Source organism: Triturus cristatus, chromosome 8 (assembly GCF_964204655.1).
Source record: "Triturus cristatus chromosome 8, aTriCri1.1, whole genome shotgun sequence".
NCBI classification, from domain to species: Eukaryota; Metazoa; Chordata; class Amphibia; order Caudata; family Salamandridae; genus Triturus; species Triturus cristatus.
In genome coordinates, this window is record NC_140591.1 from 317398693 (window position 1) to 317687050 (window position 288358).

At 45.4% G+C, this 288358-nt stretch overlaps 1 protein-coding gene and 1 pseudogene across 6 annotated transcripts; one reads left to right on the forward strand and one right to left on the reverse strand.

Moving 5' to 3' along the window:
* Positions 1-10075: 10075 nt before the first annotated feature.
* LOC146802043 (uncharacterized) lies at positions 10076-19868 on the forward strand (annotated as a pseudogene).
* Positions 19869-31814: 11946 nt separating this feature from the next.
* SPATA13 (spermatogenesis associated 13) lies at positions 31815-190017 on the reverse strand. 6 transcript variants are annotated; one of them, XM_085621600.1, is made up of 13 exons: positions 189732-190017; positions 183054-184808; positions 117819-118175; positions 107019-107163; positions 83764-83897; positions 76767-76946; positions 72214-72399; positions 68748-68927; positions 67188-67420; positions 58706-58835; positions 57414-57786; positions 36614-36688; positions 31815-35919 (listed from the first exon to the last, which is right to left on the reverse strand). In XM_085621600.1, exons 1-13 carry the CDS (start codon positions 189762-189764, stop codon positions 35744-35746), a joined length of 3957 nt encoding a protein of 1318 aa, XP_085477726.1. In that variant the 5' UTR covers positions 189765-190017; the 3' UTR covers positions 31815-35743. The 6 variants fall into 6 exon arrangements, with proteins under 6 accessions (XP_085477726.1, XP_085477725.1, XP_085477727.1 ...); XM_085621599.1 differs by having other exon boundaries at positions 189674-190017; XM_085621601.1 differs by lacking the exon at positions 117819-118175 and having other exon boundaries at positions 189674-190017.
* Positions 190018-288358: the final 98341 nt, after the last annotated feature.

Consider the following 288358-nt stretch of genomic DNA (forward strand, 5'->3'; position numbering starts at 1 on the left):
GAATCACAACGCGGTCGTTACAACGACCACGTTGTGATTCCGCATACCATTACTCCGCTAGTCAGAACAACAACTTGCGGAGGGGGGGCGCTGGATGTTGGAATAGTATAATTTACTATTCCAACTCCTGTCTGTGCGGACACTGGGGAAGGTGTTGGATTTTAAATCCAATCCCCCCCCCCCTCCGCAAGTCGTTGTTCCGACTTGCGGAGTAATGGTATGCGGAATCAAGACGCAGTCGTTGTAACAACTGCGTTGTGATTCCCTGTGTTGAAAAAGTTTTGGGGTAAACGTTGTTTACCACTTTAAACTGCTCAGAATGTAATTCTGTATTTGTACTAACTTCTGAGTAAAGCCTATCAGTAGATTATTGGTAGTCATCTGTGACTGGACAACTTTACTCAAGTGATGAGGCCACTGGCGTAACGAAACTCGAGGGGGGCCTCCCTGCAAGGAACGTGGAGGGGCCCCCGCCGGGCTCAAGCAGGAGCTCTGCGGCCAGAGTGCTGTGCTGAGGGCCCCCCCTGGAATTTAGGGGCCCACGCTCAGCGGGGGCCTGTGTTACGCCCCTGGATGAGGCTTCACTGATCACCCCAGTAGTGAGAAGGGTCCTGGCAAGAAACTTCACCGCTCCTAGGCCGGGTATTCTACTCAAAAGCAAAACTACAAAATAAGCGGAAGGGTCTCTAGGCGTGGATCTGCTGGTTGACAGATCAAAGTCTGTGGTGCGCATTGTTGTCAGAGTTTTTTGGCTTCTCTTTGGTTTCCATTATTAAAGAAAATGCACAAAAAATAAGGCGTCCTCGTGGGACTGCACTGTAACCGCCCTTGTCACAGCCATCATGTGAATGTTTACAGGACCTGGCTTGTTTGTTTCTGTGCCACACATAGATGTGTCTTCTCTGTAATGCCTCATTTCCAATAGCCTAAGAATAAACAGTGGAAACCCCCTCTAATGCCAGATATACAATTGCAGTGCTCAATTCTTTTTCTGCATATGCTCAGATAGGTTTGTTTTATTTATTACTTTGTGATTTTTTTAACTGGCATGAGAAAAATAATTAAGTGACGAAATAAGCAAAATTAAAAAACAAGGTTCTTGAATGTATTAAAGTGAATGTTATAATGAATATAAGTTTATGAATCATTTTATATGTTTTATATTTGATTGTTAGGGAGGGCATACCGATATTTTTTTGTTGTGAGTATTAAATTGCTTAATAAACAACAATGTTAAATTTAGAATTAGTAGTGCGGAACTTATGTTATCATTACACCTGTCAAATGCCTGCATTGTTACTTCAATGTGTTTAAGAGTTTTGTGAAAACCGTTTTCTGTACAGGAATATTTATGTTTATTTCTGTTTAGATACTTTTACAGACTGTCTTCCTCTGTTCGAAATGAAATCCTTTTGTCATCTGTATCTCCGTGTTCTGGCAAGCGTGGGTGGGTTCTCCACACAGTAATATAAGGCCACAATTGTGTGGCAGCGGTGACAGGGCAGCCAGCAGATCAGATGTGACTGAATGCTGCCAACACAGCAGGCGAGGACACATTTTTGCCACTATTACTATACTTTGCTTTCCAGGCCTACATTGTTAGGTATTGGCCGTGGGTTATATTAAATGAGGGCATCCCTTATTAACATTATGTTAAAAGGACAGTTATTATTATATGCGGTCTCCTCCTAGCTTCAGTTTTGGATTCACCTCACAGAAGCTGCTCACTTCCACCTAGCCTTTTAGCCTCTGCTTAGATTTATTTGTATAGTGTATACAAGCGCACAGCCTACCAACACACAGTGGAAGCTTGTATTACAATCACAGCTTCCTTTCAAAATCTGGGAAATTTTATAATAATGCGACTCCAGGTCGACTTCAACACATTTTTAAGTCTCGCATGGAGCAGCACATGCGCTGCCTCTACGAGGCATCAAGTAATCAGTATTACTACTGAAACTCCACCCATTGCATTTCTCTTTGTTTTGTGGCTTGCCATTGGTGGAATCTGGCATTGTTGTTCTTATCTTGCTCATTCTTGGCTGGTGGTCCGATACATCACTTCCTTTTTCTTCCGTTTCTGGAAGAAGCAGCATCGACCAACTACAGTTAACTTATGCTGCTGGCACTGTTCCCAATAATGCGTGCGCCCGCAAGCGTGCGCACTTCTCTACTCCCGAGCGCGCAGTGCCATGTGTGCAGCACGCACAGACGGCACTTCCCGTGAGAGAATTCGCGCCGCTGCCACTTTTAAAAGGCACGCGGCACGAAAAACTGGCATTTCCAGATTGAGGAGGACGGTGGCGGCGGCGGAAGTGACCACTTTGCAGTGGAACACTCGGAGCGGAGGTAAGCGTAATGTGGCAAATTGCTGTCCTTTTGTTTGTGCTTCTGTATTGCCCTGAAGTGCACGCACTGATTGCTGTATTCTTTGATTAGTAGAGCGAGGCTGCGGGGGAGATTGTGTGCCCTTATTTAAGTATTTATGTTAATTGCAGTCCCTTCACGAGCTGCGATTAACATGAATACTTAAATAAAATCAACGCAATCTCCCCCGCAGCCTCGCTTTACTATCAGAACAATACAGCAAGTTTAAAACCACGGCGTGTGCTTTTTAGGGTAATCGGCCTTGTTTTCAAACTTCCTGTATTGTTCTGATAGTAAAGCGAGGCTGCGGGCAGATTGAGTGGTTTTATTTAAGTATCCATGTTAATCGCAGCCCCTTCATGAGCTGCGATTAACATGGATACTTAAACAAAAGCACTCAATCTGCCCGCAGCCTCGCTTTACTATCAGAACAATACAGCAAGTCTGCAAACCAGGCCGATTACCCTAAAAAGCACACTCCGTGGTTTTAAACTTGCTGTATTGTTTTGAGCATAGGGTGACCAACCGTACGTAATTTCGGCCGTCTGCCCGTTGTCCGTGAAGGATTCTTTAACGGACGCCATTTGTCCGTAATTTAAACCGGGCACCCCTCGCACCACTCTAAACCTGGCACAGCTTCCACCCACCTCCCTGCTAGACTCTGATGCTGTTGAGGTCGGGTGTAACAGACTCCGATGCAGTACCAAAGCTCAGATAACCAGCAGCATTGGAGAGACACAGCGGGATGGCAACCCTCACACTAAGTTTGTGGTGGTTTAGTCTTGTATAGTTTTTATTGTTTATCAAAGACCAAATTACTGTTAAATTGGTCTTTATTCCAGTACTGTTTTCCTTAAGGTTTGGGAAATCCTACCTACACTCCAGTACACTCCAGTGCCCTGGCAATCCCTGATCTTGGAATATTGCTGTCATACTGGATCTTTCTGTTATGTTTTACTTTCTTATTGGACACTTTTTTTGGAACTTCCCTACCCCTCCCCTGTCAAGGGTTTGTTTTTGATTCTTGGAGCTGGACTCTGCAATGCTCATAGCTATTTTAACCGTAGAAAATTAAAACCTTCCTGTGTAATTTAAAGATTCGAGGTGACTGGAAATCCTTGGTAGGGTGTATCGCTCGAAGACTCGAGCTGTGATATGAGAACCTGAGAATCCTCTTCATGTTTAGGCACCATCACGTTTGCATTTCTTTGCGTGTGTTTGTGGTGGATGTCTGCGATAATGGCCATGCTAACATTTGTACTTGCTCACTCGTCATTGCTTGCTACCATCCTTCGGTACAACCCATCTAGCACTCTCCAATGGCAATATCCTGTTCTAAGAGATGGGCGAGGGAAGCAACATGAATGTTGTCACTTATTAATTTTGAGTGGCAGTGGCAGTTAAACCTAGTGGAACTGGTTTCTCATGATGCACTTAGCTCAGAGTTTTCCCTTTACTACGCTGTTGCAGAGTTGTCTCATTCCTGTCCCTTTTCTATAATTCACTACACCCTTCCTGCCCGGTTATTTTTCACTTCCCATGCACCTGGATGCCAATTTGATGTTTGGGGTACTGCTTCAAACTGGATTTTACATTGGCTCGCTCCCTCCCACCCTCGCTTTCTGGCGAGGGCCTGATTGAGAGAGAAAGAAGAGCGCACTTGTTAAATCAAGACTGAGATTGTAAAGGGGGCAGTGGTACACACACAATAAAATTCTCTTAATCAGCATTTCGAGTGGGGATGGGGCGAAAACAAAAATAGCAGATCCTTGTTGATTGTGCCTGTCAAACAAAATTGTACAATTATCTTGGAAATGTGTTTAACTGAAAACCTTGTTCTGCCACCGCAGTGCTGTTAATGAATCGGCCCAGTATTGGCATAATTGTAGTCTCTGTTTTCATTCCTAATTAGGCAATTATAAGGTCTACTGATACTTATTAATTCCTTTTTTCATAGCCTTTAATTGAATTGCAATGTTATGCAAATTATTTTAAAGGTGCAGTCCAGAAAGTTAGAAATGAAGCAGATAATTGATAAGTTGTATGGTTAGATTTTCTTTCATTGATAATACCAACCTGTTTGGGTTTACTGCAGAAATGGAAATTTGAGGAGACTGGTAATTTGCAAATTGTATTTGGTCTGAATCTGATGTCCATGTGAACTAATGTTAAAGATGGCTTGAGTGCTTTACCTTTGTTGAGAAAATCAATGACCAGAGAGGAAAGACTGCCTCCGAGTTTCAGTTGCCACTGAGGGCTTCTCATCCTGGCTCTTCCACATTTGCGTTTGCAGGCAATAAATCTGCAAGATTTAATTGGATTGATAGATCAAAGTTAACCGAAGCCTTTCCTGCTTTAGCTTCTTAAAGTGTACTCTGCATTTCAGGTGCGTGTCCTGGATGGTGACACTAGGAAAAATAACCATAAAGCAAGCACAAGTCAACAGAAAACACATACCCTAACTTCACTTACTGTGGTAGGAGAAACTTGACTTCATTCTGAACCGCAATGGGTCTCTGATCCTGTTCCCCCTCCTGTAATGGCTCCTGCCTCCCCCCCCCCCCCCCGGGATGGCTCCTGCCCCCCCCCCCCCCGGGGTGGATCCCGTCTCCACCCTGGGTGGCTTCTGTCCCAGTCCTGGAATGGCTCCTGCAGCGAGGGTGAAGTTCTTGATGGGCCTCTTCTCAAAAAGGCTCCGCTCAAAATTAATATAAAAAGTTGGGCGAGTGAGTAAGTGAAGGGATGGCTGGATGAATTAGTGAAAGGGTGAATTGATGAATGAAAGATTGAATAGATGGATAATGAGAGAGGATGGATGGATTGATGAGTGAGTGGAAGGATGGATAAGAGAAAAGGTAAATAGCTGAAAGTATGGGTGGAAGGGTAGCTGGGTGGGTAAAAGGGTGGATGGATGAGTGAAAGGATGGCTGAGTGAAAAGGTGGATGGTGGGTGGATGGATGAGTGAAATGATGGATGGATTGATGAATTAATAAGTGCAAGGGTGAATGGATGGACGGATGAATGAAAGGGTGGATGTAAGGATGGATGAGTGAGTGAAAGGGAGGGTAGATGGACAAAAGGATGAATAGATGAGTGAACAAGTGAAAGGATAGATGGATGAGAGAAAGGATGGATGAGTGATAGGGTCAATGGATGGATTCATGAGTGGGTGAGTAGATGAATGGGTGGGTGGATGGATGGACGGAAGGATGGCTAAGTGAAAGGGTCGATGGAGAGAGAAAGGGAGGATGGATGGATGACTGAAAGGGTGGATGGGTGGAAGGATGAGTGACTGGGTGGATGGATGAGTAAGTGAAAGGTTGGCTGGATGGGTGAAAGGGTAAATGGCTGGATGAGTGAATGGATGGGTAGAAGAGTGGATGGATGAGTGTACAGATGGATAGGGTGAAAGGGTGGATGGATGGATAATGGATCGATGAGTAAAAGAATGGATGAAGGGATGGATGAGTGAAATGATAGATGGAAGGATACATGATAGGTTTGCAAATGGTTGAATATGTTTGGATATGGCTGGGCTTATGTATATACTATTGCACGACCTCCCCTGATGTGTCTGTAAAACTTACCTATTGTCCTGAAGTTTTGTCCTGAATTTTGACCTCCTGTCCTGAATTTGTGTCCTGAATTTTGCCCCCTTGTCCTGAATTTTTACACTCACCTTCCTGAATTTGCACCAATGCCAGTTGGTCACCCTATTTGAGCAGGCAGCCTCGAACACTGACTGCTCCCGGGTGAAGGACGCATCCCAGCTCAGTGTTCCTTGTGCTTCGTGTCCTGTTCTCCCCAAGCGATGAGGAGTGGCTGAGAGCCTGTGACTACCAGGGCTGATTTGGGCTGCCAGTCTGGCCCTGCATAAGAGCCCCTCTGTGCCCACGTCTGATTGCCTGTAGGGTGACCAACCTTCCCTTAAGTTATTTTAGTATGATGTCTGTAAGGCGTCCGTAATTTGGGGTCCCCAATTACGGACGCCTTACAGACGTCCTACTAAAATCAAATTAGGCTTATTCCACTATTATTTGGTAGTGGCTGTAGTCGTGTTGACTAAATGTCGCATTTGCCAATTCAGTGGCGCTGATTAGTTCAGATGCGCCCCAATGCACAGAGCTAGTGAAACAGCACTTTCGGATGAGCGATCTTGATCCTACATCGCCAGCCCAGAGTCCTCAAATGACACGTTCATTTTTAAGGTAGCCTGGTGACATGAAACAGAATTGTTGATGCCGAAAGTGCTGTTGTTCTGACAACCAGAGGCGTACAACAAAGAAACAACCATTCTATGATTCATATTTTTTTTTTGGGACATTGTTTTTATTATGTCGGAAAAAGCAAACAAAACACCAAAAATAAACATAAAAGAGCCATACATCATCATAAGTAATGCCAATATTACTTGATAACATCCATCGCCAGCTATTCCGTCACACTTAGATTATACATATTTATACACAAAATTTCAGTTCTCCCCGACTTCATCCGCCCCACTCTACCCATCTTCCCCTGTACATTACGACTCTTCCCAGTAATACCAGGATAGCCTTTAGTCACTAAGCTCGGATTCAGAATCTTCTGGTGGTGGGGCGCATATGTCGCCCCGAAAGGTGTTCCAGTTACCCCACACCCGTTTCCATTTGCGTGGGCATCCCCTATTGATGCAGACTGCCTTTTCCGCCACCATGGTGCTGGCAAGGTCTAGGCACCATTGCCGATGGGTGGGGGCCGTGCGCGCCCCCCAGCGCTGTGCGATGTTTCGTTTGGTTAACGCGAATGTTAATGTCGCCCATTCTTTCGCCGCGTGACCCAGATCTGTCGGCTCCCGCACATTCAGTATGCATCTACGCGGTTCAGGTGGGACCTCAATTCCGCAGACCTGAGTCACCGTGGCCGCCACCTCCCTCCAGTATTGTTGTATGTTCGGGCAGTCCCAGATAGTATGATAGAATGTGCCTACAGATCCGCAGCCTCTCAGACAGAGTGGCGTATCCGTCCTTCCTATTTTGTGAAGTTCCGATCTAGTGAAGTACACTCTGTGCAGAATTTTCAGCTGTATAAATTTTAGTCTGGAGGAGGTCGCTACCTCTCGCGGGGACGCCACTATGATTCATATTTATAAATCCACCTGATGCTTTTGAGAACTCCCTTGGGCCTTATTACGCATAGAATGCAAATTTCTTGTTTGCACCAAGGTGCACCTTTAAATAGGTGCGCCATGAGCACACAGAGAAAGTGCACTCTATTACAGTAAATGCACTGCTCTCAGGGCAGTCATGGACTAGGGCTGTTTCAAAGTTACTGTTTCACTGTGGCGGCGACGCTCACCAGCACTTTAAAGAAGGATTAGAGATACCTTTGCAGGAGGGTGCAGTGACTGACTGTACCCCCCTGCAAGCGGATGTCTGGGGAGTCCATGGGACCTTCTTTCCCCCCTCCAGACAGCTGCCATCAGGGGGGATACTGATAGTTCACCACTTTTTTGTGTTACACTTTAGTCTGCCTCCTGACAACTTCTTTAGCTTTGCGCCTGCGTCCATAATACAGCGCGGCACAGAGGCTAAGAGATTCCCTCATTTCCACTGGCCTTGCCTTCATGAAAATGAGGGAATGCCCTCTTGAGATAGAGCTGGCACTACATGCGCGCAAGCGCTATCCGTATTACAGAAGGGTTTGCACAAACGTTTGCGACCCCTTCTGTAATACCAAAGTGCCCTGGGGGTGCTTAAAGTGGGTGCACATGCCTGGTGCGCCGCTGGTGCAATTTCCGTAATATGTCCCATGATGAGGTAAAGTATGGCGGATATGTAAATACAAGCTGTTCCCACAGACTAAAAGATGCTCTTCGTTTATTCCAAAAAGCACCTTAGAGCCAAAGAGGAATCTTGCCCATGTAAACCGAAGGTCCATTTCAGACCAAAGACAGATTGACAAGGCAGTGGATTTATATAGAATTCATGACGTTTTAGATAGTGCCCAGGGTTGATTTGTGGCTACCTCCAGTTGCTAAACAATTTTTGCATTGTTCAGCATTTCGGGCATCACTTGTGCCTTTTGCTTTCCTAAGTGAGAAGGGTATGCCCAGATGTGGGTCCTGTGCTCACTGCGCCTTTGGATTTAAGCTAGCCTGGCTATTAGGGGTGATGCACTCAAACTGGTCCCAGAATGCTTGTTTCCAGTCCAGGGAGGACCTGGCTTGGCAGTTCGGGATGGACTGTTCCCATGAGGAGCAGAGTCAAAATCGATTTGCATATGGTTGTGTCCAAACTGGTCTTTACATCTTCGTCTTATCTTGTCACATTTGCAGTGCATTCCAATGTCAAGCTCTCGTTTCAGAGGGGGTTTGGTGTTTACTTTTCTTTCTCTAACTTCAAAGTGAGAGAATGTATGTCGCAATCCAGCTGAGCATCCATGTAAGAGAAGAGGGTGTAGGATTTGTTTTGCACTTTGTGATCTGCATGGTTCACCTGCTTTGCATCAAGCATTTTGACCTCCTCAAAACTTCCACTAGACAAAAAACAGATCTCTCTGCAGCTGGTCCATCAATCTCCACAGCTATCCGGCCAAAGTGAAGTGGAGAAGCCAGTAATGATCCCAAGTTTTCTGGTACCACATTGTTCAGCCACTAAATGTACATACTACTCCAAGTCCACCGTAACCCCTCCCAAGTCCCTGACCACTACCCTGCATGCTTCAGTGCGGCCCTCTGTGGCTGGATTGTGTGGGGAGGTGCAGATAAGTTCAGCCTAATGGATGCTAATAATGAAGCACAGGGGCATGTGCCTATTTGCCTAAACTGGAATCCCAGGTAACTATTTGGTCGTTTTTCCTATTGGAGATTCTGGGCCAGTCCCATTCATTGTTTGGAATTCTTAGAGCCTTTGCTAACCATCTTATCTTCAATTGCAGGTTTGCAGTCTGTGATGTATTTGGGTTTGAATGGTCAGGCGTGAGTACCCACAAAGACAAGGTAATTCTGTTTATGTTCCACATTAGATTTGGGGGGTGCTGGGTAAATAGATTCACAATCTGCACCCCTTTTCTTTTGCAGGTTTGTCAGACCGTGCTACAAATACAGTTGTAGAGGCAGACGTAAGTACAGGCAGAACAAACAAGTAATTGTTTGGTAGAGTTAAACTGTGGTGCATCTTGTGTATTGTAGTATAACAACATCCCTTACCCATGTTTTCTTCTGTTGTAGGTTTCGCAGACAGTACCCCACACATTTGAACGGGAATACGTGAGTACAAGCAGAGCAGGTAATTGTTTGGTAGAGTTAAACTGTGGTGCATCTTGTGTATTGTGGTATAACAACATCCCTTACCCATGTTTTCTTCGATTGTAGGTTTCGCAGACAGTACCCCACACATATGAACGGGCACACGTGAATGCAAGCAGAGCAGGTAATTGTTTGGTAGAGATCCCTTATGGTGCACATGGTATATTGCTGTATCACAAATTCACAATGTGCTGTAACAATCTTTACTTCTATTGCAGGCTCTACGGACCGTGCTACATTTAAGTTTGAAAGGGCAGGGCAGTGAACAGAAAAATCCAGGTAATTACAATCTACGTTTTGCCGGCGATGCCTCAGTACTATGTGACAGATTGCAATCATGAGCATAGGCATCAACTTTAGCCATGTTCCTTTATCTGCAGGCTTTGTGGCATAGCAGGCTAAACCCAGTTATCACAAATATGTTCAAGCACAAGGCGGTACCTTCTGCAGAGTGTGATGCTTCACCACAAAGGAAGAAATGTTGCCTTGTATTCAAGGAAGAGTGGATGAAAGAAATTGTGGAGGCTGAGACACAGACATCACGAAGCAAGGTTCACGTGCAACTTGGGGAACTACTTCAATACAGTCCAGACGTGGGCTTGATTTGCAAAGCATGTGCCGAAGCCAAGATTGTTGGGGACTTTTCTACAGGGAAGAAATGGGGTGATGGCTGGAAACAGGATTACCTGAAACGCCATCTAATTAGCAAAGTTCACGAGTCTGCCATGGTGATATTGAGAAACAGAAGTGCTGCTGCCAGGTTTGGTTTTGGAGTGCGGGCAATGCTGACGGAAACTGCCACTGACAAAGCAACAAGAATGGAAGTAGTTGAACGACAAAGATCCCTGCCTGAGGAGATAAAGATTCTCATCAACAATGTGTTGCTGGCAGTCAAGATGACTACTTCAATGTTATCTGTACAAGACATCCATGACCACCTAGCTTTGTATGTGAAGATACCAGACAGCTGGAGGAGCAAGAACTATGCCTTTGAGTTCCGTGAGGCCATCAATCGCGTGATACACTGTGAAGGTATGGCAGAATTTCATAACGCTTTGTATCACACATTGATAATTGATGAGAGCACAGATATTTCTGTTACTAAAATGCTCATCCTGTACTGCAAGTTCTGACCTGTAACCTCAACAGAGCACAAAACACTGTTTGGGGGCATCGTGAAGCTGACTAGTTGTAATGCTGAGGCGATCACTACTGCTGTGAAAGAATTCTACACTGCCAATGAACTGGACCTCATGAAAATGGTCATGTTCACATCCGATGGTGCGTCTGTGATGCTGGGTAAAAATAATGGTGTTGCTACTCGCCTTAAACAATCCATTCCCCATCTAGTTGAGCAGCATTGTGTCGCTCATCGAGAAGATTTGGGAGTTGATGATACCTGGAAGAGGGTTTCAATGATTAAAGAGATGGAGACATTATTGAGGACTGTCTACGCTGTGTTCTCCAGATCTCCTGCAAGGAAGTCCAAGCTGGATGAAATGGCATCGGTCACTGATTGTGAAGTGGTCTCTTTTCGACCATTGAATGAAGTCCGGTGGCTTTCAAGGCATTTTGCAGTTGGTGCACTAATTTGGAATTATGAGGCTGTTCTTAAGTACTTTGAGCATGAGAAACTTGAAGAGAATGATCCAGTTGCTAAATATTGTTACAAAAAGCTATCTGACTCAAACTGCCGTATTTCCCTTGCAGTACTTAATGACATTGTGAGTGAATTTGCATCTTTGTGGAAAAAAAAGTTCTTTGACTACTGTTGAAGCTGTACAGTATGCAAGAGCAAAGATTGGCCAAATTAAGGAACAGTATTTGGGGGACACTGTCTTTTGGAGCAGCAATGTAGGAGATATGATAGTGTTGTACAAGGAAAGGCAAGAGTTCTACAGTGGGCCTATTTTATCTTTTGTTTCCCTTCTTTGTGAGCACATGCAAAAAAGGTTCCCTGAAGATGAACTGAAAGAATCGGCAAGTTTTGAAATCCAGGCAATAGCAACACAATCACATTTTGATTTTGGGACTGATAATATACAAAGACTTGTTAAAAACTATAAAAATGTCTTGGTCCTGGGTGATTGTGAAACACCAGAAGATGTTGTTCGACAATACAGAGATTATAAATATGTGGTGGCAGAACATGTAAAGGGTGGGTTATTTACCACCTTTCAAGACATGGTGAATTTCACTGTACGCAATGCTGCTCAGTATAGTGTGGTGTCTCAGCTTGTTGATGTCTGCGCAACATTTCAAGCATCTAGTGCAGATTGTGAACGAGGATTCAGCCTCATGAATACTATCGAGAGTAAATTGAGGAATAGACTGGAGCAGAAGCATTTGGATATGCTGATGAGGACAAAGGCCTACCTCCTGAATGGGAAAGTTGACCTTGATAGAGTTTATCAGCACTGGATAAATGGCAAGGATCGCCGTGAGAAGCAACCCTGTCACCCATCTAGTGATGCCACTTGATATGTCTGAACAGCCCTCTCCCACAGTCCATGTTTGCCTGGATGTCAAAGTTTTACAAACTATCTCTGGCGGGATAGCCCAACATAGCTTTCACATCAAATTGTAAATATGTTATGTTATTTTGTAACTCATTGTGTATATGTGATATTGTATAGGCTCGCAACATTTACCCACCCAATGAACAGTGCTCCAGTTAAGAATATTTAGTAAAATCTAATGATGGTACCACCGTTGGAGTCTTGTGCTTTTCTAAACCTGAAGTGTACTTGCCTGTGTAACCAATTATGTCATGGCGTGTTTATCCAATTTGCAAACCGGCCTTAAGACCGTTAACGTGGTGCTGTATGTGTGTAAATGCACCATCTTTTCACTTTTAAGTAAACGCTTGGATTGACATTTGGCACTGCACATGCGCGCGGTCTGGTTCCTGGCGCACATAGCCATGGTTGCAGCGCACAGAGACCCTCCACTGCTGCACACAGAGGAAAAAAATTAGAGGGAACATTGGCTCCTGGCTGTTATCTTTGTATTTAGGGACTACTTTTTAGGTCTCGCTGAGCCAGTGCATGTGCTGCTCTGCGAGACATTTTGTGTGGGGGCTTTTAAAAGTCCTACCACAGGCTTTTGGCTGGCGCAGAGCGTGCGGTTACGCGCACAATGACGAGCAGAGGCGCCATATGGCTTTCCTCTCTCGTCATGGTTTGCGCACACCAATTGCCAGCCTGCGTGGTTTTTTTAATTTCCTTTTTGCGTGCGCGCGCGTGCGCTTACAACTCCCGCTTCTCCCCCTCCCCCACCACATATCGCGCGGCCAATGCTTGTTGTCTATAGCTTTGATGCGACGGCATTAGACTCGAACTAAATTATATATATTTTTTTGTGACCATGCACTAGTTCTCTTCTTTGGTTTATATTGCATTAGCAAATACCCGATTAGTTGCAACAAATGTATAAGAAACTGATTTACAAAGACATAGCAGTTGCCCTTAACAGCTGAAAGAAAGTATGTTTTGGTAGGGGGAGGTTGGGTGATTTGCTGAGTGCCAGTGTGTGCTTCCACAGAATATACTTTTGGTCTGGAGCATGTGACTACATGGGCACATGACAAGAAAAATGCATCTTCTTTCATAATTTCCGCAGTTCTTTTTTCTTGCGTGAATTAATTTGTCCACGGTAGAAAATGTCACGTTTCCTCTGCCAAAGTCACGCTTCTACCTTTCAGAGAGTTGATAGACTAGGGATAAATGTACTTGAACGCCAATGCTCCCCTTTGTCAAAATTACGGTATTGTTTCTTTTTAAGTCTGGCCCGACAGCGTAGTTCGCTGGAATAGCTGTTGTTTACTATTGTTTTACACATGCAGAGTGGGCTTTGGGTCCACGCCAAAGGAGTCGTATTTTCACCACATGGTATTGGCTCTGTGGCGTATCGTTCCACCTCCGAAGGGGTGCTTTTATTGCAATACACGAAGAATCTTACATCTAAAAATGTATTTGCGATTATCACATATTTAATTCAATCTCATACTTGTGTTTTATTTATAGAAGCAATGCTTTTCATTGCAGTGTCCTGTGTTAATGTTTTTAGTCTGGCTCGTTAGTCTGCCTATTTAATTGTCTCTGAAATTACTGTTCAGAAACTGCTGGGCAAGATTCTTGTAAACTAATAGTTAAACAATTCTAGCCAATGTTGTACTTTCGTTTGTGTGTTTCCCTCGGTCTTTTGAATGTGTAGACATATTTCTAGCTTAAACTGCTGTACCTTATCGAAACATGAATATTTCCTTGTCTCAGAAGACAAGGAAAGTCTGTGCTCTGGGACTCGCAATGTTCTCATCACAGGGTGTACCACCATTACCCTGTTATGCTGGTGTAGAAACGAGTAGCTCAAAACATTTACTTGAAAGAAATTTGCTAATTCTTGAAAGCAACGCACAGCCAAACAGACCACACGTCAAAGTGTCATTATGTTCTTTTATTCATTCTGGTTTCATTTGATAAGGGTAAAAATACTGTGTCTGCTTTCAGTCCATTATAAATAATTTATGATTCAAATTATGAAGGCTTAACACAGCTTTTTTAAATTGATCAAATGACAGAACAAATGGATGATTTTTGGAATGGAACTTGTTGACTGTGTGGGAGAGGTACTTTTAAGAATTAGCTTGTTTCTGTGAAGTACATGTTTTCTTGCATGATTTTATGCTCCCATTATTTCCCAGTATTGGTATTTTTCTATTGTGACATACACTGCCAGCCTCCAACTTCAAAGTGCTATGAGCAGAAATGCACCCCTTTATGTTTTTGTCCTATAAACATTTTATCTATAGAGTACAGTCCCATTATCTCATTGAGTGTTGCCAAAAAGCATAGTGTTATATGCTAAATTGTTTGTAGCACGCGATACTTAAAGCGTGCATTGACTTGTGGTGTTTTCTTTTGTATTCCTGCATCCTTCGTGCACAGCTCTGCGGTCTGCAAGTCAATGTTGCTGAACCAGCAGTTTGTAACGCCATTCAGCAACAGAGCTGTGGGTATGGAGTTCGCTGAAGGATGGGCTTCATAGAACTACTTGACTCATAATAAATAAACTTCTCTACAAAGACTTACGTGCCTCCTTGGATCATTCCTCCGTTTCATCATATAGTAACTCTTATATGGAGGACTTATGTGAGTGTGTTCTTCTGTGATGTCCTGAATAGTCTAATTGTGTAAGTTCTAGGGAGTTGCTGACTGTTAATTATGTATATGCTTGTGTACGCATTTGTATATGTGCAATTTGAAATGTCTGTACATGCGTAGGATGGTTTCTAGAGTGTGTGCTTGCATGTGTGACTACATGTACATGTGGTTTGGAAATAGCACACACAAATCTAGTCAGGCTCAAATTCTATGTCAAAGCGTTTGTACATTAAAGCCAGATTGTTTGCCTTCAACAATGCACATTATGAGAGTTGCTTGGACTTGTGATAGTTTCAGTGGTTCATGAACAGCTGTGTTAAGATCTATATTGTTTGCATTAAGAGGTATATTATGTACAACTGCTGATTACAAATTTTGCAGCCCTCCTTATGCACTGTGTCTGTGCATACACTAATTTATTACAGTCCATTCCATTCTTCTAGTTTATTTCGCATTATGTCAATGCATAAAAAATGTAAATACAAATTAAAACCTTACATCCAATAAAAAGATCTAAGACCATACATCATATAAAATCATTTCCATAACTTCATAATTTCTTAATTCCCAAATAATTTCAGTCCATTAAAATATCTGTGAAGATAAACGTCAACGCCCTGCCACCGCCCATAGGTAAGAGGCGAGAGTATAACACATAAGGGTCTGGGAGCTATTGGATAAAGTGCAGTGCAGGCAAACGCTGGACAAGATTATATTTCCGTAACATCAGAACAAAAAAAGGTTTCCTTTGGGGGTCCAGAAAAGGTGCAGAAAAATAGAATGTGTAACATTGTTTGAGCTGCTCTCCCATTACAAGGGAACAATGGTAAGTCATTCACCGAGTGTGTGTTAGCCAGGAAACCAAACATTACAGGAATATAATTCTGCCTAAATCTAATCAAGATATATCTATGCTGTAAGTTCCGTACAAAAGAAAGGTATGAATGTAATATATATTTTAGGGGGGTGGAGACTATATGCAATTATTGTAGTTTTTACTTTATTCTTTTCCCACGTATCATTTGCCGCTTTTTTTAGGTAAATCTTTGTAAATTTTTCCTTTGAGTACGAAGCACACCGCAATGGCGAGTAAAATAAGTCTTGGAGTCGAGATGTTCTCTGCATATTCTAACCAGGGGATCCTATGGACGTTGCCCAGTTTTAGGCAATTGCTCAGGATCGCCTGGTTTAGTTGTACACATTGTCTTTTCCACATGGAAAGCCATGATAACAGTTTGCTTCCTAAGAGCGCTCAGCTAACTTTCATTATCAAATGAGTCCTCAACCTCCTAAGACTACAACTGTTTTCTGACAGTAACTATGTCACTCCCTTCCTAATCTGTTGCACCCTTCAAATTTATCACCCCCATTTCACCCTGTTACCGCCCCTTTCAACTCTTTTGCCCCATTTAACTTTTGCCCTTCTGTATTCCATCTCATGCTCCATTCGGTTCGTTCCTCTCGTACGGTCAGCTCCATGATCTTTCTCTTTTGCCTCCACAATGCTTTTATGTTGCCCATCCATATTCAACACCACCACTTACCATATCATGCTCTTTCACCCCCACTCTAGTCTGCTGGCTCCCATCCAACTCTATTGCACCCCATCCAACTCCGCCACTCCCCTCCACTCTCTGCTCCTCCGCCTTTCGGGTACCTTCCCTTCCTCTCTTGAATCTTCCTCTGGCCCAGTACGATCTGTGGTTCCCTGTTTACAGCTACTCCATTTTGCATTGGACTCTTTAGCACCAGAGTATCTTTCAGAATGTAAATTCAAGACTACAGAACCAGCAAGACCAAAGGGAAATCAATATAACGACCGAATGCAAATCCAGAGAATAGACAGGAGGCTAGTGAAATCAAGGTAAGATTGGCCAAGTGTCAGTCACCTATCCAGGTCTAATTGACTTGCTGCTGATTTTAAATCCATCCAAATTCTACCTGCTGTTAGGTCCACCTCTTTCAGTAAATTTTTTTTTTTAAAACTGCCTGCATTTCCTTTTTGCCAGACACACAATTATTTTCACAGTGGCGACTCCTCTGCTAAGGCGGAGTTGCGTCGCCCCACTACTTTCTGCAGTGGAAATAAAGGAAAAATTAAATGATAATTGGTTATTTTCATTTTATGTTTTCCTGCTGCGGCATCTTGGTGGGGCTGTTCTGCTCTCAGAGTAGTGGGAGAGGAGTGGTGGGCCCTCTGTAAATGCGCAATGACTGATTGGCCTGCCCTTTCTGGCCAGCCAAAACGTTGTGCGTACTTTGCATGTTCATCAACCAGGCTGCCAGATGGAGAACGTGCCCCAGCACCCATTACCTGTCTGAGTACCAAACCACGGCACTCAGACCAATCACAACGCTGCATTGCAGTCTTGTGATTGGCTTAGGGGAGCCTGGACACCTGGGTGCTTCCTGTTCCAGAGCAGAGGGACGTCGACGAGGAGTTAAGTTATTTCTATTTTCCTTTACCTCCTCTCCTACCCCAGCCGCCCCAATCCGTACCAGCCGCCACTGTATTTTCAGCCATGTTCTTAAGCTGTTAAGAGTAGGATGATTTATTATTCTGCATGATGACACACTAACTCCTCTTTCGGATTAGTATTCCCCAGCATACGCCTACTGCAGTTTCCTTTTGTCATGGTTTGAGAATGTCTCACATGAACTGTAGAGGCGTGATACAGTGTTTCATAGGATTATGTTCATGTCGCAGTGGGTAGTTTTGGAGGAAGTGCTCTGCTCCACCAGCTCTTAAACTTGTGCATTTGGTTAGTCAGAGGTAGTTAGTGAAGTATTCTTTCTTACTGATGCAGTTAAAGTCAGTTTACATCTTTTACATTAGTTTTAGTTTCTATTTTAGCATAATTCTTAATGCTGGTTTTCACTTAACCTTATTATTATTAAAATGTACTAATAAAGGAGAAGATGAGAGGAATGCAGTGAGTAAGAGGCAAGGGCAATTGACACAAATTACCTGCTTTTTAGGTCTCGCCTACGCAGCATGCATGCGCTGCCCGCGCTGCTTAGGAAGAGACGTCTTGGAATTGATTTGTTTTTTCGGGCAAAAACGTGAATGCGTTGCATTGCTTTCAATGGCAACGTGTGCACGTTTGGCGATTCCCTTGCGGAAGCGAGCTTTGGCGACATATGTTTGTAATATTCTGGTGCCCCTGCTTGCTCCCGCAAGGGAAACGCTGTGTGTGTGTGTGTGTGTGTGTGTGCAAGCGCACCACTACGTCCCTGCGCCCATCCTTATCTTGTTTTTGTAGCCTTGCATTCTGCCGAGTCCCCCCGACCAAGTCACCCAAAGATGCTTACCAAATGAGCTCACACCATGCGTGCACGACTTTTGGCAAAGACTAACTGGTTTAGCAGTTTAAACGTCTTCAGAAGGGCATGAAGGCGTGAGAAGAAGGCATTTTCAAAGAGCCATATCCAAAGTTTTTGTTTCCATTCGAAAAAAAGTTTCTTGACAGGCAAATGCATGCTATCTCACTGTTTTCCATGCCGTTTGTGCTTCCTTCTCTCTCACACTCTCATCTCCGTATCTTCCACTTTGACACTCCTTTATCCCTAGACTCTCTCGCCGCTCTCCTGTCTCTGTTGTTCCCTGCTTCTCAGTCGGTTTCGTTCTCTAGGCTTCCTCTCCCTTTGCTGTCTCTATTGCTGTCCTGTCGCTCCCCTCTCACCAGCTCGCCGTCTTGGGTTACTCTGGGTTGCCTCCCCCGTCTGGCTCAGACTTCCAGCATTGCCTCCCCTCCCTCCAGACTCTGGCTCGTCTGCCCTCGTTTTCTTCCTCAGCCCCAATACTTGCTTCTTGCTACCCCACTATCTCCGCTTTGTATTCTGTTTTGCTATCCTGCTTTCCCCGATGTTCTCACAACTTTTTCTTCCACGGGCTACTGCTCTTGCTTCTTTATCCTTCCTTTCTCTCTCTCTCTCTCTCTCTCTCTCTCTCTCGTTTCTGGCTGTCGCTCTAAGTCAGAAAAGTAAAATGCCTCCTACTTTGAACCAAAGCAAGTGAGCCGATCCTCCCTAGAAACGCTCCCCTGTCTCTTCCATCCAAGCATCTATCCTTTCACCCTCCCATTCAACCTTTATCTTTCATTTCACCTTTACATTCTATCACCCATGAATTCTTTCATCCATCATTCAGTCTTTCATCATTCCTTCCATCCACTGGCTATTCCATCCGTTCACACATCTATCATCTACGCATTCATCCATCCAGCCACCCATCATTTGACGAACCCATTCATCAATAAAGCCTTTCATCCATCAATTGACATTTTGTTCATCATTACAGCCTCTCCGATTTCTATTCACTTTACCATCCATCCTCTATGATTTCCATTTACTTTGCCATCCATCTCAGATTAGCATTTACTCTGCCATCCACCCATACATTCACTAGACCCCCCCAACAGCACCCCGCCGTAGCATGACACCTGTAGCAGAAGCCAGCGCTCCATACCCCGCCCTAACAGAAAACCCCGCAACAGGTACCAGCACCACACCCAACAAGCATTGGCATAGCCAATAGTTCTCGCCTTTGGGACCTTATAAGTATTTACTTATGCAGCACAATATCCTTGGTGCAACAACATTAACTGTTGCTTGGCTAAACACTTATAAGGTCCTAAAGGCGAGACCTGTTGGCTATGCCAATGCTTGTTTTCTTTGCTGCTCGCACACAGGGAGGCTCGAACCCTGTTCTCCTGCTCCAAAGTCGGCAGAGTTGTATGTTGACCCACCTCCTGGCACCGTTTGTTTCACTTGCTACATTTCGTCTCAACCCAACCTCAGCCTGGCCGAATGGGGGCGCAAGGCCGTTGAGATCGCGGAGAACGAGATGCCGGGGCTGATAAAGATGAGCGAGATGTACTCGCAGTCCAAGCCTTTTAAGGGGGCCCGGATCGCAGGATGCCTCCACATGACCCTGCAGACTGCGGTTCTCATAGAGACCTTCGTGGCACTTGGTGCCGGGGTCCAGCTGCAACATTTTCTCCACTCAGGATCATGCTGCTGCAGCCATTGCAGCGTCGGTAAACTGTAATGCACAAATGATGAAATGACAACGGGCAGCTACTCCGTCTCCTTCCTCCAAGGTCACCAACTCCTCACTGAAGATGGTTCGTCACTTGCTGCCTTTTCACTCTGGACTGAATTACTCTAAACCCATCCTGCGCATGCGCTTGTCACCAGCTGCTGCTTCCTCTGTGCATATCTGCAGGCAGTGTTGTCTGGACACGAGACAACTCCGTGGTACAGACAGGGCTTTTTGTTACAGTGCCAATGTGTATTAAAAAAGAAAATGTAAAAATGTTTTTTCGTGCCTGGGGCAGTTTTGCAAGCATGCTAAGGGCTGCACTCTGATTTGCTGCTCAAAATGCAAGGATTTCTGAATTTGTCTACTGTGCTTTTCAACTTCACCCTGTGCCCTTACGCATGCCACTTGTACGTTTAATGTTCTAGTGGCAGGGTTTTTAGAAATGAACTGTTTCAAATAATACTGTGCTAGCTAATTGGTAAATTCTTAAGCTATACTGTACTCTACCGTGGATATAATATGGGGCTCATCTCGAGCACTGGAGTGTCAAGTACCAGCACTTAAAGCCATTCGGTTTCATCAAACCACTGCCGCTTGTTCCCCTCCCGCCCATAAAAGCACTTAATCTCTTGCGGCAAGTTCAGTAGTATTGAAAGTTACGAAAACTCATACTGGTGGAGAGATTTTTTACCATTCCACACAAAACAAAAGCGCTTCATGGTTCTTGCCAATAAAGTGGGCTCAGTATTGCTTATTGGTCCTTGCTACTGGCTTTAAATTGACACTTAATAAAACATTTTGACTTCTGTGCCTATTCCTTCCATGACCATAACCTTGAGCCTCCTTGAATTACTGTAAAATTGAGTTTTTATATATGCGATTGGGGAGGGAGACGTGATGCATGCACTAAAAGCTGAGAAATGTTTTACAAAATGAAGGTGTTACTTTGCGGGGAAAAAACTGACTTGTACGAAAGTAACTCAGTAAATGCCCCGATTACTTACCGGTAATCTTCATTACTTCCTCGCCACATGACTAACAAAGTGAGCTTCAGCTCCACACCAGAACCCTCCAAAGCAAAATAAGTCAGCCTCCCATGCCTCCCATCCCTCCCCAATATGGCCGACCCAGTACACCCATGACCTCTATAAGAGGCGGGCCGGCCCAACCCATCAGCCTGAAACTACCAAGCATAACCATGAAGCCGATAGCCAGACAGGGAGGGAGGGATGGGAACTCATGTGGCGAGGAAGACTATACTCGGAGTAATCGGGGCATTACCTCCTCGTTAGTCTTCCTCGCCACATGACTAACAAAGTGAGCACATACCAAAGCCAAGCGGCTTCATGGAAACTCACAAGAAACCAACAGACCAGAAAGGGACCCCTACGGAAGAGGGTAAACCCAACAGGCCAGACGAGCGGAAGAACCACCCAAGAGAGAGGCAACCACGAGCAGGAAGAACCAGCCTGGGACAGAAAGACAACGGGAGGCCCGAAAACCTGGACCCCCGAAACACAAAGCGCCGCCAAAAAAACGTGCCCCCACCAAGATCGAAGGAGGACAGACAAAGAACGGCACCAGACCGCACGGAGCCAAAAGCAACCGCAAACAGGACCCGAACAGAAAGCAGCAATCCGGTCCAAACACCCGCCCAAAGCGAGAGGGGAGCAAAACCCACACAGAGCACGAGCCACTGGAGCTCCAAGGAACAGAAGAAACAGAGGCGAACCACCCCCAAACCCAGGACCGGATGGGAAAAGACAACAAACCCACCAGGACCGGAGGCAATCAAGGGCAGCAGCCAAGGAACCAGAAGGAACCAACCCAGACCGGCAAGAGTTGCAAGAACGGACGGAGATGCAGAAAGGAAAACCGCACCCCACCCGAACAAAAAGGAAGGTCACCCAAACCCCACCAGCAAGGAGAGGCAGGTGAGACACGGACCACCTCCGCCCAAAGGATCCCCGGAAGGAAGAGCCTCCGCAGGAAATCGCAACAAAGGACCCCCCCCAACAAAAACACTGAAGCCCCAAACAGGAAGGCGAACACCCACCAGGGGACCTCCTGCACAAGAAAGCAGAACAAACCCAGAAGGAAGGGAAATGCAGAATGAACGAGCGAGACAGCCCAGTGCAGGGGATGAGCAAAACCACCCCCGCAACGTGCCACAAGCAACAAAGAGCCGCCGAGGCGAGAACCCAGGAGGCCAAACACACAAACACAGGGGCAAGGCCACAGGCAGCAACCCACCAAAAGGCGAGAAAGACAGAGGAGCAGGGCGGAATGAGCCCGAGAAAAGCCAACACCCACAGGGAACAAGCCCGAGCCGGCAGGACCCAGTGCTCCAAAACCAGGGCGCACAGGGAGCGCCAAACCGCGGCAGGACACGAAACCCCAGACCCGAGCGAGCAGGTGGCCACAGATGACCACGGACCACTGAGCAAAAAAAAACACCCAGATCCACCATCCGCAGGAGCAGAATCGGGAAGCACCAAGGCGAGCCCCACCAACAGGACAAAGAGCCCGCCCAGGTGCAAAGCCTCCATCCCGGATAAGAAGGCAGAAAACACCAGCACCGGGGATGCAAACTGGAAGAAAGCGACCGAGGCAAGCCTGCAAACCCCTCCGGAGAACAAGGCAGCGCACAAACCACCCAGGAGAGCAACAAGAAGCCCCCGCGGGGCAGGGGTGAAAACAAGCCAAGAAATGGCCAACAGAAAGACATATCACCCAATCCAGCGCAGACAGGGAACCCAGCACGCCCCACAGGCCGAAAAGGTCGCCAACACCCGGAAGGGGGAGACCAGAACACAAAGACCACCGGCCGCACCTGCAGACCGGGCGGGGAAGGGAGCCACCTGGGCAAGAGAAAGGACACCCACAGGAACAAGCGTAGCCGAGAAAAAGCCCCAGAACAACCAGACGGGGAGGACCCCCAATAGACAGACCGGGCAAACACCGGCCAACACCCAGGGTCAAGAAGCTCAAAACCCACCCAACGGAAGGACCACACCAGGGCAGACAAAGCAGTCACGACCAGCCGGGGGCCACCAGACGAAGGGGGATCGCCACCCAAGAGAGGAGACAACCACAGCCCGCGGGACAGGATCCACACAGTCAGGATTGCATGCAACCAGTGGCACGGGACACACGACTGGGCAAACCCGACACACTCGGGGCGACAACCAGGACAGAAACCGAACACTGTCACGCAAACACCCTAGGACAGAGAACTGGGCACAAACCCAATAGAAACTGAAGCATACTACCCAGCAAAAAAATACCACCAGGTAATACCAGACACAACGAGCGCTCGGGAGCGTGCGGGGGAATACACAGCGACCACAACTGGCAAGCAGACACCCACCAGAGACCTCGGAAAGAGGCTGGAGAAGCGAACACGCACCCCATGCACCAGCCGAGAACCGTGACAACACGACGAGGAGGGTGCAAGGGACGCTGGCCGAGCCACAGAGCAGGAGGAGGGGACACCACCGCCGTAGCCCAGGACAAGAAAAGCCAGACTCCAGGAGCAGAAGCCAAAGCTCACCCGGAGACTACAGAAGCAGCCCGAGAAGGAAGAACAGGAGCAAACAGAGGACCGCCGCAGGCGCCCACAGCCCCCGGAGTCCCCGAAGGCCACACCAACCAGGACAGACCCAGCACAACAGCGGAGAGCAGGCAGAGGACAGGGAGGACCGCCGGACCAAAACCGGAAGTGAAGGCCGGGCAGGGGAAAACACACACTCCACCAGGCCAAAAGCCCCAGAATGCGCGAACCACCAGCACCTATATGGAAAAACACAGTCCAACAAGAGGAACTGAGAACCACCCTACCGAGAAGAAAAGAGAGACCGAGCAAATACCCGGCAGGGCCCAAACAGCGCCAAGCAACGCACGCCACATGAGACCAGGTGCGCGCAGGGCGGAAGGCCGACGGCCCTACAGCGACAAGACCCACAATCAACACCCACAGACGAAGGAAAAGTATGAGACCGACGAACACAGGCCACCACAGCGGAAAGCAGAGAGAGAATGACCCACCACACGGGAAGATCAAGCGAAGCACACAGAGACACGGAACCGCGAGCGCCGGTACCCAGACTGGAACCCAGCCCACCAGCGACACGGGTGGCCAAAGCAGACTCCTAACAACAAAGGAGCGACGCCTCGAATCCCAAAAAGCGTGCAAACAACCACTCCCCACCAAGCAGAGCGCGAACCCGACCCGAAGGCACCGGAGCGTGCCACACGAGCACCAGGGAGAGTCAGTGACGTGCCCAGGAGCACAAGACCTCGAGCGTCCCCGCCGAGACCCAAACACGGCACCCCAGTACCGAGGACGACCCTACCAGCTGCAGGAACGAAAAGCCGGGAGGGAACAGCTCACCAGCGTAGCCCAAAAGTCTGGAGACGCCGGGGAATGAACCCGGGACCACAGACATGCAAAGCATTGGCCACCACCGAGCCACCTCCCCACGTCACCCAAAAAGCAAACAAGGAAAACCCTGACAAGCAAAACAAATCAAGGACAGCACCGGAACTCACGGCCGTAGGAGATAGAAAATGCAACTCCCCATGGCCTTCACATGTAGCACAAACAGACAGCGAACTCGACCCGAAGGCGATGGAGCGCCGCACATGAGCACTGTAAACACAGTACACAGACAGGCACAGGGAGATCAAGTGATGCGCACAAAATCATAGGACTTGGACGCGTGTAAACAATGGGAAGTGAACCATGAGAGGAAGAGTCTCAGACCTGAACCATCAGGCCACAGTGACTCAGAGGCACGAACCCCGGGATCCCGCACAGTGTAAGTCACTCCCCACACACCCGAACCGTTGGCGAATCACCAACAAAGAACAAAGCACACTCACCGGAGGAAGCTTCCCCGCCACCCAGCACAGCCACAACCCCGAAATGTAAACGCGGAGCAACAGCATACTACCACGGCAGCTGGAAACAAGGCGGTCCGGCCAGCCGGAACCGCAGAACCGGAACGGGAAGACGGGGGAAGACAGGCTCCTCCCCTCGGAACCAGCGAGGAACACACGCCGTCAATGTCCAACGGGGGAAGACAACAGGACGAAACAGCACGGCCACAACCCACGGAGGCCTCGGGAAGAGAAACGGGAGACCGGGACAAGAGGGCGCAAGTAACAAAACTCAATTACGAAGGGATCAGCCGATAACCCAGCTGCCAGTGAGCAAAAATTAGGCACCAAAGAGAATTTTAGGCATTGAACCTGTACCCTTTAGAGTACGAGTCTCAGACCTTAACCATTAGGCCACAGTGACTCTCCAAGCAACGCACTTCCTAAGAAAGAGGCGCTCGAGTCCCGGATTCAAACATGCTCACGCAGCGCACGATCAGACTCGATCCCCCAGCAGCCCGAAGAGGACAGAAGCCACAGGGAACGAGGAGTGAAACCCACGGGGCCTCAGACAGAGGAAACCCCGTACCTGAAAAGCAGTGGCAAGATCAGGGCGACCTGACGCGCATCACCCCCAGGCACAGGGAGAGTACGTGAAAGTATGCACACGACCACAGTAAATGAGGTAGAGCCAGACATAAAAATAATTCCCAACCATAGCAGAAGGAAATACTATCGCCCACACTGTAGCCCGGTTTGTAGGAAATTCTACCCCGAGACCGAGCACCCAGTGACACTGAAAGACCAGGGTCGAACACCTAATCCTCAGAGCAAGAGTCAAAAACCCTAACCACTAGGCCAGAATGACTCATTTCCCAACCAGAGAAGCAGAGAGAGCAGCCACCCGGGAAACGAAAGCACACCCCGCCAGCTGCCCCAAAGGAGACAGCAGGGCCCAAATCACAGAGCCCGCTAAAGCAGGGCATAAAGCCAAAAAAATGGAGGGGTGCAGGTAGCCCAAGAAGACTGCCCAGAGCCCGCTAGAGCAGAGCTGTGAAACCGGACAGAGCATGGGCTAGAAGGTGGGGGAACCCGAGTGTGAGCCCGCTGGAGCAGGACCTCCCCCCCAGGGCACCGGGACCCGCTGGAGCAGGACCTCAGCCCAACTTACCTGATCAGACGCTCTGGAGAATCTGCAGCGCAGAACAAAAAAAACAGGCTGATGGGTTGGGCCGGCCCGCCTCTTATAGAGGTCATGGGTGTACTGGGTCGGCCATATTGGGGAGGGATGGGAGGCATGGGAGGCTGACTTATTTTGCTTTGGAGGGTTCTGGTGTGGAGCTGAAGCTCACTTTGTTAGTCATGTGGCGAGGAAGACTAACGAGGAAGTAATGGATATTTGCCGGCAAAAAAAAAAAGGAATCTGACTGTTCTGAGCTGCCAGTCTATTTGATCCCCAATCGGATGACGATAGTAGTAGTATCCGTGTGTGCAACTTCACAAGTGCCGTGTAACTCCATTGGCCAAATATAAAGCACATACCATTAAATGTGTTTTGGCAACAAATGACTAAGCTGTGCACATTTTAATAAAGTGGTACCTTGGACCATAAGCGGTCGAATGGTTACACAGATCAGTGGCGGAGGTGACTGATGTGAAAGAGACCGTACAGTAATCCCGCAGCAGGTTGCTTATAGATAGGGCCACTATAATTATGCGGCAGGGGCTGACTACATTTTGTGGTATGATTGATTTATGTGGCAAGAAAAGGCAAATTATGCAGCATAATACAGCACACTGAGCACCGAGCTAGGGGTGCCTTTTCCCTTTTTTCTTCAGTTTTTTGCAATCCACGGTCCAGACGGAATTTTCCCCTTTTCATTGGGGGGACGCAAAAGTGAGACAGCTGCCGCTTCAAAATGGGTGCAGTAATGGGGACGTTTTCCTCCTTGCAAACGAAACAAAAAAGACCCTCAAAAGGTAAGTCTCTCTTTCTTCCAGAGCGTGTATGCTTAGAAAACAGTGTCCTTGAAAACCGAGTGGCGATGATAGCAGCCAGCTTTTTGATTATTCCAAGGAGGCGTAATTCTCTTTTTTACACATAGGGATAATTGATTTCTCTGACGTGTTTAGTAGAAAGGAGTAAAATTTGTGGGGTTGATAATAATGAGCATGGCATCAGATATCGTGACAGGTGTGTGTAGATGTTGCGTTGCCAAGTGTAAAAATGTGTACGCAGCACCCCATAACTCCAGGGGAGCAGCGCTGCCAGAGAAGACCGGTGTTGACACCAAGCTCAAGCAGTGCATGCAAAGTCGCTGCACAGCACAAGTGCCCCAGACCAGTGCATGGAGACACAACAGCCAGTCAGTTGTGGTGCTGTCGTGGTTTTCCCGGGCTTGTTTGTTTTAGTTTTCTGTGCTTCCACATTGTGCTGCTTGCTCGTCTTGCGTGGCTAGGCGGCAGAGGCTTTCTTGTGTCAGCATACAAAATGGGTTACCAAGTTGTTAGCAAAAGAATGTTACGGGACTGAGATTTGGAGATATTCTCATGGTAAGGAAATTTTGATAATAGAAAACGCATTTCTAGCATTGGCAATGTCCATACGTCAAAAAGGTGACACCTATTGGGTCTGCTATTGTTTATTTTATTTTAGCGGCAAATTGGTCACGTGTGAACGTAACCTCTACACACCACAAATGAAACTTGAAAATGCTCATAAATATTTAGTACGAGAATAATCTGAATGCTATGCGCTTTGCTCAGTCTGTAAATAATCCGCAAATCCGTTTTACTAGGTTTACTAAAATGTTCATAACATATTGCACAAAAGCACTGCTTTAAATTCTTATCCTTCAAATACGTGTGCCTTTGTGATTACAATTCGTTTTTTTTCTGTAGAAATATTTTTCGGTTTCCCACTGGTATTTATTAGGGAAAATAATACAGTAAATTCTAAAGAGACAGAACATGAATTCTTGATATTTCAAATTCCAGTCGCTTGCAGCTGATATAGAATTGCAGAAAATGATCGATATAAAAATATATTTTAATTCTGGATGTTTTATTAAATTGCTTAGTTAAGTTACTGTTCTTCATGCTTCTGCTCCAGTATGTTAAGCAATGCTCGGTCTGCAGTGCACCTCCCGATCTGAGGGTGTGTACGAAATCTTTGGATTACATGCTGCATTGCTAAACACTGCTAAGACTTCAAAGGCAAACATATAGATAAGACATTATCATTTACAACACCAATAGCTCTAATTCTTTCAAATGCGAGACCTATTGCATTGCAAATGCTTGTTTCAGTAGTGGGTTCCCCGTCCTGCGTCAACTCCGAGGAGTCGAGGTCTGTGCTGTTGTGCTCAGCGCCGTAGGAGGTCTGAGCTGAGACGCTGCTGGTGTTGTGCTTCTCTCGGTTTCTGGGTAGTGGGCCTCCAGGCGCTGAGACACCAACAGTCAGGTTCAGCGCAATGGTGTCTGTAGGAGACAGTGCTCAGGAGCGCGACCGGAGCCACCGGGCAAGTGTCCCCCTCGCGCTAATAGCTCAATGCCTTTTTGTACCACCTTTTTACTGTATTTGTCACACACATTTCCACCTGAAACATGGCAGTGCTCTAACAAACATGGCACGTGTGCCCTACGTCATTGGCAGCACAGTGATTCAAGTGAGAGGAGTTGAGTGCCAATGATTGGCGGACAATACAGTGACAGTTACGCACATTTATAATATTTCTATCTGCTCAGACAGTTAAAAAAAATATATTAACATAACTATTACCGCCCGGTGCGAAAGATATGTACGCTGACGGCTCTTTACAGAGTCAGAGCCCAAGCAATTTTATATGGAAAGTGATGCTTGTCGATGCTAGACAATAGACATGATGTATCAGGAAATTATACAGAAAAATGTACTAATAAAAGATATTCAAACAAAAAAAAAAAAAAACTATTACCGCCCGGAGCAGTTGGCAAAGGGACAAGCCACTGTACTGCCACCAGCGTCATGAGGCTGGACTGGCACCAGGACTCGTTCCCTGTAGTTGCAGTCCTTCCAGACTCGTGCAGGAATCATGAGAGGTAGCATGGGCACCAAACTCTCCGGTGCCCCCGCTCTTTTCTGGGCCCAGTTAAGCGGCATAATCTGAGGAGAGGCTGCAGCCAGTGGAACTGTATAGAAGGCGGTACGAGCAGCCAAACTTCACAACTATCCGCCCGCTCTCGTTTTTAGCACCTGCCCGCCTAGTCCTAGCTCAGTATTCTGATTTGGCAAATCACGTGACACCGTTTGCCATCATCAGATCACGTGAATATGCGTCTGTGGCGAATGGAGGCATTGAAAGCAGCTGAGCCAGCTAGGGCTGAACCTGTCAGTCACTTTACTCTACGCTTGCCAGAACAGCATGTACCAGGCGCTGCTTTGCTCAATGCTATTAGCAGCGCTCCGGCTTGACAGCTTCGGGAGGCCCTATATATGCGTGACTTTCCATTTCAGTGCGGTGATGCGGATCACCACGCTGAAATGTGTTAGTCTAACGCTTGATGAGTGACACTTGGCAGAGCTGTACAAACTATACCCAGAGCCTGGAAGGTAAGTGCTACCTGTGCGACTGGTCAAAATAACCCTTTTTAACAGGTAAAAAACGCACTTCTAAAAAAGATTGTAAGTCATCCCTTTGTAAACCTTGTGATGTGCATGATATTTAAAAGTGGAAATGTAGAAAATCAATACTACTATGTCTCTACAGTGACAAGGCCAATAAAGCTATTTTCACTTTAGCAGGCCTAGCTGTTATATGTAGAAAACCAGAGTGCAGATTAAAATATTAACACTGCTAACTCAGAAAAGGGGCCAGCTAGAAACATAGTTAAATAACTATGTTAATAGTTGTTACAAATCCAATTCAATTGTGAAATCGGACTTTCATAAATATTAAGCAAGAGTAACTTTTCGAAAGTTACCTTTTCCACGTCTGTAGCTCCTGGAGGCTAATTTTCATTAGATCTCCAGCAGTATGTCAGCCAGTGATTACCCTTAAATAAGTGTGAAAGAGGTGTGGAATGTCTCCCAAGAGCATACAATAGGCTGAACCGAATGGGAAGAGATGACTCCTTTGTGCTTAACAGAATATGCAGATTGGGAGTCGTGAGCACCGTTTTGGCAGCACAGTTTCAAATCCTACTGGACAGGTTTATTGAGCCATATGTAGCACTGAGGGTGCACTTGATAGGTGGAGAGAAGGAGGCCAAGACAATTCTTGTGGATTTCCTGTCTAGTTGCTAAAGGACTCTGTTTTTATCCTATCAGACTTCGGTCTCTGGGTTTTTTGTGGGTACAGTGTCTGCTTCAAACTGGATTTTTGTGTAAGATGTCGGAGGACACACAAATTACCATACTACACTCCCCACTTACACCACCAGTTTTAGAGCCCATGTTTAGTGTGGACAATTGCTATATTGGATTTGCCCTGGCACATTGCATTTTGAGACTGTTTACAGTAAGGCAAATAGGAACTATTGCGAAAGTAGCTAGGCCAAGGCCTGGGTATTTTTACCCCATTGGAGCATCCCCACCACTAGCTAGTGTCACACATAAATGTGGCATCTCCAGGCACCTTCTTGAGAACACTTTCTGAACCTGTGGGAGATCAAAAGAGCACTAGACCTGCTGTCAGTAACAATCCCTGAAGGACTGGACCTGCACCCTCTTGTAACCCGGAAAAAGAAGTGGACTCCAAGGGTCATAAGGCTGACCTCCTGTGTGGCTACAGGGAGACAATAAGCTGCAAGAGGCCTATTCCTGGAAGTATCCATCTGACCAGTGGCAATTGGACCTGGATTGGACCTGGATTGGACCTTTCTGTTACCCTCTGCCTGACACACTGTGAGTCCCAAAGTGCCAACCCTGGGGTGCTATGGGCCTTAGAAGTGCATTCCTGTGGTTGTTTGGGACTTTAAAGATTAAAAAGGTAACATCTTTGACCAAGCTGAATCTAGTTGGTGTGTCCAACTTGCGCTCCATCCCGGTCAGCCTCAAGTTGTGCCTAGGTCCCGGTCTACATCGACCATTGACAACCATTGGCATTTAGGGCTTTTTGGCTCTCTTTCTACTTAATGCTTTAAACATTCATTTCTTCGGTTTCCCTAATTGGATGTTTTCATTCGTTTACTAAATTTTACTCCATTTTTCTAATTCAGTTTGGGATTTTTATTGTTTTGCCTTTTGGCTTTATTGCTGTTTTGGTACTGCATACACACCTGTCTGCTGTGTGCCATAGCTACCAGGGGGTTGAGCTCAGGTTAATTTAGTGACTTTAAGAATTCACCCTCACAAGGGTTATAATTATTCCTTGAGGCGGGTACTCATCCACTCTCAAATATTTATCCAAAATCTTACATATACCGAATTTGAAACACATCTATTTGAGAGGAATATGTGTGTATTTTTAGAACTCGTAAGCTGATTGGAGAAAAATGGTTGAATTTCCAAAATATATTTAAAGCGGACATTTGATTGATAACTCTTGTAGTGTTCGGGAGACTTATTACTAATATTATTACCTTTATGCCAGGGGCAGTACAGCTGTGGCTGGTATGTTTTACCCATGTAAATACATTCCAAAATGACAAAACCTTTTTACTTTATTGCTGGAAATCCTGCCAGATGCACGGAGGTGATCATTGCTGGTGATTGTACATAAAGTAGGCCCTAGTGTAATCATGTCTGATGTAGTCAGTATTGCAACACCGATGATATTATTAGCTCAGGATGATTTTCATTGAACATAAGTAGCTCTTATTAGAGAAAGGTTTGGAGACCCTGGCCTAAAGTATGGACATATGCAATGAAAAGTGTGCTACCTTTACACTCTAGCTGAGCACCTGCCTATCTGGTATCAACAACTCAACATGATTCAATGCTCTATTATCCTATCGTAACCATGTTGTAATTCTGTGAAAAACAGCATAGCGCCATCACATTTACACATTTTGCTTAAACATACAATAATAATGGTGTAAGAACTTACATCCACTATGGTAACACTAATGAATTCAACAAAGGATAGAGTGGTAGGTGTAAGGTGCATTGCACTTTGTTTAATGGAAATTTATACAAAGGATTCGGACTTGACATCTTTTTCAGTAAAAATAACAATTTTCACAATCTGACAAAAATATAGACAGGAAATCTGTCTTGTGCCACATAGATTATTTCAACACATTTACATCAAGTTTTAGTGGTCCCATACTATACATCATTCTCCAGCTGTCAACAGCCAATTATTGTGTCTCGTAGCCGTGTAATGGCATGTTTGTCATGTTGCCGCAAATACAAAAATACATAACAGGTTATCAAATGGCTTGACAAAATAATATAGATACAAATATATATATATATATATGTATATATATTCTTGAATATATACACACACACAAACACCATTTTATACATGTAATACATAACAAATAACTAATATGTACAAAACATAGTTCTTTAAATTACAAAATCCTTCATAAGGCATCTCACGAATATAAATGCCAGATCCACAAGTAGAAGAGGGGAAGGCAATGAAAACGGGTCAAAATGGCTAAGGTCCTTTGGCTCCAAATTTTTGGCCGGTGAATTATTTTTAAAGGTCACTTAGAAGAAGTTCTGTGCTTTTTTGGCAAGAGTCTTCTAATGTCTCGATCTTTACCATGCAGTTACATGGGTAAAAAATCCAGTGTGTGCGAAACACATTTTGTTAGAAATTACTAAAAATATCTCCCAAGTTCCCACACAATATGAATTGTATGAGCAATAGTTTTGTGCAACAAGACTCAATATGTTGCCGCATACCTGAGAGTCACTGCCGTCAGCAAAAATTCCTACTCATTGCCGAAGGGGTGCTTCCAATGCAAGGGGCTCGTAGGTATTCATAATACACACTATTATGCAATATCCTAAGCAGAATAACCCAGAAGGTGGTGTTGAGTGTAAGAAAATAGCTGTCATTATTTAAAATCTGAAGTTCAATACTAGTCATCAAAAACCAAACATTACATTTTCAACTAATAATCTATTGCTTTAAAAGCTGCCCAATTTGAGCATCTGTAAATAGTTACTTTAAAACAATTTAACTTCTTTCCAACTTTGAATCCTAGCATCTGCATTAAAGGATTGTTATATGTGTTTGAACACAGAACCTTGATTGAAACCTGTGTGACTTTTAATCTTACAGCTACAATCTCCCTGGCTTTCACATACCATGATCCTGAGATCAAAGACTTTCTTGTCAGTCCTGCCTATGCAATTATGCATAGCAACTAATTAAGCCCATCAATGTGTCTAATTAGATTATGTGATATAATGAGAGGCTGCTTTCAAACTTTTTTCTACTTGTGTGGCTTTACCATTAATCTTTTTACACAGTCAGTAAAGGTCGTACCAGATATTGTACTAACACAGTTCAGAACAGGTCACGCGTCTGTTGAACTGGGCTGTAGTTAACATATACATATCAGGAGACCAGAGCGAATGTAATATTGGTATTCAAGTCTCAGCCTTTAAAATGTTCCAAAATAGTTCAGATACTTATGATGGTGATGAATGAACTAAACGTAACCTGAAGATAGAGTTTATGTGTTTCTGAAAACACATATTAAAATGTTATTATATATGGCTTCCCATGTTAAATTTGATTGAAACAGTGTCATTGATAAAACATGAATGAACTCAGCACCCAAATTCTACAGTTATGAAGTAGCCTTAAAATAACAGTGGATATCATATGTAGGAAAAGCAGTGATATCTCTGCAACACATGACAGCACAAACTGCCTGTGTGTATTAAGCCCAGTAAAGATGGCATTGCAGCTACTTTATACTTAGCACTTCAGTGTAGCATCATTCAAGAGGCCTTTGCACTTACTCCAAAGCCATACAGACAACATTTGTAACACTTTTGTTGTCACAATTTAACACGTACAACACAAAAAAAGATTTTTGTAAAGAATCACTGAGTGACTGGTAGTCACTGAGGTCGAAACCTTTCACCTTCATGCACACACTGGGATAATATGAAACCTCATTATTTTGACCAGTTCCTTAAACAGAACTTAAAGAATTGTTTTTTTTTCTGAAACCTTGAATATTATGTTGAGCCATTAAACAATACTAACATGCAGTATCTACAGTAAAGCATAAATAAACATAATATTACTATAGGCAAGAAAACAGCATTACAGAACTGGTAAAAAAAACATCTACAAAAGCACCCTTAAAATAGATTTGTTCTTCATATATTACAAACTTATTACACACACAGAACTGCACATTTCAAGCTCCCTAAAGAGCAGCTATCTTGAAGACCATGCTAGAGGTCCATGGTCCACAATTTGCCAGATAGCTTGAACAGAATTCTGGGAAAGTATAAAGACTCTGTACCCGGTCCTTTCTGAAACATTTTGTATTATAACACGATTACTAGGGCGGTACAAGAAATAAGTATAGCTAATGCCCATACATAAACAGTGTTTCTGTGCTAAGAAAAACTGGGAATGCTTCTTTTTCTTGCAAGCAAAAAAAGACATTAAAGTGGTATATAAATCTGATGTTCTCTACTGTCAGTTTTATTTGCTACATGAGTATGTTATTTATTCGAAATTATTGGGAAAATTTGTTTGAAGGACTACAGTTCCCATATCCTTGTAATTTTATTGAGATAAGGGAGTAAAATCACATCTAGCCTCAACAGTCAGGCAAATCTAGTCCGACTTAGGCTTCATACCAGTGACAGGGTACAGAGTTTACATTTGACGTAAACCGCTGCGGGCCCTGCTGTGGTCAGACCAAGGAATGAAATGAACGGAAACGATAATCCTCAGAATTCGACCACAGGGTGTGAGAATGAAGCTTGCAGCTTATGATGGTGGGAAATGAATTACCATGGGACTTTCAGAAGCAGTCTGGGGCTCCTCATCCTACTAGTCCAGGTGCAGCAAAAAGTGTAGAAAGTAAGATTGCAGTACACTGTGCTGTAAATGGACGGCACCCGACGTACATCAACGAGAGCATTGTACCAGACATGGTGCTTTGAAGGTTACCAGGAAGCTGAACGTCTGCTTCCTGCCAGTCACAGTAGCCATCTTGAACCTTTTAAAGTTTATACAACAGGTTTTTGTGTGTCCCATCTGCATTGCACGAGTATCATCCAGTTTCACATTAATTACGGTACCGCCTGCGTGCTGTCACATTGATCCCACTCTTATACAAAATTTGTTTTCTTTCATTATGAAAAACTGACAAACTTTAGTATTGTGAAGTTGTGCTTAAATAAGAGAAAACAATAAATCATATTATCTTAGTTCTGCAAATAAGGTTTGCAACGTGTACCATGTGGAAAGTGCTTGACAGATGCCTTAAACCTCTTTGATACTTTTCAGATGATTGCCACAGTTCAGTCAAAGATGTCTGCCCTCAAAGACAAAACAAATACTCTGGATCCGTTCCCTCTGATACTGGCGCCGGGCAAAATAGATGCGTAGGGTCAAATGCCTTCTAAAACATTTTAGCTACTGGAACATTTAGCGTAAAAATCAGGATTTGCCGCATTGATTAAAGCGGAGTGTATGATATCCACAAAATTATTTTGGCTGAACAGAACTTGGGCAAGCAGATATCTGCAAAACAGCTTACTAGACCTAAATGTTTTGAAATGACAACAGGTACAGGTGTATATTTTACTGAAGAACACCAGTCTGGCTCATGCACTGAAGTTTACATTCTACACCGGCGACGACACCTGATGATTCTGTCCTTCAACAGTGCCATTGTTCACAAGCTTCAACAGAAATCTACCAAATCATCAAGTTCCTGCTTGAGACTGGTGACTGCTTTCTTGCAGAAGCACTGCATTTCATTTTCTTCTCTAGGAGTTTTTGTTCCACCTCGCAATCCATAGGAGAAACACTCCTGCTGAGGTCAGCGTATAATCCAAACAAGTCAAAAGCTTCCAATCATCACTTCTTGAATGGTGCAAGTTTGGTGAAGGTGTGCCAGAAGGGTGCTGGTTTGCACTTGGGTTCAGCCAGTGCAAAGACCTGCTGCTGCGGAATGCTGGTAGGTACTGTAATATGCCGCTGGTGAATGGGGTGCAAGTTCTGGTGTGGAGGAGGTACAGCGCAGCCGTTGACACCTGCAGCAGAAGTTGAACGTTGTGTTAGATCAACATGCTCATTTCAAGGCACAAACTGTAAAAAATAATAGCGTCAAAGGCTCGCAACTTCCAATAATCACCCATTTATACTCCCCCCCCCCCCCACCCCCATCAGTTTGTACTGACCGCTTTCTTGTGACTAGCAGATCCTGCGGCTACTCTTATGAAACATGTGCCCTTGACCAATGACAAATCCTGCCTGCCTTGTGATAATAATGCACAAATACCGCAGATTCTAGTATGGTTGCACTGTATTACTCCATGTGTGCTTCCCACAGTACCAATGAATGACATGACTGCCTACTCCAGGGAAGCATGCAGACACTCATTTGTGATGTTATTGTCGACTCCGTTGTTGTACAGTGACCACACTTGTGATATCAGTGCCCAATCATTCAATGCCTAGTGAAATATTTTTATGATATTAATGCACTCCATCAGTGCTTACTCAAGCCCAATGTGTAACATAAGTGCCCAATACATTACTACTGTCTGTCGCTTGGCCTTCGTGTACCTCTTTCTAAGCACATAGACACAAATTAGCAATTCTCATGGGCAAGCCAGGAATGTTGATAAAAAATGTGAATATGTCACTACAAGAGGCCGTTCTCAATAAAGCAATAAGGCAATCAAGTCAAGTGTTTGACAAAATTAGAATTTCACTCGCTCTTACCTTTCATCTTTCCATTCCGGGACTTTTTTGCATTTAGCATGGCCTGATTCTTCTGGTTTTCTGAAATTTCCATCCCTAAATATAAAAGACAGCACATTAAGTACAGTTGAATGTGTTATCCTAATAGTACTTATTACTCTAATGGTAATCAAATGTTATATGTACATTGGACGCTTACATACAGGCACAAAAAACATGTGGTGAATGAGAAATATTCTAATAGTTTGTGTCCAACAGAAAGAAGATCCAAGGACATCTCTTCGGCCTCTAGCACAAACACAAGACAGTATCTCAATAAAGGAAGTGTACGGGGAGATACTAGTCAGCCCAATACACCACCCATATGAGGAAGCAATGGACAGACTAGACCGCTCCACTCTATTTGATAAGATATTGTGTCTTTGGCTGATGAGTTAGGTCATCTGCGTTCAAAGAATGTGTAAGAGAACTGGCATAAACAGTATATGACTGTGTGTGTGCCAGCTTAATTAACCATGAATGGGTCATACACCAGTACATCAGCGACGGATGGTGCTGGATTTTCCAGGATGATAATAAGTAGTAATATTTACTGTACTTAAATATAATCACTGAGCAATTAATTTACAAGTGTGACTAGTGGGAATGGACAGTTGAATGGCTAAATCCATAGCACAGATATAAGCCAGCAGGTCTGTAGCGAAATGAAAGTACAGTTGTAGAAATCATACTACACCACTCTTATTGATTGGGGAGGTTCAATATGGGTAGTCTGGGTTCATATCACTTGTGCAAGCATTATCCTGTTTTATTAGTTTAGCATGGAAATAAGGTTGACACATGGTTCACACCAATCATCAGCCATAGAGCTTTATAATGTACAGCAGAGTTTTTCACTGTAGTCAGTAACATTATTGTTTCGGTCACCCAATATTCAGGTATTATCTGTCCCTTATTTCATGGATTAATCTCTAATAACTGATTAAGAAAATGTGCATAACACATTGTATATTAATTGTAGCTCATAGAGCAGAATTAGCAGGAAGGTCAGAACAACAAGTTGAGTGCTCTAGGCTTTATGACTTGCACTGAAAATGATCCTATTTATGCGCCTTCGGACACATGCTTGGATCTTGCAGAAAACGGTCTGTACTGACTAGTTGATTACGAGGTTCTTATAAGTCTATAAAGATCCCCTCTATTCCTCCTTTACCTAGATTTTGTTGGCACCTAAAGCTGTAAAACACAAATTTGAATGATTTGTTGGTGGCAAATGGAAGCCAACAGCCTATCGTAGTCAATTATGAAGTAGTTCTGCCTCTTAAGGCCCCATTTAAAAGGATTCTAGTTTTTAAGGCAATGGTCCAGCATAGAAGGTGGTAAAGTAAACCAGCTGTGGATTAGCATCTACTTCAACTATAATTTTGTTTCTGCTCTTGAAGGGGAGGCATTGAAAGATTGAGGTCCTGAAAAATTACAAGCTAGAGCGGAATCTCAAGCTTCCCCGATCACTGACTTTTTTGCTTAGAAAATATCTGCTCACACTACAATCGATAACTGAAAGGCTGATGCAAGTTGTTTCCATTTTCCACCAGAGTCAAACTCGTTCATGTTACTATGTAGCTGAATACAACTCGGTTTCATCCGCTGTTAAATTTTCAGTAGAACCTGGCTCAGTGGGGAAAATAAACTTTGGTTATACGACCCTCTCAGAGGTGGTAGGATATCAGAGTGGATTCAATAAGAAGCCCATTCACACCATGACATTATATAAATATCAAAGGACACCCTTGCAGGACCCGTTGGTGATCTCTTTACGAAGAACACAAAAAGTCCTTCTTTTAATCGTTTGTATCTGTTGCCTATAATGTCATTAAACCCAAGCAGAGCGTTGTCATTGGCCATGACAACCTATTTGGATAGATCGGGTGGTCTCCATTAACAATGCCACCAAAGATCCAGGGTGACTGAAATAACATTTATCCACGGTCTTCAGGGCCTTTTTGTTCCAGATGCCCGTCAGCGTGGTTTCTGTACCATGTACAGTATCATTTAACAAACCAGTCCAGTCAAAAATCGCCCATCAACATGTCTATGAGACTTCCAGAAACTCTGGAAAGTACTTAGCAGCCTACAAATGTCGCCATAAATGAATAAATGAGTGGACCTTAACACTTAGTTATATGGAATATTACAGTATTTTCAATCGGTGGAGGAAACTTTCAAATCAAATTGGTCACAGGAGCAAACACAAATGTTTCCTTTAGAATGCCACAACAAATTAGCATAATAAGGTCAATTTGTTAGTTGTCAGCCTGTAGGGCACATGAACCCTCAGAGTGGCAAACCACTTATTCCAAAATTGATAACTTCCCTATTCATTGTTTGAGATCGATGCATTTCCAAACCCATAGGTATTCAAGTACTTGTTCTTTTGAGTGGTGTAGAGTTGTGTATTCAAGGATGGGCTTTTTAATGGGCAGGTGCGCGGTTATCCTTATTTTTTATTATTCTTTGAGCATGGGCTGAGGTTAGAAAATGTAACCCCCTCAACTCCGAGCGTGGATACACATTAGATTTGCCATATCTCTCCCTTGCCAGAGGACAACACTCTTCCAGTCTGGAGCTTTTAGCTTAGAACTCATGGTTTTCAGGCGTGGTAATCTAATGGTTTGAGTTTAACTACACTAAGATTATTAGTCATTCGATGTAATGACATGTCAAACGACCGACTGGGACTCAAAAACAGAAGTCAAAGAGTGTACTTAATTTACATATTGTAGGAACGGTACTGGTGTTGTTCGCTGTGGATTGTAATTGTCTTTATGAGTCTGGGGGGCCGGAATTCGTTTTTTGTATGCTGCGGTGAAGGACTTTGTATTATTTTGACCACTGTTAGAGGCATGAATAAGACCTAAGCTGCCATACATTCATATACTGTTCTATACGCAAATTAGGAAGTGCTAACAGATCTCTCTGCAATAAACTTCACATTCACACTGCACATAAATAAATGTATCAAGAAACAGAACGTTTTCCGGATACATCTACAGACTGGTGTGTATTTGAACAAAAAATATCTTACAGTGCAGTAATAAGTTTCCTCTTTTTCCTAATCTGTATTTTTAGAAATGCGTGGGCATTCCCCATCTCAAAAAAGCTGAAGGGACGGCAGACTTAGTAGAGAAGATTTACAAGAAGTAAAATGCACTTAAATTGTGTAATCAAGAGTCCACATATTCACATCTTCACTCTCATTTTAGAGCCAATGGGCTTGATTCACAGAGACTTGCTCTGAGCAAAGAAGGGGATGCAGTTGAGCAAACCTTTGTGAATGAAAAGGTTTCTCAAAGCATCGAACTTTGTGGAGAGGCTATAAAGTGGCTGAGCAAATATCTGGGATGCTCCCTGGCACCTCCAGATTTGCTGCAGAACAAATCATCATGAAGCAGGCGGTGTGCGAGTACGTGTGTAACTCTTCTTTTCATTTTGTCAGGGATTAACATTATACTCAAGGATAAAAACAGATTCTGTTAAAAAAAAAAAGAATATAAAAAAAATTATTCATTTACAAATAAGATTGCATTTTGTATAGGGTGTTCAGATGCAGTATGCTTTCTTAGTATTGATGTCACTATATGGCTGTGCTATATACCATTGGAAAATATCAGATTCTAAAACAAGCACACATACATCATTAAGGTGTAGTTCCATATGCCACTGTAAAACATAGACACATATATCATCATAAACCTGTGCCATATCCCATGCCACATGATAGATAGATAGATAGATAGATAGATCATTGTAGTGCTGTGCCATGTCCTACTAAAAGACATACATGTTTACATCACTAGAGGGACATGAGTTAACCCTGGGTTTAGGAATAAACTATTGGAACTAATGGCACTGGAAAATTAATATAGCGAGCTTTGAACTTTCAACATTATTAAATGACTTTTATAGAAGTTTGCCTTGAATCAGCGTCTCACAGATTTCTCGGCACAAAATACACAATATACTAACTTAATTTAACTAAGGTCATAACTAAAGAGAATTGATTGAAGGGGGTGAAAAAAAATCAAAACTCAAGACAGAATGGATCCAAAAACCCGAAGTGCAGTAATTAAACACTGATAAACAGAAACAATGAGATAGAAATGGGGACAATGACAGCAACAAACTCCACCGGGTGCATAGCTAAAGATACCCCAAAAGTGCCCCACTGAGGTCTCATGTTCGTGCAGTATTGTTCACGCCAACCAGGGTGGAACTGGCCTATATAGCAATCAGGCAGCGCCCGAAGGGCTGGGCTCACATGTCAGTGATTGGGCCGGGTTTTGGCTGTTTGTGGGCCTGTTTAATGGTCTGCTGGGCTGGTTTTTACTGTTAAGTTACCTGATATTAAAGCAAACATTGCTTGTAGCAAGAACAAACCCATGCATTCTTCCATACCTTGCAAAACACTTGTACAGCGTCTCTACAAGTTCAAAACTGCTCCAATGTGCAAACATTGCTCCCTTTTTTAGCTCTATTATTCACTAAGGAGGGCTACTATTGTTTTTGTGCCCAGGTTTATTTTCTGTTCCAGCCCGAACCTGCCGATAACAAGTAGATCCTCCTATACAGCATCCCAAAGGTACACCATGTTTTCCAACAGCAATGGTGCAAACAACATTTCAGAACACTTCACTACAGCAAGAAAACGAATTTTACAATAGCAGCACCTCTGAACAAAAGAGATTTTACCTTGTTGGCCGAGCATGAAGCACAGGTCTCAACCCTGCAGGAAGAGTTCGCCTCAGCCGCACTGTATAAAACTGGCCCCAGGTGCGGACTGCCTGGCCGGCAGTTCTCCGTTTCTGTTTTTATACTCACTGACGTGACTCACAACACAGCAGGCATCTCACTCAACTAATCATTCTGACTGGAAATAGACCGACCTTTTGTCGTCAGTAAATTCAACATCCGAGAAATTCCCAGATTTCAAAAGATTCCCTGTAAAAGAGCTGCTGCTTTAGGAAAGCAGCTCACCTTAATCCGGACTGTTTTTGAGTGACGAGTCCACTACGAGATTCTGGCTGTAAAAATACTACCACACACACCACTGATGTGGACAACGGGGAAACTTTAGACGTAGGTTATGAAAGTGCAAAACGGTGAGGAAATACTGAGCAGACATACCAGTAAGAAAAAACACACCGATGTCCCACTTCGGATAGAAACAACTTGTGTGCTGTTTGGGAATATTGAAGGACACAGATTTAACTAAATTTGAAAATGACTGATCAATCAGAGACCAGCAATCACAAAGCAAAACATAGTAAAGAAATGGAGAAGTCCAGAACCCCCAAAAACATCGGACTAGGAGAGACATATGTACTGGTGTACGGAAGCAGAAGAGGTAATTTATGAGGGAGGAGGCTGCTTAAAGAAGTATAAAAATATAGGGAAAATAGGAAGTAAATATTAACAGAAACTGGAGAACTTTATTTCCCCGCAAACACCGAAAAATCAATCATACAGCGAAGTGAACGAGCCGCCACTAAAGATCTGAACATCAGAGTAACAACGATGGTGGAAGAATCCACTGGAGGGTGGAGAGTGGAGAGTGGGAAGTAGAGCGGCTACTCACAGATGAATAATCATGGTTATACGGGGAAAGTGGTATATAAAGTGTTATGTTACTGTAAAAAACTAAGAAAAATATTTCCCAAAAATATTTAAAAAAACAAACATATACCTCTTTCCAGAAAAGAGGGTTTAACATATCAAAGCACTTTTTTACAGTGCACGTTCCAAAGGTGGAATACACTGAATTCGTGCAGGTTTGGAATTCGTTTGCAATAGGCCTTTCTACGATAAAGAGTTAGTCTCGGTTTCAAATTGGCCTTCTTCATATACTATTCAGTATGGGCCCAATTCTTATAATAAATAATTTAAAAAAAATAGTCAGAAATGTACTCTAACCATAAGCTGACGTTTGGAGTCCATTTCACAGAGAATTTCGAGGGAACACCTGGGTAAGATGCAAGTATTGCACTATTCTAGACAGTTCTGGAATTATTTGAGAAATTCTAGTTACTCCAGTGTCAAATTACTTTCGCATGAGCACATACAGTCCGTGTATTGCGAACGTTTCATTTTTGTTTCTCCATGATGAAAATATTTCTCCCCATCGAAAAAAAATACCCACCAATTTTGAGGGTGTTCAATTGCCATTCTCACCGAAGATAAGGATTCTCCTCTGCACTTGCAAGGAGTAAATCTCAGAGCTTATCACAGGTTGCATCCAATCTCACATGTTTGTGGTTGTAAAGATACTTAGGGCCGGATTACGTGTTCAGCGGTCTGATGGACCGACAAACCCTTGGTGGAGATGTGATGGCAGTCAGAGACCGCCGCACCAGTGGTCCGACAGCCGCTGCGGCACCGCCAAGCATATCCTGCGTTTCCCCACCGCCAGCCTTTTCACGGCTGTGGGAAAACAAAGGTGGCCTTGTGTACGTTGGGATGCATGTAGGGGGGGCACATGGTGTGCCCCCGCTGTGTGCATGTACGGCCAGTTCCTAAACAGTTCATGTCGTGCAGAAACTTGCTTTGGCGTTCCCTTTGCGGTGCCTCACCGTGGTAACGCCAAACGAACATCTGCCAGACCAAGAGAAAACTCCTAATCTGGAGGGCGGCCGGCGGTCGACTTTGTCGGTGCAGCAGCAGGGCGGTGGCGTGCCGCCCCGCACCGCTTAAGTCATAATCAGCTCCTTAGTCAAGCATTTCCACCTTGGAATTCCCACAGCCTACATCTGCCAGCAATTTTCTCGCATGCACCACCTCACTATATTTATTGCTGTAGCATTGCCTGTGAGCAAATAAATTCATAATGGTAAATTGACTTTTTTCGAAAACTTAAAGTGAGTTTTCACTGGTATATAAAAATACTAGAACACCTATACTAAACATAAGTGCTCCTATACCTTAGTGAAACGGGACTTTGAGTTTAGGGCATTAACAATAAGCCTTAAAAAGTCAACAAGAGCCACAGGTTCTCCTGGTAATTCATAAAGAGAGAAATTCAATATGTGGGGTGAACTGTTGTGACTTTTTGTATCTCAAAGACCTGGTGGGGTATTATCAATGTTGCGTCCGCTGCATAAACTGCACACATGCTGCTTAGCAAAGCACATACACAGCTAACAGGCCTCTGGGCGAGGCGCTGTATGCACTGGTATTTAAACTCGTTCAGGAGCTAACTTTGATTCTCTGAAGCAACCGGGGTATACAAACATACACATTCAATGTTACCCTAAATTGCCCACATGAGAATTTCCAAAAATGTGCATAAAATGTGTATGTACACGTCCTATATTGGCCATAAAAAAATAGGATTTATGCAATCGAAGAAGCTAATTTACATTTACAGTAAATTACAGTCCCTAGAGAGGAAATTGGCCCAAAACAAAGCCGCTAACTATTCGCTCACTTCTCCAAGCTAAGCGAGGTATCATTTCCCCATTCAACTGAAAAGGAGGGCTAAATACAAACTCTGCCTCTGAAGGCAGCTCCTGGCACAGCGTCATGTCCGGTGCCGACGCTCCGTCCTGAGGGAGTGGGTCATCTCACTAGAAATATGCCCGGAAGTTAAGCAAGGTCTCAGACTGTAATATTACCATATGGTTTTCGTTTTCATTCCCGGTAAGTGCTTGGAGGAATGCATGTCAGAGCCTCTCATTTCTCATTTTTCTTTTAGACAGCTTTTTCTGCACATACCAGCCGTGTTTTTGTTCCAGGGCCGGCAGACAGCCACTTCCCAGGGAGCTCACAAAGGGATGGTCTCGTCCGGCCTGGCTCGAAGGAGGATGTCTCTGCCACCATCAGCCATGCCGCTCTGTTGTCCACCATGACAGACCATTTCGGTAACGGGGGCGTGGGGTTAAGGGTGTCCAACCAACATCCTTACTATGCGCTTGGTCGAATTTGTCCGCAAGCAACTGATTTTTTTTGTTAGATAGTGCTTCATGTCATACTTTGATAGTTCTCATGCGCTGTAAACGACGGGTGCTACTATTACTCACTACAATTTACCGACCCTGGAAGGATGGAGGCCTGTATCACCCTTGCCAGGATCTGAACTTGGGAAATTCAGAACACTGCAAGTTTCAGCAGGGCTCTCTCACGCCTTTTCTTTTCACCTAGAACTTTATGACGCGGTCTCAGCTGCAGTGATTTCTTGGCTGGATAATGCTAATGCACTTTTTGTAGCTCTTTTTGTTTCTACCCTCGTGCCTCTGAGACCGTTTTTCACCCTGATGCTCTCCAGAGATTTAATCTCGTCCCTCTTCTTTATTGTTCACCATTGGCTTTGCACTTCCCTTCCCATTTTAAATGTACATGTATAACATACAGGTGCTTACCCAGAAAAAACACTTGCTTGTTTATCCCCAAAACTCTACCGGCCCGGAGGATCCGTCTAGGTTGGCTGGCAGTCAGACGCTGCCTAAATTAGAAATCCCCAGACCGAGGCTTCTAGTAGTGTTTTTCGCCTACTCTGTCCGTCTCCTGCACAAACGCCTCAGATGTTGTTAACCGGTAAACCCTGTTTGTCAGACGTTACTTTCGAAGTGATATTTTTAGGGCTTTTTGGATTCTATTCTGCTTCTAATCTTTTGATTATATTTTTATTCCACTTTAATTTGTGGTCAAATGTAAAGCTTTTGTGTGCAATTGCTGGAGTTTTAGTGCACAGAACCCCTGCTACCTCTCGAGGTGACAGTGTGCTTTTTGACAGTCATGAATAAAATACATGAATAAATACGGTGATAGTGAGTATGTAACCGTCATACGTGTTTAGCCCTGACCTGCTGCCCTAATGGTACAGAGAACTCACCCCTAGGGGGCAGGCTACTTCTGGAAAAGGGCAGGTCAGTGAAATGTGTTGCAGGGGAAACTACCTTTACCACTACTCTTTAGCAACGAGGGGCCTGAACCACGATCCCTCAACCACTACTGCATTTACAACTACCTAGTCTAAACAATGACCTGTCTAAACAAAGACCTGCGTGAAGAGATTAGTGGTTTATTTTGTTATAGTACGTTAAGTCTGTCTGATTCGTTTTTTTCATAGTTTAACATTTTGTAAAAATAATTAACTGTTTTACATTCTTTAAGTTTATTCATGCAATCTTACTAATTAATGTATGTTATTTAAATTTACCTTCGGAGACCAGTAGACGGTACTCTAGGATTGTTCATGACTGATATATATATATATATATTTAGTAGCAAGGAGCACCGGACGAGTTGGTTGCGGATTACAGTGACGGACAACGGCGCCGGAGAGGCACGCGCCCACAACAGCGAACAGTGGGTGAAGTCCGGGTAAGACGCCGGCTGGCGTTTCTTACTTATTTCCCAACTTGAACAAGGCGAGGGGGAGCGGAACACGGAAGAAGCTGTGTATTGACACGAATATTAGAACAGAAGATGTTTTGTGAATCGGAGCGCCACGAGGCTGCCTCGACGATGTTTAAAAAAAAGGAGGAGAGAGGGGACAAGAGACGAAAGGAAGGGGACACAGGTAAACCGAATATTATGACTCAATGCATCGCGCTCGAACGGCTGTACGAGCGAGAGATCAGAAAGTGGTGGGAAGGGACCTCACTACAGAACTATATCGAAGTCAATAGAGTGCCCAGGGGCCTAAGGATATACACCGTACCGGCCTATGAGTCCCCGGATCCCCTATTACTAGATGAGTGGGCAGAGCACACTGCGGAATCGTGCAAAGGGATGCTGCAGATTTTGGTTAAATTTGCATGGAGCGACCGCAATAAGGCAATGCAGGACATTGAAAATTTGGAAGAGATATTAAAGAAGGAGGACGACCAAACCAAGATCGATGAATATAGGGAACAAATGAAGAAGCGCCTGAAAAGCTACGAAGAGAAAATCAAATTACGGAAACAGAGTAAATTTGATCGCGACGAGAATGATTACGCGCAAGGAAGAGTCTTGACCTTTGCCAGGAAGTTCGACAATCCAAGGAAAGAACTTCTCAGTGACACCAAGAGATCAACACAGGTGGAGGTGGAAGTACCTCTGACCTCAGAATCGGAGGTAACAGAAAATGAATCCTCTGAGGATGAGAATAGACAAACTTCAAGATCTGGATTAACGCGTACTCCTTTTCGGGAGGGATTCAAACTAATCCGCCAATCGTGGCAGAGGGGAGGCAGAGGCAAGCCCCCGGATCAAATGGGAAGAGGAAGACCAGGAGAGGACAAGGGGGTCGGAAGAGGCAATCCATCCCCGCCAGCAACGCGAAGCAAGACGGCATACATCAGAAGAGCGACCAACAGGAGACGGTGAAGATGGAAATGAATCTCACTATTATTAATCTAACTGACAAAAAACTGACTAAAACTGAGGAGTCAGTACTTGAACTGGGCCTTACATTTTGTCCTCAAAAGCATATGGAATTTACGCAGACACGCATTGATCTTTTTAAATTCACGCGTAAATTAAAATTGCATAAGTACTTCAAAATCAAACCACAAGCTGTGAAACCCAAACGCCAAGCTAGTGTCACACCAGTAATAGATGAACTCGTAGGTGGGGATCTTAACGCCATCATGGTTCTGGAGGAATTAAGAACAGAAGCGGAAGATGGGGCTTTAACGTCCTTGAGGCAATCCCAACAATTGGCAGTCACAGGTATAAAACAATGGGGTGGACTAACCACATACAAACCGGTCTAACAATTCCTACCCCAAATGGCGCCAGACGCAATTGAAGTATTCTCGGAAGCTGTAACCAAGGATCTGACACAGCTCCGACGGAAACAGAAATTCAAAAAGGACAATTCAGATAAAAGCAATTTTTCTTTCAAACAATTTAAGGCCCTAAAAGATTTGAGCAAGGACAGAGGAATAGTGTGCAAACCATCGGATAAGGGGGGCAATATTGTCCTGCAGACCAAAGAAAATTACGACAAGGAAGCGCTACGTCAACTCTCCAATGAGCGGACCTACACTGCCATCACTGCAAATGAATATCATACAAGTATGGAGGATTATCATTCTCTTATTACTAAATGGCACAAAAAGGACTATTGATTATGGATGAATTTTTATTCCTGAGAAGATTGCACCCTACTATTCCGACCTTTTATCACCTACCCAAGGTGCATAAAAATAAGCTGACACCTCCGGGGAGACCAATTGTGGCGTCCCAGGGAAGTCTCACAGAAAACATGTCCATCTATGTTGATTTTTTTCTTTTACCCCATGTTAAGACCTTAAAATCTTATATAAGAGACACGAAGGATTTGTTGGGGCACATTGCTTCTTTACAATGGAAGGAAGAATACAAATTGATGGTACTGGACATCTCCAGTCTGTACACTTCGATAGCGCATCATGATGGACTGGTGGCAATGGAATATTTCCTTAAGAAACGCCCTCTAAAATACATGGAACATAATGAATTGATAATGGACTTTGCCAGATTCTGTCTCACAAATAATATCTTTCTGTTCCACACACAGATGTATAGACAGACCTCAGGGACGGCCATGGGTACCTGCTTCGCCCCCAGCTATGCCAACTTATTCGTAGGCTGGTGGGAGGAGCAGGTAGCCTGGGGTATCTCCAACATACACTGGACAAATCAGGTAGTCAGGTGGTACCGTTTCATTGATGACTTGTTCATCGTGTGGAACGGTTCACTTGACACAGCCAGAGAGTACATAAAGGTCCTTAATAATAACAAGGTGAATCTTGAATTTACTGGCGAAGTGGATGCAGTGTCTGTGAATTACCTAGATGTTAACATCTATGTAGATGGGGGGCAGCTCAAAACCAAACTTTTTCGAAAGGAGACAGCAGGGAATTCCGTCCTACATGCCTCAAGTAGTCACCCCACCAATTTGGTAAGGAGTATCCCCTATGGGGAATTGCTCCGGATCAAGAGGAACAGTTCTGATGAGAATGAGTTTCAACAGGCAGCAATCAATAGCATCAGATGTTTTGAAGCACGGGGCTACAGTAGGGGAGTTCTAGATGAGGCCTTTGGGAGAGTGAATGCCACCAAAAGATCAGATTTGCTAATGAATAAAGATATACAGGATAAGGATGATGAAACTAGTGGAGGTAAATTCAGGCTTATTACGACTTTTTCTAGGAAGGCGAGGGACCTAAAAAGAATCATGCGAAAGAACTGGCACATTCTACAGACTGACAGCATAATAGGGCGGAGATCTTCCATCTAACCCCCTGATCACATTCAGGAAAGCTAGATCTATCAAAAATGACTTAGTGTGTAGTTATTTGAGTGACGCCCCGAGATCACCTTTTGGAGCTCTACAAGGGTTCTTTCCGTGTGGTAAATGTAAAGCCTGCAAAGGGAGTAAGAGAGCGCTTAGTTATGATATCCCAAGCATGAGAATTAGTAGGAATATCAGGAAGTTTTTGACGTGCACTACACCCTATACAGTATATTGTCTTATGTGTCCATGCGGCCTACGTTATGTGGGCAGCACGATTCATCCCACGAAGATCAGAATTCTTGAACATATGCGAGCGATAAGCAAAGGTGATGAGACATATCCTGTAGCACGACATTTTGATAAAGTACATAATCGTAACAGGGATGAGCTGAGCTACTTTTGTCTGGACCATGTACCGATGAATCCTAGAGGGGGTGATAGGATACTGAGACTCCGGAGATTGGAGTCACGGTACATTATTGATCTTCAGACGAAGACACCATGGGGTCTCAATAGTAGCGAAGAGTTGGCTGTCCACTTAGGAGAGTAGAGCATTTATCACCTTATTCTTCTGAAGCCTGATGAATTCCCTATGATAGTTACACTAGGTATACAGATTTGCATATATGTATATATGTATAGATGGAATTATGAAGAATTTGATCTTCTGTATTGGTTCTCTGAACTTCTCTTGATTGATCTCCTAATTTTACTGAATAATGAATTTCCTACATAAGGTATTGAGGAAGCGAGTGCTTACCCACTCTGATATTTGTTTGGGAATTAATGATCATAAATGCAAGATATATAGTGATTGTACAACTTGGTAGCCGTAGCCATGATTCTTAATTTAAAATGCTCTTTTCCTCCAAGCTTCTGCCCATGCAGGGCTTTATAGCGTGTAAATATGTATAGAACTTTAATTTATGAATGAGCATATCTGTGTTTAAACATGTTACCATCTTGTTATGCTGGGATTTAGGACATTCCAAGATGGCGCTGATATTAGGAGGAAATGTTGGGGACAACGTGATCTACGTTTGTCCCTTGTCGCTGTTTATGGATTGCATGAACGTTTAAAAATCATGGCGAGTTGGCGCCTCGGTAAACATGGATGAAGGTTGTTACCGAAAAGCGTCTGTTTTGTGATCGTGTAAGTTTCCAGTGAATAAACTTTGGGAACTGCCCCCCGTGAGTGCTGTCTTTCTCCGGTAAAGTTGGATGTGAGAAGGGGAGTTGCAGCGGTAATAGAATGCGGGTACACCCCCGCACTAAGAAGCACCCGCCTGAGAGTGCACCTGACCGGTGTGTTGGAGCAGTAATATATATATAGATATATATATATATCCACATAAACTCCCTCAATCATGAAGGAAGGCGCACTCACGAAACGATAATTCATCTGAATTTATTTACATTCGGACATGCAGCCTGACGTGATTCGTTCTTTGCGAACTTTATCAAAGGCAAAGTCTAGCGTTAATCTCCACAAAAACCATTCCTCCATTTGCTGGCTTTATAGTCTTGGCCATCATTGGACCTCCTCCATAGATGCAGATGAGAGCATTATGGGACTTGTGGTTTGCGCTGACATTTTTACAATCAAACCCTCCAGTGGGTAATACCTGGTCTATTGCTGTCCATTTGAATGTTGCACGTCTGTGCCAATTCGTTCCATTGCAGCCCATTTTTCAAAGCGGACTAGGATCCCAGCCTCAGGCAAGTCTGCGGCGGCAGCCATTACCCCTTGACGTCTCTCGACAGCAAAACAACAAGGTCCATTTCGGGGCATTGTGGCGCTATTTGCGGGTGGTGCGTCCAGCGGCGGGACCAAGCCGTATTTATATACACAAACTCCCTCAATCATGAAGGAAGGTGCACTCACGAAACGATAGTTCATTTGAATTTATTTACATTCGGACATGCAGCCTGACGCGTTTCGTTCTTTGCAAACTTTATCAAAGGCATAGTCCACGACCACTTCCCGGTTGCACCCGCTGCGAATTCGGCTGGCCCCAGGTGGAATACTGTGTTTTGGATTCAATTTGGGCTGCTGAACCGCCGCTTACGGACTCTGTTGACCTATTCAGGTTGTGGCTTATACAAAGCTAGAGTGCTTCACCATATGTGGGACACTCACAGAGTTTTCGACCTAACAGCGGCAGGCGAGGGGATGTTTTTATTGACGGCTTTTCCGCACTGATGACGGCAAGAGCCAGAAACGCGTCTGCGGATGTTTTATAGCCGACACATACCCCGTGAGTGCACCGGACCTTGGGAGTACCATGAACTCCTTGTTTTTGCTGTGTAATAAGTGGTTTCCACCACCACTTCACGGTTGCACCCGATGCGAGTTCGGCTGGCCCCAGGTGGAATACTGTGTTTTGGATATATATATATATATATATATATATATATATATATAGTTAATACTTATCAATATTAATTTTACAATGCATATGTCTTTAGCATGCATGCCTCTACCTTGAAATTTAAGATTTTGACATACATACAAACCCATTATATATATATACACACACACACATATATATATACACACACACACACACACACATATGGGTTTGTATTTACCCGCAAGATAGATACAATAATGGGGTAAAGGCAATCATGGTAAAGGCATGGGAGTTGTAAAAAATAGTTGTTAAAACTTTAGTGGTTGAGGAGTCGTTGTTTAGACTGTAGTTGTTCATTTGGTAGTTAGTCCATCATACACCGTGTTGCAGTCTTCATATAATGGTAAACTGGGGCTCACAATGCTGAAGGGATCTGTAGAGTATGGATCGCTGTTGGACATCTTTTTCAATCTGGCCCTTTTTAGGTCTGGCTTGAGAAAGCAGTTGTCTAGAAAACCAATTGTTATCCATTCTTTCAAATATACATATTTCCGTCTCATCAAATGCTATTCACTGTTTAGTGTATCATTCCACTTCCTAAGGAGTGCAATGCATTGAGGGCTTATATATCTCACGTACATAACACATACAATTCTTTAGCTCATAGTTGCATTGCATACATAATCTTTGTTATGTTTTTTTTATGTTGTAGTCAGGGCACAAAGTGCATGCCAGATCTATTGGCTTTCACAACAATTGATCAGATTTTATGCTAGGCAAACATTTGTAATCTGAGAAGCCAAGCGATTGGCAAGAATTGTTTCTTTAAAAAAAAAAAAAAATTAAACAGTAAATATTTTATTTGTCTATGAGCCGTGATGACGCGCGTTGCCATGACTAGAGTTTCTCCGACTTTTAACCGATGTGTGCAAAACATTTCAAAATGAAATTTACCATTGCCCTGACACAGGTATCTCAATTGACCACTTGTAGGATCTATATTATCTGCCTGGGGGCAGCAACCGATAAAAACACACACAACTGAAAAAATAACTCTACTGTAATATTTGCTACATTCAAACATGTAACAAACCGGCAGGTCCCTCTACTCCATCTAGCCAAGATTCCCTCTGGTTGAGAAAGTCTCACTTGTTGGTTATCAATCTCCCTGATCATGTCAATGTCCTGAGATATCTCAGAAATGGAAAAAAGACCTCTAAATATACATAAATTCATTTTACACATTATTGCCTGAAGGGTATACTTGAAAGCATCTCACTGGACACAGCATTCTTTACTAGACTTCTTTTAGCTACGGATGCCTGATAGCATGGTCAACCTGCCATAATATTTGGAACAGCATTGTTTGCTTTAGTACTGTATTTCTGATGGTCAGTAGATGTAATGACCCGCTTGAGAATCAGAGATCCAGGGTTCACTATTCCTGATGGTGACTGGTAAGTTAAAATACTCACAGTAGTATTTCTAATGTGAATGAACCAGAGCAGCACAGTGTGCATGTGACTACTGTATCTTTTACTCCAGAATTTATGAAGAGTACGGTTTTCTGGCACAATATATTTGTGTTGGGCAATTTTTGTCGGTGGTCAAAAACTAATTTTGCCATCGAGTGTTTCAAATAGGCTTAGTATACCTTTGTTTGCTGCAAGGCTCTCTTTGTCCAACTCAGTAAAATCTCTTGGTTTTACCGTTGACAAAAAGCTAACCCTCAACGACCACATAAAAAACTCTGTTAAAGGAGCTCTCTTCACTCTCCGTCACCTGAAGAAAATCAAACCCTTCATCCCACCGAAGACTTCAAATGGGTCGTCCAAACCCTTGTACTCTCAAAAATCGACTATGGGAACGCTAGCCTCACCGAAACCCCCAAAGTCCACTTAGCACCACACAGATCTGTGCTCCACCTAACAGCCAGGCTCATCACTGGCTACAAATGCTTTGATCACATCTTCCCTGCCCTGAAGGTTCTCAACTGGCTGCCGGTTGATGGTAGATCCTCCTACAAGACAGCATGCATCACACATCAATCCCTACACCAGAATGCCCCGCTGTACCTCACAAACAAACTTTAAAAAGCGGGCAGCTCCAAAACGATGAGGAGCACAAACACTTTCCTCCTCATCCCCCCCTTATTCAAAAAGAAAATCACTCAATCTCGCTCCTTCTCTGGAAATGCGCCGATCGTCTGGAATGCCCTCCCTAAGGAATTGCGCGACAACCCCTCCTACGTTGCCTTCAAAAAAGACCTTAAACTGCACCTCCTCGGCAAATACTGAGTTCCTTAATTTATACCTCTGACGACCCTATCCCCCTCTACTTCAATCCCTCCCCTCCCCTCACCTCTCCCCTCCCCCTTCTATCTCCCCCATCCAACGTAAAAATGTATGTAAATGTATCTGCTCTTGCTATGTCTCTGTTTATTAGACCTCGATGCAACATTTGTTTTTATTTATTGTTTCATACTGTGCTTTTTGAGCACCTCCTGTAATCTTGTTTTGCGCACATGTAAGGCGCTCTGATACCCCCGGGTCTAGCCAGCGCTATATAAAACCTTTCAAATAAAATAACAAATAAATAAAATAAAATAAGCAAGTGTATCTTTATTGTTTTGATGAATAGTGCTACTAGCATACCATAAGACTCACCTCAAACTCGCTACACTTACTGCTTGTTAGACATACACTTTCTGATGGCCTCTCAGTGAGTTAGCAACAGTCACCTCTGCCCATTACCAACTACAACAGATACACAGAACATGCACCATCTCATGACCAAAGCCCTATTTACACCCCGGTACTTAGCAAACTTGTTCTTCATTATCCACTCATTCCAGCCACTGTCCAACATCCTCAACAGTGGCAACATGCCCTTCATCCCTCCACAGCACCCTTCCCATGCTGCCATCATGCTGGCTGGCTCACAGACCCATCCTCAGGGTCCTAAAACTGGTATTCAATTTCTTCAATGACCTGTTGTCCCAACGTCCTTCAAAAGGTACTTTTTAAATCACACCGACGTTCAGACCTCAGATCCTTTACCACCTCTTTTCATCAAAGCCTTGGAGAACAGCGGTCGGGCTGCACAACTCTAATATCATCCTCCTGGGAATCAGATATATCACATCCTTGAACATGCCAAGATGTCCAAACAGCACCTCCAACGACTCGAGGGATAACCCATCGAGAACACAATCCTCTACCGTTGCATCAGATCTTTTCCCTTCCCTGTCTCTATGCTGAACAACTCTGTGATTTTGACTTGTGCACTGTCGCCTTCCATAAAGCACTCTCACTCACAGGATCTCTCCACAGGCACCCACACTCCTATACACACAGCGGTGTTCCCATTATTATGTACAACTTTACAGATTGGGATGCTTAATACATAAAATAAATACCAATCGAAAGTACACAACACAACCACTACTCAAAGGAGTAAGGAGATGCATTAATGGCCAAATTGCAGTGAGGATTATGTTCTCACAAAACAGTGCTTCCATGTAAGTTTATCAGAGAAACAATTATTCAGTTCTCTCATTTAACTATATTTGATGCAGCACAACTACGCTTTCTCCTCCCTATCTACAATGTGTCACGAAACTGAAATTTTTGCAGAAGTCCTTTGGCGCCTGGGACCTTGGAGAGAATTGGCTCTTTGTGCTGCCTGGCTGAATATGAGAATGTAATCTGCTTAGTATGAGCATTCCATTCATACACCTACAATGCTGCCCCACTGTGGCACGAACGCTGGAGTTCACAGAATATCTGGCACAGGAACAAGGGAGAAGGCGTTTTTGTTTACACGCAGAGGCCAGAACATAGTATTTTGTACGGAGACCATTTACATTTCAAATCAACCATTTTAGAGTTTCACAATGCATGGCACAATGGTGTACTTACTGTACAGACTAGACAGTAATGATCTTTGTTAATAGAGTTTCTTTTACTAGTCCCTAGTTGAAAACATGCATTTAGGGAGTCTAACACTGGACTATTGATTACAGGCTACATAGTAGGAGTAAACATCCACATGGATGTAAAACTGTTCCATAAAATAATAAATTAACATATGCTTGATATAGTACAGCACTAGCTGCCATGGTAGTGTTTTTTCTCTGTTGATTGTTTATCTTTTTGGGCTCAGAAGTAGGTATAGTGCTCAGCATTTTCAATGGATGACTAATGCGAGGCAATGTGCTGACAAAAATTGGCATACATTCTCAGGGGGACACAAACACTATTGACATGGTGCCATGTTAACCCGTTCTCTGCTCATGACGGAACCACTCCGTCATGAGCCACGGGCGCCGTGTGCTCATGACGGAGTGGTTCCGTCATGCTGAGGCCGTTGGGGGCCGCTCCGCCCACGCGGCACTGATTCCCCGCCTGTGCGGGCGATCAATGCAAGTGGGCGGAGTCGTGACGGAACCACTCCGTCATGAGCACAGCGCGCCCGTGGCTCATGACGGAGTGGTTCCGTCACGAGCATGGCGGCGCCGCGCTGACCCCGAACCCCCCCAGCGCCGCGGCGGAATTCGTGCCGCGGCGAAGGGGTTAAAGAGTGCACATTGTATAATATGGGCTTTAGAAGAAAAATAATATTTTGTCCATTATGAGATGAATTCGCTAAGAATGTATGCCCGTATTTTACACCACCTCTATATCCAACCAGCCCTGAACAAGTTTATCAGAGAATCTCACTTCTGTCCCTGACACTGTAAAGCGAGATGTCTCCTTAACCTAGTTCTGTAGACATCATAGTATACGCAAAGTTATTGTAATTTATCCGATTCACCTTTCCTTCCTGACTAGTACCAGCAAGTGTGCCAAAATGCTGCTTTACTTGCCCACCATAGCCCTCCTGCTCGCAAACATGAATCCTATTGGGGTATCCTCACTTGCAGATTCAAAACTAAAATTTGAAGAGAAGGGGAGGCAGTCAAATATGTTTATACAGTAACAAGCAAAACTGAGAGTTCACAATATAATATAATCTAACATTGCTTGGAAACAGCCTAAACAGAGAATTGAAGGTAGCTTTTCACTAATGGTGTTATTGCAACAACATGTCTAACATTTGGCATCTGAAAGTGATGTTATATATATCAGGCCGTGAAAAATCATTAAAATGTTACTAGACCTGCATTGTGTGATCCTGGGCAAATATTTTATTTTTCAGAGCCACCTTATTCTTCATTATCACATCAGAGAGCACCTTCTAATATGTGAGTTCAGCATTTCTGCTGTACAAAAAAACTATTTTGTTTGATTAACTAGATTAAAAGTTTGCTCAATGTATGATAAGAATCTACCCACATTTAGGGTACACATGATCTCTGACTAGCCTCTTGGCTCACTCACAGCATTGCCACCAGGGAAGTGGCAGTAGTGTTTTCTCAGTTCATGTTTAAAAACTCACTTGAAAAATATATATTACTAAAGCATGATGTGGTAGTGCTCTGTCATTTACAGACAGTAAATTTCCCATGTAAATGGCAAAAAACCTTCCCATTAACATGCAGTTTTACTAATAAAACTATATAGTGTGTAAAAATAATCTGTGAACATTGGGTTTCAGCAAACATATTTCTCATTTGCACACCACCAAGTTAAGTGTTTTGATTTGGCTTCATCCTCTTAAAATATGTTTTCATTAAACAGAATTACAAAGAATGGGCGTTCATAACCACTGAACTGTATTTTGAAATATTTGTACAGTTTATTTATTATCTATTTAATTGTGGTGTGTTAGAAAAAAAACTAGCACCCAATAACCTTTCACTTCACATTCTTTTACAGCACCTCAGACAGTTTACTTTACAAAATCCTGGAACTTTGCAGTCGGAGACAGAAAGGTAATTGCAACCAGATGTAAACTGACTTCTGAGCTCTGTCTCAATACACAGAGCAAATGTGATAAGATAAAAACAAGATTTAAAAGCATCTTTATTGCTCCTTCACTTTCTGAGTGACGATAACACCTGTTCTGTGTCAGCTCGCCAGAAGGGGCGAGTAGGCCCTAAATATAGCTCGCCCTGATAAAATGTGACTCGCCGTAGCGCGTGGACAAGTAGATTTTCAAGGCCTGTATATGGCACACATACAAGTATACCAACAACATTATTCTAGTTCTCTATATAGTGATCTGCAGTTGCTGATCCATCTCTTCTCACATTATGACTCACCCATTTCTTTGTCCTCCTGGACCCTTTTCCTTTCAGCCGAGCAGGCCTGCAGCCATCGCTTCTTGTCTTCTTGTTTTTTTGCACAAAACAAATGAACCTCCTCAGTATCTTTGTTCAAGATCTTAAAAGCGTTCTTGACATTGAAGTTGAAGTCTTTGTCTTTTCCATCCTTGGTGTCCAAGAGCTCCACCTCATCCATGTCCACCCGGCCCTTGTAGTACAGGATATCCCTCCGGAGCAGGTCCTTCTTGCAGAACACCAACTGATGGTCAAACAGGAAAAACGTCCGCTGCTGGCTTTTGCCTTGTTTTGAGATACTGGTGAGTTCTCCTGAATGGATGAGTTCAGAGCTTCTGGCTAAAATATCTAGTCCCTGCAGCATAAAAGGGTTCACAATTAGACATCATGCCGATCACAAAGGAAAGTGTTTTAGTGATGGGATCTATAACTAAACTTGGGTAGAGGCTAACTATACACACATGTGGAATGTCTGCATGAAGCTAGTATAATACAGGAGGCTAGGGTTATGAAGTTTGCTCTTTATGAGTTCCAATCAATGTGCTTCCTTGTTTGTAGCTATCTGATGCAATAAATATGTTAAAGAATGTAAGTTAGCAGTCAGAACAAACTATAAATTAAAAAATTTGGGTTGCCTCATTAATGTGTGACCATAACTCACAAGAGGCGTAGCTAACCAGATTCAGATCAGTTGTTTCAAATAGTGTGGGCCATATACTTTCCCTTTTAAAGTGTTTGTAACATGAAATCCGTGGAGCAATAGAGCAGGGATTTGCTAACATGATCAAGCTAATGGGGAGTTGCGGTTGTACAATATAATTGTAATGACTTGAAAGTTCATATTTGTTCTGTACTATTAAATGTGTTAATCTGTTTTTTTAGTGCACTGGTTCGCAATAATGCGATTTATTGAGCCGCAATTTTTTTTTATTGACAGGTGATATATGTATAAGGTTTAACCATAAGGCCCACGATTCAGAAGAGAAAGCGCGGAAAACGGTTTAGCAACTCTGATCGCTACGTTAGCTGGATTAGAAAAAAAAATGTGTATGGTAAATATCTGAATTTATAGCCAATCCTAGGAAACTGACCCAAAAATAAACCAATACACTATCAATCACGAATGCTAAAAGGGTTAAATAGGAGTCTAATACTATTTGGATAAAGAACAGGTTTTTACACACACACTGGGGAACTATACAGAAAACAATGAGCAATAGGAAACTCCATTTCAAACAACATACATCATAGAATCAAAAAAGGACAGCACTCACCTCCCAGCCCACAATCGACACTTGCCACTGTGCAATCTTGTTTATACTCTCTAGCCTTCGTTTGCGCTCATTGATCAGACATGCGACATTCTTCATGGCCTCGTAGGCTGCCTTCACATTTTCATAATCACTGCAAAAATACAAATGATTACTGACAATGCCATTCACAATGCAAACGCTAGCAAAAAAGGATAGGTCAACTCTTTACTGTGTCTTTTAAATTTGTAGAGCATGGTTTACTTACTAGAGCAGTGGCTACAGGTCTGATTAGAGTTTGGAAGATGTAGGACATCGGTCAAAAAGTGTCAAATGTCTGGTGTGCCCTATTTGAAGTGTAAACCCTGCCTGTCCTGCATCCTTCTTTAAATTCTAACTCAGGCCTCATATCTCCTTTTAGAGCTGAATTAGCGGTTCACAAATTAGTTGTTTAAGATGCTGCATCACAATCGTACAGTGAAGAATGCTTATTCTTCCTTAAGTAGCATAGAAATGAGTCTTTTAACCCCCAACTGGTTTTTTTTCATTTGTTCATTGATAATGTTTATTATACTTGTATGTCACACTAGTCAGACTATTTCAACTCTAGCTGCTTATAACTGCGCTTCCGATTACCCAACTTGGTGGTACTGATTTTTATCTACTCAGCGTTAGGAGAGGCTAAGTGTACACAGCTGGACTTGAATTTGTAGCCATCAGGTTACACGCACATCTACACGATGGGTTCCTAAGTCGACAGAACTATTTTATACTCACCTTTATAGTCTTCAAAAACGAATATTAAAACTTTATTTGAGAGAGTTAGATGTACTGGCTCTTTCCATGTAGGCTACAAACTTACAAGGCAGAGCTTATTTTAAGAAAAAAATGCACTGATCTGCGAGAGTCTGTGAGATCTGCAAAGACATTTGTGTAATCTCTTTCTGAGGTCTTGCAGAGAAGTGCTACACTAGACCTGTGAACAACAGGATGTGGTGTTCTACAAGGCCATCCCACAGCAGTCAGCACCAGCAGGCTTCACAGGGAGGTCTGCAAGTCTATACGCAGGGCTGGTGTCAGCTCTTTGTGTCCGAGTGGTCTTCTGTATGTCAACAAGATGTAAAGTCATTAAATGGAGAAACTAGATAGTTTCACATTATAAAATTGCAGCACATGTCAAGAAAATATGTATGATGATATGTGTAAAGCAACAAAGGTTAGCCAGTTATGTTATTTTGGTTCCTGTTCAACATGTAAGAAAAGGGCATCTATGTCACGTTTGTATGTAATGTACTTATGCAGATTGATTTCTTCAATTATGCTAAAAATAACCATGAGCACAAGACACAATAAAAAGGTGAATTTATTGAAAGATGGAGTTCAAATCTACCAATCAAACAATCAATAAAACATTTATAAAGCACAGCAAATCACCCATGAGGGTCTCCAGGCGGTGGAGAAGTATGCTGCTATTTGGTGGTATGATCATTCAAACATCCAGGTCTTGAGTTGCTTCCTGAATTGCTGGAGTGACAGTGCGGTCCTGAGGTGCAGGGGGAAGTCATTTCAAGCCTTGGCTGCCAGGTGCGAGAATAAGAGTCCTCGGCTGTTGGTTAGGTGAATCTGATGGGTGTCTGTGATGAAGAGGGAGGCGGATCGAAGGTGTCTAGTTGGTTGGTGGAAGGTCAGGCGTTTCTTGATCTATGCAGGACGTTTGTTGTGCAAGGCCTTGTAGGCGTGGGTCAGCATCTTGAACTGGCATATCTTCTGAATTGGGAGCGAGTGTAGTTACTTGAGATGTGGTGTGATGTGGGTCCTTCTGGGGAGGTCGAGGATGAGTCTTGCCGCTGAGTTTTGTATAGTCTGAAGTCTTGTCATGAGGCGTGCAGTGATTCCTACGTAGAGTGTGTTTCCATAGTCCATGGCGAGGTGTTGTTCCCAAAGATGAGGACTTCCTTCTTGTCCGTGTTGAATTTGAGACCGTTGTCCTTTATCCAGTCCTCGATGTTCATCATGCATTTGTGGAAGTTTGCTTTGGTGGAAGAGGGATCTTCGGACAATGAGAGGATGAGCTGGGTGTAATCAGTGTAGGAGATGATGTTGATTCTGTGTGACCTGACGGTGTCAGCCAGGGGGGTCATGTAGGTGTTAGAGAGGGTGTGGCTGAGGGACGACCTTTGGGGAACTCTGCAATGTTCTTCTTTGGCTCGAGGTGAACGGTGGATCCTCCGAGTTCTGCAGGTGAGGTATGAGGCGATCTATCTGAGGGCATCTCCCTGGATCCCTAAGCGGTGAAGTCTATTGATCAGGATGTGATGTGAGAAGGTGTTGAACGGGGCGGACAGGTGCAGGAGGATGAGGGCTGCCGTTTTTCTGTGGTCCAGGAGGGCGCGGATGCCATTGATAGCTGCGATCAGGGCTGTGTCGATGCTGTGGTTGGCTCGAAATCCGGATTGGGAGGGGTCTAGGAGGTTGTGGTCTTGTAGGTGTCGGAGTTGTTGGTTAATCACTTTCCCGAGGACTGTTGCTGGATAGGGGAGCAGAGTTATGGCCCGACAGTTCTTTGGTTCGGCTGGGTCGGCTGACTGGTTCTACAAAAGGGGTTTCACTTCAGCAAGGTACCTTCTTTCAGGGAGGAGGCCACAGTGATGGAGGTATTCAGGACCTTCCTGAACTCATTGCTGATTGTCCTGCATTCGAGGTTGAAGACATGGTGGTGGCATGGGTCCGTGGGTGCACCCAAGTGCACAGAGTCCATGATGGAAGTAATGCCTTGTGTGGTGAGGGAGTCTCAGCGGGTGAGTAGGTGACTGGGGTCTCTATTCGAGGTTGATAGCTGGTTGAAGCTGTCTGTGGCAGAGGGTTGGTGTTCAAAATTTTCGTAAATAGCTGGGATCTTGTCGTGGAAGAAGTCGGCAAGATTGTTGCACAGTTCTTGGGAGGGTGTGATGTCATTCTCAGTGGCTGTGGGATTGGAGAACTCCCTCATGATGGCGAAGAGTTCCTTACTGTGGTTTGTACTGGCTTCAATGTGGTCTGTCAGGGCGTTCTTTTTGGTTTCTTTCAGGAGGCCGAGGTATTGGTTGGGAGCAGTCCTAAAGGCTGTGCGGTCTTCTGTATTCTTGCTGATGCGCCACTTCCTTTCTAGCTGCCTGCAGTTTCATTTGGTGGCGTGCAGTTCCTCGTTGAACCAGCTTTCTCTTTTGACTGGCCCTATGACGTTGGTTGTCTTGGCGGGAAATGTTGTGAGCACATTTTGTGATCCATTGGGAAAGATTTTTTGCTGCTTGTCCTGGGTCGTGGGTAGTGTCTTGGAGGTGGGAGCAGACAGCATTCTTCCACTGGTCTTCTGATACCTTTTTACAGTCTCTGCACTTGTATCTGGGTGGTACGGTGCCAGAGTGGGTGAGTCTTGCGACGGTGAAGTCGAGGCTGTAGTGGTCAGACCAGGTGAGTTGAGAGGCGTGGTTGTATAGGACTCCGTCGCTGGAGGTGAGAGGGGGGCCGAGCATGTATCCTGTGACGTAGGCAGGGTCGGGGACAAGCTGCTTGTGGCGGATGCGGCTCATGCTCACCAGGAGGTCGTGGTGTGGGCGACGTTGGGGTCGTCAAGGTGGAAATTGAAGTCCCCAAGGAAGATCTGGTGCTCAGAGTCAATTGTGAGCAGGGCGATGATGTCCAGGATCAAGCTGCAGAAGCTGGGTCAGGGACCTGGTGATCTGTAGGCAAGGGTGCCTTTGATGGTGCTGTGATGGTGTAGCTATGTGGGGTGAAAGTTCCAGTGGTCCAGGCTCTGGCTGAGGTCCAGGCGCGGACGGTCACAGGCAGACTTGCCTTTGGCATGCCAGTGGTGCAGTGGCCTTCATAAGTAGTCCTGGGAGGTGGGAGGGAATGGCAGGGAGGGCGGGAAGCGGCAGAAAACACAGGAGAATTGGTGACCGCAATGGCAATGCACGACCAAACAAATTAACAATTACAGTAGCTTACACTGAAATTAAATGTTAAAAGTGGGGGGGGAAATAATTTAGGGCAAGGCAAATAAACTAAAGGCAACCAAATAACAAGGCAAAACAAACCAAAGAATGAAATCCCCACAGTGGGACCGAACCAGGGGCTCGGGGGCTGCGGCGCAGTACCATAAACAGGTAGCCAAGGAAGATATGATCGGCAGCAGGGGAGCAGCGAAACTAGACCATGATGGTTAAGTGCTACTCACAGGGGCCACACAGTGGGAGATGGGAGGGGCCAGCAGGGAAACTGGACGGTGGAAAGCAGCAGACAAGGCAGGAGAATCGGTGTCTGCATTGGCAACATGCGACCAGACAAATTAACAATTACAGTAGTTTCCAATTAAATGAAATGTTAAAAGTGGGACAACTAATTTAGGGCAAGGCAAATCGGGCAAATGAACTGAAGGCAACCAAATAACAAGGCAAAACAAACCAAAAACTGAGAATCCCACAGTGGTATAGAACTGGGGCTTGGGGGTCTGAAATGCAGTACCTTAATCATGTAGCCAAGGCAGATATCATTGGCATCGGGGAAGAGGCAAAACTAGACCACGAAGGTCAAGGACTGCTCACAGGGACCGTGCAGCGGCCTCCATACATTGTACTTGGAGGTGTAGCCGGGGGGGTGGCAGGGAGGAGGGAGGGAGGGCAGGAGCGGGAAGTGACAGAAAAAAAGGGAGAATTGGCGTCCGTAACGGCAAAGCACGACCAAACAAATTAACAATTACAGTAGCTTACAATGAAATTAAATGTTAAAAGTGGGGGAAAAAGTTTAGGGCAAGGCAAATTGGGAAAAGAAACTGAAAGGAACCAACTAGCAAGATAAAAACAAACCAAATAATTAAATCTCCACAGCGGGATCGAACCGTGGGCTTGGGGTACTGCGGCACAGTACCATAATCAGATAGCCAAGGCAGATATGATCGGCAGGCATTTAAACATATGCCTTGCAGGTTACAGACATATATTTGCAGCGTAGGCATAGCATGTGGAGCTTGTTTATATCCCTGGATTCTTGCTAGCATATGAGCTGTGATCTGCAGGTTCCACACAGTGCTGCCGTGGCAACCCTGTAACAATTTTATTCTAATTCAACCCTGTGACGAACAGATTACAAACTGCTCTTTGTAATAAGTGCATGAGTCATCCTGGGCTACCTTATTTTACCAGTGTCCACCTTGAAAGAGGCATTTTCATCACTTAAAATGGCAGTGGGACCCCACCTCTCGATAATTATGAGTAAGCACACCCATGCTACAAGACACCGCCCATGGCGCTGCTGCTCAAAATGTAGAGAGCCCCACTGGCCCGATCTAATGTAGATGTAGGTGTGCTTTGTATTCAAGATGCAATACTGGGTGGCTAGGCTTAGAATGTGAAAGACAAATTGGGTGGTTACTGATATCAACAGTAACTGTGCAACCGTGTCCTCATTTTAAAGGTGGATTCCATTTAGTTTAATATGCCAGTCTTTTCAGAATATCAAGTTCCCTGCAGTGAGATCAAGGAGCAATGCAGAAGAATCCTTTTAGCAATTTTCTTCAATTTCTGTAACTTGTCCCTGTTCAAAAACGTTCAAAAGAACCTGATTTCTTAATTAGCAAGAGCTCTTTCTCTGCAGTTTGTAAAGGCGGTGCTTGGACACTGGGGGCAAAAGAGCCAGTCCCCAAAGAAAAGGACTTGTTTTCTGACCCTTGATGCAGACAATGTGTCACTCTGAGAAGAAGAAAAAAAAGTGAAGAAAAAAAAAAAATGATCACCCTGCAGGACTGAGAGAATGGCTGAATAGTGGTTCTGTTGTGCGTTTACCACACACAAGTGAGCAGATTAGGGGAACTCCCAGACCCCACATTCCACACGAGAAGACTGTGGCGAGGAGGCGCATTTTCAGAATAGAGTTTAGGGCAGGGCACGGCCAGCGACCAATCACTGCGAAACAAACAGGAGCCTAGAAGAAATACCACAGCAACTGAAAGCCTTGCAGTGTGTGGCACAGCACTGCCATTGTGTGGGCGCTGCTCACAGCAGGTTATCGGTCATGCTCTGTGTGTTATGCTGCTTGCCAATTCTAAATTACTGGTCTTTGGAAACAGAAAAAACCCTTCTTGTTCCAGTGCATTGTCCCGAAAAAGGGCGAGAAGAAGCGGACTAGCACGTTGAACAGTCGACAACTCACATTGTCAATTGAAATACAACAGAATGTGGTGACTTTTGCTGTTAAAGTGGAACATATGATACATTACACATGGAGCTCTGAGACGGAGATGCATCGGTGAACTGCGATGGGCAATCGGTATGGATAAAAATATAACTAAGCAGGTAAGTGAGGGTAGGAATAGCTTACTGCTGATTCAGTAAACATGCAACTGATTAACCCCATATATCGCAACCATTGAAAGTAGTATTATAAAACACAGTGGGCATCTTGTGAACTATGGCATGTGCAGCGAACGCGTAAAAGAGGATTCCCCTGTCTGTATGTGAACGAGCCTGTTGGCATATGCACATGTCTCATTACGGGGCATGGCTGCGCTGCCGATGATGGCTGCATTTCTCCTTTCTTGAACAGCGCTTCACAGTATGGGTAGTCCTGGTGAAGCGGTGGGAGCATGCCTACAGCCTCTACAGGGGCCCCTCTAGGGGCCTTGTGGCTTCCTGAGACAAATGCAGCTCAGGGTTGCTTGCTATGTCACATATTCACAGAGCAGACGTTTTGGTCACTGATGTGGGTGGGCTCTCATCCAGTCCTTTGCAAGGGACATCAGTCACACCCCTGGCACAGGTAAGCGGAGGCACCTGTGAACATTCACCCATAAGCACTTGCGGTTGTGCTGGAATTGTTCCCATATGCTTTACCACTTCAAGAGAATGCGCACTACATATTACAGTGGCTTCGTATAATGCGATGCACCCCGGTGTACTAACATGCACAAATGAACATACTACTTATTACACAGTGTAGAAAACACTCACCCTAGTGTCGAAGTTCACATATGTATGACCAGAAAAACCAGGGTGTAGGCTCACTATCACAGCTTTTGCTGAAAGAGCCATAATCAATTGTGTAACAGTAATACCTCTTTTGTTGTGTGCTGTAAGTCTAGAAATAGTGCCATATGCAGGCAAGAATAGTAAATTCTATTTCCGATCATGTGTATTAGGTACACATTTCAGTGCCTCGTTGACCTGCAATACTCTCCTAGGGTATCAACGATGGTCCCCAAACGTCAGCACCATGTCTGATCAAATACCTGTTGTGCATCTCATGGAGATGGACAGTCGAAGTCTTCAATGGTGGCCTGGAGTCCGTAAAAGGATAGTCAGCGACTGTCCAAGACTGTAGGAAAGAAAGTCTTGTCCGAGGCAAACCTGGAATACTATATTCTACCTCTGGCATGTGACCATTTTCCGGTGGCGCACAGAACATAGAACGATATTTTGTGTATCCTATCTGACATTGCGCTGTACTGTCTGCTGAATCTCAGCTCTACTGCCACTAAATACAAAGGCGCATTTTCTCTTGTTTTAGGATCTTTCTGATCAAATTGACGAATAAACAAAACCAGCACGAAAAATAAATAAAATAAATGCCAAACAGCTTTGCCAAAGCTAATGTTTTAGAGCAGGATAGTCTCTGCAGGTCTCATTCACAAACATTTTGCAGTGGTAATTTACATTTACAACCACAAAAAGTTCTCTTTTGTTTCGAGTTCTCAAACCCTGAATCACAAACAAAATATATGCAGAATTTCCAAAACCGTAATGCACTAGTAGTGCAGTTTTTTATTGCAGTCAAAAAATGCGAGGTAGAAGGATGGGTGAAACCAGGGTAATAGGGTGGCAATCGAGAATATGGTGAGCACACACACCCCCACAGCAAACTTTTTGGGTATTCACCATTTTTTGTACATTGTGTGCGTAGCCCATGTAGGAAAGGTGTGAGCTTCAAACTGGTGCAGTTAGTCCTTTTATGTGAATGCAGCGTTGTGTTCTGAGCATTACTTGAATTGCACAAGTCACCACGACTTGTGTGAGGTGCACTTGACCTCTGACCTCTCTACTGTGATGGCATCTGCTCGTGAATATGGAAACATTCAGTACATAAACGCTCTCTACGTGTACACGGTCTCTGTTTGGACTCGTGTTGCTGTAAGGGTCTCTTCTGCAGGGATCTAGAGAAGGAAGCAAATGCTGGACGGCTTTCTCATTTGTGTATTTTAGACAGACACGAGCACCAATCTGTCTAACATTGTTAAGAGATTAAATACTTTTAGTCCAAGTGCCTCAATCACAAAAATAAACCTTCTGCATTAAATGCAATACAATGTACTTAAATACAGTGTGCATTTTGCTCTTTCCTCTCACACACTTTCTCCTATCAGAGCTGCCACGTGCAGGGCTTCACTGAAGACAACTCCCATTGGCAGCCCCAGGGACAAAGACCCCAGGACGGTAACACAAAGCACCCAGAGAGGGACCGGGCAGGCAGCGCTCACCTGTGCTCTGGGGTCGTGTACTTCAGCAGCTCCCCCAGCTGCAGGGGGTATTTACAGATCTTCTGCACCGGAGTGAGCAGGAAGCCATCGATCGCGATATCGATCATCTGCTGGAGCAGCCGGCAGGCCTCGAAGAAGTGGCGGTATTTGCCCTGCTTCATCAGCTTGGACAGCTCGACGCAGGCGCCGGGGTGGTTGTTGCAGTACTCGGAGTAGATGTCAAACCCTTCTTGCTGCAAGGAAATAAAAGACAGACTGAACTTCAAGCATGGCACCAACAGAAGTGACATCTGAGAGACACTGATTACAATGATTACAACCCAGGAACTTGACGTGCTGTTACAGCTTGCTTGAATAGAGTCAACAGAACAGTCTCTGCCCAGAGGATGAAAGGATCCTGGCTGCAACATTCCATTCCACATAATTAACACAAGCTCACAACTGTCAGCATCAATGTAGTCACTGTTTAGCATCAGAAAACAGGTGCATACACTCAACAGTGATACATTATTAATTTAAAACTGAATTTGTTGTGATAGAAAGCCCCATAATTATTAGATTCGAACATTTCGGTTTTATTCGTTTCATACACATTTTTGGAAGGCACTCTTGTTCAAACAAAGGATTTGACTACACATAGTAACGTACATAAATAAATACATCAATAAATAAAAAAACAGATTGATTTTTACCTAAGAGACTTTTTTAAGGTAGGAAGAAGAGAGCACCAGCACGTGCACTGATATTAGGAGTGTGCAAACTGAAGGTGCACGAGGGGGTGTTAAAGGGGTGCGGCAGCCTCCTACTCATGCGCACAAAGCCAAAAGAAGCCTGCGGGCGGGACAGAGCACAGCTCGCTGAAAACAGAGCAGTATGAGTGCGAGCTGCAGGCCACCCTAACTACTGGGGAAATATGAAGGCCCATGCGAGGGAGGGCGACGGACCAGACCCTACACACTATGGAAGTGGCCCACAGACACTCCAGCACAGGCAATGGAGTAAGGTCCACTCTTAAAAATAGTTTAGGCCAAGCTCAGGGCCGTCTTTAGGGAAGTATGACCGGTGAGGCCGCACTGGGCGCTGACCTGTGGACGGGGCGCCTACCTCAGGGAGGGCAGTGTGTTTAGCAATATCTATAGATTGGAGAGTGGAGGGGCACTTTTTCCTGGTAGCAGTGAGAGAGTGAGATTCTGAGGAGGCGGTCATTGGGAACGGGGGGCACCAAAAGTGATTGTCGCACCAGGCGCCAGCAGCGCTAAAGCCTGCCCTGGCCAAGCTCTCAGTTGCACTGCATCCCCAGCCATACTTTAAAATGCAGCACCCTCGGTAGAGCCTTGGAGCGGGGGCATCCTTATATTGATTCAGTGGTCAGAAAGTGCCCCTCTTTCTCCTTAAAGCTAGCGACATGGGCACCACATAAAGAGTGGGAGATATTCAGTGCATGGACACGGTCAGAAAGACCGCCCTCATAAGCCTTGGAGCAGGCGCTCATTTAATCAGGGAACAACCCCTGCTGTACTGTGAGGAAGCAGCGAATAAACACCGAAGCAATACACTTACGTGTTGGAGGAAGCAGGTTCCGATTTCACTCAAGTGAGGCTCTTCTTTGTTGTATTGCTTCTCGAGGTCCTTCAAAAACTTCCGCTGGAACTTATAAATGTCTTCAATGTTTCCAAAAATGGTGTTTAATTGGGCCTCAGTGAACATGACAGTATGTTTTTTGCACTGACGGATATAGCCCTACAGGGGAAAAAAAATAGAGAAACCAATTAACAAGCTTGGATAGAAAAAGAATTATTTCAAATAACATGATGCATATCACGGATTTTCAAAAAGAGCACAGTGCGGTCTGTATAACACCACTAGATACAATTAATAAATGTATTATAATGACAATACTACAGCCTATTCTAGATGGCGCATACATTCTTCCACCGCAGAAGTTAATGTTACCTAGATGCACATGGCTTGGACAGCAAACATTTGTAAACTGAACTAATGTCTGCGACTTGAAGATTCCACTCGCCTCCTGACATGTCAGCCTAACTATGAATAAATGTGGCTAGGTAAGTTATGCAAACCGCAGTATTATTTTTATTTGGTGTTTTTTTTCTCATACTCCATTGGTGATCCGAACTGCCTCCAGCAAAAGTGCCTTTCCCGAATTCATAAAACTCCTAAAATCGATGGGAGATGTATGTCTGTGAGATAAGGCACATGAGAAAACACAAATATTCATTAAAAAACGTCAATTTCCTTATTCTATCATCTATTTGGAAGCTACTTCGCTATGTTTTCAAAAAGAAATACACATTTGCCAATGGCAAATGCAATGATAACAATTTTCACATGAGCAAAAGATTACCTGTGTGTGTTTGTTCACTGCAGATTTTATGCTGCACAGTTGTAAGTTGATAAAACACACGTGTTGTTATGGCTAAAAATCAGGGCTGTCTACCAGGAAAGCTGTGGACACAGAGGTAAGTTTAGGCTTTCTTCAAAGTAGAAGAAAATGCCAAACAGAACAGACTCAGATACTGCCCTAAACAGAAAGGCCAAGAGACGTCCATCCCCATTCCCAGGGCACATTTAGTTACAAGTGGCTGAGGCTCCACTCCGTAAGATGCATTGTGAAACTGGGGCAGACTGGCCTACTGGGGACACTGGAAGAACTCCAGACAGGTTAATTCCTCCTCTGAAGATCTGGCAGGGTTAGTCTAAGCCTGATCCAAGTGTGGCTGACTAATTACCAGCACCATCTGCTGGGATTTCTCCCCAATTTTTAGGTCTTGCCTACCAGACAGCGCAAGCCATCTGTTAGAGAAAGGACCTACTGTCAGTTTACAGTGGGCTTAGAGACTGCCCATTGCATACCATTGTTTGGCTGTAATGTCACTCTCAGTCACTTGCTTTTCATTTGTTAGCTTGTGTGGGTTTTCACTGCTCTTCTTCGGTTTGTCCTGCCCCTGGAGCAAGGCCTCAATACTTGTGCACTTCCACAATTTACATTTCAAGCACTACCTTTTTATTTTTGGTGAAACAGTCTGTGAGAGTGCATGTGTTTTCCAGCTGTTTCCCTTGTGTACTTCTCTTCACCCCTCCACCATGCTCCATGCTGCTCTCTCTCGCCCATGTGCTTCTACACCCCCACCTGTGATGTGCTAGCCCTCCTGTGCTTCTCGCCTTGCATTGCTCTCCTGCTCGTATGCTTCTCCCACAGCTGCAGGTAGATCTTTGTCAGCTGTATATTTCTTTTCTCCTCCTCTTGCACCACATTGTTCTCATCAGGCTGTAAACTTCTCCATGCCCTCCGTGTTGCTTCTTCTCACCCACACCCTCCATGTTGATTCTTTCCCCCATGGCCCTCGTCATAGCTTTGCAACCTACATTGTTTCTACTCCCCCGCCCACTGTACTGCATTCTCCACCTGCTTTAAAAACAAAAAAACGCTTTAGTTCTACTTTTCTTTTAGTAAATTAGATTGGTAAATAAAAATAAAACAAAATCCACAGCATCATTCCCTAGGTGTGCACATGCATGGTGTACACACCTACAAAATGACGCTGCCAGCATCAAGGATGGTGTACAGCATTGCTAACAGCCTTTGGCAAAGCCAACAGGTCTCAAAGGTGCGACCTATTGGCTTAGTCAACACTTGTTCTAATAGGCAATGCTGGTTCTGTTAAGAAACACTTAGATGACCATGAACACCAGCTTTAAGGATAGAGTAAATGAAAATAATGCTTGGTGACAGACTATAATAGTAGTGAAATGCAATTTTGTGATTTCTTTTGAAATACAAATAATTTGCATAGTTCCTCTTTCACTTCAACGCAAGATCTGGATTTTCAGATGCATTTCTAATTTCAGTGTCTGTGAATAGGCAAAGTGTTGCAATATCCTTTGCCGTCTTTTATGTTGTGCAATCATTTCGGAGAAGCGTCAGACATATCTAGTCATACTGTCATTTTCATAAGTGCACAAGAAAACACGTATTGGCAGCAGTGTTTACAGTATTCCCGTGTACCACAGCCATGCAGCAAGGCACTGTAGTGATAGACAGCATCAATCAAAATCCAATAGCTGCAGGTTAGGGGGCATAGTCACTATGAATCATAGTGGGTTCACAATGCACTGATATTGGTGTCAATCAGTCAGGGTGGAACTGGCCTATAGGACAATCAGGCAGTGCCCGAAGGGATGTTCTGGTAGGTCAGTGTGTGCGCCTCTTCTTTTGGGCTGTTTTTGGGCCTGTTTTATGGTCTTGTGGACTAGCTTTCACTGTGGATTTCCTTGATATTACCACAAACATTGCCTGCAGCAAGCACAAATACATGCAGACCGCCATGCCTTCCAAAACACCTCTATAGCATATCTTTACAAGTTCAAAACGACCCCAATTTCAAGTGTGGGTCACATTTTTAGATATCTAATTTGCTAGTGGAGGACACTATTATATTGGTGCATAGGCCTGTGTTCTGCCCCAGTCTGACCCTGCAATCTATACATTTCCAAATGGAGATTGAGCAATTCCTTTATTGCTAAAATGACAACATGAAGCTAGTAAGAGTACCATATCTAAAACGTATGGTTGATAAACCATAAATCAAGGCCATTCAACATGTTGACTGAATCTGAGAAAGCAAATGACATGGCCCTCTCATCACGGGTAGGTATGTCCAGGTGAATCAATGAATATGGGCAGGACTCAGATTATTCCACGATGGTGTATGTCAAGGGTGTCCAACCAAAGTTGGAACCAAACTGGAGCTATGCTAGATTTTCAGGATACTAGTATAAGAAAACTTTAGATGCATTAATACAATTGGAACTCATTTACATAGTCCGTTATTATCCTGTACACCCGCACAGAGCTGGTTCTTCTGGGCACGCACGTTCTAAATTTTTGACCCTCAGTTATTCACAATACCCTTGTGAGATGGTCTCATATAGTAGACAAAGGCTAAAGAGATGAATTTTTTTTTTTTCCAAATTCATATTATTCTACGGATGACTGGATGCTTACATCACAGATGTCCTTAAGGTGCTTGATGTAGACTCGCTCTGTGTTCATTATTTCCTGTATGACGTTTGTCCGCATCTGATCTTTGTTCTCTGCGTTCTTAATGCGGTGCTTGCTCACTTCGGTGTCATGGTCCCCATCCTGACTGCTGCTTGAACTTTCCAGACCGTCATCCTGATTGACACGTAACTGCAAGTAAACAGAAAATAGAGATGAGTGACAGCACACACAGACGCAAAGACACACAATCACTGAATTCAATTGAGGCTTTTTTAAATATTCACAATTTAGTTGGCCCTAACGTTTATATTACTGAGTACATCGGTTAATTTATGGAGTAAAAACAAGGCATTTCAGGATTTGCCCCCACCACCCCCTTCCCTTTGAGCCTTAGCTAGTTTGTTCATTTATTCTATTTTTGGTATAGTGCCTAAATGCCACAAATAGCACGGCAGTGGTATTAAACAGCTACAGTGCACTTTTTCCACAATTGGAGGTGGTGCATCATCGAAAACATCATTGAAGGACGTTGGTGTATTGCAAAGGCAGGCTACTGGATTTCACTAGTCATTGTGTCGTTTTGATGTTTCTTCAGTATCAACGCATGCTCAGACCATGGCTTGTTGATGGACATGTTTCAGCTTTAGAAATAAACAATGTTGTGGGGTTTGCCTAACTCTGCGTTTCAACCTATTGGGTTGCTGGTTCTTAGTCGTATCTGGATTCTTCCTCTGCATTGTGTTAGTTAACCACCGTTTTTCGAAATAATGAATTTGTGTGTCTCAAGCTTGTACCTAATAATCATAGGTTGCGCTAGACATTATCTATATGCCCGCAAGTAAAGAATGCGTGTACAAAGTTTAAAAAAATGTATAATTACTGGGTGTGAGTTATTGGGGTTGCCAGCTTACTTTAGTTTCACCTGTTATTGTGCCTCCACTGCATTGTTGATCATTGGTGGTCAGTAGCTCAAATGACCATTATTTCTGTCTTCAGTGACATGTCGGACGCTACTACTTACTGATGATTACGTGCTTTAGCAACCTTCAGGTAGGTTTAGTATGGTTGCTGGGGGTGGATGGGTTGGCTTTGCCTACAATAATGTGTGGTATTGTTGTCTCCTGTAGACATTGTGGTTTGGCCTCTAGGAGGTCAAGTCCGTGCGTTTTCAAGAGTCCTCATTTGCTTCCTCCTGTAGTTTGTATTATATTGTCAGTAGACTGGGTGGATATGTTCATCTGCAAGGGCACTGATGGTAGCCATTTTTAGCCAAAGTATGTTTGGCAGCTGTGAGTTTCTGTAGTTCTCATAGCGCTGGTTGTACTGTCCCATTTAAATGTATTCCCTTAGCATGATGGTCGCTGCACTAGGACTTTTTTTTGATCTGACCAGCCTTTTGGGACAGGCAAGATTGTAAAAGCATTCTCTTGAAAGTTGGTGGGCCTAGTGACCCCAAAAGGGACTACCTTGTGACAGCTCATTGGGGGTGAGGGGGGACTTGTGCATGTATGCACTTACATTTCTATGCTAACCAGTTCATAATTCTCGTTAAGGTAGCGTTGACATTACAAAGTACCTTCGGTAAACCACCAACAGGTAATAGTTTCACTAGGAGTGCAATGGGTGATTGACCCTGTTTACGCTGCTCTGTGGCATTTTGGTAAAACTGAAGAGAGCTGCAGAAGTTTGTGTGTTCCTTTTTATAATACTGCATGCGTGTGAAGTTAGCGCCTGCACATTCGCCTGTTTGCTTTGCAGCACTTTGAATAACAGATGCCTCTGCATGTCTGCCATATTTTAATTGTGGATTTCGAGACAATAGAGAGCTTAGGAATACACGAACAGTGAGCTATCCAGGAAGTGGTGCACCGTTTAAGCGCTAAAGGCAGTGTGTGCAATGTGCACTATACATGTGCCAATAACATTTATTCCATCTCTCCCCTTTAGGGCGCACATACATGTGCCAGTAACATTTATTTCACCCACACCTGTATTGGAAAGAATACAATTGCTCTCTAATGCTTTCCACAATCCTATTTACAAGATACAAAGCATTTTCCTGAAGCTTTACAAATTATGCCTGTATTTGGTGTGCAGCAAAACTAAGCATGTAATCCTCTGAAATCCTAATCTGCGAATGAGATTCCGATTCTGGGTCAAAGAAAATGTACTGCTCATGAAAATCGCCATCTGTGCCAGGCGCCTGGGGCACCAACACTCAGAAATACTGCTAATGATGAGTACAAGTGCATCCACCCGTTGGCAGCGGGTGACTGTCGGAAATTAAAGATGCTGGATTCTGACAGTGAAAAAAAGAATTAAAAAAACCCAATAAGGTTGGAGGGAATGCTTGAATTAATGTCAATCACTGGCAATCACTCGGGTCGCATCCCAATCCATTGTTTTTTACCCGCTAAGGCACCTCAGTTTGGACCCAGCCATATGCAAATCAGTCTTTACTCTGCTCCTCATAGGCACAGTCCAGCCCGAACTGCCGGGCCAGGTCCTCCCTGAAACAGAATACAAGCAACACCGGGCCAGTTTCGCCCTTCTTATGGGCTCTTAAGCCAGGTATAGGTTGGTTCCAGTGGCACAGTGAATAACGATGGTTTGGGATGCGGCCAGAGTAATTTCCAGAGACTGAGATCAATTCAAGCATTCCATCCATCACTTTATTGTATGCTTTAGTGAATAAATGAAAGCATGTGAAGCTGTGCTTCCTCATGAAGTATGAAGACATATAGTGAACACGTCTCTCTCAACAGTGGTAGCAAGTCGTTTGAAAACAGCAAGTAAATATCAGATTTTAAGTCAAAAGTAAGCCAAGCCTGGGGCTCAGTGGACCAATAATCTGGGTTTGACCTCATGGTCATCGCTTGTTTGATTGACGTGTGTAGCGCAGAGTAATTATAATCTTCTGGTTCAATGAGTGTCAATTGGGTCAAGTGATGCCTTGGGGGCGAAGGGACGATCTACAGACCTTCTGTTATATTATAATGGGCTCTAGTCAAGCTCTGTGTGGGCAGACAATGCCTACTAGGGAAACTGTGGCCATTTTAATATCATTTGACGTCTGAAGCGTCTCAGAAGCATTTATGGAATGCATCCTTGGTTTTGGGTGGCGAGAGCTGGTGGCCGCTGGAGCTGCAGTAAATCACCACCACCCAACAGACTCCTTTGACATACCTGTGAAAGGTAAGGGCAAAATGAACATAGAGCACCATAGAAACCTGACTAGGTGAGCACCAGCCTGATTACTTTAAACTGATCATTTTAAGAGCACTGAGTAAATGAAGTAGGAGTGAAGGAAAGGGGAGATGCGACCTAATAGGCGGAGCTGCCGACTTTGGAACTAGGGAATGTTTGAGTCCTCCTGGCCTCGGGTCAACATCCAGCGATTCAAGGCAAATCACTTAATTTACCCTTGCCTATAAATGCGTAACATAATCTAGCTCTAGGGTAAAATGCTCCAATCCCCTGGGCCAAGTTTGCCCAATATAAAACCGCAAACAACATAGGATACATATGTAGCTTCTTTGCGCCATTGCACAGCAGCTGCTTGACGCTCACAATTTACAGTAGAGTCAAGGAGGAGGAGTTACAGTGATTAGCTCAAGAACCTACAGTGTATTGAATGTCAGAGTCAGAAATTCATATTCCTTTCATGCCTGAAGATATATCAAATGAATGACCTCGTGAAGCATAATTCCGCACTCCAGGCCTGATCCCAGAATTAAACTCCTTTCCCTTTAGCACATCACTTAACAGTCACAACCTAAGGCATTTTGGTGACTCTTGAAACTGAATGCGAGCACTCACCAGCGAGGAGAAGTGCCCTGACATCTTACATATTTCTATTCCAGACAACTTTCAGATACAACTGTGCAGCCTTTGATGCATTAGATGATAACAATGAGCAAACATGCAACACCTGCAGTGTTCTGCAAATAGTATTTACTGGCCTTCATATGTGAAATCTCCTTCTCCTGACCCACTGAACCAGAGAAAATCACCTCCCCTACAACTTAATACATTGTTTTAAATGTTAAAGCCCCCCATTCAAGACGCGCCAGAATCCATCTTTCTCCCTTACTGCAAGATGCGGAAAAGCCCCCAGGCTGATTACAGATGGCAGACCACTCCTGTAGAGTTTCATCCTCATCCTGTGTCACCCTATCCTTTCTCCCATCCTCAACTCTGCCACAGCCCTCGCTGAACTGACCCATGTACGCCTCGCATCAGCACCCTTCCACTGACCACTGCCAACACTTACCCATGAGGCTGTAGCCCCACCTCCTCATCTCTCCACTTTCTTCTGCACTGCCTACTGTAAACCCCCACTGCGAAGAGCCTCTTCACTTTGCAGTTATGCGTGTCCCATGTGGGTTAAATTTATAAAAACATAGCACCAGGTAAAGTTCGGACGAGTTAGCCTTGAAAACTGCCGTATGCATGCCGTATGCGTTGACACCACACATGCACCAACATCCTGCCAGATTATTCTACCGAGCACAGCTCTGTTTTGAAGAGGTTCACATAGACCTCAGTTTACATACCCTGACAAAGCTGGCAGGAAACCAGGCTTCGTGGTCATCAATCCGCCCCCACCACCAGTCGTCGTGCTGTTTGTCAAGAACTTGAATGACATCGCCAGCTTTAAAGGCCAACTCTTGATCATCCATAGTCACGTGGTCCCATAGTGCCTCTGCGTAGATCACACTGCCATCACCATTGAACTGGAAAGGAAGAAGCAGAGTTAACATAATGACACCATCTGATCCAAAGCAACATGTTCTGCAAATTACAGCCAGATCGGAGTTCCAATACCCTGAGAATTAGTGGCACTTGCATTGCAACTCTTATGTAATTCAAGCAAAAATGTGTTTTCCTACATGCATACAAAAACCAATATATTTTGTAGTAGTGTGGGTTGAGACATTTGTGTACCACATATCATCATGAGAAGAATGAAAGGACCACAGAGACCAGATAAATCCTGCACCCATTCAATGGGAAAGCATTTGGTCAGAACACAGAATACCAAAAACAAGCCTTTGCAAAAATATTAGGATTCCTATTCAGGAGACCTGTTGGTTTTCCCAATGATATTTGCTGACACAGTTCATCATAGACAAATAGAAGGGGAAAAATCCTTTTAGCTGGTGCTTTGCAGCAACAACTAAATAAATAAATAACTACAATGACGTGTGAGCGCCGAATTGTTATCACGTGAGGATGCTTCTATGTCATAATGATAATGCAGCATAGCATAATGACACATACATATGCGACTGTCACCACACATGCGCAATTTTTTTTCTTTTTTTTTTAGTTAGCGTTCCAAGATTGAGGGTCAAGCAAAAAAAATGAAATGTATGCCAAAGCACATACTTTAAAGGGAGTAGCCCAGCAGCAAACTGCAGCTGTTGGGCTCTGCAATTTCTTTTCTTTTTTTAAAGCCATTTTAACAAAAGCACAAGGAGGTGCAGTGGTGCAACAGAGAAGCGGGAGAGGCAGCAGAGGAGAGGAGGCTGGGAAGGCACGTGAGCTATGGTGGTGCAGGAAGGGAAATGACAACACAGAGCATGCGGTGCAAGGAAAGTGGGTATTTGAGGGGGAAGTAGCACACTAGAGAGAGTGCAAGAAAAGGCATGAACTCTCAAGGAGTGTTGAAAAAGAAAGATAAAAGTTGTTCCTTTAATGTGAGCAGTGAAAAGCTACAAGTCCTTCAATCAAAATAACTGTAAGGAAGATATGCTTCATGGGAGGGAAAAGAAGAGGAACCATCTAATACAAAGCAAGCAAATGAGAGTGTCAAAAAAGCCAATCAATGCTAAGCAATGGACTGGCCCAAGTCCACTTCAAGTGTTGGCACTGCCCAAAATAGGTATTTTTTGTAACAACAGACAGCTAAATGGTATCTGAGGGGCTTAACCAGAGAGCTATGCGTGGCCAACACTCCTTCCTATCTAAACTGAAAAGACTGTAGCAAATATTGACAAGGCGCAGCAAGGAGCAACAAACTGGAGTTCTTGAAACTGAAATTTTGATAGTATTCTTAAAAAGCCATAAACCTTTGGAGAAACTGAAGCGGTATCAAACTCAGTACCACAGCATTGTGCTTCGAACGTAGCTTTCGGCTACAATGTGCTTGTTGAACACACTTCTACCTAATGGATGCAGCTTGAATTGGACTTTAAAATCTGAATTAATAACAAACACTGGCAAAGCCTCTGCTCTAGAAGGCTGAGCTTTTAACTTGGCCAATCGCATGCTAATGTAAGTCTCAAGACAAATGAGCGTGCATCTCTGACAACAGGCATACCAAACCACAGCTAAAGCCATCTGTGACCTAAAACGTCCAGTGGGAAGGCATACGTGGTGCCCACACTTTCTTGGAATATACACATGTCTAATGAATAAGAAGGGTGCAATCTGCAAAAGGTTGTGGTGTTCCCTAGCACTGGATATCATGTGACATTTATCAGACAGAACGCATTTAGGTGCAGGGGCGGCTGGTGGAGTCCAAAAGTGGTGAGGCAATGAATATGCAAGCAACCAAGTCAGACCTGAAGGAAGGTCTTGGAGAATGTTTCTTGTTGTGTGAAAATGTAGGGGAAAAAACGATTCATTCTAAAGTTTAAGTATTAAGAAATCTTACTGCAAATATTGAAACAAGCATTTACAATGCAATGGTCTCGGCAATATTATAGGTAGAGCTATTGGTATTGCTCATTATTTTTTTATCATTTTTGTATCCCTAAATAAATGGCATTGTCATTTCTATTGGCATTAGCTTTTTTTTGCATATGTGATAACTATTGCATTAGCAGAGAGAGAGTGAGGTAGTGAGAGAGAGAGAGAGAGTGAGGTATTGAAATAGAGAGTGAGGTAGTGAGAGAGAGTGAGGTAGATAGAGAGTGAGGTAGTGAGATAGAGAGAGTGAGGTAGTGAGGGAGAGGGATGTTGTGGAGGTAGTGATATACAAGCATAGAGTGATGTTGTGATGTAGTGAGATAGAGAGAGAGGTAGTGAAAGATAGAGTGAAAGTGAGTTAGTGAGATAGAAAGAGTGAGGTAGTGAGATAGAGAGTGATTGAGGTAGTGAGTGAGAGAGAGTGAAGTTGTGAGGTTGTGAGCTAGAGAGTGAGGCAAGCCATTGAAAAAAGAGCAAGCAAATGAGTGACAAAGCTAACCAATGGGTGGGGTTTAAGTCCATTGTCAATTCGTGGTTAGCTTACAACTGGTCATTTGCAATGAGACAGCTTGTGCCGTCTTTCCTTGGCCTGAAAATAATAGTGATTATTATTTCTCTACACAAGGAGGACAGCAAAAGCAATATAAATACAAACCCAAACAGTCAGTTAACAAATTAAATAAGACGCCAATTCAAATTCAAGGAACCTAACAAACGTCATAAGCAGCATATGCCCTTCCGACACTAGGTCGGCTACGCAAAACTAAACCATCAATGGAGCCATGGTTCGGAGCAGCAGTTATATGGACATTATTTTGTTCCATCTGAATGGACTTCTGAGCCCGACAGGCCGGGCAGTGCCACCTGGCCTGATCTTTCTTCGTGTCATAATTCGGCAAAGTAGACGGAGGTGCAGACACCAGTGCAATGAAATCAGTGGATTAGGGTAGTCGGCAAAGGGTGTATTGAGGGGAGCATATTCATGTTAAGTGCGTGGACCAGACAGCGAGATTAGTTGAGAGGAGATTGCTACTACTTGCTAAATCAAGAAAAAAAGAGAGGACCACCTTGTTACGACTCTAAACACGTCAGTTTTCTTAATATCCACATTGCACAATTAAGTTATATTTCATCGTATGGCCATGCTTATAACCCGAAAACGTATCACGGAGTCGGCCGCAGAGACCTCCAAGCCCATTCAGATCTGTCATACATGGAACTGCACACGCTCGGCGGGTTTGCCGGCCGGCATTTTTCGCGCCATTTCTCATCAGCTTCCCACACTCAAAACGGAACTCTGCTCTTCAGAAGCACTCAATGGGTTCTACAGTGAGCATGCATTCGGAGCAGTATAAACATGCTGAAGTGCAACGACGTCATAAAGGGTAAGAAGTGCTCCAGACACGGTGTGCTATGACGTCACAGTGCAGGCCGCTGTGTTCTTTCCCACCCCGAGGTTGCGTGGCGCTTACTTTCTTTACTCGCCATCTTCTCGGGGTCCTCTTCTTCGCCCGCGTACCCCGGGCACCGAAAGCGTTCACTGGTTTTCCGTCCCTGGTTCTAGGAGACAGCCACCACCACAAATCTGTCAGGCGGGGCTGGCGTTCCCACTAATTCTAGGGGTGGGGGCGGACTGAGCGACGCGGTCAGCGGCCGCGCTGCTCTCTGACGGGTTTCAGAAGTGTCTTGCGCTAAGCCACCTCTGCTCGCGCCCAGGCCGCGCAAAAGTTAGATTCTCACTTTCAACCCGCGCCGCCGATCATTACACAGCTATCAGCGCGCAGGCGTGACCTCCAGTGAGAAGGCGCGTGACAGCTGCTGTCCATCCCTTCTTTCGAGTGTTGGCCAATCACAGAAGAGGAGGCAGTGAGTTAAACACTAGAGCGAGTTTTCCTTAAAGCAATGGCACAGGCGTGGCCTTCGGAGGCTGCCGCCATAATTGGGATTTGTTTTCACGCTCCTTCTTAAAAGATTGAGCGGAACTTGGCCGAGAGATTTTCTTTCGTCCCGTGATACTGGGATGAAAGTTTGGCTTCACCACTTTTCAAGAAGGATGTAATGTTTGCCTATGTATAATGGCTGGTCGCGTTTTCTATAACAAATCGTCAGCTAAAAAAGTAGGGCTATGATGACAGCACAGAAAGGGGATTCCACGAATGGGGCGAGGATTCAACAATCCTCCACCTTTCATTCACAGTAACCAATTCAGTTTACAGCAAAACAATAATGAAAACAAGCAGTAGACACCGCAGCATCAATTTCACAGCACGCTAATAAACTAGGTGTGGGTGCAAGAGCCGTAGATAGGAAGTTGGAAAGAAAACACACACCGCCGCCTTTCTCCGAGGCGAAGCAGAAATGCCTCGGAGAAACGCAGTGGCGGTTTCAGATTCGGGGGCGTGTTTCTTTTTCTCTCCTCTTGCCATTGGCAGGAGGAGAGAAAAACACGCCTAAAAAAGGGCGTTGCTAAAAAGTGGAAAGAACAGCAAAAAACACGCCCCCGAATCTGAAAAAGACGGAGCCTATTTGGAGGGACGGCTCTCTCCTCCAATGGCTGGCCTCCGTTTAGGAAGCCAGCCAATGGAGGAGAGGCAAAAAGAGAGGCGGGCTAAGGAGCCACTCTCAGAAACATTAAATCTCCGACTTCCGGTTCTGCCTTCGGCAGACCGGACAGTCCTCGACCTAAAAAGGGCTCAATTTGTGCATTTATAGCGGTCTCCTATACTTCAATACTTAACATTTCATGCCACTAGTCTCTCCATGGCCCCTCTTCAACTATGCTCTTCTTAAACTCACATTAACACCGGTGGCTGGCACTGTCCATTGCCCTTTACAAGCTGGTACTCTGTTACTTTTGCCCTAGGCCACAGTGGTCAGCAAACATATGCAACACTGCAAAACTGGCAATACCCATCCCGCCCTTGCATTACAATGACGTGTGCCCACGGACAAATAAGAAATCCTGCACTGGCTGCAGCCTGGAAAGGATGAAGTGCATTTGACAGAGGTTAAATGCTGGCATTTGCTTGCATTCACACCGACAGATGGTATGACGTCCAGCAGTATTATCACAGCAGGCTAACCACCCACCTCTGCCAGGGCATAGAGCGCCTGCCCTCGAATCAAATGGAAAACAGAAAAACATTAACAAACGGAATTAACAACAGTTGGCTCATAATTTATAGTTGTCCTACAACAAACACTGCCTTTGTTATATTCTGTGTTTCTTTTTAGGAAATGATTTAGTAAATCCAATGGTGTGACCCCAAGGAATCTTATCATAGGCTATTTTTCCCCAAAAGAGTAAAGAAGACTTGTAAAAAGTAAACATAGATGTTATCAAAATGAGCATTGGCAAGTAAAGTTCCACTCACCAAGCATCTGTGGAACTATAAAAAGCTTTTTAAATTAAGTGGTGAAGGGAGGCCAGGGTCGGTGCCCACGCTGACAGTGACCCCACCCCAACGCCCTGGAACTGACTGGGGTACTCAGAGGGAGGGGAGTCTGATCTCGGCTGCGAAACGTCTGCTGTTCCACCAGTTCTGCATTTCACCCCAACAATCCGCCATGGGAAAACACATTTTTGAATCGACAGGCAGAAAGAGAAGTTATCACTTTCTTAGCAATAAGAGTGAGAAAAGCAGCTTCTCTTAAACATACCGCTGCACGTGTTCTCCACTCCTTGAGACCAATCTTCAAGAACAAGAACGAACTGCCTGACTCCTCCCACAACCTGGTACCCTCAGCCCCACCCACTCCCAGACTGACACAAAAGGAGCCCTGCCCCGTTACATGTATGTGTAGGGTGATTGGTTACCTACACCCTGGCCACATCAATAGCACCCCAGGGCATACTGATGCTGCACTACTGAAACAGGCCATGCCCACCAATCGTGACGTCACTGCTCTGACTGGACCCTGAGGCCAAGGAAATCATCTACTGGCACACGAGCAGTATTACCCACTCCATCCTTCCTCCCTCTCTCCCTCAAAGTAAAAACAGCCTCTGCTGCTTCACTGTGAGCAGCCTGCTGGCTGCCCCTAGCATTGAACTGCTCGGTATGCCTTCTACGCCTGCTCCCTCCTCCTCCATGAATGGTAGGGCAAAGCCCCCAACGCTCATTATTACCAGCCGCCCCTTGCACGAGTACTGTTTGGTGGTTAACAGCACGTTACAATAAACAAATAAAATAAAAAGTATTTGCAAGACTTGGATTAGCCAATAAACCAATTTCAGGAGCAAAGATCTACAGTATATTAATTCAAATGCTTCTCAAATTTATGGAAATGTATGCTTCATATGCATAAGAGAATGAGAGCAACACATTATTTACAGTGATGGCATTATATGCCTGCAGTGACTACTGTTTACAGTATTTCACACCGAATCAAAAGGGGCCTGTGCAGCATCTAGGACAGCCTGGCCTAGTGTAACTCTCCATCAGCAAATGATTCAGAATGGCTGAACACAACCACCACCAAACACAAGCAGACTGCCAGGATAAAGAGATAATAAATGCCACATACTTTGGAAATTCCAGGGAGAATTGGGAAGCAAAAACTACCCTTGGTGGCAAAGCGCAAAATGACACCTGATGTTAGCAACATACCACCCGATACATGCAACATAGCCATCTTTATTCCATTTCCATGGGCAGAACATAAAATGGACTGAACTAGGCACAAAAGAGCGTGTTGATCTGAATGTTATCATGCCACATCAATTTCTAGCATACTTAACGTTACTGGCAACTTGCTTGAAAACTGGATTGCAAAAATGATAAAATAAAGAAAAAAGATCAAAATAAAAATAAGTCTTTTAATTAACACGTGTTGCTCATAACTGAACGTGCCTACCTGATCAATAGCCAAATGTTCTACGGGATGGAGGAATCGAGGGTTGGCCTGGCAGACCTCCTCGAAGCTGTAATCCTCTTCACTGCCATTATCATCCACCAGGGCAGAGGACTCGACCACACCATCTGAAGAAACTTTTTTTAAACAGTGAGACATAAGTCAATTAGGAAACATTTAGTATAATAAATTACTAACACCACTTACGCAGTCCAACATAAAGGAAACAGGTCAAAGGAAAAATCTTTATGGGGCAATAAAGACTGTATATGGTACAATGTTATCTTCCTAACAGACACTAACAATGGCCTACAAACATAAATCAGTAAGGACTGAAATTGTTTTTCACAACTTAAGTTTCTGCTCACTTCCAAGTGATATGATTTAAAACAGTTTTATATTTTTTCTATTAAATACATTAATTTTCTAAATAGGTGTTGTTTTCACTCAGTTCAATGGCACACATTTTAGTATCTCAAGATGATAAAACAATAGGTTGTGCTGTTAATAACAGACATTACTATTGATCAAATTAATGATAATCAATGTACCAACCTCAGAAGAATGAAAGGCTGAGCCAACCACGTAGTGATACGTGGAAATGAAAAAATATTTATGAATTGCAGCGCTCACAGTGAAAGGCACCTTGGTGCTCATTGAAACACTTTCCGGATTAAGAGAATTAAAAGACATATAGAAACTGATGGATGTCATACCAGTTGGGGTCCTAAGGACAAAGTGTGCTCCCAACCGTGATTTCTCTCACTAGGGGTATTCCGACAAAATAAATGTGATTTTGAATGAAGGCAGCTAACTGGATCACAGTGCTGAAATTGTGATGCCAACAGGGATTTCTCAATGCCATAAAAAGTTAGAGTTTTAGAAAGGGCCCCTTGCTTTACAGGAAGCTAGCGTAACCTCTTTCGAGAACTAGGACATATGATACGTTTTCTTAATTTGACACACTTCCTGTGGCCCTTACATTTAGAATTTTCTACAGATTTTTCGGAGGATCACAGGAAGTCCTAAATATAGTATGTCACAATAATCAATAAAGAAATGATCCATACAGATACGACCTGCGTGTGGAATTGTTTCAGGTAAAGAAGGGAAAATCTAATTTATGGCTCTTAACTGTAAGAAACAAGGTGGTGAGACAGCCCTAATCCTTACCAACACAGAACTTTGGGTTTCAAAATGGACTCCCAAGGATTTAACCTTTGAAGAGGATAAAGGTCCGAGTCCAAAAAACTCTACACATCCCATGGCCAATTGCCACATGGGTCTATTGAGAACTTTATTTCTAGAGTCTTCTAATGAGGATACATGTGCTGTGCATAGATCATTCGATGCTCCACTCTTAATTTTCACACATAGCCTGAACTCCAATCAGCCTGGGCCTACCAGTGGCTTCCTAATTTTTACTTTAACTCTTTCATTTTACTCATCATGGGGGCATTCTCCAGCCCAGCTTAGCTTTTGATTGTCCGTCCTGATGCTTTATTGAACAACCAACACATTGACATTCACCTACATCAGAAATACATGGTGCTCTCGCTTGCGCAAATTAACGTGTGGCCCCATTTCTGTTGAATTTAAAAATAAGCTACACCTACAATCAAATTCCAGCATGTTTATACATGTTTCGGACACTGGATGGAAAAACGTAATTAGACTTCAGCTGGTCACTTTTCTGGGAGATGGAAATTACAAAAAAGCACCATTTTTCCACTCAAGACAGGCCACAAAAAAATGGAAGAGTTGTGCTGATCATGTCGACCATGTCCTTTCCGCTCAATAGGTGTTCTGGGTGTTAATGTTGCTGACTTGGGGAAGGGAGGAGCAGTGAAGGGCGCCCCCCATTCACCACCCCTCCACATTCAGGAATAATTATGTGTGGCATGTGTCTTTCTAATGCTAGCACCATAATAATAAATATTCAGAGAAGGTGGTAGGAGAGCAAGGGGTTATATTTGCATGTGGCACGCCACAATGACAATGCCAAGATGTGTTATCCCACCAGAGGACAGCTTTACAGAGCCCTCCAAAGCCAGTCAGTCAGTCAAAGTCAAAGTTGGCTTTATTTCGATATAAAACATATCTTTAAAAGCAATACAATACATCTATTTTTAAAAAGAAAATAAAAGGCCAATTCATACGAAAACAATTATGCAGGTTCAAGATACGAATGGCATAGATAAATTACATAACAATTCCAATTTTTAAAACCATAATTAAACAACATACAAAAGCCTTTTTGATCTGATCGACCATGCCCAATTTAAGAACTTCGCCATACCACAGGCGAATAAAGGGCGTGTGTCGGATTTTAAAATACGGAGAGCCTCACTACATTGTCTTGTGCCTAGCTCTTTACATAGGGGTTTCAGCCACCTGAGGCGAGGAGCTTTATATGCAGGACATTCAAATAAAAGGTGGGAAACCGACTCAATCCTGGTCTCACAGAAAGGGCAGAAAGGAGTAGTCTGTGCTGGTACCTTCCATCCTGCGGTCAACTCACACACAGGCAGCACACCTATCCTAAATTTAAAATATAAAGCCCTATCTCTAGATTTTGAAATTATATCGAGATAAGGCTCAAGTAGTGCCACCTCCTTTACTAATAGCAATTCAGCAGAACATCTACATAGATTGGGATTAGAGTTTCTGGAATCCATTACCCATTTCCAATACAGTTTTTTCAGGACAGACTTGGATGGTGCGGTCCTGGACTGCCAGGCCCCTCCAAGACCCAACTCGCCCAGCAACCGCTTAACATCCCTCAACCATCCTATTTTATGCCAACCAGGCATTGATAAAACCTCATTTAGCCCCTCCGCATAACTAACAAGCTCCGGAACTCTCCATATGCGGGCCCAGAGGAGTAGAGGGCGCAACCTTGCCTGGTCTTTAATAGGACAGCAGCCCATGTCAAGGAGTAAGGGAAGGGTGGGGGTACTATAAGGGAGGCCCATTAAATCCTTCAAAAACTTATTTTCTGAACGGGTCAACTGATCCACATTCTGCGCCCCCCAAAGCTCTGCTCCGTAAAGCGCCGCACTCACCCCTCTTGCCTTGTAAATGTCAAGTACTGGGGCAATCGGTTTTATGGTGGAGGACCGTTGTTCTTTGAGCAGTGCCCCCACCACCCTTTTATGACTTAGCAGCATTTTGTGGAGATGACAATTCCACCTCATGGTGTCAGAGAGGCGGATTCCTAAATAGTCAAACTCCTTGACTCTTTCTAGGGACACTGAGTTCAGTGCAGGTGGCCTACCCCTCCAAAGCATTATGTGATGAACATAGAAGAGACCATAGCCACACTTTCCAACGCAGGTTGAGATAACTTGTGAACAATGTTAAACTGATTGAGACAAATTTTGCGACATTTAGTGTGAAAAGCCCACTAGCAAATCGTAGTATATTGAACACTCCTACTTGTGACCAGGCTAAAATACACTTTTTCATTATTTATGGTAACATGGCACACATAATGTCAACTGCTTAATGAATAAACAGAGGAACTACAGTGCTTTACTACTTTAAGAAAATCTACATTCCTAATTAATGAAGCACCATGCCTTTCTCTATTTTTATGAAACAACAGAATGATACCACATAAAACTCTATTGTAAGCATCCTCCAACAAAGTCATATACACTTTTACGAATGTGAATGTAGCACCATACTGTGTACACTATACGCCAAGTGTCAATAAAATCTATCTACAACCCAAAACCCAAGTACAATAAGTGGCTCTTGAGCCTTGCAAGAAGATACAAATGGTCTGGTGGCAGATCTAGGTATTCACAGTGCCCCATCCTTTGAAACACCTTCCTTCTGGAGGATCTTGTCGGATTCCAATTCTTTTTTTCTCCAAGTATCACACAAAGGACTGATTTAAAGGGCTATCAGTCCTTCTTTCTTTCAAGTATCACACTGACTGGGAGCTATCTTGAGCCTCTTACCTAGGAGCCAATTCAAACGAACGAAGAAAAGGCGCATAGCTTATCACTTCACAAGTACTTTAGAGAAACTAGGACTTAGAGGTAGGTTTTCTACTTCGTTCAACCGCCCCTATGTAAGAGATGTGCATGCACAGTAAGAATGCAAGATTTAGCAGTGTGCAAGAGTAATTACACAAATAATGATTTAAGTGGCACCTTCTCATTTTGTATTTAACTCTTTTACAGCACTACTCTTATCAGTGTAGGGTGCCAGAGCACTTCTTACAGTTGACATACTGCTCTTTGGTGCTGGTAAATAGATCACTGTGCTATATTAGAAGGATTGCAACTAATGAACTGTAAGTAACAAAATGATCTCACAGTCAAAAGCACTAACTGACTTACTTCTATACAAATTATACAAATCTGTGATCTGTAGGTTACGTGATGTGCTTTGCAGCAGGTACATTAACCCCCTCTGCTACTTTATGAGTCAAAACTGTGCCTGCACACAACACAGAAATCTTCCAGAACTGCATTAACCAGTAGAGTTATCTTATAACTATTATAATACCCTCAAACTTGATTAGCTCAAAAAGAGCTCTGTAGCAGGTGTTTAACCCTGTAAGATATTAAATGCTGCCTCTTTGTGGCCCGTTGAAAGCAAGCTAGAACAGATTTACTGTCACATATATCCTTGTGGCCAAATTATTTACAGCCGATTTTTTAAAATAAATTGACAGTCACTCTGATTTTCGATCCCCGCCCCTCGTGCCTCCACCCACTTTCCTCTGGCACACTTTGATTTATGGGTCCTTGGAGCAAATGTTTTCCAAATCCAGCATTGTTCTCCGTCTCCCAGAGACAGTCTGTAGGAAATACAGAAAAGAGCTAAAGACCTTTCTATTTATGCAGATGTTCGGACTAATGACTGCCTTGCCATCCACTTGTTTTTTTCAAGAGTTACTGTCTCGCTTACAGCGCTCAGAAGCAGCCTTGGGGCAGAATAAATGCTGTGCAGATGAAAGGAAATGAAACTAGCCTGTGAAAGCATGCTGGATCAATTCTCAAACACACTCACATAATGAACATGGAACATTGTGCTGCAAAGTGTTATCACTGAGCAGAAGATACATCCAGTGCACACAGTGCACAAAGAGCGGCCTTCAAGTCTGCATTAGTTCAACACAGGGACAGGGTCAAAATAAACTGTGAGCAGCTTTCATTCTCAGGGGGAAATGATGGCATCAGCACGAACCGAGAAGGGGGGGGGGGGAGCAAGGAGACAACACAGACGTTTGGTGAGAATGTCTGCTGTGGCTACTTGGAAACTTGAACAGCAATGGGTTTCTGAATAACTATTCTTAGTTCATGTAACTACTGAAAACAGCTTCCACCCTCTCATCACTGCCTTTCTACTCGGAGACAAGGGGAGCCTGTACTCCTATGAACTCAGATGCTGGTGATAGAAAGTGCTGCAACAGAAAGTGCTGCAACAGAAAGTGCTGCAACAGAAAGTGCCCCAAGCCAGTCGCGGGTCCAAAGGCCTTGGAGGCGGACACATCTATGTGGAGTCTAGCCCAGAGTGCCCGACCCATGACGAACCGGCAGGTTGTCGGCATACATTTCCAATGAATAGAAAGAAGAATCATGCTATGGTCAGTGGCCACCCTGAAACTCTAAGGTGAAACTGGCACTGATGAGCGCCCGCGATCCGTATGGAACGAAAAACAAGGGGACTTTATAAAGAGCTACAAACCACATGTGCATGTTAACAGTTCTGCAACCCATGGTTAAAAGTGTTGCCTTGTGGGGAGCTTTCAAAAGAAACATGTTTTACCCTTGTGTCGAGGTTAAGTTTATACAGGATGCTGGGCGCTGCCATGCGGTTTAGCACACTAAAAGCAAACTGAAAGCTCCTCGAAAAAATATATAACAGCCGTCACAGCTCTCTACAAAACACCCAGTGTGCGCGCTCCACAAGTCAAAGTAGCTGGGTCGACTCCAAGCAGCCAACAATAATCGCACTGTGCGCCTGGAAGGCAGATCTCCTTGGCGCTGAACACTTCCACGGGACGAGGTAGCAGCTTGGATGTTCGAGTGCTTGCGAACGATAGTGTGGAAGTGTTCGCCTCACCTCAGCATTAGAGCGCGAAATGCGAATTAAGTAAACCGAAACATCCGGGCATAATAAAAACGTACGCTATTCAAATGTTGGCATGTCAAGAATTCAACATAGTCCCAAAGAGCGATGCTCCTGTCTGCTGTCATCAAGTGCACCACCCGTTTGACTACATAGTACAGTAATTGTACCTATATTAAACCTTTCCACTGTTTCCACGTCAACGATGTAATGTTCTTCAGTCGTGGGTTTTTCTTTTACAAATGACTGTTTTCACATGTGGCCCTTCAGTTCTTTCAATGGGGGAGAACCAGGACTACAACTCCCAGAAGGCATTGCTTCTTACACGAAAACCCGAGACCGAAGCTCTGCATCCTTGGCGCCATGGTGTGATCGGTGACCTTTCTTGTAAATGTTTTCGGACAACAGTCAAGTTGGAAAGCTGTGATCACACTGCCTGGTGCAGGGCGCAAACCAGCTCTCACCCGAGGGTCTCCCCGGTACTTTAAGAATGCCAACACAAGCCAGACTCAGAGGACGTGGATTCATTTTTTCAGAACTGCAATAACCCTTCATGGGTGGTCATCCAGTTCCATCTCACCGGCTGCAGCAAACACTGACAGCGAGTTTAGCAACGTCTAAAACCGGACAACCTGCAACCAAAAACATGTGGATCTCCTACAGAACATCTACCTGGATCCGAACCAACCCCACGCGGCTCACTGCCTTTTCCACTCCTCCTCGCACATACCCGTCTGCAGGCTCTCCAAACTCCAACACCGTGCCATCTCCCCCCGGGCCACCATCGTGCCGTCTCGGATGCCCACGGAGCAGGGTTCCGGCTCGGACAGCAGCAGCTTAGCTGGGAGCGTCTCCGCGCGGCACCAGGCGAGGCTTTGTGACTAGCCGCGCCGCGCGCAGAGCTCGCGCCTGGCTCTCATCCGCGCCGCCTCTGCGCTTCACACAGGCTGCTCGGGAAGTGACAGCTCGACGCCCAGCACAGCCTGCGAGGTTTGGTGACATCTGTGACGACAGCGTGGGGCGCCCCGGGGGAGGAAGCGCGAGCACAATCCGCGTCTATGTGCAGCTACCATTTCACCATCAGTGAAAAGGCTGCAAGGACAAGAGATCTACCCCAGCTTGAACGACCATCTGCACGATGCACCCCCCCCCCCCCCCCCCGCCCGAAGATAACATTCGAAAAACTTTAGAGACTGAAAACAAGTCTGGAAGATTCCGTTTTAGTTCACTGGTCAAGTGACTGAAATATCTTTTTTGAAACAAAAGATAAAAAAGGAATTTTATTTTGATGATCTATATGCATGCTTAACCAGCACTGGCAAAGACAATAGGTCTGGCGTTGGCTAGCAATCTTTTGGCTTTGTAAATGCTTGTTTTGCTATGTTTTCTGCAAAACGTTATTGTTGGTCAAGCTGCCATCGTCAATCTTAAAATCCAAAACAAAAAAAAGTTGTCTGAAAGCACACGTTTTTTATCTTCTAAATCACACGTGACCCTGCACCTCAAGGGACCTGCTTTGCGCGTGGATATGCCCCTTGTGGAAGGGTAGAAAGATGTCACTCACAATGAAGATAGCCACACTGGCCCACTGCCCCCCATGCTGTAGTGGGCGGAGTAACAATGTGGATGACGCAAAAACAAACCAAGGAATGAAGCGGGTTGGCTGAATCACTCTATTCAGTGGCCAATCACTCGGGTCTTAGGAGTGCATGTTTTGTATCAGCTCACTAAAATGGCATAAATGACCTGTGGCGCTTTATAAAGCTTCTTCACAGTAGGCCTAGATACATATATTTTTAACAGCAGAGCTCTAAAGACTATTTATTTGCAATGTCCACAAAGGGAAAAGATGGCTAGAATTAGGCGCCTGGAGTAGATGCAAATGGAAGGTGTTAATTTGACCCCCAATAGCTATCTTCCAGTGAGGAAAAAAACACGAGGGCAATAAAACAACTATTTTCGAAGTCGCATATATGCAAAGTCCCTCGTACGCAACGCCACTGTATGTGACCCTCCCGAGTCAGGTGTTTCAGTAGGATGAAATCAGAAAGGGCGTAGCGACGTTGCTCACAAATCCCCCAGAGCACCTCACACTCAGGGCACAGCCCCTGCACCCGATTCTGCTGCAATCATCTTGAAAGCAAGCTGCACCTTCTCAGGCACAGCATGAGATTCAATCAATCAAACAATCCAGATTTATAAAACCAGGCTATTCACCCGTGGCGGTATGCAGGCGCCGAGTACTGCTGCAGGGGCTCAGCCAGGCCTTGAGTCCTTTTCTGGATTCCAGCACAGAGGATGAGGTCCGTAGGTGAAGTGGGAAGATGTTCCAAGCCTTTGTGGCATGGGCGAGGCCGAGGGAGGTGGAGCGCAGGGGTTTGGAGTGAAGGTGGAAGTTCAGTCGGTGGTTGATGTACGCTGGTCCTTCAGTGTGGAGGGCTTTGAAGGAGTGGATCAGCATCTTAAACTGGCATCGCTTCTGGATGGGGAGCCAGCCGGGTTTCTTTAGGTAGGGACTGATGTGGACAGCCACGGCTGCTACAGGTAAGAGCGGTGAGACCGGGTGGGGGCATTTGTCAAGACTACCTCGAGGGAAAATGATTTATTTATTTAATTTTCCCTCGTGGTCATCTCTCGAAATACCCCCCACCCCCACCCGGCCGCACCGCTTTTACCTGCAGCGGCCGCGGCTGGATGTGGACCCACTTAGGGAGGTCTAGGATGAGTCTGGCCGCTGCGTTCTATATCGTCTGCAGTCTCTTGAGGAGGTGCACAGTGATTTCTGCATAGAGTACGCTGCTTTTGTCGTTGCACATTATTTATGGCTGCACGTTCTACATCATATGTATCATTTAATCTGGACAGTGAATCATAAAAGAGGACTGTACTTCATACTTAAAAAAGCAGTAACACAACACTGTGTCCAGAAACTGAAACCATTTTTTGAGTTGAATAGTCTCGTTTTCATATTGTGAGCCAGTGGGTGCAACTGCTTGTGTGGAGTCACTGAATGGTGCAGTCAGAATGCAAAGCCTTGATCTGTGAGCCATTTGTCACAAATGTTGACAAAAGGTCCACTCATTTTGCGTGGGATTATCATATTTTGTTTTAAAGTTGTTTTAAAACTGCTATGGTTAAAATATATGTATGTGTTTTAATGTTTTAGCATGATGTAATGGTCCTTTTAACGATTGTGCTTTTATCGCTATCGGTTGATAGTCGAATAAAGATAATGAAAGAAAAAGAAAGACAAAAGACCCACACAACTCATTTGGGGTAAATGAGGTAACTAGGCAATCCAAATTTAACATTTTATCTCCTAGGCCAATGTTCTTGGACCAACACAGCTTGGCTTCTGGTTCCCGCCTATCACGGAAAGGTCCACATCAAAAGTGGTCACAGGCAGAGTGCACTCCTTGGAGATCTGGAAATGTTACTACTCATGTTGCAGATGTGACCCCACAAACCACAATGTGCTGCTCAAAGCCCTACTTAAACAGATGCAAGTCCCAGGCGCAGGAGGAACTGACTCATATATTTCCTGGGAGGTGGCACTCAAGGAGAATGACCAAGAAATGTATCTCACAAACCAACAATAACCTTTCTGATTTTATCTGCAGGGTCTATACAAATTCTATACCTTTTAGTGAAAATATGAAATCTTTGGGAGATACTGTTGACGAACAAGGCTTCTCAGTATGGCAGAAGGCAAGCAACTGCACCTGAGAGTAAACTGAGGCAAAACAGTCTGAGCTCAAGGCTTACCAACAAAACATTAGACAATGGGTGACTATTCGCTTCCTGTGCAAAACAAGTGAAGAAGAAAAGAAAACTTCCAACATCAGCTTCTATCCATTCAACAATAAAAATGAATTCAACTAGCCCTACCTCCTTACCTTGCCAACGACATGAAAAACTCAAAACTTTGTCTGTTGTTTACTGGTGACAATAGCACCTCCCTCCACATGTGAGCCAGTTAAACACATAAGTTCACCATACCCTACTCCCACCTGACCTAAGACTTTTAGTGGTTGATTTAAGTATTACATGAACAGTGATAATCCAAGCAAAAACACATAAATACTGTGGATTGCTGTAGTTATAGGTAAACAGGAGATACAACTAGTTTTCAGACTGTGTTAGATCACCAGTTAGCAAGTATACAAGCAGTATAATGTCTTAACAAAATGACAGCCATTGCTGTACACAAGTGGCACACCAGTGATGCAATATCACAAACGCAAATTCGAACCTGAGAAATGAACCAATATTGTCTGAAATGTGAAAACAGAGAGAATATATGCAACAAACCACAGCCGAGAAGGCCCAGAAACCAATGACTTCCTCTTAATATTTTACACGGACATCACCCTTTTAGGAACAGGAATGTAGAGCCGAAAGTTGTAACCACTGGAAACTATGTACACTGCTTTAAATGGACAGTTTCAGGGCATCTTATATTTGTAGTGAGTGACTTTCCAACCAAAGGAACCTACAAAAGGCTTTTTTAAAATATATACTTTTGGAGAAAAGGTAAGAGAAGAAAACCTTTTAAGAAGTGGTGAGGTGCTCCCGATTGCAGCTATGCTAGTACTACATGAAAATGAAGCTGCACCAGTTGGTAATGGCCTCTGTACATATGTTTTGAGAGAAGGTCAGTGCCATGTCAGGTCTGTGGACCTGACCCTGGCCTCCGCTTCTTTCACATAATGCACAACCTCTTTCAGGAACATCTTTGCCATCTACAATCACCACGTTGCTGAGGATGCACGCATGTTCTCCTCACACCAAACCGTCTCAGACTCTACACCATCCTTCGTGGAGACTTCAACTTCAGGTGGAAACAATCCTCTAACCATACTACCTCTGATCTGGCTTCCTCTCACTAATGATATTTTTCAACTCTAAGAAACCTGCTCAATGCAGATGCTACAGTCTCATCAACCTTAATATTTTCAAACAAGATTTTCTCCAAACCCTAGACCCGATAACCTTAGACTGGAATTACCATTTTCTTGTCCCTTTTTACTTATCTCCCACCAGCACCACTGCTTCTCATAGTCAAGCAAAAGTATAAATACACACGGGGTCATGACTACTGATTAAAAACTGCCAGAGCATCTGTACCTCTTTGGTCTTCATGTCCTTTCTCCCACCTCCCGGGACTCTAACTTCCTCATTGAAAAACATAACTCTTTCATTATCCCTCTATACAGGAGACCCCTGAACATATCCAGGACCCCCAAATGGCCCTTTCCAGCCTCACTCTAAAGAGATGCTTGGTCTGTAGAGCTAAGAGACTGCAAGAGTAACAAAAACCCCTTTGAAAACTATGCAGCGCAAACTGAACAGGAAAGCTATAAATACTTCTCAGAGAAAACTGCATGCCCCAACTCCCAAAGTAACCTTTCCAAGAAGATGCCCAAGAAATTGTTGAAATTAATCATTAGCAAACCAATGCTCCCTCTTTTCCTGATGCAACAAATGCTTTTAGTTCTTCAGTAAGAACATTTATCAAGTCACACAGAAACTTACTATTTCTAATAACATTTCCTCAATCACGGATTAACTTTCCAACTTCCCTCTGACTCCACCATCCTGGCATTAACCTATCTCATCTTAGGATTCATTCTCCATCGTCTCAGAAGAAAGCCGATTCTCTTCTGATAAAAAGCTCCTCTTGCTTTGGTAGTCCATTCCCTCCTGCCATATCCAAAAAACCTGGCAGGTTTGTCTTCCTCACTGGTTTAACCTTACAATAGATCTCCCAAAAATGGTTTTGTGCCCAACTGCCTTAAAGCTGCTCCTGTAAAGAAAACTACTATTGACCCTTCTGTCGAAAACCACTCGTCTCCAATCTACCCTCTTTGGACAAGGTTGTTGAGAAATGTGTATCCTCTCAAACAACAAAACATGTGCAGGCGAATGGCCTATTGGGTAAGTTCCAATCTAGTTTCAGAGCAGGTTCCAGTAATAAATCTGCAAAACTCATGGTGTTTTATGATATCCTCTGCTCTTCACAAAAAAGGTCCAGCGGCCTCCCCATCCTACTGGATTTACCTGCAGCCTTCGATAGAGTTAACCATCAAATTCTTCCTGACAATTTGAAAAACAGGATGGGCGGACTGGGGAAACTGTTACAGGGGTATTATTTTTATTTTTTCAGAGTATTCTCAAATCTTTAACATTGGCAATAACTTATCTGATCCCTCCCTCAACTTGCAGTCTACCACATGGCCCCATCTTTGCACACCGTCTCTTTATCTTTGTTGAACCCTCAGTGACCTCGAGAAATAGCGTCTCCTTCCATCAGTGTGCAGATGACACTAAACTATCTAAAACTAGACTACTGAATTTATTTCCAGTTAAAGTCCTCAGTTCTGAGAATGTGCAAATGGATGAAGACAAAGCACCTCAAGCTCAAAGACCGAATTTCTCCTCCTCACACCAAAACCCTCTGACCCAGTGACCAACTTTATTTGATATGAATCATTAAAGTTGGCTGATATCGCCCCCAAACAAGCCACCTCTGCTCAATCCCTGGGTTCCCCACCGGCTTTAATCTTAACCTTAAAAATCACATCAAAGCCATGGCTAAGTCATCAAAAAACTCAAGCAGCTTAAGCACATTCTCTCCTTACAAGATCTGAAGCTGGCTGTGAATGCTATGGTAATCTCCTGCCTTGACTATGGCCTTTCCCTGCTTGCTGGCTTATCAAAAAGTAAACCAGCCCCATGCAGAGTACTCCTACGTGCTGTGACCATGCTTCTCACAAATGCAAAAAACTGGGAACACATTACCCTTGCAGTCGGCTAACTTGAAACAGCTGCAATCAAAGAATCGTGCCCTATGAGAACTGCTTGACTCATAAAGCCCCTAACATGCGAATCCCTAAATATCTCAAACAGTACCTCAAAATGGCCTCCAACGTGATACGTGTCGTGCGTCACGTGATGCGAGTCGTGTGTGTGACGTAAGCACCAACGCGGATAATCAAATAGTACTTTTTGGCAGTACTCACCCCGGCTCTTCCTTATGAGTTTGCAGTGTCCGGGTGATCAAAAAGTTCGTTGAGAAATGTGTCAGCGGCACAGCGGACTGCCGAGGATACCGCCAGCTGACAAGCGAGTCCTGTAATGCACAAGGTGGGTTCTGGCTGCTTGCGATCACAGAATCAGGCTAGCAGATAGTCGCCAAAGTCTTTTGGGGGGAAAGACCACATCGGAGAGGTAGGATTGTTGAAGACGCATTTATTGAAAGACAGTGTGTCCCTGTGATGCCGATGCAGCCGTCCCTCTGCCAACTCTCCTCCAAATGCCACCCCCAGAATCCTTCCCCGAGAACTTAGAACCAGACGGCAGTCAAGGTTCCACGGCTTCTCACATCCAGGTACAACACTTTCCTTCTTTGGAGGTTTTCGCTCCTCCACAAAGTGTAAAACCCATCACTCTCTCTTTCTCTCTCTCTCCCCCTCACCCCTTCAAAACAAGGTTCACTTACTTCCAATTATTCAAAAGGGCACTAGTTAAAGTCACTCTCGTCTAGAAGGCAGGACATGGATGATTTATTTTCTCCTCTCTCGTAGAACTTCAGAGAGCGTTGGGTAGAGACTGAGGCCAAACATGGCGCATTGAAGCCTGCGCAAGAGTTTAGCTCCGTGAGTGTTCATAAAATGCTGCATGAAGGCCCCAGTGGTAGGATTCTATGAGGTTAGTCAAATACATCATGATAACAATGGAACACTCAGTCACTGTTTCAGTCACGACAAGAGAGTAACCTACACTGGAGAGCAGGAGTACCAGGCAGGGCAGGTAGTTGTATTCATTTATTTCACCACGGCACAGGCTATCGTTGAACTGCCGGCCGAGTCGGTTTTTCTTTCTACTGTGAAAGATCGATGGCACATTAAAATGTTTAAATGCTATGTGTTGTGGCTAGGTGTGGTTGACCTGTTTTATGTGTCCGTCAGAAAGCCACTCTGCAGAAAGAAGGGGAGGAAAAGGATAAAACCTGTAAAAGAATCTGCTTGAGGATGTTCCCTCTTTAGTAGGAATTTAATATGAGGACTGCTTACAAAGCATGTTTTTATCTTGTTCCTCACTTTGAGATGTGCTGACACCCATAAAACACGCAATTAAAAAAGCACACATAGCAATTAAACTCACAGTTTCAAGATGTGAATGATGTCAAAAATAAAGACTAGGATAATCGAAGTGGCATTTTCCCCAAAAACTTGCCCCGCTGCAGCTTAAATCAGAACTGCTGGCTGCAGACACTGTGATGGTTAAAGGAGTGTGCACAGCCTCTTTTATGTTAGGGCCACCTGATAAAGTACATCCTTATTTGGAGTCCTTTTTTTTGTTTTGACAGTGTGCAGTTTTATCATAATTACCTTACAAATGTGAAGCTGTGCAATGTGCTGCATTTCAAGAGTTGGGTAAAATGTACTCATGTCCATTTATTAAAATTAGCAATTGTAATCTGAACCATTATTAACCTTTGCTGCTTTTCTGGTCAAAAAAGTAGCACATGTTCCTGCAGCACAGCCTCTCGGTCTATAAAGACTTCAACCTCTAACTGTATCTTTGGCCTTTCACCCACGTACAGGTTGTTTTCACTGGGTTCTGTGGTGGCTGATGACTTAAATATTTTAAAAAATGATATTTTACGCAACAAACAATCTCTTTTCACATAATTATGTTACAAGCAATGTTTGGTGTACAGTGTTCAACTGGATACAGTGCAAACATGAGGAGAAATCCTATCAATGAAACTATGCTTTTAACTTAAGTAGACCGTGCAGGTATAACTCCTCTCCCTCTTTGGGACGATTGTGGTTGGTCACTGCGTTCATTCCCTTGGCGAAAGCATGGGTTCCTCTGATGCCGCACCACTTTGAAACTTCACCAGCCAGCGCTGTTGTTTCTGAATATCACTAGATTTTCAAACACACTGGACTCTAAAACGTGCTCTGTGCCTTTTGCATAATTCTAATCCACAACTGACGTGTCAAGCTAAGCATATGGATCCACAGACACCCCCCCTGCAAACTTCCGCACGGTGTATCTTAATTCTGATGACTGATGGTGCCGCAATTGATTTTTGCAGTACAGTCATCTTAGAAAGAGGGTGTAGGTTAGTGACTTTCCCTTTCAGGAGTTTTGCATTCATTTCAATATATTATTAGAGCTACTCGTTGCTTAAAGGGTTGCACTTTCTTTGATTTATTTCAATGCACTCCGTTTCTTGGTTTTACTCGCAAGAAAGTGCCACTCTTAAGTGTCACATATTTGGCAGTTGAATGTCACTCAACTGCAATGAAACACTGGAAATGTCACAACAAAGTAATCTTAAAACTTGGTGAAATATGCATTTTTAAACACAGCAGCAGCCTGTCGTTGTCCCACTGTGGTTTCACCACAGACATTTAATAAATGACTAGTGTGTCAACATTCTATATTAAATTAAACATTGAGGCAATTCTAGTTGACCTGTTGCGGGAATAATAGCTGTTGAATAAAAAAATTTAGTATGGCGCACCTGAAGTAAACGGGCATTGAGTTACTGCAGATATGGAAAAAGCTGCTTAAAAATACGCAATTTTTAGAAATGTATGGCATCATATATTTTGAAAGTGATACAAATTGTTAATTAGAGATGGCCCTATCTAAGTCCACAATTGACATTACACATCTGTATCCTCAGATTATCTTGGATATCCTTAGCTTGAAACCTTCTTAATGTTAATCCAGAAACGTTAAGGTAGATTGAGAAGCATTGTTAATCTTTCATTTCAATGTATGGGTGTAGGTTTTTTCAGAGGTACAGAAATCAATTTGCAGACATATCTCATATCTAAAATGAACAGCTGTGCAGTGAGAATCTCCGAATGTTGCTTGGAAATTTCATTTTTCTTTTTGCTTTTCCCCCCACCGCCTTTTATCCCTAGTTTCATCTCTCTTTACTGGCTTCAAAGTCATTTTTTGTGTGAGTTAAGTATAAGGAAACTATAAACCACGTTTAAAAATATATCATCATTGTCTTTAAACGTGGCTTCCTGTGGTCTTTTTAAACAACGACAGTCAAAGATGTTTTTAAAAACAAGTTATACTGTAAATAAGACAGAACAATCAGGTAGCTATTTTAAGAACAGTGAACATTGCCAAGGACTACACAATTTACACAGGCTAGCAACATTTTAAATATATAAAACAAAGACATGGAATGGAGTTTTTTTGGAACTCATTTATTTTAATAACTTGTGAACCATTTTTATGTATGTTTAATGATTCTTTACAGGGAAGAGAATGCTTCTAAAGCAGTCTTCTTCAGCACTTCAGGGACATTCTAAGAGTTAGGGAAACACTAGTGTTTTATCCACAGGCAGCTGTTGTGGTAAGAAGGCATAGAGAGACATAGCTTGATACTGCAATGAGAGTTGTGTCAAGTACTAGCTATGAATCTCTTGTGTAGCTATCGACTAGCTAGATGCCCATCAAAATGCAGCATTTTGGTAGTGTACAGCTGTCTGATATACAATGCACAATATCAGATCCTAACAAGGGTGTAACACAGGGCCCTGAATCCCCATCCACCCAAGGGGTCCTGGTGGAGGAGGGCCATCATCTACCTCTAATCTTTGCCTTGAAAGTCTGCATGGGTGTGAGGGGGAATCCCAATTTCTTTGCACAGGAAGCTTAATGTATGGCTCTTGATTAACAAGTCTGTAAAATGTGAAAAGTGGGCACACAAATCTCTGAAAGTATCAACATGCCCTCATTTTCATAACTGCTGCATGTCACCTCATGCAAAGAAAAACAAGACAAAAACAGACATGAAGTTTTGCAGTGACATACTCAAGATAGTCACAAGCAGGGCAAGCGGCAAAGCTGGGGTTTCAGTTCAAACGCCTGCCTACCAATTTTCTGACCACTTAATAATGCCTTCTCGATTTTTCGTGGCGTGATTTGCAAGCGCCGTACAACATGCAGGAAAGCATTTTTCAAAGCTATCATTATGGCATTACACAAAGTAGATAGTGGTTAGTGATCGCGAAATATGAAATGCTTTGCAGTGGTTCAAGCACTGCGCTTTGAGCTTGGATGCGCTCCAATGACACCACGTGATCTTGACAAATCTTACTAGCTCACTGAGCTGTTCAGTTGTAAATTAGAAGAGATGCCAACATGAAGTATGACAAACAAAATCACAGCCCTTTCGTGTGTTATTTTTCATGTCAAGTGCAGTCTTTTCACTACACCTGACCCAGGAATCAATATAGAAAAGTGCCCACAACTAGGGATAGTTTAGTGCAAAAACTGGCTCCATTATTATTTGATGTAGTTCATGGTGCACCAACTAACAGTCTTGAATCCGAGACCTTTCTGGTAAAAGTCATGAGTGAGTAAAGTTATTTCTTCCAAGGCCAAACCTTCTTGAACGTCTAATGCTGATCAAAGCAAGTTGTGGGTGATATCTCTGCAGCAGTACGGGTTAGCAGGATGGGACCATATGCAAAGAAATCAGAAAGGCAAGTCTGAAACATGCGACTAGCTATGAAGTAGTAGGGGGCAGCTTGATTTTCCCCTAAAAAGTAACTACAGGTTCCCAAGAATAGAATTCTCATATGAGCATGGCAGGCAAATGCTCTACTTTCCTAAGGCGGATGTGAGCTGCAGTGTCTAGCAGACTCAGTAAACACCGTTTGCAGCTCCGGACCAATAGAGTGGCTGAATGAAAACTGACACCTCTTTGGATACATTTTGCTACATCAAAGGCCACTGCCTGGGAGGAACTTCATAAAAGGCAGGAGGATACCTCCTCCTGTAAGGGAGAAAGAGCAAGGATCTCCAGTGTCTAAGATACCGTAGTGGGTGCACATGGGCGGGCGAGGACAAACAGGTTTATTGGTTTGTTCTTGTGCTGTCAGGGTAGCAACCTACAGCTAGGGCTGGACCAACTGGTGCTCATCTACCTTTTGAAACATGAGAGGAGCTTGGGGTGAACCCCCTTCTACAAAATGTGGCCTCCTTTGGCCTAGCATGAGTAGGTGGAATTTGGGTCTTCTGAATATTGTGTAGTTTCTGCTCAGGTTGCCCACCTTGATTACCCCAAGAGGTCTTTCCTTGCTCATGAATTTTAATTGAACAGCAGCAGGTAGTATCCCTGCCTTTATAATGGTGCGTTGCTATAGCTCAGGTCACCAATCCCACTCTTGAGCGTCAGGAATCATTTTACTGATGTTAGAGGATCTATGCCTGGTGCATGAATTAATGAGCCTTCTCTGATTACCCCTCTTTTTTGGTGTACACACACACACAACAGCCTGCTGCCCCTCTGGCTATTTTAGTATTCTGTAGCTGCATATATGTTTGGAGTGCCAATCTACCCTGCCCCCAACTGGACTACGTAGAACACAGAACATCCAGGTATATACCTGCCTCTTTTCCCCAGCCGACTAGAATAATAGAAACTCTGAAACATTAGGTGTTTCATGCAGAGTATTTGGAACTATGGTTTGCATGGCTATCTCTCGAACTTTATCATCAAATCACATTGCCAATGGCTGAGCCACAGGATAAGAGAACCTATCTGGCTGCTCCAGCACAACACCAAATCAATTCCCACGTAGAATCACAACAAATATAACACTTCCCCCAAGATCCAACGTGCCACCCATTCGAAAATGTAATTTGGCAACGCAGAGCGGAGTTAAAAACGCTATATAAATCCTGAAATACAATAGAATAAAAATCACAATGCATCCGTGATGCAAAAGTTGAGATCCACACACTGTTGACAACATCCACAATCAATTTGCACCAATTCAATACTGACCCTTGAATGCTTTGCACCACCACCTTTGACCTGCACTCATTATCACCACAAACACTGCCCTTTAGAATGAACTTACATCTAATGCAAAGGGGTCAAAATAAATATTAGAAATGCTTCAAGTAATTGTAATTCGTGAGTATGGCTCTTTAAGGGCAGGGTGATCAATATCTAAAAAAAAAAGTGTACTGCGACTTGCCGATATTTCTGCTACAGTATCAGAAATTGTCATTAAGGTTGTATGGAAGAGTGATGCCCTCCGTGACAGTGATAAACACACAGAGAAAGTTACAAATTCTGTAGTCAATGTTGTGGCAAACCATCTTCTTTAAGGCCTGTCTTGCGATTTTGAGCACTGCACTTTGCGATGGAAACCGGTAGTCTCCTGCACACCAAGGTCCACTCCAGCATCACCTGGTGCAGGGTTGCCAATGAATACTCATCGGCAGGGCAGATGTCCATCTCCTCAAAATTCTTCAAGGTAGCAATCAAACCACTGAAAAGTAAGGACTTTCAGATTTTCAGACCTTGCGCAAGAAGAGGGGCAAATGATTGCACAGTTCTATAAATCTTGTCAATTTTTTGGAAACACTATAAATAGTTAAATTAGAAACCCCAAAGTATAGAAAAACAGGAGTTTGGTAGCATTTTCCTCCTTTCTTCAGAATATGTTTTATTAATCGGATTAAAGCAGCTTTTCAGCTCAATGGGATACATTGCTGTTCCTTGTGAGAATGTCAAGATGCATGCATTATAGTGAAGGAAATTGTTATATGCATTTTTATTCTATGAAAATAATTACAATACCTCTATTGAAGGCCTGTTCATTTTAAACAACGAAATCATTGCACCGGGGAGAAGCAACAGGAAACCATGGCTCTCAGGGTATGTCAGCCATTTATCAATTATCATTTTTTTAAACAAATACACGCAGGAATGTATAATTATATCCTAGAGAACAGAACAATAAGTGCTTCTCCCACACGATTCCCAGACCCCACCCTGGCATTATTCTGCACATAATTACTACTTTTTCAATTTCACTTCAATATGTCCTTCCGGGATACTGAAGAAAAGGATGAGAGAGAAAAACCATCACACAGCAGAAAGCGAGTGTGAGGTGGTGGGGGGTTGGAGGGTGGTGTGAAGGTATATTGAGTTAAACACTTAAAAGCCGCTATTCTGTGATGGATTTAAATGCAGCAGCAATATAGCTGCCTATCAATGTCATGCTGTACCAGGCACGGTACAGAATATTTGACGCGATAAACACTAGAGGACATTTTGTTCTTTAAACAGCGCTGCCTCCTCGTAGAGAGCTCCCACACTAGGTACACAAGAACATATTTTGTTGCCAGCTGCTTGCCGAAAAGCGAAATAAATTGGCGCAGAAAGACCAAGCAAGCTATCAAACTGGCACTTTTTCAATCATTCTCAAGCTTTGACTTTACATATATTTTGCACTGGTCTGAATTCAGAAGAAGCATTACACACCGACACAGCTTGTTTCGGAGTGCCTCTATGTGTGCACCGCTCTCAACCATTGTACCAATCTCTAACACAACCATGACTGCTTCTTCTAGTATGATACTTGTCTAACACCCAATTGTACCCCTTTGATAAACCAAATAGTACCTCAGGGCTACTATACTAAACAACCACACATACTAGGAGAAGTTGCACCTTCGCTGTGTTATTCAGAACCAACTTTCTTATTGTTTTGGCAGTTTTATATAGCGCTAACTCAACCTGAAGGTATTGGAGCGCTTTACATGAGCACCAGTTACGTTACAAAAGGACACATTAATTTTTGGTAGGCACGGAGAGATTATGTGATTTGCCCAATATCACAGGATGTTGAACCAACGCCGAGGCTGGAACCTGGTTTCCCAACTCCAAAGCCAGCAGCTCTGACTGTTAGAGGCTTTCAGCTTGCAACTCGCTCACATCCAGTCCCTGTAACTGCTCTTGGGAACATATTGGGCATGCTGAGATTTGTTCACGAACCAAGCCACTTCAACCTACCTCACTCCACCCCAATCTACCACACTGCACTCAAATCTACCCCAATCTGCTCCAATCTACTCCAATGCAACCCACTCCACTCCAATCTAATCTACCCTACTCCACTACACTTCACTCTACCCCAGTCCAAATAACCTCACTCCATTCCGATCTCCCCCACTCTACTCCAAACTCCACTGCAATCTATCCAAATCTTCTCCACTCCAATCTACCACAATCTACCCCTCTCAATCCGCCCCACTTCAATCTACCTCACTTCAATCTACTCCACTATCAACTCAAATACACTCCAATCTACTCTAATGCAGTCTATCCAACCCTAACTCCAATGTACCCCACTCCAATCTATCCCACCCCATCCCAATATACCCCACACAACTCTATCCAACTCCACTCCAATCTATTCTACTCCAACCTACCCCACTCCAATCAACCACACTTTACTCCAAACTACCCTACCATAATCCACCCAATCTATCCCACTCTTATCTATCCCAATCCACCCTAATCAACACCATTAAACTCCAATTTACTTTTCTCCACTCCTATCTACCCCACTCCCATCTAATCTACCCCAATCCACTGCACTACACTCTTTCCAAATCTACCCCACTCCACTCCAATCTACCCCAAATACATCCCACTCCACTCTACCCCAATCTTACCCACTTAAATTTACTCCACTCCAATCTGCCCCACTCCAGTCCAATCTAACACAATCCACCCTAATCTACTCCACTTTACCCCAATCTAATAAAATTCCAACTACCCCACTCCAATCGACCCAAATCTACTCAACTCCAATCTACTCCACTGCAATTGACCCAACCCCAATCAAGCCCACTCCACCTCAATCTACTCCACTGCAATTGACCCAACCCCAATCAACCCCACTCCACCTCAATCTACCCCACTCCAAACTAATGAATCGACCCCACTCCATTCCATTTGACCCAACTATAATCCACCCAATCTACCCCACTTCATCCCACTCCACTCTTCCCAAATCTACCCCACTTCCCTCCAATCTACCTCAATATATCCCACTACACTCTATCCCGATCTACCCCACTCCGATCTACCCCACTCCGATCTACCCCACTCCGATCTACCCCACTCCGATCTACCCCACTCCGATCTACCCCACTCCGATCTACCCCACTCCGATCTACCCCACTCCGATCTACCATGCTAAACTACCTTACACCCCCACTGCAACCTACCCCAATCCAATCTACCCCACTCCAATCTACCTCAATCCACCCACTTCGTTCTACCCCCTTTAACCCAACTCCTATCTATGCCAATCTAGTCCACTCCACTCTACACCAATCTACCTCATTCCAATAAACCCCACCACACACCACTAACTTTTTGCCATGCTGAAAAGCAGCCATACTGGTGTAAATAATGGCTAAAACACATTGTGAAAGCCAATAGCTCTCGCATAGGCGAGACCTATTGGCTTTGCCAATGCTTGTTATAGGTATGCTAACTGTAATGCTTTGTTGACGCTGGAAATGCATTAAAGTGCATCAAAGGATGATACGTCTAGCTCAGCAAGCGTTCTGTGCTGATTTTGGTTGCAATCCATCTCAGTGCAGTCTCTTTACTTTAGCTTTCGTTATGCACACAATTAATGCTACCTTAGATCTGTGCTCTAAAAACAAAACAACTATACCTAGATTTTTGTTTTGTTGATTTTACAGTTGCTTTTTCTTTTTATAACTGCACATGGCCACTTCGTATACATGTTTAAATAATTTCTTAACACACTGCACCAATAAACATCAGAATCCCGGTCCTATTCTGGAAAATGGCAGAGGTGAGCTATGTCATAGTCTAAAGGGTTTAGGCAACGTTCCCGTCCTAAAGGCACTGAGGGGTTAAACCACGTAATTTGTGAGGGATATCTGGAGGGATGAAGGCGCTTTGGAGTCTGGTGATGAAGGGAAGCATACTGTGCTCCTGACCTAAGCGGTCAGATTCCATTTTCTGCCCTTTCTTTAGATCCTTCCTCACCCCAGCATCTCATCCTATGCTTGTAACCTCTACCTCTTGCTTGGAAACTGTAAGCCTCGATGAATCCGCACACTAAGACTTCCCAAAGAGTGATGTGCACAACTTATGGAACTTCTAAATAATTAAGTAAATAAATGAATGATGGACGCAGAACATAAACGTGGATTGTCCCTGAAGCACACATACACTTTACATACCTACAGTACAGGTCTCTTGCAAGTTATTTTGATAGTTAAAGCATTTGAAAAAAATGCTCAGAAATTGTGTTCATATCTGTGACACTTACTGTTGGAAGCTCTCATTTGTCGTCTGCGCCCAACTCGGTCCAAGCCAATGGGCGTGCTCTGAGAGAAGGCGCCGGGCCGGAATCGGGCAGAAATAGCCTTATATGGTGGCACCTGATGGGCCGGGACAGGAGGCCGCGTTGCTGGCTGCAGGAACAAAAAGTGGCAAAAAATACAGCATTAAAATACATAAATAAACAAAAGGAGGGCCCAGAAAGTCACATGGTTATCCAGGACAATATGACACTGATAATTGGGAGCCTTTTGTTCTCCCGTGGTCACAGAAGTGAAGTATCATCGCCTGCATGTGTCAATATATTAGTGGTAAAATAGCTTAGTGGGTTAATGCACCCGATCGTGAACTTTATTATGCAAACTGAAAGCCTTGTGATTCATTGTCAGCTAGGCAATGTTTTTTGTCCTTCAAATGTCTGTAAAATTTTAGATTTGGGTAAGGTATTAGGAGTTATTGACCTACTTTAAAGCTAGGAACCTGTGCCAATAAGCCCTGCATTAACATTACGTCACTTATGATGGGCCTCATCAGAGCCCAAAACAGGACGGGGATCCAGGGTGTAAAAGGGACACACTACAATAAACCTAATGACAATAACTACAGCTCATGAGGCCATGAGGAATGTGACAGTTTGGCCATTTATTTCACTGTGGTGTGATGGGGCAGTACAATTGTTTTAAAACTCGGAACTAGATGCAGAAAAGTGACCACAAGCTGACTCTTTTTATGCTACACAAATAAACAAAAATCTTAACAATGTATTGGGAACCAATAATTTGGGAAAAAGACATCACCCTGCGGGTATATGCTTTTGCATTTCCTTAGTCCCACAAAGCATGCAGAACCGGTAGTCTATGCTGATGCTGTCTTCACAAGTGTCACCAGGACATCTGCTCATTTAATTCACCCCTGACCTGACGTTGCCATCTGCTATAACATGCAAGGCTGTTATAACATGCCATTCCAGTTTGGACCCAGCCATATGCAAACAGTTTTGACCCTGCGCCCAATGGGAACAGTCCAGCCCGAACACTCCTACCTAACGCAATAACTGATCAGCCAACAGACAGCAGCATGGTTGGTAATCTGTGAGGTATATCACTCAGTGTCCTGGGTTAACAGCAGTCCTGCTAAAAATAAAGTAAGGTAAATAAGGGGCACCCTCCTTCTCCAAGTGTCCCCTATATAAGTTTCCTATTAGGGGTCTGGTGTCTTATTACACTCTGTTCCTTGGGTACATTTCTCTACCATCAAGTCTTGGCTCTAGTAGCAGCAGAGCCGACAGTGCGGTCAGTGGCTTTCCATACACCCAGGACAGGAAGAATGATGCTGTATAGGTGGGGGTGCTTTAGGGTGGAAGCAACACAGGCTGGATTCCAGATCTTCATTAATGAGCAACGCCACTCAAGAAACTCTATCTAAGACGCTATCTACAGACGAGGATCGTCTTTTATACCCCGGCCCTTACTGTTGCACCTAGAATCATACCATTGAAAAGACGCTCAGGACACATCAGCAGCCCCTGTGTCTCCTTCACTTTAGTGAACATGTCAAGTCGATACTGTAGTGTGGACCATAGTGCAGCAGAAATTAGTTATGCACACTTTATCCAATAGGGTTCCAGGCATAACTGTGCCAGGGAATTCCTCATCGTGTCGGCTCATGAGAGGGGTGAACCTTAGCTTGAAGACTGATGGATGTGTGCTCAGAGGGGGGCGCCATCCGAGTTACTACCTACACTAGCCCCAGAGCTTCACACACCTTTTCTGTAATGGAAGCCATCACATTACAATAACTAAAGTTGTGCAAGTCACTCCACTTGTTTGTTTATCATTTTGGCAGTAAATGACTATCATAATAAACAACTCGAAGTTAATAGTTATGTAACAGTCGATCGTCCTGATTTATGTTTTTGGTCATCCTTAGAGCAAAATGTAAGACCGGGGGATTTATAAGAGACCCAATCTAGACAGGAGCGGTTCGGGACAGAGATATTAGGGAGACAGAGAAGGTAAAAATGTCAATGCCTCACGTTTTGAGAGTACGTCCAATGCTGAAATACACCTTGACAAACCTGCCTTGCTGTTTGGATTGCCCGTGGATTCCTTGCATCTGCACCAACGCCTCGCGGAACCCGCTGCGCGGGTCCCGCTTCGCAGAGGGGCGCTCTCCTTCGTGGGCTGTTAGCTGCTGCTGGGGTAAGACAGGGGCTGAGGGCTGCGAGCAAGAGGGCTGGGAACTACATTTCCCAGGAGTCCCAGTAACCCCGCCCGTTCCACCTGGGCTGCTCTCCCTCCCCGCCCCGCCCCCAACGACCGGGTGATCAAATACCGGCTTGCCCTGCACTTCGTGGGACACCTTGACAAACCTGCCTTGCTGTTTGGATTGCCCGTGGATTCCTTGCATCTGCACCAACGCCTCGCGGAACCCGCTGCGCGGGTCCCGCTTCGCAGAGGGGCGCTCTCCTTCGTGGGCTGTTAGCTGCTGCTGGGGTAAGACAGGGGCTGAGGGCTGCGAGCAAGAGGGCTGGGAACTACATTTCCCAGGAGTCCCAGTAACCCCGCCCGTTCCACCTGGGCTGCTCTCCCTCCCCGCCCCGCCCCCAACGACCGGGTGATCAAATACCGGCTTGCCCTGCACTTCGTGGGACACCTTGACAAACCTGCCTTGCTGTTTGGATTGCCCGTGGATTCCTTGCATCTGCACCAACGCCTCGCGGAACCCGCTGCGCGGGTCCCGCTTCGCAGAGGGGCGCTCTCCTTCGTGGGCTGTTAGCTGCTGCTGGGGTAAGACAGGGGCTGAGGGCTGCGAGCAAGAGGGCTGGGAACTACATTTCCCAGGAGTCCCAGTAACCCCGCCCGTTCCACCTGGGCTGCTCTCCCTCCCCGCCCCGCCCCCAACGACCGGGTGATCACCGTAAGAGCCATATATTAACGTGTGAATACCGCTGCACGGGAGCTCGCCGGGAGAAGGCCGGGACAAGGGCGGGACCGTCTGTGGCCGTCAGAGGCCGTGTGAGGCCGGGCCGGGCCACCTTCCTAACATTTACCACTCAATATTTATAACATCTCATGGTATCACCTAACAGACGTTTTAAATGTTTATTTTGTAAACATTGCATTTGACCATAACCAGGCTTGTGTCCTCATTGTTAGTATAACCGCTTTGACCTAACTTTGCCCATTATTGTACATAATTTGAGGTCTGAGGTTGGTGTTAATTTGGTTATTTGTATATCTAAAGATGACCCTAAGATCTGGCAAAGAGAGGCAAGTCCAGGTCTCCACCTCTAATGGCACTTTTACGGGTACAATTGACCAGTTTTTTAAACGCTCTACTGCCATACTGGAGAAAGAAATCGCTCTAGTTGAAAAACGTCTTTCACTAGATATAATTACAGGCAAGCGATCCTCTCTTGGGAAAATTAATGAGGCAGTCTCCCCCATTCCGCTTTCCCTTTTAGACACTGATAGCAATGATGTTAATACAGATTTAGTGCTTGTAACTGTTCCTGAGACCCAAACTGTGGAGTTAGCGGGGATGGGTCAAGATAGCTCATATACCACTGCACATGATAATATGCTAAATGGAGGGACTACTATTTTTTTAGACCAGCCTGGAGAGAAATCAGGTCTCTCGGACTCACCTAATCTTAATATCAGTAAGGAGCAAGTGACTTCCCCTCCCCTTTCACAACTTCTACCTTCACAGAACCCTGGGAAACGTAAAAGGTTAGACTCTCCCGACTTAGTTGAACATATTGAGGGGGCGGGAAGTACTATTGATTCACCTATACAGTTGCCTAATACTAATGTGGTGGTTCAATTTGAAGACCATAATACCACAGTTAGTATTGCAGAAGGCATACTTCTGGCTAAGATAGAGTTACTAATGAAATCCCTGCTCTTACCACTATTCGAAAGGACAAGACTATTGAATACAAAAATGGATTCCTTGGATAGGTTGGTTAAAGATAATATAGCATCTACAAACAGAACTCTTGCCAGTTTAGCCCCCAAAGGCTTGCCCCCCACTGCCCTGTCATCATCGAAGTCTAATCTGGTGAATAACAAAGCAGGGGCCTCAAGTTCAAAAGTGGGACCCACTACTTTAAAAGCCCCGCAGCCAACAACTGTATCGGCCCCCAAGAAAACAGTTAGCTCTGAGGGCGCACCTAGACAGAAGGCCGCAAAGCAACCCCAGGCCAAGAAAACTCTTAGTAGTCACGACCAAAACATCCGGCCCTATATCAAACCTATCCCGAGGAAACAATGTGTTAATCTCCCCCCAGAGTCACAGCCTTACACCATCATCTTAACTGGCGTGGCTCCTTTAGTAGATGGTAAAAGAGAAACACACAAGGACCTCTACAATAAAGTAACATTCTGGCTTAATAAAAATCGCCCGCTCCCACCCAACATGAATCCTGAAATTCTTAATGTAAGAAGGGTGGATTGGATAGGTTATGGTAAGAAAGATCTTGAGGGGGACTGTGTGGTGATAAGTTTCAGAGAGCCATGGGTGGCTGAATTTATCAGCAGGGAACCTAGATTCGGAAGAGTTGGGGATGTGCAAACATTATTGTTGAATTATTTCTATCCTGCTTTATATACAAGTAGACCCCAAACCCCATTTCAACATTCTAGAAGAGACAGGCCAAGAGGGAGATTTCACTTTGATACCCCAGTCTACCCTTTGTTTCACCCGCACCTCACAAACCGGTTCGCTCCGCTATCCGGCTTGGAAGGTGTGGATTGACTTGACAATCTACTACCGATTCCCGGGCCGAGTGAAGTTGTACTGAGTTCCCCTAACCCTACTCCATCTCCCAGGGCTGAGATTGTAACAGGGCTGAGTGGTAATTCCCAAGGGGAGGTAGAAAGGGTAAAACTTCCAAATCCCACATATAGACCCCTGGTCCCTGAGGAGACTGTGAATCCATTTAACAACTTGCCGAAAGAAACAAGTAATACCCTCACAGTTTTGTCTTGGAATATAGCGGGATTAAAAGGGAAAATGTCTGAGGATGACTGGGGCTCTTATGTGGACTCTTTTGATGTTATCATATTACAGGAAAGCTGGTCAACTGATGCTATCTTTCGGGTTGGCTATCTTAACTACTATAAACCAGCCTGTAAAGGACCTAAAGGTCGTCCTTCAGGTGGTCTGGTTATTTGGATCAGACAATCCCTAGCCTTTAAAATTATAGACATTCCTACCTTAAGTAGTGATATTCTTGCCTTGAAATTGTCTGGTAAAAATAACGAGGACTTTTTTCTGATTAACATATATGCAAGAGGGCAACCTGGTGGGAAGCCTGCGAGAGCAGCTAGCGATTTAGATTCCCTATTAAACAATATTACTAGCGACAAATGTATAATGGTGGCAGGTGATTTTAATTGTTCTTTTGAACCTTTTCCTAGTCTTGACAAAGAAGGATATGGGGAAATCGATCAAATTTGGAATATTCCACCATTATCCATCCCTCCAATTAAAAAAGTTACCGAGGCCGCAATGCAGTGGTTAGGCCTCTGCCTTGAATGGGATCTGCGCGCAGCTAACGGTAGAACTAAATCAGATTCGATGGGAAAGGTCACTTTTGACAATTCCCAGCATTCGAGCCGTATTGACTACTTCTTAATAAAGATAGAGTTTTGGAAAATCCTAGAGGATATGGAAGTAGTCCAAAGACCTGAAAGTGACCATAATCCCCTGGCAATTAAATTACTACTGAATGAGGGTCTCAGATTGGATTCTGCATCCACTACCGTTACAGCCGAGGCTGTTCTCACGAATGACTGTAGAAGGGTACGCTTGACTAGGCTTATAGACAACCCTACCGTATTAGAAAGGGTTGCGGTGGAGGTCTCAGCAGCCACCAATTCGATGGTACCCATAGTTAATGAAGGCACTTCCCTGGAAGAAATAGGGTCGATCCATGAGTCTCTGTTTAATAGGATTAAAACTTTTTTTAATGAACCCACAAAAGGAAGGAATAATGGTCCAGTACCAACTAGGACCAAATGGTATGATAAATCTTGTCGTCTTGCCCATAGCACCCTAATAGCTGCTATTAAATCCAAGTCAGCCAATGATATTAGGCTAGCTAGGGTTAATTACAAGAAAGTACTTAAAGAGGCAAAAACCAACTGGGACGAACAGCGCTGGTTAGATTTATACCAAGCAAGCACCTCATCTAACCAACAAAAATTCTGGGAGGTTGTGAGGTGGGGTGGGACTGGGGACTCGAAAGTCCCTGTTAACCATGTGCCTGCAGAACAATGGGTCAAGCACTACGCGACGCAGTTTAGTAACACGGTACGGATCTCCCACACTTGGGAAGATGCCAGTGTACAGACTGCGGTGCCCATACTTGACCACGTTGTCTTCACAGAAACAGAAACTGTAGTTGCTCTTAAACGAGTCCAGAACGGTAAGGCCCCCGGTATGGACTGTGTCCCAGCGGACCTTTTTAAGTATGACCAGGTGCATTGGGTTCCGTACATAACTACCCTAGCAAATGCGATAGCTAGAGGGACCAGGATCCCAAATTCATGGAAAGGGGCAGAGATCCTGCCCGTGTATAAAAAAGGGGACAAAACTGATGCAGGAAACTACCGACCCATCAGTCTTATTGATGCCCTACAAAAGGTAGTGGCTAGAATGCTTTTAGGAAAAATCGACACCTGGATGACCGAAGCTGACATTCTCTCTCCATTACAAGCTGGCTTTAGGGCTCACATTAGTACTGTAGATCAGATCTTAAGATTTGTTATGATCTACTGGAAAACTGTGTTTTTGAGAGGTGGCACGATATACGCTGCATTTGTGGACCTCAAATCAGCGTTTGATTTGGTCCCCAGAGGAAAGATGTGGGCTGCATTAAGAAAGATGGGAGTTCCTTCTGCGCTCCTAGATTTTACCATCAGGATGCACGAGGGAAATTTTGCTAGAGTTAGGTGGGGCCGCCAGGGCCAGGTCACAGAACCCTTCCCTGTGACTCGTGGAGTGAGACAGGGCTGCGTCCTGGCCCCTACCCTTTTCATACTTTTTATTAATCAAGTGGTTAAGTTTCTCTCAGAAACCCCTACCGATGCCCCATCACTGGGTGGGACTAAATTCCCCCTTTTAATTTTTGCTGATGACACGCTCATATTGGCTAAAACACAGAAGGGTCTGCAGGTAGCTATAGACAAATTTGTGGATTTCTGCAATGAGAACGATTTAGAAATTAACATCAACAAAACCAAATTTATGGTCTTCACAAAGAAAAAACCACAGAGGGGCAATGTTACGATGAACGGGTCTAGTCTGGAACAGGTTGAAGTTATGACCTATCTTGGTGTGACAATGGACTATAGATTACGCTGGAAAGAGCAAATAGCGGCGCTTAGCTTGAAATTTACGCGTCTGTCCGGTTGTCTGGTGAAGGAGCAGCGGAGTTCTCTGACCAAAAGGGTATTGCCCGCTCTTAAAATATATAGTGCAAAAATCAGCTCTGCCATATTATACGGGGCTGATATATGGGGTTGTGTGGACCTGGCTGTCCTTGATAGGATACAGAACAAATTTTTCCGAAACCTAGTCAGTCTTCCTCCATCAACACCCGCTCTACCACTATTGATGGATATGGGGTTCCATTCAATTAAACATCAAGCCCAGTACAGGATGGTGGCGTTATGGAGACGAATATGGTCCACACCGGAACTTGCCATGTTTGCCCAAGAGCTTCAGGATGTTAGATCACAACAGGGGGCAGGTGAAATTCCGTGGTTTAAGTCAATTAGAAACACTCTTATCGGAATGGGCCTCCCCCAGTTGTGGTTTGAGCCGGGCTCTCACATCTTTCCCTCTAAGAAAGATTTTAAATCTCTCTTCTGGTCTATGGTTAAAGAAGAACACGTTGCTCTTTCAGAGAAACCGAACCTGACCGGTCTGTTCCTGCTACATAAAATAGTCCCTCATACCGAGTGCTTTTGGGATGTAATTGTCAAAACCTTAGATAGGAAACTTTACTTTCAGTTCCGTCTAGGTACATTGCCATTACGGGCCTTCACCAGTGGTTGGCAGAAGCCGGCGACTTCACTTTGTCCATGTTGTACTGACCATAAAGAAACAATAGGTCATTTCTTGTTTGTTTGTAATGCTTACCGTGAACCACGCCACAAGTGGCTAAAGCCTATATGCTATAGATTAAAGACCCGGTCGAGCAGTGAAGCCTTGCTCATTCTAAGAACTAACACCTCTGAATGTCTTTCCATTGGATTGGCCAAATTCCTTGGATGGGCTTGGTTATTAAGGTCTAAGACAGTTTGTAACATACCGTCATGAAAAACCCATATAGTACGTTACTTTACTAGATTGTGTCTCCGACCAGTATTGATGTTGTGTCTTTTAATATGCATTTGTTCAATAATAATCTTCTCTTGTCGTCTTTATGCACATATTTAATTTAATTGAGGTTTTAATCAATTCTTAATTCTTTTTGTTCTATTGTTCTTTACGCTTAATTTTCATATAATATCATTGATTATGTAATATTGTTATTATTTATATGTATGTAAATATTTTGTCTTTTATGAAGAATATTCGAAATAAAGACGTTAAAAACTGAAAATGAACTGAAATACAATGCAATCTATGGAAGCCGCTGACTTGCTAGCTCATTTTTTTGACTTTTCAAGACCTACAAATGTCTTAAAGTGCTTAAATATTTTTATTCACAAAAGAAAGTTGCATAGTGTACTTTAAGAGGTTCTTGTGCCATTTTACAACCGATCTTGTCATTAGGAAGGCCCAAATGTCATGTTTGTTATTTAATTTAAATGTTAAGCTCTAACACCAGGTTATGGTTGTTTTTTTATACACACTATCCTTGCATGTTGCAGAGGATCCTAAAATCCTGCTACTTCTGGATTAAGGAAATCTGAAATTCTAGAAGCTAGTGTGTATCACATGTACTTCCCTTCACAAAAACTGCATCTAACATCATGGAAATGGTCCTCATTTAATTTACTACCAGACAAAAACATTTTTGGGAAAAGCATAGATGCCTCCTAGATTATGTTCTCTCAATTGACCATTTCATCAAGAACAACTGCACTCAATGGCTGATATTCATTTAATTGCCCAGGAAAATTCCTGATTTTCAAGGCTTTTTCGCAAACTTAACATCTTTGTATAAGGGTAAGCGCATCCCAACTTCTGAAGGTGTCTGGAGCAAGGAGATTCAAAGGGGTGCTGCAAGGATGGAGACGTTGGTGGCTACCTTTTGTGCCATGGTGTTGCAGTTGATTTACAAAAGGGTTTTTAATGTAGAAGCAGAGGGGCTTGGTAAGGTAAGGAAATTGTCTTTTATGCTTCTCATTTGGTGGTGGAGATAGTAGGGAGACGTCAAGGAAGGGGTGAGATACTGCTCAGCTGTACTTAAACACCCAATTTATAACGAGGGACCTAGATGTTTAATCCAAGATTCTGAACTGAGAAGTCCTTGTAGGTTTGACTAATCTATGTCTGCAAAAAATGCACAACTGGGACCAAAATTCTGGCTACTTTTTATCTGAAACCAATCTACTGTTTGTGTAAAAGGGATTACATAAACAAGAAAAACACTAAATTGCAGATTACTAGAACAAGAAAGCAGTAATTTACCAACCATTGATAGCTGGATTATAAAGGTAATCAATGACAAATTGCTAGTTACTTTTCCATTAATTCTGTAGGCAAGGGTCTTTTGTTTGGAACTGTGAAGGAAACTGTGCATGTTATATGAATCGGTCTTATTTCTAAAGCCACTTTAGGAATATTTTCTTAAAGGCTTTTTGGGGGACAAATTTGGGGAACATAAGTGAAATAAATCAAGTTGTAATGATTGAGCTTACAATGTAAAACAAATGACAAACTAAGATAGCATTCGACTATAAAGTGATCTGTGCACATTAGCAGATACTTTTAGATATTTTAATATATGCTAGGTCTTGTGGCTTAATGGACTAATGCGTCCACTTGCAGGGGCCTGTGTTTGACCTTATGGTCACAGATTCAAATCCCTGTGGGTCCACTCAATGTTTCATCCTTATGATGTAGATAAAATGAGTACTATTGAGTTTGGTAACAATAAACATCTGTTATTCTGCACCAAGATACCCTTCTGGGTCAACGTGCGCTTTACAAATACCTATGTTATTATGTTATAGGAATATATTGAAGGTGTTCAAGTTGCAACTGCCATGATCCACATCTTTTCCTGCCACCAACCTTGTGCCAAAGTTTATATAAAGCATTTACAAGAAACCACAGCATATAGAGTTTCCTACTGCAAAGCTTTCATAAATATGTGTACTCAACCTGCCCTGATCCAAAAAACATACCTGTCAAAGAGATCAACCTAAAACGACAGCTGAACTGTATACACTGATAGATGCCAGGATTGTAGGAATTACATTAACCAGCAGATACACAACGTACAGTTACATTCATGAACTGTCATTTGCAACAAAAATAAAATGTTCACCTTTAAAAAAAAACAATTGAATAAAGTTTTGTTAATGTCAATTTAAAATGCAACAGCTGTGTCATGCAAAAAATAATTAAGTGTGTTAGTTTTCAATGTCCGAAAGAAGAGCTTGAAAATCAGGTGTTAGTTTGATTAAACCATGCAAATTTTATTAGGAGATACAAGCCGATGATTAATCATTCGCAGTAGAAGAAAGGGAAAGACATCCAGAGCAAGTCTTACAATCTGGAAGAGATAGTAGGACTACGATTCATTGCTGCTAGGTCTTACTTGTGTAAGCAGCTCGTCAATTTCTTCTGACTGGTTAGTTCCATAGAAACTGACTCCTCCTATGACAGAGATTGGACGTCTTTTCCAGTGTCTTTGGTTGTCCCCTGAAGAAACCTGGGCTCCTGATACATTTGACCTGAGAGGATTGTCACTGTCCATACTGTCCATTTCTTGGCACTTAGCAGCAATTGCATCTTCTGGGATGGAGAAGCTTCTGCAGGCCAGCTGCCCATAGTCTGAGAGAGGTCGAGGCCGCGGACGACTTTTACCTGAGCTCCACCTTCTGGGTGCGATCCTGGTTGCATCACTTCCTTCTTCATCATGAGATGAGGGTTTCCTCCAGTCTTCGCTGGTGACCTTATTGTAAATGTGTACACGTCAGACGAGACACTGGCATTTTCAATTCACACATATAGGTTCAGTTTATGAGCTAAAGTATGGTAAGCTGTATGGCAAACATGACTGCAAAACAAATGAGAAAACATACAAACATTTCCCTTTTTATTCCTATTTGAAAAAAAACTCAAGAAAAATCTTGCTTCCTGGAGATCAATACTTGAAAATGGAGAGGCTATGCACTGTTTTGAAATTCTGAACAAATGTTAAAAGCAAAGTGGCAGGGTGAATCATACGCTACATTTCTTATATTTCCATGTAATAAAAGTAAAGCTTGTTGTTAAATGTATTTAGTTTTAAGATAGACAGTGTGTTCTCAATGTTCTGTAGATGTTGCTCTTTCCTTGATTTCATTTTAGATATAGTGGCATGAATGCTTCTTGAAGTTTCTCTCCAGCACCATATTGGGCAGTCAACAGCCAACATACATATGACCAAAGTCTCCTTCGGAAAGTAAGAAGACCATTGACATGTATTTTTTTTCGCATGAATGATGCGGGTCGGAATGATGCTCATTTTGTCCCATAGATCCGATATCAACAAGCATGTGAGCTCCTGGGACAAATATGGCTCTTACACTCAGGGGTATTTTGGGAGCTGTAGTGTGACTCAACTATGTTGGCTTCTCTAATAATTTCTATGAAACATAATCTCTAACAGCCACAATAAGTAAGTGTTTTCAAATAGTAGCCATCCACAAATCAGAATATTCAGAAATTGCTACCAAAACATCTACCACAAAACATTTGTGGTTAAAAGAATACAACTGATAATACCTCAACAGAGATTCTAAAAAGCAGTGTATTAAAAGAAACCCCACTGCATTTAGCAATGATTAACCAGCATATGCAAATGTCAGACGATAAATGCATCACTGTAGGATAACCTTCTCTGATACTTATTTTATAGAGAGCTTATAGAAAGCATTTTATCCGTGACAGTGCGGATTGTGACTATAGCCTGAACTAGGAGATGACCCGCAGCATCTTTTCATACTGTGAGGACATCTTAAAGAAAAAAGCAAATCTGATTGGACAGACAGTAAGAGCTGAAGAGGACATTAACATCTTAGACATGCTAGATCCCTTAGTGATATTTACTGGACAAATATATTTTGCTAGAACAGATCTCGTGATGATCAGTTTCAAGAACCATAACACCCAACGGACACCTCGTGGACCTGTCTACCTGAAAGGTACCTCCTGCTATATATTAACTTTTTATATTTTAGGTTGACAGGGACCATGATTTCCCCCTCCAGTGCGTTTCATTGAGTGATTTCCTGTACATTTAAAGTATGCAACACCACAGGAAACATTCAACATCTCCATTTCTTATACTTGCTCTATTTTTTAGGGGTTCATACTGGGTTTAAGTATTTGTAAGCTTAATGTTGCCAGGTACGACAGGTGAGAGATGCAACAATGAAATAACATTTCCATAATCACACACTTATATCAATTGAGGAGATTAGAATTATAACTCAATAAATCAGGACAACTTTAGCCGTAATTCATCCCATAACAGCGGACGACAAAATCTGCTCCTACCACTAGTAAAAAACACACTTGTGGGATAAGAAACCTTTTGGATTTCCTGAAACATGCAATGCACATTCGTTTCTAAGGGAGCCTCAGAAGAGGCTGAATGTTTGCACACCTTTCCATGCAGAGCTCTCATGATGTCCAACGTCAGGTGTCTTGCACTGCCACACTTTACCGTTCATTCTCGTATCACTTGGCATTCTGTTACTTGTCGGTTTATTTTTCCATTACCAATGTCATAAAAATTGAAGTCATGTAAATGGTGAGTAATTTAATTCCCTGAAAAATGTGGCGGGCTAGTGCTGGAGACAGCATTTTACACTTATGGGAAAGGTCCTGCATTAAATAAAGAAAGGACAAAAAAGTATCATTATAATTGGCCCTATTCATGGAAAAACAGTAAATCTGTACCTGCAGATTTACTTGTACCTGTTGGGCCAGATTTACTACTTTTAGGAATTCACCAACTCTGCGAGGAATCTGGATGGAAAGCTGCGCCTGGTGCAGGTTTCTAATCCGATTCCTTGGGCAATCAAATGGTTTCCAATTTTAAATCCATTGCCACTGTAAGCAGGTCTCCATGATAGAGAGTGCCCTACCGCAGGAGTGGATTCCCCTGTACACATGAACAATTTGTTTCTCATTGGTGATTTTTTTTTCCCTGAAGACAACCCCCTTCATCTAAGTCTCCACCAAATATCGGGATAATCCACCAAATATCGGGATAATCCATTCTCCTTCCCTCCTGGAAGCAGAGTCACAAAAGCCCTGTGGGGGGTTAAATCTGACCATATCCATGGTGAAGGCTTCCTGATGAAGGCACTATTGCCGAAACGTGCGTACTTACATTATGTATGATTCAAGCCCTTGCTAAAATATGGAATATGTAATGAAGGTTTACTGCCTTTAGTCATATATCATAAAACTCATTGTTAACTGGTAGAATGTTATTTCTGCTGTATTTTCATCAATTTAACTTTATCACGTGCTACACCATGTATATTCCTGTGTATTAATTCATTATTAAGGAGAATTTTTTATATTGCTGTTTAACAAATTCCGGATTATTTTCTAATTGAGTGTTTTTCTAATATTGTATAAATACTAAATATCATAGATATTATTTTTGTAATGACACATTTATGTTATACTGTTTACTTTTGTCAAGTATGCATTGTGTAATGTTTATTTGATATCTACATGCCTTCAGAACTATATTAAATATATCTTGTCCAAGAATATTATTAAATTATAGTCATTTTCCCCTGCTCTTGGCAAGCTATTCGCATGCAGGGGGCCCCTTTTTCTTAAACTACATATCCAGTGTAGTAACATTCTTGGTGCAGCCTTGTGGAACACTGGTCAAGGGGAATGTAAGTCCAAGCTGAAGTAGCATTTTCAAAGTTAGAGAGTTTGCATTAAAACATACCAGTCTGACAGCCCGGTCAGAGAATTTCTTTCTAGCTGACATGACCTCATTTGTTTTTTAACCACAACAAATGAGCTCTTATAACCACCTCAGTAAGGGAAGCCGTTTTAGTGTTTTTTACTCAACCTATATTACAAGGCACCATTCCAATTTATAAATCAGATTGGAGGGGAGCATCGTTCAGTTATCTTTCGATTACTGTAAAATGGCATTGTAAAAATGTCACTTTTCTTCAGAAATTGAACACTGGGTACTGATGTTTTTGTGATGCGATTATCTAAAGAGACAGAAAAAACCTGAGCCTTCCTGTGGAATGAAATGACTGCATCTACAAAAACAAAAGGCTGGCCCTCCTCAAAGTCCCAATCACTCTAGTGAGCCCAGGAGACCCATGAAGTAATCCCATTATCCTATCTCACTGGAGGGGGTGAGCATGGTGCCCTTCACTGTTAGGAAGGAGCAGCAAAGTAAACAGGCCCAGATAAACACAAAGGAACAGCTCTGGGTCAGCAAGCCCGACTGACTGTAGGCAGGCCATTCGTATCACTGACGGGATTTGATGAAGCATTACGATCATTCTGTGACGTCAGCAAACACAACAGAAAACGTCACAACATAAACTGGTGAACCTTTGCCAGAAATTTGAGTGCACAAAATAATCAAAATACTGCGTGTGTGCTCGTGTCACTGTGGACAGTTTATTCTATGGTGGGTGCTGGGGAGGGAGGGAGGGAGAGGGAGAGGGAGAGAGAGAGAGAGGGAGAGAGAAAGAGAGAGAAAGAGAGAGAGAGAGAGGTTTTCCCTGAAACAGATCATGGATAGGAGTTTAAGGACCACCTCCTCCCCACACCCTCCTTGTGGTTTTATGTGTCTTTCTACCAATAGATGTGAAGTGTCTGGACACCTCAGGATGACTGTGATTGGTTGATTGTGGATGCATAAGGGAATAAGTGTGCTGTGTGTGTGCCTGGTGAATCGATTCTAGGTTTGCGGGTGCATAAGAGAAGCATGTGTGTTATATGTGTGCCATGTTGCAGTGTTAGTTATACAATGCAAACCCCCTGAGGGGTTGCTTTCAGTGCAAGGAAGGAATTGGAGGTAAGATGATGACGAATGTGGTGTCCGTAATTCAATCATTCAAACATATGTTTCAATACTGTTTCCATAATCTGAGGTAGTCGTCAATCTCTCCAATTTCCTCATGGAATATACCTTCGAATATGTGTGATGTGCATGAGTGCGTGGAGAGTAAATATGCATGTGCGTCAATGGCAATATGTTTATATAGGTATGTAAGCGTTTGTGTCTGAGCGTCCATGTGCACATGTAAATATAACCTCCCAGTAAAAGCACACCTCACGAATCATCTCTGTGCCTGTGGGTGCAAACCACGGGCAAACGAAAGGAGAAAGGACTCTGGCCTTTTATAAAAATCCGATTACTGGAGGCAGATAACCTACTCACATATTAACCAGGATCTAAACCCTTCAGCTAATCAAGCACTGACAAGGCACAGCAGCCTTAACTCTGGCGCAAGAATCACAATTCTTGCCAAAGGAAAGACGGATAAAAAATAAAGCAGTAAGTAGAAAGAAATCAAACTTGCTCCTTCCAGAGTTTACAACGTCACTAGAAATTGGTAAAAGTGCATCCAGAATATGCAATAACTAAGTGTAAAAGTCACCAAAATGCAAAGAGATTAAACACAACATGCTTATCTGTAATCACTTTTCAGCCATTTTCCATCGGATTCCCCAATTGGTAACATTCAAAGTGTGACAATCTCAGTCAGACATCCTTCCATATAAAACGGGCCAACGCGTGAAATGTTTCGCCTTTCACAGAAAGAAGACAGTAAGGTCCAGACAATTTCGTCACTTTGGTGGGCTGCAGAGTGCATGCAGAAAACAAAAGATCGCCTATGTAACAACTATAACATTTTCCAAAACGGCAACGCACCTGACAAAAAGAACACTTACTGTCTTTGTTACATGTACTGAAACCCTTCTGTTTTGTTTAGGACAAACTCTTCACTGGCTTATAACATCCTTAAAATACAAACCGTAAGATCACGCCCCTCGGCTTCGCAGACCGGAACTGGTGTCCCGCACACACACTGAAAGAGCAAGCATGAAACTGAAGGCATCCTGGGGTTCCTGCATTCGATGTATTTCTGCCCTTCCTGGGAAAGGGCAGCCTCGCACCTGGGAGGCGGAGACGTTCCTCTGAGAGGCATTCATTAACTGAGCTCGGCTAATACTTTGACCTTGCACTTTGAGCTCTCGCGACATGCGAGGCACGCGCCAGCGGGTGAACAGCAGCACAATGAGCACCTGGGTGTTCGTCTTGTCTCTCGGGCAGCACGAGAACATCAGCTGACTGACAGCCGTCTTTTCTTTCCACTACTCTGCTGGACTCCTGCAGCCTGCACCAGGGCAATTCGAGCTGATGGAGCCCATTCCACTGTAAGGTATCCGTATAGGAAAAACAAACAAAAAGGGGAATAATCTACTTCATCTGCAGAGAAGTAATGGATTAATCAAATAAAGTAGATGAATGACATCTTCCCCTCCATTCTACTCCTCCTGACAGGATGAGTCAGGCTATTGAATTAACCAGGTCGCTTCTCCACTGGTTGGGAAGTCATTGACAGTCATGGGCCCTGGTGCTACTGCACCTGCTGCACGAATGATGGCTATACCACCTGAAAGCATGACGATATTCTTTGAGGCCAGAGTTTCATTAATTGGATGTGACTTTCACACTCTGAGGATGAGACTGGCTCGCTCAGGCCATCTGCAATGCCCTCCCTGACTTTAATGGAGTCTCAAATCAGTGAATTGTGTCGTTTCTATTAAAGAATGTATGAAACAACCCAACTGTAAATATTCCCACCCACACAGGCAGCTTTCCACTCAAGGCACACTCTGTTCTAGTTTCTGAGGTATCTGGTATTAAATGCCCTGGGGTAGTAGTCAGTGTGAACACAGGCCCTGCCGCCATGTTTGCAACCTAGGTGTTCCAGCCTGGCATGTGACATGGTGCCAGCAAGCATTAAGCGTATGACCACTGTACACCATCGAATCTTTGGAAGAACCTGCACCAAACGTGCAAAGGGCTTTTGAAAGGTGCTCCCTAATTTGTATTAGTTTTTTTTTGCAGCCCATACTTTGCCAGCTGTGGCTTTAGACATTCAACACAATGCAGATGTGGCGTGTGGCAAGCATGATGAGATGTCAGCACACAAACATAAGATAAATTGCATTTTACACATTCCCATTTCTGTTTCTAAACTCTTCAAATGGCAGGTATTATTGTTGCCCAATTTACTGGTATTCAATGTACCAACCTCAGGGATGAAGGGCTGAGTCGACCCTGCCGGCATTGGAACTCATCAGGGTTTCAGCAAAGACTAGTCGAGCCACTGAGCTGCGCTACCGCACTGCTTCATGCGTTGTTCACTAACAAGATGTGCTGAATCCAGCTACGGGTCTTCTTGGCGCCACAAACATTCTCCAATAACTCATGTTTTAAACTGTCATACAATAAATAATGATGGAAAGATCCTTCATGGTCAGCACGCCACTCACCCGCGCTATCCTTTCAGTAGGACTAGCACCTCAAAGTCAAGGTAAATACTGTTGGCATTTATTGATGAATGCCAGGACCAGGCGTGAATGCAAACATATGCCCAGATGTGTCATATTCTTATAGGAAGGTTTGTAGGTGAGAGGCTGTTGTTACGGAAACTCCTCCTTGGCACTCATTCCAGTTCTGGAGAAAACGAAGTTTGAAAGTGCATTTCTTTCCCAAACAAAGTGCTATAATTTAGACCCCTTTATTTACATCTTTTTTTCATCAAACCTATTCCTGCTCTGCAATTTCCACACAGAGCCTCCATCATTTGAAAAGGTGGCAGGAACAACAACAAACACACATTGTCGATGATAGGAAAAAAAGAACAGAAGGAAAGTAGGCAGCGAGGAACAAATCCGCCACTGGGAATTTGCAGAACAAGATATTTCGAGAGGGAAGGAGCATTTCATTTCCGTTTTGGTTGGTAGCAGCTCTGCAAACGGTGCTGCATGTGCCAGAGGGAAGCTGACGATGTTCCCATAGAAGCAGTATTGCAATCTGCCCCCGCTACATGTGTTCACTTATTTCTTTGTGCGCAGAGAGTTAAAAAGCCATCTGCAGAGAGGAATACTTAATCACAGCAGGAAACGAGGAGCTGTAAGTCCCGCTTATCTTTCATCCAGTGCCCATGTCTGGACCTACGGGTCTGATCTCAGCAAATCACAACACATGAGAAACAATTCCCCATAGAATCTGCATGTAGGTTTTCAGTGATGAGGTGATAACATTTAGAGTTACTGTATGTCCCAGAGGTGCTCCTTTCCACCTCCACTCATAGGCCTCGGCTGCTTCCTCAATTACACTTGACCTCCCCTATAAAGTGGGTCTGGGGGCTCACTGGACCAATGTTTCAGCTCCAGGGGTCTGTGTTTGCTCCTCCCTCATGGCCAAAGGTTTGGATCTTGTTGGATCCACTCAGCCTTCCATCCTTCTAGCACAGGTCGATGAACTGAGGACCACTGGGTAACAATAAACATTTCTTTTCTATCAAGAGCGCCATTGGAGTTCCCCAGGGGTGAACATGCATTCTACAATGACCCCTGTTCTGTCATAAGTAGCTCTTACGGGTTTGCATTGAATTTTCAAAGAGCACCATTCATTCTCAATACAAATTTATTTGTAGCAGTACCCATTGGAACCAGTTGTTGAAAGGAGATCAAAGTGCATGCTTTTTGGTGTGTGGGCTGCTCATTGTTTTTGTGTTACCTTTGGTTTATCGCTAACAGCGACTCATGTAAGACAGCTGGTTAATGTATGTAGGTGAATAGCTTTATAGTCTCGTTGGAGAACATAACTAATGTTTTTCTTTTCAATTGGTGTACCCAAGTCATTATAGCTTCAAGAACTGCCCACACTCAAGGACCTAGGAGAAACAAAGTTTGTGTCCAATCTATGATGATAGCACACTGCATACCACCAGGCTTAAAATGGCAGTTTGGTAGAATCTTTCCAATGCTTGGTGATTTGTTGGAAGGCCACTGCCAATAAGAGAGCCAGAATATGAGTGTCGCACGAGGCTGAGCGCCAAGCTTCAGAGATGCTACCAAGAAAAATTGCAGAAAAAGAAAAGGGAACAGTAATGTGAAATATTAAATTAATTTGAACCCAAACTTTTGTCAAAAAACGCAACACAGAAGGGCATGTAAAAAGTAGATGTTTTAAATCTGCCTGTGTGAAAGAGCATGTGCAACAAGCACCTGTTGTAGCTGGGTGCATTGTGTGCAGATGGGTGGGAGTTAGTAAGAGTCTATTATAAATAAAGAAGAGGGATTGCGTGGTATTTGCTGCTCTGGCGGGCTTCATGATTTTATTCCCGATTTTTGCCCAAAAAGAAATTGACCAGTTAACCTCAAAATCGGTTTCCCAAGCCAATTCCACCTTTGATTTAGTCCTGTTGGAATCAGGGAGAGTAAATAAGAATAAATGGAAGATGCTCTTGGGGAGGAATGCAACAGAATAGACCAAAAGTTAGCAGAAGACGAAGCTGAGGGAAGAGAAAATTGATTACTTTCATACGCAGTAGAGCATTACATAATATTTTGTATTTGTGCTCAAATGATGAGGGTAAATTAAACTGATGACGATTTTGGGAGAAAGGTAAACTATCACGTTCATAGAGTTGGTGGATCCAAATTATACCCTTATTTCTCCAAGTTTTCCAATAAATGGATTTATTATTAACTAATATATTTTATTATGCCAAATGGTAGAGTTAAGAAAAGTGGGAGTGTCTGTAGGAGAGTTACGGATAGTGGAATCCAGTAATCTACATGAGTTTTTAAGAATAAGCGTAGAAAGGGACTGTGGTTTGCGAGTAAAGGATAAATATCCCTTGAAGGAAAAGGGAAGGGGAAAAGACCTTTCCATATCCACCCACAGCGGGCATATAAATGTGGGATCAGAAAGCCATCTGACGTAACAGAAAAGCCTTATGGTAATTAGAAAAGTCCGGGAAATTAATCCCACCTTCTGACTTTGGGCAGGTTAATTTAAGTATGGACATATGAGATTTTTTATAACTCCAAAGAAATGAAAGGAGGATAGAATTAATCTTCTTGAAGTATTTACAAGGTATGGTCACCGGGAGATTTGATATAGTAAACAATACAATGGAGCTCAGCATCATTTTGATAGTATCCAAATGATCCCACCAAGCGAGGTGAAGCGGGTGCCATCTAGCAGTTAAAGTGGTTACTTTATTTACAAATTTTTCCAAATTTAGAGAAACTGAGTAAAAAATGGAGGGAGTAAACCACAGACCATGACGAAGATCTTCTAACTAGATTTCCCTGCGGATTGCCTGCTGTACACAATCTTAGGTACAGTATGGTGTTTCTCTTTCTCTTCTCAGGTGCATTTTGGTACAGACCGTTACCAACAAAGCACCTCTACACTAGACATTGGTCAAATTTAAATTACGCCCAAGTAATTTCGAGAATTTTGTTTAAAGCTTATGAGAAATTTCTGAAATGATGGCATCATGCCACATTGAGGATTTATGCTTGCCATTCACTACAATATTATAGCACAGGAACATGAACAATCAGAGGGTGAATGGCTGTTTCTGCCACTTGTGTTTTTTGCGCTATTTATTAGTGCAAAATGAGTACTCATGTCAAAACCTGATAGAAGGACGCCTTACACACTAAAATTGTGCTAAATGACACTTCACATAATTACACCTAATTTTCCCAAAATTTTGAGTTATTATGCGAAAGCAAATTATGCACATTTTGCACACCCCTAATCTACAAAACTCTCTAATTCTGCATACCAAGGATTACTATCAACATACGTTACATGTGCACAAGGGACGATACTACAAATTAATTTGTAGCTCTATGAAGAGTGAAACATACTTGTAGTTTAGGATATGAATCCTAATTACATTTGTCAATTAGTACAAACAGAAATGTTGGCACTTACTGATAGGAAGGTAGACGTTTTGGGGCCGATTTGAAAAGGCAGGTAAGAGTGTGTAAAACTCTGGTAGTTCTGTTTTCCTTACGCAGATGCTCTTGAGGACAGGCCCTAAAGTCTGTGAGGGCAGTAAAGAACACGGCGGCAAGATAAGGGGAGGCCGACACGAGACGTGAGGGAAACAGAGACATAGATGAACTGAAGAAAGGTGTTTTGGACAGGAGCAGAGGCCTCTCAGATTTAATTAATTTGCTTTCAGATATTTCAGGAATACTGTTAATTAACTAACACAATGAAGGCCATTTAGTGTACTTTGTGGTGCCATTTTTAGAATTGAACTGGAAAACAATATTTACGTCTCCAAACTCATTTACAAGCCACAAGGCCTGCAGGGGTGGCTGCATGAATTGCCACTATGAGTGTATTGGGAAGGAGCTTTCCAACAATATTTTACTGGTAGATGTTTTTCCCTGTGAGGTTGTTTCTACATGTGAGTGCGGATGGGTTAAACTGTTATCTTATATGTCTTTGAATATTAAAGCGGAGTTTATCTACTTGAGTGGGTCCTTGCACCAGCTCTCCACATCGCCTTGGTCAAGCCTTGCCGGCTCCGCTGCCTGAGCCTGCCGACCCCACCCTCTGCCCTCGCCTAGCTCTGCTCTACTCGCGTTGCGGGCCGCTCCCCAGCCCATTCTCGCTGCCAGATTCAGCCTCTGACCACCTAAAGTCTGCCTTTTGCGGCTCTGCCCACCCCTTTAACCTTTTTGGAATTTTTAAAATAGCGTTTTTGTGCTGTGTGTCACCATTTCTTTTTCTGCATCATGTTAGGCCTCACTTTCTGTTAATCGTCATACCAGTCAGCCTTTTATATTCTGTATTAGCCTAGTCCATTATTTTACTGCATATGTACAGTCAAACGTTTCCCATCATTTCCTGTGCTAGTCACTCCACTGTTGCAAGTGTCATGTGTTGTTGAACATTTGCGCCACTCAGCCCTTCCATTCCTGTAATAGTTAGTCTGGTGTACCTTCCCGCCATTTTTTCACCATCCTCTACAACCCCGCCTTCCACCACCACTCCCCCTGCTAGGACCCATGTAATGGAGGCTGCAGCATGGTTGCGCCACCAGCGCTTCAAAGGCAAACCCGTCCTTGCCTGGACCGCACCCAGCACCAGGAACTCTGGCTCTCCTGCCATCCATCGCTACACCACCTCCGACCTAGACCTGGCCCCAGAGACCACAACAACAACTGCAGCATCTCCTCCCCGAGATACATAGAAGGACCCTTTGCCGGCCACCACTGCCGATTCACCTGAAACACCAAACCTGTCATTGTGCACCACGCTGCTGACCTCCAACCCTCTGAACAGCTCTAGTGCATGCTGCTCAACGTCCTATCCCTCTGCAAGCACACCACAGAAATCTGGAACACCATCCCCACTTCCACCCACACATGATTTTCATCACCAAGACCAGGCTCACACCGTCCTTAACCCCCGACAACACGACTGCAACGCCTCGTGGCTACAAGATGATACACAGACAGCACACCAACAAACACTGAGGAGGCATCACCATCATCCACAAGGATACCCTCCAATGCACAACCACCGAAGACGACATCTCATCAATCATAGAACAGCTCAACTTCCAAATCGGAATTGATGCGAACACAACCGTCAATGGAACCCTCATCTGCAGACTCCTGGCCCCCTGCCCCAGCTCCCCCTGGCAATCTACTCCAAGTACTACACCTTCCTCGGTGACCTCAACTTCCACCGCAACGACCCCAATGACACCAACTCCACTAACCTCTTGGAAAGCATGAGCAACATCAGACTCACGCAACTAGTCACCAGCCCCACGCAGGACACACCCATGACCCAATATTCACAGCCAGTGACAGAATCAAATTCAGCCATGCTACCGAACTCCCCTGGACCAACCACAGCATCATCCACTTCACCATCGCAGGCTCACCACAACCCACCTCCAAGCCCCCACCCCTGCAAACCACAGATGGAACAAAATCACTGAGACCCAATGGACTGCCGCCCTCAACACAACCAGACTTGACACCAACAGAAACCTTGAGGTAGCCGCCCAAAAATTCTCCTACTGGATCTTGAACTGTGCAGACACAGTCGCCCCCAGCACCAGCAGATCCAGCAAATACGCCAGCTGGTTCACCCCTGATCTCTGGGCCTTCAAACACGAGTGCAAGCGACTAGAGAGATGATGGTGCTCCAGCAGGAACCCCTCAGACCTCACCACCTTCAAATCTGCCCTCAGCAAATACCACCACCACCCCAAAGAAGCCAAAAAAGATGCGCTAACCATCCGCATGGAGGCAAGCACCAATCATACTAAAGAACTCTTCGGCATCATCAGAGAATCCTCCTACCCTTTTGCCACCAAGACCATGATGTGCTCTTCCCAAGCCCTCTGGGAATCCCTGGCGGACTACTACCACAACAAGATAGCAGACATCTACAGCAGCTTCGACCCGCTGCCTACCGACTTCGGACACCTCCTGACACACACTGATGGCTCCCACAGCCACATGCTCACCGATTGGACACCACTCACCACGCCAATCATCACAGCCATCATGACCTCGATTCACTCTGGATGCCCGACCGACCCCTAACCCCACCACGCCTGGGACAGAAGGAAATCAACTGCACACTCATTAATATCCTCCACTCATCCATCCCCACTGCCACCATCCTTGATGCATGGAAACATGCAGAGGTTAAACCTCTTCTGAAGAAGCCCTCCGCCAATCCCAGCAAGCTCAAGAACTACCGCCCCATTATGCTGCTTCCCTTCCCAGTCAAGGTCCTGGAGAAAGCCATCAATCGCCAGCCCACGGATCACCTGGAAGGAAACAACCTACTCAATGCCTCCCAGTTCGGCTTCCACTTCAACCGCAGCACAGAGACCACCTTGATAACTGCAATTGACGACATCAGATCCATCCTCGACTGAGGTAAGACAGCAGCCCTGCTCCTCCTCCACCTCTTCCTTCCTCACAGGATGCACACAAGAAATCCGCCTACCGCACTTCACCTCTGAACCCAAAAGCATCATCTATGTTGTCCCCCAAGGATCTTCCCTCAGCCCCACACTCTTCAACGCCTACATGACTCCATTGGCCGACATTGTCAGCACCTACGGACTCGACATCGCCTCATATGCCAACGACAACCAACTCATCCACTCGCTCACAGAAGACACCGCCACCACCAGATCTAACTTCCAAAACGCCACAACCAACTTCGCCGACTGGATGAGATCCAACTGCCTGAAGCTAAACATGGACATGGTGGAAGTGCTCATCTTCAGAAGGAACACCCCCCCCCATGGGACGACACATGGTGGCCCACAGCATTCGGACCCTCACCTACCCCCACCGACCACGCACCCAACCTCAGCATTATCCTGGACAGCAATCTCTCGGTGGAGCGCCAGATCAACAGAGTAGTCTCCTCCTGCTTCCACACCCTCCGCGTGCTGCGTAAGATCTTCGGATGGATCCCCATCAGCACCAGGAAAAAAGTCACCCAAGCCCTCATCACCAGCCGACTGGACTACGGAAATGCCCGCTATGCCATAACTGTGTGAACTCGAACTGGATGTGTGAGTGCCGTACATGACATCGTTGTTCAAATAAGTGTTTTGCATTCATGTGTATAAAGAGGCCTGGATGCAAAATACAACAGAAAATGTAAACAGATTTCTGTAGCGGCATTTCTTTGGTTCACGTGGTGCCTTTTTTTCCATAAATCAGATAATTTATCTGTGATTTTATTTTTTAGAGCAACTTGCACCAGGCACAGCTTAAAAGCATCTAAAATCAAGCTGATACCAGGGACAGAAAACATGAAAAAAAATAATTGAACCATAAAATAGGTCAGCATATATGACATCTACATAAAAGGAAACACAAGGAGATGATGGACGGAGCGCTGAAACTTTTCAGGCACTTACCCCCAGTCACAGATCTAGGTTGAATCCATCATCGTTCTTTAGCTCACTTCTCCAACCCAGTTCGGACACAGCTATTTGCAAATCAGTCTTGACCCTGTGCCTCAAGGGAACAGTCCAGCACTAACTGCCAAGCCATGTCTTCCCTGTGCCCGGAAACAAGTATCCTGGGACCGGTTTCAGGCTAACAGCCCTCATCAGCCAGGCTAGCTTGAATCCAGTGTGACTGGGGGTGAGTGTCTGAAAAGTTTCAGCGCTCCATCCATCCATCATCTCCTTGTGTTTGCTTTGCTCGCCCTAAGATGGCAGGGTATGCCCAGACTTGGGTCCCTTGCTCACTTTGCCACTGGATTCAAGCTAGCCTGGCTGATGACGGCTGATTAGCCAGAAACCGGTTCCAGGATGCTTGTTTCCAGTCCAAAGAAGACGTGGCTTGGCAGTTCGGGCTGGACTGTTCCCATGAGGCACAGGATCAAGACTGATTTGCATATAGCTGTGTCTCAACTGGGGTGGCGAAGTAAGCTAAAGAACGATGAAGGATTCAACCCAGATCTGTGACTGGGGGTGAGTGTCTGAAAAGTTTCAGCGCTACGTCCATCATCTCCTTTTGTTTGCTTTGTTCGCCCTGAGTTGGCAGGGTATGCCCAGACGTGGGTCCCTTGCTCACTTTGCCACTGGATTCAAGCGAGCCTGGCTGATGAGGGCTGGTAGCCCAAAACCGGTCCCAGGATGCTTGTTTCCGGTTCAGGGAACACCTGGCTTGGCAGTTCGGGCTCGACTGTTCCCATGAGGCACAGGGTCAAGACTGATTTGCATATGGCTGGGTCTGAACTGAGGTGGCGAGGTGAGCTAAAGAACGATCATGGATTAAACCCAGATCTGGACTGGGGGTGAGTGTCTGAAAAGTTGCAGTGCTCGGTCCCTCATCTCCTTGTGTTTGCTTTGTTCGCCCTAAGTTGGCAGGGTATGCCCAGACGTGGGTCCCTTGCTCACTTTGCCACTGGATTCAAGCTAGCCTGGCTGATGAAGCCTGTTAACCCGAAACCGGTCCCAGGATGCTTGTTTCTGGTCCAGGGACGACATGGCTTGGCAGTTCGGGCTGGACTGTTCCCATGAAGCACAGGGTCAAGACTGATTTGCATATAGCTGTGTCTGTACTGGGGTGGCAAAGTGATGGATTCAACCCAGATCTGTAACTGGCGGTGAGTGTCTGAAAAGTTTCAGAGCTCCGTCCATCATCATACATAAAAGGGCCATGTAAATTGTTGTAAGTATTACATACCTTACCAATCATACTATGTATAGAAAACTCTTGTATTCCACTAGAGTAATGAAATATAAAAAAACACGTTCACCATATATTTTTGCTTTTTTCTGCTAACAGCATTTCCCCTTCATAATGTGAAGTGTCTCTGTTTCACAACAGAAGGCTTCCTCTTAAGATTGCAAAGTCTGGTATTGCAGAAGAAAAACTTTCTTTTAAGAAAACTCCACGAGAAGTGACGTCAGACAAGCATGAGGAACCTGCGTAGATACAAATCATGAGTCATGATTTTTTGGGGTACCACACCGTGAGAGGAAGTGCAGGGGTCATGAACGCTGGAGTTTTTCATGCTTTACTGGAGACAGTGTGCCAAGGGTGTGCATGCTGTGGTTTCAACACCCAAGTTCAATCTATAAATATGTTTTTTTAAACTTATTACAATACTGCACAGATATCACAGTACATGTTAACCCTGCAGTTTACAGTGCATCAGAGATCAGCGAAGTATCAGTACATTGTGTCACAGCGGTCTGCCTGAGTGCCCATGTGCTCTGCTCGGTAGCTTCATCGCTGGGCACACGGTAACCTGTGTGGCATACAGAGCCGTTCCCACAAAGGAGAAATATGTTCAGCATTAACTAATATAGCTTGTAATACAAGAAATAAGAATAAAGACGAAAAAGAACCTTGGCAGTGACTGGTGGCGGGAACCCATACCAAAAAGGAAAAACAGAATACCTAAAGTAGCATTATTGAGTGGCAGGCAGAGATTTCAGAATATACAGGAGCCAGCCCCTCAGCTCTCCAATGAAGGCCACTACAGTATGTGGAGGGGGTTGGGGGGCGGGGGGGTTCAACCGGTACCACCAGGGCCGCAGACCACCGCAGTGCAGAGTGCAGGGATAACGATACTAGTCAGCAGCAATGTCAGAGCCCCAGTAGTAGCATATGTGGGAGGCCGGCACAACCATCGTTTGCAAGGCCTGTTGCCCAAGACATCAGCCCACCCCATTGTTAACCTAGTCTTCAGTACTACGGTTTACTCATCCCATACCAGTGTGGATTATGCTAGAGCCCAGTCAATCCAACATGGGGTCACCCTCTGGGGTCGGTGTAGGGTTGGCATGTCCTGACGTCTCTGTAGACACCTCTTTCCTCTCACCCTGACCCTCGGCTGACTGCAAACATTCCAGCATATCACCCCACTCTTCCAGATCACGCTCTGCATTCTCATCTGTACATATAGCCTGCAGAAGGCACTCCTCAGCCAAACCTCGCTCGCGTATATCTGCCCTCCAGCTATCCAGCCAGGGAGATAGTATGAATCCATTGTATTGCAATACGACGCTTAGCCAAGACAAGGCTCAGAAGAGCAAATTTGTATCTCATACGGGTTCACTTTTTAGGGACCGAAACCACACCTAGTAAACACTGCTTAACCGCCGCTACTAAACCGTTTAGCTACTAAACCGTTTAGCTACTAAACTGAGAAAAATCCTAATTTTAAGGCTTTCGGTATTCACAGAAGGCATTTAGGAGTCCTAAAGTTAGGAGTCCTAACTATACTACTACTAAACTGAGAAAAATCCTAATTTTAAGACTTTCGGTATTCACAGAAGGCATTTAGGAGTCCTAAAATTAGGACTCCTAACTTCTGTGAATACCGAAATGAGTAAGTGCCTTCTGTGAATACCAAAATGAGTAAGTGCCTTCTGTGAATACCAAAATGGTAGTAAGTTTAGGATTTTGTCTTAAGTTAGTTCTGTGAATCGGGCCCACAATTACCAATATTAATAAATGAGGAAGTCCCAATGGGGCCGACACGCGTTGTCAGGCAATGAAAATTGATGGCTGGATTTAATTCTTTAGACATACTTTAGAAAAACAAAAAGAAAAAAAGATATATGAAAAACAGTCACATTTCGACTTTATGTTTATCTGTGAACAGCGTTATGTTGGGCAACAAATGAATTTAGGATATTTTGGATTGTGATTTTAGGGTGCAAGATAAAGTTGAATTGGTTTCAGAATCAGCAGTTGCCAGGGTGGGGACTTATAGTGGTGGATCCCTCAGTCATTGTCCAGAATTTAAACATTGGGTACGGATACTGAGTGTGCAGTTGAATAGCACAAGCTGGTACTGGAAATCATTTGGTGTTCCACATTTTAAAACAAGACAACAAAGGTGGAGAATTCTCACTGGAAACTGACTTATGGAGAAAAGAAAGATTTATATGTAATCAAAGCAGCAACTGGCAGACAATGTAGAGATTTGATTGGAACGTTTAACCTCATGAAATATTGGGGCTGCTGCATTATGCATCAGTTGAAATGTAAATGTCACTTTCTTTGGGAATTCCAGATAGACCAAATTAAAGTCCAGGTGAGACGAAATAAAGACATTCATAGGTGTTATCTGTTGAGTAAAGTAAAACAAGTGTAAAATATGTGAAAGAAGTAGCTGGCAAAAGCAGGCCTGGATCACGGAGTTAATCTGTGGAGAAACATCAGCCAATAATCATTGGCAAAAGCAATAGGTTTTGGCAATGCAAGAGCTCTTGGCGTTGTCAATATGAATGTCCTGTAGCCATGCTGCATAGCAGCACATCTGTGGTTCAGCATGGCTGAAAGTCACAGAAAATAATGATGTGGCGTGGCCAGTGCTGGCCACATCATAGCACTTTTCTGTGTGGCAGGTGGTGTGGAAAACGTGTAATATTTTACTTGGCATAAGCGACAGCCATTTTGGCTGTGGTGTCCATTTCCTTTCCTTCGTAATTCTCCTGTTCTCTGCTGCTCGTCTTTTTCTGCCTGTGCTATCTGTTTTAGTTGACTTCCTGACTCAGCTAAAAGCAATGTATGTGCTGAGAGTTTGTAGCTGCCAGAACACCTGGTCCCAGATGTTAACTGTCAATCATTTACTGCTATCATAAGCATTCCTGCTCCCCCTCCCACTTTGGTGACCATGTGGTTTTTCATCTGTCCTTGTTTGCTGATAACTATTTCTAAAACGTGTTCTTCCTATTTCTGTTCACATGCTTACACTGAACAAAACCTGTATATAAGACCTGTGTACTGTGAATTCAATGTACTACCTCCAGGCAGCACTTGAGAGTGTTGTGTGGACGTGGTCCCACTCATGAGTGATTAATAAACTTGTTATTTATTTCCAACTTAAGTGTCGATCTCTATTTTGTTGGTCTATGGACCCGTGGACAAGAGGGGGACCATGCACCAGTGTACCCCTAAAAAGGGTATATTTCCACAGTTGGCGCTCGTCGTGGGACCCAATCAGAGATGCAGCCGCCTGAAGGAGTGGTCTTGACGGAAGATTGAAATTTCACTGAGGAAGCGCACTGCACGAGGAGACCTTTGTCTTTGCAGGCCGACGTGACTTTTCCGGTTTTCCCGATTTGACCCTCCAGGGGGTGCCGGTCTCAAATGGGGTTTTCTTTGGCGTAATTTTGCAGTGACCATTAGGTCAACCAGAGATCGGCAGTTGGAAGTTGGAGACTTCTGTTTGGTAAGGTCGCTGAAGCGGCACTCTTGATTTGTTTGGCCTAGGTCTCTTGGTTTGGATTTGTCATTCACTTTTTGCAAAAATTGAAGGCAGGTAATGTGGAGATTTTTCTCCTTTTGAAGTATTTGAAGTGATATTTTACAAATTTTAGGTGAAACATACCTGTTGTCAGCACACTACGTAGGTGGTATTTTTGCTCTGGTGGTACCAAATTAAGCTTGAGAAAAAAAAGTCAGCCGCCTCCCCCAGAGGGGACACCTAATAAAGACATATATGTCAAATATGGTATTTCTTCCATAATGTACAGTACACTGTGGAACAAATACACAAAGGAAGATTCTGATCTGCAATGGCCTGTGAATGGGTCATTTGATTTTAAAAAGGTTCAATATGTAGAGTAGTGTTTATTTGAAAGAAAAAATAGACAGGATATGTTTGATTGTGTGCGTATGTGAGAAAAAGAAGTACGAGAGAGAGTGAAGAGAGCAGAAGTTATAGCAGAAAAAGAACAACGAAAAATGATATATCAAAACAGCGCTAGAATAAAAAAAAAAAAGAAAGAAAAAATAGAAAAAGAAGATAGGGAACGTCAATTAGAGGTAAATGGCGCCCTATTTATCCCATACTTAATAAACCTCAGGATGACTGCATCCTAGTATATCAATCCCCACCCCCGTATAAATTCCCCACTCCAAGTGCCCTTAAGGATGACGTTTTTGATAAGGAGAATGTGTCATCAGAAGAAAAAGATAAAGATAAGCAAATTGGGCAGCAGACTCGCTCTACTTTATCTAGGGAAGAGAAAGATAACTTGCAGGATAGTGCTAGAGGGGAAGCACGTCGGACTACTACAGCAACGGCCCTCACAGTTACAGTTCAGACTTGGAAAGACGCCAAACAGTTTTATTTTTGTAGAAAAATTCTCTTGGGAGGTAATATATGGTTGGCGAAATATTCCTAATGCAACAGAATCAGATGATATAAGTACTGATTATAAACAGTTAGGAGATGGGATTTTACTTTTTTCAAACCTACCTGATATGATTAGACGGATGGTCAAATTACGAGATGACACATTGCGTTTGCGTAAGGAACAAGAATTAGCTAGGAAAAATACAGTTGCAGAAGCAGTTCAATCTCAGGCAAAGAAAGTAGATGCTTTGGTGGGTGCGAATAAACCTAGTAGTAGTGAGTCTGCTATGAAACCTATGCATGAAGCTGCACCCCTGTATGTTCCTCCGAAGGGTGCGGGAACCAATAATGATAAAACGTCGGATGATGCAAAGGGATATTTTATATATAATTGGGTTTACACTCCTTGCAGTAGAGCTGATGTGATGGCTATTAAAGCTGCTTTGCCCGACCCCCACAAAAATCCTGCCGCCTTCTATGAGGAGGGGGAAGGAGCCATTAGCTCCTGCACTATGACCTTGCCAGATATTGATATGTTCTTTGGGCTTATTTTGCCCCCTGATATGTGGAGAACAATATGTAAAATAGATGACAATGCGGCATTTGGTGACACCTGGGTGGAATTAGAAAGAATAGATGCGGAAAGGGAGCCTGTGCAGAAACCTCAGAAGGAGATATTAGATCATCCTAAAGCTATTGTGACTAAGTTGAAAACTCTCATACCCACTAAGAAAATAGATTGGACTACGTTAGCGTCCTGTAAACAGAAAAAGGATGAGTCAATTTCTGTTCTCTTTTCAAGATTTGAGGAGACATTCCATGATTTTAGTGGTCACTCATTGGCCGATGATACGGGTAAACATTTGTTTATCGATAAATTTGTCGTCAATATGTTACCGGAAATAGCTAGTCGCTTGAAGGTCAGCGAGAGTTCTTGGACCACGTCTTCCCCACTTTCCCTTTTGACCATGGCACAATATTATGAGCGACAGGAACAGGAAACAAAAGGCAGGGAGGATAAGATGCTTAAAGAATTAAAGACAAAAGTTATGTTGGCTCAAGTATATGGTCCACCATTTAGGGGAGGTGGAAGAGGCGGACACGCAATGTATACACCTGAAGTGCCCCCTTTTGCGAGGTTAGCAGTATCAGCGGGGAAGGGGAAGTATGAGAGGACGCCCAGGGAATTCAGGAAACAGGGGAGGTACAGGAGCTCACCCCAGATTTGAAGCAATTGAAGAAGGACCAAATTACTCTAATACTTTTGATAGACAAAATCAATATGAAATGTCTGCTTATTCTGCTGATGGTCTTGCAGATTCCGATTATGCATAGGGATGCCTAGGATGGGGTAAGGGACCGGTTAAGGTGCCAGTAGATCAAATGGGTCCTTATGTTGATACAAGCGTTTTGGGATCTACTGATCGGTTTTTGGTTGCTATAGGGGCTACCTGTAGTACGCTATCTAAAAGATTGGTTCCTAGAGCTCCCCTGTCCGGCACAATGATAACACGATAGGATTCGATGGGACACCTACACCTAGCCCACTTTCACAGCCACTTGAATTCAGGCTTGATAAATTCACTGCAGCATGTCCATTTTTGCTTTCCCCTACCACACCGGACAACATTGTGGGTATCGATATGCTTAAATATTTTCGTGCCACAATACGTTGTTCTCCAGAAGGTGTGCATGTTATTTTAAATAACAATCATTCAATGGTTGAGAGATCCTGTCTTATCATTGAGGATGCCGCTCTGGCGTCCTTACCTAGTGTGAAGAAGGAACACTGTTATTGTTATCATTTCTTGCCTCCCATCATCACGAAGTCTCGCGAAAGAAATTGCAATTTTGTAGACAGCAGGTTACCCATTTAGGTCACCTGTCTAAGGAGGGACGTGCACTTACACCAGACCGCATTCAGACTATTTTAGATACTCCTGTGCCCCGTACTAAGAAGGATGTCCGTGCACTGATTGGCCTCACTTCTTTTTGTAGGCAGTTTTTCACACATTATTAAAACTTAGTTGGCTCTTTTGACTAAAGACACTCCGATGCCTCTCCCATGGACTACTGAATGTCTGAATGCCTTCCAACAGTTACGCCAAGCTCTTTGCTCTGCACCAGTATTAGGTACCCCAGACATGTTGATGAGTGACTATTTGTTCCAGTTAATTGACAATTTATCTTCTATCTATCAGCAGGTGCGGGAATCTCTTCCTTCGTGAGCCCTGCTATGTTGACAGACAACCGCGACATCCTGGTCACAGATAAAGGACGAGCTGTGTCACCTGAAAGATCTGAGGAAGTCTTCCCGGACCACACGATCCTTGGTACATCTAGATATCTGCTTCGATCCAGGAAGAAAGACATTTCAACGCAGAAAGAGACTGTTTGAGTCACTGTCCTGGGTGGTTAAAGACGGACTACAAAGGGGGGTAGCCATTTAGTGACACTCGTCTCAACGTTAGTGAAGAAACCAACGCCTGCCCAGGACCTTAGGGCATCATCTATTTTGTTGATTGCCGATGAAAATGAGCTTGCCTAAGAAGAAGGAGATCGCTGCGACAACGTGCAACGGTCGTGACATAGCCATACCTGACCCCTGCACCTCACACAGCCCCCGAACCCACGACCTAGCCGATCCTTCCCACCAGAACACACACACCCGACCCAGACTTTCCCGTCCGTGGCCTTCCTCCTTTCGGCCACACCGGGCCCGCGTGCCCACTTCATGCACCAAGATGGCCACCCGGCCCCAGCGCGACCCTGGCCTAGCGGCGCCACTCCGGCTGGTGGACATCGCGCTCCCCTTGGGATAAGAGAGGGAGGAGCAGTTTCTATCACACCTCTGAGTTTCCCTGGGAAGGTGGGTTTCAATCGGCCCGCCGGCCTCCCCGAGGGCTGGCTCCACGCCTGCTGGGTGTCTGGGACTCCTCCCAACCCGGCCCTGAAAGGATCAAAAGACAATGGCAGGAAAACCCCGACAAGCAACCCCCAGGTGACAAGACCCCTGCCTGCACAGACTCCGGACATCAAAGAGGAGTCGCCCTATAACAAGGGGTGCTCTGGGACTGTCCGGCAGATTCGCCTTTGGAAACACCTGAGCCCTGCTGAGTGACTCGCAGCTCCCTGAAGATCGTAAGACCTCCGAACTTGTGCTTGAGCCCTGCTGAGTGACTCGCGGCTCCCTGAAGATCGTAAGACCTCCGAACTCGTGCTTGAGCCCTGCTGAGTGACTCGCGGCTCCCTGAAGATCGTAAGACCTCCGAACTTGTACCTGAGCCCTGCTGAGTGACTCGCGGCTCCCACAGACTCTCTTGGTCCCGCCGGACCCCACGACGACAAGCGTATCCCCCAGCTCGAGGATTGTGAGCTGTGCGCCGGGTACGCTCCTGCATTTGATCTATATCCCCCCAAGACTGTCCCGCTACCTCCTACCCCCCCTCAAAGACTGTGTGAGCCCGCGCTCCACTTGTATATATTTGCCTTGCTGATCATAAAGATCCTACAACTCCGACCTGATAAAGATTTATTCTTAAGAACTCCCGGTGTGGTGTCTCTTTGTCGTGTGGTGCCGAGTGTACGATCCTAGATACGAGATTCCTCCCCTGAGGAGTCTCCCGCCAGTGCCCGGCTACAATACCTCGAGGGTTGGTCTCAGAATAGTCAGGGCCCCCTCCGGGCTCCTCTGAGGTCGCCTTCTAACATTGGTGGCAAGCGACGGGATTCGGGCCCATAATCTAGAGATCGTACCGTGAACGGCTGACGCACTACCGACAAAGATGGCAGAAGGAAACGCCGTGGTTCTCACAGAAAACGACACCAGTACCGTGTTCCAGGCGGAACAACTGGAAGAGTACACACACAGAGAATTGAAGCAATTCTGCAAGGAACTCAAAATCGCTACCACTGGTCTCAACACCAAAGAAGATATGCAAAAGGCACTGAGAGCTTGGGTGGATTCTGGAGCCCCCCGCCCAGAAGGAGCGGTGGAGCCCCGCGACGAAGCTGGACCCTCCCAAGGAGAACGCAGCAGCAACCAGGCGCGAAGCTTCGTACCAGACGGGGGCCTATCCCCGGAGGAACTCGCAGACAGAGAAAGAAGTCGCCATCACGAACTCGAATTAGCCAAACTCAAAATTGAGGGCGAGTTGAAATTAGCCGAGAAAAAGCTAGCAGTGGAACAGATGCGGGTGCAAGGAGAACTAGAAGAGAAGAAACTCCAACGGGAACACGAAGGAAGGAGACTTCAACTGGAACATGAACGCAGCTTGAAGGAAATGGAGCTAAAAGCAAAAAGCGAAGAAGCGCGGCCCCCGGGGAACCGAGAGGCGGCCTCCCCGGCGGAGCAGAAGGTCTACATCCCCAAGGATGTGGTCAAAGAATATTACAAAAACGATGACATTCAACAGTGGTTCCGGGTCTACGAGGACGCCATGGCCTCCCATCGGGTCCCGCAGAAGGATTGGGGGGCCGGGTTGTGGGGACGATTCCTGAGCGAAGGGAGAGACACCCTGCTCGACCTACCAACCTCCATGCAGACCTCCTATGACCACATGAAGGAGGCCCTCCTCACAAGGTACGGCCTCACCCCGGAGATGTACCGCCAGCGGTTCCGGGACTGCAGGAAGATCCCGGGCACCACCTGGGTGGAATATGTGAACTTTTTTAGCCGTGCGTTCGATGGGTGGATCAAGGGCAGCAAGGTAACCACCCTGGAAGAACTAACAGACCTTATGTTGTGGGAACACCTGGCTGCGAACTGCTTTGTGGAACTGCGCCAGCATCTGCTCGACAGCAAGCTCACGGATCCGAGAAAGCTGGCTGTCGAGGCGGATCGCTGGACCAACACCCGGGTCTCCCGGGGCCCTGTAGGAGAGTACCCCCGAGCCAGTCAGGGACCACCCCGCCAGAGAGGGGGGGGAAACCAGGGAGGGCAGAGAGAGTCCCAGTCTAGTCCTCCGAAGACCCAACCTCCGCCTTTCCCGGCACCCCCACCAGCTGTATCCGGCCCCCCCCTGAGACGGGGGCACCGGGTGACCATCACTTGTTTCCGTTGTCAGAAGCCCGGGCATTACGCCAACGACCCTGAATGCCCCATGGCCCCACACACCACCCAGGCAGCACCCCCCGCTAGACAGATAGCCAATGTAGCACTGGGGGAGGAGGTTGAGGAGACCGTAGAGTGGGAAACCGCAGCCATGGCCCTAGTATCCTTAGGAGATAGAGAAATGGTCCCTGGAAGCCTCCTGCCCTCCAACACGAAGAAATATGGGCAGCTCGTAACGATCAATGGCCACCAAGTAGAAGCCCTCCGTGACACCGGGGCCAGCATCACCGGTGTCCTCAGTCATTTAGTCCACGAAGACCAGGTCCTCCCCAACGTCTTTTGCCCGGTCATTTCAGCAGACAACACGGAAAGTCTGTGTAAAGTAGCCCTGGTGCCTTTTGAGTGGGGAGGGGTGGTCGGTAAACTGAAAGTCGCAGTGAGGACCTCCCAGCCAGTCGACTGTCTCCTGGGGAACGACCTGGAAAGTTCCCCCTGGAAACAAGTCGAGCGCAAGACCCACCTAGGGATGATGGGCCTCCCGGAGTGGGTGTGCGCCACCACCCGATCCATGGCGGCCCGACTGACCCCCCTGGGGGAAGTCGACGACGCCCCGACCACGGAAGATAGGATGGTCCCCGCCGAGGGTCCCCACATCCCCCCACAAGAAGGGTCGATCGCCAGTGACGAACCCCCACCTTCCGACTCCGCCCAGGTCACCGAGTTAAGCGATCTGCCCGAACTGACCCAGTGGCGCCACGAGGGGGGCCCCTCCCGAGAGGAGTTCTGCCGTGAGCAGGCTACCTGTCCTTCCCTGGTCGGGCCCCGGCAACAGGCAGAGGCCCAGGCCGCGGGCGACCAGACTGGGACGCACCGGGTGTACTGGGAGGATGACCTTTTGTACAGCGAGCAGAAGTCGGTGGAGCTAGGATCCGGCCGGGTGCTGGTGGTACCCCTACGCTTCCGAAACCTCCTCCTGGGCTTGGCCCACGACGTTCCCCTCGCAGGCCACTTAGGCCAGGACAAAACCTACAGTCGCCTCGTGACTCACTTCTACTGGCCCAGAATGAAAGCCGATGTAGAAGCCCACTGCAAGTCCGGTCCCACGTGCCAGGCCAGTGGGAAGAGCGGAGGAAAGCGCAAGGCTCCCCTCCAACCCTTCCCTGTCGTCAGTATCCCTTTTGAGCGGGTCGGGATCGACATCGTGGGGCCTCTGGACCCCCCAACCTCCCAAGGACACCGCTTTATCCTCGTCCTGGTGGATCATGCCACCCGATACCCTGAAGCCATCCCCCTGCGCACCGTCACAGCCCCCGTGGTGGGCCGGGCGTTGATGGGAATCTTCTCCCGCATGGGTTTTCCCCGCGAGGTCGTGAGCGATCGCGGTACCAATTTCATCTCCAGATACATGACGTCCTTGTGGCAACAATGCGGGGTGTCCTATAAATACACCACCCCGTACCACCCCCAAGGGAATGGCCTGGTAGAGCGGTTTAACCGGACTCTGAAGGGGATGATCGCGGGCTTGGAAGGGCCCCTCCGGCGTAAGTGGGACGTCCTGCTCCCCTGCCTCCTATTCGCCTACCGAGAAGTATCCCAAAAATCCTTGGGGTTCAGCCCTTTTGAGTTGCTCTACGGGCACCCCGTCAGGGGGCCCCCCAGCCTGGTCAAGGAAGGGTGGGAGGCGGCGCCCCGAGGCCCCCCCCGAGATGTGTTCCGATACGTCCTGACCCTCCGAAACCAGACTAGGAAGTTCCGAGAGATGGCCGAGGCCAACCTGGAGGCGAGCCAGGAGGAGATGAAGCGCTGGTACGACCAGAATGCCCCTCTGGTCGAGTTTCAGCCGGGCCAGCAGGTATGGGTCATGGCCCCCGTGAAACCCTGCGCCCTCCAGGATAAATGGACCGGGCCCTTCAAAGTGGCTGAGCGGAAAAGCCAGGTCACATACTTGGTGGATGTCCAGTCACCACGGGACCCCCTTCGGGTCCTCCACGTGAACCGCCTTAAGCCCCACTTTGTGCGGACGGAGCTGAGCCTCCTACTGGCCACTGATGACGGGTCCGAGGAGGAGTCGGATCCTCTCCCGAATCTCCTGTGCACCAAAGAGAAGGACGGCTCCGTAGAGGGAGTGAACCTCTCCCCATCCCTCACTTCCCAGCAACGTGAGGATTGCCGCCAGCTCCTAGGGCAGTTTTCCGATCTCTTCTCCCTGGTCCCCAAAGTCACTGACTGGTGTGTCCATGACGTGGACACCAGAGACAGCCCACCGGTGAAACACCGAGCCTACAGAGTCCCTGATCGAGTCCGGTCCTGCATTCAGGCCGAGGTCTCGAAGATGTTGACCTTGGGAGTGATCGAGCCCTCAGACAGTCCCTGGGCCAGCCCCGTGGTCCTGGTCCCGAAAGCAGCTGCCCCCGGTATCGCCCCAGAGCTCCGCTTCTGCGTGGACTACCGAGGACTCAATGAAGTCACCCGAGCCGATGCCCACCCCATTCCCCGAGCCGACGAGCTCATTGACCGACTCGGGGCTGCTCGGTTCCTCAGCACCTTCGATCTCACCTGCGGCTACTGGCAAATTGCGCTCACAGAAGGAGCCAAGGAGCGGTCCGCCTTCTCCACCCCGGATGGGCACTATCGCTTTCGCGTGATGCCCTTCGGGATGAAAAATGCCCCGGCCACCTTCCAGCGACTGGTAAATAGAGTCCTGGCCGGGCTGGAAAAATTCAGCGCTGCATATCTCGACGATATTGCAGTTTTTAGTTCCGAATGGAGTGAGCACCTCCAGCACCTCCGGAGGGTGCTAACCGCCCTGCGCCAGGCAGGCCTCACCGTGAAAGCCAGCAAGTGCCAGATTGGGCAAGGGTCGGTAACCTACCTGGGGCACCAGGTCGGAAGCGGTCAGGTCGCCCCTCTACAGCCCAAAATCGACGCCATCCTAGCCTGGGAACCCCCCACTACCCAAACGGAGTTCCGAGCCTTTCTGGGCCTCACGGGCTACTATCGGAGATTCATCCGGAATTACGGCAGCCTGGTCGGTCCCCTCACGGGACTCACGTCTAAGAAACAGCCCAAGAAAGTGCAGTGGACCCCTGCCTGCCAAGAGGCGTTCGATGCCCTGAAAGCGGCCATGTGCACTGCCCCCGTCCTCCAGGCCCCCGACTACTCCAAGGAGTTTGTGGTCTAAACGGACGCCTCCGAGCATGGAATTGGGGCCGTCCTGTCCCAGGTGAATGACCAAGGCCTAGACCAGCCCGTGGCCTTCCTCAGCCAAAGGCTGTTGCCCAGAGAACAAAAATGGGGCACCATCGAGCGCGAGGCGTTCGCCGTGGTCTGGGCCCTCAAGAAGTTACGCCCTTACCTGTTCGGCACCCAGTTCAAGGTCCAAACCGACCATCGCCCCTTGCGATGGCTCATGCAGATGCGAGGAGAAAACCCCAAGCTACTGCGGTGGTCAATCTCCCTCCAGGGGATGGATTTCACCGTGGAACATCGCCCTGGGACTGACCACGCCAACGCCGATGGCCTCTCCCGGTTCTTCCGCTTCAGCGAAGAGAACCCCCAAGAGGATGGGTAGTTCTCTCCGGCTTTCAGCTGGGGGGGGACGCGTGTTAGACCCGGCCCTCGTGACATAGCCATACCTGACCCCTGCACCTCACACAGCCCCCGAACCCACGACCTAGCCGATCCTTCCCACCAGAACACACACACCCGACCCAGACTTTCCCGTCCGTGGCCTTCCTCCTTTCGGCCACACCGGGCCCGCGTGCCCACTTCATGCACCAAGATGGCCGCCCGGCCCCAGCGCGACCCTGGCCTAGCGGCGCCACTCCGGCTGGAGGACATCGCGCTCCCCTTGGGATGAGAGAGGGAGGAGCAGTTTCTATCACACCTCTGAGCTTCCCTGGGAAGGTGGGTTTCGATCGGCCCGCCGGCCTCCCCGAGGGCTGGCTCCACGCCTGCTGGGTGTCTGGGACTCCTCCCAACCCGGCCCTGAAAGGATCAAAAGACAATGGCAGGAAAACTCCGACAAGCAACCCCCAGGTGACAAGACCCCTGCCTGCACAGACTCCGGACATCAAAGAGGAGTCGCCCTATAACAAGGGGTGCTCTGGGACTGTCCGGCAGATTCGCCTTTGGAAACACCTGAGCCCTGCTGAGTGACTCGCGGCTCCCTGAAGATCGTAAGACCTCCGAACTTGTGCTTGAGCCCTGCTGAGTGACTCGCGGCTCTCTGAAGATCGTAAGACCTCCGAACTCGTGCTTGAGCCCTGCTGAGTGACTCGCGGCTCCCTGAAGATCGTAAGACCTCCGAACTTGTACCTGAGCCCTGCTGAGTGGCTCGCGGCTCCCACAGACTCTCTTGGTCCCGCAGGACCCCACGACGACAAGCGTATCCCCCAGCTCGAGGATTGTGAGCTGTGCGCCGGGTACGCTCCTGCATTTGATCCATATCCCCCCAAGACTGTCCCGCTACCTCCTACCCCCCCTCAAAGACTCTGTGAGCCCGTGCTCCACTTGTATATATTTGCCTTGCTGATCATAAAGATCCTACAACTCCGATCTGATAAAGATTTATTCTTAAGAACTCCCGGTGTGGTGTCTCTTTGTCGTGTGGTGCCGAGTGTACGATCCTAGATACGAGATTCCTCCCCTGAGGAGTCTCCCGCCAGTGCCCGGCTACGATACCTCGAGGGTTGGTCTCAGAATAGTCAGGGCCCCCTCCGGGCTCCTCTGAGGTCGCCTTCTAACAGTGGGTAGTGGAGGAAGTAATGCCTGAAGCCTCCTTACCCAACATTACTGTTACATCACTTGCTGCAAAAGAGCACCATCGTTTTGATTTGCCGCAACATGAACAGTGATACCGGCAAAATCTGAAAAACAATTAATTTCTTCAAATGTTGCATCAGACACACCAGCTAAGCAATGCTACTAACTGTTGGGTTTGTGGCAAGATTCCTCCTCATCAGAACATAAAAGGAATCCCGTTGTCACCGCTGCCATTCTCTCACAATGGCTCATGCCCAGATTGGTTCAAACTTCTATATGCCTCTAATGAACAAAGTCTGTTACCGCAATGAGGATGGGGACCCACAAGCAACAGGGACTGCATTAGAAATGGAAGAATATAGTAAAGGAAGTGCAGCAACAAACTATGTTTATACAAATTCTAGGTCGGCTAAAGGAAATGGACCCCTTGTTATCTCTGTTGCCATGACCACTGGCCCCCTTTGTGTACAAAGTACAGGCGATGTGCCAGTGGGCCACAGTAACTGTACTACAGTGTTGCAGATGTCTATGAGAGGCCGAAGCAGCTTTCTTGCATCACGTCACACTTATTTTATTTGCGGAACTTAGGCATACTACTTCCTACATACAGGCTGGTCTGGTACCTGTTACATAGCCTTCCTTCTACTACCTGTGTTTTTAGCTCCCCCAACCTACCATCAAGATTTGCAATTGTTCGATCACCATGCTGGTAGTAGGGGAAAATGTGCAATCGATGTCTCTGTAGTCGACCAGACAGAGACCACATGGGAACAATATAGACTTCAACAGAGGATTCTTCTTCTTTGTTGGCCCAGTACAGAACAGTAAGCTGGTCCGTCGCCCCACCCGTACAATGGAAGCAGTGATCAATCAGACAACTGCAGCCTTAGGGAACTTGACAGAAGAACAAGCATCGATCCGCAAGGTTACTTTACAGAAAAGACTTGTTCTAAATGTTATTCTGGCTGATCGAGGTGGAGCATGCAGTATCACCGGATTCAGCTGTTGTGACTTCACACCGGACAATTCACCTTCTGTATATGCGGTCATCTCCAAACTACACAAAATAGCCACTGAGATACATTATGATTCAGGAACATGGACTTGGGCTGGATGGTTCTGGAGCGTATTTTCTGTACGGGGTTTAAAAATACTATCGGCCTTGTTCATAATTATTACAATTCTCTTCTCTTGTTGTTTATGTATCCAATGCGGGCCAATGCTTTGTTCCCTCTGTATTTCCACTTGTACTACTTGTCTACCATCTAAAACGAATGTTCAAAATGTAAATGCCCGTTTAGGAATAGACCGAGAAGTCAACGAGATAATGCTAATTGATATACATGACATTTATCATACCCCTTTAGAAGCATAAGAAAATGTCTTAGCTTATGCCAAAAGGGCCGTCTGTGGAAAACGTGTAATATTTTACTTGGCATAAGCGACAGCCATTTTGGCTGTGGTGTCCATTTCCTTTCCTACGTAATTCTCCCGTCCTCTGCTGCTCGTCTTTTTCTGTCTGTGCTATCTATTTTAGTTGACTTCCAGACTCAGCTAAAAGCAATGTACATGCTGAGAGTTTGTAGCTGCCAGAACACCTGGTCTCAGATGTTAACTGTCAATAATTTACTGCCGCCATAGGCATTCCTGCTCCCCCTCCCACTTTGCAGACCATGTGGTTTTTCATCTGTCCTTGTTTGCTGATAACTATTTCTAAAACATGTTATTCCTATTTCTGTTCACATGCTTACACTGCACAAAACCTGTATATAAGACCTGTGTTCTGTGAATTCAATGTACTACCTCTAGGAAGCACTTAAAAGTGTTGCGTGGACGTGGTCCCACTCATGAGTGATTAATAAACGTGTTATTTATTTCCAACTTCAGTGCCGATTTCTATTTTGTGGGTCTCTGGACCCATGGACAAGAGGGTGACCCTGCACCAATATACCCCTAAAAAGGTACATTTCCACAGTGGGGCGGGACAAAGAACTCAATAGAAGTAGGCTAAGAGACAGCACATTCACTGTTCAGCCGAGACTTAAAAATGAATACGTCCTTGTGTAATATAACTGCATTATTTCCAGTTTTATAACTATCGACCTGATGGTATTGGAGTACTTTACTTGAGCACCAGTTACATTACACAACGAGACATTAATTTTTGGTGCTCACTGGGAAATGAAGTGATTTGGCAAGAATCACAGGACGTGGAGACAAGAACCTCTTTCTCCAGCTCCAAAGGCAGCTTTGGTCCTTACGCCACATCCTATTTCAAGGATATCCTGCATTTAAGGGCAATCTCACAGTTCAGTCATACATCATGATATAAATACCTGTAGATTGAGGTCAGGCTTTGTAAAGGATTTGTGTAATGTGTTTTTCAAATTGTATGAATTTGCATTTTAACTAATCAGCAGCAAGTTCCTTTTTTTCATAAAACAGCTGTAATTCATTCATAACCAGGTGTCCAGCAAAAATCAAAGATACCACAATGGGGCGTAGCTTCCATTGGTACAGCAGATGCAGTGGGACGAGAGGGGCCAACTGAACCCTAAATATTGATGTATTTCATGATTGGAACAGCAGTCGGGTGACCCATTTCTTCCTTCCTTGCTCTAGGGCCCATGGCACACTGGCCACACGACTGGTGCCACAAGTGGATGCAGAAGTATTGTGGTAACTGGCCAGCTGCAGTTCCTCCCCCTGCATGGCATGCCTGTTGCTGTTTCTAGGACAAAGTCCAGGCTTCGGGAGACAGAAACATTTGGCAGCATCTATGCACAAATGGCCCAGCAGTGAAATTCAGATTCCAATGGTCTCTGCTGCAGTTGTTTTTTTAGGAAGAGCCATCTGCTTCACGGTCTCCTTTCAAGGCTTAATTCCCACTGGCCCGACTATCCACATCCCCTATCCCATAATGCACTCTGTGCTAAACATTAGAAACAAATATGGGCTACATCTATTGCTCTGAAGCACAGATGTGGCACTTATTTTACCAACCTCAGAAAGATGCATTGCTTGTTTTGTCAATTTTGGAAGTTTAGATTTATGTGTTCCGAAGGATTGGAACCAGTGACCTAAATGTTATTTTTTAATATAGCGCAAACTTGACTTGAAGGTATTGGACCATTCATATGAGCACCAGTTACAATGCACAAGGAAACATTCATTTTCAGGACTCGCGTAGGCAGCGATTGTCTTGAGACATGCTGTATTCAGGTATGGACTTTGAGCTCCACCAATTTTCCACCCATCTTTTCATTTGGCCCCTGTTACTGTCCTTTGTAAATGGTGGCTTTTGATTTGTCAATAGGCTTAGTAGTCACTCCTTCGTGCCTCCTTTTCTCCTCTGGTAACCTCACGTTAGGACTGCCGTGTTACATGAATTGTTACTCTAGATGTTTTAATTACAGCCTGTGAGGACTATTTTCGTAAATTATTTTCTTCTGCCTGCTGTTGCAGGCAGGACACGCGCTCCCCCAACGCTTTATTTTTTTTAACTAGCGCGGCACGCCTCAGCTGCAATAATGGCAGCCGCACCTTTCTTTTCTGCTGTTGCAGACAGGACACGCTCTCCAGCAATGCTTTTTTTAACCAGCAAGGCGCGCCTCAGTAGCAATAATGGCGGCAGTGCATTTCTTTTCTTATTTGTGGCTCACCAAACTTGATTTTGCCACTGCACACCTTATATATCTATCTATATATAAATATATAGACAGATAATTAGATAGATATATATTTTTTTAAAGCAGCGAAGCACACCGCGCTTTTTCTTAAATAATGGTGGTGGCGCCTTTCGTTTCCTCTGCACAGCTCACCCAACTCCACTCTCTCAATACCATATGCTCTTCTATACAAGGCAGCACGCCGCACTTCATCTTTAATAATGGCGACTGCACCTTTGTTTTCTTCTGCGCCACATGCCATGCTGCTAAAAAAATATAATTTTGAAATAATAGAGTTGAGAGAGCCGCGCATAAGAAAAAAAAGGCCCGCAGCTTGCCTAACTTCCTTCTATACCTTTCTCACGCCGGGCAGCAAGTCTATTTCTTTACTTCTGTTACAATCGCAGCACACCCTGCTTTAACTTTAAACATCTTAAGCTAAAGCGTGGGTGCTGTGATTGCTTCAAAAGTAAATAAATAGAAAAACAAGCATTTGCAATGCAATAGGCCTCGCATTACTTAAAGTTTGAGCTATTGGCGTTGCATTAATATTTGCAACACCAATACTCAAACGTTCAGTAACGCGAGACCTATTGCATTGCAGATGCTTGTTTTTGTAGGCACTGGGAGATTCAGTGGTTTTCCCAAGATCACAGGATGTCGAGCTGACGCCGAGACTTGATACCTGGTTCCCCAACTCCAAAGTTGCATTAAACTGATTGCTATCGGGCTCTAGAGGGATAAGAAGCAACAGTGATGGGATGGGTGGGTGGGAAAAGAAGACACTGAAAACACAAACACTCATATGGCGTGCTTAAACACAAATAAAAAAGTATCTCCAAAAACAGGAGCACTACATGGACACAAGTACTTAGTCCATGCTCAAAGGCAGGGCTAAACTCAAGAAGAAGCACGATGGATGCATGCCTTGACAAACGAGAACGAAGGACACGAGAGCGACGTTGAAGCAAACAAATGGTAAGCTAAGGGCTGGCTGTAAGCCCACGGATTGTAAACAACATGTCTCGTAGAGATAGCATAGCGCATGCGCTGTCTAGCCAAGACCTAAAAATGAAACTCCGATATGAGATGAAATCTTTGAGATAATGCTTTGAAGGTACCAGAACTCTTACAGCGCAGAACAAGGAGTTATACAAATCCCCATAAAATAGCATACATTTACATACTAGGAATCAAAATCAAATAACATATGATGACTGCCCTAAATAGTGACCTGCTCTCAAGGACCTATGTTGAGCATGCCTGGTTTATATTCTATGTTGAAAACAATGTATTATTTATGTAAAGAAGATAGATTTATTCAGGGAACTGCAAGTAGAAGTTTGGATATACGTCAGTCTAATTATATTTGTCCGATTATAGAGAGCAAAACAGATGGTCTGGGGGATATGAGGGTGAGAGAGGGGGATTAGGCATTGGCACACGCCCATGTTGAAAGCATAGGTAGTTATAGTATGAATAACTTTAATTCTGGTTGTCTCTCATTTAGAAACGTGAATGTTCTCTCAGAAGATACTATTAGTAGGTGCCCTTGGAGAGGTAAGTTGTGTAATGAAACAGACACTAGTTAACTCACAGTGGGACGCAAAGAATCAGGATTCTAGCAATGCCGGAAGTGTAACAGCAAATCACATTTTATCACAGTTCACTTTACTGTGTTCTTGTGCTGGATGTTGTTTTGATTTCGCATCCTTTCGATTTCTAAACCATTTTTCAGGAGCTGCTGAGAAACACTCAAGACTAAATAACCACTCCCTTTTCCCCATACAAATCAAAATATAAAACTATTTTAGGAAACAGGAACAATCTAAACTTTTTGAATTTGGAGCGCGCCTGCTTGCGACGTTCTATTTTTTTTAGTGAGTGGGTGAGAATAAATGTTTCGTCGATACAAGATATATACCTGTTATCAAGCCCAAATCAGGAAAATATATCGATTTATTCACTTATTTTATGCATTTACAAGTATGAAGTGCAGTTCTGAAGAGTGCCAAACACTCTCTGCCCAGCTGCAAATATAAGGATAAAAGTGTATTTTAAAGATATGGGGCGAATCACATAACCTAAGGCTGTCATAGATACATGCTGTAAGTGCATATTTGATTTTTTTTTTGCCCCAGCAGGCGTCAGGGCTTCTGGTGGCCTTACACCCTCTTCTAACTTCTAACCTGATCGGAGATGTGGCCTAAAAGCTGTACTGCCTGGAACCTGGATATTGGATTCCAATCGTGACCGGTGGCGCAACATTGTGTGATTTTGGGCAAATGATTTCATCTACCTGAAGTTGTTAATTTAGTGATGTAAAGTGAAATAAACTATGTATTAGTATACTATCGGTATAATGTCCGATTCATTATCACGACCACTCTTTTTTTATTGTAAAATGTAAATTGATACTTGTATAGCGCACTTCTCACCCGCAAGGGTCTCAAGGCGCTTGTACGAATACCGCTGTGGAACCCATCCTGGCTTTCCCTGTGAGGCGTCCACTCCTGGGCACCCCCAAGGTGGAGACCAGGCATCCTTAGCGTTGTGGGGGCCGTTGTGGAGATTAAGCAAGCTATTGCCCAGAGTTGCAGAGTGGGACTCCATGATTGGAATAGGCACCGAGGAGAGAATTATCAGGTCCGTGGAATTTTTTAGCCCAAGACCCGCCGAGACAGGGAACTGAACCCTGGTCCCGGGCTAGACCTCTGCATCAGGGTCTGCCGCTCTAATCATTGAGCCACACTTCTCCACCATCCAGTTATGATTCAATATGCTGACTCGTAGCTATGAACATTGTTTGTACTGAATGGACTGTTGAAGAAAAGGAGCAAAGATAGAACTTTTCTAAATGAAAACAAACCAGCACATATAGCGAGACAACTACAATGCGGCACGCCAATGGTCCTTAACTAGGATGACGAGATCCAAACGTAGGGCTTGTCACTCTTCCTTGTAACACACTGGGAGGAGGAGGAAATTGAAGCCATCTCTGAAAATAATGTGGTTGAAAAGCTAGAAGCCGTGACATGGCATCCCGCGGACAATAGAGGGACATCTGTGAAAAAAAGCGTGACATTTACGGACAATGCCCCACACTTTCCCACCGCCTGGGACTTCGTGTGGCGAAACCACACATGGACTAATATACAACAACCTAAAGATATTCACACCGAGCATGCATGTAGATTCATGGATCCTCTTCTGTTCCCACGCTTCACACTTTTCAGTAAAATAAATGACAATTTCAAGGAAACTAAGCCAATAAACATTGGCATAAAAGGAGAAAATGGAACATAAAGTTATAAAAAAAAAAAACAGAAGCATAACCACAGTCACTTCCCGGAAGAAGGTGCCGCCATAAACGAAAAGAAACAGGATAAAATGAAAAGTTTGCAGGTTTCTTATCTGGTTTTTTAAAGAGTCTGTGGATTTTAAGAAAATAATCCTTTTATACCTTGGTACTTCTTTTATACTATGAGACCCTGTGAGACACATCTCAGGCAAAGCCAAACGGCACATTCAAGATGCACTGAATGACTGGATGGATGAAACGTAGGAACATACAGAGCCCAAAAACTGCGTTGACATTTAAGCCTGTATTCTTCCATATTATTAATGAACTCAACTTATATGCATTTATATTTTGGTCTGTGAAAAAATTTGAGTTGAAACTTGTATGTCACCAAATGCACTTTACATTTGTCTGTTTGCAGGGTTACAGAATCTGGAGCGTACCTATTGGTAGAGCTGCGGGTGCAGTTAAACCAGGGCCCAGAGGCTCTGGTGCGGCAATCTTCTCTAACGAGGGCTCTTTTACTACCCAGACAGGGGCATGAAGCCCTTTTTCCTGGCTTGCCTTAAGGGTACTTACCGCACCCCCACCGCCAAGGTAAGCACAGCTAGAAGCACCACGTACCATAATGTAGCAGTAATAGGTGGGTTTCTATCTGGGCTTCTGTGTCAAAATCAATCAAACTGAACACGTGCCCGACGTTTTTAGGATCGGCCCCTAAAGAAAGAGCAAAGAACTCGACTGTGTGAAGCACTTCCGTAGGGCATGTGTTCCGGAAACATGGCACCGGATGCCCGGTCATACATCTAAACGACGGGCAGCAACAGCGCGCGCGACAGGCCTGAGGAAGCCCCAAACAACTTCAGACACCCCGCCCACCTTACAGCAGCCTTTCCGAATGACTCAAACTAACACGGCTTCTGCGTTTCCTCTCCTGCGTGAAATGGGGCGCTTCCCGTCAGTCTCCCCGCCTGCTTTCTGCCCTCCATCAAAGCCTATTAGATGCACTCAGTCAGGGCTGCACCTGTTCCGCTTCTCTTACTTTCAAAAGTTTGCACAGTTCAGTTTAGCTCAAGACGGTGCTGTTCCTTATGCAGGACACTGCATTTGGACGTGATTACATATTGCGCAGTCAGTTCTACCCGGCTACCTGAAATGTGCACATTTTAAGTGGTGTGAAATTCATGTCTTTTTGCAAAATTATACGAAATGTGACTATGGCATTTTGGACGCTCGGACGGGGTTCGTGCTAAAAACAATTGTGCCGAAAAAGCAATGACAGCCGCACAAGCTCTACACATTCACCTTATTCCACTATAATTTTGCAGTGAATGTGGGGTAATTACGCGGTGAGACATGATTGAGTAATTTCGGGAATATCGCGTAAGAAGCAAAACGCAAAATCCTGCGCTATGCAAACTACGGTACATAATTGGAATTTCACATGGGCCTAACTTTAAGAACATCTTGAGCTCCGTCTAACACTGTGCCATGGTCAGACGTTCTTAGATGGGTGTTGGAGACATTCCTCCGTCATAACCTGGTGTTGCTAGGGGCCTCATGCCCCCTGTATTGGAGCTGACCCCCTGCCCTCCACCTGTGCACGGTTTTTTATGCCCTCTTTTCCCAGTTCCTACCCAGCAGCACCACCTTATGCCCACACTAGTGTCCCCCCTTTCCTTATTTGTATGGCAGCAGCTGCTGGTCTCCATGCTGAGGGGATTGTAGTGTTCTCAGAGTCACTCTTCGGTGTTTTGATATTGCAACACTTCGCCATCACATAATACTTTCACATTACTTTACGCTAGTTACACTAGACACTATAGTGGTACGTGTTGCCATATTTCTTCTATAATGTTTAGTCCCAGGTACATTAAACACAGATAGAAAACAGCTCCCTGTTCATACTGTATCCCTGTGTTAAATTTCCATGATCTACAATGGGCTGACTGCAATATAAGCTGATTACATCCCTGAATACTGATTGATGAAAATAAGCTGATATTAAAATTGAATGTGTTGGCCCTGAAACAATAACATGGTACTTTCAAGCCTAATAATCTTATTCCTGAACCGTCTTCAAAATCTTCCAGTAGACCACCTCACGAGCTAACATTTCATCTATCTTGGAATCTTTCCAGTGACTCCTGCTTCCTTATTGCATCCCTCACAGCCTCTCACCTATTCATCCCTTAGCTCAGCAATCCCATCCAATACACACCTCCAGTTTTCTGCTGTAGGCCTTTCTCCTGTGCTACTGCATCCTTTTATGAAGCCCATCTGACACCCCCTCTTCTGCGTCTCCCTGGCCATGGTTTGACGACCCAGGATCCCTTATGTCTGCAACTCACAGTCATTCCCTATTCCACGATCAGCCATTTCCAGCACTGTCAGCACAGCCGTCCCTAAAAGAAAACCCCCAGTAAACCAGGATTAGAAACACAGAGGGGTCCAGTGCTTGGGATGCTGCAAACGATCACAACTATCGCTTTAAAGCTTCAAGTATAGACTCAAATCTACCCAGCTCCAAGGATCATCTATTCATCGGGCATCCTTCACGGATACTCAGGGATGTGTTTCAATTTAATCAACTCACTCAAAACTTTTTCGATCTCATCCCTTACTCTGCAAGGAAAACAGTAGCAGTCACACTTATTTTATCCGGAGTAGACTACTGTAACAGCCTGTTTGCAGGGGGAAACAAACAAGTGCTAAAAAAGCTTACAAGCGTACAACAAGCGGCCGCCCGCCTGGTGTTGAAACTGCACCCTGTTCTTCAGCCTCGGTAGCCCTCACTCAAAACCCTTCAATGGTGCCTTTTCAAAAAAGAATTCCATTTAAGCTTCTCCTAATTACTTTTAAAGCCTTCAGAAAATCATGGAAAAAATACTTAACTGCCAGGTTTACACCGTGTGGTACTGCCAGGACACTTAGATCCTCGTCAGCAAATTTGCTCAAACACCTTACAATTAAATACAAAACTAAAGGAGGAACCTCATGCCTACACAGCTAGGACTGATAGAACCAGAAACCCGATTCAGGAAAGTCTTGAAGACCTGGATTTTTGCAGCTTCCGACGCATTCTGTTCCTCACTTGTGCAATTCGTGATACAAGCTATGCCCGTCTTTACCTCTCTGCTTATTTCCGCACAGAGCCAGGATGCTCTTTTTGGAGTGATAGTTGCGCTTTATAAATACATAAATCAAATCAAGTGCTGATATCGTGCAAGGCACAAATCGGAGGGCCAGCTAAGGCAACATACTGTGTGAAGAAGTGGAAAGATCCTCAAAGGCAGAACTCAGCATCAATTCTCTGGAATCAAAGAAAAGAACACACATGCAAAGTGGGCATCCTCCAGGAAATCAAAGACACTTACAGGAAAAATGGTGAGGAACCACCGCACTCTGATCCATAAGTAAAACCCGCATATATGGTGACCTTGCTGTAGCTAAAGACAAGATTCTGAAAAATAAAACGCAACACAATGTGTGGAGGAATGACTACTTTAAAAGGTGTGAGGCATAAATATGTTATGTTGGAACAGGTATTAGACAGAGGAGAAGTTGGTAAAATAATGTACTGGATTGAGATAAATATACATTCTATCATAATTTACTAATTTGTTTAGTGCTGTAATGTGGCAATAAAACAAACCACTGCTGTGAAGTACAACCACATTGTGCTTCAACACACCAACCATGAACAAAGCAAACTAAAACAACATTATGTTTGATTATTGATTGGAGAAACCAAGTTTAGATGAAACAAGATCAAGTACTAGCAAACCTAGTAAGTCTGGCTTACTATTTGAATCTTGTCTACAATATTTCTTTAAAAAGCTTTACTCAGTGAAAAATGAAGTAAAAACAATTGCTTCCTGTATAAAATGCACCTGTGAAACAATTTTATGTGTGATTATTCAGAATCATTTTCAGATGTTAAATAGTCTCGTCTGCTTTGCAATACAGGCACTCCATAGCAGACAGAATGATACAACGAACAGCCAACAGTATGAGGAGAGAGAGAAATACACCTATGGTAAGAGCCAAAGCCCACTCTATATACATGTTAAAGAATTGGCAACAATGGCTTAAACAAACAGATGCTCTGGCAAGCCAGACATCAAAGTGACACCAGGTGGAAATGGGCAAAATATCATTATTCTTTAATTGGGTAAGACTGCGTTGTGCCGGCATGGAAATATGCTATTTCATGATGGAACCCGGCAATGACTGCAGCCTTCCCCATAGGCAAGGCAAACCATGAATGGAAGCCGTAGGCTCAAAGCGTACACCATGCAAGTAAGTGTGCATGTGCTGATAGTTATAAAGCAGGGGTCTTTAAACTGGGGGGTGGGCCCCCCCCCAGGGGGGCCTCAAGAGAGCCGGGGGGTGGGGGGAAATGCAGGGGGGCGAGCTCTGGCCAAAAGAAGCATGTACTGATAACAGTGCTTTGTTTGAGAAAAAAGATGACCAGTACCAAGCGGCCATTCAATGTAATCGCTTAACATCTTTTTTTATTTATATCCTGACTGAGAGAAGTTGTCAAAAGAGAAGGGACTCCAAATATTCTTCAACCTCGTCCCCTAGCACCGGCACTTCTAAGAGTCACACTGTGGGTACTTGTACATGTTAGTAAGGCCTGCCTGACCAGAATAGTATGTTTGGCAATCATGTATTTGATTGCATTTTTAAAACAGTAACAGGACTTAACTGCAGTGTTTAAATATGTATAGACATATTTAAAGATTGCCAATTGAATAAAATAATAGTGAACAATTCTGAGGGGGGCACAATGATTCCCCCTTTTGCACCCCCCACACTGGGGGGCATGGCATAACAAGTTTGAAGACCACTGTTATATAGTGTTAACCTAGTGATTAAACTAGTGAGCTAACCCAGGGACTAAAACTAGACAGATTGCTGTACATCAATAGGGGTTGTGATATGATTCAAGGCCACATACAAGTGTTTTTTTATATATTGCCATTTGTAAATTACGTGGATATGTTAAATGTCACATTTTTCTGCACAAAATTAAGTAACATATACAATGAGACAACATTTGGTCAAGTGCCAAAGGTGGACTAATTACCCACGTGTTTAAGTTCCAAAGTCAATTTTATCACTTGACTGCATCTTCCACCAGGACACAACTCCTACCTTTCCAGCCAACACCATGTTTTTCACGTGGGAACGCCCAGGTCACAAAAGATGCCTATCACCAGTAGTGGTCCGTGGAGAGAGTTCGGTGGGGCAGTGAGGCGGGGCGGGGGAGGGGCAGGGTGGGGAAATGTAAACACCGGAATATGGATGAACGGAGGTAAGTACACATTTAAATAAATAAAATAAATTCCTTTGCGCACGCACTGCATCGCAAAATGCGATGCAGCGCGCGCAACAAAATTCGTTTTATTTATTTGACTGTGTACTTATCTCCGTTCATCCATATTCCGGTGTTTACATTTCCCCACTCTGTCCCTCCCCCGCCCCGCCTCACTGCCCCACCGAACTACCTCCACGGACCGCTACTGTCTATCACCTGTGGAGTACCCCAGAACTCCATACTGTCTCCTTCTTCTCCAAAAAGCATCAAGATTCACCTGGATGTTGATGATACACAACTCAACTTGAAACTCTCCACTGTTTCAGATATACGACGCCTCAAACACTGCTTGCACATCAACGAGACCTGGATGTCCAGTGCCAACCTGAAGTGAACCCAACCAAGACAGAATTCCCATTATTTGTCAAGGACAATAAACAAAAACAAAAAAAGATGGCCTAGTACCAGCTCTCTCTTCTAAAGAAAGTCACACTATTTTCTTCAGAAAGTGACTCCGAGCTGCTGTTAAAGCCCTCATACTTTTACATCTGGATAGTTGTAATGCCCTACTCCATGGCCTACCGGATGCCACACTGGGACCCCAGAGAGGCATCTTACATACTGGAGCACGTCTCAACCAGGGCCTGAAGAAATAGGATCACCCCTCTCCCTTCTGATGGAACTCCATCGGCTCACCCTCTCTTCAAAACCAGCTGCAGCATTTTCAAAGCTATCACGTCCAGCAACCCCGCTTATCTTGCCAACCAGCTCACCATCTCTGGTGGATCTTGGCAAACACTCTGCCGGGACACAATCAGACAGCAGACTAAGAAATGTAAACAAGAAACCACACGACAGCAGGCCTTTTCCATCCATGCATCCAGGATCTGGAAAAACACCTCATTATTCAACAGGAGCAACACAATTTGCTCCATTTTAGGAAAGAGTTGAAGACTCATCTCTTTAAAGAAGAGTACATGGCAATGCATTAGCCACCTTCCTCAGGTAACTACTCTTGCTCATTTACTTTTCAGTTGTGCTTGTCTTTGACCATAAACAGCCCTCATAAATACATGAGCATTGAACGCTCTGCCCCAAATTACAAGTTCAGCAATAACACAGGGGTATTGGGGGCCCCAGTCCAACAGGAAGAACACATCATTTGAGGAAAGGCGAAGACGTCACAGCAATTGCACAGTAGCACTTTCCTTATGTGCATTCATTAGGGAGCTGCATTTAATAATTATTTTACAAAAATAGGTGGTGCACCCCATTAAGCAGTCATTAACATAATTTGTCATTTATATGGGTTCACCTTCTAATTATATTTACAAATATCTGTACTATGAGAGTTTCAATAATTGTGGCCCAATAAAGCATGCTATTGAAGTGCAGTAATCCAATTGCATTCATCCGTTTATTACAACAATGCAAAGGTCAAATTCAATGTTGTTACCATGCCACTGGAATCAAGCTATCCTGGCTTACGAGGGGTGATGCCCCGAAACCGGTCCTAGGATGCTTGTTTCCAGTCCAGGGAGGACCTGGCTTGGCAGTTCGGGCTGGACTGTTCCCATGAGGCACAGGGTCAAGACGGATTTGCATATGGCTGGGTTCAAACTGGAACGGCATGGTGAGCAAAAAAACGATGGATTTAGGCCCAGATCTCTGTACTGGGGTGAATGTATGACATTGTTCTGCATTCTGTCCATCAACTGTTGTTTTTGCACCATGCTAGAACCAACCAATGTGAGAAAACCCTGTTTACTACCTTGAAGATCGCACCTCTGTGCTTAACAAGGGTAACATATACTCTACATCATATATGTAAAAAACTTTAAAAAAGAGTTTTTATATACTAACGCGACTACTGTAGCTTACAATCTGTCGACTTTCTATGGTGCTTTAATGATTCAATTAGTCTATGAATTATGAAAATGATGTATATTTTTGCAACAGTTTTCTCTGCCCACCTACCCTGTCACAATTTATATTCTCTGGCCGTAGGGAAGTTAGTATGGTATTTAAGGTGAAACCCTCACAGAAACTAGAGCTCTCTATACATGTAACTTGATAAGTAATTTAGGCCCAGATGTGCTAAGCACTTTAACAGCTGTAAACCCTCCAATTTAGTGTTGTGACGCTTAAAATGCTTTTTCTTATGTACTAATCCAATTTCAGAAGTCAGAAACTTTTTCTGACTCTTAAATGGAGACAGATTTGGTATCTGAAAGAGACAGGTCGTAGGTGTCCCTTCCCAATACTGAATTGGTATCTTATGTATCAATGTTTTTCTACTGAAATTTTACTGACAGCTGCATGGACATCAAAACACACAAGATGATGGACGGAATGTTGCACAATAGCAAAACATTCACCCCCAATCACAGATCTGGGTTTAATCCATTGTTATTTTGCTCACCACGCCACCCCAGTTCAGACATGGCCATATGCAAATCAGTCTTGACCCTGTGCCTCATGGGAACAGTCCAGCCCGAACTGCCAAGCCATGTCATCCCTGGACCGGAATCAAGCATCCTAGGACCGGTTTCTGGCTATCAGCCGTCATCAGCCAGGATAGCTTGACTCCAGTGGCGTAGTGAGCAAGGGACCCACGTCTGGGCATACCCTTCCCACATAGGGTGAACAGCAAAACACACAAGATGATGGATGGAATGTTGCACAATGGCAAAACATTCACCCCCAGTCACAGATCTGGGTTTAATCCATCGTTATTTTGCTTACCACGCCACCCCAGTTCAGACATGGCCATATGCAAATCAGTCTTGACCCTGTGCCTCATGGGAACAGTCCAGCCCGAACTGCCAAGCCATGTCTTCCCTGGACCGGAATCAAGCATCCTAGGACCGGTTTCTGGCTATCAGCCGTCATCAGCCAGGATAGCTTGACTCCAGTGGCGTAGTGAGCACGGACCCACGTCTGGGCATACCCGTCCCACATAGGGTGAACAGCAAAACACACAAGATGATGGACGGAATGTTGCACAATGGCAAAACATTCACCCCAGTCACAGATCTGGGTTTAATCCATCGTTATTTTGCTCACCACGCCACCCCAGTTCAGACATGACCATATGCAAATCAGTCTTGCATATGGCCATGTCTGAACTGGGGTGGCGTAGTGGGCAAAAGAACGATGGATTTAACCCAGATCTCTTGACTGGGGGAGAATGTCTGCATTGTCAGCATTCCGTCCATCATTTGTTTGTTGTAACGCTTTTCGCCCTAAGTGGGATGGGTATGCCCAGACGTGGGTCCCGTGCTCACTACGCCACTGGAGTCAAGCTATCCTGGCTGATGACGGCTGATAGCCAGAAACCGGTCCTAGGATGCTTGATTCCGGTCCAGGGAAGACATGGCTTGGCAGTTCGGGCTGGACTGCTCCCATGAGGCACAGGGTCAAGACTGATTTGCTTATGGCCATGTCTGAACTGGGGTGGCGTAGTGGGCAAAAGAACGATGGATTTAACCCAGATCTCCTGACTGGGGGAGAATGTCTGCATTGTCAGCATTCCGTCCATCATTTGTTTGTTGTAAAAGCTGCATGGACATGGCATTGCACTCGCAGAACAAATGGGTCCCACATTATGACCAGTAATTTGCAACCATTAATAGTACATATAGCATTTAATGCAAGCAGGTTAAGAACATAAATGTATGCTTCATGGAAACTTACACAAAGAAAAAACAAATTTCAAACAATAAATCAGTAATGTTTAAACCAGAATCCAGCTAATTGACCAATTTGTCCAGATCAGTGACAGTAAGGTACCACAAGGTGGAGCTGTAGTCCTGTTAATGAATGGTGTGAAGCAGGCCTTCAAAGAAACAATACTTTGAATTATATTAGAACATTGGAATGTTGAGTGCTCCATTAATGACAATGGCTGGTAGAGGCCCGGAGAGCAGCATTCCAATTGTTTTTTTCATTTCACAGCCATCGCTGTGAACAAAGGCCACTCGGGCTCTGAGATGCCTTTATTTTTACAAATTAGAACATTAGGCCCTCTAGTGGCGGAATGTTATAATAGCCTTAGAGACCTCCATAGTGGGCTCTACCAGCCATAAAAGGCCCGCTCCCTTGTTAAAGACCTTCGCCTTCATCTTGGGCCTTTAATGCTGGAGCGGGCCTTTAATGGCCGGTAGATCCCGCTACAGAGGGCTTTAAGGCTATACTAGAGGCATAAAATCTTTAAAGTGCGCTGTATTGCAGCTTTCCTTGTGACGTGTTTTGCTGTGAGGAGTTGTTTGCGTTATGTAGTGTGATGTGAGCTGCTTGGATAGCTCCGTATGATGCACTAACACAACTTCAAACCACTAAAGAGGACAGGATAAAATGAAAGTCTGAACCAGGATAAGACTAGAGGAAACATAGCCCGAAAATGTTATGAGCCTCATAAACGTAATGCATTTCCACAAACGCTTGTACGTCACTGGACCAAGACATGCACCTTGGGCGTCTGGGGGGGTCGTTGAGCACAAGGGAGTAGACACAGCGCTGACCAGGGGCAGAGCTAGCACTAGTAGAATCAGGGCCCATGGCCCTTAAGGGTCCACGGAACCTGGATTATAGCTGTATTGTACCACTCTTCTGGAGGAAAAGGGACCCAATTGTACCAGGACAATTTTCTCCTTGTCTACACCACTTTCTCTGACAGTGTTAGTAGGGCTTTACTTATTCATTCATTTATTTAAAGGATTTCTAAAGCGCACAGTTACCCAACAGGGTTTCCCGGCACTTCACGGTCAGACATCCATTTGGTTGGCAATGTAAGAGTCCTTGACTTACCAAGTGGCTCTAAAACCTACGAAGGAGTGAAATGCCCCCGATAAAAATTATTTTCATTTAAAAATCATACACTAGCAGAACTTACGCCAATCGAGGTTGAGGTAGTAGGAAGCGAGGGATTAAACCAGAGTATAAAGAAAAGTCTTCAACTTTTTACAAAAGGCCAGGAGAGACCGACAGGACCTGAGTTCCAACGGATGGGAAATCCAAAAAGTAGGCCCCAAGTAAAAGAATGAGCAGCCTCCCATGCGGGTCTGCCGCACTCTAGGAACTGAGAAAAGAGAAAGGCTGGCCGATCTCAGTCTACGTGTGGGTTGGTAAGGCTTGACAAGGCTTTGTATGTACAAAGGGGCCAAGCCATGCTGAGCTCTGAACATGTAACAAAGGGCCTTGAACTTAATACGTTTGTGTACCTTGAGCCAGTGAAGTTGATGGGGCAGAGGGGAAACAGGGGCGTGCCGAGGCAACCGAAAAAGCAGGCGGATCTCCGCATTTTGAATAAGCTGGAGACCGAGGCCATGTCCGCACCCAAATACAATACATCACCATAGTCAAGTCTGGAGATCACCAAGGCCTGCAAGGCGGTTCTTTGGGCAGCCGGTGGAATTAGCCAGAGGATTTTCTTTAGCCACTTAAGGACCGCAAAGCAAGCTGAGGTGATTCCAGACACTAGGGCTCCAAGAGAAAGCTTACTATCAATAGTAAAACCCAAGTTCTTAACCTTCATGACGGGAGCCGGGAACGGTCCTAAAGAGGCAGGCCAATGGCTTGCTCCCCAGAGCTCGGGATTGTTCCGCAAGATGAGGACCTCAGTCTTGGAGCCATTCAGTTTGAAAGCATTTTTGGACATCCACAAGGAAATATTACGCAGTCCAAGCTGAAGTAGTGAAGGGTCCTTATGCTGAGCAGAAGAAAGAGAAAAAATAATCTGCTTTTCATCTGCGTAAAAAAAGATGGTCAACCCAGATTTTTCCGCAATGTCTGCCAAGGCGTGAACACATATATTGAAAAGTAGAGGACTCAGGATCGAGCCCTGTGATACTCCTGAGGTTACGGCCACTGAGTTAGATTTTGAGGAGTGTGACAAAACTTGAAAGGAGCATTCCTCCAAAAAAAGAGATCCGCAACTGCAAGGCCACACCTACAATTCCTGAGGCTACAAGACCAGAACTGAATGCGAGAACGTGTTGAAGGTTGCGCTCAAATCCAATAAGATGAGCGCTGCCGTACCACCACAGTCAAGCTGCTGCCTGAAGGTCCTCCGCGACCCCAAGCAGAGCCGATTCAGTACTATGACCAGGACAAAGGCCAGACTGTGACGGATGGAATAACTTATGCAGAGAGTTGAGAGTTAATGTGTCTTTCCAGTACTTTGCAAAAGGTAGAAGGAAGAAATATGGGCCAGTAATTTGACCAGCAGAGTGGATCCAGACCAGTCTTTTTCAGCAAAGGGAGCACAAGAGCGTGCTTCCAATTTCGGGGTTCCTGCCCAAGATTTAGAGAGGAATTGAGACAAGTAAGAATCACACTAAGGGCAGAATCATCCAAAATTCTGAGCTTAGATAAAGGGAGAGGATCAAGTGGGGAGCCAGACTTGATGGTTCCCAGAAGGTTTTTCAGAGAGATCAAATCAAGTGGGAGACAGAACTTAATTTGACAGGACTCAACAAATGAGAGGTCCGGAGGAGCAGTATTGACCTGATCAAAACAATGAATGCTAGGGAAGATGAAGCTGTCTTGAAGAGAGGAATCTGAACCAAGCTGGCGATGGATAGACACAACTTTATTGTGGAAAAACAGCGCAAGTTCATTGCAATGATGTAGCGAAAGTGAAGGGGACGGTAAGAACGTACTTGATGAGGAGAGCTCTGGCACAACTTTAAATAGGGTTTTCTGGCAGTTTTGGGCAGTCATAATTTTATCCGTGTAGAAGGAAGCACAAGTTGATCTGCATAGAGCATGGTATTTTTCAGAGCCTCCAGATAGGCTACTTTGGCCTCTGGCACATAGTGCTTTCTCCACTGTCTCTCCAAAACTTTACAGTGTTTTTTATCAAGTCTAAGAGAGTCGGTAAACCACTGAGCATGGGGAGGCACTCTAGGTTGAGATTTGGTGGAGAGAGGAAGAGTGGAATCAATAGCCTCTGACAACCAGTGTTCTAACAAGAGCTGATCCAGGTCCAGTTGAGATGTCATATAGGGAGTGGTCTTCAAAAGCTGCTCCTTAAGAGCCTTCATATCAAGTTGAGACCAGTTGGGGTTTTTGGCAAGACAGAGAGACGGGGCAAGGGGGCCGAAGAAGAAACAATAGAAAAAGGAACAGCAAAGTGGTCTGACCAACCAAGTTGAATAGGAGGTGCGGTAGAGAGTGTAAGAAGATTTTTAAAAAATCGGATCTAAAAGATGCCCCGCTGCGTAATTACAAAATTAGATACGCAGCCAGATTGGTACAGAGATACTTGTGCAAGTCAAGGGGCAGTCCAGGGAGCAGCTGGCCCTCCCTTAACCTCTACCGTACTCACAATATCTAGAGTTAGGTAAATACATTCATATGCTGACAATAGCTGAAGAGGGTGTTTGTTGGAGGGAGACAACGCTGAGGGGAGGAGTGTGCAAATTTTCCATCATATCCTTGGGTGCGCCCTCCCAGGAGGACAAAAGCATCGGTGATGGAATACCAGTTACAAGAGAGCTACCAATGCTTTAAAATTAAAAGCAATGTTTACACCCAGATTCTTAAAAATAAAGAGCACCAGTCCCGATTCAAAATCTTCTCTGGAGCTCTGGGGGCTACTTTCCTCATCTCCAAATAAAAACGGCCAGTGGGACTTAAGTGCTGGTTTATGAAGAGTTTCAGATTTCTCCGGTGAACGCCAGGCTGCACAAGGAAGTGTAAGATTTACAGTTATTCAATGTGAATAGTAAGCTTTAGAGAGGAGCTACAATCTACCCGGGGAAGCGGAGTTGCTGATCGCATGACCGTACCAAGGTACTTCAATGATTTTTTAAAAACTGGCTGAAACTTTAAAAGCTTTTAGTCCAGAAACATCAAACTTCACCGTCCCGGGTAAAGTCCGGGTTGATGATACTCTTACTGAAAGGCTTTCAAAGTATTTTTTAACTCACAAGAGCTAACGAAATTTTGGGGCATATTATCAAGTACCGGCGTTAAAATTATCGCCGCTTTAGCGGCAGAAAACTTCTGCTAACTTCTGCTAAAGCAGCGATAATGGGCTTGATAATATGCCGCAGAGAATTCCCATAGAAGCCCATGTTTTCGTGTCAACATGGACTTGCCGTGCTTTAGAATATGCCCCCTAGAGAGGTGCTCAAAGGGGAAAGAAAACTCTAATTACATATGTGGATGAAATATGCTTAAAATACAGGCACCCAGTATCATATGGCAGTAGCCAAAACGTTTTATCTTGAACACAAAGCATATACAGCAATGGGCTTTACGCAAGCCCCTTTTAGTCCCTGGTTGCTTGGGGCTAATCTCCTCTCCTCATTAGTTTACAACAATGTGGTTCGTGGCGTGGACCAATGCAGTGCTATTTCTGTGTCACTGTACACTATTGGGTTTTAGGTGTATTATTCCCCCTCCGTTGGAGTTTTTCAATTGCAGTGCATGAGGTGCACTGATTTTAGGATCAGCAGTAATTGGCAGGAACTACTTGCGGAATGCAGAACCCTTCTTGGAAAGAACCCTCACTGTTCCTGGTGTGTGAGCACTGATGCCATGGGGGATAGGTTGTAGCTCCTGGTAGTGCATCCAGGCACTGGAGCACCCTGAGGCACAAGATTCATCAAGCAAAGCAACTCATAGACGAGAACAGTTTTCACCTTTTTGTGCCCAAACGTGCCCATTACATGCGGTCTACAGAGACCAAATTGACAGAAGGGTTACAGTACTTTCCAGCCATGTGCCAGCCTCCTGTGTATGCTTGGCATCCACTGGTAGACAGTTTGTGTCCATGCCACCGCCGGTATTGCTCGATTTGTGGTACTCAGCTGAAATTCGGGTTTTTAGGAGTTTCCTTTGCGCAGCTTGCAGCTAGCATGCCTGCGCTGATGGCTCGGCACCGGCACTTAATTGTCAGCTCTGGAACTTATGATAGTCTGCCACAAGGTGGTGCACTTGTCTAATTTAGAGACGAGCACAATAGTTGTTAATTCATTCAGTATGCATTACAAAATGACTAATACATGACTCCCAAGCCATTCTTTTTGCTTTGGGGCCTGGAATATTCTGAATTGTCACTCTTGGAGGAGTGTGATAAATAGTAGTTGTGCTGATACTGCCATTGGCAGTTCTGGGAGAGGCAATAGGCGATGCACGCTGGAGTGGCCTGCTGAGAAGGGCAAGGCACTTGTTTTTTCACAAATGAAGCATTGCCCGTGTGTGGCTGTGTAATGCAAAACTTAGTTTATTATGAGAGGTCAGTAGCACTCCAGCCTGCCCTTTCTCCTAGCCATACTGACACCAGGGACCATGGGCTTGTATGCCCAAAGCAGCAAGACGGCGTATTGAGCTGACCAGTTAGAGACGTGCTTTGAGGCGCCACAATTCATCACACTGTTACACTGCTGCTAAGAAGCACCCCCTCTTTTTCAGGGAGTGGTGTTGATAACAGGCTGTGGTGGCATTAGAAATTGGTGCTTGCAATCTCTCTTATACCACAAGGCCCATTGGGATACTAGCCACACCAGCAGCCCAATGTATTCTGCTCCAAAAGGCAGTCGCTATTCTATTTCAAGTTGTAGTAGCTACAACAGATTTATAACATGTACACCTACTAACTCGGCTAGCTATAATATATCAGTTTGGGCTGGCAAAGATGGACTAGGACTTCCTCACAGGGGCCCTACAGCTTAGGAAAACCTAGTGGTAAAGCTGCACTTCGTTTCCAGAAGCACTCACAGATAGGAACAGATAAACATAATCTTTGTCTCCTAAACTAAGCTCCATTAATGCTCCTTGCAAAACAGACTATAGCCTTTATCCCCCCCACTCACCCCATGCATTCCAGTGGTGAACAAAACAAAAAGTGTCCCCTGGACAAAAGGTGGAGAGGTCCAGCCTGCTGTAAGAAAAAAAGCTGCATCGAGTGTCTCCCCTCTTCTCACTTTCTGCTTGAGCTGGACAGCACCTAGTGAGCAGAAGAACCTTTACAAGGTCAATAGGCCAGCCTGTAATGTTTTAGTGCGTGCAGACTGCTTTTGAGAATGCCTGTGTTTACATGCTTTAGTACATTATGGCCAGACCTACTGTCTTTGCCAATGCTTGTTCCATTGCGAAGTGGAACACTTTTCCGGAATACTGGCTGCTTTAATATAAATCAAGAAGAACATATACAGTGGTTCATTCCAATAGTGGTTTATTCCAACCCCTGAGTCCCGTTTGCATGGGGAACAGCCTTTACCACAAAGGTTTACCAAGAAATGTTATTAAAACGCATGTTTAGGTCTCACCTGGCGTTAGCAGCGTGCATGCGCTGCCCTTGCCATGCGAGGGCCTTTTGGAATCATTATGGATTTCATGTGCACGCATACGGACAGACAAAAGATGTGCACGCGTACGGGTCGCGGCGTTTCAGCACAACGCGCGCATGGCGCGCTTTCGCTTTCCCTCCCTCCCCCCGTCTTAACCATGCTTGTGGAAATCCCGTTCTTCATCCAGTCAGCCCCTGCTCACATATGGCATGATGGTCCTGGTGGTCACTTCTATTTTATTTTACTTTTATGGCATCATTTTCATTTGCTACATTTTATCGCCCTCCAGTGGACTTTTTACTTTCAATATTGTTCACCCTTCACTAGGCTTTGCAATGTTCTGTACGAACTCGTATGAATTTGCAGAGTCTTTCAGCCTCGCCCAAACCTTCCACTTTTACCCCTCGTAATTCTCAAAGCCAAAACAGACCGAATGTGAACGGTCTGTTAGCAGCGGCAGCCCATGCCCTAAACATAAATTGTAGTGCCAAGAGGTCCAAACTCGGGTAGTGTGGCGCTCTTTGTTTCAATGCCGTGGTGCGAAATTTCACAGCAGGACCACGCCGTGTAACAATGTATAATTTGACCCATGCTGAATAATGCCTTTTTGAGACCCTGCAGACCAGCTCTCTTATTCTTACACCATTTGCATTCAACTGAAGTTGGTTTCGCAGTTTGCATCTTTTGTGTCTTAGACCATAAGTATCAAAGCAATAATGAAAGAATAACATTTTAAAATTGATGACTGATTTTTTGTGTCCAGTGCTTGCTCATATTCATTTGGGTATATTTTAGATGATTTGTTTATTGTTGTACTGCATCTATTATAGTTTTCGTAGCCAAAATAAAGATTTTATTGATTGGCAAGATGGCAAAAGACAGACACCTCAGAGACAGTAACGCCTGGATTGTTGAAGTTGCAAAAAATAAAAAAGCATTGAAAATGCTATGGGTCTTGTCTTTGATTAAGTTAAAGGTATTTGCTTTGCTAATGGTATTGTATAGCAAAGCAAATGGCTTTAACTTAATGAAAGGCGAGACCTATTGCATTTTTAATGCTTGTTTACATCGCAATTGCTTTCACCACACAAGTCTAGGGGGGGCTTTGCCCCCCCCAAAAAAATATAAAGTTTAAAATAGATTAATGTTTTCAATTAACATTTTTAAAATAATAATGTAAAAGTAAACGTGGTAAAATTATGTGTGGTAGTGGATTGCGTGAAAAATGTATTTCACATGTGAGTGAATGTAAATGCGTGGTAGTGGTATGAGTTGTATAATCTGCGTTGTAAAACCGTGAGTGGTAATGTCATATAACCGTTTGCATAACCTCCGCAGCGCATGTTATTTATGTATTTAACTTTAGGGGGGCTGTTGAAGTGGGGCAAAGTCTGTTAGTGTAAAGCGTGAGTGTGAAGAGGTGGCTATATTATTTGGGGTCCATATACTTTACCCACTGCATAGGCACTGCTGTGAAGGACCAGTCAGACCTCAAAATTACTAAGCTGAGTCAAACCCTAGCATTATTAACATGTCAGGTGAAAGCCATCAAAGATGCTGTTTACAAGACGTCATCCAGGAAGTCCCGCCTCAGAACCACGCGCCTTTGGGCATGTCATATCTCCCATACAAGAGGACCAGCGACATTAAAATGTAGCTCATGTTAATCAGACAGAGAGTTTGGGAAACAACAATGGCTGTCCTGTGGCTAAGGTGACGCCAGTAAACAAGTAAATATATTTCAATAGAGCTCCCATCCACTTAAACCCAAGCAAGATGGCTCAGTCCACCTATCCATTATACATCTGTTAAAGGGGCGCCTTACAAGCACAAGTTTATTGACAGTTCGAACATCTTACTTCATCATCAAGCAGTTAAAAACAAATGTACAAAAATAGATTAAACAAAAGGGAATGCAAAGATGGGTAGATAGAGTTAAAAAATTTCTTGGCCTTAGGCACGCTCTTATATAGTAAAAAAAAAAAAGCCTTGTGCGACTAACTGTGGTATTAGACAATTTAATGTGGGCTATAACTCTATCCAATTACCTAGCTTTTACGTCAGCAAAGACAGTAGGCGTGTTGGAGGATTGCTCTTCCCAGAGGTTAGCTAAACCCAGATCGACCGTAAAATGATTTTTTAACATAGGCTAACCACTTGATCTTGTTAGAGCTGTGTAGGTTAAGAATGTCAAAAAGACCCTCCTCGACAGCCCATATGCATAGTAGTGGCCTTAATGAAGCTAATGCAGAGACAGGTTTAAGGCCAAGATTGATCCAATCTAAGCGGAACAAGGGATGTGCCTCTCCCTGTGAGAGCTCTTATAAAAATTGTTCTCACTGGTCCCCAGAGAATCCGTGGGGCAAAAGCCTCATAGCTCTAAGCAATATTAAGCAACACCCCTTGGTTGAGTTTTATAAATGTCCATTGTTGAGAGAATTGGATACCAGGTAGCCTTTTTGTCAAATCTAAGAATGGCACCGTTCTATGGGTTAGCAAAGGATAACTTTTTGAGATCTGTTATGCCCATGATCCAGAGTCAGCCAAATGAATTTTCAAGTGTTCAAATTCCTTGACCCTTTCCAACACTTCCTGTTCCAGGCTAAAAGTCCCCCCGCTTCCTCTTCGAATAAGTCATCTGTTTGGTTTTGGATGTGTTAATTTCAAGGCCATGTAGCATTCAAAACATGCTAAAATGATCAACATGAATTTGCAAACCTAGTTATAGCAAGCAAAAGAGTCCACAGAAAAGAAGGCGGGATATTTTCTGGCATGCTAGTATGGGAGAATCATTCATACCGTATGTCAAGAACTTAACACAATTGTTAATGTACAGAAGGAAGAGGGTCGGAGCCAAGACGCAACCCTGGCAGACACCCTTATCAATGGCAATTTCCTGGGTTAATTCACCGTTCACACCACAGCAAACCCTGGCATGGTTTCCCTCATGCAAGCGCACAATAATGTTAAGCAATTTCTCCCCAGCTCTAAAAGTACCTCTCAAGGTTTTTCCCTGAGAACCAAATCAAAAGCAGTTAGTAAATCAATGAATAAAGTAAAAAAGGGCTCCTCCACCAATGTCCAGTCTTCCACTTGGTCATAAAGAAGAGGAAGACCTGGTCAAGAAGTTGGTTTGGACCTAAATCCTTATCATCAATCCATTCTAATAATCTCTCCAGGACCTGTTTACAAAAAATCTTTTGAAGGTTGTCTAGGAGGCTGAATCGGCGGTAATTGGACAAGATGTTCTGACTTCTTTAAAATATGAGCAATCTCTGCCCCTTTCCACGAGCCAGGTATCGCTGCACCCGCCGAAACTGCATTAGAGACTGCATTAATATAAGACACCCAAATACTTTGGTCTGATTTAAAAAGATCCACTGAGATTTTATCCAAACCAGGTGCCTTGCCGCTCCTCTGGATGGAGATCGCTGCCTCTGTCTCAGCTAAAGTGAAAACTGGGTGTAAAAGGGAGCTCTAGGGAACAGACAGAGTCACCCTCACTACTAATAGAGACCGAGTCAATTCCTTGTGAATAGGAATAAAGGTTTCCGAAATGGGCAACCCACTCATAAGGCAGAATCGAAGTCTCCACAGGTTTGGCTACGTTCCCACTACATTGACTCACTAACCACCAGAAATTTCCTTGGGTCATTGCTTGTGGAAGCTTCTAAGAGATCATGCCATTCATTACTTTCATACTCTGCCTTAGCTTGCCTTATTGCAGAGAGATATAAAACTCTGCAGTCCCTGGTCTGGCTTGCTCCTTTGTTCATGGCTTTTTGAAAGGTTGCTCTTTGCCACTCTACATTGTATGGAAAACTGCCCAAACTAATTAACCTTCTCAAGGACCTTCCTGAAATCCTCAAGAACACCTTTTTATGGCCAGAAAATAACTTGACATCAAATCATTACACCGCAGTTGTCGGATATTACCACCATGTGGTAAGCAACAGTGGCGTACATGCTCGCAAGCACTTTGGGATCAGGAGACATAGCCTCCCACTGCACATTCCTATGGTTATTAGTAGCCTCCAAAAGTTGCCCATGGGGCTGAGATAATGGGGACTATTCACAAGGAATCAAGTACTACATAGTTAAGGCCAACCGGTTGTGGTCACTCTCCTCTCCCGTCAACACCTTCATATCCTCCATCAGCCACCATATCCTAGCATCTAAGATGATGCAGGCAATGTGGCTAGAATAAGCCCCTCTTTTAAAAGTAGGCGTAGGAGAGGCATCAAGTCGTGTGCTAGGGTGAGATTTTCAATTTGGAGGGCAGCCCTAGTAAAGTGGCACTTCACTGGAGTTATTGACGGAGGAATACCCCAATCTAGATCCTCCTTGTGGCACATGTCTTGAATTATACCATGCGGTTCATAAGTTAGGTTCTGATCACCCGCCACAATCACATGATGGGACTTAGAACAGAAAACTAGGGTCTCATCCAGCAGGTAATGAGTTAGAGTTTCCTTCTGAATGCCGGAGATCTGATTATAAATATTAAGCAGAATGAGAGGGGTTCCCTTGCTGTAGGTGAAGATTAACTCTTGCATATCGAATGACGCAATGGGTAACTCTATACAGAGCAGGTCAATATATGGCTCACCAAAATAAACAACCACCAGAGGGACGTCCAGCTTTAGTCCTAATAACCGGAACACAATAGCTCTTGAAACCATTTCTGAAGACATTCTTATTCACCCAAGTTTCCTGGAAAGGGCAACTTCTATGATGATCTAGAAGTGGAACCCACTCTAGGTCTTCTCATTTCTAATTGATCCCAGTGATATTCCAACTAATAACAGCTGAAATGCTTGATGTTGAGGCCGAAGGAGGAAAGTAATTAGAAAGAGTGGCTGGGTACCGCTGAGCAGGCACCAAAGTATGGGACTGGACAACATTGGGTGGATGCGGGATGAGAAGTGGTAGTTGCAAAACATTAACATGGGTGTTAGAAGGGCACTCTAGAGTAAGGCCAGGGGATGAAGGAAGGAGAACTCCAACAGGATGGATGTAATCTGTGTCAGAAGCTGGGGTTGGCGACCCAAATAGAAAAATGCAGCAAGTTGGAGTGTAAGGAGACAGATGGGGCCTATCATTACCATGTAGCTCCAGTCAGTCAACATCAGTTAAAATTGACGCCCCCAACTGAGTGTTGGGAGCTAGACTATTAGAAGGAAGGAGTCTGGGTTTATAAGCAAAAGCTATAAGTACCAGCTGCAAGCGACTATAGAAGTAACCCAGTAGGAGACTTACAATTAGCCAGCAATTTCTGAACAATTGTAGGGCGCTTAAAATTAACAATCAAACATTCACCTGTCAAGCTCTTATCCACAGGACCCGCCCATCTTACCCTATGGACCATCAAAATATCTGATGCTACTGAATACAGAAGGCTAACAGTAGCGTGAAAACAGTGCAGTGCCTTATTTTTTTAATTAGGTCTCGCCTAGCGACGCAGAGCATGTGCTGCTCGCCTTGGCGAGATCTATTGTTGTTATGGTTTTCCATTGCATTCTGCGTGTCTTTTCATTACAGCGTTTCAGCAGAACACGCATGCGTACAGACAGAAGATATGCATGCGCGCTTGTTCTTTAAGCCTAGCGCTTAGCTGCTGCACGCGCGCCTCCCCAGGGTGGGCAACCTCCTGCTCCAGAGTTAAGAGATACCGACTCTGAACTGAGTGATGAGTTGTCTGGGACCAGAATGCAGAAACTCGAACCTGGTCCCCATTTCCAATTAGTCGTCACTGTTGGAGCAGATGTTATGATGTTGTTTATTTGCACATATCTACATGTTGCTAGCTTTCGCGATGTATCAGTGTGCATTTGCCCGCTGCTTGTTTGCATGTTATGGCGGTGCACATTTGCATACAGTTGTATCAGGGCACATTTTGCTTGCATATTATGGCGGTACACATTTGCACATAGTGCACCTTTTACGTTGATTGTTTGCGCTTTGTGTCGCACATCTGTGCAGTGTTAAGCAGCTGATTAACAGTTTGAGTGATTCTTTGGAAGGCTGGCGCGCTGAGCCATGCCCAGCAGTAACCCCACTGTAGCAGCCGGAGGAGGAGGAGTTTAGATAGCCCATGCAGCAGCACAAAAGCAGATGGTACATGCTCTTAAGATTATCTCTCCTCCTTCCCCTGACTGATTTCTGGAACGGTTGGGACAAGTCAGTCACATGTCTGCACCTAAGACTGTGTCGGGGAGTGGAGGCCAATCACACAAGTTATCGCAGCTAAAACGCCGGTAAGGGACGGTCAGCCATCTTTGCTTTGAAGGACTATGGACTAACGGCTACGGCTAGGGGTAGATCACAAATGCCAGGCCAGTTTTTCTTTTGCAGTTGATATAGCGCAAACTCAACCCTAAGGTATTGGATCGCTTTACATGAGCACCAGGTACGTTTCACAAGGACACATTCATTTTTGTTAGGCACAGGGAGATTACGTGATTTACCCAAAATAACACGATGTTGAGCCAATGACAAAACTAAACCCAGTTCCTCAGGTACAACGTTGTCAGCTCTGACCTTTTCGGTACATTCTATAAAATGCTGAGGTCATAGCCGCCACATGTCACTGTGACACCATTGCGTCTGAAAACCCTCAGAAGCCTTCACATGTCCGATAAAAGATTGCCTCTAAAAGCAGGGGCTGGGACAGAAGTAGTCACAATCAGGTCAGAATCTTCGAATACCAGGAGTAGAGTTTGTCAATAAAAGTCAACATACCACAAACCTTTATTAGCATAAACAAACACATTATTGGGACGGCTTTGAATTTTGTTAATGCAATCATATACAAGTACAGTAAAATTCTGACCTGTGCCTGTCGGCCCACGTGATTATGGAGTCAGTAGGATGCCAAATTCCTAACCTACCTGTTTCTAAATAACCCTGTCACCTCCTCCTGCCCTTTATTGCCACTATCCTATCCTCTTCCTCCTCTCACACCAAATTATGTGGCATAAAAGACAGGGGAATGATGGAGGCGGAGGGGAATGGCTCTGCCCATGCCCTCACCAGGTACCTCCATTGTCAGGCAACTCTTTCTAAAAATGTGCTTAATTTGAGCTAGTGGTTTCCAATGTTCAGCAACGCACTTAGAGCTATTGGCATTGTAAATAACAATGCCTATTATTTATCTGTTTTCCAAACCAACACATAAATAAAAGGCATTGTGGAGGGGGGATGATTCTTCAGTGAGTGCCCTCGCTGCTCGTGTTGACAGTGCTTGTTCTTAATTGTCATGGGTTACATTTTGTTGTTCCTCTGTGACTGGGGTGTGTGGTTTAGTGGCTGCTCTAGCAATGCTTTCCACTTTGACGAGTGCCACTTACTTTTATTTGTTTAGCGTTGTGAGCAGTCGCTGGGTCACTGCTAACTTTACTACATTAGGAGCGGCCTCAGGAGCACTGCATGTTTCTTATTGGAGCAGCTCCAGGAGTGCTGCATGTTTGTTTAGTAGAGTGGTTTTATCACATGCTTGCTGTGCTTTGGAGCCAAGTGTATATAGGTGTTGAAAGCATACATTGAAAGCATACATTCTACTACACAAATCCACTCCATACCACACAATTCCGCAGCTAACAATTCCAACCCACATAATTCGACTACACACTGCACACATACACTCCATAATACATGGGTAAAGGACATTACAATGCCAATAACTCAAGCAATTGCGAGACCTATTGCATTTCCAATGCTTGTTGAACAAAGGATTCAATACTATGTGGTGCCAAGTGAGGACAAATCTCTAGTACTACCACGTAAGGGCAAGCTCAGGAGGAAGATTGACCGTAGAGAGATTCGCTTACTGAGGCAATTGGCATCCCATTGCCCCGCTGCCATGCCTTCTCTTCCTCTCCCTCTGGCACAGAGGCTACTCTACTCTCCACCTGAGGTAACAAAGTTGGCCGGGTTCTGTGGCCTGGACCCCGTCCCTGCAGGACGGCAGTTTAACACCTGCCCAATATTCTCGTCATCATTGGGTAAACCATTGGAGGGAGGTGTAGCACGTGCACCAGAGGGGGCGGGGGAGAATGATTTAGGATCTGTGGTGGCGCGGCTATGCTTAACTTACAAAGTTCTTAGTCACTGGCCCCCAAACGTTCATAAATTGGCTTTAACCAGGCCTCCAGAATGACAGATATTTTGCTACACAACGCTATCACTGCCTCTGCAGTAAGTGTTCCAGCATGGCAACAGAATCCCCTTTCGGGCTAGCAGTTGATGAGATGATAGCTTTAGATTTGGCACATGACTGAACCTTCTTCCTTTTTGCTGGCTGGCAGCTAGTTGTGGAGCAGGATACATTTAGTAGTGGCTCGGAAAGCACTGGGGAAGAAAGGCGCTCCGGCTCTGTAGCAGTAGTGGAAGAATGAAGGTGCAAGAGCCTCGGCTGTTTGACACTGAGTGCACTGGAAGAGTAGGCGTAAGAGACGAGCGGCGCTCAGCAAGTTCAGTTGCCTCACTGATGACACCTACTGCTCGCTGGAGGAACCCATCGAGTGAAGAACCTCTCTGAGGGTTGGCCAAATTCTCAGAGGACTTGCGTTTCCCCATTCCAATAAGCTAGGCAATTCTGTAAGTGAGTATTTACAAAGTAGCAGGGGAAAGAACACAATCAGTAATCAATACCTTAAAGGTCCACACATGAAAGTGGAGGCTAAAGTGGGATGGCCCAGCTTCTTCTGAGCGAAGACGGACACGCTCTTGGCCAGTTCTTTGCCCAGGCACACACACACTTGGCATGATTTGCACCTACAAATCGTGAGTTGGTAGGAGTCTCCTTAGGGGATCAGGTAGATTTGAGCAATAAAGTCCCACTCATCCCCCAAGAAACAACACAGGCACCCACCTACTGTTGGAGCAACAAGTAGGTGGGTCCTTACAAAGTGGCCAGGAAAAGAAACCAAATAATGAATCAAAAACTTAAGGGACCAAACGTGAAAGTGGAGGCTAAGAGGGGTGGCCCTCTTCAGCCTCTTCTGGGCGAAGATGGGCCTTCCCCTCCTCCTTTAAGGGCTCAGCTGGATTGTGGGCAATGAAGTCCCACTCAGGCCCCAACAAACAAGAAAGGCACCCCCAACTGTACAATATACTGTCGGAATCACTAGAAAGGTTACTAAGCAGGCGGCGCGTATTCAACTGCTGTGTGACTTCAACAAACTGCAGTTAGCGTATTGCACCCAAGAGGCCTGATTAGATCAGAAGATAAAACTGTGTTCAAAATTGAACGATGCAATGCCACGTGCTCGCTGCATGATGCACCTCCACGCGGCTCAGTTTGACTGATGTGAACCGAGTTTGCTTAACTGAGTCAGGGGAACCTTTGAAAAACTCTGGCACTGCGTGATCGTGGGCAGCGCCTAACTCAATTCAAGCCAATGTGTCGATGTCAAAAAAGAATAGAGTAGATTAAAAGGGATGCTCTGTTGTGGCCGGTGGATGTTCAGGGAATTCAGGCAGGACCAGTTATAGACTGAAGTGAAGCCAGAGATTTTTAACCAATAATATGGCAAAATATCATAACTATCAAAGAGTGTGGTTGAACACCTAGGAGAGCTGTCAATCTTTGACGGACAAACACATTTCAAAGTCTTAATTCGAACTTGCAGAAGTTAAAAGGAGGACGTTCCTCTGTGAATATTTGCCACCTTTTTCAGCTCGTTTGATGAAATGCCTGTATGAGTGCGTTGACTGAATAGGTAGCATGTGTATGAGCATAATCCGTCTCTTTGTGCCATTCCTCTTGTTACCAGTAGATGGGGGTAGAACACTGCACTCAGCCGGTATCTGTATCACCAAGGCGTGGGTGGAGTCAAACAAGCATACTGTTCACAGAACCTTAGTATCTGTTGACATACACAGGATGTTTTTGCACTAGGAATTTGTTTCTTAACCTGGGGTCAGCGAGGCCAAATTTTAATTAATTTGAAGTTAAGAGTTAAGCTGGGATCCGTATTTTGATACGTGGGAGCAGCGCAAGCACAGCAAACAGAATTAAGTATGGAAGAATAGCGGCTCAATTGAAACACTGGTGACAAAAAAATCATGCATTAGAAGCAATAAACACAATGTGATTGACAGAATCTAGTACACTGCTTCGCCTTTAAAAAAAAACGTCATTTTGAGACACTTATAAATGAAATATTTCCTGTAGTGTGTTTGTTTAATTTATTTTTGCTTCTGTATTTTAGTGAACTGCTTTGAGGTTCAGCTGGCAGAAATGGCTTAGTCCGTGGGTCCGTCCCCCAGCTTCTACTACTTATTCAGTAGGTGTCCACAGAAGTCAAAAGTTTAAGAACCGCTGTTCTAAATGGCAGCACGCGACAATCACAAACATAAGCAAAGCAATGCCACCCATTTCACACCTGTACCTAGAACTGGCTTCTCGCCTGAAATCTAAATGTGTCATAGAGAAGACAGACGCCGAGCACATTTCACTCTCAAACATTCTGAAACATGCTCCCGATGCAGGACTCAAGACCAGCCACGTGCCGCCACCTCCTCGACAATACTGCACGTTGGCGTCGGTATGGGTTAACAGTCAGCGAAGCACCTACCTCACTACACCGTCACTGCGCGGTGGAAACGTGTGCAGGCAGACTCTGAAGGGCCAGTGTGAGTGTGTGAAGAGACTTCCCAAAAACCGTGGTATGAAACAACACCCAGGCTTCAAACTTAGACTCAGGTGAACGCGTGGCTTTACAGTTGCATCTCTTTTCATGGTTTGTGTGCACCTGTTGCCTCACGAGGATGCAAACTGAAGGTAAGTTGTTGCATCTCTTTTCAATGCCGGTCCTGCACCTGTGTCTCAGGTAGATGCAAACTAAAGGTAAGTCGTTGCATCTCTTTTCATTGCTGGTGCTGTGCCTGTGTCTCATGAGGATGCAAACGAAAGGTAAGTTGTTGCATCTCTTTTCAATGCTGGTGCTGCACCTGTGTAGCACGAGGACGCAAACGAAAGAAAAGTAGTTGCATCTTTTTTCATTGCTGGTGATGCAAGTGTGTCGCACGAGGATGAAAACTAAAGGTAAGTTGTTGCATCTCTTTTCAATGCTGGTCATGCCCCTGTGTCGCAGGAAGATGCAAACTAAAGGTAAGTTGTTGCATCTCTTTTCAATGCCGGTCCTGCACCTGTGTCGCAGGTAGATGCAAACTAAAGGTAAGTCGTTGCATCTCTTTTCATTGCTGGTGCTGTGCCTGTGTCTCATGAGGATGCAAACGAAAGGTAAGTTGTTGCATCTCTTTTCAATGCTGGTGCTGCACCTGTGTAGCACGAGGACGCAAACGAAAGAAAAGTAGTTGCATCTTTTTTCATTGCTGGTGATGCAAGTGTGTCGCACGAGGATGAAAACTAAAGGTAAGTTGTTGCATCTCTTTTCAATGCTGGTGCTGCACCTGTGTAGCACGAGGACGCAAACGAAAGAAAAGTAGTTGCATCTTTTTTCATTGCTGGTGATGCAAGTGTGTCGCACGAGGATGACAACTAAAGGTAAGTTGTTGCATCTCTTTTCAATGCTGGTCATGCCCCTGTGTCGCAGGAAGATGCAAACTAAAGGTAAGTTGTTGCATCTCTTTTCATTGTTGGTGCTGCGCCTGTGTCTCACGAGGATGCAAACGAAAGGTAAGTCGTTGCATCTCTTTTCAATGACGAGGATGCAAACGAAAGGTACATTGTTGCATCTCTTTTCAATGCTGGTGCTGCAACTGTGTTGCACAACGGTGCAAACTAAAGGTAAGTCGTTGCATCTCTTTTCATTGTTGGTGCTGCGCCTGTGTCTCACGAGGATGCAAACGAAAGGTAAGTCGTTGCACCTCTTATTATTGTTGGTGCTGTGCCTTTGTCTCACGAGGATGCAAACGAAAGGTAAGTTGTTGCACCTCTTTTCATTGCTTGCATGGACTTTTGACCCACGCCCATGTTAGCCACCGAGGCACCGTGAGCTGTACAATTGCTGGATGGTTGCCCACGTGGTTGAGAGCTGTGTTTATAAGTACACTATAGAGTGCTTGGCTCTACCACCTGTGGGCACATCGTCGAAACGTTCATTTACCTGTCCTTCCTTCCTCAGAACACGCTGTTCACATTAATCAACCGATGGGCTGGCCTCTGCACCAGCATCCCTTTCCCACGCTTTACACGTTAACCACTTGCACTCCAGCGAAATGAGGTCACGGTGACCAGAGCGGGTGAATCAGCCCTATTTTGTTATTTGAATGGCGGCAGCTGTGTCCATACAGAGTCAAATTATCTGTGCCTTTGATTAGACAAAAAGTTCTACTATGGTGGTACTACGCATAACCTTATTAAGTCACGGAGCTCCTTCAGAAACCATTCAGTAAAAATCAATTAGCAAATTGAACAATGAAAGCTTCAGTAGTGAGAGGAACTATGGGATCGCGCGCCCACATCTTTGTGTGGAGTTTGGGAAATTCAACCACGAGTTACCCAATTCTGTTGAGTTTAGTTAGACTAATAATGGGCTCTCGGGGAGGACAGAAAGCGAGAGTTCACGTAGGTGCCGGCTTCAAACTTACCTGCCCCCTGTGCCCCTGAACATCCTACTGTGTTCCTTTATAGGATTCTAAAAAGCCGGAGAACGCACAAAAAACACAAAACATATTCGCTGCCTACACTACAAACTACTTGTTTATGTCAACCACTGCCACCTCAAGCAACCCCACCTTACCTCTTCCTTCTTTTCCTCATTGGTGAGGTTCAAGCTCAGCTGGGAGTGGCTGCTGATTCCGCTATCTTCATTCGCGTCATCGGAGTACGTAGCAGTCCCAGAATCCTGGAAAAAGGTGGGGCTTCTCCCGAGCTTTGAAAGCGGGGCTTCGACCCTCTCCTCGCTTTCCATGGAGCTCAGAGACAAAGTGCTGCGGTGGTTGGGACAGTTAAGCGCAATATTGCACTGCGATTTTTCATTCACTGGGCTTTGAGGTTTGGACATGGAGGGTCTTGTTGGTGTGCTAAACTGTAAGGACTGTGGTGAAAACTGCAAACAGCACTTTGGATCATCACTGGACGGGTAGAATGTATCAGTGGCAAAGGGGCCCATGCAACTAATAGTAACTGAGGGGCTAGCTGCAGTCTCCCCTGCACCAAGACCATGATCATATGAAGGGATTTCAGTGGCGGGAGATCCTGGATGGGGCGGATGTTGGCTGCGTGCAGGCGACACACCCCTCCTCCTGTCGTTTTCAGTGCTGCTGGAAACTCTGCGTGAATAGTCATCATGTAACTGGCTGTTCAGCCTTGTCCTGCTGTTTTCTGCCTTTGGAGGAGAAGGGGTAGCGCATTTGGAGCCCTCTCTCCTAGTAACATCTGTAACATTGCTTACAATTTTTAACACTCTGTCAAAATCTTTTGCCCGAATGGGACTTTTCCACCGCTTTGTCCGCCTCCCAGAGTTCCCATTGACTTTATCGGAGTCAGTAGAAGAAGTGCTTGTGGCCCTTTGGGGTGTCAATTGTTCATTGGTAGGTGTATCCGAGAGATTAGAGGTAGACTTCCGCTTGAACGAGCTCTTCTTTAGAAAGTTCAAATTATCGGTGCTTTTGCTTCTTCTGTAAATGATTCTGTTGTTCTCTGGGTCTTTTACAACAATTTCACAGATCTTCCCCTCTGGGCTAGATGGAGAATGGGCCTGCGTGCAAGTTTGTTGGTTGCGGGTTTTGTCCGTATCCTGCAAGTTTATACGCCCCACACCGTAGGCCCGTCGGATGCTTCTTGATCTGTGAGTGCTCCTCAAAAAAGTGTCTTCACGGTCCTCGGCATCAGAACCATCTGATGCCAGCTTGTCTGAAGCACTGGCACAGTCTTGGAAAGGACCAGGGTACGAAAGACGGTTGGATGTCCTAACATTCACAGACAAACCATTCTGCACGTGACCCCCTGGACTTCCAGTCTCACCCTCCTTCAAAACATCTGCATTATCCCTTGTTTGAATCCCCTGAAGGACAGATGATTTCAATTTTTTGAAAGATCCCATTTTTTTAAGAGAGGAAAGCGCATTCCAGGTGGAAGAGTGGCCCATCGTATGCATCGAGCGTGGCCTTTCACCCGGGGGACTCGTCCATTTTCGAGGAGTTGAGAAAATGTTTCCTAATCTGGAAGGACTGAGCTTTTCGTCTGGAGCTGTTTTATCCACATGGTTGAGATTGATGACATCACACGCATTGTGATAGGCCATGTCACATGTTGTCTTTGGTTCACAGTTGTCTGCAAACACAGGGGCGACAGCCATCCCGTTCCTGCAAACATTTTGAAATGCTGTCATGTTGTCCGCACCACAGGCATATGGAGACAAGGCCCTATAACTCAATCCCACAAGGCCTTCTTCATCCGGTGACCCAGGTTTTGCCAACTCAAAGGCTGTGTCTGTTTTTGCTGTGAAGTTACATCTACTGAGAGGGTGGAAATCTCCCTTGAGATGCACTGCCTGAAACAAGAAAACATAGCACAAGTTTAGCATTTTTACACACAAACCCCATACAAAGGCGAATACTTCTTTTGTGCAAGAACAAGGAACATTAGCAATGAAGGAACAATGATGCCTCATGTGACCGGTACAGCGACTACGGCTAACCTTTGTCAAGCCTGTAAAAGGTGCAACCAGATTCCCATTTGCTTGCCTCAAAGTGGCGGCGCGCTTCCTGAAGCTTTCAATATAACATTCCCATGAGGTCCTGCTGTCCAAAGGACGCCCACACACACAAAACATCTCCACAGTTGATGCAAGGGTGGCTGTTCGCACTCTACTAATTTTTTTAAAAAATTAAAAAATTAACTAGTGCTTACATCTGGGAACCCAAGTGGTCTTGTTGAACCCCTTTCATTTAGGAAATCTCACAAAATCCTGCTGACATTCCAAACAGGGACTTGGAAGGGGATTATTGCACAGGCTCCACATATTCCATGTTTTATTGCACTTGTGTCAGGCAGTGGTGTAGGTGGGCTTTGCAACACCAATCGTAGCCTATTAATTACTCACTGACCAAGAGTAGCCAAAGTTTTTTTTATTGTTATCCCATAAATGTACCTTGCATGACCACCTTTATGTGTAGCACATTCCACTGCACAAACACAAAAAAGGTGGAAAACATAATACATCATTTCCTTATGGCTACAGGTGAAGCCCACCTGACGTAACTGCTGGCTGGCCCATTCCTGGGGGTACGACTCGTGGCAGACCCGTCTACAAACAACCTCTTGTCAAGCTTTTAAAAAAATATATTATTTTGTTTCAACAATTCAGGCTAACTACAAAAAGAGGAGTAAAACACAGCAAATCATGAACTGGGGCTGTCTCGCTGCACTTTGTATCTGAGTGCGATCTGGGTTTGTAAGAGTTTCTCTGACATTAGCAAATATAACCTTTTCCAAGAACAGCCATCCCTGGTTTGTAAACACAACCTTTTGCAGCTCCCGCAGGGTGATTGACCGCCAGCACCAAAAAAGCAGCAACTTCTGAGGTAACATTGCAACATACTATCAAGAGTAACAATGAAGCCAAGACCTCTGTCCTTCCAGCAATGCACGTGGACGCTGTCTTCGTATTTCAATTCTTTATTACATTTTTAACAATAGTAAGCAAGCAATGATAAAATAATCAGTCATCTGCACAGGAGCATAAAATACCAAAAATACAATATGAAATATAAACAGGAATAATGCCCCCAAAAAACTATTTATAAGCATAAGAAAAACAGTACAAGTGCCGGACGTTGTCACTTAGTGGAATCTTGAGGAACCGCTGATTGACAGCTGCCACCCCTTCACTCAGGGAGCAGCAGGAAGAGAAAGTAAGCTTGTTTCTAAGAGCTATGTTTACTTTCTTCAGTGTCCACTGCTTGCTCTACCCTAGAAGCTTGGCAGTAAATACAAGGCTGTTGGAGGCTAAGAGTGGGATAAAAGATCAACCATGTGACGTTACCAATGATCAGGGCAAAGAGAAGATTTGAGACCGTCTGCGGGGACTCCTGAATAGTGAGAAGCAAAGAAATCTATGGGGCAAAAAGAAGATTTGAGACCGTCTGCGGGGACTCCTGAATGTTGAGAAGCAAAGAAATCTATGGCCTTCCGATCCAAAGCTTCAAGAAAGGATTGTCTTTATATGGCCTCCTGCGGACATGCACCTCAGTGATGGACCTCTCTTCCTGTACCCTTGACACTAACTCCTTCCTCCACGTCAACTGCTCATGAGGAATGCCTTGAGCACCTTTCTAATAGATCCAGTGCATTCAGTAACACTTAAGACACTCCAGCTGACTATGGTGGCCTAGTGGATCCAGGCTGGAGAGGTTTGTCTGACATTGGGGTCATAGGTTCAGATCACAGCGAGTCCACTCAGCTGTTCATCCTTCTGAGGTCAACAACAGGAGTACCACTGTGTTGGGTAACAGTAAATGCCTTATTCAGCACTCAGAGGAAACATGAAATGCGCGTGTGTTACAAATACACATACTACGTTAATTATTGCACCTGGATCTGAAATTATATTTCATCAATCAACTCACTAACCTTGTTGGGTTGCCTCCAAATTTTAATTAATGGGTAAGTACTCCAGCCCTGGTAATGCAGACTTTTCACGTGATGTTCGATCTCTGCAGATCACTAAACGTGTGACTTTTGCCTCAAAGGAGCTTAATGTGAAATTATCCAATTCTTGTAAAGCAGTTTCAGATAATCTTTGGCATATGTTATTGGGCAGAACTGATGGTAATCCCCAACTTCTGTACAGTATAATCCGAATGAATCTACGTAACTCGGAAACATTGGTAATCTTTACATCCGCAATGGCTGCAAAACCACGTGAGAAGCTTTAACACCCCCTGGAACAGAGGTGCTGGAACCATTTTTTCGAGTGGAGTCTGTGGCCCTGATGTCACATCGCGAAAAGATTAGGGATGTGAAAAATCTCCTGCTACTGAAAAAAGTAGTGTAACAAATGTGACCTCAAGAAATTATTCCTCACCCTTTGTGACAGAGGTGTTGGAACAATGTTTTCCAAGTGGTAGTGCTGGCCCTAACATCACATCGTGAAAGAAATACAGCTGTGAAAACCCGAACTGCTTCTTAAAGAGGGGGTGTACCAAATGTGACCTCAAGAAATTATTTATTAAGAGTGCTTTTAAAGCAAACTTAAAGTGTTTCGTGTTTGTTTGAACACACTTTGTTCCCATTAAATTTCAGAATTAAGAGTCAATGTGCTCCATGTATGCCTTCTGGGTTATTTGGGAATACTTTACAGTTTCCTTTGTAAATCAAAGAAATGTTGTATGTATATGTAAAATCCGTTGATATGCTCCAGCCTTTCGTCCCACAACACTTACACAGGCTGAGTGTCACTACGTTCAAGCTGAAAAATTCAGACGGGACTTAACGGTAACGGTGTGGAAGTCTGGAAAATTGCATGACTGTCAGAATGCTGTTGCTCGGTTAAACCGTGTGATCCTGGGTAAAGCTCTCCAGCACCTCGGGTCATGTATCTACCAAAGTGGCTAGAAAAAGCGTAAACAGTACACCAGTGTGCGCTGTGTATGTTTGTTTACTGGGAGGGGGCGGGGAGGGCTGGGAACGGAATGGAGAGAACCAGTGCTTTAAATGGGCCGGCACTTTTTATTTTGAGAAGGTGACTGCACTTCTCAAGAGTGACATCATCATGATGCGTTTAATTGGAGAGTACCAGCACTTCTCAGAAACAAGCGGGTACCGGGTACCTGCACTTCTATTTTTCCATTTCAAGCACTGGAGAGAACCACGCAACTTGTTGATAAGCCACAGGGCGACCTCAGCGTCCCCTCTGCACTCCTGTGACACATTGAGATTTACATTCATAATAAAGCAGGCTGCGTGGCTTTCTGTGATAAAGTCCACATTTGGTTGCCCGAAAAGCCGGCCATGCTAATTGGCAACGGTACCCGTGAAATCCTCCCTGCAGCCTCTGTGGCGGTGCCCGCCTGCAGTGCTCCCGGGAGCCCGCCTGGGGGCTCTCGTGTGCAAGCCGGAAGTGCAGTCCGGGCCCCTAGCAACGAGCGAAGCCTTGGAGAGGACGCGGCGGCTCAGCGTGGGGGCAGCAGACAGAGGCGGTTCTCAGGCTCGGCCCCAGGCACATCCCAAGGGCGGGGAGCCGCCCAGACACGGGGCCTTTCAAATAACGCACCCAGAGACTGAGCGCTGCGCTGAATGGGGAGGACAAGTGCCATTTACAAGCTGGGATTTCTAAGAGAGAAATGGAAAATAGCACAATGGCCAGGGCTTGTCTTACCGTGCTAAGACGAGAGGGGAATTAATTTTTCCAATTCAGTTAAAGAATAAGCATATGCGAATATGGTGTGCACGCAGCCACTCTGGAGGTGCACACATCGCATGTGCGTGCACATACATGAAGTTAACAAGAAGCATTAAAGTACAGTACTGAATGTTTTCTGCTTGGGTTTTTCCGTTTTATAAACCTCGTTATTCCATCATGCCTCATCTCGGCGATTGTTATCCTGTAGGCACGTTGCAAAAAATAAATGTTTGTTTTTAAACTTCAATCTGGTATCAAACACCGCCATAACAGATGTTTGCCATCACAGCCAAGGGGTTAGAATATTTGTGATAAACATATTTACAGAGGTGATGACCCCAGTTATTGTGCAAGAACCCCTTGGAGGCCCTTGTCAAACACTAAAAAAATACGAGTAGAAAGCAGCATTCCGCTTGCACTGTAAAGGATGTTTACATTTTGATGGGGAAATAAAATCAGAAATATGACTACATTTTAAACACTGAAAACGCGATGTTACACGTAATACCAAATCCTGCGTTGAAAACTACACCGGACAGTGGAGCAAGACATTTTTAAGGGGCTTAATCAGTGCCCAGCCTAATGCATGTTGAAACTTTTCTAACTAGTTAAAAAATTAGGTGTCCGGAAACTAGGCCAGAATCCTGCAAGATGCTTCCAACTGCGCGGAGAAACCACCTGTTCTCGGAAGGTCATTCTAAGAGAAAATGTATGTCTTGTGGTAGCAGTTTATGAACATAAGTACCCACTATATATTAAAAAGATGTGGGGGGGGGGGGGGCGAATCCCACGCTTGTGGCTGAAGGCCCTTTACAAATTCCACAAGGGTAGCAGCCAGGCGGACTAATCTATCGATTCTCACGATTTGGAAGGAATACCCCCTTCTTTGAGTTAGCTCATGCTGACAAACTGTTTTAAACTTTCTCCCTCTTTAAACCTCTCTCATTCAAGTCAACGTGAAATACAACCTCCCGGTTTTTTGTTGTAAAACATATTCCAGCCACAATACCCACCACATATTCCAGGCACAGGTGCACACCCCCGCCCCTCATCTGCGTCCTTGGTCCCTACCGTGTCCTCCGCCGGTGCCGCGGGCGGTCCCATTCCGGGGAGAGGGGGGTCAGAGCGTAGGCAGGCCGGGCAGTTCTTTACCCTGGGAGCGGCTATGCCCCCGCCCGCAGCGGCGGATCCACATCACATCCCCGGGACGGCCGACGAGAAGCGACCGTAACTCAGACCACGGTCCTGGAGCCGCCCACAATCACAGGAGGCTGGAGCCGCCCACAGCCTGCTCAGGAGTTCGTGAAACGCAGCCACAGTCCAAAGGTGCCCGCACCACTGAGCCAACAGCCAGCGAAGTGAGCTGGAGTGGAGGAGAGGAGGCGCCTGCAAGCATCACTGCCCAGAGCCGGCGGGAGGAGGGGGCTCGTGGGAGGGGGAGGGGGCGCATCAGCAAGTGCAAAGGAGGCTGAGACCGCACGAGACAGGCGGGAGAAATAAAGAGGCTGAACATGCACATCAAAGAGTTAGGACTCGGAGATAAGAGTCGATTATACTCATACAAATAGAGGGTGGGAAAACAGAAGGGGCCATATAGTGCCTAGGCGGTGCCAGAGATAGGGCGGCGCTATCCATGCTGTCACGAGAGAGGTAGGAAAGGAGAGGCAGCGAGATGCTACACACACCCACGGCAGAAACAGCAAGATTCAAGTCCATACATACACGCGCAAGAAGAACGTAGGAAACGTCGGAAATCAGACGTACATCATTTAGAAGTAGCAAGGGGTAGCAACCGCTATCCTACTTACAACTTACTATCACTGTGATTTAACTAATGTAGCCACTGATCATTTTAAAGTTGTAAATGAGTCTGCTAGTTTTAGTATCATGTTAGCATTTATTGCAGTCTCAAATTTGTAACATCTACTGATTACAAACAATGACTCAATTACAAACAATGTCGCAATTACAAACAATGGCACAATTACGAACAATGGTACAATTACCTGCCACTCTGGTAAATGCGGTAAAAATCACACGGAAGGTCTTGATCTGATGCCTCTACTGGTCGAAGTTTGTCACTTCTGCAACCACTGTGAAGTTAGCCAGTTTCGCCAGTAGGGGGCGGTAAAAGACGGGTATGCTATGTAGTGATAGGAGGGAGGTGGGAGGTATGAAACTGATTTGCCATCTATTCATAACGGGGAGGTGGGGGACAGTGGGAAGGAGTCAAGAGACTGGGGTGTTATGTATTCATGAGATGGAGGTGGAGAGAGGAGGTTGAAAGTAAGAGAGGGTGTACTATGCGTGCATGAGAGGTAAGTGAAAGAGACGGCTGTGCTATGTATGTATTCGTAAGATGGGGGTAGGAGGCAATCGATTGATATGTTCTTCGTTCATGAGAGGAAGGTAATAGGAGAGGGAAGGTGAGAAACATGTAAGATGGAGGCAGGAGGCAAGGCGCCGGTATATTATCTATTCGTAAGAGGAACTTTGGAGAGTGGAAGAGGGAGTTATGAGACAGCTAGAGACTGATTTGCCACCTATTCATAAGCTGGAGTAAGAGGGCAGGAGGAAGGAGGCAAGAGATTGGTATGTAATGGATTCAGAAGAAAGAGGGAGGCGATAGAAGGAGGGAGACAAGTGACAGGTATGCGATGCATTCACAATTAGGAGGTAGGAGATGGGGCGGTATTAGAGGGATGTGCTATGCATTCATAAGATGGAGGTAGGGAATAGAAGGTGGGATGCAAGAACTGGTATGCTATGCATTCATAAGATGGAGGTAGGAGATAGGGAGGGGGCGGTATTGGAGGAATGTGCTATGCATTCGTAAGATGGAGGTAGGGAATAGAAGGAGGGATGCAAGAACTGGTACGCTATGCATTCATAAGATGGAGGTAGGAGTTGGGAATGGGTAGGTATGAAACTGGCATGTTATTCATTCATAGGATAGAGATATGTAATACGAAGAGGGAGGTAATCGGGGTCATATTTACTAAAAAGTAATGAAGCACAGCAAGTAACCTTGCTGCGCTGTGCTGCTTAACAGGGAAAGGGCAGGAGTGCGCTGTATTTATCACAATATGGGGCCTTTCTGCCTTTTCCCAACACTGGCACACAATGGGCTGCCTAGCTCCAACGCAAGCACCCTTGCCCCACGGTGCAAGAGTGCCTGCAGTTCATGCAGTATTGTTTTCGTGCTGGTAGGGGCACCTTCGTGCACAAAAACAATCCCTTGAGGCATATTCCTCTGTTTATGTGTGCTGTAGAATGCAGCACACATAGATAGAGTAAGTAATGAGGAAAAATAAATATATTTCTCCTTGTTACTCCTCACCTGGGAAGGCATAGCATTTTGGCGCATTTCCAGGTCTACCAGTTATGGAAAATCTGGGAATGTGTCACAATCCTTGAGAGTTGCAAGGGAACACACACGCAACTCCCACGGAACATCTTCTCAGGGCAGAGTAATGCAACGCAGCAATTAGCACTAGGTTGCATTACTCGTGATTTATCAAGTCACTCAGGGCCACACAAAGTGGGTTTGCGTTGCTTCATAAATCTCATTTAGGAGTTTTGTCGCTTTTGCACCACGTTGCGTAGTGCAAAAGCGACGCAAACCCCTGCTAAATATGACCTTCAGTGCTTAATTTGAGCCAATGGTTGCTGGTGGGGGCCACAGCGCTCATTTTTGGGTACCAGCACTCCCAGGATTTGTCCAAACACAAATGTGTCTCTAGCTCAAGGCCTCCTGGCACAACGGGATACTTTGAATCAGACATAGATCTCCTTAACCCAGTCTAAGATTTATCCCTCCCTGCCATGTTTGACACAAAAAGTACTAATTTCAAATCCTGTTGGCCGTCACAAACCACTCGGAGATTACTCATACTCACATACCCAGAGTCTCTTATCTTCACTTCCTAACCTATTTATTAGAACTTTTAAGACCCCATTCACCAACAAAGTTGCAAACATTGAAAACGACATTGCTGCCCAATTTATGTCCATAATCTGCTGCCTCAGGGCACAACCTCCTGCCACGAAGCCACAACCCCTCCCTAGTGCAAGCAACAACCCTAATTCACCTTTCCCACTCTGGTCCATCCCAAATATAAGAGCTCTTCTCCCAAAGACTTTCCAGCACCCCAGACTCCATCTCTACAGACCCAGCCAGAAAAAATTACAATGCACAACAGGGGGATCCCAAAGTGAGCCACAGGCAAATAATATATAATAAACAATCAATGGCAACTCAAAGGGGTATAATTTAAAAAAGAAAACCCATTTAAACAATTCATTCTAACCGAATTGCACCACAGGCTGGTAGTGAAAAAGAATTTTTGCTACAGTGGCATACAAAAGCCCTATACATATAATAGTAATCAACAGTGAAACTGAAGGTCGGGTGTAGATGCTCTGTGCTCAAGTGATCACATGGTGAAAAGATCCAAATGGTAAAAACAGCACCTATGCACTCAATAGAGGCAGTGGATAAAGAAATAACACCACGGCAAAATCTCGACTACAACTACCCATTCACAAGATACATACATGCCACAAAAGTTTGCTCACCTTTTGGACTGAACAGTGGTTTTAGACTCCCAATTTCCCCTGAAGGAACCTTTGAAAAGGTTTCAGCTAGGCTCTCCAAGTAGTTCTTGGCTTGTGAAGTTGTGTCCACCTAGACTGTTTACAAAGAGACCAGTTAATTGGTCCAGAAACTTGGATTCCCATGTGGAGACAAGCACCCTCTACCAGTTCCATGTTGAATGTAAGACTGAACTCTAGCATGGGTGATTTTTGGACTCTAAGGTAATTGTGCATCTGAATTCCTTCCTAACCATAGTTGCGCCGAAGCTGGACTTCTTATAAAAAGCCTGGTCAGACGTACTTCATCGTATATACTATCACTAGAACCAAATCCTCCCAGAGAAGAGCCTTTGCACTAGCTAGAGCCAGCGGAATCCTGAAGATTCCTGAGGCTACCCAGGCACAGTTCCATACGATAAAGTAGGCTATATTGCCCAAAGGCCAATCTTATCCATTGCTAAGAAGCTGGGTGCATATCCCAGCTCCAGAAGACCCTACCACCTTCTAATTTCAAACATATCATGTTTTCAACTCTTCTTTTCGTATACCTGTAATAAAGGTCTGTTAAGCCGGAAGGGTAGCCTTCCACAGATGCATCAGGAATCACTCAGATCTAGGATGGTATTTTCTGTATTTACAGTCGAAGTTCTTCAGTACAGTGCATCTGTATAGGTCTAGTCACAGCATCATCCTCTCACCGACTGCCACTGTCATGGTGCTTCACGCTAACGTTATTTTGATATCATCACTCATTTTCACCATTCCAGGTCTCCACAGACTGAGTGAGGTGGGAGACCACAGGCAGCACCCTGCCTCTGACAGCCGCCACTTTTCTGTGCCACACAGGTCTCTGCAGATCTGCATTGGTATTGAATTTTCAAAGCTGTGCAGGCAGCTTACAAAGAGCCTGTGAGCGTGGTGCCAGCGTCGCTGTGTTCTCCATGGAGAGCAGAGAGCACAGCTTCAGCGGGAATGGTAGGAAAGACACATAGGATGTTGGGCGTGGGTGGCAGGAGGCCAGGTATTGTTTTGATTTTTGGGCAGGGAGTGAGTCCAGGGAGGGTGAGACGGGTGTCAAGAGGGGATATCAGTTAAAATAAAACAATAGGGTGATCAGTGGAGTGTAAAAACTGCAAAGGGTGGTTGTAATGTGCTTCAGGACTCTGGGTACTATTTGTTTAATAGTACAGAGGGGTGTTGTAATGCAGAGGATAGCGTTGAATGGGAGTGGGATGCCTATTATGTTTTTTACAAATGTGAGTGGGGTACATGAGGGATGGCCAGATGGGGGTGAAGGTTGGCGTGCTGGGTCAGGGAGGCACCACGGCCCATATTACAGATAGTGAAGTCTGATGAAGCATGAACCACGGCACACCTTTAACGGGGTGCACTGGCACAGACTGGGTCAATGTACCCTTTTGTGATGAATACACCGTCCCCAGCACACCCACATGCTGTTTGAAGTTAGTGATCCACTTTCACTGTGCAAGCAGCAACCCAACCTGCATTTGAAAGGGGGACAGTGATCCTCCCAGTGGGTGCATTGAATCACAGTACCCACATGCAGGTGTATGTTTTGGGCGTCCATAGGACCCCTTGACCCCTTTAAAGGTGTGCCCTTGGAGGGTGCCCTGACTATACACCACCTGTATTTGGTTCACAGTTAGTGTGCCTCCTGGTGGCCTCTTTGCCTCTGTGCCCATGTCTATAATAGGGAGCATAGGTAAAGACATATTGTTGTCTTATTTGCATGAAATTATGCCCCAATGTAAATGTGGTAACACCCCTTGAGATCTTGCCAGCTCTACATGTGTGCTTGTGGGCTCTGTATTACTGAAAAACCTGCATAAACATCTGTGGCCACTTCTGTATTACCAAAGGGCCCTGGGATGCAAAAAGCAGATTCACATGCCTGGTGTGCCACTGGGGTACTTTTGATAATACGGCTCCATGCGTATGACAGGACAGGGGGCTGCAGAACATGTGTTGTGTGTGTCCTCTCATACGTTTTCTGCCTCTTCACAATAGGGGGGGATGAATTGAAGGGCTGTACAGAACATAAAAATGTTGGTGGGTAACTATGAAAAAAGTGAAAGGTAATGTTTTTCACCTCTGAGGTTTGCGTACAAATTTGATTGTTTTGTTGATTTGTAGTTATGTATAGCACAGATCAGAACCACTAGGGGAGCAGAATGTTTTACACATTACAAAATAATGCAGCATATAGTTTTGGATGTTTTCAACCATGACAGTCGTGAAATACCATATGTGCATAAAAATCATTTGAGTTTGATCATTTCTGGTGAGGCGTCAGAGTCCACTAATCCAAGATCGCTGCAGAGTGATAGCTTGTCTATGATGTCATTATTTATAAGTTCAGAAAAGATTCAGGCTACCCAAAATATCTGTAACCCCAAATCTACAATCTTACTGCATTCAATGCTATGTCTAGATGCTGTGATCAGCGTTGAGGATGTGGGGAGGGATCATTGTGAGATTATTGCAAAAGATCACTGTGAGAATATTCCCTCATGGAAGGGTTATTGGAAGAGTAAGATTTTGCGTTCTCTTTGGAAGGTGATAATAGAATGATTGTCCTAATTGAGGGGGAATTGAAATCCAAATTCAGGGACCGCTCTCTGAGAAAGTTTGATGGAGGGTTCTAGATTTTTAGAAGGCTGTAGTGTCCAAAAGGAGAGAGAGACTAAGTTTCAAAAAGCACATGGTCAACCCTTGATAACCAATTATTGATTAGCTATTTGGGATAGCTGTCTTGGACAGACCTATGGGCAGGGCAAGTAAGTTTACATTGACTTGTTAGTTCTATAGGAAACCAATTTAGTGACTAAAAAACTGATGTACTGTGGTCTGGTCTTCTTGCTGTAGTTATCAGGTGAACTACTTAGTTGATTGCTCCCTTTAAGGGAGCCAGGTGAATTCTCAGGATTCCAATCAACACGAAAATGCTGTAGTCAATTCTAGAAAGCGCTAGAGCTTGAAGCACCATTTGGAATTCTGTTTTAGTGAAGATGAGCTTCATTCTTTAAAGTAGTTTGATTTGGTGTTGCACCCTTCATATATGTTAATGGGAGGCTAGTTGTTTAGGTTTTTGTCGATTTGACTTTGTTCACAAATCTAAGCTTGCAACCCAGCAAGTCAGTTGCATCCGGCAATGTCTGGAGTGGCATTGAGCACTTTGGGGAGATGAGGTCTGTGTGTTCAGAGAGTTTAGCTTGAGGTGGTGGAGATACATTCAGGAATACTGGGCCAGATGTATCAAAGGATTTTACCCATTCTGTGTCTATGGGAAAATGTGTTCATATGTATGGCCCGTAGTGTTTTTGTGTTGTTGGCTAGTTTGTTCATGTCTCCAGGACCGGTGCTATCAGTGTATTGTGGAAACCAACATTTGAGTAATTCAAGAAGGTACCAGGAGGCTCCAATACAAATCAAAGCGCACTGGGGAAAAATTATATTCTTGAGGGACTCTTTGTTGGAGAAGAACAGTGCCAGGTAGTGAATTATTCCATAAGTTATTGATATTTAATGTGTCATCCTGCATCTGAGTTTCTAATTCTTATCACCTCCTAAAGCACCTTCTGACTACTCACATTTGCTACCTTAAGAGCCAAGTCCCCAGAGGGTGTAATTTGCTCAATCAACTAGAGTGCATGAGGCTCTGTGGCGCTGTGCCACCAGTGATAAACAATGCTACCCACACAAGACCCTTCACAGTAACCACTTATTGCCCAAGAAAAGCCTCACTCTCACACACATATCCATGTTTGAAATGAATGAGAAATGCACCTAGTTCTGCGGCTGTCATACCCTCCGGCTCTTCTGCGTGCATGTCGTGTGCATTGCCGTCTGTGTCCACATAACCTACTATGAGCACACAAAGCAGAATTGTTGCTTACATAACTTTGTTTTCTAAAATGTCCCTTCAGCAACACCTGTTCTCAGAATAGAAAACAAAACCTTTGTAGATCTAGTGCTTTGAGCTCAGAAATTAATTAGGACATGGCTGAAAGCTTATTATTTTACAACTGCCATAGGAGTTATCAAAATTTAAAGAATGCTGGATGAAAAAGAACAAATGACAATCAGCAGTATGGACTGACAATGCCAAACTGGTATAGGTGAATTGCCAAAATACAGAATGGCGAAAGCAGGGTCATGTCCTTTTCACTATCTAGGCATTGGGGAGTGGAGTTGGCCTAATGGCTAGGGCGGTCGACCTCGAATCTGGGGAAGTAGATTCGAGTCTCGGCAATGACGCTGAACATCCTGTGATTCTGGGCAAATCACTTAATCTCCCCGTGCCTAACAAAAATGAATGTGTCCTCATGTAATGCAACTGGTGCTATGTAAAGCGCTCTGATACCCGTTTCGGGTCAAGTTTGCGCTATATAAAACTCCGTAAAATCAAAAAAAAAATTTAAAAGAAAAGATTGCTGATTTAATAGTGAATCCAAGCAAGAGGAAGGGGTCACATCACAATCCTGAATGGACCAAAGAAGGGGAAATTGAAAAGCAATCAATCAACCAATCAAAATTCTTTATAAAGTCATCAAGACCATAAAAGATGCAATAAAATACAGTCGTACATAATAGTGTAATTTCAAAACATGCAAACAAAGTTCAAAGAATAAAATATTTTATCATCAGAAAACTCAAATGATGAAAAATGTAATGATAAAGTGACTTCATACCTTCTATGAAAGCATGTATGCTCGGAGGGAGGTCCTGTTGCAGGAGCAGATAGCAGAGTTTGTGAATGCCCTTCCTCTTAAGACCCTCACACTGGAAGACCACAATGCATTGGAGTTTGACCTTACAGGGGAAGAACTGTCTTCAGCGCTGGAGGAGCTACACCCTGGGAAAGCCCCGGGGCCCAATGGTTTCCATGTGAATTTTTATATGCCTAAACTTCAGGAACACCTGCTGGGGGTGATTCGTTCTGCTGTTGACTACTCCGTTCTGCCTCCAGAATGTAGAAACATGGAAATAGTAGTGTTTCTTAAACCTAATAAACCGGTGGAAGATCACTCCTCATATCGCCTGATCTCTCTCCTCAAGATGGAGGTCAATATGCTAACGAAAGCACAGGTCAACCGGCTGGTTCAGCTGATTACTGACTTCGTACATCTGGACCAGGACAGGTTTATGTCTCATCGGGCTACACGGCACAATATCAGACGCTGCTGTTGGCCAATTAATTAGAGGGACTGTCAGCGGTTGTTCTTGCAGACGTTGGCAAGGCGTTCAACTCCGCGAGCTGGGAGTATCGGTTCGCTCTCCTTTGTTGTTCAAACTTTGGCCCTAAATTTCTCTCCTATCTCAAACTGCTCACTGATCTGATGGCGACAGTGCAAGTGGCCGGCGTCGGATTGGGTGCCTTCCAGATCCAGTTGGGGATGAGAAAGAGATCCCACCTGTCCCGCCTGCTGTTTGCTCTTGCAATGGAGCCCTTGGCAGTGAGGATGAGGATGGATGCTCAGGTGCGCGGCTTTGAGTGGGGGGAGGGAGCATCTGGTAGAATAGCATTGTACTCCGATGACGTACTCTTCTTATTGACCGACACCGAACGCACAGGGCCCCTCGTCATGCAAATTCTGGACAGATTTGGTGATACCTTGGACTTTCATATCAATGTATCGAAACCTACAGTGTTCCAAGCTAATAGTTACCCGAGGGATTTTGGTTTCGCAACTAATTTGCAGATTGCCTTGAGAGGTTCCAGGTACTAAGGTGTCTTTGTGTCCCCTGGCGCCGTGATGGTGTGGGAATGAAAAGTCAAACCCTTACTGGCCTGCTTGAAGGAGGATGTTCAGTTGTGGTCACTCTTAAATTTTTTTCTGTCTATCAGGTCAACCTTTTTCAAAATGGTGTCATTACTCTGTTTCTTGTACCACCTACAAAACTTCCAATATGACATCCCACGACAATGATTTAGAAAAGTTAACGCTCCCCTCCGTAGTTTCCTATGGGACGGCGATGCCCTCGTATTTCCCCCAGCAAAGGTTTTAATCTACTTATTGTGGAGGCATCGCAGCGGCCCACATTGAATCATATTACTGAGCCTAACATTTGCGGATTATCATTAACTGGTGGTGTGACCTCAAGGGCGACCACAATTTCGCGTCCGAGAAGTTGGTGATGAGGGACATCCCTCTCGTCTTGTATTTGTACAGTGGAGGCGGCCTCGGTGGACTGCCTCTGATTACCAGAGTGGCCCTTAACCAATGGAGATATACTCTCCGACAGATAGGGGGGTGGGGGAAGCTGACGGCCACAGCTCTGACGGGGCTGCAAGCTGCCACAGGTGGCTGCGCTGCAGGGGTTTTGGAAATGAGACCTGATAGGGATCTCTACCCTGGGTGATGTTATGAGTGGGATCATCCTCACATCCTTTCAGACTCTGCAAGTGGAGTACGAGCTTCACCGCAGTCACCTCCATCATTATTTACATTTCGGTCATACATTGACCCCATACATAGCGGCCCTGATTGACCTCCCTGCATTCAATCCAGTAGAAGGTATTTTCGACCAGCTCATAATGACCCCTCTGCTAGGTGAGTAGGCCAGAGGCAGTGGATTCCTTTCCACCTGAATTTTGATAAAAAGAGAACTGTTTACTGAAATGGCGAGCAATTTGTGATCACTATGCGTCTAATACTGCAAACATTTTTATCCAGCTCATAAATAATAAAGAGATTGGCCTACCAGTCCTGGCAGTGAACTTCTTTGGAGATGGATGTGCCCATTTGCAAGAGCAAAATGATGTCATTCACAGTGAAACGATCCAATGACTGAAGTGGGCGGACCTATTGCCCTATGCAGTAGGCTGTGGTGGGCGGAACATAATGGTGAATCACATTTGAAGAGTCCAATTGATGAAGGTGGCTGACTGAAAGTCCCTCTCTGCATACCTCAAGGTCTGTATTTGTATTTTGATTTTATTTTAAAACCTGAGGCTGGCAAAACAGGTAAAGCGGTCTCTAAGCCAAACTTAAAAAGTATACGTGCTTGTCTGTAGAACTACAATATCTCACTACTAAACTCTGGAAAGGATAGCTCCCTGCGACCCCTTGGACAAGTCAATCATTTATCCCACCTCTGCACCGACTTATCACTGTTTGACCTTGTGCACATTTTGCTAGTCAGAAAGGTCAACAGCGACACTGAAAACTTGCACCTTAGATATCCGCTATTGCCCAATAAAAGGCTCAGTAAAATAAACGTCTTCTTTTCACAGACTGGTAAGCAGGCTTTACTAACACTCCATAATTATAGTGAAAGGTTTACCCTGGGGCGATAAGATGAGTTATGAGCATTACAACTATCACTATTTAGATTGCCATTTCACAGTTCTTATCTAGAGACAATGATTGTTCAATTGTTTTGACTTTTCTTCCAGGTAATCAGCAGGTGTCTTCCAGTCTGTTATTGTGCACAAGAAAACTGTTTTCCCCATCCGTCCTTGCAAATGGGAGTACATTTTGCACATGTCCTGCTTTCGGAAAGAGGGGATTGTACCCAGGTGGCTGCAAGTCTTCATTTATTCTAGTGCAGGGTAAGTTAAGATGCTTTATCAGAAAGCAGTTTAGTTAATACAGATCACACAATGTGTCAAAGTTGCATTTAATTCCTCTAAGCGACTGAGCTGTGTCAGGGCATTCTGTGCACCTTTGGTCGATGCAAATGTGTTGTCCTACTTCTGTTCTTGTGAAATGTACCAGTTTGGGGTATTTCAAAATCTGGTCCCCCAGTGGCAGAATTGAATAAGTTAGGCAGGGTAAAGGGGAAAATTATGAGGCAAAAGGCTGCTCTTTCTGTGGCAATGCCAGTTCAATCTTTTGACACTTTTGTAAAACCTTCTGGATAAAAGTTTCACCTCATTAGTACCAATCTAACACCTGACTACAGTAACCATCACTGACAGGTGGATATCTAACCTTTGCAAAGTGTCTGCCACTGTGCTGCACCAAGTGTGGCACGATGTTTTAGTAACTTTTCATCTGTTTGAGAAAGAAACAAGTGTTTGGGTGAGATCTGCAGATTATGCAGCCGATGGCAACTTATGTTTCAAGTAAGGTAAGTGCTGAATTATGTGAAAAACGTTGCGGCTGCAGATTTGCATGAGTGTCGTGGCCCTGCTTGCAATCATACCCTTAACTTGTGCCTGAGGGTGGCCTGGGTACATGAGAAATATTGAATGCATTTGTTTTTTCTTCAATATTTCTATATGGTTTCATCTGGCGTTTGGATTGCTCGCAGCATTCACTATATGTTGTGGTTTCATGAACCATTATTTCTGTAGGTAGGTATATGATTTGATATGTCCGTGTTATGCCATAATAAAATGTTGTCCCTTCTTGATATGTTTGTTTAATAAATATAACCCAGTACTTGTTTACCAAATTGTAAAGGTCTGAAAATTCTTGTGAAAAAGAACATAAGTTTTTTGTATACTTTATTACATCCACTTTTGAATTAGTGTATGTGTTGATGCTGGGTATTACACATGTTGCAAATGTTATGTTCGTTTTATGAATTTTTATTTGAATTATCATTGTTTTATTGACACACATAACACAGCGAAACATCCTTTGTGTATTACTTATACTGTAAGGGAGATACATTTACTCCGACCTGAAAAGTTACGCAAGTTTGGTTGTGGTTTTGATGCCTTTCATTGGGAGACACAGCGCGAGGATCAACCGTACAATGGCCTGTTGTATTTAACGTTACCTTTCCTAATTCTAATTTACTCTGCTACACCTAGCTACCCCCAGCCCCAGCTGTACAACCCAAGCTGTAATTCAACCAGGAGGTGTGCGGTGACACCCATGTGCGCACAGCCTGCTGCACAAAAGGATGCACAGATGAGTCCCAGTATTGGGTTTCCTGCAGATATCCACACCGAGAGTACAGTTAACGGATCAATAAATAATGACATATCTAGATTCAGAGAGTGCGCATTTTAACCTAAATTGTACAGACGTCTTTAAGGTTGGTGTGCGTCCACATCAGAAAGACAGAATCTATGAAGGTGAAATTTGAGGGGACGCGGTGGGGGCTACTTTGACAGTGGCACAGGGATGGGTTTATAATTAGGAGATAAAGAAGCCCCATATTAAAGGAAGAAATTGATGTATTTGTGGGATCTTTTGTACTCACAATTGATAGTATAAGAGCCAATCCTAAATTCCCAGCAAGATTATTCATATTCCTCTCCATGGATTTCAAATTCATTGTCCCGGATTGCACACGAGTGCTTCTTTTTTAGGTCTTGCCTACTACACAGGACATGTGCTGTCTGTTGCGAGACATATTAGCTTGTTGTGGGCTTAGAGAGCCCACCCATTGCTTATATTCTTTGTCTTTATTGTTTGCGCGCTTGAAGTATGGATGGAGTGGGAATATGGGGAGCACCTGTGCTTCTGTGATTTACGGTCCTTGTAAATATTTGCGGTTCATTCCTCTCTTAGATTAAGTATTCGGCTGTTCGATTAGAGTGGATTCAATGAATGCTTCTTTGTGTTCTTTGGGTTTACCTTGTGGATTTTATATGTAATCTTGTTTCTATTGTTGTATTTTGTAATAAATACAATCTGAGAGAACACCCAGTCCTGAGTAAGTATCTGTTGTTGTATTTGTCTAGTGGGAGGGGATAGTGACCCAACTGGGCGCCTCCAAGGCCTGTTACAGCCATGCATATATGTTTTCAACCCCATTACCAAAAAAGAAATGATCCTTGTGTTCACAGATTTCAAACTTCTGTTTCATCACATAAACATGTGAAACACCATCCACCCAGTGAAGGCTGTCCTGCTATCAATCTCTTGCATGCAGTAACCTTTCCCGCAATAATGCCTTATTACTACCCTCCTAGCCATGAGGGTTTGTTGAGTGGAGACACAAACAACAAAGAGTAATGCGTAGAGCCTCTTCACACCAAACAAGGCAATTGGAAAGTGGAGGGGTTGTCCTACTACCAATGACCACAGTGTTTTAAGCAGGCTGCTAAGACAGTGGGCTCAGGCCGGCGGGTGTGAAGGGTACTGGAACATATAATCAGACCGGAAAATGATTTTGTGTTATCTCTATGAATAATTGACGAGTCCCTCATCTAGGGTCTGAATATGAAGGCCTTAGGGTTGGGTGCGACAAGTATCTCATCCAATGAAATGCAGCGCAGAGGTGTTCGTAATGTATTGGATGCTATGGTTATCACCTGTTGCGAGTTTTACCCTGAAAATGAGGCAAACCATGGAAATGTAGGAGTTCACTGCATCAACATTTTTATGTACGAGTAATTATTGGTCCTTTCAATCCATTACATTTCACCAGGTTTGATAATCACATTGTTAAACATGGCATCTCTTGAGATCCCATCGCATCCAGCCGCTTGCGCAGGGGTCGCAATGTCGAGGAGCACTTGCTATCAGGCCATTGCTGTGCCGCTTTTTATTTGCCAATCAAATGTATGTTTATTACGTGTTTATCACAATAATATATAAACACAGGAAATTATTTCGTTTCTGTGTCTTAACCAAGAAATAAAACATCAAACAAATACATAATATATTCAAAATGTATCAGTTGATTTCAGTAAATTTGCCAGTCTATGGTAATCACAGTTGATCACAACACATGTTAAAATTGATGTACATCAAAGTATTCACAAGTCCTCATTGAACGATGCAGAGATCAGATGTCATCCTTACAGGGTCGACATCATTATTTGCTTCTGGTAGGGCCTTAAAAAGCCCCCGTGACAGCATGAACCTGGAGGTGGTCAACTCTGCTTTGTATTCATTTAAAGTTTTTAAAAAACACTCGTGCATTTCTGCGCTTTGAAGGCAATGTTTTTCTGAACTCACTGTAACCTCACACCCCATTGAAAACCGCCTTTTTTCAATGAATATCTAAACACTTGCCTTGAATTTGACCTGGAAATGCTGACGTCACGCATGGAGGTGGGCGCAGATGTCAGATGCAGCCTAGGGCGGGTGAGTGATTGGAGGTGGCTCTGCAGGTTTCGCCGCCCTTGGGCACAGTGAGGTGCGCTGCACCCAGGCGCGGTGGGCACTTGCCTATTGTAGCTGATGTCTTTTCAAGGCAGGCGGCGACAACGCCATAAACAACGGACTGTCCATTTCAATGTCCCCCCTGCTGCTGTTCCCACCCCTGCATTGCCCGAGCTGTGCGCCGCACTCCCACTCCACCATAAATCCTCATTCCTCGGACCACGTGACACCTCTCACAGGGCGTCCGGCTAGGGCTGCTTCCCGCAGGCCTGGGAATATAGCCACAGCCGGGACCCCAGGGTCCGGAGGGCTGCTCCGGAGTCTAGTGTGCAGCCGTGGAAAGCACCGTGCATACACGCCTGCACTGGCGCCAGCTTGCATTTGTGGGACTTCCAAACCATCCGATATAACCACTATGGGATGCAGCCAGGTCTGCTGTTGTGGCGTAGACTCTGGTTAAGAGGCTGTAGAGAGAGAGTCCCTCTTTCCAAGTCATGGGTTCAATCCGAAATCCATTTACGTCCGGTGTCACATTCTAAGCAATGGGAAGATAAACTACATTTGAGGTTTGGCCTCCTGCACAAATTCCTACCTAACCTGGGAGAATATGCCAACGAAAGTTAGCCAGCAATGTGGAAATTATGCTAATTTCAGGTGTGGTAAATCACACTCACACATTATCCCCATCAATACATTGTCAACCTCTCAATGGTAGGATAAAATCTCCCTAAGGTAAAATCCTAAGGTCTGGTAACTGATAAGGGGCCATATGTACAGAATATAAGGTTTGGTATTTCCTAATTGGGATTTTTACGGAATCGCAATTAGGAGATCGCAATTCCTAAGGGACAAAAATGTACAAGGTTCAAATACTGATTCCTAATGGGGTTTTAAATAGACCTACCTCATGAATATTAAGGAGGTAAGTTGCAATTTGCAACCCATTAGGAATTGCAGTCATCACAGGGATAGTGGATACCGGGGTCAGTAAACCACCAGGTCTGTGATTAGTTTTTAATAAAGCAATTTTTCTTTTTTTTAATGCAGCCCGTTTTCCTTAAAGTTTCATTTTTTATGAGCAGGCAGTGGTCTGGTTCCTTGGAACATTGTAGGATAAAATCTCCCTAAGGTAAAATCCTACGGTTTGGTAACTGATAAGGGTTGCAACATAGTTGTTTTCTTGTGGTATAGGTGAGGTTGGGTTTAAGTGCATGTAAGCATAGGACAAACAGAAAACTAAGGTAAAATGAATCTAAGTGCAAAACCCTACATACCTTAAGGACCCCCAGTCCTCCCCTCCCCCTCAGGAGGTAGAAAGCCCCCTAACTACCAGGGCTTACTTGTTTGTTTTTTGAGAGAGGCATGGGCCTGCACTCCCCCCATGCCCCAGGCCCCATTAGCCCCACTGTCCTGCCCAGGGGGTAGATGGGGTGGGAGGCAGAAAGCTCACTAGACACCAGGGATATATTTGATTATAGAAAAAGACACGGTGTGTGGGAGGACCACTCTGGTGCCGATCCTCCAGTCCTAAAACCCCAACAGTCTTTATGCTCACCTGAGGCGCAGAGTCCCATCCCCATGTCAAGCAAGAGAAATGTTTTATTCTTTTGGCTGTAGTTTTGACATGAGGACCGCCAGATTTGAAGTAAATTCCAATGTACTCCTACTTGCCATGGTGAATGGTTGCATTATTCAGGCCCGCACTCTTCCCCCTGGGGATACGAACTAAACCCAACCCTTTAGAAAACCAGACACCCAGAAGAATCCAGGATGGTGTACCTTGCTTGGATCTAACAATGTTTTCTTATCCATACAGCCCTGCAAACGTTGCCTAAAATCATGCATTTTTGTCATATTTCTGTAAAGGAGAGTTCCAGAATCTGTGGGGAATCACAAATTTCCTACTACTTAGCGTTCTTCCACTTGCCCAGCTAAAACGATACCCAGTTTGTGTGGCTGACCCTAACACCTACAGTAGAAAACGCCCCAAAATGCAACATGGTTCGGCAAATAGGGGTAGCGCCGGTGTTTGGGTCCAGGCTGGACGGCCACCCTGGGAAACCTACCAAACCAACACTTTTCGGAAAACTAGACACCCTGGAGAGGCCAGGCTGGAGTGCCTTGTGTGGCTCCCTCAAATGTGTCTTACTCACAATGCCCTGCTAACCTCAAACTTTGCCTACAATTGCACAATTTCCTTGCATTTCTGTGATATAAACTTCTTAAATCTGCAGGGATTCACAAAATTCCTTTGTCCCGATAAAAATGCTAACCCACTTGTGTGATAGGGCCTAGTGTTCCCGACAGGAACAGAGCAAACCAGGGTCAATTAGAGTCCTGGCAGGGGGGGTCTCACTTTAAACCTGGTTTACTGTGGAGGCTCCTCCGCTAAGGCGTAGGAGTGTCACCCCCCTGCTTTTCAGCAGTGTAAGGAAAAATAAAATAACTCAATGTTATTATCATTTTTTTCCCTGTTGCCGGCGCAGCAGCTTTGCGAGGTGGGGCCGGGCAGAGCTGATCTGCTGACAGACCAGGGGAGAGAGGAGTGGTTTTCACTCCCTAAGTGCGCATGAAAGTTTGGCCGTCCGACACGGCCAGCCAAACTTTCATGTGCACTGAGCATGTTCTCCACCCAGGCTGCATTACAGCCTGGGCGGAGAACATGCCTAGGCTCCCAGTCCCCATCTGAGCACCGAACCACGAAGCTTAGACCAACCACAGCGCTGGATTGCAGTGTTGTGATAGGCTCAGGGGAGCCTGTTGCTTCCTGGGTGCTTCCTGCTCCGAGTTCCCGACTGAGGAGGAGAAACGCAACGAGGCTGCGGCGAGGAGGATGCGGCAAGGAGGTACGTTTAATTTAATTTTTTATTTACCCCCTTCCCACCACCCGCCTCCCCCAATCCGTGCCGGCCACCACTGCTGGTTTGATCCGTTCCTGTTGCTGGCACTAGGGCCAGACACACACTTGGGGTATCATTTTTAACGGGAGAGCTGGGGGAACGTTGGGTGGTGGGAAATGTGTGGCTCCCCACAGATTCAAGTACTTCTCTCACAGAAATGTGAGGCAATTATGTGTTTTTAGCCAAATGTTGAGATTTGAGGCTTCTAGGTTAGAAAGGTGGTCACCCCACCCTGTATGAGATAAAAATATAATATTCATTATCCTATCAGGCCATCACATTCATAATTGATTTAATATTATTTTGAGATTACAGAAGAAAGCAGGAAGTTTCCTAACTGCAATTGAGTCGAATACCTGTATTATGCTCGCAAAGGTTAATAAAAACGTAATAATGACGAACAGATGTGCATCCAATCCAATGCGGGTCTGCGCGTGTTGCTTTTTGGCTTACTTTTCATTTTCTATCTATTTGCCCAATCCTTAGTAAAATGTCCCAAAATAATTGGAGTAGTGTTCGTGAATGTTTTGCCTGATACAAAGTTCTAATATATTCCGAACACGCGATGTGATGATGTCACCAGCCGAAGCGACATCTCCCCTCAGAGCTGAGCTTCCATTATCTCATCTCTGTAGCGCTGTCACCCACCTACCGCACGCAGCTGCACGCGGACTAAGGCTGCGCTCAGCCCCATTCGCGCTCAGTGAATGTGGCGATGAAGCGCGCGCTGTGCGCCCTTTTCTGAGGGGGCCGTAATTCAAAGGCCTGACGAGAAGTGGCCTTGCCTATTACCGTGTTCGACGCGGCCTCTCCTGAATGCGCGCTTTGTGTCAGCACAGAAAGGGGGGCGCTGCCGTCGTATATTACCTCACTCAGTCTTGGCTGAGCCCACCGTGGAGGCTGTCCCTGCGCCAAGGCGTCTGCCGGATGCTCATTGTGTTTGCTTTGTGTTGTGCGCGCCGTGTTAGTGTGTTTGGCGGTCTTTGTGCACTTAGAGGAGTCAAGTCTTGGAATCTGTACTCCCTGTGTGGTCCGGTCAATAGCGAATGTAAGGGAGGGATCCTAAATTTGGACTTTCAAGCCTGTTATTGGATAATTGAAGAAGTTAATAATTTTACCTCCACCCAGAGGCGCAACTAGAGTCAAATTGCAGGGGGAGGGGGCGGGGGGGGGGGGGGGGCTAAGAACAAATTTCGGGGGGGGGGGGGCTGAATCTTTAAGCACTAGGCAGAGTGGAGCTGATTTCGGGGGGGGGGGCTGAATCTTTAAGCACTAGGCAGAGTGGAGCTGCAGGGGCTCTTAGAAGGGGTGAAACAACAGCGAGGCCTCATTAACATGCAAATGGTCTTTTAAAGACCTGTGAAGTGCTCGGGTGCGGCTGTGTGGGTGCCCGAGAATCTGTCTCATCCCGGGCTGCCACACACGACAGGGGGGGGGGGGGGGCTGAAGCCCTTTGAGTCCAATGGATGTTGCGCGCCTGCCTCCACCCATGTTTTTTTTTTGTAGCCAATAGGATGGATGGCTCAGTGGGACAATTAACCTCCTGTGTGAATAATTTTCATAGCATTTTCTTTAAAGACCCAAATCTTTCTGACAATATATTGGCTGTGTTTTTTGTTTGTTTTTTATTAAGCGCATGATCATCCAAGGGTACTGCGTATCTATTAAACTGCTGCATCAATAGAATGCACCTGCTGTCATTAATGGACCCTGCTTGGGACTTATCCAGGATGTAAAACTTTGCTGAAAGTCAAGAGCCTGTCATTTACAAAATGGTTGCCACAAAAATGTTTTCCATAAAATTGGTGCCTGTTGCTGATGAGCACAAGCTCCTGCGCTCTTCTTCTTGATGCTGCAACCATTAGTAGACTGGTGGAGTCGGAGGTGAGAGAGCTGCTTCGGACCTGTGGTTTAATGCTCACTATGAGAAAAGGAGGGCCGAGTCCACGAAGGGCCTCAGAGACAGTGCACATTAATAGAAACTTACTTGGCGGGTCCATCCTCAAGTACCAGTGATGTCAAACCTACACAGCCCAGGTAGCTGTTTTTTAGCCAGGAGAGAAGTCTTATTATCAGAACATCGGGGGAATTGCAGGTAAAAAGATTTCAGTATTCATTGTCAAAATGCACTGAAATATAACCCTCTTGGCAACTGAAATTCTGTCTAGGCAGCAATGAATGTAAGCATTTTTCTCAGAAGAAGCAGCAGCAAGGTAAAGCAGTAATTGCCCATTGTACCTTTGTGAGAACCATATTAGAAGTCCCACATGCCGCAAATTATAGACATGCTTCACAAAAGTAAAGCTTACTGACACACAGCTTAATAAAAAATATGATGGATGCATTTATTACATATATTATTGTGTAAGATAATAATAAGCAGTGGCAAAGCCAATAGGTCTCTCCTTTGAGACCTATTGACGTAGCCAATTTTGCCAAAGCACTTTAAGAAATATAAAAGCTGGAGGAAAGAGGGTCGTGGTCTGGCCACGCAGGAAGATGGCCGCCTGAGCGTCGAGCTCCGCTTCGGGTGGAACTCCGAACGGAGGAGACGCTCTCCTCAATACGCCTTGTACCTCGGCGCCGATGTTTCTGACCCGCTGAGTGTGGCGTCAGCAGCTGGGCTGATTTTTGCGAGTCTCCGCCCTCCTTTAGTGGCCATATTCCACGCAATGGTCTTTCTCTCACAAGACGCTCGCCAGGCCTTTCTCTGTACTGTGAATCCCCTGCTCTTGCGTGGCTGGTGTACGGCACATTCTCCTCAAGTGGGACCCTCCTCGACGAGCACGGAGCTAAGAAAACAACACTCTCTTTAGCTCTCGCTCCCCTTCACATGCTGGTAAGGCCTCTTCACAGAATTCTTTGTGCATTGTTGTGCTGCTTATGACCAGCTCTTACATACCTCTCTGGAGTCTCAGTGGACTGCTTCTTGTGGGCAATGTTTGAAAATGGAGCATTCCATTTAGCGTACGTGCCTTTCTGGATCCCCAATGCATTAATAAATTATTAGCGGGCAACTTTTTAAAAAATTGAGCATTATATTCAGAATCTCTGAGAATTATATACTCTCAGACTATCACAAAGCCACTTAAAGCTCCTCTTATCAACACTACTATTCAACGCTATATTCAGGTTACCTCAACATTAATTGCGGCTATTTCCGCACATTATTTTTGCAAAACTTCTGCAGCGTGCTGACAAGAACAATTGTCTGTGACGCATTCTCAATTTTGAGTTTTCAGTGCCTAGTCACTATTACAGTGTCTCGTCATGAGGCTTCCTCTAATATACTGTGCAACATAATAACAAGCACAGTAATTTCCGCATTGCTGCTATATTAAGATTTGCTACGCTTTTTGTACAAAACTTTGTTAAACAACTAAGTGACTTCTGGCATGTCATTTTTGCATTAACTGCGTCACTACTACGATTGTGGTCTCTCCAAAGTGAAGGTTCAGTGATTATCGCATGCACAAGACAAATATCTCTGCCTGTGACTTCCATGGTTTTCTGACTCTGTCACAGTTCACTATCTCATTACTCTTTTCTTCCTGATTTCTATTCAATACACATACTTAATTTGTCAGACTTAATCACTGTTATAATCCAGACAAGATGTCTTGTGCTTCTGCTATTAATATTCTTTTAATATAAAGCAGGCAATTTCCAAATGCCTAATCATAAGAACGAGACCAAAAATTCCAAGCAACCTCTCTTTGCAGAAGTCCTCAAACAACCACAAAGTATGACTGCGAAATGCTCAGCCATGTCAATGTCTAATCTGTCTTTGGCCACCTCCTCTACAACGTCAGGGGAAACTATGGATCATATTTTACAAGAAATGTCAACTATCAGTTGTCGTTTGACAGATATGGACGTTAATATCTCTTCTCTCACCACAGAGGCCAAATCCATCAGAGTAGATAGTACACAATTTAATACTTAAACAGATGGATTAGACCAACATTTAACAGTAGTAGAAACCAAGATTGATTCCATGCAAAACAGAGATCAAGATCTCTCACAGCTCTGCTGCAAGCTAGTTGATCTGGAAGATCGCAGCCAGCGAGACAATATCCATTTTTTTGGCTTTCCTGAAAAGATTGAAGATCTTATGTAATGTCCTTCCTAAGCTAATGGACATCACCTTCAATCCACCCCTTGAAATCCAGCGTGCTCATTGAATCAGTTCTCCACGTACTGCCTCAGATTCTTGACCACGACCCCTCATTGCTTGCTTCTGAGGCATGAGCAAGTACGACAAATATTAATGGCAGCACGCACACAAAGTTCATATATCTATGCTGGCCATGAAATCCGCATTGCAGCTGACTTCTCATGAGAAACTAATGAAAGGAGAAAGGCTTTCCTCTCTATGAGGCCACAGTTGCGGAAAATGGATATCAAATATGGTTTGTTTAATCCTGCCCGTTTTCGCATCACTACAAATGGCGAATCCAAAGACTTTTACAATGCTGAAGATTTACAACACTTTATAGATGGACTGCGCATTCAGGACATGGACATACAGTATACCCCTATTGAACAGCCTTCCCACGGTTCTCAACGTCCTCCGCAGCTCTCTGATACTCGACGTCACACCACTAGTGAACATTGTCATCGTGGTAGAAACATTGAACGATCAATCCGTACTCATGAAGACAAAATCTGTGCCCTTCAGACAGTATCTACCTTCACACAAGATCTGCATAGAGACAAATCCCGATCTCCCTTAAAACCTGCTTCGGATGAAGAATGACCTTAACAATATTTAAATTTCACTACAGATATGATAGATAGTTCATTTCCTCTTTACAATTCTTCTCCAGCTCCTCACATCAGAGTCTGCCTACTGTAGTTTTTTTTTTCTGTTTTACCGCACAATTGTTTCTCAATATATGGCAGTTACAAGATTATTTATTATCTGTTATTTCTGCAATGTACTATCAACTTTTGCCTTGCATGACATTTATTATATTTGATATTAAGTGCTCTGGTTTATTGTTCAGCATGTAATTTAATTAATCTTCTCTATATTTTAGAATTATAGATATTTTACTATACTCTTCTACGTTTTATTAGCTTTGATCCTCCCTTTTAATAATCAATGTTATATATGTTATTATTATATATTAGATAATATTTCTATTTATAACTGCATTTTCGTACCTATATTGTTCTATAATTGACTACTGATATGATCTTTTCTTCTATTGCTCGTTTTATAGAGGATTATTTATTGCTTGTTATTTCTTGTTATATACCATGCGATTTTCACCCACATATCGTCTATTCTACCTACCAATGTATGCTTAGGTTTATTGTTTTGTTTTTTTAAAACAATTTTCGACATGTCATTTGATCAATTTTTCTCACAATTCTAGGATTATAAATATTTTATATATACATTTTTTCAATAATCAATACTGTATATAAAGAGCTCCTTTGTTGCTGTACTTTTCTTTAATATTTTTCCTGTTATGATTGTATTACTCTTTACACAAACTCCATTTGGAGATACGCACTCTCTTTCTCATATTCTGCTTAGCCGGAATATAGTCTTAAAAGGGGTAAATCTTCATAATAGGTATAGTTATAGTCAATATTATTTATATAACTCTTTTAAGTTCCTAGCATCAGTGGGTGATCACTATATGGTTCTCATGTTTTATACCACCTAACTAGATATATCGACTATGTCTTATTTCCTTATTTATTCGCATTTAACATTATTTGTTAATATTTATATTTAAATGCATCTCTAAGTTTATACTACTATTTTTAATACAGTGCATACTTATTGTTTACTAAATCTTATTTATAATTGTACACCCTTAATCACCTCTTTCCACACTCTGTGCTTATCTCTCTGTTATTGAATTTGCACATATCTTGTGTCTAAATATATCTTCTGTTAGTTTTCATTCCTTCCTTTTCAGCAGTTCTTTTCCTTCATTCGTCTCGCTCATATCTCCATTTATATTCATATCTCAGTTTATATTACTATTTTTAATCCAAACATATTTATTGTTTACTGTATCTTATTTAACGTTGTAAATTATTAGTCAATTGTTACACATTTTGTACCTATACTTATACATTAATGAACTTCTGCATCTTTTAATGTATATTTATATATTCTATTAGCTTTCGCCCTTTCTTTTTTTACAGATGTTTTTCTACACACTTCTCACTACTATTTATATATATATATATTTTTGTATCTACTTTTATCTCACTATCTTTGGTATAAGCATATTTATTGTTCAATGTATCTTATTCACAGTTGTTAATAAGTAGTAACTTGTTCTATATTTTGGCTTATATTTAGATGATATTGAACTCATATATTTTAATGTATATTTATGTATTCTGTTATCCTTCGTCTTTTCCTTTCAGCAGTCATTCTTGCACATGCTTGGCTCTTTACACCCTCTTTACACACACTTGGCTCTTCAGATCTTCACTTTTCTCTTACCTAGTCCTCATTAAGTCTCAACCCTCCTGACGGGGTTTCTACCCGCGGTGGTGCTGTAGTGAGCCCAGACCCGCTGCTAAAGCTAAAGTTTTTGTTTTCCTTTTTACAGTTTTCTGTTTGTTTTTCTTATTTCTGATATATTTTTCTTTGGAAACCCTCTCCTACTAAATCTTATTACTTTACACGTTATTTTAAAAGTATCCTCTTCCTTTCCCTTTCCCTCCTCTTTCTCACATCTTAGATTAATCAATCAATACATTTTGCATCGGCTCTCTAACCCACTCCTTTTTTTCTATCTTAGTTTATTACTTACTTATTTTTTACAAGAGTACTGATATCCACTTGTGGCATAGCTAACACTCATTCTCTGCATGTCATAACATGGAATGTTCACGGTTTAAAACACTATATCAAGCGGAAAAAAGTTATTTCTTATTTGCACTCAAAAAAGGTAGACGTGGCTTTACACCAGGAAACTCATCTTGAAGCATCAGAATCTGAAAAACTGCGCAGAGAGTGGGCGAGTGAGGTTTAACACAGCAGTATTCATGCGGAACGCCCCTCAGATATTGCTCCAGTTCGCAAATGTAGTGTGGCAATTCTTATCCATAAATCTTTACCAGTCACAATATTGAAAACTTGGGAAGACCCAGATGGCAGATATGTGTTTGTCAAACTATTCATCAGAGACACACATTTTTGTGTAGGATCTGTCTATGCCCCGACGGGTGCGAAAAAATTATTTCTTCCCAAATTGAATCGTATTTTATCAGAGATAGGTGCCTCCCAATATCTCATCGGTGGAGATTGGAATCTAGTTAGGGACCGAGTTTTGGATAAAACAGGACCTTTTGATTAGCATAATGCAGCAGATAGAGCTCTTGTGGGTGACACAATTGAGGATCATGGCCTGATTGACCATTGACGCCTATCCCATCCGACTGATACTGAATATTCATTCATATCCCCCACTCATGGAACTCTCTCTTGGCTAGATTACTTTTTAATCTCTCAAAGGGTGGCTCAGCTAGTTCACAAATCCCATATCTTGAAAGCATCAATCTCTGATCACTCCCCAGTTCTATTATCCCTTCAAACAGGACTGACTGCACCAGGGCGTAAACCTTGGCGAATTAATATTCAACGTCACAAAACCCCTACGGGTAAATGACAGCTTAGAACTCATCTGCAAAACGATCTTTCCCTTAATCATGGATCTGTGAATTCAGGTAGAATCTTGTGGGCTGCAGCCAAGGCTACCATTTGGGGTCAACTTATGAAAAATTCTACACAGGCCAATAGGCAAAATGCTGCTTGGCAAAAAGAACTAGAGCATGATATTGAGACCTTTACTCGATTATGTACTAAACAACCTCTTTTACATCATCGCAAATCACTAGAGCAAGCACTTATGGCGTTGAACAAACTTTTTACCTCTTAAGCTGAATATGTTTTACAAAAAATGAAAGGGTGCCAATATGAACAAGGGGAAAAGGCAGGGAGACTTTTGGCGGCTCAACTACGACATCGAGAGGTTGCAATGGCTATCCCAGCTATAAGAACATCTGGGGGGACCATGATGACCCGTCCACAAGATATTGTTAATGAATTTGCTTTTTATTACCAATTATTATATACCCCAGGAGCCCAGATAGATCACAGCAAAATGCTCTCTTTCCTTTCGAAGGTAGATCTACCTTCTCTTTCTGAGGAGGGCAGGGCACTTCTTGAAGGAGAAATTAGTAAAGAAGAGATTTCACAATCTATAACTAAACTCCCATATAATAAAGCTCCAGGGGAAGATGGCTTTCAAGCAGAATTCTACTGTTGGTCAGGTGACCAAATAATTGATAGTTTGCAAGCTGCTTTTCAGGAAGCAGATAGCAAAGCCTCTTTAGGCTGTATATCTAATAAAGCGATAATTGCAGCCCTGCCCAAACCAGTAAAAAATCCATTAACATGTAACAGCTATCGCCCCATATCACTTCTCAATTGTGATGTCAAAAGTTTAGCCAGTATCCTGGCCTCTCGTCTTCGTAAAGTTTTGCCCTCTTTAGTTCATCACACCCAAGTGGGCTTCATACCTGGACTTTCCTCTAGAAACCATCTGCGTACTTTGGCGCATGCCCTCCACTCTGCCAAATCCCTTCAGGACGATGTGTTGGCATTATCACTTGATGCCGAAAAGGCATTTGACCGAGTGGAGTGGCATTATTTCTTTCAAATCTTGGAGAAATTTGGTTTGGGATCCTAGTTTCTAGAAAAAGTAAAGTTACCAAATCAACACCCTACTGCTCAAGTTAATTGTGGAGGTTTCCTTTCAGATTCCTTTCCAATTTCTAGAGGAACACGTCAATGCTAACTCCTTTTCCCCCCTTTTATTCCTCCTGGCTCTAGAACCTCTAGCAGCAGCAATTCGCCAATCAAGCAATATTTTGGGAATCCCTCTTCCGGTGGGGGCCTCGAAAATGTATCTATATGCTGATTACATATTGCTTACTATTACTGATTTGCCTCGTTCCCTGCCTCCCTTGTTTAAAATCATAGAAGACTTCTCCTCTTTTTCTGGTTACAAAATTAACTGGGACAGAAGTGAAGCACTTCCCATATCAGATGGCACTACCAAAACAGCTATTCAGGGCTTTCCCTTTCACTGGCAATGCTCACACTTACAATACTTGGGTGTACTATGAATAAAGGGACGGTGGGCATGGTTGCGGACAATCTTGGTCCTTTAATTACGCAGATGCAACATGATTTTGATAAATGGTGGATATTGGGATTATCCATGTGGGGCAGACTTCAGGCTGTAAAAATGGTCACACTACCGCGTTTCCTTTATATATTTGAAATGCTTCCTCTTCAGAGACCCTCATCCTGGCAACACCTCATAGACTCTAAGATTAAATCTTTTATCTGGGGGTCCACCAAACCTCGTTTAGCTGTACATAAATTGAAAGCACATCACTCTAATGGAGGTTTGAATCTTCCATCAATAGAACACTACAATTTGACACTGCAGTAATGTAAATTACATATATGTTACAAGATAATTCTCACACACCACAATGGGTACATCTAGAACGCCATCTATTGTCTGCTGAACTTGGTCTTTCAGCTTTCTATGGAACAGGTACCAGTCGCCTGGATTCTCACAATCCACTATTGGCTGCAATGCGCAAAACGTGGCAGAGAGCTCACCGCGTTTTGGGTTTTAATTCATGCATTCATGCCAAAGCCCCAATCTGGAACAATACAGCCATACGCGTTAAAGAAAAGACTATCTCCTGGCCCCAATGGAAACAGGTGGGTATTTTTACTTTAGATCAACTTCTGCATGATGGTGATCTCAAACCTTTCGCACAATTGACTGAATAATTTGGTCTTCCATTACATCAAGCAACGAAATATACACAACTTCATCTCTGCCTCAACAAAGTTCTAGGATCACATCCATGGTCACTCCAACCTTCACCAATAGTATCCTACCTATCTACTTGGGGGACCCATAAAAGGGTTATATCTGGTTTATACACACTATTTACACTACAACTATTCTCACAACCCTTATCATGTGGTCTTAGTCTCAAATGGCACGCTTATCAGTTACTTGTGATGATGAAGACTGGATTGAACTCCTGGAAAATTTAAATAGAGGGGCCAGAGAAGAACGATTGAAGTTTTGCTTGTTCAAAATTTTACATGATTGGCATTGGTCTCCAGGAAAATTAAATAAAGCAATTTTTGGAGATGTGAAGCTCCTGGTTGTGGCATAGTCCACATCATCTGTACTTGCCCTATGGTTCAGTCCTATTGGTCGTACATAGGTCAGGTTTTACAGCTTACTTTGCTTTGGGTTTACCGTTAACATCAGCTACCATCCTTTTAAATGATTTACGAATTTCACCACATCTTTCCAAACCACAATGCCGTCTTTTACATGTTTCTCTGGCCACAGCTAAAATATGTATTTTACGACAATGGAAATCTCCGATTCTACCCTCTCAAGAGTCTTGGCTGGTGACTATGGTTCAAACTGCCTCCTTTGAAAGAGGTATTTATACTTTGCATGATCAGACAGATTTATTTAACCAAGTCTGGGCCCCCTTTTTGCAAATTAATATTGATTCTGTGATAGACAGTGTTGCTTACCCTATAGTGGATACCACAGTATCATAATTCGTTTTTCCTTCTTATTTTTCTCTCATTTCTATTTTTCTTCTTTTCTTGCGATTATCTTTATGCTTTCTTCCCTTTCTCACCTTTACTGTTACAGGTTTGGGTAATAACACTGAGAAGATGTGATGCATTCCCCCCATCTCATATCTTGTATCTTGTATTTGTATAATTCTTTCCTTGAGTATACTATACTGTATGTTCTGCTCTTTTATACTATATTGCATTGATATTTTTCTTCTATTATTACTGCATTCCTATTTAATCATTTTTACTGTCTTTCTTAATCAATAATAGATTGTAATTTAATAATTTACTCTATATCAAATTTCTGGATTTTATAGCTTTATTTTTTGCTTCTCATCTTTATCATTCATTGTTTGGAGTTTCTCTATCAGAACCTCTAGTGTTTTCTCTTACAACTAGATTTCTATATTTCCCCTATACTTTATTGTTGTATTATCTGTTTTCTAGTATGATACATTTGATTGTCTATCTACTAATTCTTTTTTTTCATATTTATTGAAATATCTCCCTTTATGAATTAATATATTTAACTACTCATACTATTATTGTAATATAATTCCTGCCTTTGTATTACAAACCCTTGGATCGTATTATATTTTTAAAATGCTAATAAACAATTTCAACACTAAAGCTGGAGGAAAGTAAAAATGCTAATCTCCCAGTCCTCTTTTCTTCGGGTTCTTATACAGTGAAGACCTGGAACAGCCTCCCCACGCACCTCCAGACCATCACCTCACTTCCGGAATTTCATATGCAAATCAGTCTTGACCCTGTTCCTCATGGGAACAGTTTATCCCGAACTGCCAAGCTAGGTCCTCACTGGACTAGAAACCTGAGACAGGTTTCGGGGCATCACCCCTCATCAGCCAGGCTAGCAGCCAGGCTAGCTTAAATACAGTGGCGCAGTGAGCACGGTACCCACGTCTGGGTATACCCTTCCCACTTAGAGTGACAAAAGCAAAAGGAACAAATGATGGATGGAATGATGAACAATGCAAACATTCACCCCAGTCACAAAGATCTGGGTTTAATCCATCATTCTTTTGCTCACTACGCCACCCCAGTTTAGACCCAGCCACATGCAAATCAGTCTTGACCCTGTTCCTTGTGGGAACAGTCCAGCCCGAACTGCCAAGCCAGGTCCTCCCTGGACCAGAAACAAGCATCCTGAGACCGGTTTTGGGGCATCACCTCTCATCAGCCAGGCTAGCTCGAATCAAGTGGCCCAGTAAGCATGGCACTCACTTCTTGGCATACCTTTCCCACTGAGGGTGACAAAAGCAAAAGGAACAAATGATGGACGGAATGCTGAGCAATGCAAACATTCACCCCCAGTCTCAAGGCTATGGGCTTAATCCATCGTTCTTTTGGTCACTACGCCACCACAGTTTGGAACCAGCCATATACAAACCAGTCTTGACCTTGTTCTTCATGAGAACAGTCCAGCACGAACTGCCAAGCTAGGTCCTCCCTGGACTGGAAACAAGCATCCTGGGACCGGTTTTGGGGCATAGCCCCTCATCCGCATTCCGTTCATCATTTGTTCCTTTTGCATTATTCATTTTCAAGCACTACTTCCTCCAATGCATAGGAATCAGCCCAGAGACATTTCATAGACTGCCTTATCCTTACCATCTTGATTCCAAGCTATGGAAGGCAACTTTCTATTTACAAAATAAGCAGTGTTGCTAAGATATTGGATACAATAGCAAACTTATTAGTAAGTGTCCTAGATTTAATTTCCACACAATTTAAAGTTCAATCCAGTGTTATTTTTGCAAAATAGAAAGACTCTTGATTTTGTCCTGGCTGCTAAGGGAGCTGTCTGTTCTATTATAAATGCTAAATGCTGCACCTATATTCCAAACATTTGTTTTGGTACACACAAATGAATTATGTGAAAGCATTACAGACTTACATATGGTTTATAATGACATGGGCATTGAGGGTGGTGTTAAATGGTAGCGGCAGTTTCAGTCGATAACCTTTCAAGTATTTGCCCGGCGGTAATCGCCTCTCATACCACTCGATAATTTACCAATGAAAGAGGCAGGCGCCGGAGACTGGAAGGCAGGAAACAAAGTTTTATTCCGTCGGAGCAGAACACATCAGATCAGACAGCAAGGTATCGTCACGAGGTGCTCTAACTGCATCTCTGAGACCTGGTCTCTTATACACAGGTTTATTGCTTTATTACACATAGTACATTCTTGAGATTCCCTTGATGTATGGGGGAATATCCCCTGAAGCCCCGGTTCAGATCCGATCCCACACATAGATACAGTAGAAGTTCCCACCCCACCCACAGTAGGAGATGGCTATTGCGCAGCAGGGTATTCCGCCAATTCCTGGGGGGTGTGTGTGACCGGTCGGGTCTCAGGGAGTAGGGGCTTTGATCTACTGTAATCCCTTTGATGTGGGGTGTTTCCCTTACGGTAGGGGCAATAAACTGCATCCGCAGGGCTAGGTGATGGCCTGGGACCAGTTCAGACAATGGGGCGCAGAGGAAGGGAGTTATCAAAGGAGAGGCATGACCATGTATGGGATGTCGGTCGGATGTGGTTCCGTAGCAGGGTCGCGCAGAAGGAGAGGGTTTATGGCCTGTATGAGAGAGCGGGGGTGGCCAGCGCGCGGGGGATGCTCGCAGCGCCAGGGGAAAGCGCTGGCGATCGAGAGTGAGCGGGGAGAGAGAGTGGGGTGCCTAAAATGGCGGCCGTGCATTCGCTATGCGTGGCGCTGGGGAGAGGCAAGATGGCGCAGATAATGTTCAGTTTGCACGCTAAATTTCCACAGTCCTCCCTTTTAACATATCTCGCCAGCTTGTCTAGTTCGGATTTATCCCCATAATACTGCGGACTTCCACCTCATAGAGGGCTTTCATCCGCTCTGTTTCAAAGTCTTAGGGCAGATGTAGTTCATAAAAAGCGAACATAAAGGTGGCAGACACTGAATCCCCAAACAACATCCACATAGTATCACAATCGGTATTAGGATAAATGAAAACAGCCTCCATCCCCAACTTTTAATAGTGTCCCAAAACCAACTCCCCAGCGACCATTCTTCTTGCTCTTGATGGACCTCTGTGGACAGTCTGTGGAGGTGTTCAATTGCTTTGTAGACTGAGGGTGAGTTATCTGGTATGTAGGTACAACAGCTGGACCCAATGATGCGGCATGCTCCTCCACGATCAGCCAGAACCACATCTAGAACAAGGCGGTTCTGAAGAGCCACCAGGCGGACGGCCTGAAGCTCAGCGGTGTTGTTGGCGAGGGCGCCAGCTGTAATGTTCATTGCTGTTTCGACTGCCTGGGTTAAGTGGCGGATGGCACGGCTGTTTCCCATCGGACCCCAGAGCGGAACAAGACCCTTTACTGCGTCCATGAACTGTGCTCCGGTGGAGTCGGCTTGTGCAATGTCTTTGACACGTTTCTGTCGGTGATGGTTTGCTGGAGCCACATATGTCGGGGGAAGGACGAAGGCGATGTAGCAGGTGCCTCCCCAACCTTTCGGGAGCCAGGTGTAGGCCTTAGTACCACAGACGAAGTACATATTCGGGGAGGCAACAAAGGAGGGTGGGTCAACTGAGTCCAATGTTCGGGTGATGAGGCAGGAGCTGTGGCCCACCAGCTGTGCCCCCAGGCCTTCGAGGCATACAGATCCAGTGATGTTGATGACGGACAGGGCCACTGTTAGGGTGGCGGCCGTCCGTTTTCGGAGGTAAGAGAAGGTGGGTCTGGCTGGATTGTTGAACACTTGCATTTCAACTCGTTCTTTGGCGGGGATGTCCATGTGAAAGGAAGTGTTCGATCTCAGAGGGCAGAAGAGGGCGGAAGTTCTACCAGTTTTGTTCAGCCAGAACCCATGGTAGAAGTGTGACATGGTTCTGCCGGAAGTGGCATTGTCCTTGTAGCTCTCCTGCAGGAGGATCAGCCAGGCGAGGCAGGAACCATGGACAGAAAAAGGTGAAGGGATGAAAGGGATTGAGTGCCCAGTGGCATGGGGTAGCAATCCACAGATCCAGCAGTTAGTGGCGTTGGTGGCAAGATTGTGTTGGTGGAGCAACTGCACAAAAGAGTTATTCCAGAACTCCTTACGCCTTTCTCGGAGTTGGGGTGAAAGTGAGATCAGATGGTGTTCTTTCGTGGTGGTTGGTTGAACGGTGGTCAGCAATGTCTTATGAGCGGGTGTGCTCTCCTCCATGATCCAGAAGGTGACCACGAGGAGAAGGCAAAAGAGAAGGGAAATGAAAAGTGCTATTGTCTTAAAGCTGTGCATTCGGTCAGTCTTTGGGTTTTTGTAGTGGATCTTCGGACGTCCGGTTGCTTCCATCATCTTCATGTCGGGCGCTTCCATCACCTTCAAGAGACTCGGTAGCGGGCAGAACCACAGACTTTGTTTTAGTTTCTCTCCTGGTGGCCTTTGAGGTGACTAGGCTACCGTTCTGAGATTTCCACTTAGCCTGTGGTCTGCTTAGCCGAAGTTCTCTCCTTTCGTCGCAAGTTATACCCTTCTTTGGATGGCACAGTGGGATCGGGATATTCAATCAATTCAAGTGTCTCTGTATCCGGGCAGCGGCTCAGGGATGGTCGGTCTTTGTCCAGAAGTTCCTCTTGGGCGGTGATGTTGTCCTTGGTTGTCAGGGTCGGTGATACCTTCTTGCAGTGGTGTGCATGCAGCCAATTGCGTTTCCCCTCCACTCGAAGAGCTGTTCGGGTGGTGATCAGGACTTGCAGGGGGCCCGTCCACCGGGGCTCCAGACTCTTGGTGCGCTGGAAGTTACGCACTAAGACGAAGTCACCGGGTTGGATGTCGTGTCCGGGGCCCCTGGAAACATCAGGAATGGCGTGCAGCACCTGCTGATGGATAACAGACAACGTCTTAGTTAGGTTATACAAATAGTCAGACATGAGGACGTCCGGGACGTCGTGGATAGATGTTGGTTTTGGTGCAGTCCAAAGGTTCATGGGCCGCCCAAAGACGACCTCGTAGGGGGTTAAGTGGTGCTTGGTGGGGGTGGAACGCATTGATAGCAATGCTAGTGGGAGAGCGTCTGGCCATCTTAGTCCTGTGATGGCGACTATTTTTGCTATCTTAAGCTTCAATGTGGCATTGTGTCGCTCAACCAGGCCTGCAGATTGGGGGTGGAAGACCGCATGGAATTTCTGTTTTATACCCAACCCTTTTAAGATGAGTTGGATAACTTCGGCTACGAAGTGGGGGCCGTTGTCGCTCCACAAAATTCGACAAAGGCCGTATCGGGGGAAGAATTCCTTCAGTAGTACTTTTGCGGTAGTCATAGCGGTGTTGTCATGGGTTGGGTAGGCTTCCACCCACTTGCTGAAGGCACACACAATGACAAGTACATACTTTAAACCTTGGCACCTTTCTAGCTGGACATAGTCCATTTGTAGGACTTCAAAGGGGTGATTGGGGACCCCAAACCCTCCCCGGGGTACAGCAGTTCCTTTCCCAGGGTTGTGTTGGAGGCATACTAGGCAATGTTGGACCAGACGTTTGGCTGAGTCTGGTATTCTGTCGTTGTGCCAGACTTTGGAGATGAGTTCGATCATGGGGGCAGACCCTATGTGTGCGGGGGAGTGTGCCATGGTCAGCATGGGGATCAGGTATGAGTCGGGTAGCAACCATTTGTTTGAGTCTTTAGTCCGCCAACAACCGTCATCATCCTTCAACCCCACCCGGGCCCATTCAGTTAATTTGTGTGGTGTGCTGGCTAGTTGGATATCCCTAATCGTTTCCCTAGCATCCTTCCATTTCTCAGTTTGTGACCTGGTCACGTACATGCGGGTCGTGGACCTGTTCTCGGCTGTGGTTTGGGCATTAATGTCAGCTAGTGCATTTCCCTGTCCTATAATGTCTGTCACCTTCTTGTGTGCCTGGCATTTGATCACGGCTAACCGTGTGGGGAGGAGGACTGCTTCGGTCAGGGCAGAGACTAGATCTCCATGCAGGATGGGTGTGCCATGAGAAGTCAAGAATCCCCTCTCTTTCCATAAGAGCCCAAAGTGGTGAACTACCCCAAAGGCATACTGACTGTCTGTGTAAATGTTTGCGGTTGTCCCTGCTGCCAGGATGCAGGCTCGTGTGAGGGCAATTAGTTCCGCCGCCTGTGCGGATCGCTGTGTGATGCGGGCTGTCTCAACAATTGTTCGAGCTGTGGTGACTGCATAGGCAGCTGAGGTGGTGCCATCGGGGAGCTTGATGCATGAGCCATCTACCCACAGTTCTCCGTCAGGGTCCGGGAAGGCAGTATCCCGGAGGTCAACCCTACTCTTGGTTTGTTCGTCGGTGAGGGTCACGCAATCATGTATAGGGGATGCATTGGGGTCAGCGTCAGGGAGAGGTAGTAGAGTAGCTGGATTCAGAGTGGTGCATCGTTTCAATGTGATGTGGGGTGCAAGCAGAGTCAGTTCATAACCAGTCAGTCGTGCGCTAGTCAGGTGTTGAGTCTTGGTTTGGTTCAGGAGGGTATCAACAGCATGGGGTACCAATACTGTGAGGGGGTTCGAGAGCACGATCCCCTCACTTTGCCGGATAGAGACAGCAGCGGCGGCTACTGCTCGAAGGCAGGCGGGCAAAGCTCTGGCTACGGGGTCAAGAGTGGCAGAGAAGTAGGCACAAGGGCGTTGCTTAGGGCCTATGGACTGGGTTAGGACAGACAACGCACATCCCTCCCTTTCGTGGGTGTAGAGAGAGAAAGGTTTAGTGTAGTCTGGGGTTCCTAGGACTGGGGCCGAGCAGAGGGCGTCTCGTAATTCTTTGAAGGAGGATTGACATTCGGGTGTCCAGGGGAGGGGGAAGGGGGTAACTTTAGCCAGCAGGGAAAGCAGAGGTTTTACGATAAGACTGAAATTTGGCAACCACTGTCGACAAAAGGAGGTGAGGCCCACTAGGGACCGCACTTGCTTCTGAGTTTTGGGAACAGGGGTTTCTAGAATGGTTTGAATTCGGTCAGGGGTAAGTTTCCTCCCGTCTTTGGATAGTAGGTGGCCTAGATACGTTACTTGGGGCTGGCAGAATTGCAATTTCTTTCTGGAGACCTTGTGACCGTTCTCCGCAAGTAAGCGGAGGAGGTGAATGGTGGCTGTGACGGCAAGTGGAGTGGTGTCGGCCGCCAAAAGAATGTCATCGACGTACTGTATCAACACCACTCCATCGGGTAGTTGGACTGCATCCAGTTGCCTCTTGAGGGCTTGGCTGTAAATACTGGGACTCTCAGTGTAGCCTTGGGGTGCCCTGCAGAATCTGTATGAACGGGCTTTTAAAGTGAATCCGAACAGGTAGCGGCTGTCTGGGTGGATGGGGATGGAAAAGAATGCGTTCTTGAGATCAATAACAGTAAAGATGGTGGCAGTGGATGGAATCAGGGTGAGGATGGTGGTGATGTCTGAGACCACGGGGTACTGGGGTATGACTACTTTGTTAACCTCTCGCAAGTCAACAATGAAACGGTAGGCTTTCTCATCCCCCTCGCCTTGCTTCTTTACAATGGGTAGGATAGGGCTGTTGCAAACATTACTCACTACTTCTTCTACCACTCCTGCCTCGACTAGGGACTCGATGATTTCCACCAATGCCTTCTCGCCTTCGGGTGATATCCGATACTGTGGAAGCTTTGGGAGCACTGCGTCCGGTCGGACGGTTATGTGTACCGGGTCGATCACCATGCGCCCTACATCTGAGTCGGTTTTAGCCCATAGATGTGAAGGTAATGTGTCGAGTAGGGACATGTCAGCATCGGTTATAGAGAGCATACGCCGTGTGTGACAGGGTCTGGACAGATCTGGGTTATCGTGTAGGATGACTCGAACTCCGTCTGGGGAGCATCTGATGGTAGCTCGAAAATGTTTTAGCAAATCAAGTCCCATAATAGCATCGGGGGTGTTGGAGGAGAGCAGAAAGGTCGTGTCAGTGGTGTTATCTTCTAAGTCAAAGGAGATTGGTGCTGATAAGGGGTTAGTGGAGGGCGTTCCATCGAAGCCTATTGAGGTCACATGTGAGCCAGACAAGGGTGCCCTAGGGATCAGTCGTTTGGATAGCGCACTACGTGTCGCCCCAGTGTCTACCAGGAATGGGGATTTTGTGCCCAAGACCTTAGCAGTGACGTAAGGGCCTTGCTGGTCAACACGGAGTTCGACTGGATCCCTCCCTTGCCCCTGGCGGTCCTATGCGAAGTCATGGGTGCTTTCATAGTCGGACTGCTGACACTGGTTTTGTCGGGGGCGGTCAAAGGTGTTTGGTTTGCTTGGCCTGGCGTTGGTTGCGTCGTTCGTGTGCCCTCGTCCCTGTCCTCTGTTTCTGGGGTCATATGCTGTGTCTCTGGGATCCCTATTTTTGTTTAGTTCCAGAAGGACCGGGCACTGGGATTTCCAGTGTCCGAACCCTCTACAGAACGCACATTGGTTCCCATCTAAGTCTCTCCGTCCGTTGTAGGGTGCAGGTGTATGGTCTCTAGGGGGTAGCTTTCTAGGGGCGGTTGGGTGGTAATTCTCTTTCGGGGGTTCCCTTCCTATGGTCACCCCTTGCAACTGTGCTATCATTACCCTCTCCTTCAGTTCCTTTTTCTTCTTCTCTGATGCCCTATCGTTCTCGTTTTTCTGATTTTTGTAGTATTGGGCCATCTGGAGAATCGCTGCAGGTTTGGAGGCTGCCCAGCTACTCTCGCTGGTCTGTAGTTTCTGGGAAATTTCTTGTGTCAGACCCTTCACATAATTCTGGACAAAGAGGTGATGTCCGGTTGCGGTGGTCATGTCTTGGCCACTGTAATCGGAAAACACAGTCTCGAATCGGGAGAAGTATTCAGACACATCCTCCTGGGGTTTCTGGCGGCAAGCCGTTACTATCGACCAGTCTACCTTTCTTTCTGGGATTAGAGTCTTCAGTTTTAGTACAATCTTGTCTGGGAGCTCTAATATGGCTTTTGGGGGTTTCTGTCCTGGTTCTCGCTGCTTATCTATGGTATCGAGTTGTACCCAGGTATATCCGAACGGCTCAGCGTGGTCAACTTTCCGGATTTGTTTCCACACATCAGCCGGCAGACATAGCCCAAAGAACAAGTCGATATCTGCTAAAGTCATAATCGTAGAACCTAAGGCTGTACCCAGTTCAGTGTAGAAGGCAGTCGGGTTCTTTCTTAAGTCGGGTAGAGTTTTTCTAAAGGTCAAAATGTCTTGCCGGTCCCACGGCTGGTAGACCCAGTTATATACAACCCTTCCCTTCGCATCTTGGTGGTTGATGTCGTCATGTGTTCCCAGACCTCGTGGGGGGACCCAGTAGGGGGCAGCTTCTTTAATGGGCATCATGGCATCAGCCCTTCCTTCCTGGGGCTTAGTCGCTATGGGGGTTTCTGCTTTGGTGGTCTGTCCATGTTCTTTAAGGTGTCGGTAGACCTCGAGTGTACGAGTGAAGAGGTTCGTAACGTCGCCCTCTCTTTCCTCTCCGATGTCTACCTTCCTATATAGGGCTGCTAAGCCTTCGGGACCTTTATTGTGGTATCTTTCCTCATACGCATTCAGGGCGTGATAACAGAGCCGTACGACGAAGTGTCGTCTGCGGCTGTCGGCATACGAGTTATACACGTCTGTTATATACTCCTCACTTTCTTTTCGCTCCACCAGTGTCCCTACTATCTTATCAATTCCTGCTCGTTCATCCTTTGTTAATCGATTCATTCTGGTGGACTCTTTCTTTCCCATCTCATGGTCATCTAGCGTTGTAACCGACATTGGGTTCAGTACAAGAGGCTCAGCCGGCGCGGAGGCCGTGAGGACCGAGGCCCCTGTACTGCTTTCGCTCGTGTTCGGGGGTTGTAGATGTTGCACTACTGACTGGGAGGGTGCATATGGAGGGGGCATGTAAATGATCGGGGGACCTAACAGTAATTCATCATTCGTTCGCTGCTTGGAGGACAACTCAGGGTAGAGCAAAGAAGGGGTCCTAACAGCATACTGGCCTGAGGTTTCGGGCTCCTGTCTTAGTTTAGTCTCCCTTCTCTCCTTTATGTCTTCTTCTAACCTTCTAGCGGCAAGGTGAGCTGCCTTTCGTAATTCCTTTTCTGCTTTTACTTCTTCCCTCTTTTTCCGTTGCGTTGCTTCTTTGCGCCACATGCCGATACTGTCAAGCATAGTAGGCGTCGTCTTATTGCTACGCAGAGCTACTTCTAGCGCTTCTATCTTATGGTCGTCGAAGGATCCCATCAGTGGCCACTGACTCTCGGGGTCCTTCTTTGTATATTTATGCCATAGCTTGGTATAAGCTACGGCGACTAGTCCATATTTAGTGAACATGTCCTTATTAGGGGTGCCCTCCAGTGGAGCCGGATGGTTCACCTCTAATAAGCGGTCCGAGCAGAACCAACTACCAATCAGTGGGGAGAAGATAGGCATGACGGGTTTCAACGGGGACAAAAGTCAGCACTACCTATCTTTTCACTGCTTGCAAAGACTAGACAGAATATCTCTATTCCTCGTTATTTGTAAGCAGAGAATACCTCCAAAGAACCAATATCGAACAACTAGTGTTCGGACAATCAATCAATCAATCAATGGGAGATAAAGATAGGCATGACGGGTTTCAACGGGGACAAAAGTCAGCATTACCTACCCTTCACTATTTGCAAAGACTAGACAGAATATTCCTATTCTACGTTATTTGCAAACAGAGAATATCTCAAAAAGCACTATTCTCCAAAACAATCAATGTTCGGACAATCAATCAATGGGGAGATAAAGATAGGCACGACGGGTTTCAACGGGGACAAAAGTCTGCGTTACCTACCCTTCACTATCTGCAAAGAGAGAGAGAGAGAGAGTATTTCTACTCCTCCCCGTTTGTAGACAGCGAATATCTCAAAGAGAACAATCAATGAGCACAATCAATGAGCAATACTAGTATTCCCAAAGCTTTAAACAATCAATCAATTATTTCGCATTTTGTCGTGTATCACGACCTTACCCGGACCGCGTGGACAGTTTCTCGTCTTCCGCCTCCAGCGCCCGATCGTCCTCTACTCTCCGTATTTGCCGCGGCACTCCTGATGGTTCCCAGTCAGGACCGTAGATCACTCGAGAGAGGTCTGCTCGGAACCAGTGAAGTTCGGATGATCGGCTGCCAGACGAGGGTCTATTGGGCAGGAGCTCTCCCGATCGTTGCAGTCGTTCACTCTGTCGTCGGGACCTCTCCCACTGGATCCACGTGTCGCTGATGGGCCCCACGTTTGGGACGCCAATTGTTAAATGGTAGCGGCAGTTTCAGTCGATAACCTTTCAAGTATTTGCCCGGCGGTAATCGCCTCTCATACCACTCGATAATTTACCAATGAAAGAGGCAGGCGCCGGAGACTGGAAGGCAGGAAACAAAGTTTTATTCCGTCGGAGCAGAACACATCAGATCAGACAGCAAGGTATCGTCACGAGGTGCTCTAACTGCATCTCTGAGACCTGGTCTCTTATACACAGGTTTATTGCTTTATTACACATAGTACATTCTTGAGATTCCCTTGATGTATGGGGGAATATCACCTGAAGCCCCGGTTCAGATACGATCCCACACATAGATACAGTAGAAGTTCCCACCCCACCCACAGTAGGAGATGGCTATTGCGCAGCAGGGTATTCCGCCAATTCCTGGGGGGTGTGTGTGACCGGTCGGGTCTCAGGGAGTAGGGGCTTTGATCTACTGTAATCCCTTTGATGTGGGGTGTTTCCCTTACAGTAGGGGCAATAAACTGCATCCGCAGGGCTAGGTGATGGCCTGGGACCAGTTCAGACAATGGGGCGCAGAGGAAGGGAGTTATCAAAGGAGAGGCATGACCATGTATGGGATGTCGGTCGGATGTGGTTCCGTAGCAGGGTCGCGCAGAAGGAGAGGGTTTATGGCCTGTATGAGAGAGCGGGGGTGGCCAGCGCGCGGGGGATGCTCGCAGCGCCAGGGGAAAGCGCTGGCGATCGAGAGTGAGCGGGGAGAGAGAGTGGGGTGCCTAAAATGGCGGCCGTGCATTCGCTATGCGTGGCGCTGGGGAGAGGCAAGATGGCGCAGATAATGTTCAGTTTGCACGCTAAATTTCCACAGTGGGATCTTTGGTCATGGTTAAAATGATTTTTTCAAACACAACAGGGTAGCAGATGCACACCAATGTTCATCACTGTTATCCTTGTATTCAAATGATTATGTTCTATTCGCGTGCAGACTGGCGAAGTGACTCGCCTCAAAACACGTGAAGGTAGTTCCATCAAACAGAGCAGCAATGTGGTTACTGCATGTCCAGTCGCACAGCTTAAAGGAAATGCTCCAATTTTCCGACTTACGATGCTGTTGCAAATGCTAGGCTACCTGACGCACAATGGAGTGACGCAGAACCCACACAACCTTGGAAGGCATACTAAAAGACAAAATTGAAAGTGAGATGGCAGAATAACGGAGGAATCATGGTGCCTATTCAAAAGATTCAAAGCAACTCAGGGTGAATGTAGCACTTAAAACAAAATGATGACCTCTGGCCAATCCTCTTGACTTTGATTAAAGACAAACCGGCTCCTGCAGCAAAAGTTGCTGCCCCGATCCTAAAAGAACGAGTTGAGTAACCCAAAGCGTCCATCCCAATACTGCTGAGCGGATTGTGTAACACTGACAAAAATTGGCACTGAGACAAGCACTCCCCATTAGAATGGATGAACAGTGCGGTAAATTGGACAGTTGACCGAAGTGAGAGGTATGCCTTCATATGGGTGACTGGGCAAATAACTGACCCTTGAGCTGCCCTGCGCTCTACTACTGTTCATTGACCACCTGGATCAGTCTTGGGCTTCCTCAGCCTAAGGATAAGTCTGTCTGAGTCTAAGCAAGAGTAAACCCATTGCAGATCACCCGAGAAATCAATTTTTGACACCCCAACTAGCTTGCCCACCTTAAGCTCCCCATAAAAGACAACGGAAAATGCAGCCCCAAACAACGCAACATTATAAGAGGAACTGTAAACTCTAGGGACGTTGGCCAGAACGGCACCAGCACCTGTGCTTCAAGTGGTCTCCTTCCACCTTTGACTGTGCCCTAAAACCTAGCCCATCCCGCTAAGGTCTTCTTCACCAGGAAGCTATTGCCCACATCATGCATGGCCTTTAACTTAGCAAAGAAGCTGATGGCTGACAAATGGGACTTCGTGTTAGAAACAAGTATGCCCTGCAACCTCAAAGCTTCCAGGAAGAGGCACACAGAAGCAGGTGAAAAGAACTTAGACATACCCTGTCCCTGTAAAAAAGTCCTGTAGATCTTAAAGCATTTCTAGTAAGCCGCTTGAGTGTACCTGGCCAAGGACGCTGCCACTAAATCCGATAAGGTAGGGCTCCAATCTTCCACAGACATGTCGGGAACTCCATCGTCCGCTCCATTGCTCGTTGGTGAAATTCCCGGAATTCTTGAAATTTGGAGAGAGATAAAGCATCAGCCGCCGTATTACGAACACCTGGGACGTGCTTGGCCCTAAAGAAAACATTGAGCTCCATGCAGAGCAAGACAAGGTGCTTCAGTAACCTCAGAATCTGTCACAGGAGGCGCCCTGCCTGTTAATAGCCTCAACCACTACCATATTGTCTAATCAAAAAAACACTGTCATGTTCTGGAAAACAGCAGACCAAATGGTGACCTCAACAAGAATTGTGAAGAGTTCCAAAAAGGAAACATTCCTAGTCAACCCCCTGTCATATCACACAACAGGCCAGTCAGCCCTGCACAATTGTTGCCCAAAATAGCCCCAAAACCCTTGCTGCCAGCTGCATCAGTAAAAAATCCCAAAGTCTCTCTAGATACTGGCGGGTTTGGCCATACTACAGACCCAAAATAGTGATGCTTCGCCTCTGCCTGAAGTCTTGTATGATGGTACTTATGCGTGAGACTCACCATTGCCCTGGCTATTGACCTGGAAAAGTGGCGCCCCATTGGAATAATGCAAAGACCAAAATTGAGCTGGCCCACCATAACCTGAAGTTGATGTAAGGTTACCTTCTTGCTAGTGAGAGTGGAATCAATAGCCTGGGTGAAGGCCCAGACTTTGTCAGGAGCCAGTCTGCATTCCCCGACGATGGTATCAATCTCAATACCCAAAAAAGAAATCCAGTTGGACGGGTCAACTGTTTTGTCAGGGGCAAGCGGAACACCCAAATCTCTCAATAAGGAAATCAACTCCGCAAGAGCCCAGTTACAAGCCCCTGAAGCCGGAAGACACATGTTAAGGAAATCATCTATGCAATGTATGATGTCAAGGTGACCAGTTTTGTAGGTAAACAACCATTGTAACATCGAGCTAAACTGTTCCAAGTAGTTACGAGAAACCGCACAGCCCATGGGCATAAATGTCATAAAAATACTGACCACCATATTGAACACCAAGCAAGTGGTAATCGTCAGGATGAACAGGAAGAAGCCTAAATGCAGGCTTGATTTCTGTCTTTGCCAAGAACGCCCCCGGGCCCCGTTTGCACAACTTAGCCAAGGCCATGTCAACTAATGAGTAAGTCACCGAGCACAGTTCAGAGTTGATCACGTCATTAACAGATAAGCTCTTGGGTGATGAGAGGTTATGGATTAGCCTGAACTGACCAGCGTCTTTCCTCTGTACAATACCCAGCGGGGAACAAAGAAAATTAGACAATGGAGTCTCAGCGAAAGGACCCACGGTCCTGCCTAACAAGCCCTCTTTCACTAACTTCTGGACCACCACCCCTTTCTGTCACTTTTTGTCACATGCACCCCATTGGTTACGAAAAGGCTGTTTAAGCGGTGTCTTGTTATTCACAGACTAGCCATACATTTACCTCCATTTAGTCACGTCCTATATCCGGATCCTCAACCATAGCCAACCTAAAATTCCTATGGTAATCCAACCAAGCCCTTGTTTCAGGGATTCTGTTTTTGAAACAGAACCATGCCTGGGATCACAGAACGTCAGGTTATAGGGACTGAGTCACCATACCACATCAGTACCCATGGGCCGAAATCCGACTAGCTCATTGTGCCTCACATGCCCTCCTAACCTTTCCAGAAAGACAAGTGAATAGGCAGCCAAGAACACAACACTCTAAACCCTCTCAGGGGTAGCGGTAGCGGATCATCACCTTTCGTTCTCTCACTCATACACGTCCACAATAAACAAATAAGCATTTACAATGCAATGGTCTTGGCAATATTATAGGTAGAGCTATTGGTATTGCTCATTATTTTTTTTATCATTTTTGTATCCCTAAATAAATGGCAGTCATTTCTATTGGCATTAGCTTATTTTTGCATATGTGATACCTATTGCATTAGCAGAGAGAGAGTGATGTAGTGAGATAGAGAGAGAGAGTGAGGTATTGAAATAGAGAGTGAGGTAGTGAGAGAGAGTGAGGTAGATAGAGTGAGGTAGTGAGATAGAGAGTGAGGTAGATAGAGAGTGAGGTAGTGAGATAGAGAGAGTGAGGTAGTGAAAGAGTGAGGTAGTGAGGGAGAGGGATGTTGTGAGGTAGTGATATATAAGCATAGAGTGATGTTGTGATGTAGTGAGATAGAGAGAGAGGTAGTGAAAGAGAGAGTGAAAGTGAGTTAGTGAGATAGAGAGTGATTGAGGTAGTGAGTGGGATATTTAAAGTGGATAGAAATATGGTGGCATCATGTACATTCTTTGGAAAGGAGGATCCTCGGGAGACTTGGGGATACACAGTATACACAGTAATCTTAGCCTCTAGACTGGAATACAGGAAGTGTATTGTTTTGGTACTGGGCATGAAGAAAAATACAAAAGCTACATTCTTTATGCCGGCTCCGTTGAAACCAAATTCAAACTTTTAAAGAATGTTATCCCTAACAAATACCGTTACATTACTTGACAAGTAAAAGACTGGAAAATAAGGGTAATGAACTTCCTTCATAACACACCTTTCTGCAGTCTTGTCATTGTACTGTTCTGCATCTAAGAGAGGAGGAGAGAGGTCTGTGGGTACAGGAGGACAGAGAGAAGCCACTGTAGTACCCAACATCTAAGAGAGGAGAGAGATCTGTGGGTATAGGCGGCAGGAGAGAAGCCACTGTAGTGCCCTGCATCTAGAGAGAGAAGAGAGGTCTGTGGGTACAAAGGGGCGGGAGAGGGGCCACTGTACTGCTTGCATCTAGAGAGAGGTCTGTGGGTACAGGGGACAAGGGAGACACCACCCTACTGCAGCATGCATCTAGAACGAACGGGGTCTGTGGGTACGGGCCAGTGAAACACCCTATTATAGCATACATCTAGAGAGGGGAGTCCGAAGGACGGTGCAAGAGCAATTTTTAACGGGAATTGGGGTCGTGATTCAGAGGTTGCGAAAGTTACCACCGCACTGAGCAGAAACAAAGGTCGGGGGGGTACAGTCTAGAGACAGGAGAGAGATACGTTCTCGCTACGTTGTTCTTCACAGGGAGGAGGGGTGCAGGCTGTAGGCGAAAGGTGGGGGGCATACTTGCAGACCGACCTCTGCCCCCACCCCTGCCCTACCGTCACTGCGGTGCATGACAACAATAAAATGTTACTTACTTACACAACAGCCTGACAATCATGGCAGGCCAGGGGCTCCCGTCGACTGAAGACATAGTATAGTGCCCAGCAGGCGCGCAACACCCATTGGACTTACAGGGCTTCAGCCCCCCCGTCGTGTGTGGCAGCCCGGGATGAGACAGCTTCTCGGCGCGCACACAGCCGCACCCGAGCACTTCACAGGTCTTTAAAAGACCATTTGCATGTTAATGAGGCCTCGCTGTTGTTTCACCCCTTCTAAGAGCCCCTGCAGCTCCATTCTGCCTATGGCTTAAAAGATTCAGCCCCCCCCCAGAAATTTTTTCTTAGCCCCCCCCCAAATTTGGCTCTAGTTGCGCCTCTGGTGCCCAGGAGTCGATTATTCTCTGAGGTCGGAGCTATATAGAACCGCCAGAGTCTGATTCCCAACAGGGCAAGGGTTCCGTTGGGCGTTTACAAAGATCCGCTTTACATTACGTCGTGGGGGAGTGGGTGAGGCGTACAGCTGGGTACGATATCTAGTGTCTTGGGCTGGGAGAGTGAGGAACTGTAGTGCTTGGGCGTGGCCTTGATCTATCCATAGCTTTGCAGTGTACGCAAGTTCACTTGGAAATGGTATATACATGTACTCGCTTGGTATCTATGGTACTCGGAAGCTGGACAAACGTGTGGCTTCTAGAAAGGTTCATATCCTACTTAGCGCCAGGGCACGGCAGGGCCTTGTAAGTAAGTAGGTGGCATACTAAGTACCCGGGAGCCTTTAATGTAGGTGCCCCAGGGAAGAGCAATGTGCGCTGTAGTGATGGCCTGCGAGGGGCTTCATTCACTTGTCCCCGCGCCCTCCTGCAGCTTAGGGCTTGCAGCCCCCCCCCTTGCGGAGCTAGGCTTCCCTCTTCATTCTGACTCCGCACTCCCCCGGCAGCTCGAGGCTCACAGTGCCCCCTCCCTGGCCGGGAGAGCCTGGACGGAGCTAAGCTTCCCTCTTCAGCCTCACCTCGGGCTGCACCATGCGTACTGATCCTCACGCCACCGGGGCTCTGGGCATCCCAAGCACACTGTAAGGGTCCAAGGGAGACCCTCCAAAAGGAGCAGGCCATGTGCTTGTCGCACGACTTTAGGATACGAACGGTGAGGGCGACGGCCCCATCTATTCTCCAGGTGAGGGGGGTCGCCTGCATTTTGGTGCGGGGTGTGTTCACCGTAGCAGTTATCAATCCCTTGGGTAATGGCTCGTTTTCGGGGACAGGGCACACAGTGGCCCTTCCCTCTCACGTGTGCCCCCCTGGCCTGGCCTGGCCTGGCCCGTCCAGCCCTCGGCGGGCTCTTGCGCCCACTGCTGAACATAGGGCGCGCTTGAGCCCGCCTCACAGCACACACTCCCTGACAGAGAGCGCTGGTTTAACATTTCATCATCCCAGCGTCTACGTGGGGTGGTGGGGTGGGGGGGGGGGGTGGGGCAACAGAGAACGTGTGGCCATTGATTGACAACCAAGGCGTTAAAGGGCTGGTCTGATGCGTTGTGTAATGTTAGGAAGGCAGGCGGTGTGCTGAACCAGGGCCTCCTGCATTGGCCCATCGCTGTATCGTCATGAAGGAAGTCAGTACGTGTGTGTACATATACCATAAACTCGTGTAGGCGAAATATAGCTATAGAACTTAAACATGCTAAATCAGTAAGGTTTTACACACGCAACTGTGTGTCTTTGTGTGTGCGATATCAACACAATTTGCGTGTGTCTGTGCGTGACTAGTGAAGCCAGTGCAATTTAAAGTAACCCAATTTATGACTGCCGCGGAAAACACGCCTTCCATACCTCATCATAGTACAGATTAATTTGAGAAATCGCTGCTTGCTGCCTTTCAGTTTCCTTGTTACGCTCACTTTACCTCAGAAGAAAGAAGCTGGCCTGTCCCCGATGGCAGAAGCTCCCCGCCCCCAGGTACCTGGTCAGGTCGCGATAGTCCAGGAAGGACAGGATGAGCAGCAAAGGGTCAGTGGGCAGTGTGTCCAGGCTCAGCACCACGGCCGCCGCCATCTTCAGACTGTCCAGGGCTCGCTCTCTCATGGAAACTGAAGACGGACTAGCTAACGTACAGGTCGGTTGTCCTGGGTCGGCTCTACATCAGCCATCTTGTGAAGATGCGGTGTCTGTGGCTGCCCTCTGTTACTGCCGCGAGCTGCCTTGAGTGGGTAGTGCGTAACGTAAGCCGCAGCTACCTGCACACAGCAGTGCTTGGGTCTTGTGGGGCGGACGTTTGTCCCATTAACCGCCTGTGGTATGGCCTGAAGGGGCTTGGCTGTTGCCGCACATCACCCCAGCTATTTGCAACGGTGAACGGCACACGAGGTCATAGGTCAACCGGGTGCGCTGGCAAGGCACCCGATCGGTCGGCAGCCGCGGAGGGGGTCAGAGTAATCGTGCCCTTCCGTTTGGCCACAGTGTGTGGCAGCGCACCGCCCCAGCAAATTGGCAAGGCTGGGGTGCCGTATTAGCTGAGGCAGTCTGAGGAACCTGATGTCTAGGCTAAGAACGGAGGACTTTTATTTCTCTCGCGCAAGCACACCACCACTGCCTTTCTCCGAGGCGAAGCAGAAATGCCTCGGAGAAACGCAGCGGCGGTTTCAGATTCGGGGGCGTGTTTCTTTTTCTCTCCTCTTGCCATTGGCTGGAGGAGAGAAAAACACACCTGAGAAAGGGCGTGGCTAAAAAGTAGAAAGAACAGCAAGAACACGCCCCCGAATCTGAAAAAGACGGAGCCTATTTGGAGGGACAGCTCTCTCCTCCAATGGCTGGCCTCCGTTTAGGAAGCCAGCCAATGGAGGAGAGGCAAAAAGAGAGGCGGGCTAAGGAGCCACTCTAGAAAACATTAAATCTCCGACTTCCGGTTCTGCCTTCGGCAGACCGGTAGTCCTCGACCTAAAAAGAGACATGAAGAAAGCTTACAATATTTATTGAAACTATTGTGCTCTATCATGAAGCAACTGTGCTGCAATTAGGAGACATATGCAAGTCAATAGCACAATTAATAAACTGTACACAGTAAAAACCCCTGTCATAGCGAATGACAAATCAGCTTAAGCCTACCCTTACTATTAAAGCACAGAGTTATACTAAAGATCTCTGGGATCAGTTCCAGGCCCCATACCTAAGTGCCATAATCAGTTGGTCTACATCTCAGCTCTTTCATCTCAGGACATTTTCCTCTGCAAGCCTCGTACCTCTGTCCTTTTGGAACGGCAAGCCTCAGCTTATATGATAAGAATTGCTTTGTTCAAAAACAGCAGCTGGATCTTTCTATTATGTCTAGGTGTTAATGTCTGACCACAGAGAAAAACTGAGCACAATGTTGTCTGGCCTTTTACTAAGGAATCCAACTAAATCCCAGCAGAAGTACTAAATAACAAAAAGTGTGCAGCCTATTTGTAAAATAGTGTGCCACAGAAACAAGCCTGATATGTGGTAACCTGTGCAAAGCAAAAGTAGCGTACTGCGTGTGCAGTTATGCTAACATAGGGGAAAATGACAATAGGCCATATAGGGAACTCATGACACCCTCCCACCATACATGTGATGCGCTTTAAGTATTTTAGTCACATAAAATATCATGGATGAGGCTACCTCTGGTTTGTTTTCCAGCATAACAGTCAACGTTAAAACCGAAAACCCAGTTAGTGATAGACTCCTTGACTTTAGGCTTCTTCTCCTTTGAGGAGCTATCCTTCCCCTCCTTTTCCTTTTGCTTCACCCTCCCGTCTTTTGGCCCTAATCCGCAAGAAAATGTCAACAAATTCACCCATCCGTATATGGTGTGGTACGGCCTACCGCCCCCTCCTCCCCTGACTGTGACACAAAACCAATATAACATTTTTGTTTGGAATACTGGGTCGTTGACCCCCGATCGTATTTATTAACAAACAAAACCAGTTATATTCGATTCGGTACATTTGTTTCAATCCTAGCTTTAACAAAACTCTAATACATAAATGTTCCTATCCTAGTCTAAAACATTACTGATCATATTTGGGCGTATTCCGCTGTGCCTACGGCAAGGTCAAAACGCTGGCCCCTCCCTCCTTATACCGAATAGTCTCGCGCAGGAGGCCCAGCTGACCCGGAAGTACTTACCCCCAGGCAACCCCCAAACGTTCAGGACTTACTCCATAAAGGGGCCATGCAGACAGCGCAGCTTACTTACGCCCGCGTGCGGGGTGGCCAACCAGCCAATGGAAAGCGTAACCCCCCCTTTGCCTCCGCACCGTTCCAACCAACCGGTTGTAACTGCCCCTGGAGTCTGGTGAGAGCCAAATGTCCCTCCCCTCTGGGCGCCCCACGTAATAGGACGCCCCAAAAGATGAGTCAATTTAGTCTGTCCAACCTATGACCTTACCGCCCGCACATGGAATATCGCCTAAAAACACGACAAAAAAGGCGTAAATCACATATCTCCAATTGGCATCCTGTGGAAAAATTACAGAACAAACATACATTCTTCAACAAACTCTTATTTCAGGGATGGTGGGTGGGGAAAAAAGATTAAGGGACCTCCCGAGGGAGGATGTGGCACATACGACGGATGTGCTGCCGAGGGGAGGAAGAGGTCGTCTCTTGTGCTCCCCCCGGCTTTGAGGTCTCCAAAGGGTCGCCCACGCCCCCGGAAGTGATCAGATCGCGTCCGGGGTGCGGGGGAGCCTCCCCTGACCCAGAAGTGATGCAATCACTTCCGGGGCAGGTCCCCGACCGCAGGCAGGGACAGTGAAAGGGGCACAGGTTCCGGGGGCACGGCCGACCCCCATAATGGCGGCGGGGCCTATGCTGGCCCCGCCTTCCTCTATGGTGTAGTACGGCCTACCGCCCCCTCCTCCCCTGACTGTGACACAAAACCAATATAACATTTTTGTTTGGAATAGGGGGTCGTTGACCCCCGATCGTATTTATTAACAAACAAAACAAGTTATATTCATAATTACAATACGCAGAAATGACAAGACAGGATTCGGTACATTTGTTTCAATCCTAGCTTTAACAAAACTCTAATACATAAATGTTCCTATCCTAGTCTAAAACATTACTGATCATATTTCTGCGTATTCCGCTGGGCCTATGGCAAGGTCAAAACGCTGGCCCCTCCCTCCTTACACCGAATTGTCTCGCGCACCCCAACCGGGACGCGCATGCGCAGGAGGCCCAGCTGACCCGGAAGTACTTACCCCCAGGCAACCCCCAAACATTCAGGACTTACTCCATAAAGGGGCCATGCAGACAGCGCAGCTTACTTACGCCCGCGTGCGGGGTGGCCAACCAGCCAATGGAAAGCGTAACCCCCCCTTTGCCCCCGCACCGTTCCAACCAACCGGTTGTAACTGCCCCTGGAGTCTGGTGAGAGCCAAATGTCCCTCCCCTCTGGGCGCCCCACGTAATAGGACGCCCCAAAAGATGAGTCAATTTAGTCTGTCCAACCTATGACCTTACCGCACAGGCCTGCATAGTAGACCGACTATCAGCCCCCCCCCCCAAAACTCCAGATGATACTTACCAGCAAAAACCCTCTAGCCACGCTAGGATGTTACCCAGGAATAACTCATTACCCAAGCGTGACAGGTGCACCCCGTCTTGCACATAGCACGCGTCCCCCTTAATGCATCCATGCGCGATTACCTGCAATCTGGGAGTCCTAAACAGTTTGTCTATGCTGTTATTGATCCTTCGGGTAGAGTGATTGAGAGCCTTCACAGATACCCCCCCACGCCACTGCAGTCTTGGTATCGTGTGACCACACAATAACCGTCTCAGGGCAGCGCATGGCCAGCCATGCCGACTCTGACAGCACCGTTTCTAATAGGACCCTCCGATTGAGATGCACCAAGTCATTGCCCCCCAGATGCAAAATAATAGCTTCGGGAGCGGTGTCCAAAGATGAGAGCATGTGGCCTACCCGTTCTCTAAACCTCCTCAAAGCGCAGGCCCCCATGGCCGAAAAAGGAAAGCCTCACACCTAATTGCTTTGCGCGCGCTGCCCCATTGCCTGCACTGAAAAACTTGCCTAACCGTGACACATAGGAATGACCAAAAACACATGCATGCCGTTCCCGCTGTGCCTTCGTGGAAATCCTCGCCGTCTTGACTGTGCCATGCTCTTGGTGAGGTGTCGCCCTCTCTCTTCCTGCGTGACAGGCCGAGAGAACTGGTAATAGAACAGGAGAAAAGTGCCATCAGTACCGTGAACCCACGGGTCACAACATATCAACACGCACATAACGCTTAAAACAGTTGGAGGCCCATCGCCCAATCGTACGCACAGCCTCCTCCCCAAGACCTTGCGCAACCGCCTCGGTGGCGGCACCAATCCTGAAAGAATGTGTCCCAAAACTACCGGGGTCCAGTCCTGCCCTGACTATTGCCTTGTCTAAAACCCGTTTAAATTGGAATCTTGTCAATGGATCCCCTCCCGTGTGCATCAGTAAAAACCCCCCCTTCCCACTCGGCCTGTGGGGCAGGAAAGCCTCCACATGAAAAACCGGCCAGCAGGGATTGCCCGGTGCCCGTCTGAGAAATACTACCTGACCTTTCCCCTGCTGATCTGTCTTTGAACGGCGGATTGTGACCTGCATTGCCCCGTTATGGAAGTGAATGTCACCCAACTGTAATCCACCCCCCAGGTCCCTTTTGTTCCTAGCCACCAATTCCCCTACTCGAAAGGCCCCATAGAAAGCCAGAGTAAAGGCTGCCCTGAATAACAGGCATTCAGTGAAATCGTCGCAAGTCTGATCTAACGCCGCCATGACTGATGTCAAGGTAGTCAAGCCCATCGGGCGTCTAGTATCCGGCGTAGACCCTTGTAACCGCTGCCAACCCTTCAATGCCTTGCGCACAATGAATGACTGCGTAGGGTCCCGCATGCCGCCCATCTGTGCAAAAAATGAAATGGCTGCAACGTGTTTCCTGGCCACCCCTACCGACTTCCCCTCGTCCCGCAGGGCTTGCAAGTACCAGCACACCCCGGCCGAATCAGCCCAATGTGTCCCACCCTGATCTGTTAAGAAATTACAATATGCCCCAAACGCCCCTTCGTATGCTTTTCTTGTTCCTGGCGCTAGACTCGCTGCCACCAAGTCTGGAAAGTGTGGGCACCAATCTGCCAGAGCTGTTCGGGAAAAGGCGTTGGGCATGGTGCTGCTCCGGTGAGATGAGCTCTGAAAACCTGCATCTTGAAACGAGATAGAGCGTCAGCAGCATGGTTTAACACCCCTGGGACATGGTTCGCCCTAAACAACAGATTCAACTGGAGGCATCTCAATACTATCTCCTTGACCAAGCGCAAGATCATTTTACACTTTGCTGATTGTTTGTTGATCCACTCCACCACGGCCATGTTATCCGACCAGAACACTATTGCTTTGTTGCGTAGCTGCTCCGGCCAGACCCACAAAGCCACCCAAATGGGAAACAGTTCCAGAAAACCAATGTTAGCAGTGAGCCCATTGTCCACCCACCATGCTGGCCAACGCTGCGCCACCCACTGAACGCCCAGAATGGCGCCAAAACCCTCACTGCCCGCGGAATCTGTCATTAAACCCAACTCCGCGGTAGAAGTGACCGGGCCGGGCCACAGGACAAAGCCATTGAAGTCCCGCTGGAATGCCAACCAAATCCGCATGTCCTGCTTGACCTCACTGCTCAATCTGGTGTGGTGGTGCTTCTGTTTAAGGCCTGACATCGCCTGTGCTATGGACCTTGAAAAGGGGCGTGCCATAGGGATAATGCGTAGTGCAAAATTTAACTGCCCTACCATCTGTTGTAGCTGGTGCAACGTTACCCTTTTAGCTTCCAGACATTTCCTCAGTGTCTCCCCAAACCTAGTCACCTTGTCAGCGGGAAGCCGTGAGCACCCCGCGACTGAGTCCAGTTCAATCCCCAAGAACTCTATAACCGGGGAGGGCCCCACAGTTTTACCTTGCGCTAGGGGTACACCAAAGCTCCTCATCAATGCACAGAACTGCTCCAGCGCCTGCCCACACCCTGCGCCCCCCGGTGGCCCCAGGAAGAGAAAGTCATCAAGGTAATGCAGCACATGCCCATGGCCTGTCACCTGTCTGAAAGCCCACTCTAAGAACGTACTAAACATTTCAAAGTAGGCGCATGACACCGAACACCCCATCGGCATGCACATGTCCATGAAAAACTTGCCCCCAAACTGGAAGCCCAGGAGGTGAAAATCGCTCGGGTGTACAGGCAGGCGCCTGAAGGCAGACTCTATGTCTGATTTCGCCATCAGTGCCCCCGGCCCCAGACCCCTCAACATGTCAATAGCCTGGTCAATAGATACATAACGCAGCGAGCAGCAATCATCTTCAATGGAGTCATTCACAGACTGTCCCCGTGGCGCAGATTAATTATGAATCAGCCTAAACTCGCCAGGTTCCTTCTTTGGGACCACCCCCAGGGGGAACAAACAAAGTTATGCACGGGTATGCTGTCAAAGGCCCCTGCCACCCTACCCAGTCTACATTCCTTTCCAATCTTGGCCGCTGCCACCCCAGCATTCTGGGCGACCGATACCTGATTCCTGCAAAACGAGGGACCCACAAAATTCTCCACGGGAATTCTAAAACCGTCTCTGAAACCCTCAATCAAGGTTTTTGCTGAAGTCGCGCACCTATATCTATTTAACCAGGGCATCATGGCGTGGAGGAGGATGGGTGTTCTAGCTCTGATGGAAACCCCTTCCTTCTGGTTTCTCCCCCCCCCCCCCCTATCTTTCTGCTTCTTAAGGCACTTTGCCTCGCCATGCCCTGCGTTGCCACAGAAACTGCACGCATGTCTAAATCTGCATGTCCCTGGTGCCCTAATGCAGGAGCGCCTGTTGTAATCCCAGCAACATCCCTTCTTTCCGCCCCCCCCCCCGCCCTGTGCAGCTGGGGGGGACGCCCGAAAGGGCTGAGGTTTCGGCAGGTCACTGGCAGCCTCAGTTGACAGGCCGCCCACATGATCTAACCAGGATATTCCCTCCACCTGATTCCACTTTAACGTAGGATCAGATGCCCTGATGCGCCTAAACTTTTTGTCATACTCCAACCACCCCGAGCCCCCTTTTGTCACCTGCGCCATGCTGATCCTAGACATATAGCAAGCCATCGCAGGTGCCTCCTCAGGGAAACGCTCTGTCACCACTGCCATGTAAATATTGTAGGCCAGCATCCAATGCCTAATGTTCTCCTCAATCCTGAATTTCAACATTTCATTCGCCCACTCACGCGCAGGCATATAATCCTTCTTCCTCTTCATTTCTTCTCTCTCAACCTCATCTATCAAAAGTGAAAAGATATCGATATATGTCCCTTTCCAAATTCTCTCCTTAACCTCCTGCGACAGGTGGCGTGAGAGAGACTCGTAGGACAGCGTGCCTCACCCATGCCCAACATTGGCAACGTCTGTGGCTTACCCTGTGAAGGTCCCGGGGTTTCCTTGGGGGCCCCGACCGCCGGCGCGTCCTTTGGCTTGGCTAGATCGATCAGCTGCTTCGCCCTTTCCAATGCGTCCGCCCCGACAACACCCGCCACACTCACGTTCAAACCCATGGCCCCCAGCCAGGGAAGCACAGCTGCTAAACTGGAAACAAAATCGGGAGGCAGCATTGGCACCCCCTCGGGTGCGGGGGGAAGAGGTACCGAAAGTGCAGGCACAGCCGGCGCTGGCATTGCTGGTGCGGGGGCAGGATTTGCAGGTGCGAAGGGAATAGGTAGTGCAAGATCAGGTACCGCTGGCACTGGAAGAGCAGGTACCGGCACCGCTGGCGCGGGGGCAGGGATAGGGTGCGCCGGTGCTGGTTGCGGGATAACGGGCGTCGCTGGGACCAAAGGAACAGGCCCACCCACTGGGTCGACAGGAGAAGGCTCGCCCCCCGGTGCATCAGGGAATGCGGGAAGTACAGGCAAAATTGGGCCCCCGCCACTCCCCGGGACAACCTGCGGGACTTTCTTCGCCCTACTCTTCTTTGGCAAGGGGGGAAAAGCCTCCTTTGGTGGCAAAGCGTCCCTGCGCGACCTTCCAGATGGCCCTTCCTGCGCATCCAGCCTCTCCGCCAGCTGCGCCATGGTGCTATCCATCTCCCCAATCTTTCTCATGAGCGCGTCTATAACAGTCGCTATACCCGGGCACCGCTCACCACGCTTAGCCTTAGGTGGCATGACTAATTTCCCTGCTACCTGTACCAGCTTTTACCCAAGTTTTTTGATGGAGGAAACACGCCGGCCACTTCACCCCCGCTACCGGAGCCTCGCTACTGGCTAGCCCAGCAAGGCAGGTGGGCAATAGGCTCCAACCCGCTTGGCTCCCAGCAGCGCCGGGATGCAGACCCTAACCGTGTCCTCAGGCACCCTCTGCGCCGGTCCTCACGTCCTTGAACCGCCGCTAGTCACCGCTGCGTCACACCGGTGAGGAGGCACCTTTAAGCACTCGGAGCTGCTTTCCACGATCAGCGTTGCCCCTTTACCAAAGCTGTGATACAGTCACCGCCTTCCTGTTATGCAGAACAACAAAATAGCGATCAATAAATGCTTATTCTGTGCAAACCAAAATATCAGGCGACCTGCAGAGACACCCTGCGCCCCAGCAGCTGAGAAAACCCGGAAGAGCAGTGAAAACAATATGCAAAGTAACCTGATTGGCAAAAGTGCTGATAAAATATTGTGTCCCCACACGATGCCCCTACTATAGCCTCTAAAATTCACCCCACGTTGTAATTGAACTGCTCCACCGAACTGCTGGCACCAAACGCTCTCAATTCACACAGTCGCGTTGCCCCTAATGTCCGTTCTAGCCCTACTGCACCAACACGATCCTCCGCGTTAGCAAAAAGGGCCTGCTCGGCATATACGCGCACTCGTACCGCCTCGCTCCACCCCCCGAAATAACAGAAACGCTGCACTGAACCTGTGGGGAAGCTGGGAGCGGCTCGTGGCAGACACCGGGGGCTAAGAACACTGCCCGCCCGAAATCCCGCTCGCGGCTGCACGTGTCGACCCTTGCAGGTCGCTGGAACACCGCCCCACGCTCCCAACACCTTACCTCCGCCAAAGGAGAGCGCGAAACGCAGAAGCAGAAGCACTGCCCGCGTCCCACACCACGGGTCTGTTCGCTTCACAAACCCGGACGGCAACGGCACGATCCAAAATCCACAACTCCTGCCTCGATGCCCGCAGCGTGCCCAGGGAAAAACCTCTCGACGTCGCGAGTACGAAAGCAGCAGCCGAAGGTCCCGGGACAAAACCTGCAGACAAGAGAAGAAAAAAGTTTAAGGGACCTCCCGAGGGAGGATGTGGCACATACGACGGATGTGCTGCCGAGGGGAGGAAGAGATCGTCTCTTGTGCTCCCCCCGGCTTTAAGGTCTCCAAAGGGTCGCCCACGCCCCCGGAAGTGATCAGATCGCTTCCGGGGCACGGGGGAGCCTCCCCTGACCCGGAAGTGATGCAATCACTTCCGGGGCAGGTCCCCGACCGCAGGCAGGGACAATGAAAGGGGCACAGGTTCCGGGGGCACGGCCGACCCCTATAATGGCGGCGGGGCCTATGCTGGCCCCGCCTTCCTCTTTTTTCCTTTAACTCAACAAGAACATGCAATGCTAACTTCCCTGGCTTGGAAAATAAAGTGTCTTGCCCATCCATGCGAGTCCTTGGCTGCAACCTCATACCTTTACCTGATGGATTCATGGCAGGATCCTTGCTCATCGACAGGCCCCCTGAGCCTACTCACTAGGCAGCATGGTCCTATCCTGATCCATCACACACCTTTGCAATGAACTCAATCTGTCTCTGTAAATCAGTGATGGTGGACAAAATGGTGGATGAAGGATGTGTACTTCCTGAGTCCCTAATCCAGGACTCAATAATTGAGACAGCAGAGATGCAACCAAAGAAAGCACCCCAGTTGTGGGATCTGCGGGAGCGCCTACCCTCCCCGACCCCCCATGGAGCCAGCCTGCACCACCGGACTTGATGACCACCACCCCTTGTGACTGCGAACAAGAGCATGGAGTAGGTTGTTCCGACAAAGCACTTGTTTTCTGCTCAGAAAGCTGCTTCAATGACTGCCTAATCTCAGCTACTACAGAAAGGATCTCATTAGAACCTGACACTGCCTGCTGCGAGTCTGAGGGTGTGATAGGTCGAGTTGGGGACAAAGGTGGGGTGGGGTGTCATGACTGGTGCCCTCCATTACCAACAAGTTGTTCTGGTACCCTTTAACTCCTGCTGCCCCTGAACCCACAGAGTTGACAGTGCCCTGGGAGGAGAGTTGCCCTGGCTGTTTCTTGGCGCTTTTCCTCTTTTCCTCACAGGAGGGAAGGCAGCCCGCAGAGAAATATGCGACTGCTTCGGCCGCTCAACCACTACCTGCTCTGGTTCTGGTGTGGGCTCTGACTGAGATGCCGAGCTGCCTGACTCCCCACCCTCACCCAACTTTGCCAAGACCATTTTCAACAGCTGGGCCAATTCTGGGTCACGACCGTTCCTCTTACCCACCCTACTTCCTTTAGCTGGCATTGTATCCCGATACTTAATAGACAACCAACAGTGCCAACACTACACAAATAAGGACTCAAAAACAACTGGTGGACCACTTACCTTTCATCCTGGTCCACGTTCCCAGCCCAGCACAGCTGCAGGAGATGGGTGCTCAAATTGCCCGCACAAGGAAGCCCCAACAACCCTGAAATTCTCTCCAGGCAAGAAGGGGAGGTTGACCACCCATCTTCGGTGAGGGTTGGCAAAGAATGTAATGAAAAGTTGCAAAGATCTGTAAGAAATGGGGACTAACCAGAGCCAAACACACTAGGGGCCCTTCAAGTTATGTGTTAAATTATTATGGGGAGAAAAATCAATGGCAAGTGTCCATACCAATAAGCTAGAGCACCCTAGAAACAAGCTAACAATCAGGCAATCAGGGAAGTGAATAAAAGCACTTGATAGACTCACTGGAGCCTGCACTGGTGCTGCGCTCTACAAGACCAAATTTACATTGAGAACACAAGACATAAACTCTCAACCTTCAGAATGAGAGTCTAGGACCTTAACCACTAGGCCACACAAGATTTCCCTAGAGTTACTGGGGCACAAGACAACAGAATCACTGGACGCCACATTGATATGGCGCTCCACAAGGCAACGGAATCACTGGAGCCCCCGCTGATGCTGCACTCCAAAAGACCAATAAAAAGATCACCCATCCGGAAGAAATGGAGAAGGGATCGCTAGTGCGGGGGGCCAGGTGCTCGCAGCGGACTAAAGAAAAAGATAACCGCCACAAACATCATTCCCGAACAAAGAGCAAGGGCCAGAGAGGGAGAGAGTGGCCGGACCGCAGGTCCGTGAAGCTGCAGGGTCCGTGTAGCCACCGCAGGGTCGGTGTAGCTGCAGTATGTGCAGTACGTTGCCGCTCATGCCGTCATGATGGCTCCAATGGAAAGGAGGTGGCCAGGGCAGTCGAGCCCTAAATAGGCCACAGCAATAGCAATGGCAGGAGTGGAAGTGAAGTACACACTGAACGACACTCCCACGATTCAGTATCAATGCCCCAACAGGAAGCCCCCTGGGACACAACGGCTAAACCAGAAGCAGTCAATCCCTGAATACCCCTCCCCTCCTCGACCACAGATTTGTGATCGTGGGGAGGGAACCCGGTCCTTAATGCTGCCACTCTGTAAGACGGGCCACTGTATCCATATTTGAAAAATACAAAACTGTCTAGAGAAATTGAAGAACAGGGTTGGCACTCAAACAACCATTTAGGGAATGTTCCTGGCCATTAGTACAATCTACTACTTTTTATGGTCACAAAGTAGAGAAATAAAACACAGTGTTCCACATTTTTATTTGATAACTATACCCACTTCATAAAACAAGTGGCTAATTGGGTTATAAATGAAGTTGATGTAAGCGGTGCTCACAAGGCACAAGAGTCAGGTAACCGGGGAATTTGCCCCTGGACATCAGGTGTAATGCTCTGTACCCAATAATGTGCCAGACAATACAGGTACTGCGCATCACTTGCAGTCACTTCGAAGGTGGAAGTACGCCAGGCTGCATTTCGTTCGAAGTTATGGTGGATATTCTCCATCGCTATGTGCTAGTCTCAAATTGAACTTGCACATCTAATTTTGTTCTATGGCTATCATACCACGTGCTCCTTGAACCCTTATACATTTGGGCATTGGATTCCGACACACTATTTGTAGCAGCTCCACTTGGATAATTTATTTGAAACAGATACCAAGCTATAATTTTCACTCAAGATAATTTTTGCAACGGGGGTCATAACACAGTGGATGATTTGTTGCCCCAGATTGATATTGCCCTGAAGAAGACCTATGTAAAAAGCACAAAACGCATTGGCTAATGGTTTAGTACGAATTGAATAATAAAGATTAGAAACATCGTATATTTTGCATTAGCAGCGACTCTCTTCATTACATTAGGATTCCTCAATATCTATGAACATTTCTTTATGGACTTTTCTGATAAGTTGTGGTGCAGCTCCAATCTAGCTTTTTTGGCTGCAAGAGACATGCTCCAAAATCATCTGCTGAGACGGTAATTGGTTATCGACAGATAATGCTCAAAGCCTTAGGACGGCTCTGAAGTCCAGCCTACACATTCTGCTCTCTAACTATGCAAGCTGATTGTCATTATCTTCCCTCAGGTTGTGGGCTGGTCATCTCATTCTGAGCTACCAGTGCCCAGCTCTCTTTGTCATCAAGCCATCAGCCTCAGTATGCCATTATCTCAGGGTTATTGTAAGGCAGGTCTTCATTATGTTTCCCCTTTGGCTTTTATTTCCTAACCTACTCAAAGATGTTATGCTGTCACCTATAATTGATGGTGGTTGACGAGCAGCTAAATAGAGCTGTTATGTTTTTCTTTTCGCTGGAAGGTCCCTTCAAGTGCTTTGTCTGTTGCTATCATAGGCTCGCCTGGTTTGCATTGGGTTATTATCGCATTATTGTTCTCAATAACACCGTCATACTGACAATTTTCCAAGCCTGCGTATAGGTTTCACGATAACCTTGGTGCGTTCGCTTGGGCATTTTGAAATAGTTCCTCTTCACTATACCTCGGGGGCTGCGGATTGTCCATCCAGGCCTCGGTATTTCGTAAGCTTTTCCCTTTGTGAACATGTGCTCACCGGATCAGGTGTGAGAACCAAACCTGCAGGTATGAAACCGTGAAACTTGACCCTGGGCTGTGGGGCAGTTTCACAGGCATTGTAGCGGCATACCTGCTGGCTTCATTGTCTCGCTGCGCCTTGTTCCAGTGTGTGCTTCAACAGCAGAATGCAAGATCGGGCAAACTGTGCACAAATGTGGTGTATTTAAAATACTCCAAGTAAACAATGCATCATATAAAGAACAAAACTCATATAAAAATGCGCGTCTCGAGGTATTAGCGGTATTGTTACTGTCGATTCACAAACTATGTTTGAAACACTATCTTGTTCCTTGTTGTTTACCGTGCAGTGTTCAGAATGAGCCCAGCCAAAGGCTGCAGGCCAGAGCGATGCCTTGTACCTGATGCAAGGCGAGCACCCCAGAGATTTGGCTATGGTTACCGTGGTTGCCAGCCTTGTTACACTGCTGCACACTGCGAGCAATTACACTAAGTGACTGTAATACATCCCTCCCTTCAGATGAATTAGAAATTTTAAATGCGCACCAGGAGAACATTTCCTTTGAAAAATGCTGCTTTCTTTGCCCTACAATGTAAATAAACATATTTAGAGGTCATTTTGCAGGCTTGTAACTGCACCCCTGTAGAGAAATGATCTGTTTCATTATGCTTCATGGTGATGGCACTGTGAGCTGCCATCTTGCTCTTGGCCTCGGTTTCAAAGGTCACGATTAGCCTTAGTTGAACTTCTCATGGACAAGAGGGGCCTCCTTTGTCATTGGCTAAGTCGCATCTGATGGGCTCGCGGCGTCTCCCTTTGTCACCTTGATTGCCCTGGTCTTTGAATTGTCATGGAGCCATCACCCCCCTCCCCAGCCCATCAGCAGAGCCCAGAGCCTCATTTGCATGAATGATCGTCTCTCCAATGAGAGTCCAGCAGCAGAACTTAAGAACGTGACGACTGAATACAATCGCCCATCTGCAGACTGTTTCAAAGAGTCGTGCCAAAAAGGTAAACGCCATGTATCACAAATTGTCACTCGGGGTGAATTTAATGAAACCCATGTAACGAGAGTGTACTGCGCATGTCAGCAGCGTCACGCAGATAACATTGACTGAACGTCTAGGATACTGTACCTGTTCAGGAGATAAAGTTATTCGTCATTTAGTGTAACTGGGACATATCGGTAGCAAATTAGACATCCAGCAGCATTCTTGAAGCAGCGTTGCAATTGTGATTAAAACAATTAGACAAGACGACAATGAGGGAGCCATCATCTCTGTCTCACACATACACACTCTTTTGATACACATACATGATCTACGCATTCTGACACACACGCACACTCACACATAGACACGCTCATTCACTGTCTCTCTGTCACTCTCCCTCTGGAGCTTAGAGCAAAAGCGGCTTGAGCGACAACACGCACAAAGAAGATAGGTGTCTTCACAATGGCCGTATTTATACACAAAAAACTATTGAACAATAAAATATTGAGCATTAACCTATAGAACCACTCTTTGAGGAATGCATTCCATGACATAAATTATTATTTTTGCAGTTTTATATAGCGCCAACTCGACCAGAGGTTATTGGAGCGCTTTACATGAGCACCAGTTACCTCACACCAGCACACATTCGTATGGCCAGGTACTACCTACACCCCCTCCTCCCTTATCAAGACCCCGATAATGACATGAGAAGAGTTTTGGATGTGGGGGTTGTAAGAACCCCTGGCCGTATTTATTAAACATAAAATTAATAAACGTAATTAATATATACAATATTTACAAAATTACGCAGAAAAATATGGCATTACATTGATTACAATTGATAAGTACAGATGTCAGATGGCTAACCTTAACATAAGTCTATTACAAAGGTGTTTCCTATCCGAATTTAAAACATATCATTAATAATCATCACAGCATTTACTTTTTCTGCGTATCCTATTTGGGCCTACAGCAAGGTCACTAACTGGTGTCAGATCCCTAACAATTAACCACGCCCTCCAACCGGAGTGCGCATAGGGCCCGTTTACCGTGAGGGTACTCCCCCCCTGGTTACCCCCGTACACTCTGTATATTATCTCCATAAAGGGGCCCTTGCAGTTCTGCGCCGTTTACTGGCGCCATTGTGCACATGCGGGGTGGCCAACCAGTCTAGAGAAAACCGTGACTCCCCACTCCCCCGCACCCATCTAGCCAACTGGCTGTAACTGCCCCTGGAGTTCTAGGAGAGACCACTTGTCCCTCCCCCTTGGGCGACCCCATTCAAGAATGGCGCCGCCCTCTAAGGACCTTAAATTTACTGCTCACCAAACATGACCTTACCGCCTGACCAAGGAATAGCACTAAATATGACGATTGATGACCTGTAAACGGAACAAGTTGGTACAGAAAAACACAATTATGATATACACCATACAACCAATACATCTACAAACCTGTGAAATAAACATAATTAAATCACAACACCAATTTTTGTTTTAGGGGATGGTGGGTGGGGAAATACAATTACAGCCTCCTGGCGATGCTTGTGCGGCAGGCTGGGAAGCGAGGAGCAAAGAGGCAGACTCCTGCGCTCCCCAACCTTTTAAGCTACTTTCCATGCCAGGCCGGTTCTAACCGGCCTGGTGTTAGCCCATCGCGTGACCCGGAAGTGATTCCAATCACTTCCAGGTCACGCCCAGGACCCGGGACCAATTATGGGCGAGGCGTGCCTGTCGCGTCACCAACGTGCGCGACATGCTTGCCTCTGTGGTCATAGGGGGCCGGCATGACCGCCATACTTTTGGCGTGGCCGATGCCGGCCCCGCCTTTCTCTATGGCCAGGTACTACCTACACCCCCTCCTCCCTTATCAAGACCCAGATAATGACATGAGAAGAGTTTTGGATGTGGGGGTCATAAGAACCCCCGGCCGTATTTATTAAACAGAACATTAATAAACGTAATTAATATATACAATATTTACAAAATTACACAGTAAAATATGGCATTACATTGATTACAATTGATAAGTACAGATGTCAGATGGCTAACCTTAACATAACTCTAGTACAAAGGTGTTTCCTATCCGAATCTAAAACATATAATTAATAATCATCACACATTTACTTTTTCTGTGTATCCTATCTGGGCCTACGGCAATGTCACTAACTGGTGTCAGATCCTTAACAATTAACCATGCCCTCCAACCGGAGAGCGCATGTGCAGAGGGCCCATTTACCGTGAGGGTACTTCCCCCCCCGGTTAACCCGTACGCTCTGTATATTATCTCCATAAAGGGGCCCTTGCAGTTCTGCGCCATTTACTGGCGCCATTGTGCACGTGCGGGGTGGCCAACCAGCCTGGAGAAAGCGTGACTCCCCACCCCCCGCACCCATCCAGCCAACCGGCTGTAACTGCCCCTGGAGTTCTAGGAGAGACCACTTATCCCTCCCCCTTGGGCGACCCAATTCAAGAATGGCGCCGCCCTCTAAGTACCTTAAATTTATTGCTCACCAATCATGACCTTACCGCCACAGGCCAGCATAGTTAACTGACTATCTGGCCCCCCCCTGCGCTCACTAGGAGGTCATGCCCTGCTTCTGAAGCCACCAAACCAAGCTAGCAGATTTTCTAGGAATACTTTATTGCCTACTTTAGACAAGTGGACACCGTCTTTTAAGAAGCACGGCTCCCCCCGATGCACCCGTGGGCGATCGTCTGCAGATGAGGAGCCCTGAGAAGCCTCTCTATTTTATTATTGATTCTCCTCACCGAGTGATTCAGTGCCCTTACAGACTCCCCTCCCCCCCTTTTGGAATCTTGGTATCATCTGTGACCATACAATGGTACACCCCTGGCATGTCTTGGCTAACCAACCCACTTCTGTGATTATGGCTTCCACTAGCCCCCTTCTACCCAGATTTGCCAAATCGTTTCCTCCCAGGTGCAAGATAATAATATTGGGAAGAGCACCACCCCTTTTCAACAGGTCTAGAACCAAACCCCTAAACTGACTAAAGCAGAGCCCCCCCTTCCCATGAAATGATACCTTAAAACCTGTCTGCTCTGCCCTAGACTTATAATTTCCTGTAAGAAAAAAGTTAGACAAATGCCTCACATACGAATGGCCAATAATCCATACGACATGTGATCCTTGATTCGGTGATGACAGTCCTTGGGTTGCCTGATGTTGCTGTCGGGCCGTTTTCAGTTTCCCCCCTGCGTGACAGGCTTGAGAAACTGTAAATGAAAGCAGAGAAGGACACATGCATCAGCACCTGGCAAGTATCCCACTCACAACATATGTAGCCGCACATAGCGCTTATAACAATTGGAGGACCACCTCCCAATCCTTTGGACGTTGCTGCTAGGGAAACCCCTAGCCGTTGCTTCAGTGGCAGCTCCTATTCTAAAAGAATGAGTACCAAAACAACAAGGGTTCAAGCCTGCCCTCTGGATTGCCGTGTCCAAGACTCTCTTAAACTGAAACCGTGTGAGTGGAATACCGTCGGCATGTACTAACAATGGCCCCCCTTTATTACTGGGTCTATGCTGTAGGAATGCCTCCACATGTGAGAGGGGGCAGCAAGGGTTACCATGTGCCCGATGCAGTACTACCCCATCCCCACGTGCTTCTTGGTCCGTCTTGGACTTCCTAATCAATATCAATAGAGCATCCCCTTGAACCTTCACGCGGTCAACCTGCAAGCCACCTTGTACATCCTGCTTGTTTTGGCTCACCAGTTCCCCAATCAAAAATGCACCGTAAAAGGCCAAAAGGCGGCATTGAACAACAGAACTTCCTCTGAGGTGGTGCAAATCAGGGAGAGGACCCCCAGTAAAGATGTTAGTAGCTCCACCCCGATCGGATGCCTCGTATCCGGTGCAGACCCTTGGAGGCGCTGCCAACCTTCAATGCCTTCCTAACTGTAAACCTGTTGGTGGGATACCCTCTATTTCTAGTCTGGGCAAAGAAAGAGATTGCCGCTACGTGCCACTTGGCTGCTGCCGCTGAATGCCCTTCCCTTTTCTAAGATCCCAGGTAGTGAAGGAGTGCTCCCGTGTCACGCCACTTCTCAGCCCACTCCCTTCCCAAGAAGGAACAATATGCCCAAAACGCCCCTTCATACGCTTTTCTGGTCCTGGGTGCAAGGCTAGCTGCCACGTGGTCCGGTAGTTGGTGGCACCAATCTGCCAAAGTAGTTCTGGGAAGGGGGTGGCATACGCCGCTGCAGCCGGGAGGTGTGTCCTGAAAACCTGCATCTTAAAGCGAGAAAGTGCATCAGCAGCATGGTTCAATACCCCTGGCACATGTTTAGCTCTAAATTGCATATTTAGTCTCATGCATAGTAGGACAATCTCCTTCAATAAACGGAGAATCATTTTACACTGTGCAGCTTGTTGGTTGATGCATTCAACCACCGTCATGTTGTCTGACCAGAATACCACTGATTGATTACGCAATCGTTCTGGCCACACCATTAATGCCACCCAAATGGGGAACAGTTCCAAGAAACCAATGTTACCCGTCAAGCCAGTCTCTACCCACCATGCCGGCCACCGCTGTGCCACCCACTCGGTACAGAGTATGGCATCAAATCCCCCACTACCCGCAGCGTCAGTCAGTAAACCTAACTCCGCGGAAGTAATGGGCGGACCAGGCCACACTACCCTGCCATTGAAGTCCTGCAGGAATGCCATACAAATCCGCATGTCCTGCCTAACCTCAGCAGCCTGGTGCGGTGGTGTCTCTCCCTGAGACCGGCCATGGCCTGTGAGATGGATCGGAGAAGTTACCTTGCCATCGGTATGACCCTTAGTGCAAAACTGCCCTACTGTCTGTTGTAACTGGTGCAAGGTGACCTTCTCCTTAGCCAAGCATTGCTGCAATGCTGCCCTAAACTTGATGATCTTGTCTGCAGGCAACCTAAAACACCCCTGGATGGAATCTAACTCAATCCCTAGGAACTCTAAAGTTGCTGTTGGTCCAACCGTCTTTCCTGGTGCCAAGGGAACCCCGAAAACCTGCATGAGCGCGCAAAATTCTTGCAGCGCCCACACACACTCCCGGGAGCCCAGTGATCCCAAGATAAGAAAGTCATCAAGGTAGTGCATGACAAACTGATGCCCTGTCACCTGTCTAAAAACCCATTCCAGAAATAAACTGAATTTTTCAAAATATGCGCAGGAAACCGAGCAGCCCATAGGCATACACGTCCATGTAAAATTTCCCTTGAAACTGGAAACCAAGTAGATGAAAATCAGATGGGTGAACTGACAACAAACGAAAAGCGGACTCTCTGTCAGATTTAGTCAACAGGGCTCCAGGGCCCAACCCCCTGAGCATCTCTACTGCTTGATCAAAGGAAGCATATTTCACACTGCAAATCTCATCACTAATTGCGTCATTTAATGAATTTCCCTTGGGAGCTGACAGATTATGTATGAGTCTGAATTCACCACCTTCCTTCTTGGGGACCACACCCAAAGGGGAGCAGACAAAATTCTCCATGGAGATGGAATCAAATGGGCCAGCTATTCTGCCTAGGCGCAATTCTTTTTCAATTTTTGTTGCCGCTACACTGGGGTTGGCCCTCACAGAGAGTTGATTCTTGCATTCCGGTGTCCCCACATAATCAGGTGCCGGTATCCTGAAACCTTACCTGAAACCGTCTAGCAAGGTTTTAGTGGTGGAATGACAAGGGTATTTGTTTAGCCAGGGTGTCAGAGCCGTTACATCAATGGGTGACCGTGCCTTGCGTTGTGCACTCGCCTTACTCTTGCTTCTTCTTACCCTTATCCCTTGATTTCCTGAGGCATTCTGACTCAGGGTGTGACAGGTTGGCACAGACGGAACACGCATGTTTGAACTTGCATGCGCCTTGAGGTCTAGTGCATGTGCGTCTATTAAAATCCCAACATGTCCCTTTCCTTCCTCCTCCGCTATTTGCACTATTGGAGGAACCTGTGGTTGACTGTGACCGAAAGGAATGAAAGGACTAAAAGGGCTGAGGGGACTGGTTTTTGGCACTGTCCTGGGACCCCTGCCAAAATTGGTCTAACCATGCGATCGTGTCAATGCGGTCCCAAGAAAGGGATGGGTCAGACGCTTTAGTTCTCCTAAAACCTTTGTCATATTCCTTCCTTCCCACCACCCCATATTTATCATGAGCCCGAGTGATCCTGCTCTGGTAACATGCCATCTCTGCCTGCATATTAGGAAATGGTCAGCCATTACTGCCGCTGAAAATCGCAAATGAAATCCGGATCCGCTGCGATACCTGAAAGACAAAAAAGAAATCCAATTACAGCCTTCTAGCAAGGCTGGTGCGGCAGGCTGGGAAGCGAGGAGCAAAGAGACAGACTCCTGCGCTCCCCAGCCTTTTAAGCTACTTTCCATGCCAGGCCGGTTCTAACCGGCCTGGTGTTAGCCCATCGCGTGACCCGGAAGTGATTCCAATCACTTCCGGGTCCCGCCCAGGACCCGGGACCAACGCGCCTGTCGCATCACCAACGTGCGCGACAGGCTCGCCTCTGTTGTCGTAGGGGGCCAGCACGACCACCATACTGGCGTTGCCCATGCCGGCCCCGCCTTTCTCTTTTTCGTAGGAGCACAGTGAGGTTAAGTGATTTGGCCAATATCACAGGACATTGAGCCAACGCTGAGATGCAAGCATGGCTCGCCAGCGCCAAAGTCGGCAGCTCTGGCCGTTATGCCACATCCTCCAAAACTGTTTACAACACAATCCTAACATCGGAGGAGTGGGCCTCTGTGCCATAGCAGACTCTACAGGCTACGGCCGTAGGGCTGTCCTGCTCTCAGGCAGTCCTCAATTCACAACCATTCACAAAATAACAATTCCGTTAAAGCAAGGAAACAATAATCAGTTTATACTCATGGCTTCAGTCAAATAATTGTGTCTGTGGCCCACAGACGAAACACCAAGTGGGCATGGAGGCTTTAAATGAGCTGAACCCTCCGGTGGGCCGGAAATCAATCCTCATGTGGCTACTGGAAAGGGTTTAGGGACCAGGCACACTCACAGCTTACGTAATAATATCACTACTCACCCCCTCCACCAAGCCCATGAATGGCATCACGTGTGACTAATGAAGGCCCATCCTTGCACCATGAAATATTGCAGAACTACTATTTAGCCTTACTCTACTCGAGTCCCTGTGTTTTTCTTGTACATCACTTTGAAAAGACGGTTCAAAAAATGTTCTGAACAGGCAGAAGCATGGCCTGGAAATGTAAATGTACTTGTGAAAACTATAATAGGGGTGACTCAGTGAAGGCTGGCTTCTCCTTTAATGTGTTATAACACGATGCTTTGAGTTGGGTGAGTCCTTGTAAAATTAATTGCTATGAAGGATAGCAGAGTGAGGTATGGTAAAAAACCTGAACAGTTATTTCACTAGGACCAGATGTAAAAATTTTAATTACAGTATTATTATTCCAATCAAGTAACATCTAACAGAATGCCACGGTAAATGTTAGCCGAAGCAGGACTAGGCCACACTTATCGCAAAGATGCCGAACGACCTTTTGAAGAATTGTATGAATAACAGAGTCAATTCAGACAATTAATTATATTCAAATTGGTTTACTGTGGCTATCCACAAAGTTGCCCCAAGCAAACTTAAGTTTGTCCAGGTAAGGAACAAAACTCCTACTTGGTACTTACAGGCACTAAAGAACCAAACCTGCACAGCAGTATGAAAATGGAGACACCCAGTGTAAGAGCCCATACAAACCCTATACACAGGCCTCCAAAATTATGAGGGCGCTTTTTATATTCTTCTAGAATAACTGTTTACGCTAGTGTCCGCCAAGATAATTTTCTTCCGATTTACAAATTCAACAATCTGCCGGTCAGTTATTCTGTTTCACCTTCATAAAGTCTTCTGTGATTCACAGGACACATTGTGTCCTTGTGTAACGTAACTGGTGCTCATGTAAAGCGCTCCAATACCTTCGGGTTGAGTTCACACTCTATAAAACTGCAAAAACAACAGGCCTTGCATGTCTCAGAAAACGATCACCATAAGATCAACCAATAATTCAGAGAATCATTCATGACCTGTGGCCACCACTCCTCCTCCCATCATTTAGGCAATATTTTCTGAACTTGTTGCCTTTTTCCAGTGAGAGCAGTGTCAAATCAGGGTCACTTGTCGACTCCATCCTGTACACTTAACTGACCTATTAGGCTTTGCCATACTGCTCCTTCTTCAGGAGATATTCTTTACCACAAGGTCACCTCTCTAACCCATTTAAAGAAGAAACCTTTATTTCCCTCTCGAAAAAGACTTATCCTGGTCGTACTTCTTCACCCGCCAATTTTCAATCCATCTCAGTTTTTCCCATGGACATCAACATTTTGGTAAGCACACAATTAAAAGGCTTCTTGGAATAATGTGAGTTAACAGAAAAGCAAAGTCTTAAGGACTTTTCGGGAGTAGAAGGTAGCTTTCTGTCATTGACATTTTTTAGGCAGCCAGTTCCAGAGTTTTGGAGCCAAGCACCTGTAAAAACATACTCTGTTTATTTGGAGGACTAAACATGGGTTAGGAAGCTGAGTGGAAGTTGTGTCGAGAGGACTCCTAGTTCTTGGTCCAAAGAGTGGTATCCCAGTGAGTGATGTTACTTCCACGCCAATGAGTTCGGCTTATAAGCATTATCCTTCAGTTAGCAGTGACTCATTCATTGCTGAACTTCAGTGAGGGGATATTCAAGCTTGGCTATTTATGAGGAAGTGTCCTTGTCTAATCTAATGATTAACTGATTATCGTCAGTTGCATCCAAACGATCTAACCATGGCAGAGAGGAGCCATATGTAGATATTAACCAACAAAGTTGATGAGTGAGTCTTGGAGAACCCTGCAAGTAACTACTGATGCTGGTGGCTTTCAGTACCCTGATCTTTTCCAATCTTTCACCAGAATTTGACGTGGCCCAATACATTTTTTTAAAAACAATAAAATTGTTTTTAAAGCAGTAACGTAATTTACTATTTGTCAGTTCTCAGAAAGTTATTTACCATCTTTCAGTACTGTCTTAAGGGGGCTGGTCTGTGGTGTTCCACAGGGATCTGCACTCTAACTTTATTTTTCAATATGCATGTAGAGCCTCTCATTTTTTACCCATGGCTGTGCTTCTTTATGTATGCTGATGACCTCTAGCTTGTGCTGTGCCTTGACAGCCAGCGGGATCTCAAAAGTCTTGTTCCTGCAGGCATGAGAGCGGTCAGGGATGGATGGGTTCCAAAAGGCTCAAGTTCAGTGCAGAAAATATTGAGGTGTTAACTGTAGTTGTCCACACAAAGTGGTGTCATGTGGGGGCGGCTTGGCTTGAACACACATGATGGCGGTTACGTAGGAGAGGAACTCCGGCGCTATCTGACCTAAAGCCCTGTAATCCTTAACCCCTGTGGGTCCTGCACCCCCCGAAGTTGGGGTGAGCAGGGGGTGACATCTGCTCCCTAGATTGTGGAGAGAGGACCCCTCTAGAGACAAAGAGTGTAGGGTAGCTCTAAAATGGCGGGCATGAAGCTGGGCCGGCGGAGTCGATCAGAGGCCCCCAGTAGCAGAGCACGCCAGAGAGTGCGGCGAGGGGACTGGGCCCCCGATCTAATCGGAGTAGCGCCGAGGGAGAGAGGCATGGCTGGAGTGAGCCACTGTGTGGAGATACCGGCAGGGACCACGTTGCCCTGCTTGGAAAGATGCCAGTATGCTGGAAGGTGCTTGGGGTCTGCCCCCAGAGCAGGGGTGCAGTAGGACCAGTCGGAGCCCCCCCCTTGCCTCAGGACATTTTGGATTGCAACAAGGTGAGGGGTGGCCGTACCCGTAGCTGTGGTGAAGAGGGTAGGCGGTGGGGCCTGGGGCGAGGCCTCAAAGGACTGGTGAGTGGCCCGGGCCCCCCCTTGTGGGTGGCAGAGTCCAGGAGACAGTTGTGGATGTGGATCCCAGTCTCCCCTTGATGTTAGGCCGGGGAGGCTGGAAGTGTTGGGGTATTCATGCCACGGGGTACGGCAGCAGGAACCGTTACAGTGCAAGTATGGTGAGGCGGTTGCTCCCAGGGGTGGTGGCCCCATAGATTCTCCGAGCAGACACACCTGGGCCAGTGAGGGGATGGACATACAAACTCACGCTCAGTGGCTTTGTGTGGGGAGGCCTGGAGATGGCGAGGCCTAAAGGGATGTCACAGTGTTTACTGGGGAGCCGGAGCAGAGAGTGGGGGGAGACAAAGGACTGAGTGGTAATGAAGCAGAGCTGGCTTTAAGGGTGCATACAGTCACAACACTGGTGGCACTGTGAGAGATGAAGACTGCCCTGGAGCTCAATATTGATGCAGTAGAGCAGGATGTGGGTCTATTGAGGGCAGCCCACAGCAAGTTGGCAGATAGGGTGTTAGAGACAGAGTCTTTAATCACTCACTTGACATCGGTTATGTCAGCAGGGAAAGTGTGTATTGAGGTATTGGAAAAGACTGTGGTGGTCCTTCAAATCAAATTGGATGATGAGGAGGGGTGATCTTGTCGCAACAGCGTGCGACTGGTGGGTGTCCCAGAGAAGGCGGAGGGCCCATGCATGGAGTTGTTTCCTGAGGGCTGGCTGTCCTCTGTGGTGCTTGGGGGGAAAACACTGTAAGTGGTTTACTGTGGAGAGAGCCCACAGGATTCCTGGGCACCCCCTGGTGATTGGAGCACCACCACAAGCAATCGTGGCCTGGCGGCTCAATTTTCAGGACAGGGACCATATTCTGCAGGTGGTAAGAGCACATGGGCTATGACCGCTGGAGGGGGAGAGTGTGAATATTTATCCTGACTACACTACGATGGTGCTGCGACAGCGGGAATCGTTTCTGGGGGTTATGAAGCACCTCCGCTTTCTGGACATATAGTGTGCCCCCTTCTTTTTGGCGTGGTTCAGGATTGCGGACCAGGAAGTCTCCCATTGTTTCATGATGGCAGAAGAGATATGGGCCTGGCTAGAGGCCAAGGGCTACCCAAGGTGAGACGGTGGTGAAGGGGCCCGGAGGTAGCTGGCAGAAGCCCATAAGCACCATAGAGCACGTGGATGCCTGTTGATGGTCCCATCAAAGGTCCAGGCAGAATCAGAACGAGCCAGGGTGGTGGCGACATTGCAGCAGAGCTAGACCCTGGAGGAGGTCAACTGGTGGGAGGCCCTGGCGGTGGACTAAGAGTGGCTCACCTTCCCAGAGTGACTCCGAGAGTGGGCCGTCGCTGCCCGGTATGACACCAATTATGGCAGATGAGACAATATGAAGGGGAGGCAGATATGTATGCTGGAAGCTATGGTTCACTTAGTCTGCATATTTGTGGGTGGGTGGGCAGGGCAGATGGCTTGTGGACGCTCAATTGCAGATCTGTGGGTTGACACAAGCCAAACGCTGCTTCATGCCACTGTAGAGTGAGTTAATAGTGTTGAATGTTAACCTGATTGGGGTGACAGAAACCTCTGTAGTTGGTAAAGCAGGTCGTTTTAAGCCTGAGCCCGAGAGTGTAGGGAGGGTCGTCAGACGTTTGGGACAGGTGGAGAGCATGGTACCCACAGCTGGGGCCACCCCGTCCAGAGATCTGCTATGAGAAGTACATTCCAGAGGACAGGGTATGGCTGAGCCCATGGTCCATATCAAGAGAGAGGGGCTCTCTCCAAAAATATTGTCTTGGAATGTCAGTGGCATCTGGAGTAAGATGAAAAGGAGTATAGTGCTCCGGTAGCTGGCCAGACATGATCCCAATGTGGTTTTGCTGCAAGAGACGCATTTGGTGGGGAATAATTGTGGTTCCCTGAAATGGGGTGGTATAGACATGTGGCCCATGCTAGCTTCTCAAGGGGATCGAGAGGTGTGGTTGTACTGGTGCATAGGTCGCTGCTATTGCAGGTGGCCCATACATGGGTGGACGCCCATGGATGCTATGTGGTAGTCGTGGGTAGCTGGCATGGAATTGGCAGAGGCTTCCTGGTATTTACCAGCAGGATTGCAGGGGGAAGGACTTGTGAAGCTTGGGGATTGGATAACACATGCTCAGGATGCCCTTTTGCTGTTAGGGGGTGACCACAACTTCACACTCAGGGGAGACTTAGACCGATTGACTAGATCAGGGCTCTCCTGCAGGGAAGACACTCACTTGAGCGATTTCTTAGATTTATGGCTGGCTCATAATGCCCAAATGAGTCATTACTCCCTTGCTTCAAATTCTATGTAATCAATGTCCAAACTGGACTGCCTGTTGGTGCCACATCATCTGGTGGGAACTTTTGGGAAAACGGATGACGTGCCCCGGGGGATATTGGACCATGCCCCCATGGTTACGATGCTCCAGATAAAACCGGCCGGACCTGGGAGGGGGAGGAGGTTAGACCCCTGGGAATTGACAGATATGACCACACAGGACATGATTAGGCAATCCACTGAACACTATTTTCAGAGAATGTGGGAACAGTAAGCTCCAGTACGATAAGGGAAGCATATATAATGGTTCTGCGGGGAGATCTAATAGCCCATGTCACTGGGAAAAAGTGGGAGACAGAGGGGGAGTGCCGGGAGTTGGAGGGGGAACTGGTGCATGTAGAGGCAGGAGGAATATCGGAACATGGCCCAACAGGACGCCAGGCACATTTTCAGAAATAAGCAGAGTAGCTGTACAAAATGGGAACCAAGGCTGGGAAGATGTTGGCCTGACTGGCCAGAAAAGAGGAGGGCCAAAGATGGGTACATTGGGTGGTGGCCCCAGGGGGAGCCAGAGCAGAAACTCCCTACACGATTGCACAGTCATTTGTGGGGCACTTGATTGGGGTGTACAGTTCAACATTGAAAGAGAAAATGGTCGACATGGGGCAGTTCGTTGGAGATCTTCCATTTTACTGCCTTCAGGTGGAGGTGAGTAGGTCCTTAGAGGGGGATCTGATGGCATTCGGCCCCGGGGCTCTTCGACTCCAGAGCTGGGAAACGACCTCGGCATTACCCAGCTTCGGAGTCGAAGAACTTCGGGGCCGAATGGGTTCCTGGAGGAGTTTTTCAAGGGGGTGAAATTTCTCATAGTAGCCCCCATGAAGGCGTTCTTTGAGGAATTGTCACAGAGTAGCATCTTTTCTAGAGATCTGCAACAGGCGGAAATAGTCCTCATCCATAAGGAAATGAAGCCCTGGGATGATTGTACCTCGTACAGGCTGATCTCCCTGCTGAACGTGGAAACTAAAATGCTGGCCAAGGCACTGGCATCCAAGTTCATGAAGGTGATAGACACGATCATAGCCTCAGATCAGTTAGGGCTTATGCCGTACAGAGTATCCAGGCCAAACCTTCAACGCTTGTTTAGGTGTCTGGCCCGGAGGGATCGGATTGGTGAGCCTGCGATACTACTGTCACTAGATACCAAAGAAAGCTTTTGATTCCATAGAGTTGCCATACCTGATGGCAATTCTGCAGAAAATGGACTATGGGCCAAAGTTTCTGCACTGGGTCGGGCTGTTGCACTGGGAGCCAGTGGCTTGGGTGAGGTCAAGGGAATTTAGGCTGGGGAGAGGCACCAGACAGGGGTATTCCCTCTCACTACTCCTGTTCTCATTCACCATTGAGCCTTTGGCAACCTTGCTTCGGTGACGCTCAAATTAGGGGCCTAAAGTGGGACCCAGACTGGGAGGATGTGGTCTTGCTGTATGCGGATGATATCCTCTTGTATGTAGCAGACCCAGAACACCCAATATCACATGTTCTGGGACCTTGAGGTCTTTGTTAGGGATTCATATCAAAAGGAACAAATCTATAGCGTTTCTATTGACGGACTGGTGTCCAGTAGGGGGGAAGATTGTCCCTTGTGCTGGAATTGGGTGGGATGCAAATACTTGTAGCTTTGTGTTACCACACAGCTGGACATCTTTTTCTGGGAAAACCTGGAGCATATCCTGCATGACTATAAGAGGGCGGTGTCCCATTTGAGAATACTCCCGATCTCCAAGATAGGCCAAACTGCCCTGTACAAGATAATTTCCTTCTGAAATTTCTGTATGGCCTGCAGAATTCACCATTTAGGGTCCCGGAGAATTATTTTAAGGAGGTTAAGGCGACAACTAGGCAGTTGATTAGGGATGGGGGCCCACTAATGATTGCCTTGTCCATCTTGATGAAGAAACCTGAGGATTGGGAGAGGGGTCGGCCCTCCCTAATCTGAAGTTATTTTACTGGGTATTTCAACTGCAAGTCATCAATGATTGGGTGTATGTGACTCAGCAAAAACCAACTTTATATATGCAGACAGGAGGGCTCTGTATCCTGGGGGCTACCTTGGCTAGCTTTATAGGATGGGCATATGGAATTCTCTGCCGGCCTAGAGATGCTGACTGACACTCTAGTGCCTAGTGCCTGCCCACACTGCTCAGACACCAGGATTAGTTCATTTCATTCTATATCTGAGCTGCTTTACTGTGCCTGTAATGCCTCATGGCCTGCGACCCATTCTAAATAATCCACTCTCCACAGATGTTTGGTCCGAAGCCCAAATCCCCTCCAACACCTTACCCTACTCTTCACCCCCACAAATCTCATCTGGGATCATATGGTGGAAATTCTTCCAAGCTGGGTTAGCCTAACATTGGTCCATGAAAGTTTCATGTCCATCGGTGCAAAGTAACAAGTGTGAAAACGTATTTTGTCGTGGAAAACGTTTTAATTCATATTTATTTCATGACACACCAAAACACTCATATCTTCTACCGAAATATAAAGTAGAAAAAATACGGAGTACAAAATCACTTCTCATCGTGCAATGTGTAAAAAACATTCGGACTTGCATATGTCACATACATAAAAGTGTTCCTGTATTAGAAATATAAACATTTTACCTATATGAAACTTAGAAATTGTGGAAGACTGCCAAACCATTGTCAAGCAAGCAGTACATATGTTTCTGAATTCCTAAACCCAGACCTGCTCTGCCCTCCCCCTTTGCATCTACACCCAGTGGACTGCAAGTCCAGGTGGTCCATCATGATCAAAGACCCATGGCAAAAGTGCCCTAGCCTGGAATCGAAAACCCTCCCAGTCCGCGCCAGTCTCCCTGTTCATGTTCAAAGTTTACAGCATTTAAATTGCATAAAATCACCATAGTATCTCCACTCTTGCTTGCACTACTAGGATAGAAGATTAAGCACACCTCAACAAATGGAAGTGTTGGCAAAGCCATTAGGTCTGGGATTAATGTGCTAACACATACAAAGTTAGCACATTAGCGTGAGACACTGGAGTGACCAAGTAGGAGCAGTAAGAGAGGTCTACAGTTGTAAAGTAGTCCCTCATGCACTTCAATGGAAGCACTCAAGTGGAGTTGGAAGGATACAACCAAACAACTAATAGCATTAGGTGAGGGATGGTTACTCTGCTGGCTGAGCAGAGGCATGCTTGACAAAACTGCAAGTCAATAGCAGACAGAGGCTGGATGAAGAAAGTCATTGGTTGTAAGTTGCATACCCAAGGTCCACCATGTATATATACTGTTAGCAATAGGTCAGTTTGACAGCTGTGTTGGCAAACCCAAGCCCTAAAAAGAGGGGAGAAAATATGGCCCAATCTAAAACTAATTGGAAGAGTGGTTAGACAAAAGGGAAGAGTCTCAGACAGTGGGATCTATGGTGTGCAGAGCAGCAGCAGAAGCCGCACAGAGGGCACATCAGACCCAGCTCAAGTTTTCAAATGTTGGTGCCCACTGTGACACTGACAGGAAGAACCCCATGAGATGAATGAGAACCCAGCGATCTCCAGTTAACAAAGGGAAAATGCACTTGTTGCCATTGGCTCAGTCTTGCATGCCCCATCCCGACTCATACCAGATCTGCAAACTATCGTCATTGTGTGGTGTCACAAGGGCGTAGAAGAAAAGGACTTGGGGGGGGCTGGCAGCCTGGACTTTGAAGCACCAGCACTGCTTGATCTGCTGAGCAGCAACATCTCGCCTTCCCAAGAGCAAAAATTAAGTTTTCAGAAACCATTTCCAATCCCTGGGGTGGTTGTCAACTCGTAATGTCTTCGGATGAAGCAGCTCCTCATGCATAAGATGGAACTCTACTCTATGGAACAGTCTCCAGCTCACACTGGTGTTCACTGTATGACGCAGTCTCTTCAACGGGTGACTGTGAAAGTGCTGATAACATTTTTGTGAGATGGAAGGTCTACAATATTTCCTGGATTTCCATGTAGACTGATTTTAAAGACATTACAGCAATACCCTCACCATCTGGCCAGGCCTAATCATCTGTTTGAGGGCCGGGGACCCGCTGTGTCCGCATATGTGTCATCGCAGGTGATACAAAAACTCCACGCTAGATGGGAGCAACTAGAGACAATCTCCACACACCTCAGTCCATTACTGCAGCTCCAACATTAAGATCTACCTGCAATTTATGAGAATGACAGACTTAAGTCATTCAAATGGTCCCTCCTGCCTCAAGCTGATACAATGTCCCTCTCATCATTTGATATCATATACAAAGCTCTGCTTGATCCCTACCTTGACAGGCATGTGATATGTGACCAACTAATGACGGTGGACTAGGGAAAAGGGAAAAAAAGAAAAACCGCAGCAAGAGTTATAATTGGACCTGTACAGCCAACCAGAGCAACCCGCATTCCACAAAAGAGTAAAATGCGAATCCACCTTTCACATTCCCTCATTTATCACACCACCGAGCGCTGTGTCCCCTCTTTGTAAATATTTCAAACCCTTGCACATGAAATCATTCCACGGCTGCTGGCGCGAGTGTTTTTTATTTATTATTTAGCTTTCAGTAGCAGCTGCTTTCTGAGTTTGTGGAATATTTAATGAGACTTTGTGCATGCTTATCGGATCTCTCTTCTGTTTCCATGACAGCTGATGACTGCACTGTTAGCAAAGAGACGTGTCCCTTTTAAAGCTGTCTGCTGTGTGGGTCACTCTTTTCCGGCAGAAGAATTTACCACTTGTCGATGAATGACATAACCTAAGAACGAAAAACTGCCAAAAATTCAGATGGAATGCAGCTGGCGTAATGTATGTTTTCTTTTTATATTCTTATTCAGAATAACTTAATCCAAGAAACTACAAATGTCTGCAGTCAGAACCAACAAAAAATGGAAGGTTTTTGGAAAATCTACATTCAAGATTATGCTACCTGCTAAAATATTTTACTCTTTAAAGAAAATTGAACTTTGGCCTAGTGCCTGAATGTTCTACCCCGCTGGAAATCCCATCTGACTCTGCAGTGTAAGCACCCCCTGTCAATTGTGCAGGCGTAGCCCATAGAAGGAGGGGCAATTAATTCACAACTCCAAAACCCCGGAAGGAGCGTTGTTCATAATGGAGGCAACAGCCTGACCGTCCCCATTCGCCTGAATTATTTGCGTTCTGCGGCAGGGGACTCTCGAAGTGCATCAGAGAGGGCGCGTCACAGAGGTGAGCTCACCGTGTCTCTGGGTCTGCCAGGTGGAGGCTTAGCGGGGCATTGGAGGTGTTGGACTGGCTGTAGCGGGCATCGGGCATTTCCCCAGGAGGCCGAAAGGGTAGGGGCTGGTTTTGCAGCAGCGGGGGTCGGTTTTGTTACTGGGGGCCAGTTTTGCAGCAGTGCTGCAATATTGGCCCCAGTAACAAAAGCTGCACATGATTTTCATACAGTACAGCAGGGGTCTTCAAACTGTGGGGCGCGACCCCCAGGGGGGCCGTGGAGTGATGCAAAGGGGGTCGCGCCCTCCCAGTCACACTTCTGCCCAGGCCCAAGGGCTTCAGCCCCCCCCCCCTTCCCCCGTCCTGTGTCTCAGCCCGGGCTGCTGCAGTGAAACTTGAGCTGCTGGGGGCTCAGCTGGGCAGTGTCTGGATTCCTATCTCCGGCACCCCCGTGATTTTTTTTCACAGGTCTTTAAAGACCATTTAACATGCCTTTGTAAACTGCTTACAGAGGCTTAGGTTTTTTTGCTGGTTCCAGTACCCCCTGGGTCCCCACTGTGCCTATTCCTTACATTTGGATTTTACATTCACTGCCCTAGTGTGAGAATGCATTTCATGGAAAGGAATACAAAGTTTGCTTCCTGGGGGCGCCGTGAGTGAAAGTTTGTGCTTTTGAAGCAGCTGCAGCGTTTCTTTCCCCGGCAATTACCAGGCCTCACATAAATGTCAAGATAACTTGTGTGATTAATTATCTTCCTGGAGAGAGATCAGAATGTTGTAGTTGAGGTTTTGACTTGGGTGATGTTAGTGCAGAGGGTTAATATGCCTGCTGCAAAGAACGTGTACCAAGTAGATTACAGAGTGCGTATGATGTGAAGAGATCAGCAGGTTACTGCTTTCAAAAGAGACATCCTTTTGTTACTTGCAATTTATAACTTAAAGTCCTAATAGAGAATAGTGAGCTATTAACTTTCATCCTAGAACAGCATACACACTACAAAGAATACATTATTAGACCATTGATTAATGTTGCAAAAAGGGTTAATTTGGCTAGAAATCAATTCTTATTATGAAAGGAAACTCCCAACTATGCTGTTTCTTTTTCGACTCTGCTGCCTACCAGTATGGATGACATGTGACTCCTATACTTTTAGTCCTTTGGCTTATGTAACATTTCCTATACACTGATTTACACACTTATGATTGATTGTCTCTGTGTAATGTGTGTGTGATGCAAAGTGCTCGGACACCCTACACTGGTATGAGTGGCACTATATAACTAATTCAATGCATCTGAGAGTGTGGGGTTATGGAGACTTGGTCACTGTTAAAGGGTGCTAGTGAGAGAATCCGTGGTGGGGGTGGTCATTGTGGGGGGCACCAACAAACATGGTCGCACAGGGCACCACCAGCACTAAAGCCGGCCCTGAGAAGTATGCACAGATGAGCGCTGAAAATACCGCTTTAGATGACTGTTTTTTTTTTCTACCGACTGGGCCACCAAAATAATCTGCTGGCAACCCTAACCATAGGACTGGAAGTTTGTTGCAGGATCAGCACATTATTTATTTCCTTCACCCTCGATCCCCGATTAATGCCGCAATAGTTTAACTTAGATCTTAAAGTCTACGCCCCGTCAATAACATGCTGAGTTACTTCATGGGTCTGGGAATGCACCCTGCATTCAGACAACTCATTCCTCATTCTCGCCCTTCATTGTCACGCTCACCCTGCACTCACAGTGATCACAATGCACTCACACTGATCACCATGCACTTGCACCGTTCACCCGCTCACCCTGCACTCACAGTGATCACAATGCACTCACACTGATCACCATGCACTTGCACCATTCACCCGCTCACCTTGCACTCACAGTGATCACAATGCACTCACACTGATCACCATGCACTTGCACCATTCACCCGCTCACCTTGCACTCACAGTGATCACAATGCACTCACACTGATCACCATGCACTTGCACCATTCACCCGCTCACCTTGCACTCACAGTGATCACAATGCACTCACACTGATCACCATGCACTTGCACCATTCACCCGCTCACCCTGCACTCACAGCGATCACAATGCACTCACACTGATCACCATGCACTTGCACCATTCACCCGCTCACCCTGCACTCACAGTGATCACTCTGCTCTCAAAATGCACTTGTCCTGCTCACACTATACCTCAACCTGCAGTCACACGAGTACACTACTCATCCTGCACTCATGTGACACTTCACTCACCTGTCCCCCTCACTACTCAATATGCAACTCACTCAAACAAGCCCATCAGTAATCATACATTCATTCATCCCATTCTGAACTTGCATCTGCACCCAAAATGGGAGAGGACAGCAAGGGAGTGAGAGAATTTGATTGAAGAGGTCAGGGATGAGGAGAAATGTGAATTGCCGAAGAGAAGTGTGGACACGCAAGAAGTGAGTGTGATCCAAAGGTGAGGGCTTCTGTTAGAACAAAGGGGAGATGTGAAAGAGGAATGGGGGGACTGGAGAGGTGTAAGATACAAATAGACAAAAATTTGAATGAAGAGACGAGGTGAATGAAAAGTGCTGAGGGGCACGGGCGGTGACAGGGCCAGAGAGGCCATGAGATAAATGTGAGAGACTGTTAGAGATGAGGGCAGTGAAAGGACAGAATGGCAAGAGGTGATTAAAGGTGAAGTGAGAGGTTGAATGGGGAGAGTTCAGAAGTTGTAAAAAGGGGTGAAAGAAAATGACCTGCAAAGTGAGAGAGGGATCCGGCGTTGGGAGAGAAGAGAGGGATGGAAGGGAGGGGGTGAGAGGAAAGCTGCATGGGTAAACGGCTTAACTCTACACAAAACCGCCAGGGTTTTAAGGGACCCCTGCTTCTCCCGGTCAGGGCCAGGTGAGCTTCTAATGTGGCAGCACGTATTGCTGCAGAGTGGAAGGCCCTTCACAAAGGTTGACTTGAAATCTTTCTGATGATAATTGCTGTATTTTGGTTATAAATGGGTACTGATTGGGTGAAATCTTTCCTCAGCGTTACTGTGTGTAACAAATATCAAAATAATGAAGCAATGCTATCGCAAAATACGCGGCATCACATAACCTTATTTACATTTTTATCCCACGCAATTTAGTCAACAGGTTTAGACATTTTTGTCAAGAGGGGGTCCTTACGCCTCAAAATGTTGACAGGGGGGTCTCGGCATCCAAAAGTTTGAAGACCTCTGCAGTACAGGGACTGTGTATTAGTACACACAACCTATATGGTCGCACCGAAATGAATGAAGACACTGGAAAAATTATGACAAACTCGCTTCCTTGCCTAACGATCTGAGAACACCAGCTAAAGTATCTAAGGAAGTTGTCTCTTCCCAACCTAACCACCATACTCAAACATAAATATACAGCATATCACTGTGTATATAAGCAGTTATTTGGATTGTATATGAATACCTAGATATGTTTATTCCTTTTTATAAATGTGTGTTATAATCTTGTTTATAAATATGTAGATTTTCATTATTTCTGCGTAACACATGTATATACATATATATAAATATATAGATATATCTTCACTGAAAAAAACATAGGTTTCAGGGGCGTTATAGTTAGCTGGACTTTTCACTCGTACAAATCCATTGAAATTCCCCTGTTATAGTTAGTTCAGCTAACTTTAACTCGCGCGCCCGCAATGCACTGCTGATGACGTCACATATTACATCACTCATGACATGGTCAGTGACATCACTCATGACATCACTGATGACATCTCAAATGACATCACAAATGACATCACTGATGACATCATCCAGTGAATGTGTTTTTCTGAAAATTACATATGTTTTATATATGTATATCTCAAGGTCGATGGAAGAATAAATGGGTATATAAGTGACTAAATGGATGATTTGTTTTTGAAAAATTGATTGTATAACTGACTGATTAAGTGCATCTTAGTGAATACATGGCTTAGTGAGTAATGTTTAAATATGTAAATATCTTCATCAGTCTCTCACTTTGTGTGTAAGTGGTTGCATGGGTTGGTGAGTAGCTACATGAGTGTCTATATAGGTTATTAGTTGGATTTTTGAGTATCAGTATGAGTGTCTGAGTGTCTGTATGGTTCGGTGGGGGGGTATTACGTAGTGCATAGGTGCATGAATGAGTGAGTCACTGTTTGTATGTGTTGAAGACAGCACGTGTGCAGGACTGTATGGGTGGATGAGTGTGTGCATGGGTGTGTTAGTGAGTGAACGACTGTCTCAATAGTGTCTTTATGAGTAACTACATATGTTTTAAACTAGTATATGTGACTATTGGTGTATATAAGTGAGTATATGTGAGAGTGAGAGATTGGAAGAGTTCCTGTATGAATAAGTATGTGTTTCTATAAGTGATTGTTTAAAAGACTAAGTATGTGTAAGTTTCTGTAGAAGTAAGTGTGGTGGTGTGTATATAACTGTATATGCAAGTAAATGGATGTATGATTCTTTATTAGCATGAGTGACTATGTGGGTGAGTAACTCTATGGATGAGTGGCGTTGTGTAACAGGATGTATAGGTGTATGAGTACATATGATGAGTGAGTACATGTATGAGTGATTGTATAGGACTGGTGGTGAATGAGTGGATGTGTATGTGGATCTTAGAATTATTGAATAGGTTGTTGTATCTGGTATTGGTATGTCCATTGTTTTGACCATTTTAGTTTCTATTTTTGAATGTGTATATCAAAGGTTATATTAGAGGGAGAGGAGGACTGCCACTCTATCACAAGGATGATGTCATCAGTGATGTCATTTGAGATGTCATCAGTGATGTCATGAGTGATGTCACTGACCATGTCATGAGTGATGTAATATGTGACGTCATCAGCAGTGCATTGCGGGCGTGCGAGTTATAGTTAGCTGAACTAACTATAACGGGGGAATTTCAATGGTTTTGTACGAGTGAAAAGTCCAGCTAACTATAACGCCCCTGAAACCTATGGTTTTTTCAGTGAATTTTTAAGGTTTTTTAAATGCTAATTCCTAACTATAATGTTCCTGAAACCTATGGTTTTTTCAGTGAATTTCAAAGGTGTTTTAAATGCTAATTTCTAACTATGCCTACAGAGATAGGACATGTGAAGAAAGAAGAAAAAACTAACCCTGGGCGTCGTGCTCCGCTTCGCCCACAGAGTGCACGTAGCGCTGCCTGCTTCGCCGTTTACGAAGTAGGCGTAGCAGGCAGCGCTACACACACGCCGCAGCGAAGCAGAGCTGCCCGCCACCTGATGCACGCCCACAAATTATTTTAAAATGAGGGCGGGCGGGCGGCGGGTGGCGCGTAGTGGGGCTACGCGGAGCGCGCGAGTGTGCGTTGATTTTGCCACACTACGCACTGCTCCACATAGCTCCACTACGCCCACTACACCCAGGGTTAGAAAAAACGCACAGAAAGAAAAAAAAGAAATGCAGAAAGAAGCAACAGAAGTCCTCAAAGACGAAGAAAAGTGCGGGAAGAAGGATAACGTGCAGAAAGAACAAACAGAAGAGCAGAAAGAAGCCTTGTTGCAAAATCATCCTGTACTCTCAACTTTTTCAGACGGATACTGGTGGTAACTGAGTCTGACTAACAAGTCCTAGAGCCAGTGCTATGTTAAAAGACACTCAGAATACAGTGAAAACACCTACATACACTAGGGAACACTATGTGTTGGGGTCCCCCTGTGATTAGCATGACCTCCTCTGTAAGCCCCTAGTATATAATAGGGCAGGGGATTAAAACTACCTCTTAAAACGCGCCACAGGGCGTGTTTGCACACGTTAACTCAGGCCCCGTTCCCTCCCTTCCCCACTGTGTAAATACGCCCAGTGGCCGTTTTAAGTTGGGAGATTAAGTCCCTTTGAATCCTGAGGGTCCCTAGGGGCAAAATAGCCCACTAGGTACGTCCAGTCAGCGCCATTGCAGAGAGGTGTAAAAAGGGGCACGGCCTGCACCACCTCTCTGCAACGCTTACTGGAAGCACCTGGTGGGCTAGTTGGCCCCCAGGGTCCCTCAGGATTGAAAGGTAATTATTTCCCCAACTTAAAACGCGCCACAGGGTGTGTTTGCACACGTCACCTCAGGCCCCGTCCCCTCCCTTCACCACTGTGTAAACGCGCCCTGTGGCTGTTCTAAGTTGAGAGATTAAGTCCCCTTGAAGAACCAGAACCTTTTGGACCTGGCGGCGCAGGGTACGCCTTAATCTCCTGGGTTCTCCTGCTTAGCTACACAGAGACACGGGGACACTCTGTCGGCGTAAAAGATTAGATTTATTAGCTGCAGCTAGTACAGTTGTCCTAGAAGTACACACGGTATGTTCTCAGGAGACTGCCACTTCACTCCGTGGCGCACAATCTTATATAGTATATATGTGACATATACATTAACTAATAACACACCTAAAACATATAAAAGGAGCCAATAAGGAAAGTTGGAAAACAGAACGGAACCAATAGGAAAGTTTTGAAAACAGAGTATCGAGTAACTCGAAATGGCCTATGCTCTAACTGTGTTTGTTACCCCACCCCACAAGCTAATTCATTAACTGATTTGTAGCTGTCTTGCAGGTGACGAGATACGTTTGTGTGTTTTTGGAGGATAGTTGTGAAACAAGAGAATACGAGCAGAGGACAGCGAAGGCCAGACGATAAGATAAAATCAGAAGAGAATAGTGTGAACCAACAGATAGTTGAGACAGGGATTAGGAAAACCAGACATGGATTAGTGTACTCGGCCAGTCTCAAACACCAGCTTTTGTAAACAGAGGCACAAGGTTATTTTCATACACTATTGCAGGAAAAGCAGAAAAAGACTCCGATCGTCGTGCTGCCTGAGTGAGGGCAACACAAAATGGCAGCGGAGCACAAAATGGCGGGTCGATACGATCACAATCGAAAATCGAAGTTCCTCAGACCCTCCTTTTGCAAGAACACAGACTTACATTAAGTCAATGTCGATGGCCATGAGGTCATCGAGCTGTTGCTGTAGCATCATTCTGATATTCTCGGCTCTTTGTGACTTGGGTTTAGTGATGCACATAGTAGCACAAAGGTCGCAGATGGCGGGGCCACAGTGCATACAAAGGCAACAAGAGAATACGATGGCTAAAACTACTCCAAGGAACGTCAATACCTTCCAACCCCATTTGGACAGTAGTCCCCAAAACCACTCCAATAATGACCAATCTCCTTCGTCCTGGTGAATCGACTCAGAGATTATATGTAATTTAGAGATAGCTTGGTATACTGTCGGAGCGTCATTAGGTATGAAAATACAGCAACTTGACCCGATCAATTTGCATACTCCACCACGGTCTGCAAGAACAAAGTCTAAGGCAACTCGGTTTTGTAAAGTCACAAGACGATCTGCCTGTGGTTCTGCCGTGAATTACTTAAGGCTCCTACAGTGATGTCTATGGTGGTTTCTACGACATGAACCAGTTGCCTTATATTTCTGCTGTTGGCCATCGGACCCAAAAAGGAAGAAATCCTTTGAGGAAATCTCCTCCCTCTTGTCCTGCTGTGTCCTTGGAATTAATAATCCCTCTGCCATATCTGTTTCGATGATGATTTGCAGAAGCAGTGTATGTAGGGGGAAGAAGGAAAGCTATATAACAGGTACCAGAAAAACCAGTTGGCAACCACGTGTAAGCCCTATTATAACAGATGAAATATGTACCCTGAGATGGTACTAGAGGCGGTGAATTCTGAGAGGAGTAGACGTATGTGTGGGAACAGCTATTTCTTTGTACGGTGTCAGCAGACTGACCATTTATCTGTAGACAAAAATTGCCCTGATGTGGTATAGTCCAAATTGGTGAAGATTTTCCCTTTTTAACTTTATCACTAAGGCTAGTGACATAATGGGTGACGTTCCAGTTAGTGTACGCTTTTCTTTCGTCAACGGAGATCTTACTGTTTTCCATGATTTTAGTCATAGCTACCATTCCCTTTATCAATGAACTATGACTAAAATCCAGACCACCAATATGTGAACTAACGGATCGTCTGAATTTGCTTTGATAGCCATTGGAGAAGATAACAAAATAAGCCCAAGCAGAACCTTCATAGGAGAACAGAAGAACTAAATATGGCATCCCTTTTTCTACGGTATGTGGCATAAGCCCACACACCCAACAGTCAGTTGTATTGATTACTAATTGGTGTTGATGTAACAACTGGACAAACGAGTTATTGTAATATTCAGTTCTTCTGATGAGTTCATGTTGAGGAAGTGTATGAAATAGATGTGGAGAGACAGTAGAAGAAGACGAAGAGGTAGAAGGAGAGACAACTTTTTGCTGCAGAGCAATAACAATCCAATTTATACATGCCAAAAGAATACACAATAATATAATAATACATAAAGCAATACCACAACGACTATACATTTCTTTACAATGATTCATTTTATCTTTACTTTCTCTTTTGCCTAATGTAGTCTCCATCTTTCTAAGTGGATGCTCACGGCAATCTTCCTCAATCACTTAGTCACGATTGTCTGCTGTCCTATGACACTGCAAGTCCTGCAGGCCTATTGTCACTACTCAGGTCGCAACCAAGACTCCTACCGTGACCTTGCAACCGGGATAGAATACTACATAGGAGAGAGAAATCTTAAGTGTTCTTTAGTCTAGGTCTTAGGTTATAGTGTTCTTTATCAGGTACAGTTTGGTCTTGGAACAATATTCGCGGATTGGTCGTATTCAAGCGACGATGTGGTGGTATTGCTTCCTGAAGAATGTCGTCGTCCTCTTTCTCAGACAAAGTTCCACTCAGGCGTGCATCACTGAAAGGTACAAATCGTGGAACCTTTTCGCTCTCAGAGTCTCTAATGCCTTTACGTACCCACTGATCGAACGGAAGAGGCAAAGGCACTTTCTTGCAATGCACACCGTGAATCCAATTTTTCTTTCACTTTCACTGCTGTTCTCGTGGTGAGCAAAACCATTCGGGGCTCTCTCCACCTGGGTTCCAAATTTTTCATTCTTTGAAAGTTCTTTGTGCAGACCCAGTCACCTGGCCGAATGGAATGACCTGGGTCTGTGGAAACCTCCGGCAAAGCACTCTGAACCTGTTTGATGGAGAACATGCAATTTAGTCGTAAGTAGTCAATTAACATTGGATATGGTAAGTCTGAGTATTTCTTAGGGCGAGGGACTCCCCATACATTAGCTGGGCGTCCAAAAACCACTTCGTAAGGGCTAAGTCCCAAACGAGAGTGTACCGCAGTTCTGGTGGACAGAAGAGCCAATGGTAAAGCATCGGGCCAACTAAGTCCTGTACTAGCCTGAACTTTCGCTAGTTTTAGTTTTAATGTTCCATTGTAACATTCTACTAAACCCGCTGACTGTGGATGATTTGCCGCATGGAATTTTTGTTTGATACCAAGACCCGCACAAACTTTTTGCATGACTTGGCCCACAAATTCGCTCCCATTGTCACTCCAGACAATGCGCGGCAAACCAAACCTGGGAAAAAATTCTTTTAGTAGAACTTTAGCTGTGGATAAGGCTGTGTTGTCTTTTTAGAGGGTATGCTTCTATCCATCTGGAAAAGGCGCATACTACCACCAGAACATATTTGAGGTTGTTGCATCGCTCCATATGAATGTAATCAATCTGCAACACCTCAAAAGGATATGTCGGAGGAGCAAAGTGACCTGCCGGAGTTGGGGTTCCCTTTCCCGGATTGTACATCAAACAAACAATACAATGTTTCACTACATTGTCTGCACACTTTGGGATTCCTTCATTCTGCCACACTGGAGCCAGAAGCTTGCTTATACCTTTCACACTTAAGTGGGCTGGACCATGCGCCATAGTGACTACTGGCAGCACATAAGCGTCTGGTAACAGCCAACATTGGTGCTCAGACAATTACACCCAACATCCCATCTCATCCAACATTCCTGTATTTTCTTTCCACTTGCTCAATTCTTTCTCTGTAGCCTCTTTCTGAATCGATCTTACACTTTCTACTGTATCCTCATACATTCCTCTCCCTCTAACCCAATTCGCAGGACCCGCAACATACATTCGACTTGTAGCATCTCTCGCTGTCTTTTTCGCTACTTCATCTGCAAATGCATTTCCTCGACCAACGTCGTCAGTAATCTTTTTGTGCGCACTACACTTCACAATTGCTATTTGAGCAGGTAGAGAAAGTGACTCAAGAAGATCAGTTACCAATTGACCATGTTGTATTTTAGTGCCATGTGAAGTAAGGAATCCCCTCTCGTTCCAAAGACGCCCAAAATTGAACGCCACACCAAAGGCGTATTGACTGTCAGTATACACATTCACTCTTTTTCCTTTTGATAACACACATGCTCTCGTCAAAGCTATCAGTTCTGCTGCTTGAGCTGAATTGTGTCTGATACGTGCTGTTTCCACAACTGTATGTAAAGTAGTAACAGCATAGGCTGAAACTGTATCTCCATTAGGAAGCTTGAAACAAGAACCATCCACCCATAGAATTCCATCCGGATTTTCTAGCGGTGTATCTTTCAAGTCAATTCTTCCTTTTGTTTCTTCCTCAGTACGGAGGAAACAATCATGTTGTTCTTGTTCATCTTTGTCTACTGGAAGAGGCAACAAAGTAGCTGGATTTAAAGTGTTACATCGTTTGATGTGCACGTGACTAGCCAAAAGTGTCAACTCATATCCAGACAAACGAGCACTCGTAAGATGTTGTGTTTTTGTTCGGTTTAATAAGGTGTCCACTGCATGCGGCACCATAACAATAAGTGTGTTATCTAACACTACTCCAGCAGACTGTCGAATAGAAATTGCTGCTGCTGCTGTCGCTTTAAGACAACTAGGCAATGCTTTAGCTACTGGATCTAACGTAGCCGAAAAATATGCACATGGCCGCTGTTTGTCTCCAAATCGCTATGTTAAAACTGACAACGCACAACCTTCTCTTTCATAAACGTAGAGCGTGAAAGGCTTACTGTAATTGGGAGTACCCAATACAGGAGCAGAACATAGCGCAGTACGCAAGTCAGTGAAACTCTTCTGACATTCGTCAGTCCATGGAAGGGGCTGAGGCGTATCTTTTAAAGTGAGTGCCAACAGAGGTTTAGCCAACAGAGAAAAGTTCGGAATCCACTGCCTACAGTAAGAAGTAATACCCAGAAAAGCACGTACCTCCTTTTGTGTGGATGGCACAGACATTTGCGCAATCACCTGAATTCGTTCTGGGGTTAATCGTCGTCCCTCCTTTGATAGGAGATGACCCAAGTAGGTAACCTCTCGACGAACATATTGTAGTTTTGAAGGTGAAACCTTATGATTCAGATTAAACAGATGATGTAACAATGCAACAGTCACATCTTTGCAAATATCTTCTGAATCAGCGGCAATCAACAAATCGTCCATGTATTGAATAAGAGCAGCACCAGACGGCAAATGAAAAGCATCAAGATGACATTTTAAAGCTTGACTGTAAATAGAGGGACTTTCACAATAGCCCTGAGGTGCGCGCTTAAACCGAAGGTTCGGCCTCCAAGAGAGAAGCCAAAAATATCCCTACTCTCTTCAGCAATGGGAATACTAAAGAAGGCATTCTTTAGATCGATAACAGAGAACCAAGTCGCTGTGGAAGGTATCATCATCAACAAAGCAGTGATATCTGGGACTACAGGAAATTGTGGTACAACAATTTTGTTTACCTCCCGAAGATCAATTACAAAACGATATACAGGCGGCTGAGAAGGATCAGTGCGTTTAGGAACAGGAAGAATAGGACTATTGCATATGTTACCTCTCGTTTCCTCAACCACACCCTTCTGAATCAAATCATGAATGATTTCCAAAAGCGCTTTTTCACCTTCAGTAGAAATTCTATACTGCGGAATACGTGGCAATTCAACATTAGGCTTAAGAGTGACAACATAAGGTGGAATCTCCAGACAACCCACATCATTCGGACCCGTGGCCCAAAGCGTTGCCGGAAGAGAAAGCAATTCAGGTGGAAACTGATCTTTGGTCAAATACATTGGAGAAATCAGTTTCTGTCCCAAAGTAAGATGTACACCAGAAGGAGAACAATATATCGTAGCATGCATTCTTTTCAATAAGTCCAAACCCAACAGATTTTCATCGCAACCATTCGTCAAAAGAAGCGAAGCTTCCAAATCATAAGGGCCAACTGAAATAGGCAAAGGGCAAGAAACCGGATTACGAACAGGGGCGCCAGAAAATCCTACAGAAACATTTGTTAAGCCAGACAAAGGTGCCCCAGGGAGTTTGGAATGAATGATAGAACTTCTCATCGCACCAGTATCTAGGAGAAATGGCTCTGAAACACCCATTGTAGTGACATTAACATAGGGTCCATTCTGATCTACTGGAATCGACACAACTCCCTTACTTTGTCCATGGCAGTCCTAGTTAGCATGAAGACTTTCATTCTCGCCTCCAACATAACAATCCTCATTGTAATACTGTGTAGACCTAACATTTTGCTGATCAAAATAATTCACGGAATTAGGAGGAGGAAGGGAACGCTGTTCTTGAGTCGACATACCTCGACCTCTACCTCTGTTTGCTGACTGGAGGCCAGCACGGCCTCGTGGAGCAGATAATGCTCCATTGCGCTGTAATAAAACCGGACAACTACTCTTAAAATGACCTTCTTCTCTACAATAGGCACATTGATTAGGTCCTAACAAAGGTCGCGGATATGGCTCAGGTTTTTGATACAACCTCTGAAACTGCGGAGGCTGTTGAAACTGAGGCTGAACATAGCGAGGAGGATAAGCTTGTTGCAAGAGAACCTTCGTTTTCAATTCTTTCGTCTTTTTCTCTTGCTTTTCTCTTTCTTCTTTATCTCTATTTTCATAATATTGTGCAGTAGCCAATATCTGGGCAGAAGAAGAAACAGCCCATGAACTTTCAGAATCTTTTAATTTGTGTGACAAATCGGGAAGCAAATTAAATACAAATTTGTCCACAAATAATCGCTGACCACCCTCTGTAGCCATGTCTTGACCACTGTGATCAATAAATGTCTCCTCGAAACGAGTAAAGAAATCAGAGACACTCTCATCTTTCTTTTGTTTGCATGCTGCTAATTTATCCCAGGTAACTCTCAAGGCAGGTATCATCGTTTTCATTAATGTAAAAATCCTACCAGGGAGTTCTGAAATTAAAGCATCAGGCTTAGCACCACCCACTTGAGCTGCATCCGCAGCAATTATAGCAGCCCAATTACCACCTAATGCTTGAGCATGATCTTCTCTACGAATCTTAACCCATAAAGCTTGTGGAACGACATTTCCCATCAACATATCGATATCAGCTAGATTCATGATGCAAGCATCAACCGTCTGTGATAATTCTTTATAATAACCTGCAGGGTTCTTACGAGGATCCGGTAGAGTCTGTTTAAGTGCTAAAACTTCAGATCGTTTCCAAGGGACATGTACCCATATACGTTGGAAATGAGCAGGAATAGCTGGATTATTACCTTGAGCCGCAACTTCCTCCTTCCACACTGGAGGAACCTCTCTCATGGGATAATTTTTCAGTGTTAGTCTAACCGACGGATCGGAATCAAGGAAAGTTTGAGAGAACAACAAGGATCTAAAGGAAACAAGTGTCCTTACAGCTTTCTCAACCTTAGAACCCACAACAAATCCTTTGTCGAAATCAGTCTGAACATCAGTCTGAACATCTAACAGATCCTGTGGAATCGAACTCAAATTCACATCCTCCCATTCTTTAATGAGAGTATCACACATTACATTAAAAACATATCTTTGCGTAGGCGCATTCCATTGTGAGAAGGTAGACATAATATCAGGTACACTATATTGGGGACCTCTCTTGATCCATTTACGTGCGAGAGAGTCCAACCTTTCTCGTTCTTCAGAATCTGGGAACTGACTACGAGATTGTCTTCGAGCAAAAGCCGGAGACACATTTAAAGCTTCAAAGAAAGGAGATAGAATACCAGTGACGGTGTCCGTAAGACACTTACGCACAGACGGAGAATTGGACATAAGAATAGGGGACAAGGTATTAGGCGAACTAGCGGAAGGAGAACCGGTAATTGCAGGAGGAACAGAAGTCAAAGGAGATCGAAGATCAGGAGATGAGGGCAAAGAAGTTGAAGTTAAAGGCAAAACTGGTAGAGGTGGAGATACTAAAAGGGGCAAAGGCGGAAGAGCCGGAACAGGCGGAGGTACTGCTGGGGGCTGAACAGGCTGTAACAACTGGGGTGCATTAGTACCTTGTGCATAGGGCGGAGGCAACCTCAATAAATGGGACATTAGGGGGTCTTCTTCTAAATCTTTCTTGTTATCGGAAGGGGAAACAGGCAACACCGGATAACATTTATCTATCGCCATACGATGCGGTCTTTCTGAAATTTCCATCGCATTATTAGTTTCATCATCTTTGAATTGTTGAGCAGCCTGTATAATTGTCATACCCTGTGTTTTCTTATCTCGTTTTGCTTGTTTAATTTCTCTCTGTTCGGCTTCCTTACGCCAAAGGCGGAAAGAGTCAAACATTGCCGGCCGGGCTTTTCTTTTGAATAGAACTGCTTCCAAATTATCTAGCACATCAGAATCGAAACTACAATTTTCTGGCCATTTTAAAACACCATCTTTCTTCGTGTATCGGGTCCATGCCTCGTTAAAGGCAATGGGGCCAACACCATGTTTAGAATAGAGCTCATATGTGGGAGTTCCAACCGAAGGAATCGGACAAGAGTCCTCAAGCCGGGAATCCCTATTACAAATTAGTCAGACCAGGCATCTCGTGATTTCACCTGACTGTTCACAAACTTCAAGGGGGTAAAACTCAGTTTACGCAGCACAAATGCACTTACCCTCGGCTTCGGCTATTGCAATAGTCGAATCTAAGGACCAAAGAAACTAAGGAACAAAGTACCAAAATTGTGGGTGCGACCCACGAAATACTTAACTAAGGACATCTTCTTACGCCAACAGAGGCCCGTCTATTGTCTCGCCTTACCATACATCACCAAAGGAAGGGCCAAGGCAGGGCGGCAGTCAGGGCAGCAGTCGTTAGTAGCCGTCAGGAAGGAGTAACCGCGCTGAAAAAGACCTTCGGACTACTTTCGACATACAGGGGTCGCTTGACGTGGCTCGCGATTCCTCCAGAATTTTCTTGCGGTGGACCTTCGAGCAGAACCGGTACCACTGAAGCCGCCCGACGTTGGGCGCCAGTTGAAGAACCAGAACCTTTTGGACCTGGCGGCGCAGGGTACGCCTTAATCTCCTGGGTTCTCCTGCTTAGCTACACAGAGACACGGGGACACTCTGTCGGCGTAAAAGATTAGATTTATTAGCTGCAGCTAGTACAGTTGTCCTAGAAGTACACACGGTATGTTCTCAGGAGACTGCCACTTCACTCCGTGGCGCACAATCTTATATAGTATATATGTGACATATATATTAACTAAGAACACACCTAAAACATATAAAAGGAGCCAATAAGGAAAGTTGGAAAACAGAACGGAACCAATAGGAAAGGTTTGAAAACAGAGTATCGAGTAACTCGAAAAGGCATATCCTCTAACTGTGTTTGTTACCCCACCCCACAAGCTAATTCATTAACTGACTTGTAGCTGTCTTGCAGGTGACAAGATACGTTTGTGTGTTTTTGGAGGATAGTTGTGAAACAAGAGAATACGAGCAGAGGACAGCGAAGGCCAGACGATAAGATAAAATCAGAAGAGAATTGTGTGAACCAACAGATAGTTGAGACAGGGATTAGGAAAACCAGACAGGAAATAGTGTACTCGGCCAGTCTCAAACACCAGCTTTTGTAAACAGAGGCACAAGGTTATTTTCATACACTATTGCAGGAAAAGCAGAAAAAGACTTTGATCATCGTGCTGCCTGAGTGAGGGCAACACAAAATGGCAGCGGAGCACAAAATGGCGGGTCGATACGATCACGATCGAAAATCGAAGTTCCTCACCCTTGTATCCTAAGGGTCCCTAGGGTCAAACTAGCCCACTAGGTACCTCCAGTAAGCGCCACAGAGCTGCGTTTCATAGAGGTGTAAAAAGGGGCATGGCCTCAGAACACCTGTCTACAACGCAGCTCCCTGGCGCATACTGGAGATACCTGTTGGGCTAGTTGGCCCTCAGGGACCATCAGGATTGAAGGGGAATTAATTCCCCAACTTACAACTGGCCAGGGGGCGCGTTTGCAGAGTGCTGCAAGGAGGGGGCGTGGCCTCCGGCGCGATGTGGGTCTTTTATTTATTTTATTTTTTTAAGAAGGAGGGCCTGCACCCTAATTTTTTTGTTGCAAGAAATTAATTTGAAGGCGGCCGCGTGGCCCCCCTCCCAAGGTCCCAACCCCCGGGTCATGGCCTTTTAAAAAAAAAATTCTTTAGGAGGGGGGCTGCGCTGCCCCCCTCCTCAGGCCACTTATGGCCTCGGGACCCCATCCCCCGGGGCCGGCCTTTGTTTTTTATTATTTAAAAAATATATATATTTATAGAAACACCTAGGACATGCTGGACAAACCATATGTACCTATCACCATGACGATTTGCGTGATATTCATTAAAAGGCAACTATGCATACAATGAATCCACGTGGAATGTATTTACACCGCTAGTGAAACTCTGACGTGTCTGACGCCCTACCGTGCCTAATCCCGGCTTCCCCGCCGGTGGGTACTCTCCAAGTAGACACCCATGTCGTTTATTTATACAAACATGGGTAGCTATTGACGGGCACATTTAATACACACGCACACCAAGCCATTCAAAGGGGATTCGACAAAAATTCAACCAAACTATGCAAGAAACCCCCCTCACAGTTAATAAAACACACAACCACCGCCGGATGTGTAATACTTTTTATTTTACTCTCTGGAAAGGAGACGAACCTCACTTGAGAGTCACAGCGTGCTCCTGGCTGAGCCCAATGCTGTGTTACACCCACCAGTGCCCGCCGAGTGCCACACACCTCTGTCTTGTATTCCACCAGCTAGTGCGTATGCTATGACACTCTCTAGCCCATGTGCACTGTAACACCACCCCGTGAATATGTCATGCCACACTTGCCTTCGCACGGGTTAGATTGCCCCATCTAACATGCCTTCCTCGATGCCTATGTTATAACGCACAGCGCTATGCCATACATATTACAATCTGGGATCCATATCTTTGTCACAGTGCATATGCAACGTTACACTCCCCAGCACATATTTTATATTACAACTTTAGAGACTAGATAGGTTACACAACACTGCCCTGTGCATATTACACTCCAAGGCGCATATCGCATAGCAAGCGCTAGTGCCTGTGCTATCTCGTGCTCTCCAATGAATCTGTCATTGCGCACATTGTATTGCATATTATATTTCACGCCCCGGTTCATCTTATATCACACTTTTTGGTGCATAGTTCGTACCATATACTATATCTAGTTTTCATTTTCAATCGTGCCCTCAGGACTATGTTCACTGCGTCCACCTACCCTTTTCACGGGCATTACATTTTGCGATGGGGGGTGGAGGGTCAGGGGGTGTTTCTGCCAAGTGAGCCCGGATTCACAGTCACAAACGTCCTCTTTTTCCTGAATTAAAGTGAGCTTATGCTGCATACTTGTTCATATTTTAAGTAGTTCGCACAGACACACATTTTAAAAACAATAAAGTTCCTAATACCCACTTTCTCTGAACAGTTAGATTGGTGCCCCATCCACCTCCTCCCTATCCTCTGTTGTCTGAATCCGTGGACTAGCCTCCTCCCTCCTGCCATGTATGCTCTGATGTGCTGCCACTGCCCTCCATTTAGCATGATGTACCAGTCCTCTCCTCCTGCCCTCCATTGCCCAATTCTATGGCCCATCATTGAACTCCTGCTTAGCCTCTGTGCTTAGCTTGCTGCCCCTATTCTCCTTCCCCCTGCTCTCCGATGTCTTTGTGCCCCTGCTCCATCCTTTTTGCTCACCATGTTCCATGGACCTGCCACTCCTATCTACTCTGAGTGTTCTGTTGAGCTGCCACTCCCCTCCCACCTGCCTAGCATTGTCAGATGACTGTAACCTGTCCCTGCCACCCCCACCCTGCCTGTCCACATGCCATGCCCCTATCCCCTTCCTCCTGTCCTCCATGGTCCATTTTACTGCCACACCCTTCTGCCCTCCCTAGTCTGTTGTGCTGCAACTGCTCCTCCTGCCTGCCCCGCACGGTCTGTTGTGAGGCCCCTTCCCCTAAACTCTCTTGTCTGTGCCCAGGTCCTGACCCTCCCTTCTATCCTCCATGGTCCTTTGTGCATGCCCCTGCACCCTCCTTCTTGCCCATCATAGCCATTGTGCTGCCACTAACCCTCCCGCTTGCCATGCATGGTCTTCTGTGCTGCCATGGCCCCTCCCACCTTCCCTGTGTGGTCATCTAGCTGCCCCTGACCCCCTCCCACCTTCCCTCCATGATCTGTGTGTATGCCATCATAGTCTCACTGTTGCTCTCCATGGTGTGTCTTGTTTCTAGTGCCCATCCTGCCTGACCTCCATGGTCATCTTGCTGCTCCTGCCCTGCCTTCTTGCCCCCAGCCCTCTGTTTCCATGTGAAGACCCCTATTCCCTCCCTCCTGGCTTGTCTGTTCCATTGTAATGCACCTGATCAGTCCCTCCTGCCCATTATGGTCTGTTATGCTGCAGCTTTCTCTCCTGTCTGTCCATTATGGTCAGCTAGCTACTATTGCCTCTTTCCCCTCTGTTCTCTGTTGTCCATGTGCATGGTCCTGTCCCCTCCCTATTGCTTTCTATGGATTGTTGTGCTGCACTCCAGTCCCGCATGCCCTGTGTGGTGTATTGTGCTGCTGCAAACCCTGATGCCTGCCCTGTAGGGTCAGTTTGGTGCACCTCTCCATGTCCCTCCTGTCCTCTGTTATCCGAGTCCATGTCCCTACCCCAATTCCTCCTGCCTACCATGATCCAATGTACCATACTTGCGAACATTTTGAACTTGGTAAGAGGGAGATTTTGAAAAAAAACTGGGGTATTGATTTTCCCCTTTGAGATACATTGAAAAAGAGGAGATTGTAGACAGGAGACAGATCAAATAAAGCCCATTTGAGCTTAAAAACATTGGACGTTTCCTGGCTGAAACGGGTCTGTTGGCATGTATGATTGTACTACCCCTGTCTCTTTCTTCTGCCCACAATGGTCTATTATATTGCCACAGCCTCTCTTGCCAGTCCTGTATTGTTGGTTTGTTGCCCCTGCCCACCTTTCCACTGCCCTCCATAGTCTGTTGTGCTGCCACTGCCCTTCCTGCCTGCCCAGTGTGGTCAAATTGTTGCCTCTGCACTCTCCTACCTGCCTTCAATTTTCAGAGTCCGTGCCCCTAGCCTCTGCCTCTCAACAGTATCCCAATGAACAACTAGATTGCTAACATTCTATATTTATTACAAAAGTGTGGAACGCCTGACGTCATCTTGATGTAATCAAAACTGTAATACCTAGAGCATTTCCTTTCGAAATTACATACGTGAGAGGGTCTTATTTGCATCAAACATATGGTTAGTGCTCTAAAAAACTAAAATGAGGACATATTTTCTGAATATTCAAATAGCGACAAAGAACTTTTAAATTATTTGTAATCTTTATGTTTTTTTTATCCAGTTGACCACTTGATTAAATGTTGCACTTAGGGGAGAGGATGTGGTGTTACTTCCAGAGCTGCAGACTTTGCAACTGGGGAACCAGGTTGGAGTTTCTGCTTCAGCTCAACATTCTGTGAATCTGGTCAAATCACTTAATCTCCCCATGTCTACAGCCAAAATGAATTTGATCTTGTGTGATGTAACCAATGCTCATGTAAAGCACTCCAATACCTGACAAGTCTGCACTATATAAAATTGCAAATACACAAAAATAAGTGTTTTGCACACTTCTGTCATTGGGCTACATGTGGGCTACATGTGGGTGATATTTGTGCTGCATTTGGGCTCTTTTGTCTCTGGTGGCCATCTTGGGAGATTTATTTGTTATGAAGTTTCCTAATTTCCTCATTTACTGCAGTCTCCTCAGTAGGAAATGCTTTCAGTGTTTTACTTTGATTCCATCAAGAAGGTATTCAGATATGTCACACATTTGCCATAAATTCTGAATGTTAGCACTCTAGTCGCTCATTAGATCACTGTAGTAAAGCTACTGCTCACCACAGAAGTCTGCTGCTGGTATTAAAAGTGCATGTTTCAGTCTGCATTTCAGAATTGTTTAATGAATTAGAAGAGGATTTGAGAAGTCACTCAAAATGTGCCCTAATTTTTCTTTCTTCAGCACTAATCATAATTTCTGTGCCAAAATGAACACCCTCATTGTGTTC

What these genes read in the sequence shown, in the direction of transcription:
- SPATA13 (XM_085621599.1), bottom strand. Translation starts at nt 189,712, where the DNA reads ATGAGGGGCGGGGGTGTGCACCTGTGCCTGGAATATGTG. An exon ending in ACCTGTGCCTGGAATATGTG is followed by an intron (nt 184,809 to 189,673) that starts GTGGGTATTGTG and finishes TTCTTGTTTCAG; the next exon opens with GCAGTGCATCTCAAGGGAGA. An exon ending in TTCCTGCCAGCTTTGTCAGG is followed by an intron (nt 72,400 to 76,766) that starts GTATGTAAACTG and finishes GTTTACTTGCAG; the next exon opens with TTACGTGTCAATCAGGATGA.